We start from the raw sequence: 288358 nt of genomic DNA, 5'->3' as shown, positions 1-288358 counted from the left end.
TTGGTTGTGGTCGACTTCTTTGCAGCCTCCCTATGATTTACATGCTCCTGATAGCAATAAAAAAGGAATTTAGTACGTAGTTTTTGTCAGGGTGACTTTTTTGACACAGCATAGTAACTGACATTGAGCTAACTTCAAAAGTCCATATAGTGACAGTTAGTTAATCTTGTTCAGTAAAAGAGGGAGTGAGCGAAACTGTGGGAAACAAAATTTAACGCCATTTTGGTTTTGGAAACAAATATTAAATAAAGAGTGTTTTTTTTTGTTTTTCATGTTTTTGTTACATAATGAAAACAAATGAACAAATGATACACGGATTGAAATAGATATATGCTTCACTTTAAAGGCTCATTTCCAGTTGTGTCAGTTTTGATTAGTCTGAAAAGGATAACACAATGGAAAAATTGTTTTTAAGAAAGTCTCTGACAATTTTTCAGCTTCTATTATTGTGACACACCATTGCTGAAATTGCCCAATTCTAAAATGACCCTGCATGAATGTACATTTGCTAACCCAACATTTTCAACACCCATACCCCTGACACTAAAACACCACCTTTAAAAAATACACAGTGACACCACTGATCCATATCTGCTGTGTAACAGTTTTTTTAGAAACATTGCACGGGGTAAAGCAGACAAATGCTACGGGGATTCGTTGTCAAAGCCATGAGAAAAGGCAATTAAACCACTGTGCAGAAAACTCCAAATAATTGTGGGGATCATAGCAACAACGACTATGGCAGGCTCTGACTCGCCTGGCTAAAAGTGTGGCACCAGAGCACTGCACCATTAATGCTTAAGGGACCAGTTGTGGTTCAAGTAAATACACAGCGAGGCAACAACGAAAACAGAAAGTCTCCCTCTCTAATCATTCATGTTTAAATGCATTCTCAGCAATTTGTATATACCACTTAATTCAATTATTTGAGTCACTGGTTGAAAGTAATTGAAAAAATGGCATCATTATCCCTTGTATTAAATATGCAAAAGCATGTTTTGATTAATGCAGTGCTAGAGGAACTGTATTTACTTGGTTGGCCTGACCTGATTTTACATGTTACCTTCTAGTCAACACAACTATTTTAAAAATACTGAAAATAATACAAATATGGGGGAGAGAGAAGTTTTCGATCCATCGTGTACACAAAATATAACAAAAAACAAAAACCTTGCCAAAGTAAAAAGGGCAGGACAAAGGCAGGCTGATTCTGCTGCTCTACCAAACATCCAATAAACAGTTTATTTAAAATTTGCTTATTAGATTCATGGGATTACTTAGAGTATAATAGGTAGAAAAGCAGGCGACATCTGCGAGTGGTTAGAAGGTGTCCTCTAAAGTGCTGTTATTTTCAGCTCTAAGTGAAAAGGACAGGTTAGGAGGGTAATATAGGGCAGCTGAACCTTAGTGGCCCTACCAACTGGCCTGAATGCTTGGAGAGGCCACAAGCCTTGACCATGTAATCTTTGAACAGGTGGCATGAAGCAATAAACAACCACTTTGAAGAGAATCTAAAAAAGAACATTGTCATTTTTACAAATTACCAGCAAAAGCTTTATTGCATAAAAGCTTATTTAGATGGAGGTCAAACCCCCAATTATCACCGTATTCACAGGTTTAACAATGTACAAAGCTGATTCATTGTCCCTAATAAGACAACTTAACATGTTTCATAATACATTCATTACATTTACAGTTCATTATTATAGTTTCAGGTAAAACCTTGTTTGCACAGCATTTTCACATGAAAATAGCTAAACATCGGTTGGGTTTTGGCTGTTGGTTATTACACACATGTTTAGAATTAGTTTAAATGTTTGATTTCAAACAGGGTGCTTTGTTTTTTTAATCTGTTAGTTGGCATTATTTTCTGGTGATAGGTTAAATTGGACACAACGTTTCATATAGAATCAAATACAGTAATGGTTAGCTTGATCTAGTGATAGCACTCCTTCCTTGGTAGTAATGTCTTCATAAAAAAAAAAAAGTCATTTCTCAGGTGAGTTAAGACATTTTTTAATATATAGAGCCCTTTTAGAAAAACGTTTTTCTCTGACGTTCACGCAACATTTCATGTCTTTGTGATTCATCACCTTTGACCCTACATGTTCCACATCTTTCTCCTTTCAGACATTGAAAAGATGATTATTTTTGTTAAAATGCAATGTGATAAGGCTCGACCTTTGAGGAAAATAATAGCTCAGTCCATTACTGTTGCATGATGTGTGACGATCCTGCTAACTGAAGAGAAAAGTGACAAAAAGAGAAACAAGCCATTTTCTTTTCTTTTTTTTTGCTACAGATGACCCATCTTTCTCAGTACATTTTGTAACTTTGAATAAAGGGATAAAATGGAGTGGAAAAAGAGGCATGAAAAGAAAGCATGGGGCAGGGTGATAATAGGCTGCATTAGCCACATCTTTTGGGAACAGGCCTGCAGTGAGGCTATACTTGCTCAGTGAAGTGTAATCTTCAGTGTCCTGTCCCCTGTGACCACCAGCATAGTGAGTGGTTTGGGTGGGGCCAGTGGGGGCCTTACACAATGCAATGAGTTTCACTATGGCAGGTAGGGGATACAAATAACACACATACAGCACAAACACAGGGGGAGGGCATCAGAGCGTGTACGAGCCCAGCATGAAAGGTAGATCAGCGGTGATATAGAAAGAAAAACTAGATGTTGGGAAGGGGACTGTGGGGAAATTGGCTGGAGGGCGTGAAGAGATGAGAGAGAGAAGATAGAAACTAGGCTGTGATGGTAAATACAACAGAGCTGAGGACGTTAAGCTTCAACGAGAGGATGGATGGAATGATAAAAGGGGATAACAATGACATAAGGTGTAAGAGCTAACAGGATAAAAACAAAAAGACGCTAGGTCAAATAAGGATGTTAAAAGAATAGATAACAGAATGCTGATCAAAAGCTCTCAAGGGGAATGCATAATGTTACCTGGTGGAAAGGACGCACACATATTTGTGTGGTGAAAGCCCAGTGACAGGATGTGTATTGAATAAACACCTAAAAAACAGTGAAACATTTCATTTGTCAAAGTTATGATGTGGCAAATCAAACCTTAATTCAACACAAGTTAAATTAACATATGTATGCGATGCACTGACACTGCCCTTGGCTTTCTTTATTTATTCATATTGGTAGAGGTGGATGGATGGATGGATGGATGGATGGATGGATGGATGGATGGATGGATGGATGGATGGATGGATGGATTGGTAGTTTCATGGGTTCATTGATTTCTTGATTACAACTACTAGTCAAGAGTACTCAGAGCGCAAACCTCCAAGCACCAAATCTCCTCTTTGCCAGATACTGGCAGTTACCTGGATTAATACTCCTGATCATGGTACCATGATCATTCACACTTTAAAGACTTTTTTCTAAGAAATGTCTATGCCCCTTAATTATGATAAATTTGGTCCAAATGTATAGGCACCCACAATTTGTTTGAAAATACGCAATAAAATAGGTGCTCCGGATGAAACTCAGATGAACCTCAATTAATGAATCGTTTTTGAAGATTTTGCCAATGATGAGCGATAGGGATAGTTGGATTATTGGCAAAACTGTTCCAGAGTCAGTATATTGATCCGGATGCCCTCTGAAATTTAATGGATGTGTAAGGTCCATCACTGGTTCAAATTTGGCCAAGATATGTAAAGAACTTTGACGTAATCAGGCTAACAGTCAAACAAACACATTTGTAAATGTCGGTGAAAATATTACTTCTTTGGCAAAGGTAAGATATGACATCGTTAATTTTTTGGGTAACCAACACCATCACACACATTTCCAGTGTACAATACATATATTCAAAGAAAAATACACAATAATACAGTTGATTCAGAAGTCAATAAATTTAACGTTAAAATTTACATGAAGTGTCTTTACAAACCCCATGTATACATTCAGAGAAACACTCATATTTTCAGTTTTCTCTGACTAACTACACGCACACATGCACACACTCCTCTCTGCAAATACACTATTTCACACACCTGCACAAACAGTTCATAAATGCTGGAGCTAAATCATGGACTAGTTCACTTCTGCATTTGACAATTTGCCCTCCAAATCTTGATTTACATGTTCACAAGATACACCTTTATCTTACCTTTCAGCAACCCGCCATTTTTTTCACTGCCCTGTAGGTGCCTGACCTTTAAAAAATAGTCTGGCAAAACGAAACATGGAGGGGAATAGATGGAAGCTCAGGAGATGTGCTGAACCCCCCCTGGGGAGATGGACAGACCGGTAGACATGGGGAAGTAGTGGCACTTGAAAGCAAATGGGAATCAGAATGGAAATGGAGGCACATCAGCAACTGTTGCCTGCAGGTGGGGAGAAGTTGTTTGGTGTGCACCACTGAGGTGGAAATGTGGGGATGGCCCTTCATGGTGGGTGGGCAATGGCTTCTTTCAAAAAAAAAAAAAAAAAGGGATGGGGGAGCATTTTATTGCTATGGAAATATTCCTTACCACATGTTTATTAAAGTGCTTGCTTTACATTGAGCAGGACAGTCCAGTTCCAAAGCTCTGTCTCAGTGTTGGGGTCGATCATAATTGTAATCGCGTAATTGATAATCAATTACAATTATAAACTAATTGTAATTGTAACTTTAAAAATATGTTGCTGTTGTAATCTTAATTAAATTGTAATTTAGTTTAGTTAGTTTAATTTACTTTGTAATTGTAATTGGCATGAAAATCCTTCAAAAAATGTCAATTATAATTTAACGCTAAACTGCGGAACCATGTTACACTTCTATGTACAGTTCTACACATTAATAGTTAACAATAATCAAAATATGTTTCATATCAAGCTGTCCCACATTTTATAATTTGCAAAACATTTAAATTGAGGGGTATACTGATACAAAAAAGGCTCAGATGCACACACCAAAAATATTAAAACCTGTATTTTCATTGATAAGAAGCCTAATAAGGTAACCAATAGATACAATCAATATTGGTTTTCAGTGTATTTTACAGCTGATTTAGGACCTGTTGTCATTAGAAATAATAACAGAAAGCTAACGCAAGGGGAAGGTTAATTTTTATTAGGTTATTGTGAGTAATTGTAATTGAATTTTAGCAATTGAGAACGTAACTGTAATTGACTTTCTGAGGATAAAAAACAATTGTAAATTGAAAAAAATGCTGGTCACTGTAATTGTAATTGAACATGGGTAATTGAAAACATACTTGTTACTGAAAAATGTAATTGACCCCAACCCTGCTTTGTCTATAAGTGTCTCTATACGCTGTTATTCCAGGGCCATGTTATGAACTGTTCACAATCATTCTGGTACTTTCATATTTTTATACTACACTGGTGCCTTATCCTGAGTCTTGCTGGAGGGCTTAGTGAGGGGGGGGTCAGCATTTGCGCAGCATTCACACCAAGGAAGGAGTTTAGCCTCTGCCACTTTGCTTTTCTGTTGTTGCACTTCAATTTATCTAATCAACTCACCACGGTGGTGGGCAACTAAGGGTTGCACAGTTACTGTATAATAAAAATTGAAAATTATTCTAAATGCACCTGTATTTGTGACATTCAGAGACAGCAAAGACATAAAGCGTGAAATGTTAAATAGAGTATGAAGGTGTTGCTGTTATCGTCTTTTTTTATAATGTATTTGAATAATTTTGAATGTGATAAAAACATATGAGAAAACATGACAAAGATGGTTGGTTACCGGGGAGAAAAATCATGAAGAACTACTACTGTCAGTTCAACTGGTGAGTGCTTTAACTAGTGACAGACTGCATACTTTACTGCTTGTTGTAGGTAGAACCAGTAGTTGCACGCCTGACACCAGTTACAGTGTTATTGAGGCAGTGCCATAAGGGCCATGTACCCCATGTTCTAGCTCATTAAGGGCTCCATTCTCCCATGCGCGTAAATCAAAAAAGCTGCACAGCGGCGCTGGTTTTGGAATGTGGGAGTTCTCATTCAAATCTGGCTTTATGCGCATTCTCCTGTCTGCTTAAGTCGTTTTCCTCTTACGCGCTTCTAACCCTGGAATAAGTGCAGCGCCCCAATATGGTGAAACCTTATATTGCACTAGAAATATTGACTTAGTTACAATTTAAGCCACACGGACTCACAATATTGCAGAAGAGACTCCCAGAAAGAATGTCACGGGTTTGGGGACACAAGCACGCCAAAGGATTGACCATCAGCGTTACTAATATGTTCACATTTACCAGTTCTAGACGAGACAAAATGTCTTACATTTCATTATATTTCACCCATGTCGCCGACTGGAAAAATCAGAATGGGCCTGATTATTTTTAAAGCTGATATGAGATGTATGTTAACGATTTGTGATAGGCTATAATAAAATCTGCCGGGCCACTGTAAATTAGCCTATGGTACGAATAATATACCTATGAGTGGATATACAGTAGAGACCACTACTCAACAACTCTGTTCTGTTAAATTTTACAGTCTGATGAGGTTTTTTTGAAAAAGTTGCTCAAAGATAACTGTTTAGCCCGTTTAGCCATTGTCCAACAGCTGTATCTATCTGCTCCAGTAACCCGCATTCTGATCGCTGGTGAACTTAAGTTTCGCGCAGGACATCAGTCAATCATTTTAAAGATGAAGTTTGTTTTTGTTACCGGTCCCAGGCGTGGTGACCACAATAACAAAAAGATTAAATCTGTAAAATAAAGGCCGAGTCTCAGAGGAAGAAACACACAAGCACTCGTATCCTTCTCTATGTTGCGTCTCTTATTTCCTTTAAAACACATTTACAATTTAACTTCTTTTCTAACTCATTTACAATTTATATTTTGTCTATAAATCCAGCTCATATATATTAAAAACATGTATATACATACATTCAGTAGCTTAGTTTACCCAGCAAAACAAATAAATCAACTTCCTCCCATTATAGCTTTTAACATTATATTCTGTACATTAATTTAACAAAAAGTGCATATTGGGCTTTCCACTCTCTACTATGGTCACAACAGGAAGTCTTAGGAATAAACTGGAGCTATATACAAAAGGTACATTCACTTAATATAGAGATTTTCTCTAAATTAAAAATTCAGTGCAAGCTGATGAACTCTTGCGGTTTTACTGTTTCTGTTTATTAAACCTCTACAAAACGGTCCAAAAGCTACACAAATTATCACTACATTACCTACGACTTCTTTTCTAAGTAACACAAAGCTTAAGGCTTTCATTTATGGTGACTTTAACCAAGTGCAGAGCAGTAAAGGCAGAGTCTCAGAGAAAGAAACACAACAGGAACCAGGAAGTGCATCCACTATGAACAAAACAACTACAGTGCTATAGGTTCCACTTACCATTCCACTCCTTTACTCTTTATTTTACATAGAATTTGTCTATAATGAATCTAGAACAAAGCTCTTAATTCACAGAATATATTTTCACAAAATATTTTTTTTAATTTTTTTAATTTTTTTAAATTTTATTATTATTTTTTCATGAATCTCACTGGAGGGCAATCCGTCAATCTGGGTGGACCCGTGCACATCCAGGCCCAACCATAGCTCCGCCTCTCCTTTGATAACACTACAAGAGTAAATAACAAGTGAAACATTAATGACAGATGATGATGATGACGACTAATGTGCGCGGATGATGATAATGATGTAAGAAGTTAATAAAATCAGGCTTTCCACACTAACAAACGTTCATCTGTCGTTAATATGAAGGGAAAAAGAGAGGTTTTAACTGTGACTCAGACAGAAAAATGTGTCCGATCCTCACACTGCAGTAATCTGGTCAAATCAACATTGTTTATCAACGAAGGCATTTCAAATTAAAAGTTTGCTTGATCATTTTCACGGATTTCAGTGACATTTACAAGCATTGGGAAAACTCCATGTTCCGTGATTTCTAGACAGTGTCAGGAACCTGGACCGGAGAATACGAGCAGGAGAGAGATGCGTAACTGCAGGCGCGTAAAAAAGCGCTTAAGTCCAGACTGGAGAATAGACCCCTTAGCCATCATTGTTGCCTGGAGGTCTTTGTCACGATTTTGTAAAGACTCCTTTTTTGTTGAAAATAAATTTAAAAAAAACTATTATTTGCGAATTCATCTACTATAGCAGTCATCAGCAACTGGTGGGTCGGGGGGCACATGCAGCCCTTGGTCTAGTAAATGCACAAAATTACAAAAACGCACAAAGAAACAGAAAAAATTAACCTATGACAGAAAGAAATACCGAATGACAGCAAGAATACACAAAATTACTCCAATAGAATTATTTCAAAACAAACAAAAACCACAATACACGTAATGAGAGATTACACAGTGACTCAAAACACACAAAACAACTAAAATATTCAAAATGAGAGAAAAACAAATACAGAAGAAAAAAAAAAATAAAAAACTTTTCTTTTATTCTAAATGCTGACATGAATGTTTATTATGCGGCCTAGGGGTGGGAACCTCTGGGTACCTCATGATACGATACGCGATACAAAGCTCACGATAACGATTATCTCACGATATGACGATACTGCGATTATCAATATATTGGTCAGAAATCAGTCCACGATAGTCTCTGACAATTTTTATTTTATATCTCTGAAAGACAATACATTGAAGAAGTGTCCTATGGACAGTGACACTATTTTAGTGCAACATTTCTGTAAATAAGTGTCAACATACCAATGTAAATAAATAAGTATCTCCAATAGTACTTTCTGTAGACAAAAAATAGGGTCTTTCTTACCAGTGACACCATTATAGTGCAATATTCCAGTAAACAATATATTGGTTCCTTCAACAAACAGTGACAAAAATTCTGTGAAGACCTACCTGCACATTTTAGTGAAAAAGCAGAAAAGGTTTTGAAAAAAAAAAAAATTGAAAATTGAAAAAATAAATCCATACTTAGCGGGAGCATATCGATAATCGATCGTGCGAAAAAATACCGCGATATATCGCCGTATCAAGATATCGTCACACTCCTAATGTGGCCCATTATTAAAATCAGACAATCACTCTTAACAGGGAAACCAGGGACACATGGATCCTGTAGAATACTGCATTACATAACAGAGGATATTTGAAAACATCTTTTAATTTATTTGAAAGATAATAAAGCTGTTGTTTCAACTGTCAGGGGGAGACCTGAAAGCTGTTACATGTTCTCTCTGCGCTCGCATGGGTTTGTATATATGTTAGCTCAGTATGCACAGAGCAGGGCAGTAATAAATCAATGAATGTTTAGGATGCCAGTCTATCGCACACCTTTTCATTTCTCTAGCAAATCTATCTCGAATCTATCTACAATCTTTACTTTGAACCGTGAGAGGAAATTGCAGCACCCAGAGAAAGCACACACAGGGACAGAAAGAAGTAAGCCAAACGATGTGCTGTGTATTCCAAAGTCAAAAGTAATTGGAAAAAATATCTAAATTCAAGTGTGGGTTTTTCCCCCAAGAATGTGGACAAGCTTCCTTGTTGTAACCCTCAACTGTATCAAGTATAGAATACTTACTATGCAGCACTTGTGAACATATTATCGACTCTGCTCTTAACAATATCCATACACACCTGCAAATCCCAGGTAAATAATATATTTCTTAGGCAGTGCAAGGTAACCAGGTGCCATAAGAAAAAAAGAAGAATAAAAAAACACGTCAACAGATATCACGCAGGGAGATGTATGCTTTCACTGCAGCTACCGACACTACATTAATTCAAACAAGCTTGTATGACACATTGTCGTATTGTGCTCCATGGTCTATATCTTTGCCTGTCACTGAAGCACAACCTTCCATATAAACATAATGACAGCGATGACGACAGTAACTTTTCAGTCGCAGTGAGCCTTTTCTCTTGTAGAGGAAACGCTGCAAAATTACAGCACTTTGTGTCTCTGCAGGGATTATTGATTTAGGTTTTAATCTACAAATAAATATATTGTTTTGAGTTTGTTTTGGGGTTTGTTTTTTTGTTTTTTTTCTTTGTACGCTGTCAGCAATGTTAAAAGGACACAGCTCATCTGGCTGATGGATGGGAGCAAATTTAGCTCAAAGCCTCAGGGTGGACTGCAAGAGAAATGTACCTTATAACACACACACACACGCACGCACACACTCGAACAAACAAACACATAAACAACCCCTCCAGATGGGTCCCCCCTTGTGAGCAGTGTGTAGGGTCCAATTATATGTGCGTGTTTGTGTGTCTGGTAGTGTGTGTTGGCAGGAAAGAAGTGTTAAATATTAGCGTTTAAGAGTTGAACCATCTTTTGGCCAAGACTCTTTAAAAACCCAGATTGATGCAGAAGTAGGGCTGCTCAATTACAGTCATTATTTTAGTCATAATTGAAGTCACAATTATTCAAATAATAAAACCCTTCAAACCCTAAAATCAAGTATGTTCACTTTTGCACATCATAATCATTCAATATCAAACCCAAAGTGTTCTTATACAAGATCATTTAACTTGCCTTGCTTGTTTACCAAGCGTTTACATATGTTTTTATGTTATTTAGCAAATACAACATATGTAAAATAAAACAAAATAAAAAAAAAAACTTTTTTTTTTCTTGATTATGTTATTTTTGTAATCATTGGGTGTAATAATCAAAATCTTAAATCAAATTTTGATTAATTGCACAGCCCTAGCAGAAGGACAATCACATTTCCTTCACATTCTCCACTAGCCGTAGTATAGCATTAGTTAGATTAGGTTGTGTATTCAACAAGGTCAAGGCTTATGGTTATTGTAACTCCAAAAACGGTGTGTGTAGTAGAATACCACCCTTTTATAACACAGATTTATCTTGTTACATTATGCTGGAGGTAGAGTTTCAAAAAGAGGTGGAAGGCTAGAGAAATAGAGAATGAGTTGCTAGGTGCAGTGAATGAATGCCATAAAGCACAATCACGGTGCATGTTGCCTTTTTCATCGACAAAGCTTTTAGTGTCAGACACAAGACACAGCTGCATTACACTGCCATGGTGTTGTTGTTGCTGCTGCTGCACAGAGCTATAGCTGGGTTTGAATTCTTTTAATTAAGGGAAATATTAAGTAATAATTTGTGGAAAATGTTTTTAACGGTTTAATGCTAAAAATAACTGCAATCATGTGATAAAAGCACCAGGAAAACTGTGAGCTCCTGCAAACATTGTTGAGATTCGTTTAAAAAATGAGACGTTTTCTCTGTCGATTTTACTTTCTCCTGCGGGCTAAATTGGATACTCCAAAGGGCCGGATTTGGCCCCCGGGCCCTAAGTCTGACACTTGTGATTTAGAGCACTGATTCCCAGAGACTGGGTTGTGGCTCACAGGTGGGTCGCACTTGATTTTATTTGGGTCGCCAAATAAATTTGCAATATTACTTACAGTCTTAAGAGTTACATTTGATCCACATGAGGCGCCATACTACCACTCCACCAGTGACGTGCCGTGCCCACTAGGGTTGGATTGGCACGTTGCAAATCAAGACCACCAATGACAATTTCATGTGTTAATTCAATTTAAATCTATTTTATTTGTATAAAGCAATTTCCAACAAACTAATCTCAATGCGCTTATCAAAATATAAAATTCATAATAAGAAAGAAAAAATGCAACAAGATCCACATGAACAAGCATTTAGCCATCTAACAAAATCAACATCATAAACACCATTAAAGAAACATAAACAATTATTTAATATAGCCTCCATACTCTCCCAACAAGATATATCTCATGACACTACAGCACATCCGTTGTTTGTGTTGGAAACACAGAGAAAATGACAAAAACAACTCAGAACATCCTCAGTGAGGAGCATCCACAAAGCCAATCCTTCCTTTTGTACCATTCACTGTAGAAAGTACCAACAATGTTCTGACCTTACCTTTGCTGAAGCTCTGGTAACTCAGGTGTTGGTCTCCATCTTTTAAAAGCTGTCGTTTTTCCTCAAAAAAAGTTTCTCTATCATCTCTAGTGCTGTCATCCTGCCTGCAGTGTTATCCCGCCCACTAGCTAGAGAACGTACCAGCAGCGGTCACATGGCATCTATTCACTAATGTACTGTGAACTTACGTATAGCATTTAGCATAGCGCGGTTACGTCCAAAGGCAGCTCTCTACGCTGCCTTTGGACGTAACGGAGCCCTGCGGACCAAACAGAACTACAGCCCGTTATTATTTCAGCCTGTTGTTAGTCTACTACCAATACGCTTGCTACAATATTCCCTTATCAATATTATGAACATTACGTCTGACGTGGTGCAGGCTAGCCAGTTAGCCGCTAGTAAGCTACGCAATAACAATCCTGAAAGCAGCAGCAGCAATATTTCCTTGTTTTATCTGTAGGTCAGCTTGTTTTCATCTCAGAACAAATCCACTAAGATTCATTCATTCATTCTCTACAAACATCAACATGAACAATATTATCTGTTGGTCCATCCTGAAATATCATTATACACTATTTACTTGAATTTATATTTGTTTATGAATAAATGAAACTATTATTAAGAACTAACGTTATTTTTAATGGAGGAAGATGTTAACGTGGATTTTCTTCCATGGAGCAGTCAGAGACACGGTTCATGAACCAGAACCAGCAGGACCAGGACCAGGACCATGGTCCAAAACCTCCAGCTCATGATGAACTCTAGAGCACTGGTTAGACTGGTGTTGATTCTGGAGCAGATAGACGCAGGCTTTGGCCCTTTGTAATAGGAAACCCAGAATCCTATTTTAAGTAAATGTTTATACAGTATATTTTGAGTTGGTTTGTAAATCTATTTTTACATTGTGTAAATAAAGTTACTTATTCTGTATTCTACAAGGACTTTATTCATTGTTCAATGCCTACTTGTAAGCACACACATTTATTTTTTATCTAATTGCTCTTTACATCCACACATTCTGAGTTTCAAACATTAGCATGTGTTATTTTTTGCCCCAAGATAGATAACCTGCCCTGCTGTAGCACATACTATTAGGTTTGTATTTTTTATTTTGATACATTTATAGGAATGTAAAGTCCATGCAATACTTACCTAAGGAGTAGGAAATTTAAATAAAAGAATGCAATTGAGATTTCCTCTAATCAAACAATTTATTAAAACAAATTAACAGCAGCAAATTAAAAGTAATTAAAATGTAGGCTGTTTTACTGATGACAGAAAATAAAAACAATGATATTTCCTGTTAATGCTGCCTAAAAGCGTTTATTTGGTGTGATATATCAAATATCTAACATGTGTATATGTTTTCAATAACACATCCATCAAAGAAAATAGTTGGTAAACCTATTCAAGAAAAGATAAGGTGATGCAGATATGGTGATACGAATAGTCAAGGATGTTCATTTATGCACAAATTTTCTCCTCTCACAGTTTATATACGACGCCTATTGTGAATTAGGTCGCGATGGTTTGTCATTTTTAAAAAACGGGTCACCAGAAAAAAGTTTGGGAACCACTGCTTTAGAGCAGTAAGTGTCTAAAAAGAATTATTTAGCACACATTGCTTAACCTGTATGCTCTACAGGCTTCTTAGGATCAGTGATATATTTTGACAAAAGGTTGAAGGAACAGCATTCTCCTATAGCAGTGTTTCTCAAATGGGGGTATGTGTATCCCTCGGGGTACGCAATGGCACTACATGAGGTACTTGAGAGAGATCTCATATAGTGAAAGATTAACAAATTAAAACACAAATATTATATGTTTAGTTAAAAATGGTCATTTATTGATTATTTAAGAAGGACAATGCACAATAATAAACAGACATTCTGTTATGAATCAGAATTAGCCAAAAGGCTGGTTTTCATCTGGTGTCCCTAATCATAATAATGATATGGAACTAATCTTGATGAGAACATGAACTGAAAATACAAAGGTCAGTATTTTGCTCACATCAAGCATGATATGACTGCAAATTATAAAAACTAAAGAAATAAATCAATTCATGAGACGCTAAATACTGTTTCATTCCACTTATTCACTCATTCATTCCATCTTTATGCTCTATAGTTGTTTTTCAAAGTATTCCAAATTTCTGAGCAAATCTGTAATAGTTGGATAATGGGGGTACTTGGATTCAAAAATTAGGAGAAAGGGGGTACTTGAGCCAAAACAGTTGGAGAACCACCATCCTATAGGAGCAACCTAAGAAACTTACTCAAGGACATTTCAGGACATGATCAGTTACCTTACAATCAAAGCAAAAACAAATGAGGTTTGTCTGTGATAAAAGTTTTAAAATGTCACCTAGATAGAATAAGTCTTTATGTTATTAGGCTTTTACAAAGCTGTGTTATCTCACCGCTGCGGGAAGCACAGAGGGTTAAATCTAAGCAGAAGTCCCTGTGGGAGTTCTCTTGCCCTTCAACCTCTAGGTTTTCGGCCCCGATGCTCATTCCCAAGAGGTGTCAGAGACGCACAGAGCAAGAAGTGCCGTATGCAAAGGCAAGATGACGGAGTGCGATAGGAGAGGGAAAGAGAACTTGAGAAGGTGAAAGAGGACACAAGGCTTTGAATGAGTGTGGTAAAAGGGAGAGTCAAGGACAAGAAAGCACATAGTTAGGAAGAAGGAGCTTGAGGAGTGTGGCTACAAAAGGTATGAAAGCGTAACAGACAGGAAAAGAACGGTAGCAGGTAATCAGTGCTTAGAGGAAGATTACGATGAAGATGGACCTGCATTAGCAGCATGTCTCAGGCCAATTACTCCTCTCGATCTCTGCCCTGCTTCCCTCTTTCTGTCCTCTCCTCTCAGTTTTCTTTTCTCTCCTTCTGCCTCACTTTCTCTATCTCTACCCTAACTATCCATACGCTGTCAGCAGCAACAGATCCCTATATGATACCGGTGCGCACTGGCAGGTTTTATCTTCCATTGTACAATAGGAGAGAAGGATCCGAGGGAAGATAAGATAGGGCCAACCAACAGTGACAACAGCAAACACATAAAGAGCACTGCCTATATATGACTGAAGTGCTTTACTGCCATCTAGTGGCACATTACTTAGACAGCTCACTGCTACTAGTGCTGCTGCTCATTAAGTACATTTAGTTGAATTGAAGCAAATGGATTAAACAGCTCACTAAATGTGGTGTTTATACAGATAAGTGTAATATAAAAAAAAAAACTCAAGATCTGAATGATGTTGTGCATCTGTGCTGCAGGGGTGGAAAATATTTAAAAACTGAGGGGGTTGTGTTTACTTTACCTAATGAATTCAGAATAAAATAAAAAATAACCATTCTGTTAATGGTTAAGTGAGCACTTAATGGCACAAATGATGATTTCCCAAATCGCTGGCTGCCACCCGCACCTACGGTGAGAAAATACTGAAGCAGAGAGGAGCATAGGGAAGGATTTGAGAAAAATAAACGTTAATTTGAAGTTTTGTTAACATTAATAGATGATGAAGTGCTATAAACCAAATATAATGAGCCCACACACATTTCTATCTATTGCCTTGAAAAGATTGTGATACAATTTGTACTGCTTTTTTTTCCCGCCCAGTTCTGAGGACGTCAAATGACGTCCCAATAACCCCGAAAAAAAAAAAAAAAAAAAAGAATGAGAAAAATACAGCTTGGAGACAAGCACGGTAGACTAAACTACTGTTTGGTTCCACAGATGTACGCAGAGGCATGTGCACAGGTTTTGCAGTAAACAGTCAATGAACGGCAAGTAAATAAATAACCATGTCACAGTTGGAGTGCGGACCGGGCCACATTTTCTTGTCCGAGTCCGACCAAACAGTGAAAAACTCATTTTTTTTTCTCAAAGAAATTACATAAGAACAGTATGTGTGTTTTAGTGGTAAGCACCAATATTATAAACAAACAACTGTCAATGTCAACATCAGATCAGGTAATAAGCAAAAGTGAAACACAAACAAGAGACACGCAAGAGACCCATCGGATCTGTTTACATAATCCATGTATGAAAGGAATGTTTCAACGGTGTATTCCTTTCTGCTTCATTCTTCTTGACCCACAGATCACAGCCCTCACTGTTACAGATAAAGCTGCATTCGTCAGGGCTACAGCAGCTGTGGCTTCTACTCACTTCAGACTGTCCGAACCCGGCCGATCCGGTGCTGTCGGGTCCGGTCAGGGTTCGGTTGGGTGTCCATCCTCTATCCACATTATCAGCTCCGGTGATAAACAAACAGTTGATATGCTGGCTTGGCTGATGGCTGCAGTTACACTAACCACCGTGGTGTCACTATGGAGTCTGATTTCAAAATCCTCCCCTACGCTCCTTTAAATTTAGAACCTGAACAGGTTTTGAAGCAAGATTTTTTGAATCTTCAGTATTTTAATCACTCATCATAACCTTAAAGACAAGGCTTACCATAAATCAGAAAACTAAAATACAAAACAGCATTTATAAAACGCATTTTTCAGTTTATGTAACCAAAGTAGTACATTCAGTCAAGATCGAAGTGTTTTTGGAAAAATGTGCTGAATGTTTAAAAAGTTTTTAGACTTGGTCGACAAGTCAGGAAAACACTGCTCATGCTAATGTCATACTGGCAAAGTTTTTGTGTAACATGTAGAATGTTAATCATTGTTCTACTAAATATATCAACTCATATCAACTGTTGGCTATAAAAAAAAAAATTAAAAATTAAAAAAAAGCTTTTTGGATAACCGCGCACACTTCAATATGTTTGGAGAACAAAGTTTATGGGTAGCATAACCTACTGTGATGGACTGGCAGCCTCTTCAGGGTGTACCTCCGCCTAACGCCCATTGAGAGCTGGAGATAGGCACCAGCAGACCCCCACGTCCCTGAAAAAAGGAGCAAGAGGGTCAGAAAACGGAATTGGATGGATAGCATGACCTTAAAAAAAAATCATTCATTCACTTTCAGCAGAAAGGTCAAACATTTTAGAAGAGTTTTTCTTTTTTAGGTGCAAAATAGTAGATTTTACATAACCAAACATCAGGCTGTGGTTATGCCCTGGTTTTTTTCTCACTTGTCTTCCTGTAGTCCAAAATGATGCATGTTATACTTTCTATCTGTGGCCTATTGTACTAAATGTGTGAAAATGTTTCCTCTTGGAATGTATATTTCCTTAAATATTTCATTATGAAATACATTTTCAGTCAAAGTTTTACCTGGATATGTTGTCTAACAAAATCTACAGTGTGTATCATATGAATTAATTCATGTTGAGAACAGTAACGTAAAGAAGGAATAAGTTAAAATCATCTAGAGGTCAAAAATAGATTTCACTTCTATATCTTTGACAAGTATTTAATTTGGCAAGTTGATCTGAATGAAAATACACCCATTTATCTAACGTTTAAGCAGGGACTGGGAGTATTTGTAATTGCGGGGAGATGCAGGGGTTAGTATAGGTGTAAAAAGCTGGAAAGAAATAAAGATAAAATCATGGGGCCACTCCAGAAATAATGGGACATCTGGTCCAGACATCTGGAGCCAGAGGACTTTTAGGAGCTTCCCAGCATCGTCTCACCTTGAGGGTAAATTAGCAAAGTGAGAAAATATGGCAGGGGTAAACGATGCTGACAATCACACAGAAGGAGAACCGTTGAGACAGGCTGCCAGGGAATTCATCATTCCGAGGTCTTTTTTTTTTACAGGAATAAAGGGTGATAGCGGGTGGACAATGTGGGGGCTGTAAACATACGATAGTGGGTGAGTGAGAGAGTAAGAAGCAGATGGGGTGGAGACAATTTTAATAGTGTTTGGTGAGAACTGGCACATGTATAATTTATTTAGTTGATGTACAAAAAGCGTGTATCATAATGGATGGAATTCCCTTATTCCCTTCACTCACTTCACAGTCAAAAAGCATCATTAATACTCATTGATTAGCTGTTGTATTAAAACAAAAAAAATCTAACTTATTAGCGTGCATAAACATATCTGGGTATTTTAGATACAGTTGTACATGAGGTCAGAGAGGGTAGTGTGCAGTGTTAACTAAATTTTTTAAATGACAATAACTTGACTAATTTAAAAAAAAAAATACATGTTGACAAAAACCATATCAAAATGTATTAATATTTTGGTCCACTCTTAAAAAAAAAATAATAATAATAATCATTATGTAGGACGAAATACATGTGATCATGTTGTCATGCACACTGATCAAACCCATCCGTATCAAGTTGATCAATGGTATTTGAAACTTTAAAGGTCCAATATTATACTGCTTTTAATGCCATTTCACATTGGTCTCAGAAGCCCAACAAAAAAGTATCTGAATTGTATTGCCTCAAATGAATCAACCCATCCATCCTTTTACTGACTTTTTCCAGGGTCGCAGGGATCTGCTGGTTCCTATCTCCAGGTGTCATTGGGCGTTAGGCAGGGGTACAACCCTGGACAGGGAGCCAGTCCATCGCAGGGCAACACACACACACAGACAACCACTCATTCCATTCACTCCTAGGCAGTTTAAAGACTTCAATCAAACTAACAGTCATGTTTTTGGATTGTGGGAGGAAGCCGGAGTACCCTGAGAAACCCACACAAGCATTGGGGGGGACATGCAAACTCCACACAGAAAGGAACCAATCTGGGAGAGAAGTGTTCACACATCTAATGTTGAATGTCTCCTGATATTATTTGCTCTTGGACACAACGTTAGCAGCGGTAACCAAGCTGTGTAAGCTTCCATGCTAACAGTACACTGACATTTTAACAGCCAGCAGCTACGTGCTGCTAGTTAGGCTCGTGCAGTAGAAGAAACACAAAATGATAGAAACTTACATCTTCCATGTTTGTGCTTTAGTTATGAAGTGTTGGGACCAGGTTGTGCATTATCCAGTCTTTGAGCTAAGCTAAGCTAGCTCTGTACAGGCCCATGTTTTCAAAGCAGTCCCCCGTTAAATGCCAGGCACAAACAAACAAATGTTTGGGAATGTGTTTGGGTACACAACCAGCAAAGATAAAATCCACTGAGAGGAGAAAAAAAACATGTGCTTGGCTTGTCCTGCTTTCACCATGTCAGTTTACCAGCAAAGTAAATAGTGAGGGAGGAGCTAACCTCCCTGTGGGAGGGGCAGTAGGAGGAGTTATTCCTCTTATGACATGAAACTAGCCGGTCTCAGCATAGATTTCACAAAATGTGGAGCAAACATACATTTCCACTTTTGGAGCCTCATAATGAGGCTATAGAGATACAAATTACTGTTAGAAAACCATTCAAAAGTAAAAATTGTACAATATGAGTACTTTATAAAAACATAAACTCTTATGCTGTATATAAACAATCTTAATTTCATTTAGTTGACTAAAACTGGAATGTAATTGAAATAGCCCTGATGACTAAATGTACTTGCATTTTAGTCAAAAGAATATGACTAAAACTAAATCAAACGACTACATTGTTTTTTCTTATTATTATGGGGGCGGACAGGCCCCCATAATAATAATTATTATTATTATGGCGGCCTGTCCCGGACAGGCCGCCGTTCATCACAGGGCAACATAGACACAGACAACCACTCACCCTCACATTGACTTCTACGGGCAATTTAGCGACTCCAGTCAACCAAACAGTCATGTTTTCGGATTGTGGGAGGAAGCCGGAGTACCTGGAGGAAACCCACACAGCACAGGGAGAACATGCAAACTCCACACAGAAAGGACCCGAGTGTGGGCTTGAACCCAGGACCTTTTTGCTGTGAGGCAAATGTGCTAATATTATTATTAATAAAAATAAAATTTGCTATCAAAATTAGCACTGGTAGTGTGGTGATATATTGGTGAACTTTTTGGCGTAACAGGAAAAAATAGTTTGGAAACAAAAGAGTGAAATCCAAATCACCTCGTGAACTTCCTCTGTGGAATATGCATATTTTCCCCATGCTTCCACACTGTTTGTGTGTTGGTGCTGTGATTGACAGGTACATTTGCTGGATTGATAAGAAGGGTATGCTATAGATGATAAATGTATGACTGACGCTGTTAAACATGGTGAAGTCATCAATAAAATTCCTGTCCTATATCTTGTGGTCGTAAAGTACAGCTTGTTAGCTGGAGTCTGGCTTTCCAAGTATACCACAGCGGTTGATGGGTTGGCGCTTGGCATGTGTCTGAGGAGAGAAAGAGGCAGAGGACAGGTGAGAGGGATGGTGTCAGATGTGATATCGATGACAAGTTGGTATGTGGTTGTGTCTTGTTTCCCCTTGGCCTAATATAAGGTCACAGTGGAAAGGTAGGACAACAAATGCCACCAAGTAACTTTGACAGCTTGACCTCTGGGAGAGAAAATACCCTTTTCATTAGCTGCCCCCAGGGTTGGGGTCAATTATAATTGTAATTGATAATTGATTACAATTATGGTGTAATTATAATTTTAATTGTAATTTTAAAATTCAGTTCCTGTGGTATTTGTAATTTAATTGTAATTACATAATTGACTTTATAATTGAAATTGCCATGAAAATTCTAAAAAAAATTGTCAATTATAATTTAAGGCAAAACTGGGGGACCATGTTAAAGTTCTATGTACAGTTTTACACATACAGTATGTAGTTAACACTTATTAAAATATGTTCCATATCAAGCTTTCTCACATTTTACCATTTTAAAAACAGTGAAATTGAGGGGTACACTGACACAAAAAAGGCTCACGCACCAAAAATATGAAAACCTATATTTTCATTGATTAGGAAGCCTAACAAGGTTATCAATACATAGGAAAGAAATTAGGAGATAGATATTTGTTTTTAGTGTATTTTACAGCTGATTTAGGACATGTTGTCATAGGAGATGCTAACAGAAAGCTAAAACAAGAGGAAGGCTAACTTTTATTAGGTTATTTATTTCAGGCTCAGTAAAAAAATGCTGGTCACTGTAATCGTAAATGAATTGTAATTGAAACATGGGTAATTGTAACTGAAAACTGAGCCCAACCCTGGCTGCTCCTTTGTCAAATACTCAATGTTTTGCTACCAACCACCTTTTTTTTTTTTTGATTTTGTGACTTTTTGTTTCTCAAAATGTGCCAACTATTGTTATTTCTACTTTGCCTTCTTTGTTCTATTCTGATAAACAGGTAATAAAGATATCATCAAATGGACACCAGTGGATCCATATTTCGCCTTTGTTCCCTCCTCCTTAGAACTCTATGGAGGGCAGAAGGACATACATCACCTGAAGAGCTGACTGGCATAAAATTAAGTTGTTCCCTGCCGTCTGTTCCCATGGTGATCCAAATGCACAAATCTCATGTGCACGGAGAAAACGCAAATAATGGTTGTCGGTTGGTGGATACCAATCTCAATCTATTAATAAGAAATTAAAGAGATTCTAGCTATAGCTCAAATAATGAGTAACAAATGATGCAAATGATACGATCCATTCTGTGAATCCTCAAATTCCTCCCTGGACAGTCAAACAGGCTCTGTCCATAATGCCTAGTCAAACATGACCTTGAGCAAGTCCGTTGTCTCCAGGATGTTCAGTCAAACTGTCACAACAGACTTCAGTGTTCTCCATAAAAAGACAACACAACAACAGCATTTCAATGATGCACATAGGTTGCATTAGCAAACCGCTACAGCAGCTTAGTCATTCCTAGTTAATGGATTTTGTACAGAGCAAGCGATGGCTTTAGACATCATTCTAGTAAAACCTTTATGATTAAGTCTGTCTGGTTTTTAACCTTATAGTATATTTCTAAATCAGTAATCTTACTTGTACTCAAGTACGTTTTTTAAAAAAAGAAAGGGAATTTGTTACTTTTTCTACACCTCACAGTTACTGAGTAACTTATTATTGTGAAACTATAAAAAAAAAAAAGAAATGACCAAACAACAATCAAATGCATCACATCATAACCACATTTATACGTAATGCACAACGCCCAAACAGCAATGAATGCCGGTTATTTTCTCAGAGTTCACAAATGTATCTATACGTAGAGCCTGAGAATTTGCTTTATTTTAGAATTGAAATCATTTGACGAACCTTTCTTTGTAAGTTTATACATAAGACGTTTACTGTATAGAAGGGAACCGTGGCAAGATTTATTACCAAAAACAAACATGGGGGTGAAAGTAACTAGTAACGTCTACTTCGAGTACTTTTTAATTGAGCTACGTTTTACTTGTATTTGAGTATTTTATGTATGACTTACTTGTACTTGTACTTGAGTATTTCAATCAAGTAACAGTACTTCTACTTGAGTAGGATAGTTCAGTACTCTTTACATCTCTGTTAATCTTGACAATTACATGCAGTGACTATAAATTTAGCTCAGCGGTGTCTTTTTTTAAAGACATGCAGGCTTGATATTGCACCAAGGTAATGTACTGCTTTTGTGAAATTTAGAGCAATGTAATTGGGAATATTCTCACCCCTCTGGAAGTGTTTTTGTCAGAGCACATGGTGTTTTGTGGGTGGCTATAGCTTCAGTTAAGTGGCATGCTGAACTCATCTGTGCCCTTTTGGTATTTCGATGAGTCATTCCTTGTTGACTGCACATTTGTGTGAGAGAAAGCTCAACAGGGGTGAGGATGACCTAAAAGTTCAAAATTCAATGATCTAAACTTCTAAAGACTTGTTTACGAAGGTCGGCGGTGGTTGGAGTGCAAGTGCTTTTTTTATATACTTTAGGTAGTTGTGTGTAAATATTGTATTCCTAAAAGAAGAAATTTATGGGCTGAGATTTGTGCCACTAGAAACTGATTTTGAATAGTTGGTGTTGAATTTGAAAGTAACCACTTGAAATTGAATTTACTGTTTTGAAACTGAATTGGTAACTTTTTTTTTCCTGTTGAAAAACTTCATCTTAGTACATTCCAAAAATTCAATTTATCTGTGCTTCTCAAATTCAGATTCACGACACGCAATTCAAATTCGCCACACGGAGACACACTTCCGGCCCGCGAGGTTGACCAATCAATCACAGATTCAAGGAACTCCAGTGTGTCACCGTGTAGTGAATTTGAACAGGAAAAAATACAATTCCAAGATACTAATTCACTTTCAAAAGAGTAAATTAAATTTAAAGTTGTTACTTTCAAATTTAATACCAACTATTCAAATTCAAATCTCAGCCCATACAAATGAATCTTATGCCATGGAAGATTTCAGTAATATTTCATTTGGATGAATACATTGATTCTGGATCAGTTTCAAAATTTGAAAGTTCTCTATTGCTCAGTATTGGTGAAATTTTGAAAATTAAACTTAATTCACAATTGGCCAATCTTAATTAAATTTGACTTAGTTATGTTGGGTTGTTTCCTCAATTACTCATTTGAGTGTCATCGGGATCAGGTCGGGATTGCACATTTCATCGCAATTTTACAAAAAAATGGGAGTGCCCATGCATTTGGACCTACGGTATCTTTATTAATGGGGATAGAAATTGCTCACAAGCCTTTAAAGTGTGAATGATGATGGCACCATGATGAGGATCATTGATCCAGATAACTGCCAATTTGTGGCAAAGAGGATATTTGGTGCTTAACGAAGGTTTGCGCTTTTTGAGTACTCATGTCTTAGTCCGAATCATGGTAAAGTATGGCATCAAGCAAGTCATTACAATGTCATTAGAAAGTCAAATTATGTGTATGCAAGATCAATTTGATATTTATACATGTGTATATATATATATATACACATAATTCAATCCCCTATTTAAACACAATCATGTTTTTATACCTTTTTTAGTTTGAAAATTGTTTGCAAAATGTGAAAATAAAGTAATTTTTAAAAATATGTGTCAAACTCAAGGCCCGAGGGCCAAATCCGGCCCTTTTAATTATCCAATCAGGCCCTCAGGGTACAGAAAAAAATGACTGCGAAAACATGAATCATTGTGTAAATTACCAAATAATTTAGTTGCGGAATTCTCAGTAGGGTTGCAAAGGGGGGGAAAATATCTCGCAAATGTCCACGCAAACTTTAGCTCTGGATTTTGACGATGTAAAAAAATAGAAACTTTTCATGGGAATTATTTATGGAAATTAACCAGAAATTGGGAGTAATTTTAGATCACTGTATTTGTACATATGCAAACATAAATATTGGCACCCATGCAACATAATACGCTTAAAAAAAGCACATAACATTTCAACACATTTATTTGGATGTAGAACTCTACAATATTTGCATGGGTTTCCAGTTTCCCCATGTTTGTATAACACAATGGAAGTCATATTTACTCTTGAATTGTTAGAACAAACCTAGTTTTTCCAAAATCATCCTCAATCCTTTGGGGAAATTTGACAAAATTTCCCCAAATTATTGAAATAATATTGTCACTACCTGTCATCTATTGCTTGGATATTGTCAGTGCCTTATATACTACATGCTTTTATATCATTTATGCATTGAAATGCAAAGTAGTACTAATGTTAAAATTGTTTGATTCCCAACCTCTGCGGCCGTATTTGTCCCCTGAACTAAAATGAGTTTGACACCCTCTGGTCTACAACAATAAAACAGAACACACCATGATCATTAATTACGTCCTGTTGGGTTGGCTGTTGGATTCTAAATTTAACTTTTTCCTTCTTTTCAAAAACCCCGTTCTCAACCTTACTGCAATATAATTTCATATAAAGACTAAATAACCTTAGTCCTCATAAATAATGCATTCATTGGTAATTTTCAATACTTTGACACACAACACGAGCAAGAATCTAGAATTTGCTTAGCCATAATGGGACATTGTTTCAAGAATACAAAGACTGGTCCATGTTTCACATTCACTTTGTATGCAGCTACCTGTTTTAGAATTCAATTAAATTCAGGAGTCACTCCTGTGTGACTAGATTCTCTCACTGAGTCGTAGGCCTCTTTCCTTCCAGCTGTAATCCAATCAATCATTTTTGTCTTCCTACCCAGTGTTCTTCTGGGGTGCACCTAACAACCCCGCTATATGCAGCCCTGATAAACTCAAAGGACCAAAATCACATAAGTGTGAGGGCTAAAATTGCCATGACTTCCTATAATTAATCTATGGAGACACAACTATCCAAAAAGTTCCAAATGTGTCTATTTTATCAAACGAAAAGAAGTTTTACTCTTTCCTAGAGCTGAACCAAGAGCCACAACACTGCCTAAACTAAAGCAAAAACCAATAACAATGGCTGTGATTCATAAAAACTTTAATTATGTGGGCTTATGTTGGAAACTCCACATTCCTCCCTGCAGTGTTTTATCTGGGTAAGCTAAAACATGAGCATTAGTGTTCGCACATATGAAAGCAGACTCTGAACAAAGTCCCAAGGAGATAGATAAGAGTGTCAACAGATCAACTAAACATTGGAGGAAAAAATAACCATATATCCATAAGTAATTATTGTCTGATAATGTGAAATCATGGTTATCTTACTGCTGCACATGAATTCCAAGGCGCTTAATACAAACAAGGCTTTGGTCCATCTTTATTTTGAGAATGAAGTTTGAATTTGCACCAACTTGCTCAATCCGCCTCTGTTTATTCTTTTTTGTGTTAAAAACATTGCAAGTGTTGCCCACTAGGGCAACTTAATTCGACAAAAGTTTAAAGTAAGAAACAATAATGCCAGCAGTCGTTAATGGTGATTTTCTAGTAACAAGAGCACTCTGAGGGGCGGATTCAGAAAGATCTGAAATAATAATTATTAGTGCAGAGCAGAACTGGTGCAGACCGCCGCATTTAAAATGAGCGCTTTGCTCATTTAATGTGGAGACGTCAGTGCGTCAATAGGCAGATTTGGACAGAAACTGTCCTATTGATCTACCATTGATCTGAGTTAATGGAGCAAGTCTGTCAATCAGTCTGCATTCTTTGAAGATGATCTCCTGACCTTCATCCAGTAGGTCTGAGCAGCGCTGTGTCACGCACACACTCATATGTGAACATTATGCGATCAGTGATCATCGCCGCGTAAATTACGCATCTGATTCTCTGATTCTGGCCTGACATCAACGCGACACAAGATCTTGTGTCGCGTTTTTTATGGAGAGAAAAATACAGACTGGAGCAGTGTGTCCGAAGCTACATCGATCCATGGTCATATCCATATACTCATCTCTGCGGCTGCGCACAGCAACCTTCTGCAACGCAGCCGCCGGGGTCGCACGTCCAGCTTTTTTTTCTCTCTCACACACACACACACACAACTGGAGCCTTTTTTCCATCTCCACTGTTTTTTGTCAACTGCATGTGTACCCCAGTTTCATATCAAGAATTTTCATTCTCGATTAATTTTTGATCATGTTCAAGCTCAGATAGATTTCACGAAGTGAAAATGTAGAAATACAGTTGTTTATGATTGTGTGTGTGTGTTTTTTTTAAAGGGGACATATCATGGTTTTAAATCCTTCCTTTTTACATATAAATCATACAGTTGTGGTCTATATAAAGCGAAACTGCAATGCTTGGGTCTGAATTCCTCATTATTATAGCTCCACAGGCCCCTTTTCTACCCCTTTTCTGATGTGCTTCTGAGAGCAACTCGTTTTGGTGCGGTCTCTTTAAATGCAAATGAGAGACTCCATACCCCGCCCCCTCTTTAGGTGACACTCGGTTCAACTCCACCCTCCTCGGCCATTTTTGTAGTTTGATAGAAGAGATACGGCTATGTAGCGGCGCATAAACTTTTTATTCAGAGGTTATTTACAAAATGTCAACAACAGAATACTTGTCCATCCAGCCTTACATGTTCCAGCCAGAGTCGGACCCTGCGGAGCGAGATGAAAATGAAGATGATGAACCTGCAGAACCCTAACAAGTGAGCTAACACAAGCACCGAGCTAACGCTAGCGCCAAGCTAACGTCACGAAATGCATTTTAATACAGTCTTTTCGGAGACAAAAACGGCAAAATGAAATGACTAATGAAAACTTTAGACTTAAATTAAATCACGTAGGCCATATCATCAAGGATCTAAAACGAGCACACAGCGCTAACATATGAAGACGGTGCAACTGCTAATGCTAACAAAACAATGACAGGGACGTCTTATCATCACACTTTTTAGCGTTATTTACAGCTTACCGAAGTCCTCTGTTCATCGTCTCCAAAGATAGAAGGAATTGAACCCTCAATCAGACAAAGTCTTTGGCAAATCCTTCTTTATACTGGTGGAGGTTGCAGAAGCAGTCATCCTTGAAGTGCTTTGCGCACACAAAAATGACCTTACCCACAGATGTGGGTACATTTCCGTGAAAAATAAAACTCAACCAGGCACTTTGAAAAGGTTCTGATGCTGAGAGACGGTGTAATGAAGCGTGTGGGTTACTACATCCAACAACCAAACATTTTGACTTATCCTCTCGTAACTTCGGCATCCTTGAGCTTGGACTACAAAATAAAAGCGAGAAATAAAAATGGCGGATTGCTCGAAGTGTTGGACCTGGAGTGGACCTGAATTTGGCAGTTCCGCTGCAAATACTGTGATGTAATAGTTCAAAAAACGTAATAGAGAATAGAAAAATCGAAACAGATATGAGCAAAACAGAATATAAAGATATCTACGGAGCACCTGAAGAGACTAATTTGATTTTTTCTGTACTTCTAAGCGCTCTAAATGTACAACAAAATGCATTTAAGGGCTAAAAAAGTGGATTTAGCATGATATGTCCCCTTTAAAGAATAATACTTAAAATACTTAAAAAATCTGATTAAATTTTTCTGAAATTTCAGGTCTCCCCAAGGTTGAAAAACATCAACAGCTCTTGAATAGATTTATTTTTATAGTTTTTATCATTTCGGATCATCTCATGCCTGGGCTGGGACCAAAACTGTTCATTTGCTACTCTACTCTGTCTCTCTCCCCTGTAGACCCATTGCATACTCCCATTTGAGAAACACTGTCTTAGTAGACAGTTGAACTGAAATCTGTTCACAATAATAGAGAAAAAAACTGTTGGTAAAAGCTTTGCTAAAAAAGTATTGTTCTTCGTCATTGATTATTTACTATTAACAAATCCAAACCTACTGGAAACTGTAAGAAATTGCTAAGCCGCTAACCTGAAACTGAGGCAGTGAAACAGTTCTTGTTAGCAGGCGATAACAGGAACTTGGGGTAGACCAATCGATGGCAACTTCATTACCAGGAAGCCGGGCAAGTAATCTCTTTGGCTGCAGCAGTGAGGGGTATAGATTCTACCACAGCAGCTGTTTTTAATGATATATCTAACCTGTACCTGCAGAGACCACACTCATACCATTCAGTGAATTGAATCTCCACTGCTGTCCTCCAGTCTATTTTCTCTGTCTGTCTGTCTGTCTGTCTGTCTGTCTGTCAGTCTGTCTGCTTATCACATATCAACTGGCCAGGGTTTTTGTGTTATTTTACTCTCTCGCCTGGTTACACTCTCGCAGCTCCAGATGAGCTTTTTCACAGTCGTGCCAGGATGCATCTTTAGCATCTGACAAGAGCAGAAAGGGAGAAAAGTGATGGGAGGAAATGGTGACGGTGAAGAGCAGTAGGGCAGGTGTGAGAAGGAGGGGGGGCGGGATTTACAGAGAGCAGTTTAGTTTGGATTTTTCTGTTCGAAAGAAACCGTTGGGTTTCAAAAAAAAATCTGCAGTATGTCAGGGTGGCTTCATTTTGCACCAAAATTGGTTTCATGATGACAGGCCACAGAGACGTATTAAAGCGTTTTTCCGACTTTGCTTTTCATCTTCAGAAAATTGGGTCTTAAATTGAAAAAAAAAGGTTGGAAAATGAAAATCATATACTTTTCAGGACTTTTTTTTTTTTTTTTTCAGCCTTAAGCTCAACTCAACTCTGACATTTGTAGCAATCTAATTCTGCCATTGGGGAGAAAAGCTTAAATGTAGTCCTTAATTAAATTTTGAGCCAATCTACAAACACGTCTCAGAGGGTCACCCAGTAAATTATGTTAATTCAACCAGTAGGTGGCAGTGGCAGAGCAAAATAGAAGATACTGCTTACCTCACTCTAACCCCAGTGACTCTCTCCATCCAGTGCATGATCTCCACAGGGTTAGGGGGGGATAGATGTTGTGTTTATTCATCCACCATTCTATCTCGCTGAAGCCAAAACTAATCAGAATCTGCTGCTTTCTGCTTCTGCTTGGTGATGACTACTCACATCTTGAGGAATACTGAATCCTCCCCTTGAGAGAGAGGGGATGAAGCAGTAGTGTCAGGTACACATCGAATTGCAGGCAGCCTCGAATTGTAAGAAATAGCTAAAGGACCATGTTATGCTTTATACCAGACATAGGCAACTGGTGGCCCTCAGTCTAGTTTTGTGCAGCCCCTAAAACAAAATTGTAACTCGTGAAGTTGGAAGTCATATGAAGCTCAACATAACACACAAAACTCCAGAAACAGAAAAAACAACAGCAAAATGCACAACACGTCAACATAAGTACACAAAATGATGACAAAGACACACGAAATGCCAACGTAATTGCACAAAGTGACAGAATAAGGCACAAAATGGCAGAAAAATACACAAAAACACGATAACATTAAAAAAAAACACACACACAAAAAGGCAACAAAAAATAGCCAAATTGACAAGAAAATAGACAAAATGAATTAAAAAAAAATAAAATAAAAAACCCACACAAAATGACTACAAAAACAACAACATTTACATAAAAGGACTTGAAATTAAATTGCACAAAATGACAGAAAAGTACAAAAAAAAGGCAACAAAAATGTGCAATATTGACAGGAAAATAGACTAAATGAATTCAAAAGCACACATCTAAAAACTCAAGAAACCACCAAGAAAACCCACACAAAATGATGACAAAAATAACAACATATGCAAAAGGACTTCAAAGACACACAAAATGAGAAAGAAATTGCACAAGATGACAGAAGAATTCCACAAAATTACAGAAAATTCCACAAAAAGACAACAAAAAAATTGCCATATTGACAAGAAAATCTACAAAATGAATTTACAAACACAAGAAATGTATAAAAAAATAAAAACAAAAACACCAAGAAAACCCACACAAAAGGACTGCAAAGACAAAACCCTTTGTTCTTTCCTTTCTTATTGCACAGATTGGTCATTATTCTAAATGCTGACATTAACGTCGAATTTTGGTCCTCGGATAAAACAATCACATTTTTGTGGGATCTCGTCTGATAAGAGTTGCCCATCTTTGCTTTATACTGCATACATACTTATAATGGGTTGCACATAACCAGAAGCTGGAAAGAATAACTTACTTTTCAGCCAATATTCATCCAGGTAAAGTAAAGATGCAGGATAGGATGTGCATACTGAATTCATTTATGTTTTGTTGAATAGACCTAATGATTAGTGCATATAGGATCCAACACTAAAAGTCTATTGTGCAACTATTATAGCACTCAGATAAAAATATGAGAAAGCTACATTTATTCAATTCAATGTTTAGAAATTACATGCTACGTTTAGTCGCCAAGAGGCAATTCTACAAACCTTCAATTATAGCGCAGCTGTGTTGTGTTTCTTAGGACATGTATAAATACACTATAGAAATAGAAAAGGCGATTCCAGCTGGCACAGAAACAAAGTTCAGTGTTTGTTTGTTTGTTGTTGTTGTTTTGCATCTCAATTGCAGTGATTAGTCAATGAGAAGTGTTTTTGGGGCATTTTGTGAATTTAAAGGACTCTCACTTGGAGTGCAGTGCAGCCCATTGTTGTTCTGAAGAGTTACACAACCACAAATATTTGTCAAGGAAAGGCAACGTGACAGAGGTGTAATCCCGTGGGAACTATTTGCAGATAAAACTCGTTCTGCTAATGTTTTAATGATAAAATGATTGACGTGCAGCCTGTTTGGGATCCACTCACTTGCTGATGTTTAATTCAAAGTGCCGCTCAGAATGCTTGCATTCCCAAAGATGTTGCTGGAGTTTGCTTTGGCAATGTGTCATTGTTGACTTACTGGTAAAATATGCATCCAAGAGAGATTTCATCATAATGGATGTAATTCTTCAATCTGCTTGCACAACTCGCAAGGTGTTCTTTTCATTACAATCAAAGAAGACGATAGCACTTAATTCATATGTCCACGGTACTTGTTTTCAAAGCAGTTCCATCTTATCCGGACATTGCTGTGCAGACGCTGACCGTTGTGATGAGGTCAGGAGTGAGGCGTTCCTCTAGTGGAAAACCTGATTAGGTTTCCCACATCGTAGATTTGTGTTTGTCTCTTTGCCTTAGCTAATGTGCTTTTTTTTTTTTTTTTTTAGCCCTCCATGTTTTTGTGATCTTCCAAAACGTGTTTGGACTTTCATCATTCCTTTTAATCCCCATTTCTTCAGAGAATATTCAACAGTCAGAGTTTCAAGCTTGAGGACCTTTGATGTGTCTTGGTAGATTTCTCATTGTTTGAAATACAAATTAACTTTGATATGAAGTCATTTGAAGTTGTTTTGTTTGCCTTGTGCTTCAAAACACAAATGACAAATGAATCTTCTTCTCCAGTGCTGCACGCATTGAATGGACCCGAAACACAACTTCAATCTATTTAAGTATTGTATTTCAAAAGTAATTTCTCCTCACAAAGACATCTCTTTACAAACACTGATATCAATCTATCTATCAATATGCATATTTTTCATTTTGGTCTTGTATTGTTTATATTGTATATTTACTGTGCTAAAACTTTTTTGATAGTTTTATTTTGAAGTTTTAAACTCTGTTTAATGTTTTCTGTGCCACTTTTAATCATGTAAAGCACATTGAATTGCCTTGTGCATGAAATGCCATACACATTTGCCTTGCTAATTTTGTGTATTCACCGTAATGAATAGTTAATTATTCTTTCATTCATTGTATTTAGTACACATGAAAAATAGCATTTCAGTTGCAAGGAGAGAATGAAAACAGGCTAAAATCATGAGACAAAATGCACAATGAAACTTTGATATATGAGGAAATGTCATACATAACATACAAAGTACACAGAAATTATTATCAAAAGACAAATGAAAATATTGAACAAAATATCAATTGAAGATCAAAAACAAAATACAATCTTAAAACCTATATACATATACATACATATAGGTACATACACACATATACACATGCAAATACAAACATATATATTACATGTGGATTGTAATGTATTATTGTCATTATTATTATATCCTTGACACGTGTCAAACTCATTTTTCCAAGCCTTAAAATGAGGCTCTTGTGTGGTCATATCCATCTTGCCTAACTTACATGAAACTGTCTGGCTACCATAAAAGCTAAGCAGCTCTTTGATTAAATGAAAGGACCAATGGTACCCGGACATCTGTTAGGAAATCTGGGCAAAGATTAGTCCGCCTCATCTCACACAGACTCCGAGCACCAAATGATGTAATTAAGACTGAAGTAATATTGCCTCTTGGCCTTGCCCTTTAGACTTATTTGATCTTTTTGGGGTGGATTTCTTATCAAGAAGTAATAGGTAATCAGAATAAGATTCAACTTTGTTTAAGCAGGTTTATGCACACTGTAGTTTGAGTCAACTTTGCTTTCACTTTCTCAAAGCTTTGTTGTAACAGGGATAGTGTTTGATGTGATATAACTTTTTTCGTTTCATCAGCTTTACAAAAAAAGAACCATACAAGTGATTCCTCACAAGCTTCTCCAAGAAACATTTAACGATGAATCTGTTATTGCAACATTTCTTTTAGGGTTTTTTTTATTGATTATATTTCACAAATGTTTGATTACATTTTGATTCTCAACCTGGGGTGTTCCAGGTTTAGTGAAGGGGGGACTAAAAAAAAAATATGAATTCCACTCTATTAAGTGTACAGACAATAATGGCTAAATAATAATAATAATAATAATAATAATAATGCAATTAAATTTATACAGCACTTTTTGGGGTACTCAAAGCCACTTTACATAAAACAAACATAAAGAAAGAAAGAAAGAAAGAAAGAAAGAAAGAAAGAAAGAAAGAAAGAACGATTATATAATGTTGTTTGAACACAAACAACATTATATAATAAAAAAATATATATATATACAGTATATATATATATATATATATATATATATATATATATATTTTTTATATATATATATATATATATATATATATATATATATATATAAATGTACAAATTAAACTTTAACTGCTGGGAAAAAGTTTTGAGCAAAACATATTTATAGATTTTTTTTTATTTACCAAGAGCAAATTGCCTTTTAAAAAAAAAACACACACACATTTCCGTGTCTACGCTTCAGATCTTTTGCATCTTGAAAACAGCTCTCATATGACTCTTATATCTGTGATCTGATGTTTTCCTACTCTCTCAAGCCTCTCAATCGACCGTGACTGCAGTCTGTGTTTACAGAAATATTTCAGCACTCAGTGCATGAAGCAGAAATAAAACCGGATACAGGACACAAACGGAATGGATGGATCAATTTTCATTCACTTCTTTCTCTGTCACTAGTGTGAAACAGCAAATACTGTGCAAAGTGTATAATGAAACCACACATTAGTGCTTATCTTGCACCCACTCAAATATTCAAAGGAAATGCATTATTAGTACTATCACATTTTCAGGAGGTTTTTTCCCCTCCATCAGATACTTGTGATAAGGAATGAGAGCAAATGCTTGCCACGGTATGAAACAAAATGAGTCTGTGTGACAGCATCAATCTGCCCTTTTCCTGTGAAGTTCAATCACTCAATTTCTCTGAGCAGTATGCTTCCAATCCCAGCAAACAGCTGGCCCGGCATTTAGAACACATGAGGATTAGAGGGTTGATTTAGTTAAAGGCTCACTCCACAGTCAGACCATAGCACCACTTATGGTGCTAAGATCACCTTTTGGCTTTGGTTTATAATATTTTTACACATGATTTTTCCTTTTCTTTTTGTAAAATCAGGTTTAAAGAAACCAGTTGGGATTTGAGTTTTTAAATCTTGCTTGTTTTGAAATACCCTTTAAAAGGATTATTTATTTTCTTTGGTGTTTCTGTTTTGTTTTTGTTTTAATACAACAGAATATCATCATTGTCTTATTATTTAATTGTTTTAATTCGTTCGTTCCATCTGCTTCTCATTGTAGTGTTTTTTTTTTTTTTTTGGAGGTGGGGTTTAACCACTGCAGGATTAAAATAATCTCTGGGCTGCAGATTTTTCACAAGTCGCTGAGCCTCCCTTGTCATTATAAGCTCTGTTGGTAATCACACACTTTCTCTCTGCTATGTGTGCACAAGGTATGCAGCTGCTTAAGACAACATGGGTGTGAGTCACAGTGCAGGTGTGTGTAGAAAGCATGCATGCAAAACTTCAATAAATAAATAAAAATGATGTGAAGCCAAGAGGAAGGCTCCTCTGCTCCTCCACTGGCCATTGGTTACCACAAGAGGCTCATTTGCATATGGTGGGAGTGTCCTGAGCTGGCAGTGGGATGAATGACTTGTTGAAGTCAGATAGAAATAAGGCATTGCACTCAGCAGACCTCTACACTGTCAAACAGTTAAAATGCCTCGGTTACTCATGCTGCCACCCTTCCTGCTCTGAGTGAAAAGTGCTGGGAAAGGACATAAACATGTTCAACAGCAGATATTTCAAGCACAGTAAAAGAGGACAACTATGGGTAAGTTTATGTATGTTTTGCTTCACTACCTTAAGACACTCCTTCCCATCCTGATAGCGTGTAATCCAGCTTTACTCCCTCTTTATGCTTTGAATCAGTGGTTCTCAAACTCTTTTGGCTCAAGTACTCCTTTCTCTTACTTTTGAATCTAAGTACCCCCTTTTTTATGACAACAATTTGCTCAGAATTCTGTGAAAAGCATAATGATGGAACAAATGACATTTTAAAGAATCTAACTTTATAAATAAGTGGAATAAAACAGTATTTAGTGTTTCTATAGTTACGGTCATCTCCCACCTGATGTGGGACCAAGACTGACGTTTGTATTTTAAATTCATGTTCAAATCAAAATCATTTCTATTATCATTTTGTGGGTTTTTGGTGTAATTTTGTGTATTTTGTTGTCTGATCTTTTTATTATTCAGTATGTTTTTCTCTTATTTTGTGTGTTTTCATGGTCATTTTTGAGTGTTGGTGGTATAATCTAAATTATTCTCTCTCAGTGGGTGTGTTTTTGGTGTCATTTTGTATGTTTCTCTGCTATTTTTGTGTATTTCATAGTGATCTTGTGTGTTTTTTTTTCTCTCATTTAGTGTGTCTTTGTTGTCGTTTTGCATGTCGCTAGTAATACTGAGTATTTTTCTCTCTTAGCGTGTGTGCTTTTGTTTTCATTTCGTGTGTTTTGTTGTTGTTTGACTGTTCTTTTTATTATTCATTATTATATACCATCTTTTTTTGTGTGTTTTTGTTGTCGTTTTGTGAGTTGCTGGTAATATTTAGTGCAATTATCATTTTTAACTGAAAAATAAACATTATGAAACCCCATATTTTCAATGCTTTCATTTGTTAATTTTCCACAGTCTCTCTCTCAAGTAGCCCCTGTAGTGCCATCGCGGACCTTTAGTGGTACACGTACCCCCATTTGGGAAACACTGCTTTGAGTGTTACTTTGTGATCTAAAGACTCTAAAACGTATGTTAAATATTTTGAACGCAAGTAACTCTCTCCTAACCAAAGTTTGTATATTTAAGTTTCTTTATAGTTACCTTTGATTGCATGTGTGATATTTTCAATTTTGACAGCTGTTTGCAACTCAAAATATTCTGGTTTACCACTTACTGTTAAATTTGAAATGGCACATTTTACAAAAATTAATATGCCCTATACCTTTTTACTAACTTATCTCTGTTTGCTTTTATGTTACAGGGATTTTGCATTCTCTTTTTTTACACCAGCCCCCTTTTTTCTTCAGCAAATTTTGTTCAAGCAAAAGAGCTCACCTATAAAACAACGGAGGGATTACCCCAGAGGACCTTTATAGGAGCCATTGGAGTTGACTTAAATTTGGATTTTTCTGTTCAGCCTCCACTTTTTTTCAGTCTCTCACAAGAGAAGGTCAGCGAACAGTATGTCAACCTCAATAATACCACCGGGGAACTCTACACATCTGCTACAGAGATTGACAGAGAGACACTATGCCCTGACAACGCAGAGGGTCGTGGCTGTGTCCTCTCACTGGATGTAATTGTGTTGCCTCAGCAGTACTTTCAGCTGGTGAAAGTTAAAATCCTTATTGAAGATGTAAACGACAATAAGCCTGAGTTTTTGGTGGACGAAATTGTTATGTACATCCCTGAAAACACAGCGGTAAATGCTCGTTACGCTGTAGAGCATTCTGCCGTTGACCCAGACTTGGGCTCTAATGGAGTACAGACTTACTGGCTTGTCAATGACTTTGAAATGTTCACTTTGGATGTTGAGGAGAATGAGGGAGGAGAGCGAACTCCGTTTCTCATTGTGACGGAAACTTTGGACAGAGAGACTCAAGCAGAATACATCACTGATATTATTGCAGAGGATGGAGGGATTCCTCCTCGTCTCGGAGCAGCCACTTTCAAAATTATCATCACAGATGTGAATGATAACTGCCCTCAATATACAGAACCACACATTAATGTTATTCTTCATGGAAATACCACCACTGGAGAACATGTGGCCCGGCTGCATGCTATTGACCCTGACCTTGATGATAATGCTCAGATCAGCTATGCTTACAGCGAACGCGTGCCAAGAGACGCCAGAAGCTTGTTCCATTTGGACAAAATGACAGGGGTGATTAAACTAGCAGGGAAAATAGATAGAGGCACAGCCACATTTTACAAACTTACTGTTTTGGCCCATGGACCTGGTTGTATCCCTGCTGTTGCAACTGTTAACATCAATATCCTCAAAGTCATCACTGGACCACCTAGTGTCATAGCCCGATATATTGCACCAGAGAAGGAAGGGGTGGTGACACTAAAAGAGTCTGAACCTGCTTTTTCACCAGTTGCATTTTTTACTGTTAAGAATCTTGACACAAACCAGAGGGCAGATTGTCATTTGGAAGGCTCTGGACCCTTCAGACTTGTACCTTATCAGCTGTTCCAGAATGAATACTTGTTAGAAACCACAGAGCCCCTGGACTTTGAAAGGACACAGGAGTATGAGTTAATTGTTGTTGCTAAGAATACCCAAGGGCTCGTCCTGAAGACCTTCCTGAAGGTGCAGGTTTTGGATGAGAATGATAATGCTCCAGTGTTTCAGCAGTCCTTGGTGGAAATAACTGTTGAAGAAAATAACCCACCAAACAGTTTTTTAATCCAGCTTCAGGCTTCAGATCAGGACAGCGAAGGTCGAGGGGAGGTCATCTACCTTCTTGGAGGAGATGCCCCTGGTATATTTGTGGTGGAACAAGTGACCGGCGTCCTTACAGTGGCTACATCGCTGGATCGTGAGGAACAAGAGACATACCGCTTCATTGTGAGAGCAGTAGATCAGGGTATACCAAGGAAGGAGTCCATTGCGACAGTAGTCATTACCGTGAAAGATCGCAATGACAATACTCCACGTTTCATCAATAAGGACTTCACTTTCTTCGTGCCTGAAAACTTCCCAGAATATGGTGAAATTGGTGTCCTCTCTGTGACAGATGCTGATTCTGGTGAAAATGGTTGGGTGGCCCTTTCCATCATCAATGGGAGCGACATCTTCATGATCGACACTGGCCGGGGTGCACTCAGGGCAAAGACGTCACTGGACCGAGAAGAGCAGGGGACATACCTGCTGTGGATTGAGGCCATCGATGGTGGACAGCCACCGCTCTCCTCTGTTACAATGGTGACCGTGCTGTTGTTGGATGTAAATGACAACCCACCAGTTGTTCTTTTCCCCCAGTCCAACCAGTCTTACATGCTTGTGTTACCCAATACTGTTCCAGGGACCTCAATCACAGAGGTATATGCGGTGGATAAAGATACAGGCATGAACGCTGTGATTGCCTACAGTATCATTAAAAGGAAAGGGGGGGAGACTGGCGCTTTTGCTATTGACCCTGAAACAGGAAATATCACATTAAAGAGGGAACTCAGTAATCGAGGCCTGTATAGTCTCCTGGTAAAGGTCAGTGACCACGGTCAACCTGAACCACTGTACTCAACCATCATGGTTAACTTTTTTGTCAATGAAACTGCGAGTAATGAGAGTTACATTCAAACTTTGCTGACTAAAGAGGGTGACATAGAGGTGGAGGAAAAGCCTTGGTATGTTGGCCAGATGACAGAGGGCCCCGAAAGGTATGAGTTGTTAAGCTGTCGGCCTATCCTCATTGCACTCTCTGTGACATGCCTAGGGCTGTTCTTCTTGGTTGTCTTGTTGACATCTTACATATGCTGTAAGAGACTGAAAAGGAACCGAAAGAAAAGATCTGCAGTTGAGATACCCTTAAAAACAAAGAAAGACTCAATGCCGATTGTGAACAGAAAACTCAGACATATATCAAACATGTGACATCCAGTCCATGCTTCCAACATTCCCTTCTGTTTACTTGAATGTTTACAAAACTCATTGTACGACGTGAAGCTTTTACACTGAAATGTTCCTTTTGCTTTTGCCATACAGTTATTATTACTGAAAGTTATCACATCTGTTTTCATTGCTACAGTAATTGCACCATTATCGCAAAAGCATCAGGAGCCACTCAGTGAGGACTCTTTAGGTTCAATGTAATTACTGTACAAAATACAACTTTATAAAGGCTTTTACAGTTTTATATAAAACTTTTCTTCTGGAAATAAAAGAAAACTAAAAAAAAAACCAATGAAGGCACCGTAAGCTGAAAGATTTGAAAAGTGTCATTATTAAAATTTCACAGAAATTACACTTGAAAGTCACATGCAGATCATATTTACTTTTAATTCACATTCTACCGTAATAAATTTAACATAAATATTTCAATTTACAGACAAAAAAAGGTAAACTAAAACTGTGAGTATCATATACTGTCACTTTGTTCAAAAGCCTTGAGAGAAAAGAATGGTGTTTTAGGCCTTTCCCGGGGTTAGCCCAGTTGCTATTGGCGACATAAAATTGAAAAGAAATTTGAAGACAGCAACTTTTGTGAATGTTCAAAATGTGAAGGCTCCCGCTGTTCATCAGTTATGTATCTAATATCTTTAAATACCATCTCGTCACAGCAAATGATTATATCTCTCATCACACTGAACAGTCGGAGTTCTGTCTAAAGCTGAATTTATCTTACTCTACCTTATCTTACTCTACTTCAGAGTGTTGTCCAACTGTTAATGTGATTGTGAAAACATGCAAGTGTTTGTGAAAGACGTCAAAATAATTATTAAAGAAAGTATATTTTTTATAATGCACTGTTTTTTATTCTGTTGTTTTTGTTTTTTTTGTTTTAACTGTATCTGACATGTTTATTTGGGGGGGGTCTGTATCAAAGTCACCTAGACTAGTGCTAATCAGCGTTGATAGTAATGGATTTCTGTAACTGAGTTGCTTTTATAGGTACTTGTACTTTTTCAAGTATATTTCTCAATCAGTAATTTTACTTGTACTTGATTACGTTTTTTAAATTTCAAATTTAAATTCATTACATTTCTACATCCAACCATTACTGAATTCATTATCATCTTTGGTCTTAAAATGATCAACGCACATCGTGAAACTACAAAAAAAAATGAAATGACCAGACAACAATCAAATGCATCACATTATAGTCGACCAACCACAATAAACACTGCGTCAAAACAGCATTAAATGATGCTTCGTTTCTCAGTTTTAGAATGTATACATTTAGCTATGCTTTGTACATTGTTACTAATCTTTTTTTTTAATACAGATATTTTTGCGAAATATAAATCAAGTTCCAGTTGTACAAGATTTTGTCTCTTCCTGTTTAAGTTTATGCATGAGATGTTTACTGTATGCAAGGAAACCGTGGCAAGATTTATTACCAAAGGTAAAGGTAGGGGGTGAAAGTAACTAGTAACTTTGAGTACTATTTAATTGAGCTATTTTTTCTTGAGTATATTACTATTTTACTTACTTTTACTTGTACTTGAGTACAGTTTCAATCAGGTAACAGTACTGCTACTTGAGTAGGATATATCAGTACTCTTTACACGTCTGATGCTAATATAGCTTAAACTTCAAGGTTAAGATGGAAAATATTTCACATGCTGCCTTTAGATTTTAATATTGTCATCGTAGGTAAAAACGTTGGCTTAAAACTTTTCACGCATTTAAAGAACAAAAACCTTTTCATATTGTTGTCATCTACGACATAGGTCACACGTATTCGAAGGTAGAGTGAAAAAACCCTTGTGTGAGAACATTTGCAGATTAAATTCAGCTTTCACATTTTATAATAAGTGCTTCTGGCGATTGTTGTTCTCCTCAGCACTCTTACCTATGCTGATATCATTCGTGACATTGAACTCACAAAACCTTCCACATCACAGAGCTGCATTTTTCATGGTTTCTCGTCGTAAAGGTCACGTAGACAGCAAAGCTCTAGTCTTTGTATTGCCTATTCTCCACGCCTACTTGAGGAACTCAAGCTGCATTACATGTCTTTAAAAACCTGTTTGGCTTTGGCTCAAACAAAAGGAGAAACATGCAAACAAACCTGTGCTGTGAATGTACTCACGCATGCAGATTCTGCCTTTTTCAAACCATGTTAGCACAGAGCACATCATGAGCTAAAAACAGCTCAATGTAATCACCTCTGACCAAACTATACATTATTTAGATAAAGTTAGCTGGTAGTTGGTGTACAAACTAGATGTAATATGGTGTATTATATAGGACTGGGGCATTAATGATAACATTGATATAAAAAATATATTTTTTTATTTAAATTACACTATGAAGGAGATCAAATATAACAGGCATTTAAGTTTGAACAATATATGATTAACAACTTAAACAATTTTAACTTCAAATGTTTTGTGACAATGAGTGCTGCAGTGAAAGTGAATTCACATTTTTATTTTCTCTATTATTGTTGGCTTTTTTTTTTTTTTTTTGGACTTGCTGCCCATCTTTGGAGCGTAATGGACGATAAGCAGCCTTATTTGTTAAGCTGAATCAATATCCATTTAATGCCTTTCCAATCCTGATCTGTTTGTGGTAAATAAATCAACAAGCCACTCGTCGTTTGAATCCAAGAATTAGAGGCAGCTCTGCATGCACAGTCGCACAGTTCTTCTTCAACTCTGAGCAAAGAGTTGTCGGGTATGATTAATTGGGGGGAAATCAATGAAGGTCTTTTTTCACTGTACCTCATTTCTCTCACCAACTTCAATTAGTCTATTTCCCCTCAGCATTTTGTCACTGGGATTGTTGCTACACGTTCTTTAGCCCCGTAATGATGATGGAGTGTACAACAACAAACTGTGGTTCATTATGTTGAATGATTCAGTTTAATGTGTGGATTTAAATAATCTTAATAGAGTACTTCAATCAGTTTCTTAAGTCTTCTCATATCTATATATGTGGAAGCTACCATGACATTAAACATTACATGTTCCATTCAATTGTGTCAGTGGGCACTAGGGGCTCTTATGTAATCTTTCACCATGGAATCTTGCAGACAATATGGCAAAAAATAAATAAATGTAATCAGTTGGTCAACTTGTGTTTTTGCAAAAATCCTTATTTTCCCAAAGCTTAGTTAGTTCTTTTATATGTTTTTTTAACTCTTTTGCACCATTGTGAGACAGGTTAGTGTACTTGGGGGCGACCGTGGCTCAGTGGTAGAGTGGGTCCAGTTACCGAAGAGCTGTGGGTTTTATCCCGCTCTATCTGAGTCGTTGTCGTTGTGTCCTTGGGCAAGGCACTTTACCCACATTGCCTCATATGAATGGGTATGAATTCTGCATGCATAATGGTGGTGGTCAGGGGGCACAAAATGTCACCTACTGTCTTCTGCCCCAGGGCAGCTGTGGCTACATTGTAGCTTACCACCACTGGTATGACTGTGTGAGTGACTGGTGTCAATAAATAACAGTTTCTGTAACACGCTTAGAGTCTCCTTGAAAAAAAGCGCTATATAAATCCAAGCCATTATTATTATTACTTAATAGATTGCAATTTTAATGTGATATTGCTTGTTGATTTGGCGTGATATATTCATATTTTGCCAATGTATTTTAAATGATTGCAAAAATAACTAATTATTTAAACATGTGAAGAGACATGTTTAATTTCCAAGTGTAGTAATCGGTTTCCATCTCTTTCTCACTATGTTTTTCTTTCTTAAAAGAATGTTAAAATGTTGATAACTAAACTTTAACACAGTGTTTCTAAAATGGGGGTACGTGTACCCCTAGGGGTACGCATTGACAGTACAGGGGATACTTGAGAGAGAGAGAGAGAGAGAGAGAGAGAGAGATGAAAATTAATAAATTAAGTGTCATTCTTGGTCCCACCCCAGGTATGATATGACCAGAAATGATAAAAACTATAGAAATAAATGTATTCAGGAAGCACGAAATCAGTGTTTCAACCTTGGGGTTGAGACTCCATGTGGGGTTGCCTGAAATTTCAGAAAAATTAAAAAAGATTTTTGAAAAAAAATTAAGTTTTTTTTTTTTTTTTTTTTTTTTTTAACACAACACACAATCTTAAACAACTTTTACTTTGTGAAATATGAATCTAAAATGTAGTAAAAAAAATAAATAAAAATACCTCAGCTCAAACATGATCAAAAACTAATTCTAGAAAAAAAAAAGTCTTTGGGGTTGTCAGAAATTCTTGGTATCAAAATTGGGTCACGATCCAAAAAATGTTGTGAACCACTGCACTAAATATTGTTTCTTTCCACTTATTTACAAAATGAGATTTTTTAAAATGTGTGTTATCGCTCGTTCTTTCCATCTTTATGCTCTATAGTTGTTTTTAAATAGTTTTTTAAGCAAAATGTTGTTGTGGAGCAAAGGGGTACTTGAGCCCAAAAAGTTTGAGAACCACTGCTTTAACTGAATACATTCATATTTCATGTAGGACACGTGAAATAAGAGTAATTATATTTATTGTGCTTTAAAATTAATCCAGGAATGATTTAAATCTTGGTTTTACATTTTACTTTCCCGGTGATTGTGTACATTAATGTTTAAATAATGGCACTCATAACTATTGACTAAACGTTTTATGATGCCTATTCCTTGAAATCATAATCTGGCTGTTCTGTGTACTGCAGCAATATCACCATCCTAATTTCCAGTATTATATCAGCTGGGTCCATTCATTCCTTAGCACAGCTGGAACAAGAACCTTTACCCTCATCTGTAATTGTTTTTAACCTTAAATAGATACATGTCTACAGACTGTGTCATAATGAAAATCTACATCTAAAGATCTATTAGGTCTGCTTACACAGGCCGAGACAGTTCACAGCTTTACTACATGACTGATAACGTCTGTCAGTAATCCATCTGACTGCCAGTTACATACTGTATTTATATTAGAAAGAGGGGGAAATGGACTGGAGGCCAGGGGTGACCTGGTTTAAATCTTGAACTCTTTGTGACCAAAGGAATTAAAAGGTCTAGTTTTCAATCTCATTTGCAAATTATTATACAGATAAAGATATATCAGGATGTGTTAAAGGCCTTACTTAGTGCAAAAATAAAAAATGTGTTTTTTTCATTTTGCAATGAATAACTCATGCATAGGATTTAGCTCAGTCATTTCCTCTCTCGCTCTGTTCTCTTTGCACCCCCACCCCTTCCAGGAAAGTCTTTCTGAAATTACATTAAATTCTTAATGCTGTGGACAGCAAGTAATTACCATCAGTGGCAGTGGGATCCCATTTCCAGATTGGCTTTATTGTGATTCACTGCCTTGAAATCAAACAAATAAAGACACAATGAGAGGCCCCGGTAAGGTTACCCCACTCTGCTGAATAGGAGAGGCTACATTTCCCAAATTATGACATCAAATACGACCTCCACATGCACACATGCACACACACGCGCACGCGCACATACACTGCCCATTTCAATCTGCAATAATGCATCTCCATATTCTCCTGATGAAAATCACTGCCTTTGATCTAAAAAATATCTTTCATTTTCTGTGATGGAAGAAAATATAATCCTGGTGCATTCTTTTGATCTTGCTGTGGATTACGTTACTAATTTCCTTTATTCCTCTATCCGTATTTTTCTTTCAGGTTCATCCAGTGTTATCCCAACAAAACACACACACAGGCTTCCAGGGAATTAACTCTAACAGTGTATGTTTTTTACACCCCATTTTCTCCCTTCATCTGCAAACCATTCTGTCCTGCCACTGTATTTATCCACATTCTGACCCAAGATTTGAGTCTTGCTTCTTATAACCATGTAGTCACTTCTTCCCAAATCGATCAGACACATAAAGATGTGCCAATTTTGCTTTTTATAACTACGTCTCCCTTTTAAATCAGTCATTAAAAGTCTGTGGAGTGTTTCTTTTTCCTGTTACATGGCCTTTTATTGAACAAAGTACCAAAGGATTTTTTTTCCTCTCTTTGAGTCAAAGAATGATAGACTGTTATTAAGTAAATTGCTATATTTCTATGGAATTTTTAGCTCAAATTCGAATGACACACGGTTATTAAGTAAATTGCTATTTTTCTACTCAAATTCTGACAGAAGAGAAATACTTTTTTTTTCTAATAAGTCATTCTTTATACATTTCGGAATATAACAAATATATGGTTCAAGTGTGGCTATTTTTTTTTAGTTTCAAATGGCTAAAAATGTCATGTTTTTAATGTCAAAGAGGAAATTGGCTGTGCTGATACAGTGTTGATTATTCCTGGAGTCCTGTAAGTTTTAGAGCTGTAGCCCACAAATAAGAACTGTTTCTGTGACTATTTATTAAATGCACCAGTGGAGCAGCTCCAGCAGGTCCCCCAGGGATTTTCCCTGGTACGGGGATTTCCCAGGACTCTTTCCGCCCTCCTAAGGGCAACGACGGTGATAAGGTGGTGGCGGACAATGCAAAGCAAATGGGTCAATAGTTGATCTTCTTTAAAGTAAAGTTTATCAAACTTCTTGAGTGATAAAGGAGTAATTTTGAACTGCGGTACAGCAAATCCAAAAGAAGTTACCATTTATGGCATTCATTGTCACACAAGCTGTGCAGTGTGCAATTATGGTAAAATATAGCTAGTGGTGACTAAACAGATCCTGGGCTTTAAGTAACTGTTCAGCTGTGCAGGCCCAACCTGTTTTGTTAGATTAACTCCTTTTTTTTAAAGAAAAAAGAATGAAAAAGATAAAGCAGTCACACGTGGTTGTTTTCCCACGTTTGAAACAGAGGAACTAAAGCACAGCAATGAACAAAGTTTTTGACACGTTTTCCATGTTGTGGCCAAAGCTGTATATAAATGCATGTTTGTGAGTAACAAAAGTAGAAGAAAAATACTTTCAGTCATTGTAATTGTGTATCTTAGGTGTATCAAAGTAAAATAATTGTTTCTTTTGTTTTTCCTTTGACTTTTTTTTTGGTTTTAAGAAACTAGCTCAGGATGCCCCATCACAGTAATATCAGTTGGTTATATCCACCTTTTTTGTCTGCACATGCTGTCAAAGGTCAACACTACAAGACGTGCAATCTTTTTAAGACAGCAATGCATGTTTTGTTATTGCAATTAAATAAATGAATTAATTTTATTGTATAATTGTGACCATCACCAGCCCTCCCTAAGGATGGAAGAAGCACTTTATTTTAGGGAGGATATAAAAAGAGAAGGCAGTGTTACACCTAGGTGAGGGGGAAGGGAACAGGGAGGAGAGATTCAAGGTAGGAAAGGTTGGGGAATAGGTGATTATTTTAAAGGGAGATTGAGATGTGAAGTTGTAGTTGTGCATATTGTGCTTATTGTGTTGTGTAATCAAGCCAGTCTGGTGACAAAGTGTGAAGCTTGGGTATAATGGTGGTGACTGTGGACAGAGGGAAGGAGTGAGTGGTTATACCTACAACAGGTATTTGGGGTCAACGTGTCTAAGATTAAGTCCAGTACGAGTTTTATCCCACAGCCCAAGGCGTGCCAGTGCATCGTGTACCGATGTACAACATGTGTAAACACTGCTACTGCAAAACCAAGCGTCGCCCCGGGCACTGAAGATGCAGCCAGGCCTGCAGAAAGAGCTCCAGGCCACCCCCCTAAGATCCCAAGCCGAGAGGCATCGAAAACTGAAAGAAGTTATTATGCATTATTATACAGCCGCTCCGCGAGTCCACGTCATCACAACATCCATTTTCTGCCCAAAAAGACATTTTCTGTGGCTGCAATTTTGGTGCATTACTAATAAATATTGTATGAATGTAACGTATTTAAATATGATTAATTATGTTAGTTTTCTTTATTTGTATACATAAGTCAGCAGTAACATTTTACAAAAGTTTATATTTGTCTGAAAGCAAAATCTGTTTAAAACAAATGTAAACTGAACTATTTTAGAATGAACTGATTTCAAAATCTGCTTCGTCTTTTATCTGTAATCTAGGAATTTGTTAAAAAAATTAAAAAAAATAGTTGGGCTACTTATAGTTGATTTATTTAATCCTAATTTTGAATCATTGTTACATTCCTAGGTTAATATTGCATTCATTTCATAAAGACTTTTTTAAGAACAAACATTTTTACATTCCATCTTCAATTAAACTTCAAATTACTCAACTTAAGACATCCTTAGATTTAAGACTAATGTGTTAGCCTTTGTTTCATATGCAAACAGAACATATTTTAGAGGGTATTCAACATCCGAAGCCCGAACTACACATTTCATATGTAACAGCAGGAAATGTATGTCTTGGTAATGATGACAAACAGGCAGGAAAGGACTCTCCTATTAGCCGCGCGCATTGTATGCTTACATTTGTGGTAACTGAAGCCACTTTGAGGCTGAGCCACATCCTCAACACTAACCGATCCTCCATTAACAGACACTAACGAAAACCACTGAAACGCCCACCTGCCTTTTAATGATCTTTCCTCTCAGCAAATACTACACTCTGTTGTAAAAGCATGAGCTCTAGAAGAGAAACCACTGATGCAATCCCCTGTTTATCAAATGTTTGGACTACATTAGAGGTCTTGAAACATAAAAAAGTTGACATAAATATGTAGCTACTGTAACTACTGAAGAACTGACTTTAATTTCCCCCAAAAAAAATCTTACTTTGTACTGTGGGTGTTTTGGCTTGAGTTCTCTACTCAGGCAACTTGAAGCCTATTACTAAACCTAGAGATCCATACTAGTTGAAGTGACTAAACTCATACTAAAGAGATTCAGCTATAAACACCAGCGTCAGCATATTCATGGGCGAGTTTGACGTGTGCTGTTTGAAAAGGTGTACATGAAAGGATTGTTTCTCTAGTGGGAAAGTGCATGAGAGCAAGTATGCATGTTTTTAACTCCAGATAATAAGGATCTACAGGTAAATGTTTTTCAATTGCATAAAAGGGTCATAAAACACAAGCTGTGAACACGTATAATGCCACTAGATTCAATGTAGTGTATAAACAGAAAGAAAAAAAAACAACCAAATAATTCATCCAGGTCAACAGTTCATTTAACACTGTGGGAAACAGAAACAGAGTCTAGAGAAATTGTCTTTAGGTAAACAGAGCTACTGCTTTTATCAACTATGTACAAAAAGTCCCATGTGATCATGGGTGTGACTCAGTGTGGCACTGATCCAGGTCAGTCCTCCATTTGGTATGTTTGATCATTATTGCTTCTTTTACCTATTGGTGAGATATGTACTCATTTAGATTTCATGTATGCCAATGGGATTACTTAGTGTAAAATGTCTGGCATACTACTGTCACATTAAAAATTACTACCTTATTAGCATCTTGTAGAAGTAACTTGTAAAAATAACTTTTATGGTTGGATCACAATGTATCAAACAACATAAAGGAAAATAATCCCTTCTGGATACCATTCCTCAAAGGTTCAAATTTTTACTTACCACCCCTTTATCACACATTGACACAAGCAGTAATGGGCAGTAACGCATTACTATGGGGTGCCAAGTGTAAAAATTTAGTATAAAAGTTGTAGCGAACACATTTTCATTGTTTATCTCACTTTTTTCAGATTTAAACATTTAGATTTAACATACAATATTTACATTTAGATTTAAACATTTGGATTTATATCTAATATTTACATTCAGATTAAACATTTAGATATAAGATTTAGCATTTAGATATGATATATAACATTTAGATTAAGAATAAATCTTTAGACTTAGATTTAACATTCAGATATAGCATTTAACATTTAGATTTAGATTTAAAATGTAGATTTAGATTAAATATTTAGATATAGATTAACATTTAGATATAACATATACCATTGATTGATTTTTTTTTTTTTACCTCTATATATGTGGTTAAATGTTGTGTTAAATGTAGGAAAATGTGCTTAATATGAGAAAAGTGAAAATGTGTTAGCTACAACTTTTATACTAAATTTTTACACTTGGCACCTCATATCAGTTATTTTCTCCCGAGCAGGCTGCATTACTCATTGCTGGCTAAAGCAAACTTCCAACGTAGATTCATGGAATCCTTCTGACGCATCATAGGAAAAATACGAGCCATCATGCTGCCATCATGCTGCCACAGAGAAAGTCAGAAATATAAGTTATTAGATGTGAGAGTAGTTTCATTTCATTAAAATTTGGTGTAATGTGCAGTAAATAAGTTTAAATCTTCAACAATTTTCTTCAAGTCAGAAACTGTAGCATTTAATTTCATTTTTGCTTGATGCAATGTGCATGATTTAAAAAGAGACTGTATAGTTTGATTCAATTTTTAATGTGGAACATTCCAAAATAATAGAATTAGGCTGAAAGGTCTACTATTTAATAATTTGTGCATCGCATTTTTCAAAAGTAATTAAAGTACTTAGATACTTTTGAAAATAAGTAATCAATAAAGTAACTGGATTACTTCCTTGGAGGAGTAATCACTAATCACTAACTGATTACTATTTCCAAGTAACTTGACTAACACTGAACACAACTCATGCAATTATTTCTTCCCATAGAATAAAACATTATATATGTAACAAAGCATGACATTGATTTTTGAAAAATCACCCTAACTGAAGTTTTTTAGAAAGTATGAAACATGTTCTGACCTTTTAAAGTCTTTACACTGGCTCCCAGTCAGCCTCAGAATAGACTTTAAAGTTCTGCTGCTGGTGTATAAATCTGTGAATGGGTTTGGTCCAGAATACATCAGTGACATGTTAGTCAGGTATGAACCCAGCAGGTCTCTCAGATCTATGGACACAGGTCAGATAGTGGAGCCCAGAGTTCACAGTAAACATGGTGATGCTGCTTTTAGTTGTTATGCTGCAAAGAAGTGGAACAAATTGCCAGCGGAGCTGAAGTCAGCATCTAATGTGAACATTTTTAAATCAAAGTTAAAGGCACTTTTTTTCTCTACTGCATATGATTGAGAGAGAGATTTTTTGTCATGTTGTTGATGTAATGATGATTTTAATTGATTTTACTGATGATTTTAAATGTTCTTATTGATTTAAATGTTCTTATTGATTTTAAACAATTGAATGTTTTATCATGTAAAGCACATTGAGTTGCCTTGAGTATGAAATGCGCTATATAAATAAATTTGCCTTGCCTTGCCTTGCCTTCCCTTTGCTGAAGCTCTGGTAGCTCAGGTGTTGGTCTCCCATCTTTTAAAAGCTGTCGTTTTTCCTCAAAAAAAAGTTTCTCTATCATCTCTGGTGCTGTCATCCTGCCTGTAGTGTTATCCCGCCCACTAGCTAGAGAACGTAGCAGCAGCGGTCACGTGGCATCTATTCACTAATGTACTGTGAACTTACATGTAGCATTTAGCATAGTGCGGTTACGTGCAAAGGCAGCTCTCTACGCTGCCTTTGCACGTAAATGGTTGTCATCCTGGAGACCTGACTGCGCATGCACAAACACGTAAAAACACGTAATGGGAACAGAGGCAGAGCAGCTACGTGCCTTTGGGAGGGGGCGTGGCCTCCCTCTGCTTTACAGCGGAGTGAAAAAAAAAAAAAGACTGTGTCGCTGTTCCAGGAAATAGCGCTCTTTAGTAATTTGGGCTATGAAATTCACAAAATGCGGACACTTTCAAACTTATCGGTACTGTAGGCCAGTGGAAATGGAAAAATAAATAATTTATAATTATATAATAATTAAAACAAATAATCAAAATATCAATTCACCCTTGGATAGGCACTGCCACCTTGCCTACCCTGACGGCACGTCACTGTATCAGGTTAATATGAGCCAAAACACCTGAGGTTACTTGGTGACTTTATGCAGCAAAGGAAATGCTTTTCTGATGGCAAATGGTTGAGGCCACTTAGTGCATTGTGCGTTAACTAGCCACAACCACTAAATCTGACCACCATTCCTCCTGCAGCATTATACAAGACTCTAAAGGCTTCATTCGAAGCAGAAGGATGGTCAATAGACACATGTAGTAAGACAAGAGAACACAAGAACCACATTCATTAATAAATAACAAGGGTGCAAACCTCCGCCAATCACCAAACATCCTCTTTGCCAGATATTGGCAGTTATCTGGATCAGTGATCCTGATCATGGTACCATGATCATTCACACTTTAACGGCTTGAAAGAAAGGTCTATCCACAATAATGATACAGTAAGTCCAAATGTATGGATAGTCCCATTCTTTTTAAAGAATTAGTATCCGATCCAGATGAAACACGGTAGGGTGACTGAGGAACCAACCTGACATACTGTAACTGGGTCAAATTTCATAAGGATCAGTCAAGTACAAACTAATAAAATACACTTGAATTTCAAAAATTACGGCAATGGTGAAAGATTGGGATTTTTCAACTTTTAAAACTGATCCAGAATCTGTATATAGATCCTGATCCCCTCCAAAATTAATGGAAACGTCTATGCCGTAAGATCTGTTTTTGGTTAAATTGTGTCCCAATCCATCAAGTACTTTTGGCGTAATCCTACTCACTGTCAAACAAACAAATCAACGCCAGTAAAAAATATTACCTTCTTGGTGGAGATAATTAGGGTCACTTTAACGAGTTAATTCCGATCAATTTATTACAGGAAAAAATAATGTGCTAAAAAAGTAACCCTGTTAATCACTTTTTTTTTTTAGCACTCCAAACAGTGCAGAACTTTTCTTTTTTCAAGAGTTCCCAGTAAACCCATAATACTGATGCACAGACAACAATACAAGACGGGAGACTACCCTGAGACTACCGAGCTTCTCAACTTTGTTTGCGTTAATTTTGTCTTAAAAAAAACACCGGATGGAAAATACAAGCCTAGTTGTGTGCAAATCGAGCAAGGAAGAGTTTGCCGAACATCGGAGCTTTGCAGCTTCTGCTAGCACCTCAATGCTAAACATGTAGCGGCTAGCACGGACAGCTAGTGCAGACACTCAGACACTGCTAACTGCTACATGCTTCAAGCACGCCGTGTTGCCAAAACTGGACAAGATGACAGGGTTCAGAGCCAAAATGAACAAATCCTGATGTTTTATTTCATTTGTATTTTCTATTATTTGGAGATTGACGAAAGTACACAGCAATATGACACGTAGCCCTTGGGACTAGTTTCGAATACAGCGGAATGTAAATGCTACGCCTGCATCTGTTCAAGTGTGTTAAAAACAATAAATGACTTCATAAAGACACTTTGTTATAAACCAATCTTTTAATCCGCCGCAATAATGTAACTTAAATGAAAATACCTCAAGTTTAGGGCGTTTCACTGCAATTTTTATGTGTGATTAAAAAATAGATTAATTAATCACAGAGCATAATTAATTAATCACACCATTTTTTTTTTCATCTCTTGACAGCACTAGAGATAATAGAAGTTGAATATACATAGTCAATAACATCTATCTTTGGGTTTCCTGTGTCACTTCAACTTGTAAAAGTTTGGATTTGATATTAATTGAAACAATGAATTAATTTACATAAAAATCTGACTTATAAACATTTTAAATTTGACGTAGTTCATTTAAGTTGACCGAGAACTATTTGTGTGAGTGTTTGTTCGTCCTCATGTGAAGTGCTCCTTTTTCCACCTCCCAAAAAAAAAAAAAAAAAAGAAATGAAAGACTTTGGAGAGAGATTCCCCCTATTTGGTCTGATAGTCTCGCTGTCTGCCCAAGCTGAAGCATCAAGCGGAATTGCCAGAACACCAGAGGAGCATTCCTCATTAATATCAGCCGTTCATGCATTTCAGGAGGTCTTCTATGCTGTCAAGAGGAACTAAGTCTGCCTACCTAATTTGGTGAACAAAATGGGCATACGTTGGGTTTTTTAGGGGGAAGAGGGGGTGGGGGAAGTAAAAACACTCCCTTTTATGCATTTTATTCCCCCTCTTTGCTGACATGTTTCCACTTAATCCCTAAGTACGCCACAATGGAAAAATGACTGAACAGGATGGTTCACGAGTCCTACTGTATATCAAGATGTTGTTATTAGGTGTACTTCACAAGAGAAAAAAGGTGGATAACTAACATTGCTTTTTACTATGTGTTGTTTGGGAAAGGTTTAGCATACTGCAACCCCAGTTTGGATGAATCAAGTCAACTGTTTACAAAGCCAGCATATTGAGTCTTGGGGTTTTATGGAGAATGACTGTAAATTATCCCAAAACGATGCTTGTCAAGACAAGTTTTTTAAACTTGTATAACGAGCTACCAACGTTCTTTTTACACAGAGGGTTGACCAAAGCCTTTTGACATTTAGTCTGTGGGCATAAATCATTGCTGTAAAAGGGATTTGAAATACGCTTCTTTTTTTTTACTTTGTATTTCATTTCACTGTATTTTGTCAAAAGCCACAATGCTTTGGCTGACTCAAATGACTAAATTAGCAGTAGGTGTCAGGCCTGTGTTAAACTATGAACCATAATGTATATTTATCATTCATTTTTTTAAAATACTTTATTGCATTAATGAACAAACAAAATGTAATTTTCACCGACAGCTGTCGTCAAAAGTACACTGTAAACAGACAGATTTAATAAAAACATTAAATGAAATTGGGGATAAATTAAAAAAAAGTAAGTGCCTTTTTGTCACACATATTTTGATGAAATTATGTCATTGTGTATTCTACTTAGTCTATTTTCAGAGTAAATTGTATTCATGTTTTGCAAGTTATAATTAGGGCCCGAGCACTAACGGTGCATAGGACCCTATTTGTTTTTATTATTATTATTATTATTATTATTATTATTATTATTATTATTATTATTATTATTATTATTATTATTATTATTGTTATTATTATTATTATTATTATGTAAGACATGATCGCATTTTGAGGGCCTAAACATGTTCTAATTCTCATGAAAATTTTAACGCATATTAGGAATGGGAAAAACTTTGATATTTTGGGGGAATTGTTCATGTGAATGACAAAATGACTCAATAGGGCCAGCTTGAAAATTGGCCTTTAGTTGAGTTACTACAATTAGATTCACGTACAGCTACGGAAATTGATACACACATGTATCACGACAAGACGAACAAAATTGCCATATTAACTCTTTACCCAAAATCTAACAGGAAACTGCCATTTTGAATGAAATGTTAGGATTTTGTTCGTTTTCAAGATACGTTTTCACATTCAGGGTAACTCCCAAACTCCTAAAATTTGGCTACTCAGTGAAGTAGATGCAAAAAAATTAGTTATGGTTCAACCCAACTGTCATTCATAGTCATAGCGCCACCAACTGGTAAAATAAAATCAAAGGCATTATATTTGCACAGAACATTGCAGGAAAGTTTGTGATATAATCCTTGAAAATGGTCAGCTACGTCTCAACACTTTAAAATTTCTGTCACACCCCGACATGCAACACACCTCAACGTGCTCCACGTCCCGACATGTGTGTGGTTGCGTGGGCCCGTTCAATGCTGCTTGCAGCTTTCATTTTTAGTGTTATTTTTTCATAAGCTAAAGTTTGCTCTACCATTCTCAACCAAACATTTATTTTGGGCGAGATTTGTTGTTTCCATGTCCTTGTCACCTGCTTCATGGCTGGGTTATTTTTATCATTCTTGGAGTAGCATCAAAAATGAAGGTTTCCAACAGAATGTAGGACACCTCCCATCTAAGATATGCTTGGATTGTCGTTAAGAAAGTGGGAGTGGCCTCTTCTCATAAACACAAAGAACTACGATTGGTTTTGTTGAGAAGCATTTTAATGCGTTGTTGAAATGTTCAACTTCATTGGTATTTTTGGACTCGCATCAAAACTGTTCTATCTTCAGCTTGACAGGTTTTGGCGGGATCGGGGATTTTTATTTTGCAAGACTGGAAGTAATGTCGTGAGAGTCATTTGCTTTGTGCATTTCTAGCATACATACTTAAACCTCTTATGATTTCACACTCTTTTGTGTGTTGGCCATGTTACAAAGTGTAAATGGTGTGCCCCTTTTTTTGTGTTCAGTAATATGCAACAAACAATGTACCTTGAAAGGGAAAGTTAATCATCTTTAAGGCCTAATTATTTGTCTTGCGTCGATCTCAATGAGGTCATCTTCATCACTACCTGTGTCTTTCACAAAACCTACTTTTTCAGAGTTCAGTGGTCCGTCAGTGTGGTGCAAGTCTATTAACTGCTACAGCGGCTATTATAACAGACTGCGGAGGGTTAATAAAGGTCACTCAGTGGGATTGATTTGGGTCACCTACATTAATGAAAACATGGTGCGACCAAGCTGATTATATACACTAGAGGAAATGTGTAGGCCTAGGTCAAGCACAAGGGATTACAGTTCTGTTATAATCCACTGAGAGGAAAAACAATATTTCAAAGGCTGAGGGGAGGAATGTAGTTGAACAAACCGTTGTGTTATCTGGATCTGCAATGTGATAAAATAAAATTAATACAAACATTATGGTTCTGCAACCGACTGAGCCCAATTTTAGCTTGGCTAGGAAAACTAGACCCCCCACAACGGGCTTGGTTACAGAACAAGATCAAATGGATGAGCATAACGTTTATGATGATATTCAAAATCAGTTTCAGTTTCAGTTTATTTGTTTCAGTCTAACAAAAAAATATTCAAATGTAAATCACAATTTAAAGATATATAACAACATATATATATATATATATACACACACCTACATTTATACAACATTTAACAAAAAACACAAACATTTGTATTGCTTCACATAATTCTAAAATATATTGTGACATCTTATTTTTTAAATTAAATACAGTGTCACTCATTATTATTTCTTTATCAACACTATTCCACAATGTAACCCCAGGACAGACAGACATCTTCTATTTTTTTTTTCTTTTTCTTATTTTCTGGTCTGTCGTGAGAAGCATTTTTGAACGCGTTCTGGAAGAGCATTTATTATTGCTTTAAGCATTATCTGTGTTATTTTAAAATAAACAATATATTTAAATTTCATACGTTTTGATTTAACAAATGATGGATGTGTGTGCACCAGTTTGGCTTCAGACAAAAAAAAACAGCTCCACATCACTAGCTGTGGTGGAGCTTGTAGAAGAAATTTCACCAGAGAAAATATGGAAAAAACTTAGTGAAGTGTTTCTTAGCTGACCTTAGGCTTTTGACACCATTGATCTTACTCAGCTAACGCCCCTTGAGGGCTGGAGATAGACACCAGCAGACCTCCGCGACACTGAAAACAGGAAGAAGCGGGTCAAAAAATGAATGGATGGATGGACAGTAGGTTGCTAGGGTTTTTAATACGATATCACCAATCAATTTAGGAACAAATGGAGCTCTAGTGGCACCTTCTAAGATCATAAATACAAATCTTTTCTTTGGGCCTGAAAAACAGAACTGCTATTAATATATTGCATAATGACATGCAAGGTTTGAAAGGGCCCATTAGTGTTAAATAAAGGGCTTGATTACACTTTGTACCTCATCCCAGAGTACGTGATTGCAGATGGTTTTTATATAAACCTTTGATGAGTACACTTGGATATTCTTTTGATGAAATCATGTCACGATCCTGGCGCTGCCCTCATTTTTCACCCAGTGTCTCTTTATTCACAATTTGCACATCTCTAACCAGTGAAATGCGCCAAGATACATGAAGCAGAAATGAGTATAAACACACAGAAGCGGTCTGGAGGACACAGAGAGGTTTTAAGAGCACAGTTGTTTTTACAATTACAGACTGTGCCAAGTCATATGACATAGTGTAAGATCAAAGCCTCTCACCCCTACCATGGAAAAATACTGAAAATGAACCCTGCAAATCATTTATATTTTTAATGAAACCATTTTAATTACCTGCATTTGTTTTCACACAGCATTTTGCACGAATATTCAGTATATACAGTACACGTGCAATATTTCAGTGAAAAGACTGAAGTTATTTGTTCTACAGTGTTTCCTCTCCTTTGCTAAACTTTCCTACACAGACAGTGTAGGAAGATACAATAAATCACCTTCTATGATAGATAAGCCTCTTATGGAAAACACGCCTTATTGTAATTATCATCTATGTCCATCACGATTTTTGGTGGAAATGCAAATCTCCATTGTTCACAAGTTAATCCAGGGATTTAATGGATTATAGTTACTCCATCAGCCAAATTTAGTAGTGACAAGCCACAGTGAGAACCACAGTGTAACTGATATTATCCTAAAAGCAGTGACGTGCAGTCAGGGTAGGCAAAGTAGGCAGTGCCTACCCAAGGGTGAATTGATATTTTGATTATTTGTTTTAATTATAATATAATTATAAATGATTTTTTTATTCAATTTTCGATAGCCTACAGTACCTATAAGTTTGAAAGTGTCAGCATTTTGTGCGTTTCATAGCCTAAATGACTAAACATCGCTATTTCCTTGTACGGCAGAGATGCTGCACAGTTTCACACCGTTGTAAGGCAGGAGGAGGCCACACCCTCTCCCAAAAGGACATTGCTGCTCTGCCTCTGTTCCCATAGCGTGTTTTTATTTGTGGTCGATATAACACTACAGTCAGGATGACAGCGCGAGAGACGATAAAGAAACTTTCTTTTGAGGAGAAACGACAGCTTTTAAAAGATGGGAGACCAACACCTGAGCTACCAGACCTTCAGCAAAGGAAAGATCAGAACATTGTTGGTATTTTCCACAGTGAATGGTAGGATTGGCTTTGTGGATGCTCCTCACTGAGGCTGCTCTGAGTTGTTGTTGTTGTCATTTTCTTCGCGTTTCTGTGTTTCCAACACAAACAACGAATGCGCTGTCGTGTCATGAGATATATCTTGTTGGGAGAGTATGGAGGCTATATTAAATAATTGCTTATGTTTCTTTGATGGTGTTTATGATGTTGATTTTGTCTGATTAACACTTGCCATCAGAAACATATGAAATTGCCATTGGTGGTCTTGATTTTTAACATGTCTACCCAACCCTAGTGGTCATGGCACGTCACTGCCTAAAATGTATAGAAAAGTGCAAATACCCAAAGCCATAACATGGTGATAAGTTTATTTAATTTGACATTGTTACTTTTTTTTTTTCTTTTAATCACCCAAATAGCTATTTACGCAACAGCTTCAACAACTGATCACTGTTTTGCAGGCATTGCAAGTGGTACAACTGTAGCTTAATGAAGCATCTTTCAAATTAAAGATCAGCACCAAGACACAGTTAATATAATTAAATGATGTGTTAGCAGTCAGCTGGCATCTAAACAAGAAAGACATGAGCTGTTTCTAACATTAGTTTACTTTCCTTATGCTCTTAAGACAATTACACTCTTAAAGGGATCCTCCACTGTTTTTACAAATGTGGCCAAAAATCTAAAGATCTATGCCAAACAAAAGGCATTCTTTTGCACCATATTCTTTTTATTAACTTTTAAAACTGGGACTATTTTACCCTGTGCGTCGCCATGTTGAAATGACGTCATTGGTGACGTGATTAGCACCTTTTAGTCCATTGAGTTCTATGGAAGGTGAAGCATTTAGGATCATTCAGCAGCTTTTTTGTGCTGCTTTGGGTTGCTCTAACAATCAGTAAAACTTAAAAAAAAAAAAAAAAGTCGATGTAAACCTCTTTTGTTTACTGAGAGATGATAAATTAAAACCGTGACCTGGAAAAATCTGTGGAAAATGAGAATAAATCCCTGGTAAAGATAGTAGCTCTAACAACCGATACCAGGGGCGGATCAAGAAAAAATTAAATGGGGTGGCAAGATGGGGGCAGAAATTTTTTTAGAGGTGACAACATATAGCAGACTTACATAGAGCATACTGAATTATAGGGCCGGGTATCGCCAGGTACCTCGCGATGCACTATATCGCAATATTTTTTGCCCACAATAACAATATTATCGCGATAATCAATATATTGCAGGAAAATTAATCCACGATACATCATGATATCTGTCACTGAAGAAATTTAGAATTGATCTACTGCACCGAATCCATTTCACAGGAATTACAAAACACTGTCAATCAATTTCACGTGAATGACAGCCAAGTGTACCCAGCACAGTATAAGAAGTCTGAATGCAGTTTTATGGCATGGTTAAAATGAGCCTGTGCAATATTTGCAGTTAAGAAGAGCCACTGCAACTGATTCTTCGTTGGTGTTTTAGAACTTTGGCTCTGCAGTCAGGAAATGACAGCGGGGCACTACCGGTCAGCACTACCTGTCATAGTTCCGTGCCCATGTGTACAAAATAGGGTGGCAGCAGGGGTGGCAAGGCTTGGTTGTGGGGTGGCATCTGCCACTCTATGCCACACCGGTAGATCCACCTCTGAACGGTACGGCCGCAGAATTTACTCTGTCTCCAAAATATTTCCGGATGTTCCCGGGTTTTAGTATGTCCCGATAAGTGACTACTGTATATAAGAGGAGATAAAAGAATAAAAAAATCAATTTCACGATATATCGCAATTTTTTGGGTGCCGATTTTAAATAGTTTTTTTATTTAATTTTTTATTTTTATTTTTTATTTTATATATATATATATTATTAGTATTATCAGTAACTTAGGGTGATTTATCCTTAATGTTCTCACTTACAGTTGTTACAGTGCCGTCAATATGTTGTCATGGTTACTTTGAGACTTCTACACAGTAGTTTCAGTGAAAAGAAACTTGTTGAACTTTATTTTATGACGGCAGTGTGTAACACTACATTTTCTTTTTTTCAGTGAAAATGTGCAAAAACACTCATGATGATGTTTTGAAGCAAATAGTTTTGACTCAATTTGTCCTCTGAATGATCAATATCTTCTGATGAACATATACAGCGACTTGATTTTTCATCTCTACGTTTAATTTTGATATTAACTGGGTAGAACATTGTGATATATCGCGATAATATCGTAACGTGACCCATGTATCGCGATGCGTATTGTATTGCAGCAGCCTTGCCAATACTCACCCCTACACACAGCAGTCAGTGCAAATTGTGTCCGTTGAAGCCTTCCCTTCAGAGCACCTTTCAGCCTAAATGTTAAACCCCAAAGTTTCTCATTCATTTCCCACTGCAGTCCTGGACACAGGTCTTAGCATGCTGACCAGGTCCTTCCCCAGTATCTCATTTCTGAAGGCCTCACTGCTGAATGTGGCATTACCCTAGGGGTCACCCCCAAATCTTTCTTATGGAGACAGCACCGAAAATAGTCTCGTCACTGTCCAACAGTTCCACAACTGCACAATTCACTGCCTTCACAACATACAGTAATCCCTGAATTTTGGAAAGTCTTGAAACCTGAAGCTGAAGGCATAACACAAGACACAGCGTCTTTGTTCTGTCATCTGAACTCCTTAAAAACAGACATTGTTTGGTTTAATGAAGTTAATGAAAAGACAGAGTCATACTGACACCGATACCAACACAGTGAAGTCATGAGTCACTGATTACATTAGTTTTATAAATAATACCATTCAGTTTTTCATTCAGCTTTTATGCTACAATGCGTTTCTATATTTCCTAATTATGTGAGAGCAGCTGTGTAAGCGTTCCTTGATTAGGATGTATTTTTAGAGGTTTTAATGTATTAATCAAACTGAGGTATGGGATTTGTATGTGCAAATACAATAGCATCCATAACCCCCGACCCAAAACACACAGTAACCAATGGTCTAGTAACTAGAACTAAACGAGGTACCAGTTCCTGAATCCACTATGCAAAACTATACTATACTATTTAAGCAACCTATCCCAAATACACAATTTAAGACTGCCTGGTTTATCAAATGTGAACATTTTTCACTTTTATTTGTTTGCTTTTGATTGTTCCAATAAAAAAGTACTACAGGCACAGTAAGGGAAGTTCTCATTAAAGAAACATGTATAAATTAGATTTCTCTGGCCTTTATTCTGAATATTATACACGTTTTATTCACTATCATGATGAAACTTTAAAAACCTTTTATTGTTGACTGTGGTTTCAACTTTCATGTTTTAAAAAGAAGACTTGTTTTGCTAATAGAACACATGATAATTTCTTGGATTTTTAACTGTTGGGCTTTCATTGGGTTTCGCGGAAATGTTTTAACTGACCTCTAAAACTAGAATGAAATTCACTCTTAAATTATTTGTGCCTTTGATCAAGAACTTCAGTCAGTGATTGGCAAAAAAATGTAAGATTCCTCCTTTCACATATTTTTCCCTCTTCATTATGGGGTATTTGAGTCAGAAATGAACATCCAAACAGATTCTTCTTTAAGCATCACTTTATGTAGTCAGAATTTGTATTTAAATCATGTATATATATATATATATATATATACAGTATATATATCTTGTCTGCACATGCTGTCGAAGGTTAACACTACATGGAGTGCACTGTTTTTACGACAGCTATGCATGTTTTAATATAGCAATGAAAACATAATAATAAAGAAACAATGTAATTTTTGCTTATGTGTGACCATCACCAACCCTCCATAAGGAAGGGTCGAGAAAACCTTGATTAAATGGAGGATATGAAAAGAGAGGGCAGTGTTACACCTTGGCGAGGGGAAAAGGAACAGAGGAGAGGGAGTTAGGGTGGTGCAAGAGCAGCTTTTGTGAACCCAGGCGCCGCCCCGGGCTCGAAAGAACAGCCTGGCCGGCAGCAGTCAGCAATTCTAACACATAATAACACAAGGGTGTCCGTCTTAATTAATCTCTGGAGTCACAATCACAGAAACAAAACTCCATAATCGCGCATTATTCACATCTATCTATTAGTCATAGTTGAGAATGCATTTTTTGGTTTAAGGAGCAGTCGTGAATTATAAAAAGAACGCACAAATACTGCCTTAGATTAAGGTTTAGACATGTACGTACCATATGTTTGTAACAGTGGTGGACAAATTACTCAACTTCTTTACTTGAGTCAAAGTACAGATACTCCAATACAAGTAAAAGTAGGTTAGTAAAAAATATGACTTCGGTGAAAGTACTTAAGTATTTGCATTAAAAAAAATGACTCAACTATTGAAAGTAATAAAAAATGTCTAACTTTTTTTTTTTTTTTTTTTTTTTAAGTGCTAATAGGAACATTGATGCACAATTGTTTACGTGTTTATAACAAAATAGCTAAGCAACTACAGGTAATCAGAGATGGCAAAAGTACTAGTTCTCAGTACTCAAGTAAAAGTATAGATACTTGAATAAAAAATTACTTTGGTAAAAGTAAAAGTATTGAAGTTTGTCCCTTATTTGAGTAAAAGTAAAACAAATGCCCCTTCAATAATAAGACAGGGTTTGTAAACCAGCAAATTCCATATCTTTTATTGTTTATATTTTAAGAACTTGTAGAATACTGGTATATGGAAACAAGTTAAATCTGTTACCTTTGAACACCTGGAGAATTTAGCACTCATAAATACAATTTGCAAATAAAATGTGTCAAGAAAAAAAAGTGCAAATGCTCAATAAAATCCAGAGCAGCAGAGAGTTTAACATTTTTAAGAACTTGTAAAATACTGATTCATGGAAATAATTTAAATTTAAAGGCGGCGTTTCTTAGTATTCCTCAGGGAGAGAAAAGGTACTTAGTAATGCCTATAGAAATGTAGTGGAATAAAAAGTACAATAATTGGCTTTCCCTAGAAATATTACCCAAGTAAAGTACAGACACTCAAAAACAGTACTTATGTACAGTACTTGAGTAAATTTACTTTATTACTGTCCACCATTGGATGATAAATAGCATGAGAAAAACAGAAATCTGCAATACAGGTCGATATCAGACTTGAGAAGACTTCAAGTCGTACTAATGTAAAAACATAAAGAACAAAAGCAGCCAATTCAAAGTTGTTCTACTCCATGCAGTGTTTGGTCACTATATGTAACTAGACAGGCTCCATAAAAGTGACTGAAAGGTGTTTTACTTTTGTTTTCTCAGTTGTAGAAACCTGTGTGCGGTAACGGTAGCGATCGATACTCCGTTGCTGATTCATCATTCACCCTTAGACTATACCGTCTTTGGTCAAGCTAACTGGCCATTAGCTTGTCATGTGCTATGAGAAACACAACAGGTGCTTGGCAACGTTTGGCAGGATGTTTAAAAGAATGACCCAAATGGGCAATGGTGTACAGCATGCTGACAACAACCATTACTCCTGACAAGCAGCACCTATCCTGCTCATTAGGCAATGAGTGTATGAACTGTGCAGTGCAAGTATAACAGAGACTTTGCCAAAAGTTTGTTTTTGAAGTCTGTCAATTAAAGAAGCGACATTACACAAGTGTAGTGTGGATTTGTCAATCAAAATGCTGAAAATGAGTTTCTTGTCCTTCCTTATCTCTATGGCTATTCTTTCATTAACAAAAACATATTCCATTTTAATCCAATCTAACTCTTTGATTTGCTTTAGAAAATAAACTCTTACTTAAATAAGTTTTTCTCTCCTTCATTAAATTTAAGAAAATATTTTCTTTTGGTTTTTTTTTAACTTAAACAGTGGGGTGTGCTGTTTTTACCACCCACGTCGCGTATTTCCAAACATGCAAATGACTGGTTTAATAAATGTATGACATTTAAGCAGCACATCATTAAAAATCTAAACCTCCCTAATTCCTTTTCTACCAACTTACAGTATTTACAGTTAATAATAATACTTTTGTTTGTGTGTGAGTGTGTGTCTAATGCTATATGCAAAGTCATCAATCCTGCTGTGTTGAGCAATTTAGTGTCCGTTTCAACACCACGCGGTGGTTGTATATGTCATTAAGAAGTGCAAAGCTTTGCAACACAAATTAGATTTGCCAGGAGAGCGAGGAAAGCGTGCGCATGAAGGCACTTGTTTTGCATGTTAGTGGTGTTGCAGTCATCCAGATGGTGTTTTTGCCTTTCTCGCTTTTGATTCTCATGCAAACAACCCAAAGCCTTCCACTTGTTGGGGTAAAAGAGCATGAATCACTGTCACACACACAAGTTTCCCCTCACTTTGACACATTTTCAACTTTCAACAAGTTTTAGCTTTACATTGCCTTACAATATTGATTCATGAAATCGGGCATCCATATCATAATTCATTGGGTTTTTTTACTTTCTATTTTTTTAATCCCTACTTTAGCACAATTTATACAGCAAATATTGAGGTAACTAAAAATTCTTAATACTTAAGAATACTGTAAATGCTCAGCTAATTTCAGCAAATTATCTCAGAAATTTAAAAAACAATACATGTCATTCGATAATTGACTATCAATTCTGTTTAATGTTGTGTTTTTATTGTTTCATGTCTTCTGTTGCACTTTTTAGTCATGTAAAGTTACATATTGAGTTACCTCGTGTATTAAATACACAACACAAATAACTTTACCTTGCCTAATGTAATGTTGCGTCACTTGCATTCTTCAGTTCCATTCTTTTTAGCTACATTTACGTTACATTTAGCTACATTTATATTTTTTGGTTTGTGTAAGTCAATGTAAGTGTATTTGCATTGAGGTGATTAAAAACACTTCATACTTAAAATTGTGGTTTATGATCAGGTAATTTAAGCAATACAAATGAACCCATTCCAAAACTATTTGATCTATTAAATTGACTGAGAGTCTGTTTAATGATGTTGTGTTTTGAATCGTTGTTTCATGTTTTCAGTTGCACTTTTTAATTATGTAAAGCATATTGAATTGCCTTGTGCATTAAATACACCATACAAATAATTTCCCTTGCCTTGCCTAATGTAATATTGCATCACAACAGTTCCTCTCCAGCTACATTTACTTGCAACTATATATATTTTGTTTGGTTTAAATGAAAACCTGTAAATAAAAGTGCAATCACATAGCACAGCAGGAGAAAAGCTCATTAAAACAATGAAAGGTATTGCCAGTTGGAATCGCCATTTTGGAGTGAGGTAAGAAAGAAGTCCTTTAAAAGCACAGTTGGGGTTAGATATCAGTACCACAAAGGTACCACAGTGTGCCAGATGGAAGCTGAGGGATCAGGTGGGCAGAAAGGTAACAACCAGCAGCTGTGAATGGGGAGAGAGGGAGAAAGGACATGTGGGAAACATGGGAGCAGAATGGTGGTGGGAGGGGGGGGATGTTGATGTGAGAAAAAAGGTTGTTCCAAACGTATTCCTCCTGTTGCTTAAGGTTATCAAGTTGCAGTTTGATCGAAGCCTGGACAAGGAAACGCACAAATGAGAAAGGTAGAATCAGTGTTTGAACAATCTTAGACATTACTGTGGTAGACTGGAGGCTCTGGGGAGGTAGGTCAGGTGGCCAGACTGGTAAACGTGAAAATATGAACGCTGTCAACAACATCATCAAGCATAGCACTCACAAGTTCCCATTGGACTTCAGCAAAGGCACATCTGTTGAATCTGAGCTCAACGTCATTACACCATGAGGAGACATCTACTGAGACTTCCTGCCACAAACTCATCATCATCCAGGAAGTGTGTCGACCCAATGTCCAAACTCATGGCTGGGCCACTGCAGAACTGAGGAAAGTGTTTTGAAAATTGATTAAAGGGGAGTTTGAAACTGTTGATTCATGATTTGTTTTTTTAACACACTATAATTACTGTATATGTCCTCATAGACCCCTTAATGGCAAACAGGAAACGCCTCTGACTAAAGACTGTCGAGGCTCGTAATGTTACAGCTTTAGAATGTCGTCTTGTTGTGTGCTTGGGTGCCAGAATAAGAGGAAAAACGTTAGTAAATTAAAGTTTTATAGGATTCCAGCAAAGCCCCGCCCACCAAAATAGTCACAATGTTTACAAACAATCAAAGAGTCTATACTAAATATCCTTATAGCCTTTTTTCTGGAACAAACTGTTTCAGAACATCTGATTTCATTTCAACTTAATCTAAATCTAACAACAACACAAGCATGTACAGATGTCACGAGACTATCAGATATAAATAACTAGTACAGTCAGATTATCACTAAAAAACAGTTTGAGAGCAAACTGTAAAAAATAAAAAATAATTAACAAATGAAAAAAGTCTGAATTCTATTTTAAATACTAAAACATAATACACATTAAACAACTCATATACATATATTAAATAAATCAAATAAGCATAAACCTTAGACCCCTAATTGATACATAATAAATCAATCAATAATCTTGTATATATAATGTATTGCTTTAAATCAGCAGTTAATGTCATCTTTAACTAAATACAATAACTGATTGTTTGATTTCTTAATGCAAAACATCTTCTAATTAAATGACCACTATTAATGATTCATTTCTGTTCATCCGTTAAAGGCAGTGTAAAGCAAATTCTGACATTTTCTTCTAAACACATTAAATGGGTCATAATTGTATTCCTTAAAACATGTACAATGTAATTCAACCATTTATAACTTCATTGTGAAGCTGGGCTAACTTCTGTGTTCAGTGTTTAATGGGTGGGTCAGACATCAGGGCCTCGTTGCGTGACGCGACCCTCATTAGCATAAAACCGCTTCGCCTCTAACGGGCGCAGTTTTGGAAGCCCCATCAACGCTGGAGCTGCTTTCACACTGCTCTCTCCCATAGACACAGTAAAAAGGCAGTGCTATAGTGTGGGCGTGGTTCCAGCGCCTCTAATTATAATAAGTGCTTGTTTTTCCATGATTTTTAAACCTAATAACATATACTTAGCGATTGTTTTCTTCTTTCAAATTTGGCTCATTGGTCAACGACACGTTTCTGTGGTGTGACAAACTCAACACAAAATGTATTTCTGCTTTACACGAACTTGAATAAATTGATTGATTGATTGATTGATACAGCAAAGCAAAACCTCTGACTCTGTCTCTCTGAATGCAATCTCAGGTTTGAACACAATGGTGTATTCCTCTATTCTAAGAAAACATTATATTTAAACATGCATGTATATGTTCAAACAGGCATGTATATGTTTCCAGAGTAATGGGGAATTCCAATCTGGCAGAGACTAGAGGAATCGATCCATCTTGAGTCATAAAGAGAGGTTTTGGCGAGACCTGCGCCTTGACCTTTAAAGCTAAGGGGGGAGGGGCTGAAATCGCTGTGAAGTATGAAGGAGCGACTGGAGGTTTGGAAAAGAAGAAAATACGAAAGGAAATAAGGGAAGGACAGTAATGGAAATAGAATAAGTTCAATTACATACCATATGTTGGGAAAATAAATCATTTTATCCAACATTTTCTGCAATATTATCAAGGTCTTAGCTTCAAGGCGGCAAATCCTAACATTAAAATATAAGTTGCCACAGAGAAGCTGAAAATCCTTTCATTTTAAATCCAATCATATTCCCAGACTGTTTTGTCGTACTCAACATGACTAAGATCTATAGCTAAACATTGCTGGTTGATCTGCTGCTGTAATGAAAGCTTTCGATTTGCACCAAGGCTGTAGAAGTGTCATTTAAACAGGAAAAGCACGATATAATCCACTCACAGCCTCGGTGTCATCTCACAAATGTAATAACAAATGTGAACTCTTAATTCAGCCTCATAAACACATTGGTAATTGGTGGCAGCTGTCAAATAGTCAGAGAGCAAACATACTTGAACCAATCTAATGAACAAAGTGTCTTGAAGCCATTTTTTCGTTTCTCTTCTACACCCCCAGAGTCATGGCTGTCCTTCATGCCATTAAACACAGAGAGATTCAAGATTCAACTCTAATATGTTTCTGTTCATCAATTCAAAGTTGAATCATAACAAAGGTTTTCTAGTTAAATATGCTCAAAGATGTTTTTTTTTTTTCTTTAATCAATCTTTTATCATCATCCGGCCAAAGTGTCAGCCAGCTCCCCATAACACTTTCAGAAGCTTCACCTTCAGTTCCTCTCTGGTGGATTGGTTTCCATATTACCAGCTGTTAATTATTTATTTATGCTCGCCTCAAGCCTCAGTTGGAAAATAAAGCAAACCCTTTGGAGTGCTGCTACAAAATAACAGAGTGACCTCTCCACTGAACCTCCGGTGCATTGTCCATTGGTCTCCTGCTGTGGGTAGGAGTGAAATTGGAGCCAAGGTGGAGATTATTTCTTAGAGTGTAAAACTTGTCCCACGCACAGCATCTCTAACAGTAGGTTGTGTGCTGCGCTTCAACAGCTACGTGGAGCCCCCTTTGAAATGTGCAAAATGATATCTTTGCAGTGTAGCCGTCTCTATTACAGGAGGAAGAGATTGTCTTACCCTTTGGATTTGCTTCAAAGAACACAACATATGAGCTTGAGTTTAGCCTGACTCCACCTTCTCAGGAGAGGGGCTCCGTTTTTTTTTTTTTAACTTTTTCATTTAATACCAAATGTTAATTTTAGAAAAGAAAATTATTAAATACTTCATATTTATCTTGTAATTATGTTATTAGACAAACTATAATCAAAAGTTGTTCCCTTTTCCCTGAAATTAAATCCAAGAATCCTTAAATAGGTTTCTCTGCTGTAGGGGTCACCAACATGGTGCCTGTGGACACTAGGTACGCATGGACCACGTGAGGGGCCCCAGGAGCTCTAGTCACCAATGAGGTCAATCTAAAATCTGATTCACTTTCCAGGATTGAAATTCATGAAGATAATATGAGAGATGTAGTTATTACTTAACAGGAACATGCGGGTCTGAGAATGGATGGTTAGTATTTAAAGTTAAATAATGCTGATAAAGTTTTAGAATAAAACTAAGCGTCTTTAAATGTTTACTTTCACTGAAACATTGTGACAAATGTTTTTAAGTGATGTTGTAGATTTGGTGTATGTGGGGTTGTGGTTTGTTACACAATATATATATATATATATATATATATATATATAAGATGTATTTTTAAAAATGCGCAGTGGATTTTCATAAAATAAGACAATTGTTACATTTTAGACATCTTTTGGCACTATTATCCTATATTGGTATTTTTTTATTTTGCACTATTATGTTGATTTTTTGCACTATTTACCTATGTTGTTGTGTTTTTTGCACTATTAACATACGTTGGAATTTATTTTTTGCACTATTTACCTATGTTGTTGTGTTTTTTGCACTATTAACATACGTTGGAATTAATTTTTTGCACTATTATCCTGTTAGTAGCTAGAAAAATAAGATAATTTTCTATGAAATGTAATGAAAATGAAACAATCACATAAATTAGGAAAAACTAGAAGACAGTCGTCACAATTTCCCACAAAAAAAAAAAAAAAACGGAACAAGGGCAATAACTCCTGAAAAAATAATTGCGCGCTTTTCATTTTCAAACTCCATCAAGGTATTGATACCTGAAGCCACACACCGAATTTGGTTATCGTATCTTAACCAGTTTCTGAGAGAAGCTGTCCACTTTACCTCAGACGGAGCTCAAACCTATATCCCCCTTCCACACTTTGTGGAGCTAACAAGCTAATTCATATAAATGAATATTCAAAAGCAAAACACATTAAAAAAAACTGCTACATACTAATAATTATTTATTGGAATCCACACAGTTATCAAATCTTCACAACATATACAGTAGATATGGTTGGGGTTTTTTTGACAATCAAAAAGGGACCGTGTGTCAGTTTGTTGTTTCATTTTGTTGGATGTGCAAGCCCTTTCAAAAGTCCTGGATGTCCCGATGATGTGGACACGTAAAAACTCAGGAAGCACTCTTGATTCTTGAAGAAGGTGAAACAATGAGTGACGAGCAAACTGTTGGAAGGAGAAATAAGAAAATAGGTCAGAACATTTACAAAATATACAACTTTTAAATATTATGTACATATGAATATTTACAAAAGAAAACCTGATTTAGCCATTTAACATAGCCATTATAATATAACAAACAGTTCAGCAATGACACACTGTTGACTAAACATATATTGTTTTATTTGAGAAGCTGCTTTAATTTAAAAAAAAAAAAAACTTTTGTAAAAAAAACAAACAAAATGATGACTTACTAGAGGAGCACCTTCTAGAAAACAAAATAAAGTATGAATCCACAACGTGCGTGCCTGCGTGCATGTTAAGTTCACTGTTTCTTTTGTTGACAAAATGGTTCTATCGCCTCTGTCAACTCAACTTTTTCAGCAGAGTTGCGGACTGCACCTTTAAACAGGGCTTTTTTTAATATACCTGGCTGTGTGCAGGTCAGTCTCTTGCCCTGGGTGGCTGATAATACTGTTGCGTGGGTCTTGTGCGCCGAGGCTGTCCATCTCCACCGCGGCGAAACTCCAGTGAACCATCGTAGTAACCATCATCTTCCTCCTGCAATTGGACATCCAGTGAGAGTCTTATGTGATTTAAAGAAACAGGTATCAGGTTTTAGACTTTGGATCCTAGTGACAAACACAAATTGTTTCCAGTTGTTGTTCTTACCAATCCTTCAGCAGAGACTGGTTTGATGTTATGGAGAAGGACTTCTTCACAGTTGCCGTAATCACTAAATACGACCACAGCCGTAGAGCCTGACGGATGCACAGCATCTATTCTGGCATGGTAGAACTTCATATACACAATACAAAAACAAACACACTCTAATTACTGGAAAACCAATATGTCAGCCCGCATTGTTCAAATGGTACAATTAGTATGCGAACAAAATACGAACAATCACATGATCTATTTGACATTTTATTACTGTCAAACAAGCAGAAAACAGCTTTTTACTATATGAATACATTTTGTTTGACTGAAAAATGCTATACCTTGCCATCTTCCCAGTACAGTGCCAAACATTGGTCTCCAGGTTTCCAGTTATGTTCCACAAAATAACCTCTCTCGAGTCCTCGGGGACCCTGTCCTCTGCCTTGCCTTTTCTTAGGCCCCGGATGACTGGAATAATTTCTCTTTGGAGGATGTTGCTCCCTGTTGGGTGGACAAGGTGCGTTTGTAGGCTTGATGGGCCCAGTTCTTCTATGTTCAATAATTCCATTTTGAAAATGAAAATTTTCTGCTGTTATTCCAGATCCCTGTGAAAACAGCACATCCTGGGCCGGCCCTGAGCCTCCACTCCTCAAGTTGAAGTTTGGAGGTCCTTCGTCTCTCTGTCGCTCAAAGTGGTTGGAGTTGGGTCGGTCAAACTTTCCCTTCCTCCGGTTGTTGTGTTCTTCGCTCCGTTCTTGATATCTGTTGTTTCCTCTTCCATCCACTTCAATTCCTATTACATGACTTGGTTTAATAATGGGAGGAGAATCCCTCATTCCTCTTCTGTTGGGCGGCGCAGATGTATTCGCGCCACCGTCTCCGTTTCTGGATTGGTGATGGTTCGATTCTCGAAAGTCAATGTGCTGCTGTTGCTGCGGTTCTTTTGCCTGTGGGAAATGTGTGATGTCCGAAGAATCCAAACCCTGCTCGTTTCGCGGCTCTCTGCGCTCATTTTGTAATCTGTCTGCCGTGACACGTGAGCGCCTATCCTGGCCCCTCCACGGCTGGCCTTGAGACGGCGTTTGGGAGGTTGAAAAGTTAGTAAAAGGCTCGTGGCCAGGTTGTGGAAAGTCCGTGTCTTTGTTGAAGCGAGGTGGCCGTTCTGTCCTTTGTTGTCTATGTTCATTATGTATGGGAAACCTCTGAGGTGCATCTTTGGTGTAGTAATCAGAGAAACTCTGCTTGTTTTGTTGTCTTTGCGGTACCTGGCTCTTTGGCTCTGAGGACAAACCAAGACATAACGTTATTGATTTTATATATTGCTATACCAAACCTAAATAACACTAAACTGCTCAGAACTGTCTCAATATTGAGGTTTTTTTTAAATATCAATGCATATACTATAGAGCAGTAGTTCCGAATCTTTTTTGTCCCATGTATTTGCATTTTTGTCAAGTCATGTGTAGTCAAGTCTATTTTATTGATAGAGCACATTTAAAAACAACAGACATTGGCCAAAGTGCTGTAGAGATGTTATAAAAGTTTAAACAAGTAAAAGAAAATGAGATAAAATAAATAAAAAGACAAAACCAATAATGCCAGTTCTCAGTCCGGTTTAAAAGCCACAGCATATAAATGGGTTTTAAACCAGTTCTAAAGGTATCAAGAGTAGGGGAAGTCCTGATAAGGAGGGGTAGGCTGTTCCAAAGTCTAGCTGTACCCCCTCTTCATATCATTAGTAGCCTCTCCATAATTTCCTATGCTTTTTCACATGTGGAACAGCGGGCTCTCCTAAACCCTTAACTCGAACATTGGTTCCCTAAGGCTAATCTACAAATTCAAAACTTTTATGTGATTACTTCAATAGTTAGTAAATATGGTCTCCTTTGTAAAATGTGGTTCATTATTGTCTCCAACTTTCAAAAGTGTGAAAAAATGGCAAAAGTACTGTTAGTTTGTGGTGAATTTGTTCAAAAAATTTAAAAGGAACAAGGAACATTTTTAGAATATTTTCAAATTAATTACATCTTTCAAAGTACCCCCTGCAATGTGCTCCTGTACCCCTGTTTGGGAACCACTGATTTAGAGCTAATAAACAATATGTTGTGCAAAAATAGAACTGGACAAGGATTATTTAACACACCATTAATTGAAAAAACTCCCATCTTAGATTCCAGAAAGTCAAATAGAGTGCTGGGACCGGATGGCCTCCCTCCTGCTCCATCATCTTCGTCTTCATTTCTGGATCTGCCTCGTCCTCTTCCTCTGGCTGAGAAGAACCGAAAAAAACAACAAAGACAGCTTGAGTGGCGTAACCTTTACAGTTTGTGCAATTTCTGAGCACGCACGGACAAACACCCATGTTTACTTTTAGTTCAAAGGTGCCGCAAATGAATCTAATGTTTTTCCACAAATGGGTTTTCTTAATACATGGACACAAACAACACAGCTTTAAAACAGCCAGGGTAAAGTAATGACTAACATGCCCTTTAAGGGTGAATTAAAAAACCTTTAAGTTGCTGCAAGCTAATTTCCATCACCAAACAATTGCCAAGAACTGACTGCAGGTCAAGAAGATTATCCTTCTTTAATATTGTGTAGTGTATTGGAAAACAATCAAATGTGCATGCAATGGTCAAGATAAATGGAGTTTTAATCATTATTACTGTGTATTTACGAGGCCTGGACATCACTTTGCAATATCACCCTTAAGTTGTGGAAACATGGCTTGTGCGCCTGTGTGTGTGTGTGTGTGTGTGTTTTCACTTTACCTCTTTGCTGTGGCTTGTTAGGTTCAGCTACCAGCGTGCCAGACCTGCTACCAGACGCTCCCGTCAGTAGGCTGTTTAGAGCCACTTCCAGGTTGTTATTATTATCCATCAACGCTTGTCGAGCAGCCTCCCTGTTAAAGCCCATCTCCATGATGTCTCTGAGGGCGCGCTCATCCACCTTTCCACCAGACATCATGGCGGGGAGGGGAAAGAAAACAACAAAATGAAGAAAACAAGAGTGGAGAAAGAGTAAAGGCCAGTGTGAGAGGTACATGTTGCAATTCAGTCTGCTAAAGAAACAAGAATTCAATTAAATGAAAGGTGAGGAAAACAAAACAAAGGTTATCAAATCACATTTTACTTGTGGGATAACTGTGAAGTTTAAGTTAAAACCTAAATTAACTGCATTATCTTCTTAAAAACTCATATTTCAATCCATGTTTGTCCCACTAACTAATGTGTTAAATGTGTAATGCATGAACAGGCTTCTAATACTTTTACCTATTTTACAAAGTCACATATATTACTACAGTTGCAACGAAATAAGAGTTCAAGGAAGCACAGACAAGCTAAAAACCAAAACAAAACTCACATTTCAACACACTGTTAATTCCATTAACTAATCATTTTAATTAACAGGAAACTAGAAGACCTTCAAAATAACAACGCTAACATTAAAAATGCTTCATTAGAGCGCACGGAGCCATCATTTATATGACGCAAATCAGACATAAGTAACTGGCGGCCCAAGCCCATGGACCACATGTGGCCCTCGGTCTAATTTTGTGCGGCCCCCCACAACAAAATTGTAACTCATGAAGTTGGAAGTTATATGAAGCCCTACATAACACACAACACTCCAGAAACACAAAATACGACAGCAAAATCCACAAAATTTCAACAAAAAAAACAAAATGATATCAAAAACACACTAAACAACCACTTATACACAAAATGACTACAAAAACAACAACATCTACAAAAGGACTCCAAAGATACACTCAATGCCAACGAAATTGCACAAAAAGACAACAGTAACACATAAATACAATAAAAACACACAAAAAGGCAACAAAAATGTGCCATTTTGACAAGAAAATAGACAAAATGATTTCAAAAACAAACCAAATGTCTAGAAACAAAAACAAGAAAACCCACACAAAAGGACTACAAGGACAAAACCCTTTGTTTACATTAATGCTCAGATTGATCATTATTCTAAATACTAACATTAATGTTGATATTTGGCCCTCAAACTAGACAATCACATTTTTGTGGGATCCGCTCTGATAGAAGTTGCCCATCTCTGATGTAAATTAATGTTTAGTTTTTTCACCAGCTCTCTGTAGTTTCCGTCTTGTCGGCTTTCTGTTTGGTCGACCCTGTCTTCGTGTCGTCTCTGTTGATATGAGTCTCGGCTCCGAGAAGAGGCGGCACTGCTTAAATTAGTGCCTGCATTTCCTCCACCACCAAATGTGCGGAGGCCCTAGAAAATAAAAGAATTTTAAAAAGTCATTAACACATCAGGATCAATACGACTGCACAGATGGGTGATTGTAAATTAAATCATAACAAATGTATGCAACCATTTTGGAACAATTACACCTTGACCATTTGTGTTACAAAACAAATAAAGGTTTGGGTTAAAGTAAATGATAACATGAATAATTTATAAGATAAACTGTATGGAAAAAAACCAGCAATCCTTGTTTATGCGTATGAAATAACTTCATACTTTCTTTTAAAATATCAGCATGGATATGATGCTCAGTGGGTGCAAAATCACATTATTCTTATTGGTGTAATGCTATTTTACAATTTTAAATCAGAAATCACAAAATTGGGTGTTTTTAGCGAGTTGTGGGCATTTGCAATGTAAAAAGTAGGGGGAAAAAATTCACTGTGCTTTTATTTTGAAAGGAGTTTATGAAACAGAGTGCCATCTATCCTTACTCTCAACAATAGGAAGCAATAGTTTGGTGCCAAAAGTTTTCCTCAGAAAATGTCCAAACTATTGATAATATAATAACTTTTTCACTTTGAATTATTTATTTTGAGTCTCTGGATGAAAACATTGAGAAATAACAAATAATACATTTTCTCTGTTGACAAAACCTGAAGCCAAATCAGCTGAGAAACACGGGTTGAGATATCAATGTTAGAAAAAACAGGAAAAATCTATATTGATTCCAGCATTTGTTTACCGCCTTGGCCACCTCAGCGATAGCTGCAGTTCGCTGCTTTTCAAACTCATCGTTCTCATCAGCGGCTTTAGCAACAACGTGAGTCTGGAGGGTTTTCCTCTGGTCCAGCTCTTTGCTGTCGATATCATCATTCCTGGAACATTTCTATGGGAAAAACAACAGATTGTGCTTGGTCCTTCGGAGTGACTTCTGCACTTTAACGACCATTATGAGAACTAGTAAGCTTCAATGCAAAAACTGTTACATACACCAATGATCAATAAAATAACCACAAATCTGAACTAAAACAGATGTTAAAATCATCCTCAGTATTTGATGGGATTATGGTATGATTATTAAGGCAAAGTAAAATTAATTTAGTACAAATTCATTTAGATTTCTGAAACATTTTTTTAAAAGTAATTAGAGGCTAAATGAGAACATATAAAAGAATGTGTCTTGATTAGAAATTTGCAATACTTTTATTTATAGAAAGACTAACATGCATCTTTACCAGTTTGTGTGCAGTGTTATTACCATTTTATTTATTTATTTTATTTAGGATATTTATTCTGTAATATAGTTTTTTGGAAATGTGACTGCAAACAGATTTTTACACACTAACAGGTTAAACTAAATGATATACATTCTTATATCATTCTTGATATTTTGAGGATTGGAGTTTGAATAAATTTAGTTTACATCTGAACCCTCACCACAATTAAACTAATACTAGGATACTACCTGATAAGATGAGACCTGCACACAGTAGCTTAAATTAAATGTTTGACTGAAACAGCCTACGGCTCACTTTGGAAAGGTTCCCCACTGTGGAGTGCATTACTGATGGCTCCATGCTGTGAGAATGTGTCTGAGTAACACGAACTACGAGAAGTTGACTTGACAGACTGACAGAATAGAGCCGAGAACAACGCACACCCAGATTTCATTCACAGCGTCAATTACCATGGGATGGAGGAATATATACCCACTTTAAGCTGACTTATTTACCACTAAATCCTGGAGTGACCCGGCATTAGAGATACAGTTGCGCCGAAAATCTACAGAATGTTGAACGATAATTCCCAAATGCTCTTCATCCAACTTTACAAAGCTTGAGCAAATCTGGAAAGAAGAGCGGGTGGAAATCCTAAAATCCAAGTGTCAAGTAGATACGGACGCATCTCGCTCTGGAGCTGTGATCCTTGCCAGACAGAAATAGGAGCTTTTAAACAGAAATCCTAACAATTCAAGCCCTTAATATTCCTGATGGGTTTTCATAGACAATATTTAATTTAATGGTCTGTAATGTATGCAACATATACTTTAAAAAAAATGTAAAATTTGTGTAAATTATATTATTACATATTACTAAAGGAAAATAGATTTACAATCTTTTTTTTGCAAATGATTGGACAACAGGCTTAATGGACCAAGTGGTAGAGAACAGGGTTGGGGTCAACTGTAATTGTAATCGCATTAATAATAATTAATTACAATTACGGCAAAATTAGGGTCCGAAGGCCAGAAGGACCCTATTGTAATTGCTTTTATTATTTTAATCGTATTTGCAATTTTTCAAATCTGTTGCTGTTGTAATCATAATCAAATAGTAATTGAGTTCAGATAATTGACATTGACAATTTTTATAGAATTTTCATGGCAATTACAATTAACAAAGGAGCCATGTTACAGTTCTATGTACAGTTCTACACATATGTAGTTAAATATTAAAATATGTTTCATATTAGCGCTGCACGATTTTGACAAAAAAAGCTAATTGCAATTTTCCTGATATTGCGATTTTGATTCGATTTACGATTTAAAAAAAAATATTTTATACATTTAACTGCATATGCGTTTAATTTTTTTCTAAATTCTGTTTTCCACACCAATTTTTAAAAATTCAATTTTTTGAGAAATATTAATAATTTTTTTCAGAAAATAAAATAGTAATTGAGTTCAGATAATTGACATTGACAATTTTTATATTTTATATTTAATTTTCATGGCAATTACAATTATAATATAACTAGGGAACCATGTTACAGTTCCATGTACAGTTCAACACAAATGTAGTTAATTATCAAAATTAGTTTATATCAAGCTTTCCCACATTTTACCTTTTAAAAAATTGAAATCTTGGGGTATACTGACAAAAAAAGGCTCGGACGCCAACACCATAATAAAATACATATTAAAACCTACATTTTCATTGATTAGGAAGCCTAATAAGGTAACCAATAAAAAGGAAAGAAATTAGATGATAGATAATTGTTTTTAGTGTATTTTACAGCTAATTTAGGTCCAGTTATCATTAGAGATGCTACCAGAAAGCTAACACAAGGGGAAGGTTCACTTTTATTAGGTTATTTATTTCAGCAATTGTGATTAATTGTAATTGAACCTTAGTAATTGAGAACGTAACTGTAATTGACTTTCTCAGGATAAAAAAAAATTGTAGTTTAATTATAATAGGAAAAAATACTAGTCACTGTAATTGTAATTGAGTTGTCGTTGAGAGAACACTATAACACTTTGATAATGCACATTTTCAAATTTGACATTTTAGGCGTTTAACTCAAATCTTGATGAAAATAAAATGCTTGCACTACATGTTGTTGGACTAGACTGCAGTGAACAGTGCAGCAGAAGCAGCAGCAGGACAACAAAGCAGAATTAAAAATGAGTCATGCGCTTTAAAGATTCATGAGGACATGGTTGTTCAAAAAAAGATCAGAAGAAACAACAAAGGGACACTCTCAGAAGTAGACTCTGAAGTTTGCCCCTTTGCATGTATTTAGGAGGGTCCTATTATTCAGCAGCACCTGACTTATCCTGGGTGGCACAACTGTGATCTCATTTATGCAATGCATTCTTCCCCCGACATCATTATTTTCACTTTCATAAACAGTTTTTTTTTTTCACCTGACCAAACGGTACAAAGGGAGGAGGTCCGCCTTCGGCTCCGATGTTACTCCTGCTGTGTTTGGCCAGACTCTGGAGGTAAAGATTCAAACATTTAGAAATAGGTACAATCCTTTGAAATAACGCTCATCGTATCTGTATTAAATTCAGTATTTTCTGCAGAACAGGCGGAATCGTCATTAAAACTTCAATGCTCACCCTCTGTAGCTCCCATTTCTCAACCATGTGATCCACCTCCCCTCCGAGGACACTGATCTTTGAGTCATCGAGCAGCACAAGGCCATTTTTAACCTCCAATGTTCCCAGAAGCTTCACTTTTGTTCCTGGAGGGGTGTTGAGACTGAAAACAAACAATAATAAAAAAAACCATTAGAACATAATTGGATGTGAGCATCTATTGCGTATTTTGTGACTAAATGTTAAGATCAGGCAAAGGTTAGAACACAATGCTGCCCACAGGGAGCCCCACATCTGATGCTGTATTTCAGGGTTGGGGTCAATTATAATTTGTAATCCTGTAATTTAAATTACAATGATGATAATTATAATTGTATTTTTAACTTCAAAGATCTGTTGCTGATGTAATCATAATTGAATTTTAATTGCGTTCAGATAATTGACTTTGTAATTGTAATTAGTATGGGAATTATATAAAAACTGTCATTTATAATTTAAATAAACACAAAACTGCAGAACCACATTGTAGTTCTATGGTTGACACATACCTGTATGTAATTAGCAATTATTAAAATATGTTTAATATCAAGTTTACCTGTCAACTGTCTTCAGGATCAATATAAAAATGAAATCTAGGGGGTATACGGACAGAAAAAAGGCTCCTACACTCACACTAAAAACATGTAAATCAATATTTTCATGGATAAGGAATTCTCTTTTTTTGTGTATTTTACAGCTGATTTAAGACATAAGTCAAAAACACACCCTAACCCCAACCCATTTCTATCATCATTTTGTGTGTTTTTATTGTTGTTCGTCTGTCCTTTATTATTCAGTATACATTTTTCTCTTTTTTTGTGTGTTTTTGTTGTTATTTTTGTGTGTTGTTGTAATATTTCAATTATTCTATCTCTGTCTGTGTGTTTTTGACGTTTGGTTGTTTATGTCATTTTTTTATGTTTCTCCTTTGTTGTTGTTTTGTGTGTTGCTGGTAATAGTAAGTATTTTTCTCTCTTAGTGTGTGTCTTTTGGTGTCATTTTGTGTATTTTGTTGTTGTCTGTTCTTTTTATTATTCAGTATATTTTTCTCTTATTTTTGGTGTTTTTATAAGTTTCTGGTAATATTCAGTGTGATAATCATTTTTAACTAAAAATAAAGAGAAAAGCCCATATTTTTAATGCTTTCATTTGTTAATTTTCATCTCTCTCAAATACCCCCTGCTGTGCCATTGCGTACCCCACTTTGGGAACCAAGGGTATAAAGGATCAAAGTATCAAATAAATTTTTATTCAGTGTGCTTATTTTCTTTTAAGGCAAACTCTCCAGTAAAAAGAATATAATTGTAATTGACTTTCAGGGGAAAAATGATAATTATAATTGGAAAAAATGTTGGTCAATGTAATCTTAATTGAACAAATGAATAATTGAAGACGGAATTGTAATTTTAAAATATAATTGACCCCATCCCTAGTGTATTTCATACCACTTCAAAAATGAGATAGAGCCATGCCAGTAGATGGATGCAAGGCTAGAAGAGACCATTAATAATCCCAGCTGCTCACCCATCCTCTTGGTAAATTAAAAGCCTGTGTATCTCATCAGCTCTGATAAGGCCTCTGCCTCTCTCATTAGGAAAGCACAAGGACTTAGAGGGATTTCCAGCTACTGACGCCCGATGCCAAAGCAACAATTAGGGATTTCACTCCAAACCGCTGGGATGGATGGCGTTCTCATGATGACAGGAAAAGCCGAATTGAGACACACGCTAGCCGCAACTCATCACTGCACACTCGGTGCTGTAAGAGCACTATCTGCCCTTGGAGTTGTTTCTTACTGCTTAATTGTCATGTCCCGCACACACACACACACTCAGCAGTTCTGTAATCCATCTCATCCTTCACGGCGACTCACTTATGGCCTCGTGCTCACTAAAGCGGATGCTCTCGTAGGAAACACTACTGGTCAGCCAGTGCTTGCACGCCAGCTCATAAAGAGGGTAATTGTTCTGTTCACTCCCCTCATCCCATCAGGAAGTCAAGGCCCACATTCTGGCTACTCCGCCTGTACAGACGGGCTAGTCGCCATGGCAGCAGTCACCAAGGCCACCGTTGCTCAGATGGAGATGTAATTAGTGCTCGGGACTGTTAGATCAGCTGCCACCGAGTAGAAATGTGCAGATAAAGGGAAAATGTGAGCATGTGGTAAGGTGAGTGCTGGCAATCAGGTGAAGGAGAGAAACAGGTGCACAATCTAACACGCTAACTTTGTAAAATCCACAAGTAAATACAATACATTACGACAAAATGATAACAATAATAATAATTTCTCCCCATTTAATTGGTAACACCTTCCTAAAGTACACCTTAAGCATAATTCATCATATTCATACAAACAAGTGCGTTTTTTACCTGATTTTAGATAGAGGTTTAAACTCCAATCCTACACAGGTGGTGTGCCCATCTGTCATCTGCAGACGCAGCATCCGTGGTGCACCTTGGGACTCCTCATGCTCTTTAGGAGCCGAGATGTTTCTCACCTTCTGCAACTGGAGAACACATGGACCCTCCAACTGGACAGGTGCAAAGACAAAAACAACAACAAATGCTATGTGTGAAATGGATATCATGCCATGGTAGAATGAAAAACTAAAGACAGATTTGGAAAGATTTGTCTCTTTTGCAATTTTTTTCCCTTTACTTTATTTTACCCAGTTCATCCCATTACGGCTAGACTCTTAATTTAAACAGAGACGAATGCATAAATGTTTATTGATTCAAACACATTAGAGGAGCTACTGAATGAAAGACTGCTATTTACACATAACCTGTAAAATTGGACATTTGGAAGCTCTGAGGTCCTTAAAGCCTACTAAATAATGCATAATGCAGGGAGTATACTGCCCAGGATAATGTGTGGGCATAATATTCTGAGCCTGAAGGGAACAGCATGTAAGCACACAGAAAATTACGTTTTAATATTGTGCTTTTTTTCTTTCTTCTTCTTCTTCTTCTTCTTCTTCTTCAATCTCTTTCTGGTAACCTTGGAAAGAAGCAACAGTCCCATCTTCTATCTAACTTAAGTGTTTGGGGCCATCTAGTGGCACTAAGGGAGAATGCACTTAATGTTGACGCACACTTAGGGAAAATATCGAGCTGTGGTGTAAATTATATCAGCGGAAAGTTAACACAATTTAAACTCACCTTCTCCGTCCTTCCACTATTGATATCAGATGGAAGAAATTTTCTTCCAATGGGCCTAAGATCACTCTGCAAAAGATTCATTAAAAAGGAATAAAGTTTAATGATTCGAAAATAATAGGCCTTTCAACAAAAGGACCAAAACATATGGAATGTTAACAAAAGGCAGATAATGTTCATTTACTTATATTCTCATAAGAGACAGACACGATGGAGCAAAACAGAGGAGTGATCAGAGGTCTGCTTTGTCCCAATTGTTACATTAACTACCATCATTTCATAAAGGCTTTTAATATGGATGTGAATGTGTTACAATTGGTCTGCTTTAAAACTAAAGAGATTTTCTTTTAACTTCATCACCCAAATGTTCAGTCTCCCATGTCTTCTGGCAATAATTTATCATGATTGGCCTAATTTATGCTTTTATTGCTTACAAGTCTTAACTGACAGAAAACAACTTTACATTGTGTTATACAAATTATCAGGCAGTCCTAGAAAAAAAAAAAAAAAAAAAACACTGGCTGTAACAGTGAAATTGTTTGGTTATGCTCAATATTGCATCCCTATATGGTCATATGCTGGGCATTCTTCACTAAAATCACATATGTGTAACAACAAATGTACTATTGTCTGTTAACTTTTCAGGAGGTTGTGTAAATAATTCACAGACCATTAAAAATCTCTGGCAGACCTGGAGCAGCTCATTTGGCAAACGCAGACATGCAACAATCTAAGTCACGGAAACTTAAGTGCTCTCTGGTTTTGCTTGATTTAATCTTTATCTGGACATCTACACGATAATGTGTGCATGACCAAAAATCATTATTGAAACAGAGCAATACAGTTCAACAGATTTGTGTGCCCACAGATTTCTTCCTGTACAGGTTAACCCATTTGTAACCCAATGGTATGTTATGTACCTACAAAAAGGACAACAGGTTTTCATGCTGAAAAAAACAACTTATATGTACAAAATATGTAAAAACTCACATCAAGTGCAATGCGAATAATGTCAGTGGATGTTATGTTCTCTGCTGATCCCTTTAGTTCTGCAATGCCTTCTTCTGTGAGATGCCTGTAGGAAAATAAATATAACACAGGACAGATAAGTGGTCACATAGAGCAAGTATATTAATGTAGCCATTAGAGCAACTATACCTTCAGCTTTTAAGGTGTTCATTTTTTTTTAAAAAGTTTTTAAAAAATGCTTTCATGGGCTTTACATGTGGATTAAATGAGCATAGGACAGGATCAAGAAATAAGACTCCATAATGACACAACTACGGTTGTTGAAAAAAATTTGGCGCTAAATCGCGATATTACGTTGCGCGATTTTCGGATCAATTCTAAATGCATCCATATCAATTTTTTTTTATTTAATTGTTTTTTTTGTTTTTTCACCTTTATTTAACCAGGGAAGTCTTTTCCACTGTAGGAGACATTGTAACTATATAAAGAAGTGCGCTGAACCTGGTCACGTTGACCAGCTTGTGTTTTTTCAATAAAATCTAAAAAGAAAGTACTAACTTTATGTATTTATTTGTTGTTCTAGGCATATATCTCAGTTAAGTTGCACTAAAGTCATGTTACACTAAAGTCAAAGTTAATTTAAAAGCCAGAGGCAGATTGTATCTCATTTTTTTATTTTAGGTTGTTGGCACATGGCATGTTAAAGCCAATGTTTTGAGTGTAAAATATGCAAATAAAATACATTTCATACATAATGTTCTCATTAAGGTGTACACATTTACAGATTAGTTGTTTCTTAAGTCATTATATATATAAGAACGCAAAAATCGCCTTATACTTTAATATCGGGATATATCGTATCGTGACCTAAACACAACGGTTGGACACAGGGGCGCACGTCAACTCTTTAGCATCGCAGCATACTGTGACTAAAGCAGGAGTGTCAAACTTATTTTATTTCAGGGGCCAAATCAGAGCTCAATCAACTCTTCTCTTAGTATCTCAGCATAGTGCGAATAAAAAATTAAACATGCCTGTGGCACACATATAGCCTACTCAAACGGTAACCCACAAGGACGGTATGCGAAAAAAAAATTCAGAAAAAAACTGGTGAAAAAAAATAAGAAATTAAATTGATTTTATGCAGGAAAATGAGTAATTTCCACATTATTGTGACATAGTTTATGCTTCTATGTATACATAAAACACAAAATATGTATAAAAAAAAAAACTGACAATATCCAAGCAATAAGTGATAGATATAAGTCCCAGCAAGATCTTCTATTTAAGTAAGGGAAATATTATGCAATATTTAGAGGAACATTTAAGAATTATATAAGAATTTTGAGGTTTTTCAACATTAAAAATGACTGCAATCATGCGATATAAGCACCAGGTAAGCTGTGAGCCTCTGCAAATACTGTTGACTTTCACTTACACAATGATTCTTGTTTTCTCTGTCATTTTCACTTTCTCCTGCGGGCTGAATTGGATGCTTCAAAGGGCCAGATTTGGCTCCCGAGCCTTGTGTTTGACACATCTGGACAAGAATATGGATACTTGACCAAAGCCCGACGGTATCCGACGGTACCAGGTCAGGTTTGGACAGACATTTAGAACTGGGGGTCGGGTTTGGTCACATGGTGTCCTTGCGCGTAACGTACTTTCCATTCCTGCTGCAGCAGCTTCAACACTGCAGGCAGGATCATGGAGTAGAGGACAACAGCATTGAAGCCATCCACCCTTTTTCTGCCCAAGAACATGGATTATTCTTGTCTTTGATGCATGCATTATGTAAACAGATCATCTGGTTCTCTTGCGGGCACTGTGTGCCTGTTTGTGTTAGACATTCGCTTGTTAGCCCGTGCACTGATCTGACGTTAACATTAATGGTTGTTAATAAAAGCAGGCTCAACACTAAAACAAACATAAATATGTAATTTGAATGAGGAAAAAATTATGTTTGAACTGTCGAATTTGGATATAAATATCCGAATGCCTGTTGGGTTCGGGTAGGACAAAAAACTGCAGCCCGATCCGCACTCCAACTGTGACACAGTTATTTATTCACTGACTGTCTACTACAAGACCTCCGCGCATGCCTCCGTGGAACCAAACAGTAGTTTGGTCCAACACGTTTTATTTTTTTCAGTCTGGAAGTCGACTTCTTATTCTTCTTTATGCAGTGAGGACGCCTCTCCAAGCCACCGAGAACGGCCATCACGTCGGGAAATTTGGGCCCAGAATTGCAGTGCAAAACACATCACACTCAGTTCTGTTCAAGTGTACACATATGTATGTGTGGGCTCATTCTCTTTGGGTTTGAATGCTTCATCACCCATTAGCATTAAAGGACTTCAAATGAATTTTTTATTTTTTCACAAATCCTGCCCTATGCTCCTTTAAATCTTGTCCAAATTTTAGGAATGATCTGATCCAATATTTTTAAAATTACGTCTATGAGACACAATTTAAAACAGCAAATGCATACCATTTTTAGTAAATCAATAATTTACCATTTAAACTTTAGAGGGTATTTAAGGATTAAATGAGCTTGAACTACAAATGGCTACTCTGCATCAAGATTATCATCTGCCTCATATAAGGAAAGTACAAGAAAAAGCATGAATTAAATACTGTACAGTGTACACACAATCAAACATACTGCTACAAGATTTCAGATGACAGCTTTACATTTTAATATATAGCTGCAATCAACAGCATATAATTCAACACTTTCAGCATTAACAGCACGTGTCTGATACTAAAATATTTAATATCCATTAATTATTAATCATATAGTATTAGCTATATTAACAATATAATGAGCATTGCCTGTAGGAAGCAGGAACAAACTTGGCTGTATTGTAAAATGTAATGATTTTCCGAAAAATGCTTTTCTGGTGAGGTTGAAAATTTGACGTTGTTACCAGACAACTAAAGCTGTAAAAGACCTTGGAAATAACTGTTGGTGTTAAAATGTGAAGATTAATATTAATATTAAAATGAATACCGCCACGAACAAATGTGCATTATTATTATTATTTTATTATACCCACATAGGTATTAAATAGACCTACACAATTCGGAAATTATTTATACTTTGTGGAATACGTTGCTAATCGTTTTTAGCCTGCACCGATCATTGTAAGACAGCTAGCTAGTTAGCAGTCCAACATTAGCATAGAGATACCTACCAGCCCTCTTCAGCCAGAGAATCTACGAGATCCGTCATTTTCCTCCAACCTGCTGATGTGCAAATAATACACTACCAACTTTGAAAATGGATCATAAAGCAACCCCTATCTGGTTGTATAGGACTCCCTTGCCATGCTAATAATGCTAGCTAATGAGACCACCTAGCTTTCCAAAGGTACATACGTCACAGCTCTAGTACGGCAACTCGCTAAGGTCTAAATATGGGTTACTTCATTATAAATGTGGTAACTGCTTTTATTTTATTTTTCTTGCTTTTATTGTTAGGGAAATAACTATTATGATCTTACATAACACATTTTAGGCATTGAGAAGCACCAAACAGCTTACAGGAAAAATACTGTATTACAGTTTGTAGTACCCAAAAAAATTAAAATAAATAAATAAATCCGTTTTCCGAATTATTATTATTATTATTATTATTATTATTATTATTATTATTATTATTATTATTATTATTATTATTATTATTATTTTAATCCGATTTATAATGTTAAAATAAAACCAATGGTAGTAGTGGTTTATTCTGTTTATACTCGTACAAGAGAGTTTTATTTAAAGTGAGCCGAAACCACTAAAAAATATCCCCTATTAAAATGGTATTAACCAATAATGTATTTATTTTTAGTTTTAAGGAATTAAATATGTTTAAACATGATCGGATTTGACTTCGTAATCAGGCAAACTACAAAAACCTCTAAACAACATTTTTATGTATAAATGTTGTATTTAATGGTTATACATATTTAATTCTAGTGTATCACGAATAGAAATGTTTATTTATGTAATTACCAATTAATTTAAAGATTATTTACTTATTCACTAACTTTATTAGAAAGCATTTCACTTGTGTGTATATTATTTATCAGCAAGCAATTGCTTTAATAGGTGAGAGGACTATATATATATAACTTTTAAAATATTTACTACTAGGCTTTACATTTTTGTAAATATTTGCCATTTATTATGTATTATTAACCACAAGCATAATTTGTTAATAGTATATTTGGTGTAATCCTGCAATATGGTTGGTTTGATTTAATTGTATAGACTGATTTGTTCTTTATAACAGCACAATTAGAATTTAAAACCACACAAAAACATGATGGTCTGCATCATTCAACAGTATTTTACGAGCTGTCATTGAACACACCACCGGCCCCCACAAGCCATTGCGTCTCTTTACCGTTAAACTGGGTATAGAAGCGCCACTATATTTTGACCAAGCTTCCCTGAAGCTCGGATGGCGTTACCGCAGTGGAAAAACATCTGCAATTTCTTTTTAATATTTACGTTTTAATCATAATAAAGCGTTAGAGGCAACAATGTCCTAATAAAAACAATAAAGGCACTAGATAATCTTTTTACCTGAGACATAACATGACATTGTTAACCACCTCAGATCAATGTATTTTATTGCAATAACAAAATATGCATTGCTGTCTCATAATGATTGCACTTCCTGTGGTGTTGACCTTTGACAGCATGTGCAGACAAGTAAAAAAAAAAAAAAAAAAAAAAAAGTTAACCACCTCAGATAAAAAAAAAAAAAAAAACATTGTGTTGTTGTGTGTCTACTCACAAAAGTGAACAAAAACATTTAGATTCCAGAATACATAGTAGTAGTAGTAGTAGTAGTAGTAGTAGTAGTAGGGCAAATTAAAATGATTATTTGATCCGTTGCTTTATTAAGATACCATGTGAGCAGTGATTATGTTAAGAGTGGGAATTGGAACAATACTGTTCTGTTCTGTCTGAATGTGTGACTTGTGCAGTTCTCGCGAGATTTTCAGTAAAATTTTGAAGGCGCTGTTAAAAACACTACCACAAGATGGCAGTGTAGGCAAACAAATAACGTAGACATCAAAAAATATATTTCATTTATAATATATTTTTTTAAAAAAAATTTTTTTTTAAGTGTTTCATGTTGGACATGGCATTTTCCCCATGTTAGATTAGAGGTTTTGTTGTATTGTAACCTTGATAATTTTCCTGAAATGATGAGCAACTGTTCAATGACAACCAGCTTTGATTCGAGATAAAACAATGTGTCACTGGCAGAACCTGAAGTAAAATGCTAATTTTGTTTGAGAGCAGCCATTTCTAAGTCTATACTTTAAAAACTAGAACAAACGTGTTGAGGATGATCTTTTGTTTTTTTTTTGTTTTCTTGTTTTTTTTTATCCCTTAGAATAAATGCCATAAATGCCACCACTGTCTTTATTTTTAGAATTGTTGAATTATTCTAACACTATTTTCTTAAAGGACTTATCCTTTGCCTTGAGTTTGGAATGTACATCTTTGTAGCAATTTTAGGCCAGGTTGGAAAGGATCAATCCTTGTTTAAAGCCACAGTAGCTTGTCTTTGCCTTTGAAAGTCTGTTAACACTTTGCTGTCATGGAGTTCTAAAGCCTTCCAGGGGTTGTCCAAGTAAAAGGTCAGAGAATATAACAAGATTTCAAGTGGATGAACTTAAAAAAAAAAAAAAAGTAATATGTAGTCTTACAGCTTCTTGGTTTTCTTTTCAAGTCACATTAAAAGTACTTATATTAAAATTGGATAACCTTATTTACTGGCTAGAGGCTCGTCAACTTCTCTCCTTTGCTGATTCCAAATATATCTAATTATTACGTTTATGTGAGGATTTGTCCCAGAAGGTACATGTCTATGGGGCGCCGATTGCAAAGTAGCAAATGCTAAAATAAACAACAACTTTCTGCAACATTTAGCAACAAACCATATTTAAAAAACATACTTGATTTTTTTTTTTTTTTACTTTTGACAAGATTTACAGGAATATTAACATAAATTTTAAATCTAAATCTAAATCTAAATCTAAATGCTAAATGTTAAATCTAAATACTAAAGTAAAATCTAAATCTTAAATCTAAATCTTAAATCTAAATCTTAAATCTAAATCTTAAATCTAAATCTTAAATCTAAATCTTAAATCTGGTTCTAAATGTTAAATCTAGATCTAAATGTTAAATCTAGATCTAAATGTTAAATCTAAATGTTAAATCTAAATGTTAAATCTAAATGTTAAATCTAAATATTAAATCTAAATGTTAAATCTAAATGTTAAATCTAAATGTTAAATGTTTAATCTCTGTGATAGCGCTCATTCACAACCATGACCTTTTAATTGGGTACTTCCGGTGAATTTGCATATCAGCTAAATATTTAGTTTCACCCATGACATTTAGATTTAACATTTGGCAATTAGATTCAAGATTTAGAATTAATATTTAGCATTTAGATTTAACATGTATATTTAAATGTAGCATTTAGATTTAGATTTAACATTGACATATTTTTACAAGAAAAAAAAACATCACACATCTCACAAACATTGCTGTAAATCTGGTTAAAAGTAGCATTAAAAAAAATTCACATACGTTTTTTTAAACGTGGTTTGTCACTAAATGTTGTGAAAAGTTGTTATTTATTTTAGCATGTGCTACTTTACCATCAGCACCCCATACACCTGTGCAATCTGACCTAACGCTACTAAATATTTGGTTAAATTAAATTCTCAGATATCTCTGTTCAGCAGATTTATTTAGTTGTCTGTTTTCATTATTTTATTATTGTTGCCCAATGCGTACGCTTTCAAAAAGCCATGAATTATAATTTACCATGACTGGTTGAGTGGTTCAAATATATCTTATTGAATGTCTGATATCTAATTTTTGCTTTGATATATAAATTGTCAAACCCAGATAGCACGCATACGTCTCGTCGATGTCGGCCCCAGATCGTGCGTCAGCATTCTACTCCTAATGCGTCATTTTGTGTGTTTTTCCCCCAAATCGGTGAAACCACTTATAAAATTGTAGAAGTGTAAAATGGCACTTATATAAAGCTGTTTTTGTGCTGGGGCTCTTTTAACTATGCTGCTGAAAATACATTTATGATGATGAACTGTGTCTCTCTTTATTTTGTCCACACATAATAAGCTATTTAGTTTTGTTTGTTGTTGTTGTTGTTGTGATAATGTCATATTCCTATCAGATTTAACTAAATACTCAACTATTGATATGGAGATATTAATACTAAATGAATGATCCAAGCTAAATAAAGGTTAACATAAGCTGTAGAGAGGCCGCGTTGAGCATCTTTAATACAGCGGCCAAACGCCAATGTCTCCGTGACGTCTACCAATGAGCAAACGCTCTCCATAATACGTCTCGCCGATGCAACTTCATTCATCGTGCCGACATTGGCAAGATGTATGTGTGCTATCAGGGAAGGCAACATCGCACTCATCCAATAGTGTGGGGGGGGGAATAGAAATAGTGATAGTGGATTGAAAATAATCTTCACTTTGAGAGGCGGAAACCTTTGGCAGAGCCAAATCGACCATCTGGTTTGACTGGTGGTGGTGGTGGTGGTGAAGGAGAGGCAGGAGTTGATAATAAAGAAGAAGAAAAAAGGTTTGAGAGTTAAAAACAACGCCTTTTAAGATACAAACAGCTGGGTTGATGAGGGACCTCAGATTAGATCAGCGGTCTAATGACAAACAATGTCATTTCTGAATTGATGATGTATAAAAGATGAAGCCTCTCCAGGCTTTAAAGAAGCACAACAGCAAAGGAACAACAGCCCCCCCCAAAAAAAAAACCAACAAAAACAAGTACAACTGCTGCGTAGTTCAGGGGTTCTATACAAGTGATAAACTAGTTCGTTTTACATTGAAACCTTTCCTATATTACTGAAGATAAGTCTTTGTAGGAGAGGACATGAAGTTTCTGGCATGCGTTTCTGTTGGTTGCATCACACTACCTTGTTTCTGTTTGCATCAGACGTGGATTTTAGTGGGATTTTTTTTTTTCTCTTTCTTTTTTATAGCTTGAGTTTACTTTGAAATGTAAAACAACAATATGGGCTAAAGCAAATCACTGTCGAGCAGAATGAAAGCCCCAGCTCATGATTTAGCAGGATGTTTGAAAGATACTTATATTTATGCATTTTTAAATTTTTTTTTTTAAAAAAGATAGAAATGGAGAAGGTCAGAAAAATAAAGATTCATTTAGGACAGCATTTAGCAGTTAGAGCAGCATGGGGAACCCTTTCTGTCCTTTCTGCATAACCCCAACAAGTCGAGGCAGATGTATGTATATATTTTTCAATTATTCATTATTATTATTATCATTGCCATCCATTCAGCAATCCATGTTCCATTCTATCCTGATCAGGGTCAGAGGCTGGTGAAGCCAACAACAAAGTACAATCATCCCAGAACCAAAGATGACTAAAATGCACTATTAACTATTGTATATGTCGGCTTTTGGATTGTAAAAACAAGGTTAGGAGACATAACCTTTTGGTATGCACATTACAGAATTGTGGTTTAATTAATAAAAATATGTAGTAACAAAGTGTTCTGTCATTTATTTTTTTAAAGAAGGGTTTTCAGAATATAAGGATTTAATTGTATTCCAAAACGTGTATTCTGCCGGATTAATCCTGTAATGAATCATGGGGGTCTCATGTTCTCTACACCAGCTCAAATCAAACCCGTGGTTGGTTACAATTCATACAAAATGATAACTTAAACATATTTTAAATATTCTTAAGAATACTTTAATATGTTAAGATATTGTATAAACAACACATTTAATTTCCTTTAGAATATAAATCAAATGTTGCATGTTTTTTTATTTTATTTTATTCACAGATGCTTTAACTCAACATTTTATTTTCTCCACAAGATCTGAGGAAGGGCCACAGGAATAGGCGAGAGTTTATCGTATAGCAAAGAAAGCAGCTAGGAACGAAGACAAGGAAAGAACATAAAGCTCAAGCTGTCAAAACAGGAAGAGAAAAGTGTAGCGCGGATAGTAAATTAATGGCAAATGGCAAAAGCACTTGGAGCAGGAGGAGAAAGGAAGCCATCTTTAGGCACTAAAGTGGGCCGTAGGAGAAAAAGAGGAGAAAATAGTGAAGAGGAGACGCTGATGTGAATACAAAAGGAATGGAAAACATGTTGAAGGAGATGAGGAAAAGAACCATTGAAGGACATATCAGTGTGTGGTGAACTGAGGTGTAAGGAGTACTGATAAATACATAAAACACTCAACAACAAATTAGCTCAATTAAATAGTACTCAAAGTCAAAGCTACTTTGACTTTGAGTACAAATCTTGCACAATTGGAACTTAATTTATTTTCCACAAAGGAATTGGTATAAAATAACGGCAGTGGCAATCCGTACGGTTGCCGTATCAATATACCGATATTCTATCCCTATGCAGCACCCCTATTTGGCCAGTTTAGGTCACGTGACTAAGACTAAACCTTACCCTAACCGTAACCCTAACACCGGAGGTTGTCCTTACGACAACCGTACAAATAGACACTTTGTAAAAGAAAAGCTTTGTCAAAATATGCAATTCTTAAAAAATAAAAATAAATAAATAACCAAATTCAATTCAAAATAAATATATAAATTCTCTAAGTATTGCTACATTTATGAACTCTAAAAAAATGTCATGCCAAATGTGCAATGTGGGTAACAACATAATCGGTAAAAACCCCAACCTGAACCTAAGAAATTGGCAATATGTTGTTTAAAAATAAAGATTATGTTTAATGTGCCATGAAGCAGCAATAATAATAAGTATATATATATATATATATATATATATATATATATATAGGCAGGCAATAAGATTGGTTTATGGAAACTGGGCGTTGTGAGCGCTAAATTCCAGACGGTGGCGGTACTGTAAGTAAAAGGGTGCGAGTTGGCAAAAAAAAAACACCATAGAAGAAGAAAAAGTAGCCAATGAAAAGTCATCTCTGTAAGTCAGTGGCTTTTATTGGCTGCATTAAACTTAAGGAGCTTGGGCGTCTAAACTGCGCGGGTTTGTCAAAAAAACATTATCCGTTTCCTTTACTGCTTTTGCGACTAACGCCCTGTTAACTTCTTTTTTCCCCCCCATTAGTTAACATTTCCGTCATACATTACAGGACAACGGTTGTCAGTGGACACGACTGCCATGTTTGAAGACGTATGTTTTCGTGTGTGGCTTAAGGAGTAACGTGAGAGCCCTTAAATTGGATTAGCGTTCAGCTTTGCCTTCACCTATGAATGATAGTGCTCGTAGCTCGTAACCTGGCACTGGACACACCAACTTTACCGTCTGGACATCATATTGTGGACTAACTCCTGCCTTTGATAAACGATAAGTAGCACTATTAGTACGTCTAACTTTATAGACACGAATGCTGTATTTGGAAGTCTATAAACAGGCGTGTATAGTCACTTAACGTATGTGTAGGTGTGGTGCATTAAAAAGGTTTACGTGATAAGTAACTATCAGCCCGTGGACAGTCATTAGGTCAACATGGATAGTTATAATCAGAGGTTCGAGTCCTCCACAGGAAGAGACAGCAAGGCTCAAAAGAAGAAGGGCTTTTCTCAACCCAGCACGGCAGTGTATGAAGAAGGAGACCGCAAACCAAAGTTTGTAAGTACCCCCCTATACATGAGTAAAACCAGCTATTCATGTTTTAAAGATGGCAAACATTGTGAGAGCAGAGGCTTTTCCTAGAAGTAAACCTGGCCATCCTATATGTTAATTAATATTGTTAATGATAATAGTAATATGCATCCACCTACCCTAAGCAAGTCTCATTTACATTCCAAGTTGACATTAAACAAATGAAAATAGTACCAGTGAAGCTATTCCGTTATAATTAATGATTAAAAAGCTATTTTTCATTATCCAATTTTAGGTTCAGGGTGACGCATGAATACATTCTAAACCCTATTGGAGGTAGTGAACCCTGTAAGTTTAATCAGTGCATTCAACGAACCCTTTGTGATTGGAATAATAAAATACTGAAAAAATATTGAGATATAAGTTTTGGTCATATTGCCCAGCTCTATATACAGCTATGTTTTGAAGAAAGGCCGTGGCTATTGATACGGAAATGTATGAATAGACTGTCTCTCTATTCATATGGAGCGGCCCTCATTGGCCAGTTTAGGTGACGTGATGGATGCACCACGTGACTTAAAGTTCCGTCAGTTTTATTTTAGCTCATATTTATTTTTAGCTACCTATTTTAACCCTAATCCTAACCCAAACCCAGGAACTACCTGAAAATGTTTAATTTTTTCATAAATATGTTTTAAAAGGTGGAATTTGCTGTTAAATATGTTAAAATGAAAAAAAAAAAAAAAATTGACATACGTGGGATTGGAACCCACATAGGAAGGATCCTTGAGTGCAGCTCCTTAGACCACTGCCAAAAAACAGACACATTACGGGTCTAGACAATGTACCCATAGTCCCGAAGGCTTCTACGTAAGCGTAACAAATTCCACCTTTAAAAATATATATCCAAGAAAAATAAATAAATAAATAAATAAAAAAAAAAAAATATATATATATATATATATATTATATTAGGGTGTTTTCTGGGTTAGGGTTAGGATCGGTCTAAAATAAGAGTTAGCAGGGTAGCTAAAAATAAATATGAGCTAAAATAAAACTGACGGGACTTTAATTCACGTGGTGGTGCACCTATCATGTCACCTAAACTGGCCAATGAAGGGCACTCCGTATGAATAGAGTGGCTATTCATACATTTCCGTATCAATAGCCACGGCTTTTCTTCAAAACACAGCTGTATAGAGAGCTGGGTAATATCAGGTGATCTAATAATGCACAACACTTTCAATAATAGCCACCTGAATTAGAATTGATCATTCCTCATCAGATGATGTTTTCTTTTGTTGTTTTATTTCCCTCATAAATTTTAGAGTTCATTTCACACCTCACATAAAAAAACATATTTTAAAAAGATTTCTAATATTCACAAAGTTAACACCCCCAATTAATGTCCAGTGAGTCATTGCGGCACTCATTGGATTTTCTTTTTCTTTTTTTTCTTTTTTTATCTTACTAGTCTGTAGCAGTTGCACAAGCACAAAAAAAAGTAATTTTCCAAAAACTGAACTGTAAATTTTAATGTTGGTCAACATTGACAGCATCAACAAATACCCTGGGTTTGATTCCAGGGTTAGAGCTGCAAATCTATTTGTTTAGTGTTTTTGTTCTCCCTGTGGTGGCATCACTTTCCTCATAAAACACTGATGTACATGTTCTCACAGCTGATCTATTATTTTTTGTACAGTGCAAAATGATAAAAAATTAAAGCCAGTTACTCTGGTGATGGTAAAAACTTTCCCCTTCTGGGTTTCTCTCAGACTTTTTTTTACAGCCTTGTTCTGGTGTGAAGAAAGAATTGTTCTTGTACTGCACTATTGTTTAGTTTTGTTTTTAAGTAAAAGCAAAACTTGTTATTTTTTATCAAGGAAGTTTTCATAACTAAACCTTTCTGTGCTGTAGCCATTCGGTCTTTCAGTGTGAAAAAACATATTTGATTGACATGCAGCAATGTAAACTTCTAATCTTTAATGTGCCTTTAATGTAATTTGCTACTTACCAATTTTAACTTTGTGCTAGATGTGTTTTGCCAGAATGAAACAAAAGCCTAATCTACATGTTTTTCCATACTACAAACTAAACTATATCTTTTTTTTGTCTCTGTTCCTCTTCAAATAATGAAAAATGTTTCAATTAAGCAACACAAATATTGGGATTTTCTTTTCAATTAGCCATCCTGTTTGTTGGCATTTGATGAAAACTCTCTAATCTACCCTTCTCAGTCTGAAAGCAGATATATAGATAGCAGATTAGTTTAATTCTCTCTCAGCCTTTGTTTGACCTCATTCTAATTAGAAGAACACAACCAAAAGTTAATTCTCGCTGTCAGTGTTTTACAAACATTTCAGTCTGCCACTCAAAATGACTTTTAGAAGGAAAAGCCTTGGCTGATGTTATCAATTCTCTTCATAAACCTTATTGAATCAGCATTGTTGTATAGAAACTAGGGCTGCTCGGTTATAGAAAAAAGTCATGGAAATTTGGTAAAATATTTTGGAAAATATTTGAAAAATCATTGTGAAAAAAGTGTGGGAAGCTTTTATTTGGTATCAATTTAATTATAATGACAAATTGACAAGTGTTGATTTCAAGACTTTAGGTTAAACATTGATTTGACAATCTGCTAAACTGCACCACTGTTCTCAAACTTATTCTATTTTTGTAGAGATTCTTTGCTACATAGAATTTTTCTGTGGTGGTTTTATTTCCAGCTGGCACACACCCAGTCTAACTACCTGTGGACCAAAGCACTGACTGTACCTCATGTTCATTTAACACTTACCTGACCATAACAGAAGTATCTGCATTAAGACTTGTCTTCACTGGTATAAAAACTGATAGATGACTTCATTCATCATGTTGCAACCAGCCTGCAAAATTTAAGAGAACTTAATAGTAATCAGTCCAAAAAAAACAATTAAGTCAAAAATAAAAGAATGAACATTTTTATTTTCTTTAGTTGCAATTCTTTATTTAACTAAAGGGTACCAAAAACTTTGCTCGCAAAGGCTTCATGTGCTAATAATTGATGTTGTAATTTTTTTGTAATTATTTCTTTTTGTTCTCTATTTCTAGCATTTGCCCTTTAGACACATTACAGAGGATGTGGTAAGATTTACCAAACTGGGGTGTCTTTTTTTTTTTTTTTTTTTTTTTTTTTCCCCGTATGGTTTTGAAACCAGCTCAAAATATCTTATGAGATTTGTCTTCATTCAACACCAGATGTTGGATTCTTTGTCACTAACTGCTTCTCTCACTCACATCTTTGTTGATTTCACATCTAGCTGGAGGTAGTGCTTTGTTCCATCTGTGCCTATAGCAGATGTTCTTTGTTTAGTTTTTGTCAATGGAATTAACTGTATTACCATTGTTTTCTAACTCATTAACAGGGTCATGCTTGTGTACTCTGTTGTAAGAATAAGTTTCCATTAAACACTCACAATCTAACATGTCTGTTGGTCATCTAATTAGTTATCTTGAAAAGTTTTGCTCTGTTTTTAATAGTTGTATACTTTGGTGTCTCTGCAGCTGGACAAATTTGCCAGTATCCGGATCCCTGGTAGTAAGAAGGAGCGGCCTCCTCTAACACAATCCAAAAAAGACTCCAGTGATTGGTCCACGCTATCATCATCTACCTCGCATCAGTTTGTAGAACTGTCATCAAAGATCACCTCAGAAAAAGAGATCTTGGCTTTGTTTGAGAAGATGATGGTATGTTTTTTCATTTTTTTCCCACATTAATTTGAAAAATCTCCAAACATTTAAAAAATATCCTCTGATCCCATTTAAATATGTAGTTAAATTTTAAAGCAGAACTAAGTAACATGCGCTTAGCACTCCCCCTAAAGGTCCTTTTTGGTTTTGTTACTGTCGTAAAAATTCCACACACCCGCCGCCTGCCCCACCCCACAGTTACATGCGCACCTTTGTTCTCCCAAAATCACTGAAAAAAATCCTAATACAACATTAACACTAAGGGTGCATTCACACATATAGTCCCATGTGACCATGTAAACAGTATAAGGAAGAGATGCAAGTTAAACAAATGAATGATGTGGGAGTAATATGGAAGGGAGTGTGGTAGTGTGTGTGTTTGTTTGTGTGCTGGCAAAGTGGCTCTGAAAATGGATGGATGTATGCTGCCTGTCAAGCAATCACACACACTTTCGTCGACGACAGTGTGTGTGATTGCTATGTGTTGCTGCTGAGCTGTCACTGCATGGAGTTGCTACGTTCCTCGGACAAAGGTCTTCTCTGCCTTTTTTTGCTGGCTCCGCCATGATATCAGTTTGAGAAAAGTGAATTTCCAGACAATCGTGTGCAGCCACGGGGAAGGTCGTAATCTGACATTAGTTTGTATTGGGCTGCCGTAAAGCAGTATGTCTTGCCACCGGGTCTGAGGCAGGAAAGTAGCAAGTGATGTTTTCTGGCCAGAGAGAGCAGGAGGTGATGAAAGACCCCCCAATCACCCCATAAACACTTGTATTACCCTCACAGGGACTATGAGAAGGATTTATTAGGGTGAAATAGTTACTTAGTTCTGCTTTAAGGTATTTTGAGTGAGAATGAAGCAGAACTACAGTACATATGAAAATACAATAATTGTCTTCTCGTCCACAAGTTAATAGAAAGGTGATTTTTGGGTTTTGTTTGACTTAAGTAAAATGTGATTAGTTGAGTTCAGGCACTAGACTGGCCTTGCTGAACCTTGAGTATGAAAAATGGATGTTTTTTTGCACTTCATTAATAAAGAGCGTGACTGCAAATTTTGAAATTTGAAGAGAAATCATCCAAATTCTTAATTTTTTTCCCAAAAAGGTCACTTTTTTACCTAATTAAAAAAAAAAAAAAGATTTTTGAAAGGTGGGGCGCAGCAGAACAAGTTTGGGAACCTCTGCACTCAACAATGTTTTTTATTCACATTCATGCAAGTGTCTTTCCCAAGGAAATAACAAACCGCTCCATATGCCAAAGCTTTTGCTGCCACTAATTAAAGTTGAATAACTAGCCAGTATATATCACTCAAACATTTATGCATCTCCCAGGAATCTTAGCACCTCTTTTCCCCTCTTTCTTTTTAGGAGGACATGAACTTGAACGAAGACAAAAAGACTCCTTTGAGAGAAAAGGACCTTAACACCAAAAGAGAAATGGTCCTCCAGTACATCTTTACAGCCTCGAAAACGGTGAGTTTCACACATGATTTCTGACATTTGCAAAGAAATTCACTGGCCAATACGGGCACTCTAGTTTTCAATAGCTGTCTGTAACCTTCCATCCAAAAAGTCTGTCCTTTTTTTGATCTGGATTTGTTTGAAGCGGCCCCAGACACTTTTTGGAAATGTGCGTGGCTTTTTCTCACTAAAAATTTCACTTTTAACAAGTGAGGAAAGAGGGGCTTGTTATTTTTCTTCAATCTGTAGTGCCTATGCTGGCTAGCATGGTTGGGGTCAATTACATTTTTAAATTACAATTACATCTTCAATTATCCATGTTCAATTATGTTTACGATTACCAGCAAATACAAATAAATTATAATTATTTTTCAGCTGAAAGTTAATTACAATTACGTTCTCAATTACTAAAGTTCAATTTGACGAACTTTTATTCATATACGTTTTTTACGTGTCTACAATGTTGTTTTAGTGTTTTTACATTTGTTCGTACATTTATTATAATATCTTATGTAAAAGGCCAATTAAGCGCGAGAGTTGGAATTTAGCAATGTCTATAAACTACATATAAAAAAATCAGTTCCATTCACAGTAGGGATGTAACGATTCACTCAACTCCCGATACGATTCGATTCACGATACTGGGTTCACGATACGATTCTCTCACGATTTATTTTACAAAATGGGACTGTAGACAATTTTTTTTGGGGAAAAAAACAAGAAAATACTGTACTATTTTCCTTTTATTTTTCATTGTCAAAATAATTCCTTGATAAACTATTCAAAACAATGCAATTTAACTAAAAATAAATCTTGAATGAAACAAATAAAGGAATAATACAAATGAAAATGAGCCTATTAATTTAAATTCTGGTTCTATAATAAACAATGCAAAACTGCATAATAGTTCTTTTTCTTTTAAAAGTGCAACTGAAAATGTATTTTGTGCCTTAACAATTGGACTTTAAAAAAAAAAAAGTGATTGCACTGATTTATGTCATATTTGTTTGGACCAGCAGAGGGCGCTGGTAACACAGTGGTCGGTTGGCATGCAGATATCTTGCAGTGAAGAAGAGAAGCTATGCTAGCAGACAGAGCTATTAGAAAAACGTGACTTTTACAGATATTCAAGTAGTATTACAGATATTCTTTCGGTGCTAAACGGGTAATGAATCATTTATTAACATATTTAAGAGTAGAGGGCGGCCAGAAAGAAAGTATTAGCAGACTCCGCCCGCCGCCTACACTTGTGGATAGCGTCCTCTGCTGGTTAAAAAAAGTACTGCGATTCAATTTTCAGAAAATCGATATCAACCGTGATACCTATGAATCGATTTTTAACTGCCTTACGATTAATCGTTGCATCCCTAATTCACAGTATTGTTACTCATTGTATCGTCCCTATTTAAATAAATTCAGTTATATCCTAACTCTAACCCCTAACTTTTCTATCCCGTACCACCTGTATGAGTGTGAAAATTCACTGACAGGTAGTGGGAAAACTGAATATGAAACATATTTTAATATTAGTTATCTACATACAGTACATGTAAGCCATAGACCTGTTTTGCGTTTAAGTTCTTAGTGAATTTCCATGAACGGCGACAGATTTTTTTAAATTACAATTAGGATTATAATTACAGCATCATTGTAATTAGTTATCAATTTCACAATTACGATTATAATTGACCCCAACTCTGCTGGTTAGCCCCACAGCAGGGCATTTGTATGCATGCAATTGAGTAATCTTTGGTCTGAAACTCATGCCCTTCTGAAATATTTCCATATAAATTTACCACACCTTCAGGAATGTGTGTCAAAACTAGCAGCAGGATTGAGAGTTGATTTTAACACCATCCTTCATCCCAAATTTTTCACCTAACTCATCCTTCTTAATGCCAGCCCATTCCATTATTCTCCCTTCCTGTTGGCATCTGATTTGAAAGCTAGCTCTGCGCCGGTTACGGATCCTTCTACAGACCCATCCATCTGCTCCGTCAAGAGTCCCTCCCAACTCATCAGTCCATGAAAACCTTTGTGAAATCTGTCTTCAGATAGTTCTTGGCTCAGTCTTAAGTTTTAACTTCTGCTTTGTGTTGAATTCTTATTCTCTGAGCACCGAGAACAACTTTTACTCCTGAACCCTTTTGCTTTGGTGCATTTCTGGAATGCAACAGTAAGGGTACACACTAACAAGTTGGAGTTTTCTTTTTCTTAAAACTCTCTATCACGCACCAGGCTTAAATTATAGAGATTTTTGTTTTTTCAAGAAACACCCAGAGAGCTCAACAAATATCTTATTATTGATCAATTCAGAACTTTTAGAAAACAATAGTTGACACGCATTTTCTCGCTGTGTGCAGCTTCATTCCAATTGTTTACTTGTTTACCTCAAGGCATTTTTGACCACTGCACTGTTAACATATTGTAGGCATATGGCCATGGGGAAAAGGCAACTCCACAGTTACGCTTAACTGTTAATGCAGCAGTATCATGCTTGATTTTTACTTCAGGTATTAGGTTCATGTGTCAAGGTGTTTTAATTCTTTTGATTAGATTTGTTCACTATATAGAAATTTACTTGATGAGACTTTCATCTTTGAATGAAAGTAGTTGACATGCTGATAACTACACTACAATCTTGTTTATTTATTTATTTGTGTTCATTTCTTTACAGGGAAGCTTGAAAAGCAGCCGTCAGATATCTACGCAGGAATTCCTGAGTGAGCTGAAGTCGGGGGTGATGGATGAACGTCTGGTTGCCTGCTTGGACTCTCTGAGAGTTTCCCTTACTAGCAACCCTGTCAGGTATCATTCAAGATCATCACAATGAAGTTGGTCTATGCTATTTTTCTTCTTCTTCTTTGGAATGCTTATTTGTTGGGGTATTGAAATTAATAGTTTTTAAGATGCATCGTGATTCAAAAGGTGGACTACTCTGAATCAATGCAATAATGTAACATAATCGGTTATAGCGCTGTTGCTTCTTGATTTTCTGTTTGTGACAAAAACCTGGAACTTGTGGGGTTTCTTTATTATACAAGTGTTATTTAGCCCAGTAGTTTTCTCTCATACTTTCATAATCTTCAATGGTTGAAACACACTTTTTAGGGCTTAAATTCAGATTCAAGTGCCTGTTTGGTCTGTGTGGTTGCAGTTCTACAACATAATTTGGCTTTGTTTCTGTCTAAGGAGATTCTTAACAAAGCATATACTAAGAATGTGCGATATATTGTCGTTCACGATATATCGTCAAAAACATTCTCACCGGTAAGAATATGTCATCCCACTATATGTCAGAAATTAGTGAGGGACACAGTTCATTTGTCCCTCAATTAAGCCAAGAATGCCTAAAAAAACCTTGTTCCACAGTCCAAAATTGCCCACAACACACAACAGCAGAGCGCTGTTCACGGCAGCTCCGCAGCGGAGCTGCCGTGAACCAATCCAAGTTCCTACGTCAGATCCACCCAAAGTTCCACAAACACGGGGACAGAGATGAATCCGCAGCAACGCTTATGAACTGGAAACTCAACTAAAACTATCTATGCTAAGCTAACCCACCGACACAGACTGGGCTAAGAGCTAATGCTTACCACTCCTTATAAGATAAGATAATCCTTTATTGATCTCACAATGGAGAAATGTACTTGTTACATTTGGACTTCAGTAAGGAATAGACCAAGTAAAAAGAACACGTCTTACTGTCATAAAGCTACCTCCTCCTTACCTACAAGTCCCTCCGTAACCTGGCCCCGCCCTACCTCACCGAGCTCCTGCAACAACACCAACCCACCCGCAACCTCCGCTCAGCCGACACCAACCGCCTCACTCCCATCGCTCGCACTAACCGCCGGACCTTGGGGGACCGAGCCTTCGCCATTGCTGCCCCTACCCTTTGGAACTCACTCCCACCGCCCATTAGAAACTTGGACTCACTACTAAACTTCAAATCATTACTCAAAACCCACCTGTTTTGAGTAATGGCTTTTCCATTAACTCTTTTTGTTTTGTTTTGTCTTACTCCCCATGTAAAGCATCTTTGAGTGTCCAAAAAGTGCTATACAAATTTGATCTATTATTATTATTAATATTATTATTATTATTACGGCATACATTTCACCTAACAGACTACTACAAGCCAAAAATATGGACTTGTACACATTGGTGATGTTAATGAACATTACATCAAACTGTATAAAGACGCTGCAAACAGAAAAAGGCTTTGACGCCCGAGATGGCCTAGCTCAGGGACGGCTATGCTGTAAATAGGCTTATACTCACCCAACCGATGGAAAAAGATACTACAGGTTGGCCGGGCCGGCAATATTTAATAATGTATAAATTAATCACATATGGTATGATGGCTAAGGACATGTTTCTTCAGACAATGTAAAAGTTGAAAATTCACAATAATTCTACATATGGCTCCTTTAATTTGTAGAGTGCTTTACAATTGATGTATTTTGTAATAATGTATTTTATACGCATTTACAGTATGTGGTAGTATAGCAGTTTTGCAGCAAGAATAAGTAATCAATGGTTTAAAAAAGGTGGATCCAAAAGGTTTTCATTCACAGACCTTTTTTTGCACTATTTACATTAATCAATGGAATACATATTCCATCAAATGATTGTTGACCCTGACGGATTTCTATTCTAATCATTGAACTTTGTAGCTTTAAGTTCTTGTCCTCACTCTGCAATGTTTTCCTGTGACTTTTTTATACCTTATTCAGCAGCTCCGGTTCTCTTCCTAGTTCTGTGTAGAAAGGCCAACAGTGTTACTCCACAGGAGCAGCAAGGCTACAAGATGTAATAGTATTAAATGGGTTTGAGAAATGGAACTGACAAAGAAGTGGAAATTGGTTTTTGATATGATATTAAACCTGACCTTTAGGTTTAAGGTTTTATTTTTTTCAGCTTCTCTATAGAGTGGGGCAAAGTTTTGTATTCCCCTTTAAGATGCCAACAGTCCAACACAAGTGGAAAACCTTTATTTTTGTTTTTTTCATCCAGGCCTTCTATTATCAGCAGAAGATTTTTAAAAGCAATTGTTATCATAGTACTGTTTCAAGTACCGGTACTAACCCAAATTTTTCATTTGCCTAATCATTTAAAGAGTCGACAATGTTTAACCTCTAAACTTAACCTCCTGATTCAGACGTCGTTTCATGTATAGATATACTTCAGTCCCCCTTAGAAAACATAAATAAGAAATTATGGTCTTACTTGGAGATTTCAATATTAATCCAGTCAAAGACAATCCTAGTTCAACATCAGATTTCCTAAATACACATTATTAAATTATTATTTTCCATTAATTACTAAACTATCTGGCAAATAAAGAGCAATGTACATTTATCTATGGGTGTTCATCTATGAAAGAGCTTTAAGTTTTGAACAAGACATCAGCTTCATTTGGGTCTGGTCATTTTCTGTCGGGCTCGGGCCAGGTCGAGTCTTTTTTTTTCGGGCCTGATTAAAGCTCCACTAGGATATATAAAGTTCTGTGTGGTGTCCCTCAGGGATCAATCCTAGGAACTTTGTTTTTAATCTACATCAGTGGTATTGAAATGTTTTGTCCTAACCTCTTTCTGGTGTTGTTCGCAGACGACACAAACCTCTTAGCTTCTCACGTGGATTTTAACACATTGATGAAAAACGTGAATGATGGTTTATCTATTGTTGTTCAGTGGTTTCTGTCAAACAAGCAAACAATCAATGTTAAAAAATGCAACTTCCTGATCTTTTGTAACGTATATAAAAAATATCCAAATCATCAAGCTCAAATCTTAATTAATAATGTTGAAATTGAACTACGTCAATCCATCAAATTTTTGGGCGTTAAAAGAGACCGCATGCTAAAATGGTCGAATCAAATTTATTAATTTGATTAAATTAATAAATAAATAAATAAATAAAACTAAAACAAAACCTAAACCTAAATCCCTCAATCTGCACCAATCATTCATTCTCTTGAATAAATGCATTGAATAACACCCGAGAAGTGACAGGCCACCAAAAAAAAGCACAAAATCAGCATAAGAATAGATTTTAATTGTTAATTTAATACTGAGGAATAGAAAAGGGCAAAACAAAATGCTTTACTTTTTCTCAATGATTTACAGAGTTTAAGAGAGATTATTATTTCACTATCTGTTTTTTCATTTATTCATTATTTAATCATGACACTGGTAATCCATTGGCTTCAACCAAATTTTGATGAAAACTGTTATGAAATCATATAATCAAGTAAATATGAAACAAGCACATTTTAAACTCTATATCACGCGCAACTCTGATTGTCCCTTAAACCTAACTTCTTCCAGGACTCTTTTGAGAAAGACATTCTTAATCTCAATCAGACTTTCCTGGTCCAATAAAGGTTAAATAAATAAAACTAAGACAGTATCAGTAACGTTAAAAAAGGAGGGCCCTAAACAAGTGCAAAGAGAAAGTGGAAACTGTTTGAGGACAAGTTACGCACAGCACTGCTTCAAACACTGAGCACATTCAGATAGAGAATGTGATTGAAGTTTTCTCATTTGGGATGTGGGTAGGTTGCCAGATGTTCGGAACTAATGAAACCCAAGAGCTGCTAGAGCGTGGTAGATTAGCAAACAGAATATAAAATACTTTAATCATTTTGAGGTCTAGACAGATAGTTTGTCAAAAAGTAGGATGAATCAAGTGGCAAATGTATTGCTTTTAAATGTATTTTTGCTTCTAAACACATTGCTTCTAAACGCATTGCTCTTTTATCTATAGGGTATAGCCACAAGCTATGGAATGACAGTAGTAATACTCTCACATTGTAAGTTGCTTTAGATTTGTCTTAGTGTCATTTAAAATGGAGTCATTAAATGTGTGTTTATGGTTTAGCAAAAAGGTAAAATTACAAACGGGGAGTAATGACTGACCTAAAGATACAATTCAAAGGAATATGAAGGCACAGTTTTTTTTGATGAAGTATTTTTTTTCCTTGCTTTTGAATATGTGTTTTCTCTTGATGCATTGTCTTCAATATATGGCCTCTAAGATTCATTTCTAAAAGTCTGAAAGCAAAATACTGTAAAAAAAATCCAAAGAAGCCAGACGTTGGTCACGATCATTTCCTGCCGTTTCTTTGTGTTTTGGTTCTGCCAGAGATTTCTTCCTGTTATGAAAAAAAAAAAATACAGGAATTTTTCTTCCTTCTGTTGCTAAATGCTTGTTCATGTCGAACTTGTTTTTCTTGCTTTGAATTTGATATTGTTAAACACTTTGATATAGGGATGTCCCGATACTACTTTTTCATTTCCCATATGATACCAATATTGCGGCCTTGTGTATCGGCCGATACAATATTGATGCGATACGATATCAGCATGAATCCTACATATTTTATTACTTTTTTTATTTATTAAAATAACAATAACTTATTTTGTAGTGTGGAATGTTAGAAAAGGCTTGATCAAGTGATGTTACTCAAACAGAGAACAATAGTCAGCAACAGTAGGTATGAGACAAACTGACCTATTTAATAATAACCAGTTGGTTACATACATTTTAACCTTCAACATAATATCTACAGTATTCTACAATTGAATAAAACAAATAAAAATGCAAAAAAAATAAAAAACAGAAATTTGAATCCGATATTTGTTTTCAGGCTGATATTGCACTGATATCGGATCGGGACACCCCTACTTTGTGAAGACTTTGAAGACAAATACGTTTCAAATCTGTTGCAGCAGAATTCAATAATATGGTTTTCTCTGATTTAATTCCTGCTTTTGATCATCTTAATATTTTGCCTTGTTCTCTGCCTCACTTACTGATGATTCATTTTAAAGATTTAAAAAAAAACTGCTCTTGGCCAGCTTTTCATTTCAGTGTAGCTCCTGTCAAGACTTTCAGCCTTCACATACAATAACCAGAATATCTCAGGCCATTGTTCCAGGGAGAAGTTCAGACTAAATAGATATTTTCTTCTGAAGGACGAGAGAGGGTAATTTCTGTGCTACCTTGGCAGCAGCCTTCCTGATCTCCATCTAGAAGGTTGCGACAATTTTTGTCAGCCTCGTCCTCGCCCATTCTCCTCACTGTCACACACACAATTTGTATTCATGGTTTTGTTTAGGCATTCTCTGCTTATCAGGGTTTTTTGCATTGTTTAAAAAAAGATGGTTAAGTGTAATGATTATATAACATCTAAAAACAAGAAATCCAAATCTGTGAAATATGAAATGTATTTCTCCAAGCATGATTTGCTAAATACCTCATTTTAAAAGTGTTTCTCTCTCTTTTTGAAAACTATGCTCTGGGCACATTTATTGTTGTTTATGTCAGAACAATCAAAACAACAAAATGAGTCTACGATCAACACATTTTTTTCTCATCCTCTTGAGATTTTGTGTGTTTGATGCTCGTGGGCATCTGGTTTTCTGAACAAAGAAGCAGCAAGAAATTATGTTCAGGTTCATTCATGAAGGCACAGAGGCTGTACTAATGCGTAGAATTCCCATTACAGCAACACTTTATTGATTGAGTGGTAAAACCCTTTTCACGTGAACTCTTTTATATTTATTCAGAATTTCCCCCAATGGTCATGAAACTAAAATTATAGTACTAATAACTGGTTCAGAGACAATTTTGATTGGATAAAAGAATGTGTTGTATTCTTCAGTTAATACATGTGATTTTGTAATTTTAGGTGCAAATTATTATTTTTTTCATTCAAAGAGTCCACTGTTGGTTTGTTACATTTTTTAACTACCGTACTATACTGGTTTTTTTTTTGTACATAAATGAGAAAATTCCTTCCTTTAATCTTAGAACAAGAAGAAAATCCTGTATATACTGTACATATATATATATATATATATATATATATATATATATATATATATATATATATATATATATATATATATATAAAATGAAAAACTTTGTTGTGCTTTTTTTGGAAAGCAAAGGCTACTGGAATATTTAAAAAATGTCAGCATATTCTATAAACATTTTCTTTCTTTAAAAAACATGTATAAAAATGTATTCTAGGCTATTTATGCACTATTTAAAAAAATAGTGAAAAATGTATCCGCATTTGATATTATGTATTTTTTGGTACTCGGCCAAGCGTTTATATTTTCTTTGGCTTCGGCCACAAATTTTCATTTTGGTCATTTTGTGTATGTTTGTGTTTACTTTGGGGGTTTCCAGTTGCACGTCTGTACGAGACACTAGAAAAAAAAATGTACCAGAATCCTATGTAATTGATGTGACACCCCCCCAATTATCTTTACTGTGAAGTTGGTCTTAAATTTGATTTCATACAACAATAAAAAGACAATAAAAAGTCTTAAAACATCTTGAATTTAATTTGACTAAAGCTGTAGGAACCCTCATGTAGGTTTTCTAACCAGAACAACACAAACATGTATTGTGAGTGCATTACCATGCTTAGTTTGTATGCTTGTCTATATATATATATATATATATATATATTTGTTGCTTGTTTAGAAGTAAAAAACAATGTTGGTTAAAGCAAAGAGGGTACATTGTGTGGTGCTTTGTATTTTCTGTCCTTTAACTTCTAAGGCATTAATTTACTTTGATTCAAACAAAGAAAAACTGTTAAAAACACATTTCTGTCAATGCACTTCAAACAACACTTTGCTAACATCTTATATTTAATCTGGCACTTCTGAAGAGTGCAGTTGGGGATAGAGAATTGATTTGCTTTCCGTAGACATATTCCGACGGCTCGTTGCCTAAATGGAATCTACTGTGCCCTTTCAAAGGAAAATAAATCCATATTATATATTAGTCCTAAACTTTTGAAATAATTCTTTAATCACATCCAGCACTCTGCTTGATCCACCAATGCCACCTTCTCTATAAAATATACCTGAAATCTTCGTAAAGCAGCATGAGAATCCATTCACCTGTACCGTTTTTTTGATAGCGTTGTGAACCTGCCTAACCTCTCTTGTATGGATACAACTCTCAAATGTCACTCGGATTTGGTCAATTCTACTTTATCACCACTTTTTAATGTCCTTTTCCTAGCATTAAGGTCACGTCTTTTATTCTCAAGTTTTTAATGAAAAAAACCTGCAGTATCTTCGTACATTGATATACATTTGGCTTTTTGTTGCTACAACAATAAAACATTTTTTTGATTGATTGATTTTCATTTTATTTCGAACATGAACACAACAGCAGTGTATCTACCATGAAACCATGAAAAATAATGATAACATTTAAGGCTCATGAAGCCTGTACTTGTTTAAAAAGGAGGAGGAGGAGGTATAAACTTATATGATCCTACCCTTTGAAATATCTAGTACTATACATATAATCTTATAATATACACCTATTTACACTATATATATACATAATTAATTGATATATATAATTATACATTCTATCTATAAAAGCAATAAAGGTCTGTGTGCGTGTGTGTTTGCATGTGTGTGGAGCGAATATCTCCTCGACGCGGTGTCTGCTCGACCTGAAACTTTGCCAATCACTTCCAAATACCCCAAGTTTGTGTATTTGTTATTTTGGAGTAATTTAGTAATTTCCAAATGTTTATTTTGATTTTATTTCACCTGGATGGCACTTTCAAGTTTGCCCAGAAGTGAAACTATTCAGTTTTTGACCTCTGTGTGTGAGGGGGCGCTAGCGCACCATCTATATCTATTTCACTGCACAGTTCCTCACAGTGGCGAACTAGAGTCACGTGTGCGGCCAGAGCCAATCGCTGTGCACACTGACATGCAGACATGGACTGCAAACACACGAGTGAGAGAGAGGAAGATAGTTTAGACCAGAGAGGGGGGAGGGGCCACGCTCACACTGATATACTAGCAAAGTTCTCAAGTCTCACTTATTGGGCCTGATGTGAGTCACTGACGTGCCTACAGCGCTTGCGTGTGTGTGAGCCACATAATTGCCAACTCTACTTAAGCCCCCACTATATGAATACATGCTTTCGACGGGCACTGTACTAGTTAATGTAATCCGTTATACATTCATTTGTCCAAACATACCCATATAAGTATATACACACCTATTTACAATTTCTTCCCTTTAGCACTTCTGCTTCGAGAAGATAAACTTTATGTATTTTTGTTTAAATTGCTTTAAATTCAGACTTTTTTTTAATATCTAAACACAAACTGTTCCACAACCTGGTACCGCTTACTGACACACAAGCTTTTTTTTGTTGCCCATACGTGCAGTGATCAAATGTTCATTTTATCTTGTAAGTCATAAGTCTCAGCTTTTTCAATAAAGAGTTTCTAAATATTGTTGGGGAGAAATTTTTATTATGCTTTAAATGCTATTTTACTTGTCTTATAGTTTTTCTGTTCTCCCTGCCAAAAGAGTCGGCCTTGTGCCAAGCAAACAACAAAAGCTGTTGAATCACACATGTACTAAACTCTTCCCTGCTTAATAGATCATTTTTTGTTTATAATGTGATTTCTCAATTTCTATTCTGATGTTTCTTTTAATGCTTTTCATGCTGCTGTTAATTGTCTGCTGCAGCTGCATTTTCTCTCAAGAAAATATACTGCAATCAAAGTTTTTTCCTGCATCGAAACTTTCTCCAGTTGTTGATAAGTTTAAATTTGATGGTATCTATTGTCAGTCTGTAGCAGTTGTGGTATTGATTCAATGTTTGTTTTTTTCAGTTGGGTGCAGAGCTTTGGGCATGAAGGTCTTGGACTGTTGCTGGACATTTTGGAAAGGTTGCTCTTTAAAAAGCAGTAAGTTTCTATACTTGCACAATATCATATACCTGAGTGTATTTGAGAAGCTGATATATATGTATATATATTAAAATAAACATCAAGACCCATTTAAACATGGACAAAAACCTATTGGTTATTTTTGTTTTTATATAAAATGAAATAATCCCAATGGTCTTAGAGACTCAGAGACTAAATTATGACTACTTTTTCTGTCCATAGACAAGAAAAGATTGATAAAAGGAATCAACATAAAGTTGTCCAATGTCTCAAAGCCTTCATGAACAACAAGGTAAGCACTTTCTTTGTGTTTTCATAATGATGTGATTTAATAATAATAAAAAAAAAAGCAAAAACGAATTCTTCATTTGTGTATTGGAAAATATTGGTACTTTGTTTCGTCATTTTTAGACACGGTAATCTTAATGTTGCTAATGTTCACAGGTTTTAGTCCTTGTTGTGTTTTCCTTGGTTCTTTGAATTTTCAATTAAAGGACCTAGCAAAACTAAAATAATTAAACCAAGCTTTTTATTCATTACACTTATTCAGTCCCTGCTGGTTCCTGTGGTATTTAAAAAAAATAACTATAGTATTGTTTGCAAGAAAATATGATGTTGAGAAAATGTTATAAAAAAACATACTGCAATCATTTAAATATGAGCAAAGGTGTAGTCGCACCTCCCTTTACAAGCGACACATTTTAACATTTCATTATATTTGTGTGTGAAAGCCTTTTTTGCATTTAGTGTTTTGATGCTAAACCCCTTTGTTTAATTAAATAAAATCAAACAAAATGTCATCCTGAATTAGAAACGCAAATTTTAGTGTACAAAAATCAGGGAAATTAACTGTAAGTTGAAATTGAGGAAATGCAAATGCCTTAGTTTAGCTGGGCTGATTACATTCTTTGGGCCAGTATTAGCCCAAACTAAATTTCCCCTCGGGGATTAATAAAGTTATAATCAAGCTGTCTCAAGACCCTGTAAAGCGCTGTGACCTGGAGTTTGGGTACCCCTGATTTGGAAAATGTATTTCCTACCATCTTCCATACAATGATATGTTTCTGTACATGTGATTGGCGTGACTAATTGGATACTGTGTTACAAACAAGTCGACAAGTCCCTGTAAAAGGGATCACTATTTTCTGGACGGGTTTGCCTGATGATTTTTGTTTTTGCTCACTTTCACTTATTTTTTCTTCACTCAGAACCATTTTTTTTAACATGTCATGATTTTTAGCCAGCACAAAACATTTGTGTTCATGAGTTTATTCCTTGTGTTGCCTCTCCCGAGCCCGAGCGGGGTGAGAATGTAAACCCTGAGAAAGGAACATAAGAGACAGAGATGAGCTTGCGATGTTCCTAGCTCTGCTGCAGGGTTTATTCTGCCTTTCTCAATTAAACACATTTACAATTTGTTTAATAACATCTTTTACAAAGTTCAACTATTAGCAATATTTGGAAATTACTGTTAACAACACATCACATTTGCATATAATCTATTTCAGCCTCACTCAAATAATATTCCAGTTTCTCTATTTTACATAAATCAAAATAAAACAATTACATTTTCCCTTTTCTCTAATTTACTATCCGATTTATTTTTATATCACATGTGTAACTCAGAATGACGACACTCCTCTAATGCAACCCAGCCAGCCCATATAATTACACTAGAACAGCATAAAACTGTATATTTAACTTTCACCATTTGTACATTTGGTGTTTATATTTTCACTGTCTGTAGTCTGTTCATTTATAAGGACACATTTACTGCTAAAATACTGCCTTATTGTTCCTCTAGCATGTAGCCCGAAAATCTCCGCTAGCATTAGCATGCTAGCATTCTCCTTCTAAGACACTTTACATTATGAAATCACTTCTAACAATGTTCACATTTACACATACATTGCTAATGTTTTAAACTTCCACCAGCACCGTTTTATGTGCCTCTGTAACATTTTACCAACCTGAGTAAGGAACAAAAGAGACAGAGATGAGCTTGCAATGTTCCTAGCTCTGCTGCAGGGTTTATTCTGCGCCTTGGCGTCCTAACTCCTGTTATCCATGCGCCCCCTTGTGGCACATCAAAGTATCGCATTACATAGTTATATGCAATTTATTGCTTGTATCAGACACTGTAATATTTTAAAAAAGATGAGTAAGGTCTGTTTTTAGTTACTGAAATTAACATATGAAATGCATTAATCATTTAGCTGTTTTTTTAACCACTTTTAGTATTTTTTTTTTTACATCATGTATTAGGGATGTAACGATTCACTCAATTCCCGATACGATTCGATTGAGGATACTGGGTTCACGATATGATTCTCTCACGGTTTATTTTACAAAATGGGACTGTAGTCAAATGATGACTGAAAAATATTCCTTTATTGTTTTGGGGGGGAAAATAATACTAATAATACTTTTATTTTTAATTGTCAAAAGAATCCCTTGATAAACTATTCAAAACAATGCAATTTAACTAAAAATAAATCTTGAATGAAATAAATAAAGGAATAATACAAATGATGAAAAAGCTTATTAATTTAAATTCTGGTTCTATAGTAAACAATGCAAAACTGCATAGTAGTTCTTTTTCTTTTTAAAAGTGCAACTGAAAATGTATTTTGTGCCTTAACAATTGGACTTTAAAAAAAAAAAAAACCCGTCATTGCACTGATTTACGTCAGATATTTGTTTGGACCAGCAGAGGGCGCTGGTAACCCAGTGGTCGGTTGGCATGCAGCTAATCTAGCAGTGAAGAAGAGATGCTATGCTAGCAGACAGAGCTAGAAGAAAAACGTGACTTTTACGGATATTCATGTAATATTACAAATATTCTTTCGGTATAAGGGGTAAGGAATCATTTATTAACATGTAACATTAACATGTAAGAGTAGAAGGCAGCCAGAAAGAAAATAGTAGCTGATTCCGCCCGCCGGTACACTGCTGGAAAAGAGAAGGGATAAATATATAGCGCCCTCTGCTGTTTAAAAAAAGTAATGCGATTCAATTTTCAAAGTATCGATGACAATCGTGATGCCTATGAATCGATTTTTAACTGCCTTACGATTAATCGTTACATCTCTATCATGTATTAACTATGAGCCTTACACTTGCTACCTTTATGTACGTTTGTTAAACATGTTATTGTTGTTGTTATATGTTATTCCTGTTTTTACAAGTCAAGTCCAGTCAATTTTATTTATGGAGCACATTTAAAAACAACAGACATTGACCAAAGTGCTGTACAGAAGTAAAAAACAAGTAAAAAAATAAATAAATAAAATCTATTAAAAAAAGAATGCCAGTTCTCAGTCTGTTTTAAAAGCCACAGCATATGAATTGATTTTTAAACAAGTTTTTAAAAGTATCAACAGTAGGAGGCCTAAGCACTCCCTTCCTCACTTCCTTTCTTTCTCATGTTCAGTTAGTCCACGAGTACATACAGGCGGAGAAGGAAATCTTGCCACACGGAGCATAAACCTAGCAGAGACAGATATAAAGCCCCCCCTTGGCACAAAGTGGGCTGTAAGGTCGCATGTAATCCTGCGTCTCAACAGGCGCCAGACACCAGCATTTACCCGCAGGCCTCTCTGTCAGCCTAGACCTTTCCTTGGCAAGAAAGGCATCTTGGGACAGTAGGTACCCACAATGCCAGAAAGACAGGTGCTATCTGCCAGCTGTCAATGCAGCCTATGTTGTCGTTGGACTCTCTGTGTCAACTTGCTCACTTGCACGGTTGCAATTGTCAGTGGAATAGTAATGACACTGAATATTACACTGAATTTAATTTGACCGTTTTAAGAATCCTTGTTCACATTCTTGTAAGAACTATGCGTATCATTTTGTAGTCACAGAGAAGTAATAATCCTTCATTATTTGCTAATAAATTCACATCATAATTACATAAAAGGACTACTGTAGCCTAAATAGACAGATATTCAACAATAAAAGCAATAAAAACAGTATGCAGATATTTTTATCGAAGTATTTATGTCCAAGGACTAAATCAGGTGAGCCATGTGTTTAAATGTCAGTTCTAGACAACATGAATTTTTACTTGCGGTTATGATTACCATTTAATTATGTAGTTAATTTAGTTCTAGATTTAAAAGTAATTATCCAGATGAAGTTTTTATTGCAGTTTTTGATTTAAGATTTATTGCAGATAAGCTGAATAACAGTCAATTTGCATAATCTCTTTTCATTGTAGTATGGTTTGGATCGAATTCTGGGTGAGGAAAAAAGTCTTGCCCTGCTCGCAAGAGCCATTGATCCCTCCCAGTCTGCCATGATGACCGACGTGGTGAAGCTGCTCTCAGCCATCTGCATTGTAGGCGAAGAGAACACGTAAGTCTTTCATTCTGTCCAATGGCTTTTCTAAGCCCAAAACAACAATAGTTGTCCATCTCTGAATGGTACAGAAAGTAAATATTGCATTTGGAATCAATGCAGGTTTGTTCGCGGAGCTCTTCAATTTTAAAGTTCAAACAGTTTATACAGGAAGATTTTTTTGTCTCGATCTCGATTAATTAAAGTCTTAAATTCTTTTGAGTTTTTCACCATTGTATTTTATCTTTATGTCTAGTTTAGAGAAAGTCCTTGAAGCAATCACTACAGCCGGAGAATGGCGGGCCCTTGAAAGGTTCAGCCCAATTGTGCAAGGGCTGCAAGACCAATCTGTTCAGTTACAAGTGAGTGCATAATACATTTTGTCCTTTAAATACAAAAGACATGTTTTTTGCTGATTATGTATTCATTAAATTTGTATACAGTTGGTAAGAAATGTCTGCAAAGTTTTCTCCTAAAAACTCTACACTGTTGAGTTCAGATACGTGACATAAATGTCATTAAAAAAAAAATCTAACAGTCCCATTCAAAATCCAGATATATAAAACTTTGATGTTTTTCTAAAGATAATTTTAATAGAACATAATTATGTCATAATTCTCCCCGTGACCCTGAAAAACAGGAACAAGCAGATCACAAAATGGATGGATGGATGGATTTAATTTCAATTTAAAGTGACTTCATTAACATGTCTTTGTACAGATGGTAAGAAAAGGAGTAGAGTATCGTTCTCAGGACAGCCAACTATCAAAGCATTGTACTGAAATCTTTTCACTCTGGAGTTCATTTCTTTACTGATCAATAATAGATTTTTCAGTTTATTTGTCCAGATTTGAAGTGTCACATGATGCATCTGTCCCTGTAGTAAACCAAACTCAAGGGGGGAGAAGGAGGCATCATCCAAAAAAGGAGTTTGCACTTAAATTGACTGCTAGTTACATTTTTTTGTGTGGGTGTGGGTCTGCAGTTGTTACATTAATATTAAAATGACCCCTTAGCTAGTGACTGGAGAAAATAGACATGCATTAGTTATGGTCCTCTGCTTCCAAGGGACGTGACTCATTTAGAATGCATGCCAGCCAGCTTTTCATCAAATTCCCAGGAGATATTTGTCATCTCTTTCTTTGTTTTTTCTTTCCGTCTTTCCTCTTTGGTTGCAGGTAGCATGCATGCAGCTCATCAATGCACTTGTAACGTCTCCCGATGAGCTGGACTTTAGGCTGCACATTAGAAATGAATTCATACGTTGTGGCCTGAAAGAGACACTGCCGGTAAGCTAAGCACGACCATATTAACACAACATAAATGCCATGTTCTTGTTAATATTTGAACAAGTTGTCCTTTCAGTGAAGTATAATGCATTTAGTTGAGGAAATGATTTCTATAATAAAACACTGAAGAGTTTGTTCTACGTTTTTATTGTTTAACTTAAATATCTATTATTTACACATACATTGCATGTTTCTTGTAGAAATGTTTAGCTGCTGCCCAGAAAACAAAATGAAATGAACTGATGCCGACTTCCCTCTTTTCACATCTCTTCTTTATTCTGTTTCTTTTTTTTCCTGGTTTACTGGCAGCGCCTGATGTCCAAAAAAAATGAGGCCCTTGACATTCAGCTCAAGGTGTTTGAGGAGCACAAAGAGGAGGACATGATGGAGTTTGCTCACAGGCTGGAAGACATCAAGTGTGAGCTGGAATATCCTTGCATTTAAAAAAAAATGAAAAACAAGCTCAGTTTGTTATCTTGCACATTTTGTGTATCTCTTTTTAGGATAATAAAATCCTCACAAAATATTTAAAAATGTGCTCGATAAAGAAAACAGTTCACAATTGCAGTAGTTCCCATCTTTTTATTAAGAAACCGTAGTGTTCGCTTAAATGTGTGAATCCTTGACTTCCTGCAATGATTCGAGGGAGGTGTTCAATATTATTCAGAGCATGGTGAAGGACACCAAGGCTGAGGCCTATTTTCTCTCCGTACTGCAGCACCTGATGCTCATACGCAACGACTACTTGGTCAGGTAAGAATCATCACCAAAAAAAATAAATTTCAATTGAACATTGAGAAGCAAGTGTTGCTTTCACTTTTCACCCTGATTTTTTTTTCTCTCTATGCAAAATGTTCCTCACTATGTACTAGTGTTGTGGTGGTCAAGACCGGTCTTGGTCTCGAGACCAAATTTTAAAGGTCTTGGTCTTGTCTCGGACTCAGAAGCATTTTGACTCGATCTTGTCTCGGACTCGGGCTGCCCGGACTCGGGATTTTCCGTCAAGACCGTTCGAGACCAGCACTAATTCCTGCTATTTTTAAACTTTTTTATAATGTGATAATAACACGGAGAAGAACGGGATAAAACAATCCTTTATTCATTATTTAATCCACCCCGTATAATGACCACAACCTTCCTTAATGTGACTGAGTGACGTGTGTGTGGCTACGGTGTCAGTTTGGACCGCGGAGCGCAAGGGAGATATGAACTAATCACCGGTAAAAATCCCAGTAAAACTCCAGAAAACAATCACTATAAATAAATATTACCTCCCTGGTAAAGACAGTAGCTTTAACAACTGGTAAAATGATAAACTGATGATATTACAGCCTGTGAAGGCTGGATAGGGGACGCACTTACTCTGCTTCTGGGTCCTAGTGCCAGCCGAGCGGTGAAGCCTGTTCCGTTTACCGTGTGTACTGAGGTCCGAGTGTGTTTAATAAGTCCGTGTGTGTTTAATAAGTCCGTGTGTGTCCGTGTGAAAGTCTGCATGTTTATGCCTCTGTCCATCCACTCTTTTCATTATATCCATGTCTTTTAAGGCTTTATTACATAATGTCGGCTGTAGTCCAGGCCGCCGCCATCTTGGTTTATGTCGTCACCAGCGCGTCATCGCCGCAGAGTTGCACTAGCCCAGAATGACTTAAATAACTGCAAAGAGGTCTTATATTAAAGTGGTGTTTTTTGTGTGTCTTTAGACTCCAATTACATGTATGTATATAATATGTTCCCCACAATATAAACAGGTTCACAATATAATTATTTTTTATAGTTTCTGTTTCCACTGTATCCAGAATAATAATAATTCTCAACAATAACTATTGATTAATTTGTTACATGACTTTTCCAGGGTTCGAGTTTGTTTTATTTAGTTTCACATCTACCTGTAGCTCTTTGTTTTTTACACTGCTGACAACTTGTTTGTAGTTTTATTTCAGAACGTTTCACTTTTACAGTTACAGTTTGAAACCTTTGTTAATTGAATATCCTAGTTATATTACAGCAACAAAATTAAACTATATCAACTAAGTGAATTAATAAAAATAACCTGTGTAAAGGCTTTTTCAAACTAAAAAATTATCTTGTGAACTCTGTGACCTGTTAAACCTGAACAACTGAAAGAATCAGAATCAAGAATCATTATTTCTTGGCAGAAATGCTTTAAAACACTTGCTGTACATTCAGCTGACATAAAAATCTTGTTTTCAAATATGTAGAATAATTGTGAATTTATCAGTAGCAGTAGTAGTTTTAATATTTTAGTTAATTTTTTGCAGGCACCTTTTTTGTCCGTCAAATGTATTTAAAATAAACTAAAATTAAAGAGAGAATGTTATTTAACTGTTGAACCTTGCCATAATTTTATTTATTTATATATTTTTTTAAATTGAAAAAAAAAATGTTTATGGTCTTGGTCTTGGTCTCGGCTTGTCTCGGTCTTGGTCTTGACTCAGTCTCGGCTCCCGAAAGTCTTGGTCTTGTCTTGGTCTCGGTGCATTCTGGTCTCGGACAAGTCTTGGTCTCGGATAGTGCGGTCTTGAACACAACACTACCATGTACCATATTTTACGGCGTATAGGACTCTATTTTTTTCCTTTAAAGTTGAGGATGCGGCGGTGCGCTCTTTAAGAAATCAGGATGATGCGTCATGGTTTGTTTGCAGGACAATGTCTGATTTTAGAAGGAAATTGTGTGGGAACGAGTGACTGCAGAAGTCATACATCTGCTGAATATTGTTTTTATTTATATATAATATAAGATTGTTGATTGTTTAAAAAAAGCAAGATACCGGTATAAAAATTTAAGTTTGTGGACCGGGGAGTGGTGCTGGCTCATATGCATTTACAGTGGGAAGAGCATATGAAAAGAACAATAAGGTTTAAAAAAACTTAAGATATTTCAGTCAGTTTTTAATTGTAGTTAATAATAAATAATTAAACAGCATGAAATTGTCAAATTGTTGTATTACGTTTATCAGGAGCAATCGCACACACGACAGAGACTAACAGCTGACATGACACACACACACACGGAGAGAGAGCGAGCACGTTGAAACAAAATAAAAATCAGCCGGTTAATGATAGAAATAAGCAAAAATAGCATAAAGTTGGCAAATAACCACGTTACGTTTGTTCATAAGCAATCGTGTCCGGATTTTGACTCGGAGTCCGATAAACGTGATTGCTGCTGAGGCGATGGTGCATGAGAGCAGACGGAGCGGTATATCAGTCTGGTTCCAGTAAAAAGTGACCATGAAAAGCTGTAAATGGACTGATATGTAGACGCATGACAGTGAGGGTGTGATTTCATGTGGAGATGGAAACTCGTACGGTGAAACTGATCAGAATACGCAGAAATACACAGAAACCTCTGTTAACCGGAGCACAGCAGCCCGCCTTCCTGCCCATTCTGATTGACCAAGTCGTTTGAAGGGCACCCTCATCAGCCAATAGGGTGCGGCCTGTGTCACAGAGCGGCCTTTACGTGGATTTTTTTGTGGACACAATTGCCTGGAAAATTTAGTACTTGTATTTTAGACTTCTTAACTTTTCCCCTTATATTATTCTGTCGTTGACTTGACCCTTAGTCTGGGTTATATCATGCACCTATTGCGATTTATGTAAAAGTGTTAATTACCTTCAGGCATTTCATGGTCTTTAATCTCATGCAAAGGTCGTAGCATTTCAACACTGCAGATGACGTACGCTGATGAGGAGTTCGTGTTTTGTGGTGGTTAAACTCGTGCCTTAAACCCTCTCAGTGGCACTAACTAACAAAGAGAATGCTTCCTCTTTCATCTCCCAGTCATCTACAGCAAACCCAGCTCTGGAGAATATCTCATTCTCTATTAGTCGTACTTTTCAAAGGCTTATTTTATGTGGGCTCACACTTACTTACAGCTGAATACGACTGAAACCATAGCTTGATCAAAAGATCAGGCCTGACATAAGTTGTTTTTGGGTAAAAGAAAAGCTGCAGGTGATGATTTTTGAATTGTTAAGATTAAAAGCTCTGTGTTTTGACTAATTTGATGATTTTCAGTCACTTGAATTTAATTCCATGTACTCAATGCATGTGCACAAGCAGCACGTTGGTATAGTGGGTAGCAGGTATGCTTCAGAGCGAGAAAGCCTTGGTTTTGATTCATGGGACTTTTCTGTGTGGAATTTACATGCTCTACCTGTAAATAAAGCATGTTTACTTTTGCTTTACTTCAGCATAGGAATCTTCAAAATCTACCAACTTTTTTTTGTAAACGTGCATAGATCAAAGTCGAAAAATCCCTGGGTTAAATTTCCATGTTCTTACCACTTGTTAACTGAGGCGATGGTATCTGTGTGAAACCGGATAACAAAGAGTGCTTGTACATGTCATGAAGGATTGTAGAACAAGCCCCTGGGTGGGATCAATACATCACACTTCCAGCTGCCTACCAACTCTTTCATCATGTCCCAAAAATTGGGTTTTACACTATTTTTAAAACACGTCTGTTTAAATACATATTTGAATGAAAATATTGAATGAGGGAGTATGGATGCTTCAAACCATCAGTGAGTAAATATGTAGTCATTGCATGATGAAATTTAATTGAAAGAAACAAGAATAATTCACCTGTTAAAATGTATGTTTCGAAAAAAAACTTTCTTTCAATACTTTTTGTAGGCTAAAGTTGTTTTGGCTTGTAGTTTGATCGATGTACATGTCAAGCTTTTCCTGGTTATTTTAATTGGTGTTTAATCAGGTTTAAATAAGATTAATGGCCACAGCTCTAGTTTGAAACCGGGATTTGAAGGAAAAGGGTAAATAATCTGAAACCGGTCTATAAAATTATTTATCTGCATTTGATTGTGTGGTTTTTTTTAAAAAATAATATTCAATGTACACTTTACAGATGTTTAACCAACATACCAGCATCAGTTTGAACCAAAAGTCTCCATCTGAAAAAAACATAAAAAATACTCCAATCAAAAAACCTCCAGACCATTGCTTCCATGCCCATGACTAACCTCATGTTCCTGTGTTTTTTTAACTGTCTATCTTGATTTCCAGGCCCCAGTATTTTAAGATTATCGAGGAGTGCGTTTCGCAAATTGTGCTCCACCGCTGTGGCACTGATCCAGACTTTGGTTACCGAAAGCGTTTGGATGTCGATTTCAGCCACCTTCTTGGCAAGTCCAACAATTCAGTGTTTGTTGGCAGTGCAGATTTTAAATTAGGCATCTATGATTCATTGAAATGTTTTGTTTTGTGTCATCTTGTTTTCAGATGTGTGTGTAGAGAAAGCTCAGACTGAGGAGTACGAACATAGAGCTTCAGAATTGGCACAGAAGGTAAGTATTGACTAAAAATTGGAGAAGCCTGTTAATAGGATGGCATTTCTTATTTATTGAAGCTAGTCTGCTCGACCAAAACATTTACAAACTTTTTAAAAAGTCCCTGCATGACCTGAAAACTATGGGTAAAAAGTGACTATTTACTTCATTTTACCACCACTTGTAATGGGACTTTTCACAGGATAAGGTTTTTTTTTGCAGTTTTGTTTAGGCATTGGTTTTCCTCCCCAAAAATTTGTAATTATTTTGCTCTTATGTAGTAGACTATTGTATAACAGGTGGACCAAAAACAGCAAAATTACACACATTGCAGCAAAGACATGACTGTGACAAAATGCAACACTGAGTGGCTTGCATTGATGGATTTGGGTTTAAGCATACCTTGTTAAAAATGATTGAGGAACAATTGATTAGTTTGTTTCATTAATAGTTATTTCATATCATTCAGAACATTTTATTCTATGAAACGTATGTTAATTACTTGATTACAGTCCATTGGGCAGCAGCACACCCCCAAACAATATTTTGTAAAAGTACCTTGCTGCAAGTTTTATGTTGCTAGCCACTGCCACTTAATGATATATATGAGTATTTCCAAATCAGAATCAAATTATTAATTTTAGTAAATTAATATTTGATTAATTTACTTGTTACATATGATCTGTAGCAAAATTAATCATTTCATAAGTGCAATGACACATCTTGTAAACAAATGGCAAAAATATTTTGTTTTAAGCTTCATAGCTGATGTTCTGTCAAGACACAGTGGCTTAAGAAAAGTCCCCATGAATGACTAAGCAAAGTATTTTTGCATGCCCTAGGCCTAGATTTTCCAGTGTTGATTGAATTCATTTTAAAAACAGGAGAAACAACAGACATTATAACATACGGAATTTACCCTACTTAGTTTTTACACATTCACGTGAATGGGTCAAAGTATTAACTTACCGTGCATCAAAGCTGTTATGTTGGGTGAAATGCTCATTTCCATTTTGTGCTGACGGACCGCAAATCAACAGGTACAACAAAAAATTTTGCAATAAATGTAATAAAGACACAGGTACTTGTACATTACATAAAGTCAATTGCGTCTGAAATGGTCAATAACTAATACATGTATGTGCTCAGTCAATATTTATGCAAACAAGTAAAAGCTATTTTGGAAATTCAAAAACTAAATGTGTTCCAGTTGCACATGGACAGCCAAGCCTGCTATACAGTAATTGAAAATAAATAATGTATGCCATTAAGACATTAATAAATGAATGATTAAATCACTCAATACCTAAAAATATATATGCCATACAAATAGAAATAAACCACTTAATACCTAAATATATGCAACAAATGTTATTTATGCATGCACACTGATACTGAATGCAGCTGAACCTTTTGCTGATGGGTTGATCAGCGAGTGCAGGGGTAGGCTGCACATGCCTTGCTTCCCACAGCCAGGTAGCCATAAAGTGACAGTCGAGGGCACCCATAATGTCAGGCAGGCGCTCAGGGTTTAGGCTTTTAAGAGAGGCGGTCATTCGACGGTGAACTGTTCTATTGCCAACCCTCAAACACTCTCGCAATGTCACCGACAGTCAAACCCGCAAGCAGGCAGTTTTCTCGTGATTCTGCCGGTAACATTTGACCTGGCCGGTGGACCGTGTGGCAGACGGACACGGTCAAGCGATGTACTCTGAGGGTCAACGCTTGTGTCGGTGAACAATGCTAAATATAACACTATAAAACTGAAAAGTCATGACTGACGGTGTTACTTTCTGTCACATCGGCTAAGCACAATCTAACAATATCCTGACTTCAAATCAAACTACCTGGCTGTGGGACGCAAGGCATGTGCAGACGATCCCTGCACTCACCGATCAACCAATAGGCAGAAAGTTCACCTAGTGTGGACACACCCTCATATGTATATATCTTTTTTGTGCGTAAAGAAGTATGTGCACAAATAAATAAATAGCATTTATAGCATACATTAACATTTTGAGTGATTTGTTTATTAATTTTTTGAATTATGGCAGAGTTGGGTCCTCCATAGACGCATACCGTATTTTTCGGATTATAAGGCGCACTCAAAATCCTTTAATTTTCTCAAAAATTGACAGTGCGCCTTATAATCAGGTGCGCCTTATGTATGAAATTAACTACTGTGCTTCAACATACTGAACTGAAAAAGTGAGTGTATTGTTCTGTATTTTATGTGTTAAACCTGAACAATGTTGAGCGTTATTGTTAATGAATTGAATAAAGTTTGACTTATCTGACTATTTTATTTCGCTTAATGCGTCTTAATAATAATAATAACAACAACAAACCGGTGCGCCTTATAGTCCGGTGCGCCTTATGTTTGAAAATAGACCCAGTCAGACCCATTCATTGATAGTGCGCCTTATAGTCTGAAAAATACGGTACATGCCTATGTACATTGAACCTTGGGGGTCACTGTCTTAAAACAGTTTTCATTGTTTATTAAATAGATAGATTTTAAACTATTTATGTTTGGCACAATTAAAAAAAAAAAAAAAAAACATTAATAATTTGCTGATGTTTTCTATGAAAGCAGTGGAACATTACAATTGTTCTGATCTTTGTGTAATTTGAGTCTGTCTGTGTTTTTAGCTTGATGAGGAGTTTCTCATCAGACAAGAGGCAGAAGCTCAGCTGGTCAAATGCGAAGAGAAGATAGCCGAACTCCAAGCTGACTTACAGGCCGTCAAGACCCAGGTAGATAACCTGTGTGTATGTGTGTGTCCAATGTGGAGGTTCTCTGAATTTTAGTGCTGTCGAGATGAAAAAAAAATTGTGAGATTTATTAATTACAGAGCATGATTAATTAATCAAATAATCGTTTTTAAGTGCACCTAAGGATTGCTGAGAAACGCCTACAACTTGAGGTAATTTCATTTAAATTGCATTATTGTGGCACTGATATATAACAAAGTGGCTTTATAAAGTAATTTGTCGTTTGTTTTTAACAGTCTAGAACAGATGCAGGCATATACATTTTCGTTTTGCTGTATTTGAGCCTCGTACCAAGGGCTACATGTCATATTGCTGTGTACTTTTGTCAATATCCAAATCTATCTATACAGTAAATCAAGAAAGGCGTGTGCGTGTGTGCGCGTGCGTGCGCGCGCGCATATCTCCCTGACGTAGTGTCTGATCGACCGTGCGTGTGTGAGAGTGAGCCCACGGAGGACAGATGCGTGTGCGTGCCTATGAGTAGAGTCCGACATGGCAACCGGGACAGGTAGAGAGTTTTATGTCATATAGTGCAGTCAGTCAATGAAGTGCAGCTCTACAACAGCAAAACTGCCTGTTCTGCAAACTTCATTCATCAATTTATCATGCGCATGTCCATAGAATTAAACCAGGGAAATTGCACACACTATTTTACTTTGCACCTGCAAACACTACAGAGTCCAGAGTATGTACACCTCTTTGTACATCCAACGTTCAAACACATACTCATTTGTCTATAATTGACAACTCTACTTACACCCACATGAATACAGACTTCCGACGGGCACTGTACTAGTAATGGAAAATCGAAAAACTGCAGTTTTGTTTCTTATTAAAGCAGCTTTTTTTCCCTTCTGTTAAATATATATATTTTTTGGCACACTGGTTGGATATTGGAGGTGGGGGCAGACGGGGGACATCGAAAAACTGCAGTTTCGTTTGATATTAAAGCTGCTCTACTGACTCGCTGACACAAAGTCTAATGAGAACACTGACCGGTCCCTGATTTGGCCATTTCTAATCCTCTGATCTCTATCCCATAAGAGGAAATAGTTCTAAAAGCAATTTATTCTGACAACCCTTTCAGCCTGACTACTGGGGCTTTCTTTACTGCCCGTCCAACACATAAGGGAATTACTCCCACACCCCAGCACTGCAAGATAAGTACGCATTCAGAGAACTTTCTTTTCATTTTCCTGATAATTTTTCAATTTGTGTGCGCAAACACAAAAATGCATACTCAAGTAGGGCCTTGTTTAAGGAGCAATAGTACGTTTGGCCAGTGCAAATACCTGCACACACTTCTTTGTCTTTCCGTCCAACTCTCACCAACATGTTGGTGTGAACGCTTGTTAATTCAGTAGCCGTGTTCATCCCCACAGGAGCCCTGGCAGTGGAAGGGTCCTAGGCTGACCTTTATTGTGCCTCTTTAATCTAAAACCAGTGCATAGATCAATAAGCTATTTGCTCAGAATCATACGATTTACAGAAGCTGCAGGTCCAGTTATAATGTTAGATATATTGCTTTGGAAAAAAACTATTCATTTTTAGTATATTCAGAACAGAATCGTGATAATTTTTCAAGCCTTTGGCTTTCACTGAATGATGCGAGCAAAACAAATCTGTACAAACTAATGCAACAACACTGGTTGCTCTACATTAATATTTATATATTTTTTAAAGGCCATTTCTTCAGGAGTAATTTATATCTTTTTTTCTTACCACTGCAGATTTTTTTTAATGGTATTCTTAGTGTACTAACCTACATGGATTACCCAATGCTTTCTTTAATGAAACAAAAAACACTACTGTCCAGTAATACTAGTTGAGTGAAATGAATTTAAAAAAAAATAAAAAAATAACCAGGGCTGATTAGATTTTAGAAGCTTTTTACTTACCCTTGAGAAGGTAAATGAACATTGACGTTAGATTGTGTTATTTCACAAATTACATTGGAGCAGCCATGTTATGTGAGGCCGACGGGCCGAGTCTGGCTTCTCAGGGAATCCAATGTGGCCCATGTGATGAATTTGTTCTACATAATCTATGTTAATTAACCATTTAGATCAGATCTGGATATCTGTAATTGAATGCTTTACATGAAGAGTGCTCAAATCAGGGTTATTTTGGTCAATCCCCAGTTATTTATCAGAGAAAGTGGTACCAGCAGCAATTTAATTAGCCATGGAGCACTATTTTATATTGAACTATTTAATATAACATTGTTTATTAAATGGTAATATAAAAAGATGAATAATTATCATAAGTTTCCAACTTCAGTCAAATAGAGCTTGACATCCCTGTTAGGTTAGACTTTTCTACCACCTTAAAAAAAAAAAAAATTAATGAAGACTAAATCCTTCCAATAGAAGTAAACCATTAGATATTTCTAAAAGGATGTTGAAGGTAAAGTTTTCGTTTTCAGAGCTTGTTACTACATTAAGGGGCAGATTTACTAAAGGTTTAGGGTTATTAAAACGTGTGCAAACAGCACTCCACTCACTAATAATGAGTACAAACCCCAGGGAATTAGGACTGCACGTCACAATGCACAATGAACGTGTTTCCCTCTAATGAATATGTGAAGTAGGTGGATCTCAGAAGGGGTTCACAAAAATGGGAGGGTGGAAATGCAAATAAATTAATGCAGTGGGCGCAATGCAATTCATCAAATCTGAAACTGTTTGCGGTGATTTTTTTAGCACCGGAAAATAGTAGGACTGACAAGCAGGTGCAAACACACGCAGAAAATGTTGACACAAAACACAGCGGAGATGGAAAAAAAATGCTCCAGCTAACTTTTCTAGTACAAGAAAATATTATAAATTAAACAATAGTCAATATTTAACAGCCACTGAATAAGAAGATGCAGAGTAAAGTGTGTTAGGGAGAGCAAAAGCTTCACATCCGCGGCGCTGCGTGTGGAGTCTGGTGACGCTGCGGTGGGGAGAGGTTGCTGTGTGCGCTATGGACGCACTGCAACAGTGATGCTTTGACCCGTCAAACTCTGGCGTCGCGCTGATGGAAGCAGCGTCAGGCCAGAATCTGCTGGTGACACACAGCGCTACTCAGGAGCTCAGACCTGCTGGATGATGGTCAGTAGATCATCTTCAAATGGTGCAGACTGATTGACAGACTGTGTTGCTGCATTAACTGAGATGAATGGCAGATCAATAGGATGGTTTCTTTCCAAATCTGCCTATTTTTCATGGACTGATCAGAGCAAAGTTACAGTTCCTGATGGAGCACCCATATTAAATTAGGGGGAAAAATATCATTAGGTTTTAAGGTTTTTTTCTTTTTTTTATTAATTTTTTTTATTATTAAATGTTTGTGCAACAAACAGATAAGTCAATCTGCACACAGATGAGGAAAGATTTAGAGACTGGTTTACCACCCTTTATTTCAGATCTTAATGAATCCACCCCTCAGGCTGCTTAACATTGGCATTTAATGTGATCATCTTTCATTTTGTTGAATTGATTTTTATTATTGATGATGATGATGTCATCTTTTCCTTTCCTTCTCAGTTTGGGGCAGTACCTGTTAGTGCTCCTTCCGCCTCAGCATTGGCCCCTGCACCTCCAGCACCAGGTGTGCCACCACCACCTCCGCCTCCACCACCCTTACCGGGATATCCTGCCGCACCACCACCACCGCCGGGAGTGCCTCCGCCATTTGGTGCCCCTCCTCCACCTCCTCCTCTGGGATTTGGGTTTGGTCTGGGATCCCCAACCCCACCTACACTACCCTATGGCCTCAGGCCAAAAAAAGAGTTCAAACTTGAGATGTCCATAAAAAGACTCAACTGGTCAAAGGTCAGATGCTGATTAACTAATCTTCTTTATGTCTGCTTAATTCAGTGTAGGGTTCTCACCAGGAATTGGGGTCTGGGGACATCCCCCTGGTAAATTTTTTAAAAATTTGTAACCCTCCGATGGCCAAATTTTGTGAACTAAAGCTGAAGTTCTTTTTTTTTTTTTAAATCTTTGTTACTGCCTTAAGTTATTTTTTGAATTGATGAAGAGTCATGATGAATGTAGTTAAAGAGTTACCGGGGGTTTCCACTGGATACCTCTCCGCTGCACCACGGCACCGGTTTGGTTTTGGCTCGCTCTCCACCGTCTGGTAATTCCCACGCATTTTGAGTGCGCCACAGTGCACTCCAGTTAGACGACTGTGATGTCACGAGACAGGAGTTATCTCAATATTTATATAATCGCGCAAGAACGCAGTTAAAAGTATGTGTAATTAACGCAACAATAAATAGATGAACAGGCCAGTGTTCCTAACGAAGGAGAACAAGAAGGTTGGACTCTCTGGATTTTTCATCGCCACATTTTTTAACAACAGTCAACAGAAAATCAAAGTTGCTGCAGGTTACAGTGCAATTACAGTATGAGAGGAATCAATATAGTGAATGTGATTTTGTTTTTGCACATTGATGTTTTAGTGATATAGTTAGTGTTTTATTTTGAAAAGTAACCGGATATTTTTTTGCGGAGTACTTGTTTAATTTCCCGTTTAGTTTGGATCAGCTCCGTGCAGCTCCGGTGGCGTGGTGAAGACGTAACGCAGTGGAGCCGCATCCAGTGGAACTTGGGGGTTACTCATGCTTGGTATAGGTCCTTCACAAATAAATACTCAGTCTTTTTAATTACTTTATTTCTTGTCTATACAGTGTCTGATTTGAAGATGTTTTTTTTTCAAATTTAAATTAGGTATTATGTGGGACCTTCAGTAATATTAGGACTGTTATAGACACAGCCAAAATAGAAAAATCTATAAATCTTGACTCATAATATATTGCCCTGCCCCAGTGCCACTACACGCTACACTGTTTATATTGGATGCACACAGGCAGCATCGGGGGCAGCTAAGTGGCTGCAGGAGTCCTCTGGTGAAGACAGGAGCGTCCGAGCAAATTGCCTGTATTAAATAGACTGTGCGGCTGATGTATCTTTTTCTCAGTTATGCAGATTAAAAAAAGAGTTTAAACAACCCATGCACGACTGGAAGTCCCTTTTGTGTTGAAGTGTGCAACAATTATTACGACGGTACCGATTATAAAAAGAAAAAACAACAGAAAAGCGACATCACACCGTAGGGGATCAAAATCACACCGTAGGGGTCCCGTACACTCAACAGCACCGGCGAGAACCCTGCAGAATGACTGTTGCGATGCAAACATTTTTGTTTAAAAAACTATGATAAAGACCCCCCTCTCTTTGGAGATTCTGTCCTCCTAACTTCTTCTTGAAGTTTCATAGAGCAAACTCTCTCTCACTACTTATTCTTTGTTCCTGATGTTTACTGGCAGCACCTGAACACTGCAGATGTTTTTCTAAGAATCAAACAACAACATTCTTCTTCTGTGCCAAGCCAGCATGGTAATAATTTAAAATAGCAGATGATCACATATTGTCAGGTTTGCCTCATCAGTACCATTGCAGATGTTGTTCTCTAGCGAGCAATATTAGTTCACAGCATACGTGTTGTTAGTTGTTAGTGCTTCAATTAATAATTTAATGTACAATCAGTACAGATGTTCAGCAAGCTAAAGCAGGTGTTTGGAGTTGGAAGTAAACCTTTTAGTAGGACAAGAGGAGAGACCCTACATATGGTTATGTTTTGGACTAAGCTGTTTGGAAACTTATTTTTTAAAAATGATCTTAAATGAACCCACAAACTTCCCACAAACTAAAAACAACAACAAAAAAAAGCCAAACTGACAAGCTGGGGATTTGTCAAAGTTTAAAGACTGTTAATCAAGTGTTCTTCAAACGTCACAGTATTAAGCAGAAAAAGGATGTTATCTCGTTACAACACGATTTTGTGATAACCACACAAATGTCTTTTATAGAACTGATTGGTTTTCTTTTTTGAAAGTTATTTATTTATTTTACAATCTGAGTTTTTATTTTATTTTTTAAGCTATAGATTTTGGATATCTTTCAATCTTTGCTCTTGTAAGTGCAGATGTTATTATGACCTTTCAGCTGCTTTTTAAAATGTTTAATTTGTGTGTCTTAAACCTTTAATGTGTACTTTCAGATCCGCCCCCAGGAAATGTCCGAGGCTTGTTTCTGGGTGCTGGCTGATGAAAACAAATATGAAAACCCAGATTTGTTGAACAGAGTTGCTCTGACCTTTGGCTCCCAACGAACAGGTCAGAGTCGTACTTTATTTGTCAGTTTTCAAAAAATGTTTTTTTTGCTAAAAAGTTGTATTGTTGTAATAATAACACATTTTCCCACTAATTTCCTGACCCTTTTGTGGATGAAGAATATAGTTATTTTTCTATCCAAAAATTTCCCTTTATCGTCACAGCTTTTTTGCTCCATCACACATCAGTGGCTAATATTGGCTTTGTGTAACTACTTGTGATAAAAGGGTTTCTCAGCACAATGATAAGAGGTCAAAATGTTTTTGCGTTTTTTATAATAATCCGTGTACCCTTTGTTATTTTGATTTGGTTTTAAAATGGAATAACCAAAGAACAAACAGTGTTATTTTGTTTTACTGACTTCAAACCAAAGCGGAAATACAGAAAGATCAAAAACCAGATAAGCAGCGTTTTTCTGTTTTAAAATTAAATCTTCTGTTTGTGTGATCTTTGAATATTTACGGGGAAACTAGGACGAGAGCTTCATGTTTTAAGGGACCCACTGACGGGGGAGGACTTTTACACTGCTGCGATTGTCAAAAATGACCTTGTGTCATGCTGTCCACCTCTCACATCGATGACAAAAAGGCGTAATTTGTGTGTTGATGTTTCATTAAAGAGTTATTGATGCTGGAAGTCCGAATCAGTGCCAGTATCGTGCCAACTTTACCAAACAGTGTTACGGTCCAAATAGTATCCTAATAAACTGGTGACTGACTATCTACTGTGAGGCTGGTGTGAGTAACAATTGATGTTAGAATTTCTACGACTTGACACTTTTGCAAAAACAATTACAGCTTTTTTGAAGACAGTAAATACAGTATATTTATTTTGTACGTTTTATTATCGCTAGCCACTAACGGCAGCCATCAACACACACGGAAGTTGATCACAAGAAACAAGGAGCACCAATATGATCATTACACCACATCTGGTTCCTTTAATCACATATCATGTGCATGTTTTACGTAACATCCATTTGAAATTTTTTTATTTATGTATTCATAACTTTTCAATCCACCAGTTTATCAGTATTGTGACTCATGCGTTGCTCTTTTTTTTTGTCCAGCAGTAAAATTCCGCCCCTGTCTGTGGATCCTCTCCAAGATGAGAGCTTCATGCTTTAAGCTCACCACACAGTTTCCCTGTAAATATCTAATTATCACACAAACAGAAAATGTAATTTTAAAACGGAAAAACGCTGCTAATCTGGTTTTATTTCTGCTTTAATTTTAAGTCAGTAAAACAAAAACAAAAATAACACTATTTGTTATTTTGATTTGGTTTTAAAATGGAATAACCAAAGAACAAAGGATACACAGATTTATAATGTGAGGGGAAATCTTGTGTATTTCTTTTCTAATTTCTAGGGCTGGGTATCACCAGGTATCTCGCAGTACAATACATTACAATATTTTCACTCGCGATAACGATATTATCGTGATACAGCGATTCTGCGATAATCAATACTTGTGACACTGAAGAAGTGTATACTGCACAGTGGCTCTTCTTAACATACACACACACACACACACACACACTTGTAAATATCCACTCCTCACCTATTGTCTCATTGTATTGTGTATGTACTGCATTATATCTGCATCTTGTATGTATATATATATATATTTATTTTTTTTCCGTCATGTCTTGTATGTTGCAATATAAAAATAAATCGATATTTGGAGCTAGTGAATCGGTAACGTGTCGCAAGACGAAACCTTGTGATGTATTGTTGTATTGATATTTTGGCACACCCCTACTAATTTCTGATATAACAATGAAAAAACAATTGTAGTCCAAAAGCAAGGTATTGCTATGGCAAATATCTCCGTATGAATTACAGTGTCTTTTCTGGATTCAATTTTCATACTATTTTTGCTCAATTAATACATATGAGGAATCAGCGAGGTTGAAGTGAATGAAGCTTGACAAGGAGGAAGCGAGAGATGCTATCATCCCACTCGCCCCGTGTGCTGCCTCTATTAGTCCCTTGGCTGATGATTTATGCTCTTGACTTGTGTTGTCTTTTCTTTTGTTGTCACTGGCTCGGCAACTTAAGCAAATTTGAATTATTCATCCAGGTGTTATCTGCCTGTCATAACTCAATGCTGCTCTTCTGAAAATACCAAGATACCTCCAGCCTCCCCCCACCCCACCCCCATACACACCAGCTCACCGAGTCCTTGAATAATGCAGTCAAAACTTATCTGCCAACAGAAATACTGACAATCCTTCCCTTCCCACTGAATAGGTGTTCCTAGGGGAGGATTAAGGAAAATCACCATCTCATTTTGAAATGACCCTCAGCATGTATATAATAGCCATAGTTTTTATTTAATTGTTCTTTACTGCTTATGGCTAATTGAGCGTACATTTATCATGGAAGGCTTGAAACGTTCAAATCTAATCAAAACTTTCACAAGACCGTAACTGCCTTTCTCTGCAGCTTTGCTCCCTGTTTCTTTCTGTCCCAGCGGAGCTTGTAGAAGGCGCACGACAGCCAGGTTTAGTCGTTGATCCCAGATGCTGCTGCTGCTCTGTGTCACTGTGTGTTAGACAGGGAGTGTGGCTTGTGTTCTTGTTAGCATGTAATGAAGCATCGTATTTCATCTCACTTAAGAGCAACGGCATCTGGATCAACATTAAACATTAAAAAGGACATACCGTGTAGCAGCATTCACTCAGTTTTCTCTATTAAATATTCATTTCAAAGGTTGTCGTTATTTTGCTGATACTTTTGAGTCCGAGCTCTCATTTTTAATGAAAAACACACCAGCAAGCACACGGACTGACAGAGACAGACATAAACTATGGCTCGTTTGCTGCAGTAGTAGTTTGGCTGATCTTAATTCAAAATAATTAATATAAATGAAATTAAATAGTGTAGGTATAGAACTTCCTGTTTTTTGAACACATTTCCATAACCTCTTAGTTTCTGTTCACAAAAAAAGAACATGAAAAATGATTAAACTGTTAGGGCTGTGAACCTGACATCTAAGTTTGATTTCAGCAAACTACAGAATATGAACATGCAGATAAGCCTGAATCTGTTAGAAATATTTCACTTGAACACTTCCAAGGCTATGCCTGTGGTCTGAAAGAGCCACGTGCAGTGAATGCTGGTTTATAACAGAAAATATCTTAATTTTTTTTGTAATGAGCAAAGGTGATTAGTCATAATTTACTGCTGGATATTCATAAAGTTTCCAAAGTGTTTAATCCCACCAATGTGTCATTCTCTCCCCCACCCCCTCCCTCTATGTACTTCAGTTCATATTTATAAGTTTGCATGGTTGGTTTGTACATTTCTGTTCTTAATGGTTTGGCGAATTCTCAGTATTCGAAAAAGTTATTGTGTGTGATTAGTTCCTTGTATTGATTTTGCCAAAAGGAAATCTATAATTAATAGAGCTGCAAAGAGCAGTGGAAAACAATTATAATTTTTTTCCTCAAATCCATCAGAAGTAATTTACTGGAAACAAGATAAACTTTTATATTTGTCTATACAATTACATGTTCTTTTTTGTAAGATTAACATGGCTATTTCAGATTTGTCATTTTTACCTTCTAAAGTTTTAATTGTTTTTTCGTTTCTGTAATAGTGATAATTATCCTAATTGAAAACAATGCTCACTATATTAACATTTACCTCTCGATAATGTTTGTATTGGGATTTCTTTCCCTCTTCTTACTCCTATGGTTGCTGCGTTTGGCAGTTCAGAGTTAATTGGCATTTGCGATTTCCCATTAGAACTGATTGTTGTTTTGATTTTAATTACATTTTTTTTTTAATACACAACAAATCTACACGACAAGACCTAAAATTGAAAAAAAAAAAAACCAAAAACAATTACTACTTGTAATGAATCAGAGCTCGAACAGAAAGTCTGTTTACACTGCCTGTTGTGTGATTGATGTGATTTTGTCTGTCACATTTCCATATTGCTTTGGTACGTAAGTTGATAATTGCATCATGTAATTTGCTGTTTGTTTAATTAATAAACGTTTGCAATAGAAATTGTACTGTTTAAACAGAAAACAAAACAGAATATACAATCAAATTGTTTCAGTACAGGTATATCACCATGTTAATCAACTGATTTCCAAAAGGTATTGTGGACTTTTGCTTGTATTTAGTTAATTATTAGATCTGATCACATACATGTATTTATGTTATCTACTAACCAGAAAGGTAATGTGCTGGTTAAGAACATGGTAGTTGTAAATAATTGTATTATTATTTTAATGAAATATGCTCTCTACATGTTAGTAAATGAATTAATGCAATGCATTCACAGCCACCCTAAATGCTGGTAATTTGGTTTGGAACTAATAGAGGGTGCAGCTAAGACCATGCCTTAATCCTACTTTAGATTTCTTAGGAACTTTCTTTAAGTTTTCGTTAAGTTTCTTTTAGTTAAAATATAAGACAGAAGCTGGCTAGCCTTGTTGTTTTTTGTTGGGCTTACTTCCTAATTCCTGTCTGCTGTTTTTCTACACAGCTGCTGTTTAGCTGCAGTTTGTGCTCGCAGGCAAACAGCTGCCTTTTGTAAGATGAAGTGCATCAGACTGTTTGTCTCAAATTAAATTTAATAAAACATCCTATTAAAATTTCAAAACAGGACAAAATTAGGTTCAAGGAGGTGTTGGACAAAATAAATAGAGCTGATGCAGGTCTGTGGCCTTTTCATTATAAGAGTGTTTGTAGCTATGCCATTTCAGGCAAATTGGAAGAACCTGTATTACCGGTAGTTTCTTTTTCTTTGTTAGCAGGTAGCTAATGAGAATAAATGTCATCAAATCAGGTCCAGTTGATTGGTTCCCCATTTTTGCTTGTTAAAAACTACTATATTGACTAAAACTCAGACATAGCACATTAATTATAACCATTTTAATGTTTTTTTGTTTTTCGTGATTTGCCATTTATTTCCTCACAGACACACTTGTTTTACAGTTATCTTGACACTCACCTAGGAATTATTTAATTTCTCTCTAAGTTTGTGTTGCCAGACAGTCAGTGTTATATTATTCTATTTCTGTCCTATTTCTTATTTGAATATTCAATAGTACTGTTTTTAAAGTTTATTGAAATGCTTTCACGGATGGAAAATTCTTCCCACAAAAAAAAAAAAAAAAAAAAAAGCTGCTAAGAATAGGAGTATGCCTTTTTTGATTATCTTTGCTTCCGTCATCCTTTAGCCTCGAGGTGTGGAAATTAGAGATAATATATCTTTTTAATAAATCAGAGACTTTGTAATAATTAATCTAAATAAATGGCCTAACAATATTTGACAGGAGAAGCAACGTTTTTCTAATTTAAATGGAGTCTGGTATTTGACTGAATCAATAAAAACAATAAATGAGCTTAAACAACAAAATAGTGTTTATTATTTCCATCAATGAGTGCTAACATAATGTGCAATATGAATAAATAATATTGTCTCATGACTAGGGGTGCAAAAAAATTTGATTTCGCGATATATTGCGATTTTTTTTTTTTGGGTGCCGATTTTAAATCGATTTTTTTATTTAAACAATCAATTTTTTTATTTAAAAAAATCATTTTTTTAAAAAATATTTGGAGTTGTGTAATGCCTGTAATATTTATGTATGCACAGACATTTTATTTTCATATAATCTGTCAGATCAGTGTTTAAACTGACACAATAGGATACATTATTTTTTTCTTATTTTTGTGCATTGTAAGTAACTCAGGGTGATTTATTCTTAATGTTCTCACTTACAGTTGTTGCAATGCCGTCATTATGCTGTCATGGTTACTTTGAGACTTCTACACAGTAGTTTCAGTGCACTTTATTTTATGATGGCAGTGTGTAACACTGCATTTTCTTATTTTCAGTGAAAATGTGCAAAAACACTAATAATAAATAGGATGTTTTGAAGCAAATAGTTTTGACTCAAAGTTTCCTCTGAATGATCAGTATCTTTTGATGAACATATAGAGCAACTTGATTTTTTATCTCTACATTTACTTTTGATATTAACTGGGTAGAATATCGCGATACTATTGTATCGTGACCCACGTATTGCGATACATATCATATTGCAAAATCCTCGCCAATACTCACCCCTACTCATGACAGTGTAAATCAATTTTAAAAACAATCTGCTTTAAATAATACAAATAATGATCCATAGAAATAAAGGACAACACTGGGGTCAACCATATGTCAGATAGGAATTACCCATACGGTTGTTAAAACTTAGGTTATTATTACCTCAAAAATTGTTTTGCTATTATTTTGAATATATAATATTATTCTTCCCCATTTTTTAGCATTGTATGTTCAATGTTGTGTGAAGCCCAAAACATGTTATTCAATTAGTTTAATGCTCTTAGAAAAAAAAAAAAAAAAATTAAAGATGTGAACTTTAGTTATCACCCTGCCAAAGCAAGGAGACCCCTGTGGATGTTTCGTATACCTAAATAATATTGTTTGGGCCGGGGCCCTGTCTTGTGGCCCTGTAAGGCAACAAACTGCTATGCACTGTGTATTCTTAACCTTAATGTCAGCACAAGTATCGACTTTGTCAGCAGTTTTGGCTAAAGTCGTTTAATGTAGAATCAAACCACTTGGGCCAGCCTTCAGTCTCCACTTGGCCTCAAGCAACCCCATTGCTCCATCCCCACTCCCACTTTTTTAATGTTTGATAAATACTGGCCACTGCAGTTTCAGACTTTTTATGGCTTAGCGTATAGCAATTGAAATATTTGGCTGAAATTTAAATATCCCCTTTTGTGTCTTCTAACAATTACCAACACAACCAAATGTTTGCTCTTCCACCATCCATAACTATTGTTGTTTCCTTTACTTTTCAGTGGTATAGTGTTACGTCTGTATGTGGTCTATGCTGACAATGACATATGTCCACTCCTCCTGGAGCAAGTATATTTTAAATTGTGAAATATTATTTGTGCATGTATGCAGATGTCCAACGTTGCAATTCTCTACTACTACTTATAATGCAAGTGGTTTAATAACCAATTAAACTTAAAACTGTGGCGGAACCATTGTAGTTTTTGACAAATGGACACTAACCGGATTGATTCTGATCAATTTTCGACAGATCAATGTTATGTGTATTTGAGATGGCCAAATAATCACAGATTTAAGACAAGGCAAGGCAAATTTATTTGTATAGCGCGTTTCATACACAAGGCGACTCAATGTGCTTTACATGATAAAACATTCAACAGCTTAAAATCATCAACAAACACATTATATCAACAACATGACCATAAATCTCCCTCTCAATCATACGCAGTAGAGAAAAAAAGTGCCTTTAACTTTGATTTAAAAATATTCACATTGGATGCTAACTTCAGCTCTGCTGGCAGTTTGTTCCACTTCTTTAACATTGGAGATCAAAGAGTGTCGTAAATTTACTTTATGACTGGCATATGTGTACGTTGGCTATCGTCACCAAAACATAAAGGAAAATGTTTTTGGATTTGACAAACTGAAAACATTTATGCATTCGTAAATCTCAGGAATATAGTTTAATATTCAGTAGCTGCAGTGCATTTACATGTATATTTTTCATGGCAATTTGCTCGATTCCTTGTTAAGTCTATCAATGTTATGTTAAACAGGCCTGTTAAGAGTAGTTGCTGTATTGAGTTAAATTCTTCACCAAGCTTTCCAGCAGAAAATTAATATTGCAGAATTGACTAAAGGAAATCACTGGATCTTTGAATCAGGTTTATCTCACAGTGATTAATAGCCACACATTATAAATTAAACTTAGTTAATGATGCTGCGGTGTCCGCCTGCGAACTCCACTTTAATCTTCTCCCTTGACATCTAAGGCCTCTAATTGCTGTCTTTGTGCTGCTACTGTCTCATTTGTTAAGTCTACAGCTCATGTGCAAAGGAAAATGGTCTCAGCGCCCCATTTTGTAACTTCATAAAAGGGTGGATCTCAAAGTGTTGTATGTTGGTTTGCACTGATTAAAAAAAAAACTTTTAGTAAGGAAGTTAACTGATTCTTTAAAAATTGGCTGAACAACCTCTATACCAGGGGTTGGGAACACTTCTGGTTTGAAGCCACTTGCAGTTCCATAACAACAAATTAACAAGTCTAGTACAGTGCCTGTCGAAAGTATGTACTCATAGTGTGAGCTTAAGTAGACTTGTCAAATATGGCCAAATGAGTATGTGTTTGAAGGTTGGATGTACAAAGAGGTGTACAGAGGTGTTTTTTTTTGGTGTCATTATGTGTATTTTTGTATCTTTCTGTTGTCTTTTTGTGCATTTTTTGTGTAATTATCGTTTTTTGTTGCCATTGTTGTGTGATTGTGAAGATATTTTGTATATGTGCATTTCTGTTGTCATTTTGTGTATTTTTTACATGAATATTTAGTGCGTGCGTTCGAGACTCGCTGCCTGTCCTCCTGGTTTCCAAGTGGGACTCTCTCCATCTCCTCCGTAGGTTCTCTCTCTCTCACACGCACGCACATCATCAGCCGTGCGCATGCACATACTCCGTCACAGGTCGTTGAAATGTTTGTCTCACGCCCAATGCGTGAGACTTGAGAGAAAAAGGACTGGACCCAGAAGTATCATGAAAAATAAACATTTTTTGCAACACCAAATAAGTCCAAAATAAGGGATGCACACACTCGTGCTATGTGAAAGCTGTTAAAAAGTTTCAGGTCAAACACACCGTGTCGGGGAGAAATTTGCTACACACACGCACACGCATGCAGAACTTCCTTGCTTTTATAGAGAGATGTCAGTGCTGCCCTTTGCACATTTTTCTTACAGTTCCAACATGCACTTCTTTAACCATAAAGAATATCATCAGGCTCAATAATTGTCATCCATTACAAGTGTTGCACATTTATCGAGCAACTAATTTGCACACTTCCTACTAGGGATGTAACAATTCACTCAACTCCCAATACGATTCGATTCACGATTCTGGGTTCACGATATTATTCTCTCATGATTTATTTTACATAATGCTACTGTAGACAAATGATGACTGAAAAATATTCCTTTATTTTTTTAGGGAAAAAAAAAACTACAAAATACTGTACTATTTTCCTTTTATTTTTCATTGTCAAAAGAATCCCTTGATAAACTATTCAAAACAATGCAATTTAACTAAAAATAAATCTTGAATGAAATAAATAAAGGAATAATTCAAATGAAGAAGCCTATTAATTTAAATTCTGGTTATAATATAAATAATAAACATAATAAACAATGCAAAACTGGATAATAGTTCTTTTTCGTTTTAAATGTGCAACTGAAAATGTATTTTGTGCCTTAAAAATTGGACTTTAAAAAAAAAAAACAGTCATTGCCCTGTATTTACGTCAGATATTTGTTTGGACCAGCAGAGGGCGCTGGTAACCCAGTGGTTGGTTGCCATGCCGATATTCTGTGCAGTAAATAAGAGATGCTATGCTAGCAGACAGAGCTAACAGAAAAACGTGACTTTTACAGATATTCACGTAATATTACAGATATTCTTTCGGTGCTAAAGGGGTAAGGAATCATTTATGAACATATTTAATAGTAGATGGCGGCCAGAAAGAAAGTATTAGCAGATTCCGTCCACCGCCTCAGCATTTGGACAAGAGAAGGATAAATATATATATAGCGCCCTCTGCTGTTTAAAAAAAGTGCTGAGATTCAATTTTCAGAAAATCGATATCAACCGTGATACCTATGAATCGATTTTTACCTGCCTTACGATTAATCGTTACATCCCTACTTCCTACAGATACTACTTAACAGTAAATGTACCATTAAGGTTTTATCATAACTGGTAGTTACCCACCCATTGTTAATTAAATTGGCACTATGGCTCACTTAAGTGATTACATGATTATTGTTTTTGCAACCTTGCTCCGTCATTCCCAACGTGGATCCATAGCAATGAAAAAAGAATAAAATGTGGGTTCATTAAAGTGCGCATAGCTTTCAGAACATTCAACTATTTCTGTAATTTTACAGATTGGTCCCTGGAGAAGCTATGTGAGAACATCAGTGTTAGAGAACACTCTTTAAGCTCATTTCTGTCCACTATCTGGTGTTATATGAAACAAGTGAAAATAATAGGTAAGAATTTAGAGAGATATCAAACATGTCCTCTTTTTACGATACTGCAGATTTTGGTGAACATGTGGATAGGTATGGCTTCTCCAATCCTTTCAGCTAAGTTTTTAATCAGAAATTGGAATATGGAAGTGGTTACAAAATCTAACTCTTTTTGAAGTTTTATGACTTAAGTGGCCTTCAGCAATACCCAATGTATGTGTTCAGGCATCTTAAATTGTGTTTTCAAATCAATTCAAATCAAATCAATCCTTATATCTAAAAAGCACTTTTTATTAGGAATGTCCAGATACAACTTTTTCACTTCCGATATGATACCGATATTGCAGCCTTGTGTATCGGCCGATACCGATATTGAACTGATACGATATCCGCAGGAATCACACTTTTATTACTTATTTTGTAGTGTGGAATGTTAGAAAAGGCTTGATTAAGTGATGTTACTCAAACAGAGAATAATAGTCAGCAACAGTAGGTTACTTTGTTGGAGTGTGAACCACAGTCACCTATGGATAGAAGTGCTGGAGCTAAACATTTTATCAGAAAGTTTAAATCAGCAATTTTAGATGCAGTCCGATAAAATCCGATAATCATTTTCTGGTTGTTATCGGACTGATGTCCGATGTCAATTTCGGATCTGGACACCTCTACTTTTTATACAATAAAATGCAACTCAAAGTGCTTTTACAAAGATAAAAATAAATAAAATATCCACCCCGTACAAACCCTGTCCACCGCACACAGACACACATGTTAAAATAAGGGCAATAGCACATGGCTGGTACAGAGGATCTAGATAAGGAGACATCACAAGGAGCCGTCTGCACCACAAGCAGAACGCAGACCTTGGGCATAGGGCGTTTTTTCACGTTAGACTTTGGGTTTTAAGAATAAGAAGACTGTGTTGCTTGTTTTTTTCCCCATTATTTTTCATTTCATCTTAAACATATTTGATAACCGGCAAAGTTTTACTTCACAAGTGTATTGGACTTGTCAAATTAACCTGTTGTTGCTAGAATCTGTTGTTACATTTGCATTTATGGTTTAATGGCTTGTACCGTAATTGACATGTGGAATACCCAAGTCTTTTTTTTTTTTTCTCTCTTTCAAGCTCTCATGCAGCAGAATTATAGATTAGTAAGCACCATCACACAGAGAGCTGCCCTTTCCTCGGGCTTCTTTTCAGCTCATAAATAACATCCAATTAGACAAAACATCAAAGATAACAAAATCAGTCTGCCAGTTCTACTCAGGATACAAGCATGTTCTAATAAACCTACCTACCAGCAAAAATGCAGTGCAGGATGAGAAACAAAATACAACAAAAATGAAAGTCCTGTAAGAAAATTTCAATAAGGCAAATTTAGTGCCAGTAAATGTAATCTAGCTTTTTACAGGCAGTGAATTTTTACCTATTTGTAATGTAGCAATTTTGGTATTTTAAAATATTAAACCACTGCTTTACTCAAGATCAAGATTAGTGGTGCCCATCAAACAGTATACGAGAAGCAGTAGAAGGACTGCTGAGCTGGAAGTGGCGGAGCTCCATACGTTATGGTTTCTCACTGGGAGAGAGCAGAATGCACAGCATGAGCAATAAGTACATCGGATGGACAGCTCTTGTTAGACAGTTTGGTTGGAGAGTGAGAGTCGAGGCTGAGACGCTTTAGTCGTGTATGTAGTAGAGATGATAAAATATGAAATAATGGAGCTGTCAGGCAAGAGGAAAAGAGGCAGAGTGAGACAAAGGGTATTGGAGGAAGATGATCCGCTGAGGCAAACTCTGAAGTGAAACTGCTGAAAGAAGAAGTGAGGATTGAGTGAAAGAGGAGAATATACAGATATTGTATTTCAATATTTAATATTTGAGACCTGCTATAGGATTTTTTTTTTTCCGAAAGATTCGTTTTCGAGATAAATTAGAGCTCGTCTTCTCTGTAGAAAATTTAATTGACCACCTACTGGGTGCTAATGTCTCATATGCATAAAAAACGCAAAACAAAATTAAACACAACAAAAAACAGATTGGCTAAACTGTCTATGAGGTGAATTACATTTTTCAGTTACAATTATGTTTTCAAATACCCATGTTCAATTATAATTCAGTTACGATTACAGTGACCAGCATTTTTTCCAATTACAGTTATTTTTTATTCTCAAAGTCAATTACAATTATGTACTAAAGTTCAAATACAGTTAATCACAATTACTGAGCCTGAAATAAATAACCTAATAAAAGTTAGCCTTCCTCTTGTGTTAGCTTTCTGTTAGCATCTCCTATGACAATGGGTCCTAAATCAGCTGTAAAATACACTAAAAACAAATATCTATCATCTAATTTATTTCTTATCTATTATTTACCTTGTTAGGCTTCCTAATCAATAAAAATATAGGTTTTCATATTTTTGTTGTGGACGTCTGAGCCCTTTCTGTGACAATATACCCCTCAATTGTTTTTTTTTTTAAATGGTAAGATGCAGGAAAGCTTAATAATTCTTACAGTCAGGACACGCACACACGGTGAGGGATCGTTCCAGTTTTACGGCCCCCGTCTGTGGAACAGTCTGCCGGAGAACCTCAGGGCTGCAGAGAACGTTCATTTTTTTAAGAAAAGGCTCAATATCCACCTTTTCAAATTAGCTTTTAACTAATTATTTATTCGTTTTAAGATTGCTATCTTTCATGTTTTTGTTGTTATCTTTTGTTGTAATTATAGTTCTAAGATTGTTATTGTTTATGTGTTTTTTATAGTTTTAGGATTGTTCTTTTATGTTGTTTTTAGGTTTTAGTCTTTTAGGATTACTGACCCAGTGTTTCCTCGGAGGGGGCCCTCTGCACTAGGGGTTGTGATGGGCCGTGGCTGCAGTGGGCCTGTATCGTGGCCCTCAGTGTTGGTGAATAGCTCCTTCTATTTTGCTGTGCTTGGGGCTCTGTCTCAGTGCCCTATGCCCACGGACTATGTCCTGTTTCTGGTGCAGACGGCTCCTTGTGATGCCTCCTTACCTAGATCCTCTGTACCCAGCAATGTGCCATTGTTCTTATTTTAACTTGTGTGTCTGCGTGTGGTGGGTGGGGTGGGTGTATTTTTAAACTATGTAAAAGCACTTTGAGCTACATTTGTTTGTGTGAAAAACACTTTTTATTGATAAAGATTGATTAATTGATATCTAAACTCAATTACAATTTAATTACAATTACGACAGCAACAGATTTTAGTTTTTTACGCAATTGCAATTATATTTGACCCCACCCTTGGCTATTGCAGACATGCACTTTGAAACTCTTCACAGGTTTAATGTATCTTTAGCTTGCTAGCTTTTGAAGATACTAATTATTTAATGTCATAAGTACACTGGTCAATGCTCATAACTTTGACAAGGTTCTTCACACGTGTCCCCTTTATGTGTATTAACATAGTATTAATGTAGTATCCTTGACTCTCCAGATCAAAGTATTCTTCGGAGAAAGCGTAAGCTCTTTTTTCCAATTCTTGCCTTCGGTAACAGATAATTAGACAGACCGTTTTCATATAAATATATTGGCCTGTCAAAGAAGTGTGTGTGGGTTTTGTCAGTCTTCACCAGTATATTTAGGAAAAGCTTGATTGAAACGGTATAAATGTGTATTGGTGGGTGATTGTATGTGAGTGGAAGGACAACCTCCATATAGAAGTTAAGACCATAGTCAAAGCTCACGGCCCATCAAGGCTTGTCAAGCTGCTGCTGAGGTGATGCATTAAAAAGTCATCATCATTGAAGTCTATGCCACCAATCTTTCACTTCTCTTCACAATATCCCTCAAACCACCTCAGAATAGGAGCCACTTAAAAAATCTGCACAGTGATTGTTAATAGGTCTCTTGAATGCAAGGTGTGTGAATTTCTTAGAATAGGAATAAGGAGACTGTGGGCTCTGTGGAGAGAGTTTGATAGGCTTAGAATTACAATGAGACAAAGGGAGGTTGGCTGACTCCATCACAGGAATTATGAAGAGAACAAGGACTACAGAGGATGGAGTTGAAGGAGAAAAGGAAGAACAATCTCATATTTCATTATCTAGAGTACATTCTGATTCTAATATTACTGAGATTTAGAATCGGTTTTGTGTTCTTTTTACTGTGAAAAAACACAATTAGACACCAAAAAAAACACTTCACAGACCTTGAAAAGAGTTTCTTTCGAAACATTTTGAGCATCTGATCACATCAGCAGGATGTCCATTTCAGGCAGGTATTTTCACTGGCTCGTATACATTTACTTTCTCTAAATAGACATTCCCTCCTGTGAGCATCTGTCTCTCTTGTTCTCCTCACGCCCATTTCTTCTCCTCTTTTTATGCTCTTGCTTTGACATTTTGAAAAACACCATTAGGGCTACAATGACTTTTTGTGTGGCTGCAGAACATTTGTGCCATTATGAGAGAGAGCTCATCAAATGTGCAATCATTAAAGGCTCTTTTCAGTGTTGAAAGAGAAAGTGTGATCCCATGCTACACACAGTGTGCTTAACTGACGGCCTCCTTTTTTGCCTTTAGTTAGTCCAAAATCTATTAAAAATATGTACCATATATATACACCAGTAAACTAACTAATACACTTTTTCATCCAGTAAACAAAATCAAAATCTATACAATTGTTTTTTGTGAACTATTCCTACCCCTTCAAACAATATATAGAGGAAACAGACATAGTATTTATTCAAACCATGGTGTGCTTGTGAAAATATATTGACTTTCCAGACTTTTTATTTATTTATTTTGTTACCTTTCTCCCCCGCCACCAGCTTATAAAATGAAATACTAATACTCTTGTGTGTGTGAGCACTAACAGGCACTCATACACACGTCTCTTCTACTATTGGCAGATCTGTATGACACCTTTAGAGGGCACTACTCCACTGAGAATAGAGTAACTTATTCCATTTCTTCCCATAGGCTGAGAACATGACTGATTAACAGAAGCTTCTAATCAATTATAAATCTTTTGATGTGGCTTTAGTGTCTCCAATCAACGTTTCTACACTTATTTTTCAATCAGTTATGCTTGTTTCCTTATGCAGTGTAATTGTCTGTCGCATTGCAAGAGCAGACAATGTACAGGGTCACATTCGTTGAGCTTGGTGTGTTGCAGAGAGAGAAGAGAGGGTGGGGGAAAAAAAAGCCTAATGAAGTCTGTTAATTTGCTGCTATCAGAAGGAAAGTCTCTGACTAATTATGGCCCTGGGTCATTTAGTCTGGATCACAGGCAAAGGTGGCCCTGCATGGTTCACTTTGATGAGCTCACTCAATACACAGTTCCTTTTTTTCATTATGTTGATCTTCATTCCCAGTTTACACTCACTGGTACCATCTGATGTCGGAAACTCCTGTGAGGAGGAACAGAAAGCATAATGCACGATGTTATCTAAAACCGTGTATTGTGTATCGTGAGGGAAAGGTGAGACTTCAGCCTTCGTTTCCTGTGCTTTCCGTCAGGCTACCAGGATCCTGGGCAAACCATATAGAGATTCTTCTACTGGTTCCACTGTGATTCTCCTTTCTGTTGACTGAAGTGTTGACAGATGTGTAGGAATGGTGGATTTGTTCACTTTCTGCAGACAGCCCCCCTTCTGTGCATCAGATGTCTAGCACTGGATTTTGCTTCAGGCAACAGTGTATGTGTGTGTATGTGTCTCATAGAAGTGTGTGGTATTTGTGCATTGACCGAAACCCTTTAATGTTGATGATTTAAACTTTACCTACGTGACTGTCTCAATTGGATTTTGGAGATTAATAACCAAGTAATGTATTCAACTTTCCCCTTTGAGTTTTATGTTCTTTCTTCTTCCTCAAGAGAAGACAATATCACTATATTATAAGGCTGGAACAACGAATCAATAAAATCGATAAAAATCGACTAATATAAGCGTTGGCAACAAATTTCATTATCGATTTGTTGCGTTGTGGGATTTATGTCACTGACCGTGATGCAGAGCTTTGTGTGTGCATGCAGAGGGTTTGTCTGCGCGCACACCACAAGTGTTTGTGTGTTGGCGCACAAGTGATTGTGTGTTTGTATGTGTGCGTGCATGAGTGTTGTGTGTGCGCATGAGTGTTTGCGTGTGACTTGCGCGCTCGTTTGTGCGTGACACATTTTTTATTTAAAAAAAAAAAAAATCTGATTCATTTATTGACCGATTAATTGATTATGAAAATAATTGTTAGTTGCAGCTATGGATGTAACGATTAATCGTAAGGCAGTTACAAATCGATTCATAGGTATCACGGTTCACATCGATACTGTGAAAATTGAATCGCAGTACTTTTTTTCCAAAAGTGTTGGCGGAATCTGCTACTACTTTCTTTCTGGCCGCCTTCTACTCTTAAACATGTTCATAAATGATTCCTTACCCCTTTAGCACCGAAAGAATATCTGTAATATTACGTGAATATCTGTAAAAGTCATGTTTTTCTATTAGCTCTGTCTGCTAGCGCATAGCATCTCTTCCACACTGCTAGATTAGCAGCATGCCAACCGATCACTGGGTTACCAGCGCCCTCTGGTGGTCTAAACAAATATTTGACGTAAATACAGTGCAATGACTTTTTTTTTTTTTTTTAAATCCAATTGTTAAGGCACAAAATACATTTTCAGTTGCACTTTTAAAAAGAAAAAGAACTATTATACAGTTTTGCATTGTTTACTATAGAACCAGAATTTAAATGAATAGGCTTCGTCTTCATTTGTATTATTTATTTATGTAATTCATTTATTTTTAGTTAAATTGCATTCTTTTGAATAGTTTATCAAGGGATTCTTTTGACAATGAAAAATAAAAGAAAAACAGTACAGTATTTTCTATTTTTTTGCAAAAAAAAAATAAAGGAATATTTTTCCGTCATCATTTGTCTACAGTCCCATTTTGTAAAATAAATCGTGAGAGAATTGTATCGTGAACCCAGTATCGTGAATCGAATTGTATCGGGAGTTGAGTAAATCGTTACATCCCTAGTTGCAGCTCTACTATATCATGCTGTAAATAATGAAGCCAAATCAAGACAAGATAACATCGTGGTGATGGGATGTCTCAATTTCCTGTAAACAGTGTGTTTTTTTTACCTTAAGTATAAAAACCTGCACTAAACTGGGGAATGAATGATATTTTATCTGGCACTGTGATTTGTGTGGGACCATGTGTATGTAAGGGGGTGGTGGTGGTGGTGGTGGTAGTGGAGGGTAGCTACAGCAGTCTAGTTCCAGTAAGGCGTTTTCTTTGATTGGAAATCTATCTTGATAAGATGAAGTGGTGTGGCAAGTTGAAGGGTCTGTGGAGGAGGAAGGACAGCCTGTGTTTGTGTGTGCATGCATGTGTGTGGTAGAGAACAAGGTGTTTTTTTTGTCTCTGAGGCCTGCCTGTCGTGTGGCATCAGTCATGCTCCTTCACAGCATTTTTATTTCATCCAGCACACCTTTTAGTGCTATGATGGTGTGATTCTTTGATAGTGCCCTATGGGAAGTACAGCTATTTAGTAAGCATGTGTGTATATGCAGCCCTACACAGCATCTTTAATATGTTCTAGAAATAAAATAAAATCAAATTACATTTTCTTTTTGAAATTAAAAAGTGTGTCACTCATTTTTATTTCTTTGTCAACAGTGTTCGAATAATGAACCCCTAGAACAGACAGACATCTTCATATAACTACTAATCTTGCTTTTGGTAAAATAAACATGTCGATCTCTTTGGCTGTATTTTCTGGTCTGTAGTGAGAAGTATTTTTGAATGCCTTCTAGAAGAGCATTTATTTTTGCTTTGAACATTATCTGTTATTTTATAAGAAACAATATCTTTACATTTCACAAGTTTTGATTTAACAAATAAAAGATGTCATAATATCCTGCTTTGTTTTTCAATCGTACGGCCTTTTTTTTTTGACGATATATAGTGTCATTTTTATTCTAAATTGTGATTTGTGTGTTTTACATTGGAATCATTATTGAGTTGAGTAATAGTTAAGCGGAATATAGGCATGGCATCATGGAGAGGAAATAAAGCATTTCTTTTGTAAGTTTAATTTGAGGTAAAGAAAAAAAAATCCCCCACATTCCTTCAACATTATGTTTTTCATACTTATTTCTCCACCCACTTAGTCCACATACCACCCCCCATCACGTTGACATTTATCACAAGCCTCTGAAAAGCTTTAACTTGCTTAGATGCGGGATGGCACACACTGTGTGCTGCAGCAGAGCAAAGCAAACCTTTCCACTGACACCATTTTCCCTCCATTTCTGCAGTACACTCACTTTCACAGCTATTGTGTAATTTAGTCCCACTTTCCCTTTCTTTCTTATGTGATCTGAACTTCAGATAATAACTCAGGTTTTTGTCTGTGTTTTGTTCTGTCCGTTTCTCCCCCTGTACTTTCCCTATAGGCAGCCACAACTTCATATGTCATTGTATCATATTTTAACACTTGTAAATGTGAAACATTCATTCCATATTTGGTTCTAATCAATCTACTAGAGTTACATCGCAAATTTGCAATTTCTATCTTTCCCCCTTCGCTAGATGTGTAACATGACCCACACTAGTTCCCTTTCTGCACTCACAGGTGCAACCTTATCTGTTCCTCTCTCCCGATGAGCACTATCTGAGTGATAACTACAACTGATTGATAATCCTCTGACCTCTGACCTGCTGTGGAACATTTTAATTGGATAATGTTTGATGAGTAGCTTCCCTGAAGATGATATGTTTGAAGCCCACAGAGAAAGAAGGTGACACTGGATGGAGGCATTTAAATGGTACCTGTAGTGAATTTTAACAGCACGCTCCATCAGAAGATCATATGTAATAATCATAGAACAGCCAGGAGGAGAAAAAACCTGGTCGTCAGGAAGATGGGTCACCTTAGCACTGCCGGGTGGTGCGGGCTTGTATCCATGTTGCTGTGTCCGCCTGTGTAATGCAATTTTCTGTCTTGTTTAAATCATTATAGGTGATGTATTGTTTTTTATCGTATTTAAAAGAAACAATTTGTAATACATGTGCTCTGTTTGTTTATGTCCGTGTGTGTCCATGCTCTATGCAGTGCGTTATGCAACAAATGAGAATCTGCACCAGAGTTATTTATGATGAGAAGATCAATACAACATTTTTGTACATTTTAACAAAATAAAGTTATTTTATTGCCTCTAAATACTGTATCTAACTCAAAATTGCATAAATACAAAAATCAACCAATCTCAACGCAGCAACTCAATGCATTTAAGATTTACAAGGATGACCTAAATCATCAATGAAAGAAGGGTGATACAAGGGCTTTTGAAATTGGCTTAGTTGTCCAATGGGCAAGAATTATTTTATAAACTGTTGATCAACTGGGATTTGAACAAGGGTTGCAGAAATTGGCCAAATTTCCATTGAGTAATACAATGGTTTTCCCAAAACAAATGCTCTTAAACTGCATCATTTTACTGACTTCCACAGTGGAATGCACTGGAATTACCCAACTTGAAGAAAAAAAAAAAAGAAATTACGTACCGTAAGCGGTATACACACTCGAGAAGCTTTGCAGCAGAGCCTTTGCTGAATTGATGTCGCAAAGAAATAAGCCAATCGGAAGGGAAAGGTCCAACCCTGCCAGTTAATGAGGTAGACCTAATTAAGTGAAATGGAAGTGTACACATGGTGATGCTTTATAGGTAAATATAGTCAGATAAGGTGGAAGGTCAATTTAATGTACCTTTGCATAGATTACAAATATATACAACAAATGTGACTTTCCTTCCAATGCTTAAACAAAAAAAGGAGTAAAATTATGAGTCACATACTAGCATGTTTTGTGTGGTTGTTTACCTCTTTCTGCCCCTTCCTTTCTTATCATTGTTAGATGTTAACTCATCTTTTGTTCTTGATTCTCTCAGTTCTTTTCATTTGAGGTATTTTCCCTTTTCCTTCTCTGTATGTCTTTCACATTTTTTCCCTCATTGAAAGACTGTGAGGAGAGTATACCGACGGAAGAACTACGTAAGTCCAGAGATAGCTCTGTGTGTGTGTTTACTGTAAAACGAGGTGGGTTGTACAGTAGTTTTTTTTGTAAATATGTCCTTTTTTTTTTTTACACTGGAGCTCCCAGCATGCTTAGTTTCTTTTTAATTAGACACAAGGTCCTTGAAAGATGACTTAGTCTATGTGGAACAGCAAGTATCCTTCCTTAGGATTAACCCCTGTGCTCCTCTCCTCTCCTCAACAACATAATTACAGGGTCATACACAAACTTGGATACTCCTGGGATGCACATTTTATTCATTCTCTTGTTTAAGTATATGTGTTGTATACTTGAAAAAATGAAAAAAAAAAAAACCCAGCATGCACTCATTGTAAATGTGGCTCTTGAGGGTGCACGCGTAGTCTGTCCACTCAATGTTTTCTTGTTGTTATCCAGTGCTCACCGTGGCTTTTTATTTTTATATCCACAGCACTATCCTAATCCCACCTACCTGGTTCCTTGTGACCCTAATCAGATTTACTTTCACCTATAACCTGATTACAGAATGTGGACCTTTGTATTTGTAGGAGAGTCACGGCTCTCCCATCTGTCATTGGTGTGTTCGTTTGACTTTACAATAATTCGTTTTGGATGCTGCTCAAGTCATATGGAACACTGTTTGTGCTGGAACAAGAACACGTCTAGTATCAATTTTCTTTTTAGTATTTCAGCTCGCTTTTTATGTTTAATCTTTGTACTGGCACTGAAGCGGGTCCCTCTGTATTATCTGAATACTCTAATATAATGCATAAAATATTACTGTATCTGATTTGTGTGTATAATGCGTCTGTCAGTGGAACAGTAAGTACATGCAATTGTGAGATTTCTGTTTTTGTGATGATAGTGATTTTGGTCTTTTGTCTTCATCAGCCAAAAAGGAAGAGGAGGATTTGGAGGATAAGAAATCCATAAAGAAAAGAATCAAAGAGCTCAAGGTGCTTGATCCCAAGATTGCACAGAATTTGTGTGAGTATTTGTCCCAGAAAAAGCTGAGTAAGACATGTTCTACCATCGTTACCTGTAATTTAACTTGCCAAACCACTTTGATGTTTAACTGAATCTTTTTTCTTTTTAATGCGCAATGTTTTATGGATAAATGCTACTCTGTTGCTAATTGCTATAGCAATTAAAACCGTGCAGAACTTGGCCACCACTACTTATGACTCATGTCTTGACATTGAGCTAATTACCAATGTTAATGATTCATTAGGGAAAGGGGATACAGGAGGAGAAAAAAAAAAAAAATGACAGTGTAGGCTCACATTAATCTCTTTTTCTCTCTCTCGCTCGCTCGCTCTCTCTCCCTCTCCCTCTCTCTCTCTCTCTCTCTCCCTCTCTCTCTCCCCACTCTTTGTTAAAATGACCGTTTTAAATGCAGTGTTAATGAGGATTCAGCTGATCTCTTCAGCACTTTCAGATCTTAGCATCTCATTGGCATATATCAATGGTGGCTGTTACCTTGGTTTCATTTAGTGAAGTAAAATCAGACCAATCTGCCTGGTCACAGGGAAAAATCAAACAGGAAAATATATAGAACAGTCTTAAGCAGAGTGTGAAATGAAAGAATACAGTTTATTTGTTCGGCTTTAGAAAAGCTAGATGCCAAAATGCTCTGATGGAGAGTAGTCCTTTAATTGACGAAGGCCAATATTGGAACAAAATAATTGTAGTTTCACTAAAATGCACTGGAATTTTTTTGTTATTACCAGCCAGTTTAAAAGTACACCACATTTCACATGTTTCGAAAAGGGACATTTGAATTTCAACATGTTTTTATTTGTTTTGTTAAGTCTTTCTATTCTATTTTTTTCTTTTTTTGTTATTACCAGAACTTTTCACTCCTATGTTTGTATACAGTAAATTACCAACAAAACGGGTGACCCAGTATGTCACAATTATTGTTACATACTATGTCACTTGTCAAGATGTTAGTGAGGGATAAATGTGTTTTACGTAAACCATTACTACTAAATTCAAACTATTAGTATTACATTTAAAGTATTTGTTTTTTTTAATTTGAATGATCATTGTGTGTTAAGCTATGTGGTCACAGTGCTTGTAACGCTCTTTAAAAATCACATTCCTAATTCTGATTGCTTTTTCACATCACTATGGCTTTGAGGCATTCCAAAACGGTCATGCTGTGCATCACATTATTTCAAGCCTTGTCACATATATTTTTCAAAACTGACTTTCTAACCATTACATAAGCTGTCTGAATGACAGTTATTATGATATGGCTTTCCCACATACTTAAAGTGTACTGTACCTGTAATGAACTTTATTTTTTAACTGTAAAAAAGTCATGTTTGATACCAGAAGTTTATCCATATATATACACATATGACAAACGTAATATATGTATTATAAGACTTTGTCAGGCAGCCACGGCTATGAAGTGACTGGTCCTCATAAAAGCATGATTAGCGGCATTTTGTCTTTTTCACAGGCTGGTAGTGTCACATCTTTGTTGTTTTGGATCTCTATTTTAAAGAAATAATTTATTAATGAAAGTATTCTATGGCTAGAAAAAAAAAACACATTTATATGAGGTTAGGCTTTAATTTGTTAAAGGAAATAGGTGCAAGCTAATTCACAGCTAGTTACAACTAGTACAGTGCCCGTCGGAAGTATGTATTCATGTGGGAGCTTAAGTAGCGTTAATTATGGCCAAATGAGTATGTGTTTGAAGGTTGGATGTACACAGAGGTGTACATACTCTGTACTCTGTAGTGTTATAAAGGGATATATTTGCGGGTGCAAAATAAAACAGTGTGTGTGATTTCCCTGGTTTAATTCTATGGGACATGAACATGATAAATGTACAGTATTTGTTTGTTTTTTTTTTACTCACTTTTATATTGTTTTGTTTGGTCTATTTTTCTGTAATGTATGTTTTTTGGAGTCATGTGTATTTGTGTATCTTTCTGTTGTGTTTTTGTGCATTTTTTGTATAATTATAGTTTTTTTGTTGCTATTGTAGTGTGATTCTGTCGTCATTTTGTGTAGTTTTTGTATAAATATTTAGTTTTGTGTATTTTGAGTCATTTTCATCTTTTTGTTGTATTTTTCTGTAATGTATGTTTTTTGGAGTCATGTTTATTTTTTTTTACCTTTCAGTTGTCTTTTTGTGCATTTTTTGTGTAATTGTTTTTGGTTGCTATTGTAGTGTGATTCTGGAGTCATTTTGTGTGCTTTTTGTATAAATATTTTTGTTTTATTTTACTCATTTAGTATATTTTTATAAATACATACCTTGTGTGTGTGTTCCGTGAAATGTTTGAGATGCTGATAACCAAACTTCATAGCCATTGTAGCGCCAATCAAAACTGCGCAAAACAAAATGTAAAGCTCCAAACTACATGAGTGAGTAAGTAAATTAAAGTATTATCTACAATTCTTTTTTTTTAAAAAAAAAAAAGTCATTGTTTACCTTCGAACCGAGTGGTCAGAGCTTAGCTTTCATAGACGGCACCACAGAGAATCCGCAGTTTTCCAGATGGAGTGTTGAACTAGTTGAGTTCTATACCGACTATAGTGAAACAGCGCGTTATTGAACAATTACACGGACAGTTACATGGTTTAAACAATGGGAAACTTGTCTGCAAAGGACTCACCAGTGGCTAACGGTTTCAAATGAGCTATTCAGCGGGCTCCCGTGTTTGAGACGATAACAATAGAATGGCACAGGAGGAAGTGGAGTCTGCCGTGGCTCACACACACGCACATCAGTGACTCACATCAGGCCCAATAAGTGAGACTTAAGACCTTTGCTAGTGTATCAGTGCGAGTGTGGCTGCTCAGACGCCCCTTCCCCCTCTCCGATATGAAACTATCTTCTCTCTCTCACTCGTGTGTTTACAGTCGGCATCTGCTTTGCTGTGTGCGCAGCGATTGGCTCTGGCTGCACACGTGACTCTTGCTCGGGTGAGGAGCTGTGCAGTGAAATAGATATAGATGGTGTGCTAGCGCCCCCTCACACCCTGAGGTCAAAAGCTGAATAGGTTTCACTTGCCGAGTCGTCCAGAAGTGAAATAAAATTAAAATAAACATTTGGAAATTACCAAATTACTCCAAAATAATAGATTCACACACGGGGTATTTGGAAGCCATTGACTAAGTTTCAGGTCAAACTCACACAGAGTCGGGAAGATATTTGCTCCACACACACGCGCACACACATGCACACACACAGACCATCCTGAAATTATAGTATAGATGCCCTGGGAGGGACGTAATACACATTTGATGTTACAATTATTCACAAAACATGGATATGGAATTTAGCCTCGGTGGTCTTAAATGCACTGCATATATGAAATGAATCCTTGTGTTGCTAAGTATTAACCCACAACTTTAAAGGCTTTTTTGAAAATGTGCACATCTTTTATTTTTTGCTAAGACAGAAAACACAGCTGATGTTGCAACATGGCTACCCTTTAAGGTTTTAATGCTAGCTGAGGCGGTATCAGTTCCTAGATCAGTTTTTCCTAGTAGTTATACGTCTCACTGATTTTTTACACGGATGCGTTTTGAATTTTATTTATCTACGACATCCATCTAACTGCCTGCAACTGTTCGGAGCGATTCAGTTTTAAAGCAATTAAAGTTTCCTTTCATTTTCAATGCCAGCAGTGTGAAACTTAACCTTAACTTAAACTTAATCACCATGACATTTACAACAGCTTTTGATGCTTCCTTCTCTTTCCCCAGCCATTTTCTTAGGTTCTTTCCGAATGCCTTATGAGGATATTCGTCGGATGATAGTTCATGTGGATGAAGATCAACTCAGTGAATCTATAATTCAGGTATGACAAGAGGTTCCTAATTTTTTTGCTGTGATGACTTATCATTTGGTCAGGTGAATTTAAAAGAATATTCTGTTCAGAACAGAATATTCTCATGACCTGATACCTTTTAACTTCTTATTGAAATTATGATTTTAGTACCCTGCTCTTTCTCAAATGCTCAAACGTTTATCACATTTATTGGTTAGTTGTTTGCCTTAAACACATGTAACCTGAGGGTGAAGCATCAGGCTTCTATAAAGCCTGTTGTATTCCAGGTAGAAAAAAAAACAAAAAAACAAAATTGTCAACACAGAACATCTGTTGATGAATTTCTAAATGTGCCAGTGTCAATCAATGTTGTTCTAAATCCTATGTCAAGTTTTTTTTTTAGCTGCTCTTTTTATTTGGTTGTTGTTTTCAGGCCTCTGTGTATTAAATTCATCCATAAAACAGTTGCTTCAAAATTGTCTTACCACCTTTGTTCAGGGCTTCCTGTTGCTGTCAGCCATATTAAGGCTGCCTTATTCTCCCTTAAGCTTTTTTTTTACGCACATGCTGTTACGCACGTTTCTTTTACGTGTATTCTCCCATCCATACTTCTTATATGCCCACTTCGCATCAAAAGACTCAGCGCACGTAAGGCTGTGAAATAAAGGCTGTTTGATGCAATTCATTAACATCAAGAGGACTTTGTCAAGATGTAATTTTTAATGGCAGAATGGAAATCTGGGGTTTTCCTAACACTTGAAATTTGTGAAAAAGACACTTTTAATTTGAAAAGGCCCTATTCATTGAGTTATTTGGTAAGATGTATTTATCAGAGCGCAAATTTGCTGCATTTGTTTCTGTCTGAGCATTACCCAAACCCGACATACATCAACAAATGTGTGTCCAAGTCCAACACAGTTACTGTATAATCTTTTTTTTCTTGTACTAAAGAAACATTTATGCTCGTTTGTGTGGAAAACCCACTTTTATTAAGCTAATAGAAACTTCCTACCTTTCCGCATTCTGAAATGTCAATAGAAGAGCGCATCAGTGTGTGCTTAATCTAACACAGGTGTGCACCTTCTCCGCTCTGTCTGTAATCTGCAGTTGTCTGAATATGTAACAGACATCTGTCTTCACTACTGTCTGAACTCAAAACATGCACGTTCTTAAAAAATGAGTTTCCAGTATACCCATAATCCTGATGCACAGACCACAACACAAGAAACAGGAGAACTCGAGGTTAAGTTGTCGCTGTGCTTCGTGGGCATTAATTATAGTAAAAAAATAATTAAACAAATAAACCACCGGATGGTAAACAAAAGCCCAGTTGTGTGCGAATTGTCCATTAAAGAGTTTGCCGATCATAGAAGCTCTTCCAGCCTTTACTACCACCTCACTGCTAAATGTGTAGCAGCTAGCATGGACAATGGTCCTAATCCGAGCAGATCATGTCGCCACTCCACAAGATAAGACTGACAAATGAACAAACTCACTGGATAAATTATTGTACTGTCGACCACTCTCAATGGTAGATGATGTGGGCGGGGCTAGAGGCGGTTCTACAGATGGCATTGTCTGACCCAACTTATGAACTGCGATGCATAGAATTTCAAACAAAATTAATTAGCTTTATTTAGACCAAACAATGCCACAGATATTCTAACTACTTTGGACTATTGCTTCCACTTCCCTAGAATGTTCTGTATTAAGTGCTTTTTTTTTTTTTTTTTTTTTTTAAAAGTATTTTAATTCACAAAAGGAATTAGGAAGTTCACAAAAAAATCCGGAAAAGCACGAGTATAGCTTACTTAAATTTAGGTTTGTGCTTTTTGAACAATGCAATCATAACATTCTTTATTCATTTTGCATATTATGTTAACATGTTAACACAATTTTGTTGTTTAAGCTTCAGGCATACACCAAAATCCATTTAAACCGAAAAGCATTGCTTCTCATGTCAAGTATTGTTCGGCGATTAATTTATATTAATTTAATGCAAAGTCTCTAATTAATTAGATTTTTTTTTTTATCAAGTCCCACCACTAGTATATTCTAATAATTAGTCACAGAGTTCAAACTAACTGTCAGACTGTTAACGTTAACAGCTGTTTCTTGCTTCGTTGTATAAACATAACACGCACAGTTTCTTTTTCATCAGGAAGGCAGGCTCTGCAGATGCACATATGGTTTACAGAGCAATTTCTTTTTCTGCAGGTGTCAAAAATATAAGCACAGTGCAATTTTTTCACCTTCCTGGGGTGCTGCACTTATTCCAACCTCAGAAATAATGCACTTAAGCCCAGATTTGACTAAGAATATTCACATTTTAGGACTGCTCCACCCAGGTTGAGTGTCTGGCATGAAAGCACGCAGTGACAGACACAAGTCAATGAGGGAGAATACGGCACAGTCAGTCTCCATGGGAGACTAGGAATCTTAGTGTGTGAGTTACCAGGAGGCAATTAAAGACAGAAATACATCAGTATTGAAAGGATGATTATCAGTCCATCTGTTTTTTCTATATGAACATTTTTAGATCCAGTACCAAACAATAAAGTAATATTAATAAGTATAACATGCTTGTAAACATGTATGTTTGAACTCCACTTGTTAATTAGTGCAGCCAACTAATAGTCAAGACAAATTAAATGATGGTACATAAGCAAGATCTTTGTTATTAGACGTATCAACTCCAAAGCCAAGTACCTGAAACTAACAAGTGTATATGTAGTGGAGTATCAATTCCATTACTCTTTAATCTGAATCTTACCTCATCAAACACTAATTGTTGCACAGCATCAAAGGGTAAAAGAGGGTTCAAAGTTATCTAGTTGAAAATTTGGACTTAAACTATCTTTAGCAGGTTATAATTTATTCAAGGCTTTGATTAAATGTTTTACCCAGGATAATTATTCAAGAAATTGTCTTATTTTTTTTCTTCACTGTACCTTCTTATTTCCACTTTTTTTCTTGTAGAATCTTGTAAAGCACCTTCCTGAACAGGATCAGCTGAATGCACTGGCCCAGTACAAACATGAGTACTCCAATTTATCAGAGCCAGAACAGTTTGGAATTGTGGTGAGTAATGCATTCACTTACAACTCTAATGCTGTTATCCGGGTTATTGTTTGGTCTTTTCCAATGTTTACAGATGCAAGGCAGAATACACTATTGACAGACAATTCTAAGGGCCGTGCAAAGACAGATCACTGGCAGACATACATTCACACCAATAGTCAATGACAAGACTCCAATGAAAATTCAGGCAGGGGCACTTTAAGTTTTTGCATTTTAAAAAGCAAATGTCTTAGTTTAGTTTATTTCAGCAATTCACATTCATACTTTTTTTACAAAACACTAGATACATCATTAGATGCTAATGCAAGTTTAAAAGGAGTAGGCTGAAGCAAGAAAGCTTATAGGTGCCTACCCCATATTCAATTATTATTACAAACATACACATAGCAACATCAACAAGAGAAAAGAAGAGAAAAGCCTTTTAGAACATTTTGACATCACACAGAATTATCACAAACTACACACAGTGCTACATATATATAGCAATGGTCGAATGTTATTTGCATATTTCTCCAAAACACTTCTCTTGTAATGTATTTTGAATACCTGCAGACTGGTAGCACTTTTCAGGTTTTTATCTAGACTATTTCATAGGTTGACACCTTTTCGTGTGATACATTGACTTTAAAGGGTAGTACAAGCTTAAGTGATCCCCTTAGGCAGTATCTCCCTCTTTTTTAGCAAATGTTTGTTGAATGTTTATTGGAAGTTGTTTGTTTCTGGCCTTATATGTTATTAACAAAGATTTCATTTTTTATCAAGTCATCAAGTTTTAGTGTTACATTTTAAGAACAGTGAATTGGTATGGTCCCTATAGCCTACGTTGTGCACAATTCAGACTGCCATTTTTTTAAGTTTATATAAGATGACTGCTATGGGTATTGCCCCAGACCTCCATGCAACAGTTTATATACGGTAGGATCAGACAACAAGATGAAGAGAGCTTTTTGGTTCAGCAAATATCTTCACCCATTATAACATCATATTCATTTTATTGTTTTTATTATTTTTTATTTTTTTTTCAGTTTGAAACTTGAAAAGCTCACACAGAGTTGAAAATCAAATGCATTTTGGATGAATAATGATAAATACATAAAATAATGTATTTTTGTGTCTTATCCTGAACTCAATGTATCACCCCCTACTGTCCATGCATCAATTTCCTAACTACTTATCAAAGGAAATTGATTCTAAATTATGCTTGAGAGCTGCAGCTATTTTCTTTCTTCCCATTACTTACAGTCTTTTGTCTCGTGTTTTATATTTACTCATGAAAGAGATCTGAAAGTGACTAAGTGGATGATGGAGGGGGTAAAAATAAAGCACGCTCAGCTATTGTATGTGGTTCATCGGGGAGATGGATAACAAAGAAGAGCCAGAAGAGCCTGCTTCTATATTATTGTTTCACTGCTGTGCCTGCGTGGGCCCAAGAAGCCCTCTGTGCTTTCACCTCTCTGAAAAGCTTGGGTTCAAAGGGAATTTTTAATTTACTATTGTGCAAACACATGCACTTTATCTCCTCCGTTTTCAATTCCAGCCATGCTCACATTGGATCTGAACTCTGCCTTTGTGCTGCAGATCGGGAATGTAACACCTACTTTGGATTATGTTGTAGGGCTTGCATTTTGGGAGATTTCTATTTAATGCGTCGGTTGTATTCATTTTTAATGTTAATTAATGTTAATTTTAGGTTTTAATGTTAATTAATGTTAATTTTAGGTTTTAATGTTAATTGTGTTGAAGTTGTTTGACGAAATCAGTGTTCTCTGTATTCAACATTAAGTAGCTTATTTAGTCAGATTAATTAGATTAATGTGCATTGTAGCACTACTTACACGTAATATTCTTGTAATACAGTGGTTGTTATTGCAGTTAATGCTTGAATTCAAAGACTGTTAAACAATATAGTTCTACTTTAGCCAGAATCTTGGGGGATTTCTTTAATGCCTTTTAACTGATCTCAATTGTTGTTGATGCTTACAACTGACTCTTACACGCTGAATAAGGACTTTTCTCATGTTTATATATATATACGGTAGCGCTGCACGATTATGGTCAAAAGCTGTACAATTATGGCCAAAATGACAATTACGATTATTTTTAATCAATATTGTAATCATGATTATATTCACAAGTTACAAATATAACTATGGTTTTATGAATTCTGAATGACTGCCAGAGGTGGTGCTTAGAGCACTGAATGTTTCCTTCGCCTATGTGCAGTTCGAGTTTGCATATCAACAATGTTACCTGTGACCCAAGAAAGGTAATAAGTTCCGGCTGTCATTCGGGATTCATAGAACTGCAGTTACATTCGTAACTTTCGTTCTATTTCATCCCTGCTGACCGCCAGAGGCGGTGCTTAAAGCACTGAATGACTTATACCAGCGTAGTCATGAGGAAATCCAGACACCAACCTTACTGAGAAGCCTCCGAAGATTGAAGGACCACGCCCAGTTGATGAGGAGTAGCGACATCCACATTGTAGAACCTGGAGAATGTTGATGGCGTCATCCATGAGGCAGCAAGACACTCTCTTAAGGGCAGCCCAAGATGTCGACACACTCCTGGTAGAATGACAACACATGCCCGATGATATAGGGCAGGTTGACACCTGATACGAATGGTCAATTATATCTACAATCCAGTGAGGTATGCGGAGAGAGCAGAGCCTTTGTTGTGAGCCCCATAACAAACAAAAAGCTGTGCAGACCTACGAGTGGCTGCAGTGCTTTTAATAAAAAATCTCAGGACCCTGACCGGACACAAGAGCTTTGATCTGGTCCCATTTTCTCCCAATGGCACATCATATCGTGCAAACCTGATTAAAATTTGAACTGGACAACACTTTGTGAATAAAAGCAGTGTTAGGCCTTAACATGACACCTGACCCACCTGGGTGCCACTTTAGACATGATGGGCTGACAGACAATGCATGAAACTCACCACCGACACATTTTGCCGAGACGATGGCGAGTAAAAACGCAGTTTTATGCGACACCCACTGTTGCTCCGCCCTTGCAAGGGGCTCAAAGGGTGGCTGACACAAGCTATTCAGCACCAAGTGCAGGTCCCATGCAGGGGCTTGTGGAGCTTTTGGGGGGTGAAGCCTCAGAGCCCCCTTGAGAAACAAAGCCACAAGGTTGTGGCCCCCCACTGTGCCAGTGTCTATCCTAGCATGTCGATCCGATATTGCAGCCACATAAACTTTTAAGGTGGATGGAGCCCGACCCTTATCCAGGAGAGACTGCAGGAACTCAGAACCTTGGGCACCGATCAAAGCACTGGGTCCTCCCCATGGTTTTCACACCACTCCACAAACAACTTCCACCTCTTGGCATACTGTAGCCGAGTGGACTGCACTCTGGCATTCAGGAAGGTCTGCCTGACAGGTTCTGCACATCTGCTCAGTAGTGATTCAGGCCTTTCACTGGCCAAACACATAAGCGAAGATGGTGAGGATTGTTTTGCCAAAACTGACCCCCCCCTGCTGGGACAACAGATCTTTCCTTTTGGGGAGACAACATAGATCGCTTATGGATCTGCCCTCCTGAAGAACCCTCTGACAATTCTGCAAAATCAAAGATAGCGGTGGAAAGGCTATTTGGCCCAGAAGACTGGTGGTTTCCCTCAATGAAAACCAAAGAGGACAGTGAGTTGATTCCTTCAAAGCAAAGAGATCGACCCCTGCTTTGCTGAAAAGACTTTCCCGGTAAAGGCTTTTGATGGGAAAGGGTGTCGGCAAGTTGTGTCAGCTCCCCCAGTAGATACATGGCCCCTCAGACTGGCCAGATGAGTGGCGGCACACCAGACAAGGCGATGAGACACTTGCAACAGTCAGGCAGACCTGGTCCCCCTTAGTGGTTTATGTGGAAGACAGTTGAGCTGATGTCTGCCAGCACGAGTGTCTGCCTCTCAGGTATGGCAAAAAGTGCTAGAGAGCCAGGTGCACTGCTCGCAGTTACAGCAAATTGATGTGATCGGTGCTGTCCTGCAAAGACCACCGTCCTTGAACTGTCATGTGTAGCCAGACTGCCCCCCACCCGGAGAGGCTGGCATCGGTGGTGACGGTATCACGGCGGCCTGGGAACACGCCCAATGATACGCTTAACCTTATCTTTCCAAGGGATCAAGACAAAGAGGCACTGTCGTGACACCCTGAGCTTTCCGGTAACGATGCCGCTTTGCATCCAGGTGGAAGCCGTTCAGCCACCTCTGCGGGGGGGGCCCAACAGTAGCAGACCCAGCGAGACCACAGCTGTCATGGATGTCAGCTTGCCTAAAAGTTGCAGAATGTTTATTTATCAGGGTGTTTATTTATTAGGATCCCCATTAGCCACAGTGAAAGCTGTAGCTATTCTTCCTGGTGTCCGTAGAAAATACAATTACAGTAAGATAAACAAAGTTCTGGACTTTAAAATACATAACTTGAACAACAGTTATCAACATTATTATCATGTAATGTACAAGTAATGTAAAACTATGGCCTGGTGTATCTAACAGTCAAGATACTACAATCCCATTAATAAAATAAGCATCAAATTCACTTAGGCATTATAAAAACATAACTAAATCACAATAAAATATAATTAAATCACAAAGGTTCAGACTTCACTCTGGAACAGCTTTAAATTCATGTCTAACCTACTAAGTTTTTATGGAGCGATTTATTCAACAGAATAAATTTTTTCAGAATAATTTTTAATCTAAAATGGTTTTCCATCAGAAAACTGACATATGGCAACACCTGGAAGAGTGTGAGGAGACTGAGAACGTCTCCTACCCGGTGAGAGATTGGCTGTGTCCTCATAGTCATGGTATCCATAAATCATCCCGAAATATAGTTTGTCCTCTGAGAGGGTTTGAGGCAAGACTTTTTGAAATTGACCCTGAGGCCCAACTGGGCCACATGGGCAAAGAGACTGAATGTATCCTGGACCACCTGATCTTGTGATGGTACACAGATTAGCCAGTCGTCCAGGTGTGGCAACACCTTCATGCCCACGTGACTTCAGGGGGGAACACAACGAGTGAAGACCCATGGGCAGAGGGTGATCCCGAAGGGGAGCTCTCGAAACTGCCGGTGTCCGCCTCTGTAGGCAAAGCGAAGACATCGCCTGCGCTGAGGTGCAATAGGGACATGAAAGTGTCTTTCAGATCAAAGGGATGTGAATCATTCCCCCCGGTTACTGTTCGTAAGGCATAGGGATCATAGGTCGAGATGTATAAAACTGTAAACAAGCTCGTTCACTCTTTTGATGTTGTTATTTCCAACCTAACAGCGTTTGTAATGTTATCCCAGCGATTGTTAGTGTTTTAATAGTGTTCATATTATTAATATTACACATATGCGAATAACCTTAATTTAATCATGGCAACCAAAATCATGATTACGATTAAAATTTGATTAATTGTGTAGCTCTATTATACAGTACACACACATTTTATATTAAGACCAAAAAATCTTCTATGCCAACAGAATTTCTTATCTTTTACCTTATGATTTTTTAAAGCACATAACTTGGCAATAAACTTGCTCCATTTCTTGTAACCTGCCATAAACATGTGTTTCAAAGTGCTTTTGTGTATTTGAATTGTATTCTTTTTTCTTATTATCTGGTCTTCTCTGAAGTGTCCTGAGTACTTGGTTTATCTCATTTGGTTTATCTCATATCACGCACGCACGCACGCACGCACGCACGCACGCACGCACGCACACACACACATTCATATTACTCTCCTCCTCATTTCCTGAAATACTATATACTGTAGACTTGTAGCTATAATTAGACTCTAGATGGAGAACATCAAACCACACAGCCAGCTGTTGGAGCCCGACCTGCCACCCCACACACATACAGAAACACTGCTCTAGCCAGGTACAAGATCCAATGCAATACTTTCCAATTTGCCCTAATTGTGTAAGAGTGGTAATCCAAGGCAGCCTATTGTATATTCCACCCCCTCCACCACTTACCCTATATGGACACAATTAACTTAGCAGACCTTGGTCCCAAATCAAATTACTGCCAACATTTATAACTATTGTTTAACAGCACCTTTCAACATTTTAGTGCGACAAACTTTTCTAGAATACACTGGCTGTCCGTGCGTGCAAAAGTAGAGTGCATATGTTTTAAAGTTTGAAGTTCATTTAAATACTGACAGTGTCAGGTACAAATTGTACCTTTTTTTTTTTTTTAACTTATTTTTGCACTTGTTTTTCCTTTGCCGTATCTCCACATTTCACCTTTTTCTACCATTTCCACTTTATTTTTTTCTTTTTAGATGAGCGTTGTGAAGAGGTTGCGTCCTCGCCTCAACCACATTCTCTTTCGGCTTCAGTTTGACGAGCAGGTGAACAACCTACGGCCAGACATCCTGGCGGTGAATGCTGCCTGTGATGAGGTGAGAAAGAGCCGCTCCTTTGGACGCCTGCTGGAGCTCGTGTTGCTGATGGGGAATTACATGAACGCGGGCTCTCGTAACGCTCAGTCATTTGGATTTGACCTCAGTTCTCTTTGCAAGGTAATGATTTAAAGTGCTGACCTTTCCATGAAATGTTTACCTACAGTTGTCTTGATTTATTTCTCCAGCTGTAACTAAAGAGATGTTTTTTTTTTTTTTTCAAGGTTCTTATTAGCACACATCACAAACGCATACGCAAGTACAATCCAGCAAAAGCACCTTTTTGTCAACATATTTTTTTTCTCTTTTAGTTCAGTCGACTGAATGTGATTTTAGTTAACTGAAACACATTCTGATGACTAAATTTAAATTAGATATACAGACAGAGTTCCCACGGATCATTGAAAAGTCTTAAAAGGCATTCAATTCATGACATATAAAAATTTTCATGTTTGTAATTAGTCTTACATTTCAAAATAAATGGTAACATTCGTTTTTAAAAAACATAAACAACATGGGGAAAAGACATATTATGAAAAATCCACTTTTGCAGTGTTTTTACGACATATGAGGTAACTTGAGTGTCCACCGGCACACAAAATTTTCTACATTTGTGACGTCATAAGTGAAATTGGGTGTTGTTTTATATATTGGCTATTTTTATAATCATCTTGTGTTTTTGGAGTTATTTTGATTATTTTAGTCTGTTTTTTTGTGTATTTTTGTTTGTTTACTTTGGGGGCCGCTGCTCTAGACTCGAGAAAAAAAATACCCTAACCCTATGTAATTGATGTTGTTGCCCCCCCCCCAATTACATTAACTGTGAAGATGGTGTTGAATTTATTTTCAAATGGCAGTAAAAAGTCTTAAAACGTCTTGAATTTAATTTGACTAAAGCTGTAGGAACCCTGACAGATTAAGACTAAGTCCAAAAACACTGCTTTCAAAGCGGTTATGTGGCAGGAAGTCCAAACACCGTTTTTTCCTTCTGACAGTAACAACAACATGGGAGCAGTGTTGAATGTGGCGATTCATCACTTGCTTACATTACAGTTGTGGCCAAACACGCTTCAATTTCCTCTGTAGCAACTACAGCAGCCATTTGTCAATGCCACCACTTTGCCCTGTTAGACACCAGTGCTGCATGTGCTTAGACAAATAGGGGTACATGCAGACATGATAGATTAAATGCATTAGAGAAACAATAACATAATCAATTAATAGATGGAGATTAAGAAATTTGTTATGTTTTCATCACTCTCCTACTGTACCGGTAATGCATTTTCTATCTATAAGCTTGTATGTTTTCTGACTTTCTGACAGTTAACAACTGAATTCTAATGGGGCACTCGACAGCACAGAAAAAATGAATGTTTACATTGTCAACCACGATTATATATATCTACAGTCAGGGTAAAATCTTTTGTCGGTGAGTGTTTGAACCAAAATGAAAGGAGAGATGCGACTGTTTGATTAGAGCAGATAATACAAACATGATTAAACTCAGCAGGTCCGAGTGCACCGCTGTCTACCAGTAGCTCACCAAGCAAGATACTTGGAAACACACTCCACAGGAGGGATGTTTGGATCTTGGAATTAGATTTTAAAAAGGCAATGGGGTAAATTATGAAAAAAATACTTTTAAAAAGAATGGCCACGTATGCAAATCGGTGAGATGCCATAGTGTTAGAGAAATGTATCAGCTTGAAGAAAATGATGCATAAAAAAACTGTCAACATTCTGTCTCTTTATTAGTTCAGTAGTACAAATATTTTTACTCAGAAAAAAATATGTATACTACACCAGTGTTTCTCAAATGGTGGGATGTGTACTCCTAGGGGTACACAATGGCACTAAAGGTGTTACTTTGGTGGTGGCCACACCAGCCTGTCATTGCCCGATCCCGTTAGATCTCGGAAGCTATGCAGGTCTGGGCCTGGTTAGTAGTTGGATGGGAGACCACTGAGAATTCCAGGTGCCACAGTGGGGTGGCAGTCACCCCAGTGGTATCTGTCATTGTGCCCTTGGGCAAGGCACTTCACCAACATTGCCTAGTATGAATGTAGTGTGTGGGTGAGTGTTGGTGGTGGTCGAAGGGGCCGATGGCGCACTATGGCAGCCTCGCTTCCGTCAGTCTGCCCCAGGGCAGCTGTGGCTACAATAGTAGCTTACCACCACTAAGTGTGGAGTGAAAGTCGCTTTACAGAATTAAGGCATTATTCTTTGAGTGTCTATGATAAAGCACTATATAAAACTGATGCATTATTATTATTATTACTTGAGAGTAATGGGAAACCTAGACTCGGACTCGAGTCTCGATTTTATGACTTTTTGACTCGGCTTGATGAAATCAAAAAAAGACTCGGACTTGCTTGGACTCTAGGCTCAGTGACTCTAGACTTGGACTTGGAGTTTTTGTCACATTCCTTGAAAGTGATTCCAGAAATCCAGAATTAATGGAAATGGCAGGGATTGATTTTGCCCACCAGGGGAGCAGATGTCATTCCCTTCCATAAAAGACATTCATTCTGGATTTCGTGAAGGAATTTGAATGTTGTATAAATAAAGAGAGAGAGAGGAAATTAAGCAAATGAAAGCATGGGGTTTATAATGTTTATTTTTAGTTAAAAATGATAATACTAAATATTACCAGCAACTCAACAAAATACACAAAATGACACCAAAAACACACACAGTAAGAGAGAAAAATACTTACTATTAACAGCAACACACAAAAAGACAACAAAGACACACTAAGTGAGAAAAAAATATATACGGGGTCACTACAAAATAATCAAATGACACCGAAAACACACACAGTGGGAGAATTAATTAAATAATACCAAAAACACAAAAACAACAAACACACAAATAAGAGAAAATTATACTGAATAATAAAAAGAACAAACACAACACACAAAATGACACCAAACACACGCCAAATGATGATAAAGTGATCTTGATTAAAACATGAAATGAAAATACAGGAGTCAGTGTTGGTCCCACATCAGGAGAGAAATTATTGTAAATGATAAAAACTATAGAAATAAATCTATTCTGGAGACATTAAATACTGTTTTATTCCACTTATTTACAAAATTAGATTGTTTTTTATCACTTATGCATTCCATCATTATATAGTTGTTTATTTATAGAATTCTGAGCAAAATGCGGTATTTGGACTAAGATTACTATTGCAACAACACATCATCAGTAGGGTAAAACTAACCTGTCTCACGACGGTCTAAACCCAGCTCACGTGATTCAGAAATAAGAGAGAGGGTACTTGAACTATAAAAGTTTGAGAACTACTGTACTACACAACACCTACAATTCTGTCCTGAATATATAGAAACATTACCTTTGGTATTGTAATATAACTGATAAAAATGTTGAAAAAATAAATATATAAATAATAATTACAACAATCTTTTGAAATGATATTACACGACAGAACATATAGGTCAACATACTGTAGATGGAGAGTACACAGTCAATAAATTGACATAAATCTACCAGTAGTTCACTTCACTCTGTTATTGACAAAGGCTCTCAGAGCCACAGTCAGATAGTGAGCACTTGCAACATCAACGGGCAGGTCAAATTTGTGTTTTTGTACTCTGCTGCTGCACATTAAACAGCCATGCAGCAAACAAACTTGAGGATGTTTCCTCGGTTGATTGCAAAGTTTGCTGGTTGCACTTCTTCCAAACCAAATTCTTCCGGCTGACCTTGACGAGTGGCTGCTGTGCAAACTTATTTATTTTGTCGCCTTCTGCTGGCAACAGGCCTATTTGCTAGCAATTGACATTGAGGCACAGCTTTATAAAGTGTTTTGGTCATTTCATCAAAAGAAGAATTCCTTGCTTGTGGAGCTTTTCAGTTCTTTTTATTTATGATATTGAGGCAACTTTACATTTCATTACTGTCTGTGTGCGTGTGCATAATTGTGCCTTTAGTTAGTAACCCGTTTTTCAGCCACAATAAATTTCAACAACATTGCAAAGGGCTGCCAAAAAATATTTCCACAATTTTAATGGCAACCATAAATGTAGTTAATTGAAGCAAAGCCCCCATGTTTAAAGCTTGCAAATTTGACAATGATTCCTGGCAACATTCTTCCTTCTATTTGAATTTGTAAACGGAGACATATGCTTGAATATTTTGACATTCATTTTTAAACTAAAATGTCATTCACGATTCACAACTTGTTTTTAAACATATTTAGAATAACCTGACACGGAGAACTGTAAGAGCTGTAGGCCAAATAGGTTTTGAATAACAATAATCTGAATTTTTTTCACCATTAGTGTGCGATCATGGCTTAAGACCTCCAGACAAAATGTGGCTTATTTTAGGGCAGCAAAAAACTGAGTGCTTCACTTTACTAAATATTTCATCATGTGTACATTGTGCTGGCTTATTATTTGTTCCTTGCCTGCTGAAAACTCCTTGTACAGTAAGTTTCAAGTCAAGATAAATGTGGCTCCGGCTTTGAAGTAATACACGACAGTGATTACTGTCAACCCTGGTTCCCATCATGATCCAATCTATTAAAAAGCTACACCAGTTACTATTTAATCATAACAGTAAACTAATTTTAGTTAACCTTATTCTTTATTTTTTTTACTGTATGTCTGGGATCTTGCAGCTAAAAATCCTTAATTTTCTTAATATATAAAGCTGTTTGCATTGATTTCGGAGTTTATTTACAATAATTTTGTATTAATTACATAGTTTATATGGTTATTACAAATCCTAGCAGATTCTTAAAATAAAATATAAATACCAAGTTACTTGCTTCTTTTTAAAAAAATTTTTTTTACCACATATATTAAATACTGTATTGCATATTGATATAAAAGTTTGTCTGTTAACATTGTTACAAATCACTGCACACAAATCTGGTAAAACATGTTTTTTTTTTTCTTCATTCTATGTAATTGAAAAATCCTACTTAAGTTCAGGCAAAGTTTTTACAACCAATTGTGCATGTTAAAGTTTTCTTACTTTCCTTCTTTTCTGCAAAAAATGTTTATATTCATATGCTTGTGTGTGTGTGTGTGTGTGTTTGATGATAGCTCAAGGACACAAAGTCTGCAGACCAGAAGACTACACTGCTTCACTTTCTCGCTGAAGTGTGCGAGGAGAAATTCACAGACGTAATCAAGTTTACCGATGATCTGGAACATGTAGACCGAGCCAGCAGAGGTAAGCCATAGAACCACCGGTACTTTTAATGCAGTTATACATGTTCCTTCTGAGTGTGTGAAACTTTGTTTAAATATCAGACATATTTAAAAGTTTCTTTCCTCAGTCCTCTATGGGTCTGAGTGGTGCACACGTTTTGTTTACTTACTTTTCATTCAACATCATTTGTTAAGGTTTAACTGCAGGGTTTTGTCAACTTCCTTTACGAATGTTAAAATCAAAATTATACAGATAAGCTAAATATTTTAATGGGCAAAAACCCCAAACAAGGATAGTTTTTATTGGCTTTAGTTTTGCTGCTCTTTGGCAGACCCAAAAAAAAAAAAAAGAGGAGAAAACAGAAAAACTGTCTGACTCCATGTTTTCCGCTTTGAAATAAATGACTACCGTTCATGTTATGCACTGTGTTTCAGTAACAAGCTGAAGGCATGATTAAATCTGGAAAAAAAAGAAATGATAATTCCAAAACAGAAAAAACCCTTACACTCAGAAATGGCTGTTAGGCTTCATGATATGACACAAACAATGGGATGGATGCTGCAGTAGTCTTGGATGGTCTGAGCGCACAGCCTAATGAAAAGATAATGTGATATGTGGGTTTTCCAGCCAGTGGAACGTCTGATTTATACAATCATATCTCAGTTCAACAAAGCTGCATTACAAATCAGTGGCTCAAACCACTGCGATCCATCGCATCTAAAAACCTTTAATGTCCACATTTGTACAGTAATTGGACTCGCAATGTTCAACGAAGAAGGCCATTAGGACACAATGGAAATGGTATATAGTCTTACAATGCATATTCCTAAAGTTATGTTCATTTAACAATTGGGTTATGACAATCAACAACACATAAACCTCATATATCCAAAGCTTTTCAGTTAGAAATATAACATACTTTGATGAAAGAAAATGATACGCTGTTGAGTAATTCCCATTGGTTTAGTTTATCTAGCCATATTGTACGCCCACTCCCAATTATGGCTGCACAATGAATCAAATTTAAATCATGATCATGATTTTGGCCTCCACATAATCTGATCGTCGGCAATTCTTACATTAAAATGTGGGCTCTACTGGATATCTAATCAGACACTTTCTCAACCCCAGTAGTCAGCCAACCACCAGGGGGCGAACACATGATTAAGGCTTCATTAAACTACTTTAATAACAAGCGAGCACGAGCAATGCTTCAGCGGCTCTAGAGCTTCAGGTGTCGGTGTCGGTGCACACACACCCTGTGTGACTCTCAGCAATAGGTTCACGTGATAATACTCTGTTAAATTCACGTGGAAGTGAGCAGCAGACGAGAAAATTGGAGAGTTTTAGAGGTTTTTTTTAGGTGTGGAGTGCGCCCGTGTTGCACATGTCAACACGGCCCCATGAGTTGATTGACATAAGTACGTAATTGTTTGTTAATTAATTAATCCATGACAATTTGATAGTTTTTTCTTATTTAAAGCTTTTCTTTTGCACTTTAAACTATTCATATATTGTTTGTTGAAAAGTAGTTAAAAATACAAATGTTTTTCCTAACAGGTTGAATAATCGTGATTAAAATAATGATTTAAATAATTGTGATTATCATTTTGGCCATAATCGTGCAGGCCTACTCCCAATTCACAGATGCTAAATTTAATGTTTATTAACAACCAAATACATTTTTGTGATCTTTTTCTGTTTTATAATGCACAGAAACTATATTTAATAAAAAAAAAAAAAATGATTTCTTGACAAGATTAGACCTCAAGCCTGATAAACTTGGGTGTTATTTTAGCAGCATCTCCGTGCCTGTTCTGTCCGCCTATGATCCAAAGAAATAGCGTTGGTCAGCTAACTGTTTAATAAGTGCTCCCAGAGCCCTTTTCCTTGCTGCTGGTACAATTGCAGGCTGCTGTAAACACTGGATAGTTAAGTAGAGGGGGAAAATACCGCACAGCCAGAATTCGCACAGCTGCGTGGATTTTCCGACTAACGCGCAATGGGAGAATAGGGCCCTAAATAAATTTGAATTGATGGCTTTTGTAAATCGTCGTCCACTGCTGAGGTTTAAAAAAAGAAATGTCCTGTTTTTAGATGTTTCTTTTGTTTTTGATTTTGTTTGATTCATTAATGTTACATTATTTGGTGTCATTTGGCCATCTTTGACCACAATTAACAGACGTAGTGCTGAAAATAACAACCAAAAAAACATACAAAACATTATTGAAGGAAGGGCAGGCACTTGCAGATGTTTTGAAAAACTTACCGTAATAATGAGCTTTCAGTGCGATGAAGATGTCTGTTTAACAGCTGTGAGAGCACACACACACACACACACACACGGCTCTGTGAAGCGCTGAGGAGAAGCGACTGAGGGAGTGGTGTTTGTTCTGCTCTAGGTGCTTATGTTATTTTGTTATCTGGACTGACAACAGTGTACACATCCACTGACTTTTTCTCCGTCAGAAGTTTATTTATTTTTGTACCTTTATTTGCAACTGCAATAACTTTGTTTCCCTTTTGCTTTATTAAACCTAAAATTCAAAACAACCTTAAACAGCTTCAACCCCTGCAATTTTTAATGAAACGCACTGTAACCCCAACATTTAAAGAGAACTTCAAGCTTCTGTTCACTATGAATTGTTAGAATTGCCCATTCCTAATTGATATTTGCAATTGTTCTTATCGCACTTCTGGGTTAAAAAAAAAAACATTCATGCTTTTGTTAAAGCCAGAGGAAACCACATGTATAAAAAAACTCCACAAGAAAACACATTAACTAGAGAAAGTATACTGTAAACATAATTATTATGAAGGGTCCCCATCAATTTGTGGGAGATTGTTCAATATTATCAATACAAGGTTTTCATTTTTTACTGTTGTATGAAGACAGCTTGTGGAAAATTGTGCCTTATCTGTGAATGAGGTTTATGCTAAAAAATTAAGTTGGTAGCTTAACTGCTCTACAGTTTTTTTTTTTTTTTCTTCGTCCTTTAAAGACATGTATTAGGATTAGGGGAAATTTGAAACTACTTAAAATTAATCAGCTTATGCCTTTTTGTAAAGCAGGGGCTAATCAGGGTAATTTAAGCCATATGCTATATTCAAAGACTAGCTTAAAGTGTCAACCAAGCCCACGTTAAGGGAAACTTGTGTTTTTTTTTTTCTGCTCTTCCACCTGCATGATCTTTACACCTGTTGACAAGAACAAAGTCAAAGGATAAGGGGTGTAGAATATATTTTCTCTGCTTCTTTATACCCTAGGGCTGCAGTTATGGTTTCTGCTTGTTACGTTGGTTATGGTAATGAGAACACGCATGCGGTTTCAACCTGAGCCAAAAGCAATCATTTGCTTTCACCACATTAAAAGTGACAGTTGCTACATTACTGTAATTAATGTTACCTTAAAACAGAAATACAAACAAAAGGTCTAAATAAAACAATACTTTTGTCTTGGATGTTTGTAGATTCTCTTTCTTTGTTCAATCCTTTGGTGTTTCTGACACAGTGTGAACCCATCATAAGCAGACTTAACAACTAGCCAAGCTTTATTTATTTTTTTTTCTTTGTTATTTATCTGCTTGATGTTGTTTCTCTGACATAGAGCCTCGAAATAATAATGCATTAATATTACACCTAAATGAGTGTTCATGTCTTTTCTTCCCTCCGTGTCACGTTTTCTTGCTGCATTTCTCTGTGCTTTTATGTACATGTGCGTGTCGGAAAATAACTGACTCACAATTGTGTTTCAGTGTCTGCAGAGAACCTGGAAAAGAGCCTCAGGCAGATGGAGAGGCAGTTGCTGCAACTGGAAAAAGACCTGGAGACGTTTTCCTCTGACGACACCAACGACATGTTTTTCACTAAAATGTCTATATCCTTTTTAACTGTTAGGTCATGCTCACTTCTTCTAAAGTTCTGTTGTTGTATATTAACCATGGTTGGGGTAATTTATAATTGTAATTGCGTAATTAATAATTAATTATATTTACATTGTAATTTTAAAAAATCTGGTACTGTTGTAATTGTAATTCAATTGTAATTGAGTTTAGATGATTGACTTTGTAATTGTCATAACATTTCTATAAAGATTGTCCGTTATATTTTAACGCAAAACTTGGGAGCCATTTTACAGTTCTACATATATGTAGTTGACAGTTATTTAAATATGTTTTATGTCAAGCTTACTCACATTTTACCATTTAAAATATTAAATATTAAAACTTACATTTTAATTGATTAGGAACCCTAACAAGGTAAACAATAGATCAGAAGATAATTGTTTTTAGTGTATTTTACAGCTGATTTAGGATCCGTTATCATAAGAGATGCTAACAGCAAGAGAAAGTTTAACTTTTATTAGGTTATTTATTTCAGCCTCAGTAATTGTGATTTATTGTAATTGAACTTTAGTAATTGAGAAAGTAGGGCTGGGTGATTTTGCCTAAAAAAAATCTACACATTTTTAAAGAAAAATTCAAGTTTCGATTCAATTTTTGATTTTTTTTTTTTTTCAATGCATTTAAAAATGACTGCAGACATCAGATATATTGTCAAAAGTGCAACTTTATTGCTGTGATCGTCCTCAAGAGTTAAAATGCATAGAACAATCCCAAAATAAAAAGTAAGCTTTATCCTAGGTTTAAGCAAAAGTGCAACAACTTCAAAGTAGCTTAAATTTTCTGATTACGAAATCAGATAACTACATATTTTATAACATATAACATTACAATTAAAAAAAAATAATAAACTCTTTCCTTAGCATCTCAGCATAGTGTGAATAAAAAATTAAACATACCTGTGGCACACATATATCCTACTTAAAGGGTAAACAAAGGGGGCTGGCTCACATCGCGCTTTGGTAACCCACAAAGACGGAATGCGAAAAAGTCAGTTTTAAACTCGAATTTGCAAAATAAAAATAGTTTTTATCTACAAATACGATAAATCGATTAAATCGATTTTTTTCCCCAGGCCTATGAGAATGTAATTGTCATTGACTTTCTGAGGATAAAACGTAAATATAATTGAAAAAAAATGGTGGTCACTGTAATCGTAATTGAATTGTGAAAATGTAATTGTAACTGAACAACATGATTGAACCCTGAAAATAAGTTATAACCATGCCTTCCAATTTATCAGGCTCTCTTTTACTATCATTTTGCCAGTCATCAATTTTAACAAATGGAGTCAACAAAAAAAGCAAAATATATTCATATATTTTTGTTCTATTTCCTATTTTGAAACACAAAGCTCAGTCACTGACAGCTGTCCATATTTGTTTGACAGTGATGTAAATTATTCAATGCATTCATGGTTTCTTTCAGAAGATTGGGTTGACAGGTATGCCTCAAACCAGGTGTGTGTAAGTGGGTTTTCAATAATACACCTCCTCCCTTGCCTCCTTCATGTAGTTTTGATCAACAGCCTAGGGGTGTGTGCCCTCATTGCTTGCCTGGAAGAGTTAGCAGAAAAGTTGTGTGCAACACAGAGGTTCACAGAGACTGGCTTTTGCTCAATTTTCTGTTGCCTGGCACCAGAATCTTCATTCTGGATTTTATTAAAAAACAAACAAAAACATGTTGTATGTATTTTCAGCCCTAAATAAATGTTTCCAAAGTGGGTGCCAAAAACTGCCAAAAAATAATGCAATAATTTTCTCTAAAGAGAGAAAGAAACATCTGGAGAAATAACAGATAGGGAAACATGTGGCAATAGTACAGTTATGGCCACATAGTTTTGGGAAGTGACACAGCATGGCTTTGTATTTGAGAAATAACCAATCATACATACACGTGTTTGTACATCTGTGTGAATGTATACACTTATAGATTCACATTTATATGAGACTGCCACCTAGGTTGACATTCCACCTCATAAGCCTTGTTCTCGTCAGGATCCTGTAGTTTGTTGTATCTGCTCGTGCTTTCGGTTGAATGTTGCCTGAAAATAATAGGCACAAGCTGTGCTACTTGTTGCTAAGTTGGGCTCTGAGCCAGCGCTGAGAACGCGGCTAAATGCAAATACTTCATTATTTGCTGTTGCTGAATTTTCATGCCCTTAAAATGCAATGATGGAGACTATTTTAATGGTAAACCTTCAGTTTCAGTTAAACCATAGCAGTGTATTGGATAAGGTATTTACATTGTTATGTCTGCATAGTTTATTATCAAGTATGAAAGAAAGGCTTTGCCAACAGCTAGTCTGGGGGGTGGCGATATGGGGTGTGAACAGACACAAGAAACCTGACATTTGGGTGTCAGCATTTCAATTCAACATTGACTGAGTATCAGCTTTAGGTCTGTTACAGGCCTGGACTTCAAATTTGTCTGTCGCATCAGCGCTCTCATGAACATTTGATGAATGTGTTATCATCCTTCACTACAGACCTTACAGCTTTTGCCAAATTGCACGGGAGCAGTACGACAAGCTGGTGATCATGCACAACAATATGGAGACCATGTATCAAAATGTGCTGGAGTACTTTGCCATTGATCCCAAGAAGACCTCAGTTGAGGAGCTGTTCACTGACCTCAGCAACTTCCGCTCAATGTTCATCGTGAGTACAGTTGTTTTTTTTATAATGTATTTAAAATGAATGTCTGGTAACACTTTATAATAAATCTCCATTATAAGTCATTAATAGATCATTAATAATGAGTTAGAAATTGTTTTGTTGTTTTTTTTATCATACTGTAGGTATACTGTGAGAAACGGAATATATATATATATATATATATACAGTGGGTACGGAAAGTATTCAGACCCCTTTAAATTTTTCACTCAGTTTCATTGCAGCCATTTGCTAAAATCAAAAAAGTTCATTTTATTTCTCATTAATGTACACAACACCCCATCTTGACAGAAAAAAACAGAAATGGAAAAATTTTAGCAAATTTATTAAAAAAAAAACTTATATATAAAATCAAAATAAACACATTGTATAATTGAAAGGACCTTAATATTTAGTACATAAACCTTTGTTACAGTTTAAGTTCCCTGTAGTTCTTGACCAACTTTTATAACTTTATATTCTTTAGTAAATAAGGAATAGTTGGAACTTTAGAATAACGTTCCAATAAAGAATATAACGTTTTCACTGATACTTATCAGGTACATTTTAAGTAGTTTACTAGCTTATTCATGATCTATTACTAATTTATAAGGTATAGTTATAAATCATTAACATACAGTTAACATGTAATTCATAAATTGTTAACCAACAGCTTGTAAGTTATCTAATGGTTATGAGAGTTATAAATCCTGAACATTTTATAACTCATTAACTAAGTTTATTAATGATCTATTAACTACTTATAACATACAGTTATTATAAAGTGTTGCAGAATGTCGTTAAAGGAAAAAAAAAAAAAAAAATGAACTTTTGTGTTACCCCATATCTGTTAGCAAACATTAGCTAACTGGGAGAAGGGAAACTCTGCTTGTGTAATAATACTGATTTTCTGTGGTTATTTTAGATGATGCTATTTAATAAAATGTGGGAACACAATCCATACAAGTTCTTTTCGTTTACAATACATTGGAGGCCCCCTTAAGGAAGGCTGCATTTTTCTTTTCAGGATGAGTAAATCACAGTCTCCTCAGAGTTGTGTATAATGGTCGCTTTGCTATTGCTCCATTTATTTTGTCTAAACTTAATGAGCTAATTCCAAAGGGATCAAAATGATGGAATTATCCAAAAACAATAAATCATGTTGCACAACGTCATGCTACAAGTGTTTTTTAAAAGAATTTTAATTTATGTCTATTGTTAGCCAGTATACCAGTTAGTGGTATTCTTTGTTCCAACTGGATCTTTTTCTGTCGTGTCTGAGACGAGTAAAAGTGGTTTTGATGGATTTAGAGATGCTATGGATTTGTGTGCGTGCGTACGTTAAAGGCTAATGATGAGCAGATCAAGCTCCTGTGAAGTCCAGATATTTATGCCCCCACTGAAGCCTCTGGTCCTAACAGTATGATGTGACTGTGAGCTCTGGCATAGCCACAGTGTATAATCATTAGGTCTAATGGCACAGGACAATGGAAGGGAAAAATAATAGTAGCTATTTTGCCTATTAAGTTTTTTTCAGGCCCCTAGCTTCACATATACCACACAAATGGACCGTAACTGGAGTATTGTTGTAGTTTAATAGAATTAATAATTTATTAGGAAATGCAGGTGCAAGCTGGCTTACATTCCAAATATACTTTTTGCTTTTTATTGAACTTTGAAATATAATGTTAGAAAAGCTAATGGAATCCTTAATTTGAATCAATGTCCAATATAAGTCCCATGTGGTTATTTCAATATTTCTTCACTTATTTCACCCATCTAGTTTTCATTGAACTAGTTACAAAAAATGATTCTATCAAAAATGTGTTTTATTTTTTTGTGTTTTTCAGATGTCCATACTGGTGCTGTTCACCTCATTATAATCAAATGGTTGAGTAACAGCAATGCTTGCTAAAGAACGGGAGTTTAAATCTATATAACGTGATCAGTAATTTTAATTTATATTCTTAGATACATGTACATCTCAAATAATAAGAATACCATAAAAAAGTATATTTTTGTCACTCATTTCAGAAAGTTGCATGAATTACTGCATCAATGCAGCGTGGCATGGAGGCGATGAGCCTGTGGCACTGCTCGTGCTCAGGTGGAATGGAGCCCAGTAGCCTTCAGGTTATCTGCATTGTTTGTTCTGGTGTCTCATCTTCTTTTTGGCAATAGACCATAGATTATATCTGGAGTTCAGGTCAGGCAAATTTGCTGGCCAATATATTTCAGATATTTTACTCTGTCACATGAGTCTTTATCATACTGTATATGGGTTTCACTTTTTGAAATGAGTGATGCAAAATATTGACCTTTTTAGATGTAACTGAACATATCAAACAGAAAGACTTACTAAGTCAGATTAGCTATTCAATTGGGCTGAGCAATATATTGTGATTCACGATATATAAAGTTTTATATTTTGGCGATATAGAAAATTACAGTATTGCCTATATCGAGATGTATCTATATATTTTTTTAACTTGTTTTGATGTATACAATTACACAGTACAAATTACATCGTACAGTCCTGTTAAACAGTGTCCTTTACAAATGTTCTGTATTTCTGAGATATATATTATATATAAATATATATATATATTTATGAGATATATATTTGTAGCTTTTTTTGTTTTCATATACTAGTTTTAGGAGTTGCTGCTTTTGTTACTTCTCAGAACAGCATGGAAAGTTGTTCACATGACAAAACTCACTCAAACGTGCTGTCCCTTATAGGTGAAAAAGCCAAAAGTGGCACATATTGGGCAGCTGTTTGTTAATAAATGTGCCTGTGTGGTATTTTTCACCAGCAATTTTACCCAGAATTGTATTTCTGGTAACACTTCATTGAGTTGGAAATATCAAGATTAATATTGTATATCGACATTTTTAGAAAAGATATCGAGACATGAGTTGTGGTCCATATTTATTTTTCCTTTTTTCTGTAATACAATGATGCCTCGAAAGGAAAGTACAGCCTGGCCACTGTGAAATGTGATGGAGGCCCATTAATGCTGTGAGCCCTGCCTCTATAGGGGAACCAGTGACTTTATCAAACAAGTGATGAAATCAAAGGAAAATCTGTGTTGCTCAGTATCAGAAAACTTGCTTTGAGAGCAAATGCTTTTTAGTTTGGCATTGACTAAAAAAGATTCGGCAGCACAGTATTAGAACTACCACAATCTTTAACAACAAACAAAAAAGAGTGAATTATTTTCAACTGACAACCAACCAGTAAGCCTTGCCTAATATTACAAATCCAAGCCAACAGCAGGTCCCGTAAAAGGTACAAATGAGACACTAGTGAAACATTTATGGCATACATAGAAGCCATCATTAAGCCATCAAAAGTTTTGTGATGTGTGGAGGAAGTTAGTGATGCTGAATGTCATTATTGAAAATGTGTTTGCAGCTTTTGGTATAATGATATCTATATTACTTCTATTAAATTCCTGTTAGGTCTAAATACGTTAAGACCGTTGCTAAAATGTGAATGTTGGGTCTAAATACGTTAAGACCGTTGCAATCACAACTCAGGGAGAAAAACACTATCTGACTTAAAAGGCGACCAGAGGCAGAGAGGTGCGAGCTGCAGCTCGGAGAAAAACCCAACAAAAAGAGACACAAAAGTCCGATATAAGTTGGATTGCTCTGATGGTGATGCCTCAGAACCAGGTATTTATTATAGAAAACATAGACCACACCCAGAGGGCTGTGCAACAGCGCTCTGGGTGCAGGATTAATACCATATATGGTAACACAAAAACTTTGGGGGAGAAAAAGGCTCATATGTCCATGCAGTGGGTCACATACCCCCACACTGGCCCAAACTAGTTTAAACCAGCTATGGTGGACAATGGATATGTTTTGCAAACACACACACACACACACACACACACACACACACACACACACACACACACACACACACACACACACACACACACACACACACACACAGTTAATCATGGATAATTTCATATTCTAACTATCGTTTAATCATTTAACTATAACTAATAAAGTAATAAAAACCACACAGACTATAACATATCTTACAATTCCTTTAACCCTGCTGACATGTGAATTCAAATACAACCAAAATGGACTGACCAAACTTGTAGTTTTTACATTATTTTCTATGTAGTAAAAATCAAACCTTTAGAGAGCAAAACATTTGGACTTGCAATTTAGCTTCCAGGGTGCTGTGGCTTTGAGCAAACACAGCAGTTAATAACTCTGCCTCTGCAAGGTGAACAAGCTAATTGTTTTAGACCAGAGTCATTGGTCAGAACCTCAATGTGCCTGTTTATTCCACTTTGTTGTTCAATGTGAAGCGGCTTACACCCTCAGCATTTCCTTCAAATGCTCATGTCATGTAGACATATCTTGGGAAGAGCCAAGGCTAGGTCAATGAGCGCTGGCATACTGTAAATCTCAGCACCGTAACCTCCCGGTCAAATCTGTGTCAGCGTTTACCTTGCTGTGCCAAGGCCCATGCTAATAGGTGTGTGCCGTCTCAAGATCACCGACCGGGGTGAGCGCAGCCTTGAACTGTGTACATGTTGGTCATATAATGAGTGTGTTTTTTTAAATGCAGCCGTGGTGTTTTTACTCAACGACATATACACGCACATACTTTTGCACACACATACAACATGTTCAGTGACCCGTTGGAAGGAGACCCAGGGCGAGGCTGTGCATCTGACAGGAATCCAATTAAGCGTGCCTAATGGCGGACATCCATGAGAGGCGGTGGGCGAAGCAGACCTGCAGTGATGGAGAGCACAGGGCAATTTCCTCTGAGAGCTAGTCGTTGTGTCCTTTGCTAACACATGCGCGTAGACAATCACACAAATAGACTCTCGTCCATAAGACAATAGCTTCACATCAAATTGGACAGTGTAATGTTTTATAAAAATTTCAAATTTGGCATCTATTTTGGCCACCTCTTTTAAACCTTGATCATTCCTACAATTATTCTAATTCAATGATTTTAATTACATTCATATACGTTTGTTGTCTAATTGCTTTTTTACTGAATTGAATACCATTAGGGAAAAATATTGACCTGTACATCAATGTTTACCATCAGTAACCAAAACTTTGCATTTAAAAAGAAAACTCAACTCAATTCAACTTTATTTATATAGCGCAAACAACAAAGTCATCTCAGTGCGCCTAAAATATATGGTCCACAGTAAGAAAGAAAGAACCCGACAAGATCCACATGAACAAGCATTTAGCGGCAGTGGGAAGAAAAAAACTCCCTCTTTTTTATAGGAAGAAATCTCCAGCGGAACCAGGTTCAGAGGTGGCAGCCATCCGCTTCGACTGGTTGGACAGAAGGGCAAACAGAAAAGGATAGGCCATCCAAATGTCCCAGGCTAGTTGAGTTGTGAACCAATGATCAGTGCTTTCAATTGTGCCAGAATAGTTGAGATGTGAACCATCGATCAGGAACCAGCAAACATCAAGACACCTGAAACAGAAAAGAGAGCTCTTGGAGGGCGAGGAGAAGGCACAGACTGCAGGAAAAACATTGATACACTATGATACACTTGTTCCTTGTGGTTAGGTTAATATTAATATTAAAAGTTTAGAGGCCATTCACCATGCTCTGAGTATGCAACCATTACAGGCAAGATTTTGTTTTGTAATGGGCGCACGTAGTGATCTCAGCGATCACTACAGTAGGGACACTTGCCTGCATTTAAATTATCGCAAATATACAATGTACACTTTAGTAAATGAGTAGGTTAAGCTAATGTTTAGATAATAGGGATCAAATCTGTATGTGTATGTAGAAACCCTAAAACCATCCCATATCTGGTTGATAAATGTTAACTGAATCATAAGCTAATATGCTTTGTATTGAAGTCAACTGAATCTTTAACATATTTATTCAACTAAAATCTTAGTCTGCCAAAACTAGACTAGAATTGAAAATTTTGACTCAAATGATGTCACATTTTAGTCAAAAGACTTCGACTAAAACAAAAAATCTAATTTGATGTTATTTTTGCAAATCATTTTCTTAACTTTTCTAAAATTACTCTTAAATACTGAGCTTTGTTTTTGCCTTTTTTTATTTCCTTCTAATGAGTTCAGTGGCCAGTTATGGCTGCATCTGGAGTCTAGAATTCAGTTCATTTGTGATGCCAATTAAAGCTTTTTGATGGTTAACGAATCAAAATATGGATGTAGTACCTGGACATATTATGTGTAGTGCTATATTTATCCACTCAAAGTGGTACTTGGCAGTGCTAAGTCAATGCAGGACTCTTACACAGGCGTATGGTCAGCAAACTACTGTATGCTACTACTATTGTACCACTACCAGTAATTGACACTGTTGTCGTCTCTACATATTTCAAGGACTTATTTCAGTTCAATAAACTGGATTAAATGGCTTTAAATTTGAGCTGACTATATAATTTTGCTTCAAAGTCAACATAATAGTTAGTTGTCAGCAGATCTCAATAAATGGCTGTTTCTTTTGCCTGTTTGTTCAGTTCACCATGTAACAGTTTTTATAGTTTGTATTGTTACGCCCAACTCATATTACACCCCAGCCAGGGAGTACCCGAACGCAACATGAAAGGCCAACCTTCCCTGTTCTTACAAGCAGACGCTGAGACAAATCCTATACGTAGCAGTGATTTATTTGTAATGTGAGTCAATTACACAGGCTATGGTTCACACAAAATGAATGTAAAACGTAAAAAGGGAGCTCTGTGCCAAAACAACAGCACAAAAAACGGCAACTCAATTTAACAAAGGTAACGGGCGGCCACAAAGTCGATGTCAAAAATGCGTGGCCGATTCAGTTGACCTGCCCGTTGGACTCGCTCACTGCCCCGCCTGTAGGTGACGTCATTCTTCCACTTTTTCTAGTTTTCATTGATGGAGGCTTGACCAATCCCAAATTGACCAGTCTTCTTAGTTTTCCATCTCCAGCAGTGGAACCCAGCTTGATTAGACTGTCAATCATGACGTGCACACACAAAGTACAGAGAAAGACAAAACATAGAAAAAGCTTTAGAATTGTGATTTGTGAACACTGCTAGCAGAGCAGTTAAAGGGGATGGAGTTGAATGTTGATAAAAGCCCAGACTCTGTCACAATAAAGACCATATTCTCTGGTCTGGACTTAGGTGCATTTTCATGTGCCTATCTTCTGCGTGTGTTCTCCGGTCCAGGCTCCTGACACGCCCACTGCGCATAAATCAACCAAAACCTCGTAAGTCGATCAAAAGCGCGTGGTTTGTCAATGAAGGCAGTCTGAAGCAATGAAGGCGGACTGGGCCACGTCATATTTTTTAGGCTTTCTAGAAATCATGGAACATGGAGTTTTCCGAACTCTTGTAAACACAATTGAAATCCATGAAAATGATAAAGCACACTTTTAATTTGAAAAGCCTTCTTTGAAAAACAATGGAAAGGGTTGATTTGATCAGATTATTGCAGTGTGAGGATCGGCCTCATTTTTCTGTCCCTGCCACAGTTTTTCCCTACGATAGTAACGACAGATTCACGTTTGTGTGGAAAGCCTGATTTTATTAACTTCTCACATTCCTGCGTTCAGAAATGATCAGCGCACATTAGTTATCATCTGTCATCAATGTTTCACTTGTTATTTACTCTTGTAGTGTGATCAAACTGTGGCTTTTACGTTGTACATAGTATAGTTGGACATCAGTTTGAGCAGCCTGGATAGAAGTCTAAGGTCTATCAGAGTTTGATTTAATAAGTTGCAGTCACACGAATGGATAAAATAGAATGAAATGTAACACATTTTGTCCTGTCTGGAACTGGTAAATGTGAACATATTAGACATCCTTTGGCATCATCATTGTTTCACTTATTTACTCTTGTAGTGTAATCAAATGTTGGCATAGCATGAAAATATTTGGACAGTTTGAATAGATTCTTTCTGGGAGTCTCAAGTCACCAGGAGAATGCGCGTAGGGCCAGATTTGAATGGGAATGTTCACATTTCAGGGCCGCTCCACCTAGAGTGCATAATTGGGATGAAGGTACACAGTTAACGTCATAAATACAGGGGCAGAATAGCGAAGCATGGCTTTTCTGACTTACGCACCACCGAAAATATAGCCCCAAGTGACTTGCTATTGATTGGTGATCACAGTCATGATAGCACACTATTAAAACACTTTCTTAGTTGTGCTATTATTGAGCTATAAAAATTATACGTTTTGTATATCTGTGTTTTTCTGTTTCTTTTTTTTCTTTAACAGCAAGCACTGAACGAGAACTTCAGACGAAAGGAGTCTGAGGAAAAGCAGAGAAGGGCGCAAGCAATGAAGGAGAAGACTGAACGTGAAAAGCAGGAGAGGTTGCAGAAAAAGCAGAGGCTGCGAGAAATCAATGCAGGTAGGGGTTGTTTAACACCTTTACCAACCTACATGTGCTAAAACAATCTAATTTAGACATTATACCTGCTTTAATTGCTTTTAATAAAATGTGTTACTGGAGTTACTTAAACCTGGGACCACCCTGTTGTGTAAAACTCAATTAGTGAAGAGCTTTAGTCCCAGGAGCCAAATCCGGCTCAGTAAATCACCCAATGTGGTCCGCCAGATGAAGTAAAATGACGAGTAAACATTTCTCACTGTGTAAATGAACAAATAAATTTATTAGTTATTAATCGTCACAAATTCAATGAAAGTCCACAAAATTTGCAGGAGCTCGCAATGTTCCTGTGCCAAGATCACAGCAGTCATTTTAATGGTAAAATGTGCAAAAAACTAAATTTCTTTCTAAAATCCAGCAAATATTTACAAACAATCCTACTAAATTCTTGTAGATTATTCAATATGAATACCCATCAGAGACTGAAATCTGCCATTTATTGCCTGTATGTTGTGCATGTAATGTGTTTTATTGTGTGTATATCAGTTATACATGGAAGTGCATACTAAGGCATAATTAAGTCCAATTTGCTCTTTGTTCCATCTTTGGCCCCAGAGTGAAAATGAGTTTGACATTGCTGTCGTAGAGGGACATGGAACGTCCACCATCAAACACCATTAAAAACAGACGAAAAACAAACAATGGTTTACAATGAAGTTTAAAATCACAAACCTCCTTAATGGTTTCAGTTGTATTATTATTATTATTATTATTATTATTATTATTATTATTATTATTGTACATAATTAATACAATTCTTAAGCTAAATTGAGACATGCCACTTGGTCTTCAAAATAAGCAAGAAAAGAAATGACAACATAAGAATGGCTTCTTTGGGGAGCTCGACACAAACACAGAGACCAATATTTCCCCTTAAGATGATACAGACATTTCAGGAAACCGGCAGACCTGCAATTACATGTGAAGGGAAAAGCCACCAATTCATTTAAATGTTAGCAGTCTTTTCAGCAGCCATTTATGCACAAAAGGAGCTTTTCATAGGGATACAATCTTGTCTTCTAGGCATTTTTTTGGATAATTTTTCATCCTTGAGTCCTTCAACCAAAAGACAATCTTTTTGTTGAGATGTATACGTGATTGATGATTATTTTCATATACTGCATTGAGTTGTACTAACTCTTTGTACTAACCACATTCAAGGTTCACTGAAGAAGCCTTTTTGACAGTGAATTTGCCAGTTTTGGGTTTTTTGTTGATTAGGCCTGGGACGATATCCAATAAATTAATTCTCGATATCTTAAAAGAGCTCGATATATTGCCATGGGCGTGTGTGTTTAATTTTCCTTATCTCCTGCCTCCAAACAAGCAAGATGACCTTGGTCTCACACCTGTGTCTCACACCTGTGTAACAATACTTTGTTACTTGTATAAAAAACAAAACAAAGTATAATTAATTTGTTACTGTACTTTAGTTGTTTTTTCTGGTATCTGTGCTTTTTTTGAGTATTTAATTTTTTGTTGACTTTTTACTTTTACTCCCACTTTTTTAAGACGTCACAACGTAAAAAATGTACTTTTTTTGTAGTTTGAGCTTTTTTTCTGTTAGGTAGGTCCATTAGTTTTATGATTAACATTTTCAACTTTAAAAATGTTAAACTCAAAGCTGCTGAGTATTTGCATTTTTATTTTTTTCTTGACACATTTTATTTCCAAATTGTATTTATTATGAGTGCTAAATTCTCCAGATGTTCTAAGGTAACAGATTTAACTTGTTTCCATGTACCAGTATTCTACAAGTTCTTAAAAAAATAAAAGATATGGAATTTGCTGGTTTAAAAACCCTGTCTTATTAATGAAGGGAGATCTGTTTTATTTTTTTACTTTTTTACTTAAAGAGTAACTAAACCCCAAACCCACTTTTTTCTGCTGAATACATATGTATTTGGGTTTTAAGTAGTACTGTTGATTTATCTTAGTCCCACTCTTCACATTTTAATTTTGCGTATTTAGCTTTAAAATGTCCATCATACTGGCCATTAAGGGTTGAATGCCGGCAATTACAACTAAATTTTGCTATTGGCTAAAAGGATTCCCCTGCATCGACACTTTTACTGTTGGCCCCGCCTCTCCTTTAAAACCGGAGAGGAGGGAGAGGGTTTCCTCCAATCACAGCCCTCAGTGAGCATTGATTGACAGGCATTAAGGAAGTCCACTGTGTTCCGTGAGCTGTGATGTTTTTGACTCTGTGCTAATATAAAGAGCAGATTCTGCTCTAATCTGAGGGTTCATCCAGCTGTGTGTGTATTTACAGACACATCTATACTATGAGTGTATTCCCGTCTGTATTGCGTATGCATGGACGTGTGTGTCTGTCTTAGCGCTATGCGTGTGAGAGCAGGGTTGTTTGCCCTTGAGTGGTGTCTGTAAGGCTGTGTGTGAGGTTCACGTTATGATTGTGTGTGCATGTGGTAGTAGTGACATATTTCAGCTTATGAACTCGCTGTGTGTGTGTACAGACACATCATTGTGTGCATTACTGTCTGTCTCTGCGAACAGCGGTATGGCATTTTTTGAGTTTCCCTCCTCGCGGCTGGTCAGCAGAAAGCAGGGGTTTAGGTATTCTTTAAGCACAGTACACAATAGTATCATGTACTTATTTACTTTTACTCAAGTAAGGGAGCAACTTCAATACTTTTGCTTTTACCAGAGTCATTTTTATTCAGCTATTTATACTTTTATTTGAGTACTGAAGACTAGTACTTTTGCAACCTCTGCTCATGAGAAATAAAAGTTTATTGCATTTTGAAGGGTATACTTGCATTATTAGGATACATTATTACATTACTGATTGATTCAGTCTCGAAAGATTGTTGACAATAGTTGTTTATCGGCAATCATTTGTGGGACAATATATCATCCAGCAACTATTGTTATGGGCCTATGGTTGATATTGAACCATGTAGCTTAATGCAGTTTTATCATTGCCAAAGCTAAGGTTGGCAGAGCAATTATGCTTGGCAGTCCTCCTCTTGCACCCAGATCGATAGCCAAAACGCCTTCGCCAACCTCTGTATTCCCCTGGAGTGCAGCAATAGAACCTCTGCGTAATGTCCAGGCGAAATAACTGGGTAATTGAATTGCAAGGCCTTCTTTTCAAAAAATTGTGATGATTGGAAAATATTCAGCAGACACCTTGTGAACAGGATTTGTATTGTCTGTGAGTAAAGCATGGTTTTTATATCTTGTTTTTTTTATGAATGTTGTATGGCTTATATTTACCATTCATACACTCAAAAGAACAATTTATATGCTAGGTATGTTGCCTTCACTGCTGAACTGGAACTTGCATTTACAGATGTAATGGCTAAGGTTTACAGTGTATTTTAAAAGCAATCAATGAATGAAATATGGTGGAAAAATTGTAGGCACACCTCCAGAGTAAAATCTAAATATACAACACACAATTTTTCCTAACTGGTCACTTGATTCACATAATGTGTATTTTCTACACACCCTTTCAGAAACATTCTTACCATTACTATTGTAACTACACTGGCATCCATGTAAATCTGAACTAATGCCAAAGACAAATGTACAGTAATAACAACAAATATCTAACCTCTTTATAATCTAATCCAAAGCTATACCATTGCCGACATGATGGATCAATTATACGCTCCACCATCATGTAAATGGTAAATGGACTTGATTTATATAGCGCTTTATAACCACACTGAAGCAGTCCCAAAGCGCTTTACATATCAGCTCATTCACCCAATCACTCTCACATTCACACACCGATGGGACAGGACTGCCATGCAAGGCGCTAGTTGACCATTGGGAGCAACTTAGGGTTCAGTGTCTTGCCCAAGGACACTTCGACACATAGTCAGGTACTGGGATCGAACCCCTAACCTCTCGATCAGAAGACGACCCACTACCACCTGAGCCACGGTCGCCCCATTCAACTTCCAGACGATGTAATACACTAGAGCATGGGTCAGCAACCTGTGGCTCAGTGACAAATTACCGTTCCCTTCTGACTATCAAGTAGACCTGGACAATATATTGGGAGTCAAGATATATATATAGAGATTTCTGTTTTGGTGATATAGAAAATTGCAATATTGCCTATAACGATATATATATTCATTTTATAGCTTATTTTTATTATAAGACGACACCAAACCAGCTCAGAGACATAGTCCCTCCAGCGTGTCCTGGGCCTTCCACGAGGCCTCTTCCCAATAAGACATGCCTGAAACACCTCCCGAGGGAGGCGACCAGGAGGCATCCGAAACAGATGCCCGAGCCACATCAGCCGGCTCCTTTTGACGTGACGGAGCGGCGACTGTACTCCGAGCTCCTCCCGAGCTACTGAGCTTCTCACCCTATCTCGAAGGGTGCGCCCAGCCACCCTGCGAAGGAAACTCATTTTGGCCGCCTGTGTCCGCGATCTTATCTTTTTGGTCATTACCCAAATCTCTTGACCATAGGTGAGGGTAGGAACGTAGAATAATCGGTAAATTGAGAGATTTGCTCCCCGACTCAGCTCCCTTTTCACCACAACAGTCCGATACAGCCGTCAGCACCTATTTGGCTATGGATCTCACGCTCCCTCCGACCCACACTCGTGAACAAGACCCCGAGATACTTGAACTCCTCCACTTGAGGCAAGGACTCTCCACCAACCCAGAGAGGGGAAGCCACCTTTTTCCTGTGGAGAACCATGGACTCAGATTTGGAGGTGCTGATCTTCATAACTTAATAGTCGTCATTTAACATAAACAATGTGCATTTACTGAGAAATCTCAACTCAAGAAGAAGAGAGCAGGAATGTTCATCTTACTTCATATGAGATCTGTGGCAGTGTTAGCGTTACATGGTGTTCGCATCTGCTATGTGATAGCAAGTGAGAGCACAGCAGCATTGATGCTGAGTTAAGTTGATAAAACCTCCCTAATGTTGTTCGCAGAGCAACACTTCTGTTCTCATTCAGTTGTTATTATGGTAGAACACAAATAAAACTTGCAATGAGTACCGTGAGTGGTGTTTAAAATGCATTAATCCTGTGTTATTTTCTGTTGGTAAATGAGAGGCTTGGTACATTTGTTTTTGCCCTGGTCCTTAACCAGCAGCCCACCCACCCTTATGGAGCGGCACCAGTAAGTTCAACATTGAAACTTATGTTGAACTGTTTGACCTGTCCACAGAAAGTCCCCAACATTCAGAGACTTCTCACCACGCCCAAAAATTGAACATTAGTGATCTGAAAGTAGCCTGAGGAACAACAGCTGTACACAACAGTCATTAGTTAGAAAGGTCACCAGTTTAATCAAAACAACTTAACCTCCTTATGTCTGGTTGGTTGGCCATGTTGCACATATGTGTATATGTATATAATTATGCAACATGCGACTTCGTAATAAAAATTTGATTAGGATTTTAATTATTACTGTCAACATATTCTGGAAAAAAGATTATTAAAAAGAATAAAATAAAATACAAGTTTCCATGATTTTGAATATCTACAAAGAATAAAGCTTGGCACACATGACAAAAAATGATTATTTATACAAACTTTGAGTTGTTTAATGCACGCACATGCTAGCTCCTCTGCTACGCAACTCACAAAGCTAAAGTTAAAGCTAGCCTGCAGGCCAATACAAGGAACGTTCTCTTGAAACATGGCAGGAGAAACGCAGCAAAAACGCTTGGTAAACAAGCAAGACAAGTCAAATTCTCTTACATAGGAACACTTTGGGTTTGATGATGAAGACCTAGAGCAAAGACGCATCATGTGCAAGAAGTGTTTTATTTTGTGCAAAAGTGAACATATTCGATTTTAGTGTTTTGAGGATTGTATTAATGTTTAAAGAATATATTTTACATTGTTTTGTACAAAAAATAAATAACTTTTTGTCGGACAGATATTCGTGATTTCAATTATGACTAAAATAATCGTGATTATTTTTTTTCTATAATCGAGCAGCCCGACATCTGCTTGTCTTTTGCATTGCAAAATAATACAAGGTAATTGAGTATTCACTGCTACTTCTCAGTAATGTCGTTATGTTAAATCGATTAACTCTTGCATATTAGGAAATTCGTTTTTCCTCTTGTGCGTTGCAATAGGTAATGGTACAAAACTTTCAGAAAAGTAGTTGAAAAATAGAAAAATCATGAATAAGCTTCTTCTTCTTCTTCTTTTTTTTTCTCAAAGATTTATCCAAATGTGCCTAAAGCTTGAAATGTATTTAGATGTGCTCAATTTCAGATTAAGCTGAAGGCCAACTTTGACATCTTTCCAAAATGAAAATCCTGTCATCACACACACACATGCACGCGCACGCACACACGCACACACGCACACATACAGTTGAAGCATATACAAAGACTGTTTGTTCTATAGAGCTAGACATTAGGCTTCTGAATCAGGACAGGATTTACTCCTCACTCTCACGTACTCTCTCACTCAGTCGCATTCTGTCTCTCGGCCTATTTATTAACTAAAGAGCTTTCTCTTTGTTTGTTGGGAAAGATTGTCCTCAATGGAGATTTTCTGTGTAATCATCTGATTATCCATCAATTCCCTAAAAAGCCCCAGGGAGACTGCATCCAAACATTACGCTGAAGGGCACTGCAATGAGAGACAAAATGAGGAGGGGGGGGGGGGGATTTACCTGCAGCAGGTATTTAGTTTTAGCTAGGCTTACTTATAAGCTCATCCTAATTTTATTTTCTCATGTCTGTCAGCTTATTTTTCCTGCCACAGGCTGGACTCCAACCACACTGGAATCTGGAATGCTGCCTGGTTTCATCATTGGTGTGCTAAAGCAACTTGCGATTGGGAGAGTCAACTTGCTTTCATTTGCAGAGTCCCATAAAGATTGAACTAACGATAGATTTTTGGATTTCTTCTAGCAGTGTTTAACTTGTGTGTATTATATCTGTTGCATTATCTCCCAGGCAAGGCCCCAAGCAGGAATGTTGATAAAACTACAAATTACACCTCAGTTTGATTTAACATTTCATACATGGCTAGAAGCAATGAACTAGACATCAAAGATAGGAACTGCTGGTGATTCAACCCCTCATTTAAGAATGACAAAAACACCAGACTTGGAAAGAGAGGGAACATCCAGCTTTTATGGCAAGGAGCTGCCAAATCCTGTAGTTTCAGAATTCTGTTTAAGGGTATTCCCATTTCTGTCTCACATCCACGTTTCACTTTTCTGTTTCCTTTTCGCTTCATCATCTTTCCCTTAGATGACTTATTTGCTATTAAATTTCCCAAAATCGTACCAAACATGTTTAATAGTTTTGATAGAGTCAACTCCTGTTATTGATTTTACATTAAATGTTCTTCAGATGCTTTACAAAAACAGGATATTACACGTCGCAAGCCACACTGACGTTAGCCACACTGCTAGCTAGACCCTCAGCCACCCATTTAATGGGAATAATACTATTAAAATGTGTAGAGCAGGAGCAAGTTTATTGCTAATAGGGATGTCCCGATACAACTTTTTAACTTCCAATACAATACCAACATTGTAGCCTTGAGTATTGGCCGATCTCGATATTGATTTGATACGATATCAGCATGAATCATATATACTTTTATCACTTATTTTGTCGTGTGGAATGTTAGAAAAGGCTCGATCAAGTGATGTTACTCAAACAGAGAACAATAGTCAACAATTCAAGTTCACTTCAGTTATTTTTTTCTGTCAGTATAGGGCGGGGACAAAAACAACAAAAACTTATCGGAGAGTTTATATTGGGGATTTTAGATGCAGTCCAATAAAATTCGATATTTTTTTTCTGGCTGATATCGGACCAATATCCGTTATCAAGAATCGGACACCCATAATTGCAACGTTAAGATTTTTTAAAGTGATCCAAAGGTGAGAGAGTCTTCTGATTGTAGATGCATCTATTGTGATGAGTCACCAGGTAAAACAACCACCAGTTTGCTAATACACCAACAGCTAAATGTGTCTTTCTACCAGTGCCATTTCAGATTTGAATGCAGTCATAATAATCTGAAATGCTTGTTCATCACTTCAGATGAAGCGCTGAACCTTTTCTCAATCACATGATAATATGATCACTATCGTATTTGATCTGCTACACATAGTAGGATATTTTAAATGGGATTATTGTGAAATTGGACATATTCGTTTGTTTCACACTTTTTAATCTAGACATTTAATCACCCTTTTCAAAACATCAATTCAGTTTTTTTCTCCAAACACGGAAGATCTGAGGCCCAATTTGTTTGCCAAGACCCTGGATCCCTCTGCCGGAAAGAAAAGTCCTCCTGCATATATGAAAGATAGACATTTTAAAGAAAATCATTCTAAAACTGATTTTGTTTTAAGTTCCAGCAAAGTTTGTCAGCACAGTCCCAGTGCTCATTTGCAACCAAAAGAATTGTGTGAACCAATTTAAAAACAGACAAATAAAAATATATATTCCTTAAAGACTCCCATTGTTTAATAGATGCAGTTGTAAAAGCACACGCATGCACTGCCAGGATTTTGTATTAACTATCTTTGTCCATCTGCCCAAATCATTGCTGCAAATGCTAACACTGAACATTATTCACCCATTTCCCATCCAAAAATTCATGGGTTGACAGCAGCTATCATTTAAAAAAAAAATTATATATATATTACTCATGCTGGTATTTCCGTGTTTAATTTACATTTCAGCCACATCTGAACCCTTTATGCTCAAGTCTGCTTTTTGTTTCTGGTGAATGTGTTTGTTGTCCATGACACTTTTTTTTTTTTTTTTTATTAATACAACTAATACAATTTACTTTAATGGCTACAATTACAAGATGAAGATGTCTCTTCATGTTTGTTGTCTTAGAATTTTTGAAGCTACAAGCCAAGCCACACTTTCAAACAGGGTATGAAATTAAAAACATATTATTTGGCTCCTACAGTCTAAAAAATGGGGCATTTTTAAAATGTTGTTAGAACTTGGATATTTTATTGAACAAAATCCACAGTAGCTTCTGCCAACGTAAATAAATGAAAAGCCACCCTTTCTTTTTCAGAGAGAAGTTTGCAAGTAGTAGTTATGATAGAAAGAAGACAGATGTGGGGAAACTATGGGTTTATTTAGCTCCTAACAGCCTGTAAATATTAAACAAAGGAAAAAAAAACTTGTGAAATGCAAACAGAAGTAATTAAAATACGTTTTATAGGAAGAAATAACTAATTATTTTTCCTTAAAGTGTTAACAGGTGTCTTACAACACAAATGAAATTGAATACATCAACACTATAGAAATTGCTTCAGTAATAGCTATTACACGTTCAAATAAGCTACAAGAGCTGATTAAGAGCTATTTTTCATGGGCTTCTTTTTTTTTTTACGGCATATATACTCTTAGTGTTATTGTATAGATTTTTTTTTTTTTTCTTATTCAAATTATTTTCTGACACATTAAAAGCAAAAATAACTATAATTGTGTCTTCACTCTTTAAAGGATCAGTATTATACTATTTTTCACCCATCTCCATTTGTTCTAAGAACCCCAACTATATAGTATTTGAAGTTTATTTTCCCAAACTCCAGAGTTTTAGCCTGTCACTTTAATGACGCTTCTAAAAACAGTTTTGGGGCCTTTATGCATATGCATGAGTGGGCGTGTCTTTAGACGCTGACTTCATGCCTCGCTCTGAGAGGGTGATCACCATCGCAATTTTCTTTTGCCATCCACACACTGCCGAAAATCTATACATTACAGTAAAACACATGGCTATTTAGAAGGCTGTTGTGATTGTGAGTCCGAAAAACGCTGTTCCTTGGTGTGTATCTCATCAGCAGCGGAGTCAGTCAGCTGTGACAGATGTTTCAAACAGTCACCAGAGCTGCTACTTTGCTTTTTTGTCATCCGCACATATTCTGACCACAGAACTATCCATCCATCCATCCATTTTTTTTCCGCTTTTATCCGGGGCCGGGTCGCTGAGGCAGCAGCCTTAGCAGAGATGCCCAGACCTCCCGATCCATGCACACCTCCTCCAGCCGTTCTGGGGGGACCCCGAGGCGACACCAGGCCAGCTCAGAGATGTAGTCCCTCCAGCGTGTCTTGGGTCTTCCACAATGCCTCTTCCCAATAAGACATGCCTGAAACACCTCCCGAGGGAGACGACTAGGAGGCATCCGAAACAGATGTCCAAGCCACCTCAGCTGGCTCCTTTCGACGTGAAGGAGCAGCGACTCTGCTCTGAGCTCCTCCCGACTGACTGAGCTTCTCACCTTATCTCGAAGAACTCGTCCATTTAAAATGATAATCCACTGTTTTGTCCAACCACTGCCTCACATTGAGTCACAAACACTTCAGATCATGTCAAAGGCAACACGAGGCGACATAACGACTACTTAAAATGTAACTGATTGTGAGCGATCACACTATGCTTCGGATTATCTGTATGCTGGATGTAAATATATTATGTGTGGGTAAAGGGACTAGTGGTTAAGGTAGCAGGCTTGTAATTGTAGGCTCATTGGTTCTCATCTCCCTGGTCCATCACTGTGGGATAACAACAGCACTCCGCAACATTTTTAATTATATGTGGAGAATAAGTTGTTGACAAGAAACTCATGGGCAATTTTGGCCCATGAAACATGGATTTTGTGGTTATTCTTGGCTAAACTAAAGGCGAAATGGCTTGTAGCCCTCGCTAATTTATGACACTGCTTTCAAATAAGAAAGTACTCAATAATTTAATTCATCCTTGTACTCCTCCTTTTTCTCCACTTTATAAATACAACTGCTCAAGTTGTTCTCACTCTGTTTGTTTAATAACTGTACAAGAATAATCCGTTTCTAATTTATCACTACTTGAATTTGTTGGTATTATTATGAGAATCATTTGTGCCTTTTTAGTCACTGTTGACAGTGTTGATGAATTTTACAGGTTAACTTATCAAAGTCTAGTGCAGCAGAAGGTATTCAACAGAGTGCGGGGGCTGACTGAAGACAAATGATGTAATAAGGCCAAAGAGTCCAAGTCAACACAGTGGTGGGCCTTCATCCATTCTACCTTAGGATGTCATTTGGTCTCCTTAACTCTTCTATTTTAACCAAATTGACCCCATTACTTCCCTTGCCCTGGCACACCTCAGCTACATGCTTCCACAACAGGGACATTGTCCTGATAGTAAGTGCCACATCCTGTTGAGGGAAGTGGTGGGACACATTTAGTCCAAGTCTGAATAGAGGGTAGACAAAGACACACAGACAAGCTGCTTGTCCAGACGATTGAAAAGGCCACTGTGAACATGCTCTAATTAAATAGATGATGAATGAAGTTCCACTTTAGACAGGAGGCAACTACAGTATAGTGGCTTCTGTAGGCAGGCAGTCTGTCCCAAGGGGTTTTTTGTTTTGCCCTGTGGAATGGTAAATCCTTCTAGAGATAATTATCTAATATTAGAATTGTTGAAAGAATCCATAGTACTTGGTTTCCTTCAACTGAGTTGTCAACGTTTGAAATTACTCTAATATTATGAGAACACAAACTACATTATTCAATAAAACAACTTGGATTATCACAGGTTGGCTCTAGAAAAAAACAATTGACTTTTGCATAGACATTACATTTTAACACAAGTATTTAATGTAAAAGATGTATACACTTTTAATACATCTGCAAGCTTCACTCATAACCGACTACCGTGTGTTCCAGCCCTATTGCTATCCATGTGACAGACATTGGGTGTGCTTCCTTTCTACCTTAGTCAGTTTGTGGGTGTAAGTCCATAAATAGTAGTTATAATTTGGAACTGTTTTGGAATGTGTGAAAGAACCTCTTGTTTAAATTCTAAAAAGCAGTTTTTCATTGCAGCCTGTCTGACTTGCTTCTGATTGATGTGTAAAATTGGACTGTTTTTGCTTCCATATATTCCTCAGGCGGGACATCTGAGTGGGTTTCTTCTTTTTTTTTTCTCTCTTGCCTCCTGAGGCACACAAAATGTTTCATGTGTTTGTAGGTTGGAGTCAAACAAAGCACTACAGATGAAGGCACAAACTGCAGGTTGCAGAAGATTGATCTCCTCCCTTTTGCTTGTTTTGACTGCGTTTTCTATATTTCCCTGTGTGACTCTGAAGCTTGCCACCTGTGATGAATTGCCACAGCAGCGGAGACAAATTTGAGCGTCGGAGAGCATTGGTTTTGCTTAGAAATCTTATCTGTCTCCTTGCTCTGTGTAATGATAAAGGTTTACATATATATATATATATATATATATATATATATATATATATATATATATATACCAGACGAAGGGAAAGAAAAAACCAAAGTGTTGCAAATGTACTGTAAAAGCCAACTGGAACACTCACCTCTGAGTGTGAGTGTGAGTATGTATGGGGCATCATGTTAAGCTCAAGTAGAACCATGGCCGACTGCTACATGAGCTCCAATACTGTTATGAATATGTGACATTTTCAGAGCTGGGTCACTGACTACTCTCACCAACATAATAGATTTACTTTTACCAACTCTCAGAAATGGCCTTTATCCCATCACAGGATTAATAAACAGAAAAAAGCACCTAGAAAGTGTTCAGAGAAACTAGTTCTTCATTTCCTGAACCTATATTGCTTTGTGTTTGTGCATGCTGTCAATTTGTAACTGTTTGTTGATTGTTCCTTTGACTTATGGTTGTATTTTGGTTTGTTGCTGAATCATATAAACTATTAAAGCTCCAAATCTATTTGATTTTTTTTTGTTTCATTCATATTGTTGAACATTTGTTTCAGATGTTTCTATATATATATTTACACAGTTGTATGTAAATAAATATTTGTATTCACAAGTTAATTAGGCAATGGTTCGAAGCTGAGGATGGTTATACTGTAAAACTGTGAATGATATCCGTGATCCTTTTTTTTTTTTTTTTTTCCTTTTTCATTGTTGCAGTTTTCCTTCTTACCAATTTGCTTTTGCGTCACCCAAAGATGCTTTTGTTGCACATCTCTTTCCCAGTGTCATTTTAGCTTCAGCTGTCAAAAATCATACTTTAGCCAACTCAAAAATTCCAAAATGGCCAACTCCTTCTTTTTACCACTTTTGCTCAGTTTGAATTGTTTTTAATATTATTAAAAACTATTTTACAGTTTTAGTTTTATTTGTGTTTTTCTGAATAAATGTCTTTAACCCCATGTACTTTTTCAAATGAAATGACTATTCTTTTAACTATTTATGTCAGTGATTTGATCCTTTTTGATTCTTGGGGAAAAAACAAAAACATATATTCTATTCTATGAATATTGAATATATTGCGAACATTGACAATAGAGGAATTTGTTTTGTTAAATTTTGATTTTCGAGTTCTATTAATTATTTACCATCTTTTTTATTTTCTTCTTCTCCTGATTATCTTTCAGAAAATGATGAGACTGGTGTGATGGATAGTTTGCTCGAAGCTCTGCAATCAGGAGCTGCATTTAGAGATCGCAGAAAGAGAGCACCAAGAACAAGGGGTATGTATATATTCATCATCTACTCTGTACATAAACTATAGGACCCCCAACATGTTATCCCCATTATGGGTAAACTATGGAATGTTTTAATCCCTCTTAGTACCAAAATGAACATGCTAAATAAATCCATATCTATGCATTGGATAACATTTTATTTGTATTTATAATTGCTGTAAATGGAAGACTCTTCCCAACCATCTGTGATTTTCCTCTGTCCTTACCAAAATACACTGCTCTGTTGATTGTACAGCACAAATGCTTGTTAGGATCACAATGCCAGTGAAAGCCTTACTGAGTAACTACAACTGTTTCATGATTGGATCAACATTTTTCTGGCAGTTTTAAGTCAATCTTGATGAACTGAAAGAACAAGCACACATTGTGAAGCCATGTTGAGACGTTTGTTTTTAAAGTATTATCCCCTCAAACATCTTTAGCATATTTATCTAAAACTTTAAACGTCACTACTACTTTTTTTGTGTTTTTTGCTTTGCAGCCTTTAATGAATTGATGCTTCCTTAACCTTGTTACCTATCTCAATTACTGAATATGTTGGCATATTATTTGTCCACTGCCCTCTACAGATAACCCTCAGACCATCAGTCCCAGCTCTTTCCGACAAGTCCTCAAGCCTGTTAATTATGGTAAAACCGAAAAAGCTCAAATCTCCAGCATCTGCTCTTTCCTACACCTGCTTTAAAAAAAAAATCATACTTCCTGCCGCTTTGCTTGCATGTTGAAAAATATAAATCTCACTCACTGCTGATATGTATGGCTTGATTTATGTGCTTTCCAAGATCGTTTTGTTTGCCTTTTTTGTTTGAGTCAAATGTCACTAAACAACAAAAACGTGTCTGCCAGACTCGTTGCAAAAGGTGTTTTTTTATTTTCCCGGGAGAGGCATCCTTATTCTTATTTCAGTGAAGTGAATATTGTGCCAGAGCTGAAGCAAGTTGGCGTTAATTTTGTGCCACAATTATGCACAAGCAAAAAAGTGATTCTGAACAAGCAGTTTGACATTTTGTCAGAACAAGTAGAAGTTTTGAACTCTGAAAGATAAATCGAGCCAGCATAAAATCATTCCCTTTCACAATCTTTCACTCATAGATCTCTTGCAAATGCGTCAGCTGCTCAAGCTCAACACTGCACAGCTTTGTAAATATGCCACACTTATTCACCTATCAGTGCTCTGGACATGGAATTTACTGTCCAAAAATGTTGCATTGATTGAAGTTACAAAGTGGATTCTAGGCATAAATTACAGTTTACTTATTACTCTGTCTGCAAACCTTGCAGACTGGAGCCATATTGATGGTGTACCCTGCCTTGTGTCCTGAGGAAACTGAGTAGGTCTCTACTCGGAACAGAATATGCAAACATTGTTTTTTATACTGTATAATTTATTTGCTTGAGCACCACTTATAGTCTCATGTATTCCTTAGCATATATGCGAGGCTTGTTGTATGATCACCTTGATAATACATTAGATTATCCAAGTTAAACAAGATTATGTTGGGTTAAATTTGTCCAAGTTGTTTAGTTCAAGGTAATGTGATATCTCTTCACTAGTTATTTATTTATGCATTTATTTTATTCTCAATGTCATTATTGTAGCACTTAAAAATTACACAGTAACCCTATTACCTCTTATTACTTGTAACTGGAGTCCCACTGGCCTCAGTACAGACACACATGAATGAAATTATTCACACTCAATCCACCCACATCATTGATGGCAATGATAAAGGGCCTTGCTCTGTTGTTCTGCTGTGGTTTATCTGAAATTAGATTGGAAAGAGACGAGGGGGAGGCATATATAGAGGGTGGGAGGAAAGAGACGGATAGATGTGGCTGTAACATAAGAAATGGAGAGAAATGATGTAGAGAAGTAAGATCGAGTCAGTCAGTATGGTGAACGTAGGAACTGAATAAGTGGACTGCCATTTGTCTGAGCAAGGAAAGAAGAGTGTTACGGCCAGGGAATGTAAGAACCGATAGTTGGAGTAATGTAAACTAGAATATTTGCATTTCCTGAAGAAAATGGAAGTGAGGATGCAGGTGCTGGCCTGCGTCGCACTGCATTAGCTTAGCATTACCCTAGTGTTAGCATTAACCTTCCATTAGCATTAACCTATCATTAGCAATAGTGTATTTCTAGCATTAGCTTTAACCTAGCATTAGCTTAACATTAGCACTAGCCCAACATTAGCACTAGCCTAGCATTAGCTTACTGTTACTATTAGCCTAGAGTTAGTATAAGCGTAGCATTCGCCTAACATTAGCAATAACCTAGCTATATTGATAACCTAGCAATATTATTAACCAAGTTACATTTTGTGTATTATTCTAGCGTTAGCATTAGCAGTAGCCTAGGGTTAGCATCAGCCTAGCAATAGCATTAACCTAGCATTAGCACTAACTTAGGATTAGCTGAACATTAGCAAAAAGGTTGAAATGAGTTGAAAAAAGTTAAAAAAGCTTGAAAAAGTTGAAATGCGTTGAAGGTCCTAGCTGAAAGTGAACAGAGGTTGAATTGTTAAAATCAGTTAAACAGCTAAAGTTCTAAGTTAAGTTCTCAGTTCTAAGGAATTTAATAAGTGGACAGCCATTTGAATGTTATGGTCGAGGAATGTAAGAACAGATAGTTGAAGTAATGTTTTGTTAACAGCAGATCAAGGTTACAATCAAGCACTATGCAAATGATGAAAGAGCTGCTGCACGGTGCTCATGTTGTAAAAGTCCCAATGCGATTATGTCCAGGTAAACGGGTACTGGAAGGTTGCTGACCCAACTGCACCCGGCTGGCAGCTTCAGACGCAGTGGGTTGAGGAATAAAGCTCTAGGCTTTAGCCTGTCACTGCAGGCATCAAACTCACTGCCAGCCTTCCAGAGCAAACACAGCTAATTACTTTTCTCTGCCCAGCACCAGCTCAGCCCTCTCAGTGCCCATTCATCTTAATTTCCCCTTCTCTGCCATCTGCCTCCTAAATAACACTCCTCCTCATTTCTCTACATTCCATATTACTCCTGTCTTCTATACTCTCATGGCCAAGCAATGGTCCTCCCATACATAATTGCCTGTTATTTGTATGGAGTTGCTGTATTGCCGGTGCCTCAACCTTTGTCTCTTTCCTTCTGCTGCTCCTGATTCTTACTAAGATCCGGGTTTTAATTGCCCTGGGTTTAGTCACCAGAGTGAGTGCAGTGCACAGGATCCTTTCACTATATTTGTGAAGTGATAAAGTATAGTCAGCAGCACAGGCACTTAAACAGCTGTTTTCTCCCTCACGTTATCCTTTCAACTCTTCCCCTCTGTTTTAAATACCTTCTAATAATTTATCTCAAGAGTGTTTCTGCACTCTAGTGGAGCAGGAAAAATAATTTAAACAAAAACATCTCCACAAAAACATACTTTATTGGTGTTATTGGTTAAACTGAAAATATTTAATGGTGAAGTTTGGACATCTTGGTGTCATTAAGTTTCAGCACCAGGGTAAACTAAATTGTCTGTCAAATACTTGAGGGAGTTAATGCCAGTGTTTACCCAAACACACTGTAATCTAACTAAGAAAAAGTCAAATATGAATAAATATATTATTTAATTTTTATGATGCATTGGATTTCTATGCAAATAAAATGAAGAAACATGGGGAAAAAGGGTTTCTAATTAATGGTTCAATTTTGTATTCACCCATTCAAAACTGTTGACTCAAGTAGAAAAGATCTCTCCTGTCTGTTGCCTTTTCACTTGAACATATTTATCCTCTCAGTCATGCTTGCAGCTGTCACGTGTAAAGCTGACGGTTAACACCAAGCTGTCGAATGTGCAAAACAGTTGCTTTTTATCTGGACAGGTTGTTATCCCAGAATTGTGATAGACAATGAGATAAATTGTGTTGTTTAAAGAGTAACTAAACCCCAAACACACTTTTTTCTGCTGAATACATACAGTATGTATTTGGGTATTAAGTAGTTCTGTTGATTGATCCTAGTTCAACTTCTAACATTTTAGTAAAAATATTTTAATTTTGCATAATGTATTTGTATTGTAATGTACTGATTTTTATTTATTTGAAGGACAATGTGCAGTTGCATTAAAGAGATGGCTGTGCCAGATTTGGCACTATGCTAAATTTCATCTGTAGTTTTTAACAAGGCACATTTAATATACACAATTAAAATTACATAACAAAAGGCAATTTATAAATACAAGTGCATGTTACAAGTAAGTGTGCAATATCGTCAAGTTATGGTATTTAGCAGCATTATTTAAAGTGCAGAGTTATTGTATGAAGTGCAACAGTTTTTATCAAAGTCCATATAACACATAATACAGTGTGCTAGCTATCAGATGGTACCTGCGAGGGTACGGTGGAAAAAAATTCCAAGTGTGCAACAAAACCCAAAAAAGATGTCCATCACTGGTCCATTTCCATATTTTAATGGCCTTGATCCATTATGAAAAGCGTGGGGTATAGTTGGATCCATCAAGGGCAAATTTCTGTTTTTATTAGCAAATTTTTCAAATTTCTTTCATATCACAAAACAAACAACTATCTTGTGTGATGTAGCTCTGAACTCCAGTCCGGAATTGATGCACAGGACACTTCACAAAGTCCGTTAACCCCTAAACCAGGGGTGTGCAACCTCTAGCTCTGGAGCCACATGCAGTTCTTTTGCCCCTCTGCTGCAGCTCTAAGATCAACTACCGCATTCCTCTGACCACCAAGTATGTCATTAGGCTAATTTCTTGTCATTCAACATTTACCAAGAATTCTCATCCATGAAGGAGACTTTAAATCATTGAGGAGACATTTTGCATCATGTGAAAGAAGAAGAAGGGGTGTTCAAACAGATGTTTTTGGAGATCCTATGATAAACCAACAGCAAACATTTCACGAAGTTGTTCATAGAGCATCACTAACCAAATTCTGAGTCAAATGTCACTCATTCATTTTATGGATTTATATCTACCAGGCTGGTAAATGGCACCCACTAATGCTATTTATTACAGTTAAATTATACCATTATTTTTTCTTCCAATTTATAATTATAAAAATAATTATGTATATATTGGACACCTGTCTGTGATTTACTGCATTGTTGGACGTCAGTGGTGGACCATGCACCTAGGCCTTTAATGTAGTCACTCATACCATGACGTCGGCAAAGATGTTAAACCATGAACATTTAGCTTTAAAAAGGAAGCTCAGACTCTAATTGCTGCTAGAATTTTTTTTAAAGGCTAACCAGCACACCAAAAGGGCAAAACTAATGGGGTACTCACATGCGCATAAAACATCAATAGCAACCTAATGTCATTCTGTCTGAAAGTCAGAAATGTTAAGTAGATCACCACCTTAAACCGTTTTGCGATTGAAAAAAAGGCTAATAAATTATTAGCTAATATCAATGAAGCTATACAAACCCCAGACTGTATTGTACAAACTGACCACATCGAGGAGATGTTCTTTTAGGTTGAACCTCCAGCTAAGCTAACCCTTGAACAGCCAAACGAAAGGTGAATTAAATGACACATTGGAGATGGAGTACTTGTTAATTAACACATTGGGAAATGTGTTTCTCTTTGAGGCAGAGTTGTCAAAACACTTCTCAAAGAATTTAGCTTATGCCTTCACTTATTGTTTGTGTTGAGCACTGCAGTTCCCATGTTGAATTCACATGACAAAACTCCTACTCTGCCTGCTGCGCTGAAATGCTCAGCAGGTGTGAGCAACTTTTCTCTGCAATGAAAAATAAACAAAACATCTCACTGGAGCATTCTTCTAATCTATCTTGAGAATTTCCACATCCCGGAGCCAAGCTTTAACCACTGACTAATAGTAATGAAAATACACCTGATATCTGCCTTGGGCTAATATCCATCAGTATATATATATATATATATATATATATATATATATATATATATATATATACAGTATCTAAAAGATGTTTTTGATTATATTGTAAAATATACAGTAGTAACTGTTTTTGAAGTTTTAAAATAGAACATTTTCATCCAAAATGAGTGAAAATCTTCAAAAATAAACACAAGAAGGACAAAATATACAGTATTAGCTTGGGTCTATTTTGAAGTCTTTCTTTCAAAAATGTTAAATACCTGTATAAAATATTTCTGATAATGCATCGAAATAAGATTTGTTATAAATATCTTTTGTGATAGATGTATGGCTCTCAGCCTGTTGTTGTTTGGTTGGTGAGCTCTTACAGCTATTTTTTGTTTTTATGTTGAAGGTTGCTGACCCCTGCCCGAAACCAAATTGGTTCGTACATGAGCATTTTCACCCTAAAAACAGCTTTTGACCTATGGCATTTTTTTTTACGTTATATTCAATATGTGACCCTGTATGTTAAATCACTCAGAGCCTATCTTGCTGGATTCAATCATGTGCGTATTGTCTTAGATACATAGTCCAGCATCAAAAGCTAGAGAGTGTGAAGTTGACATGAATTCAGTCAATACAGTATGCGGCTCCTTGTATATCTAACTCGTTTGATTGTTCATCCTCTCTTTACACCTTTCTTTTTTAGAAATATATATATAGTTTAATTATGTCACGAAAGAAAAATATTAGAAAAGTTGTATTGGAGTAAAAGTAAAATTGGAGAAGGTTTGAATTAATCTGCAAACCATCTTATCTCACACAACCCCTGTGCTTCAACTTGAAGTGACAGATTATTGTTAGGAACCCTTTGTTATTTTAACAATGCATCAACTGCATCCCTCTTCAACACCTGAATACTAATGCATAAATGCTGTCAGTTTAAATCCATTGTTTTAATCATGCACTCACATTATAGGTTAAAGACTGTTGCAGGGTGAGGCCAGTGTCTCTGTCTGAGACTTGAACAGGTGTACTCCTCTATAATATATTCATGACTACAGTCATCGGCCTATTTAGAGTCACCGTGTCTCTCTCCTTATCTTGCTAGATTGGTGGTTTAGATGTTTAACAGGTCCTGTACACAAAGGTGTATCCAGATGGGAAAATTGTACCGTGACCTGCCTTTGTTCATCGAATAAACTGCATTTTGTGTGTGTGTGTGTGTGTGTGCGCGCGTGTGTGTGTGTGTGCGCGCGTGTGTGTGTGTGCGCGCGTGTGTGCGTGCGTGTGCGTGTGTGTGTGTGTAGCAGCTGGAACAGACATGCATGCTTTGAACAGATGGAGTTAGACCATTAACAGAGTGGCTGGTAGAATCTGCTTTAGCCTAATGCAGTGAAACCTGTTGAATTGAAATTAGTAGGGATTTGAAACACCGAAAGGAATTATTATGCAAACTATTGGTCCTGTTTCATTTATGGCTCTGAATATGTACTAACCTCATTAAAATTTAAATTTTAAAATTGTAAAAATTAATATTAATGCTTCAAAATATTGGAAAATATTTTTTAGCACTGACATTCCAACTATACACAGTATAAAATAAAATAAATAAAATGTTTAACTTGACCCCACTCACAGACCTATAACTGACTGGGCTGCTGAAAGAGAATCAAATTAAATATTTGGTCTCATTAAAACACAGTGTATTGAAGTTATTGATTAATCTGCTTTATTTATTATTCAAGCATGATCTGGGAGATGCACACGCAGCACTGTGTGCTTTGATTATGGCGTGGATCATTTCTTGTGCGCTCTGGTTTATTTTAATCCCATACAAGTATTGATCTTTGTAACGCAGACCAAGTACAGTCGTGATGAAGATCGGAGGATCTCTGTGAAACGTTCGCTGACCAACTCTGAAACCAGATGCTATCAATGCGCTGCCGTGTGGTCACAGAGTGACACAGAAATATAAATCACACTTACGTGCCCCGTCACCTCTGCTCAGAAGACATTTTAGTGCTCAGATGAATTGAAATACAGCCGCTCTGAGAATCCGCTGATATGTTGGCTCGTTTCCAGACAAGTGCGCGTGCTGACCGCAGTGTTTGCTCGCGTCTTTACAACATCCTGTTTCGGTTGGCTTTTTTCGGTGAGAAAACTTGCACTTTTGGGCCATTTTTGGCCGAAGATTGTTGGTGGATGGAATTCTGGCGCATCACTAGAAATTAGGGTTTGTAGAAAGCAATGATGGTTATTTTTTCTATCTTTCACTGCTCCTTGTAGCTTGCTTATCTACATGTTATTTTGATAAATTTTGAGCAATAAAAGTCACTCCCACCTTTATTCCTTATCTGGAAGTGAATATAATTATTTGTATTATACTTTATCTGTACGTTTTTTAGAAATTTCCTGGCAAGTCCAATCTCTTGAATACCACATTTTTATAGACACAAGAATCTGATATTTATTACACACATGGTATTTCACATTGAATATAGTCATTATAGCATACTTAAACTGAGACTAAATTATCACAAATTTTTGAAAACTAATTTAGGACTACATCTAAATAAAATTAAAATATGAGAAATGTAATGTTTTTTTGTCATTTAATGGATGGAGAAAATGCACCGTGCAGACACTGGGTGTGCACTTAAACTGGCACCAAGCTCTGCATTTCCCACTGACTTCTAAACAGATAATAACCATGGGTTGTGCACTCTCCTCCAAGTCTCAGCTTACATTCCACATTTTCAGCCAAATCCTAAGCCGATCAAACTCCTAAGATATCCACTTTCAGCTGGATTATGAAGAGGCTGGCCTGTAATAAAAGCTGTGAATCGTGAAATAGAAAGTGGTGTTCAGCATGTCGAGCCAAGGACCCTAATCAACCCATTCACACCGGCTCAGACCCCAAACAGCAGGTGAAGCTGCTAAAGCAGGATTGCTATTCAGCTGCCTTCAGTGATCCTTCCGCTTTTCTTTTCCTTTAAACATGCATATGATATCTTTGCTCTCGGCTTTGAATCACCTTGTGGACAGGGACACATTTAAAGTTTAAATTTGTATTATATATTTTTTTCAAGTATAGAGTACATCCAACACTAGGCTTTGTGACTTCTATCTCTTTCAATTCACTTTTGTCATTTTCTTTCCCTCCTGTCCCTTACTTTGTATCTATTTGTCCCATTACCTGTTATTTACACAGATTGCAACTTGCCTCTTGCTTAGTTCCTTAGCAAAAAATGTGGTGAGAAATTGTCATTTTCACCATGGCTTTTTGCTAATTAGATTTTACAGTTGCCTTATCGCTTCAGCTACACTCAATACAATGTTGTTTTTTTCTTTAGAGTACGTACTGTAGTTTTTTTATATTTATTAAAATTAGTATCCAAATGAAATCTTATATAAATCTTGGTTTACCTAAATCTTTAACAGAAAAAGTGTACATGAGATTGAGAAGGAGATTTAAAAAAACAAACATTTTTTGTAATGCACAAATGTTCAAACACAAATTTAAAGAGATTAATCCCACAATTACAAAGTTTTTTTAATCCTTTCTCTTTGATGATTGAGACCATCAATTTGATGGAGAAAATTCCTAAAGGCAGGCATAGACTGCAATTTTTTGCCCATTTTGAGCCGATTTTCGACTTGTGTGTGTATTTTTTGGGATCGTGCGTGTCTCTGCTAGATCGTGTGTCGTGCATCGTGTAGTATACATGGGGTCCTCAATGCCAGCTCTTGATCAGCAATTGTATAGTCATAAGGAAATCAAACATGTTTGAAATCCAGTCGCTTCTCGTGAGCTCCTCGTGAGGGTATCTCAGTTGAAGTAGTGCCACGGAACGGCTTACCTCAAACTCTCACACTGTGCATGTGCGAACACCGTAGGACTGCTGTAGAATTGATGGACTGTACTGCCCACGTCTGTCCAGCCAGTTCCTGGTCCACCACATCGCTGTCTTTTCTTTTGTAAAGTTCTTTCTGCTGAGATTTGCGAGTGTCTCTCCACTTCCGGGTTCTTCTTCTTTGTCTGTTTTAATGGCGACATTTCAGATTTCTTCTTCTTCAAATTTGTATGCTGCATTTCCGGAAACAAGACCCCGACGTGCCGTGTATGGACGTACAGTGTGAGCAGTCAGATCGTGTCAGAGTGTCGGTCCGTATAGTGAGAACATGCACCGTGAGCTGCGCACATTCGGGCTCTGCACATGAGTCGCACAGTTTGAGCTGGAGTTGAGTACAACGATTCAAAAAATTGCACAGTGTATCCCAGCCTAAAGAGAGATAGAATTGTCACTGAGTTGCAGGGACACCACACTTTTTTAACCCTACGCTCAATCATTCACACATTTGATTGTACACAACCACTAAGTCACGTACACACATCATTATGTAGACATGCAGCATTGAGGCAAATGGCCTCGTATGAGTCTCTGTCCTCTGGGCTAAAGAGCTTCATTAGTCTGGCAGTAACTTTGATTAGCATCCTCAGGGGTCCAAATTAGCAAACAAGCTCAAGTCATCTACGTTCGTCACTTCTTACTAGCTCTTCACAAGCCTGTAATTTTCTCTCTTGCTTTAAAAGATGATGACCTTATTGTCGTCTTATACAAAAGAAAACATATTTTACCCTTTTAAACAATTAAGTGTTGTGAATTTTCCTGGTGGCTTTTAATAGTACAAGGCTATTGTGTTTGAGTGTTGCTTATGAGTAAGCCACCAGAATGCTTTTGATCATGTCCTATGTGACCCAGGCCGGTGTGGTTTTGCTTATTCTCTATAATACACATTTCAAATCATATTCACTAAACTTAAGCAACAAGGTCTTCAGCCTATAAAAACCCTGGATCTATATGCACACACAAAATGAAGATTTTTTTTAAATTTGTTTGTAGGTATTACTGCATAGTCAGCCCCCTTGATATTTACAACCCTGTCAGGTGCTGTCAATGTATTTTTTGGCTTCTAATGCAGAGGATTCACTATTCACTGTTTGTGTTGATCAGAAGTGCCCAAATAATTCTCACTCGTGATCTGAGATTGTCTTTAGCGGACAAGTATCAGGAAATGATATTAATCAAAATAATGTATACACAACAACATTATAGACCAACAGTATAAAGTTGTATATGCGGAAAACTTGCCTTAGCCTAGAAAATAAGTCAGACAACAATTCACCAAAACAATCCGACTCGGGAAGACCATGACCTGCCGTAACGAGGTTGTTGGAGACCAACTGAGCTTCGATCAGAAGTGCAGTGGAAAAGCAGTCTTCCACTTATCCAGTCCTAGGTTTAGAGGCCAAAATCTTAAGCAGAGAAGCCCTGTGGGAGGCAAGCCATCTTTTGTATGCCACATTTTCCACCACCCCCTGCCAGATGGGGATTCAGCACTGAGCTTGTCTCTCTTTGCTCGTCTACTGAGTAGCGAGGGATTCCTGGGTAGTTTATTTTCCACTGATAAGTAATATGCCTAAATCTACTAGGCCATTTTGTCACGGTTGAAGTGGGTTAAGGACAAAATTTTAACAGGACGGTAAGACGTAGAGTGGCTGGACCAATGCTTCATATCAGCTGCTTGATTAGAGGAGTGAAAGTTGCCAGGATCACCAAAAAATGTTGCCTTTTTAGGGTAACAAAAAGTCACTCAAGGGATTTGAAGATGCGAGATATAGAAACTAAAAAATATGCTAAAAGTTCAACGCTGTTAACCAAACCGGAATTTTGCGCTTTCTCATAAACCATATATGGTACAAAATGTCTACTGCCAGCATGCGTGATTTTGCAGGGACCAATTTCTCTATCTGCAGCCTATTTTGCAAGAACCATACTTGACCTTTCTCTCTCCTCACACCGGTACAGACTTGCAAATGCTTCCCATTCCAGTTGAACCCATTAAGGCTTCCTCTTTTCTACTGCATTCACTGGCCTGTCCTTTGGCAAGGCTCTACTTAACGTCAAAACTAACTGTTTAGCATCATAATAAAGCAGGAATGTGGCAGAGGAGGAAAAAAAATTAAATAACTGCAGTCCGCTAAAGGGCATGACTTAAAAAAGTGCTTTTCTCAGTTGCCAATAGCTGTTTGTATATTTGTGTTTTTAGTTTTCTGCATTTAAAAGACATGTATAGACTTAGCAAAAAAAATACTAATTGAGAAAAGATCTAAGATTAAAATCAACATACTAAGTATTGTGGTGTCATAAAGTCACATAACTTACTAATTATTAGTTTCAATATAGAAATAGTCTTGGCATTCATATCAAGCCATCATTTTAAATAACGATTTTTGGAAGCATTAGAGCCAAACATATCTTCCTCATTTTGCACTTCAAAGGTTCTTACATTAATAGTGTGAGGATTAATCTGAGCTTTCCATCTTTTTGACTTACAAGGCTACAATGGGAAGCTTTAATATGGTCGCACCATATCCCTTACCTGCCCAACCATCACTGACACCTAAAAGAAGTCCCAGAATTAAAGTAGGTCTTAGAGTACACCTTCCTTATTGTGCTTGTATTATCAAACTAAGAGGTGTGATGGGGTTAAAGAACAAGGCTTATCCATCAGAGAAGGTTTTTGGGGAGAAGAGGTTGACTTGTTTTAAACCTTCCATCAGTCTCTGCAGTAGGTTGAATCTGAGCTCTGACAGCAGAGGGTATTTGGCCTGCAGCATGGGGGACAAGATTAATCAAGATTGCACCTCTGTGTGAGCGAGTTGAGCGCAAATAAAATACAACCTCATATTGCATAAAATAGGCGAAATGTATCTATAGGTGCCCCTGGATAAAAGTCATCTGACAACTCGATTAATGAACAGCAGATGGTTAGTAAAAAGGTATAAAAAGATGCATTCAGTTCGAAGTGACAAAGTATGATTGTTAATTGCTAAAAACTTAAAGTAACATTTTTGTGATGGTTGCTTGATAAATATGCTAAGCATTATCTACTCTACATATTCCCCATAATTGGCCTCTCCACTTGTCACTATTTGGCAAGTTAAAAGCATCTCACTGCTGTAAAAATGACAAATTATGTATATATATATATATATATATATATATATATATATATTTTTTTTTTTAAGTGGATAATTATCTTTCTCAGTTGTTGAAGTGAGAAAGTGATGGGCACCGAAATAGATCAGAAAACATTAAAAGTCTCTGATCTTATCCTGGCAGTGTGGTGAAACACGTTAAACCCCTTCACTTTTCAAGTGCAAATTCATCTTCACACACTGACAGTTCACAATGTTGCTGCCGATGATGGTTTGATATCTACTCATGTCATATTCTTATCAGATGTAAGTCATTGTGTTTTGTTTTGTTCCAGTTTGCAAAAACGTGGAGTGTATTTACCTCATTTAAAGGTGGCAGAGTATCCTTTTTATCGGTTTAAATGATTTACTGTGAAGTTCCCTATAGATTGATAAATAGCAACAAAAACAAATGACAAATATAGCCCAGCTACAGACTTTTCAAAGTATCAACTCTTTGACTTTATTCATAAATTAACAAAAAAAAGTTAAAAAACATTGTAAGGCATTGATGTAGGCTTTGGACTGTTGCTCAATTGTAGGATCCATGAAGATTTAATGATTTTTCCCTGTTACCTTGGCTTGATCACAGAAAAATGGCTTTTATTCCATGAATTCATGTAGTGGCCACACTCTCGGTAAGCAACATCTTAAATCCAGGCAGATAAAACTGAAGCTGGGCAATGCTCAATGTCTCAAGGGATAAAGTGAAAAATATGTCTTGGTGTAATTTGTGTGAACTGACCCTTTAAAATGAGTTACAGTACAATTCCTTTGAGGAAAGCTGTACTGACCTTATATTCCTGTGCTGTATTGCTGATAGGTGTACCTAGGTAAGGAGCATCAGTAAGGGATGCTGTGTTCAACATAGGATCAAATAGAATAAACCATATTAAGAGACAGGTGTCTCCTTTTTGTCACCTTAGCTCATCTTACTTCTGAAAGATGAAATTGCCAATGATTCATAACCAATGTCGGTGGCAGATGCCAGAAGACTGGTGTTTTGTCCCTGTCAGAGCCGAATAGAGCCTGAGGTAGGCAGCTTTTGCTGATCAATCAATGTCTGTCTCCTCTGTTCCACTATTACCCAGTACAAAGCATGACAGTTCATAGGTACTTCAAATCTCAGAGTTCAAGATAGTTTTACTATATATGAAACCTTTGACACCATGAAGGAAATAATAAATTGCCTAGTAAACAAGTCAATTTATTGAGCAAAGCTGTCAAAATATTTGGTAACATACAATATGATACATTTATGTAATTATTCTGAAGCTGCTGTGTCCCCCTCGTCTTTGCAGATAGAGTAACTACACTTTGGATTGATGATTTGCATAAAGCACTTTGAAACACTTTATTTGCTATTAGTGATGTACCCGTCACGTGGTATTTCAATTGCAAATACTTTCTGTAGATTAAGGTACAAAATCCAATTTAAAGAATAGGCAAATGTTGCAAATATTTTACACAATATTTGGTATATGCATTTATTTTTATTTATTTTTATTTATTGCTAAACCAGCATGTTTTATTTAGATTGAAAGAAAATACTAGATCTTAACTTTTTGCTGCTATTGTGTTAAGACTTTTTTAAAGAAGGAACTATAGTTTAGAGCAGTCTCCTTACTAATATTTTTTTCTTCTTCTGATAATAGAAACAACAAAAAAAAGCTTCATGTTGTACACAATTGGCATTTATATATTTAATTTGATATTTTTTGAGGTAAAATGTCAAAAGACTGTGTACAACTCGTAAAGGTCCATAGCTTCAAATACACATTAATATTTAGTGTCTGTCTCTGGGGCTGTCAGAATCCTTTCAAAGTATGATTGTATTCTGAATTCTGTCTGTGTAATAATCTCTTCATGTACAGTATATATGGATTGAGTGACATTGTGTAGGCACCAATCTCTCATGGGGACTCATTAAACACAAAGAGAATGAAAGAGTCACTGGGATGAAAAAACGGGTACTCTAAAAATCCATCATATTCAAATATGTGCGTGCGTGTGGTATCCCACAATGGACAAGTACAGCCAAAACATTAGGATTACATGGCTTCAGTTCCAGCTAAATTGCCCAGATGGCTTGTGAATTGTAATCATGTTGCTAGAAAAAAAAAAAAGCCACCTTTTAGCTATGAAAAAAGAAACCTCTGTATGCAATTTGTTTTATTAATCCTTTTAATCTTGTATTTTAAAATGGTGGCTTTGGCACTTTGAAATCAACATTTTGTGATATAATTAATATGACGGTGTGAAGAAAAACCTTTGAATAGGATTTTTTTTTTAGTTTAGATTATTTTACATCCACATCACGATGCATTTATTTTTACACAGACAGCAGGAGTGCAAATTATGTCATTTTTTTCTTAAAACTCAGACCAAAGCTAAAAAGTAGTGGACAACTTTTTCTTTCCATGATCAAGAATCCATAAACAAATGATTTTGAGATAATTACCATTTTAGGGATGGAATTAAAACTTGTACAACTGCACCGTCTGTGTGTTCTGCCGATCCATTTTTTTTTTCTTTTTTTGCTGCTTGATTTTTAAATTTGGCTTCATGTGAGAAGGTTCAGTCAGTTCCCTGTTGGCGTGTCTATATTCTCTTTGTTGCATTGGAACAAGTGAAACAGGGAAACTAGTCTCTCATTGTAAATGCTCAAACTAATAAAACATTTTTATTACCATTCCTATATGCTTTAACTGTCATCACATTTGTTAAATTTCTCCCAAAAATGTGGTATATACTGTGTCTCCAATGCCCAATTATTGCACAGGAGAAGACTTGTTAAGTCTTCCTTTCTTATTGGGTTAAAAATGGCTATCCAAGATTGTCAATTCTAAAGTTTGATTAACGGAGATAAGTCACAGTTAAGTACTAGTGTAAATAAGGAATAAACTTAGCAAGCATGAATTCAAGATATTTTGCAGCGCATTTCATCATTTACCTGTCTGTATATGTAAGAACTGCAGTGCTGTTTGCTGAAGCTTTTATTTTGAAATGAGGATGAAATCACTCACCCTGTAGGGAATTTTGAACTATGATGTATGGTAGAGAAGAATGAAATAAGAGTAAGTTATGAGGGTTGCTGCTATAGACCCATTTTGTGTGACGTATGCATACTAAATTAGGTGCATGCGCTCGCAGGCACGGTGCAAAACAACCAGAGAACTGCATTGTACTAGCATCGACACGCGATTGAAACACTTTTGTTTATGTATTAAAACAACACAATGCCATCGTGTTGCGTTGTTGTTTGCCCAAATAAGAGTACCAACAATCCAGGACTTAAATTTTACAACATACCGGCTGCTGGGCACCCTTTTCAGAATAATAGACGAGACTTATTGCGTGCTGTCAAACAGATAGAAATAAACAGCATAAAATATATAATATAATAACCTCGTTGCGTTTTTTTAGAAGCTATTGTGTCATCGTAATCACTGCTGAGGCGATGGTTCACGGCAGCGGACGGAGCGCTATCTCAGTCTGAATTCATTAAAAAGGGACCATAAAAAGCTGTAAATGGACTGATAAGCAAACGTGGGACAGTGAGGAGACTGAATGTAGAGATGGAAATTCATCCATTGAAACTGATTAGAATACGCAAAAATACACAGAAACCTTCATTAACTCACTCAGTGCCATTGACGAGATATCTCGTCATTTCAAATCCAAAAGCTCATTGGCATTGACGAGATAACTCGTCATTTGCGTTTTTTCACAGAGATTACGAGAAAACACCCTGGCGGAGGTCCCTCATCAATATCTAAGCTGCGGGGTGTTGTAGTGACTGTACCCTAAAGATGGCAGCAGTGTACCTTTAGATGAGAGATTAGCCACTGATACTACCCAGCAAAGGAGGAAGCAGGAGGAACTAGTGAGATTTTGGCGCTATGGAGTGATATTGTGACGTATCCAGCAGCTCACAGCTCCACATACTAACACAGAACACTTGTGGACATGAGTGGATTATTGATAATGTTGCAATGGTGAGGTTAAACCATCAACTAACCGGGCCAAATGGGTCATCGATGCGTGTTGGGAGGATATACTCAGCCTATGAGCCAGATAGCAAAATAATAGGTGACACGTAGGAGGTAGCGGTGCACCTTTGGATGAGAGATCATCCATGCTCATCAGAGCTAAGAAGGAGTGGAGGAAAGGTGTTTACGAGACAGAAAATGGTGTTACGTACAAGAGTTGACCGTCCCTGCAGCGCACACTCGACCAGAGCATGTGTGGAACTCATGGATAATGTGGCGATGGTGGATAAAACGATAAAGAATTTTTAAAAAAAAACGGGGAACGCAGTAACACTCTGCATGTACGGGGAGGAAGAGGAAGTTGTGTGTGTGCAGACTGACGAGAGAAAGTCGGAGCAACACCAAAATACAGTAATAAATTAATTCAACTCTGACCCAGATAGATAAATAATAATAATTTTGCCATCAAAAGCCCTGTCTCAGTGTTTTTTTTTCTTTCTTGTTTTATATAAGGAAACAATGTTCAGATGTTAGATTGTCACTAAAGCAAAAAAAATAGCTTTAAAGTCACTGACAGGATTTTTTTTAGAAAAAGGCTGTTTTCTCAGCTTTTTGCTCTGAAACTGAAGATTTTTGTAAAACTTGCCAGAAACAAATTATTTTTTTTGATAAAAGTAGAGGCTTCAATCTTTCAGAATCTGGTGAGATTCTGAAAGATTTCAGATAGTCATAGTAGAAAATATTCTGTGGGTCTTCAAAATCAGTCAAAATGCTCAAAAACGGCTGGTACTGAGGGGGGTAGAAAATCTGAAAATTGCTGGCCCTGAATGAGTTAACAGGAGTACAGCAGCCCGCCTACCTGCCCTTTCATAACAAGTAGTTATAAGCATCTAGAGACTTGTATGCTCTTAGGTTTTCTTTCGTATATACACTGGGTTTTTCAGTTATGTATAAATGTCTGGCCATTGATCATCGGGCAAGGAGCGCACATCAGATGACCACTCGTTTTCAGGAATGCTGCATGGGTCATTTACATTCCTACGATCTTACTACTATTGATCTGTGATGACACATCAATCTAAAATTGTTTTAAAAGGTAGTCATTGTATCGATACAAATAAGCAACACATTGGATTTAAGCACGGCAGACTTTGTATGGATGTTTTAAAAGCATTTTTAGAATAAACAAGTTATAATGTGACTATCGGCTGTCTGTGACATCACCATCAGCAGAACACAAAACAACACTGTAGAGAAGCCGGCGAGTAAGAAATTGATCAACTAACCTTTGGATTCCAATGTCTGGAAACACTTTGGCATTTGCACGGACGGAGATATTTCAAAGGAGTCGCTCGCTGTGTCAACCGTCGCCCACCAGGCCCTTCTGGCAGCGTTCACTGCAGCAGCAGCAACGCATGTAGCGTTAGCTCGTTAGCTTTAGCTCTGCAGAAGCTTCATGATAACCATCATGTTTAATCAAAGTGTAACAGGTTCAACCATTGCTTGCTTATTTAAGCTGAACAGATATTGGTTGCACTTAATTTTGGATGTTAATATTGTATTATTTTTTATGATGAAACAATGAGCTGAAGAGTCAGGTAAACCTAATATGTATTTTTATTGAAAACTTAGAGTATTGAAAATGAGAGCAGAAAGGGTTGTTGGTTGGACTTTATTCAAATAAAGTGTGAATACACTTGCCATTAAATGCTGTTTACTTGTTTATGTTCTATAATACATATATAGATGATTCCCTCTCAAGAAACGTCAGGAGTCTATGAAACCTCACCTGTACTGTCCAGTATCCAGGTATTTATTTCAGTCACACTGGTTGAAATATTATTTTGCTGGAAAAGTTACTGAATCGATTTTAAGTCACTGATTCTTTTCTGATTGAGTCGTTCTAAATGAACCGATTTCATCTTTGAATCAAATCGGCAACAACGAATCGTGAATCGAATCGTTTCTAAAACGAATCGTTAAACCCCTAGACATTATGATTAGAATTATGAGAACTATTAGGCCATTAAAATTATGTTTTTAAGCAATATTAATATTGGATTGACATTAAGCATCATGAGTGGCCATTTAAGTAGATCCTGCCTGCATCTTGCATCCTTCCACTATGTTCTATTGAATTTACATTTTATATGCTTTAGACGACTTTCAAAAACAGGATGTTTAAACTTATGTAGCTTTTTTTTTCATAAATAGCTTCTATTTTATACCTTATATGCAAATATTTAACTTAAGTTTTATCTTTATATTAACTCCCTATCTTCTGTAAATAGCTCCTATATTTATTTATTTTTTGCACAGTGTTTAGACCTGAGCATCCAATTTAATTGCATCACTGTGTAATAATAACCAAAGTCTATTCTTCTACTCTGAAGTCACGCAAGAGCGACTTAGCCACATTGCTAGACCCTCAGCCACCTGTTTAACAGTAAAAATACCATGGAAATACATGATATGGTAATATTATTTATGAAATTATAGCGGCAACCAACAAAACACCCTCATGTTATGTACGTAACCCATCCAGACTTTGAATCACCTGTTTTCCAGTGAGAAAAAGGCATTTTTGTCTCTTGTTGAGTCATATTGCTTTTGCTGAACGTGAATTACATTTTCCGCAATCATGGAAAATCAGAGGCCCTGCATAAGGAAAAGAAAAACTAAAGTGAACCAAAGCAATTTCTCAAGTCATCGCACTTAATATGTCTGCATTGTTTGATAACATTAATATGTGAACTCAGTGGTTACACTATCTGTTGTAAAAACCTGCCTTTTGTTTTTGTTCATTATACTTGGCATTGTTTTGGGTGTGGCTTCTTTTATAATGCATCTGATAACTCGGTGTTCAAAATTACACAATAATATTAGAGTTTGCATCCTCATAAAGGAATTTTCATAATTTTTCAACATTTTAAATAAACTTAGACTTTGTTCTTAACAGCAAACTGATGAAAACTGTTACGTGAATATTAACCATTATCTTCTGCTTTTAAAGAATCTGAAAAGGTCGGCTGCTGCTGAAGTTATGTTGAGTGTTGAAGATTTAATCCAGGGGTGGCCAATCCAGGTCCTCAAGAGCCACTATCCAGCATGTTTTAGATGTTTCCCTCTTCCAACACTCCTGATTCAAATGATTAACTCATCATCAAGCTCTGCAGAAGCCTGATAACGATCCTGGTCATTTCATTCAGTTGTGTTGGAAGAGGGAAACATCTAAAACATGCTGGATAGTGGCTCTTGAGGAACTGGATTGGCCACCCCTGATCTAATCTGTGCATAGGGCACATTTTCAGCACTCAAGCTTATGTACTACTTCCTTAACTCACTTGTAGACACACATCTCACGTCATTAATGCTTCCACAGACTACTGTCCCCCTAAATGGAAGCTTGCTTTTCTTTTGTAACACCGTGACACATTATGCTCTGCTTTCACTTACATCACCACAGGTAGAAAATTGGTTGAAACCTCCAAATATTCTCTGCTGCTAAGATGTGTTCCATCAGAAATCTCTGATACCCAACCAGCTGTGTTGCTTTTATCGCATACAGTATATCTTTTCACACACATATTTTCAATCTTGCTGTTTCTATTTCCAGTATTGAGAGAGATGACAGTTGATACCCCCACCTAACTGTTTGTCCATCAAGCACTGTTTATCCCCCATCATTCACATGTTTTCACCTGACCATGGCTCTATTATTACCAGAAGGGTTAAGTCTTAATCAAAGCATCCACCTTTGCTTTTCTTAGCATATCATTTAAAGTATACTGAAAGAATGTATACTTTTTTGCCACCACTAGGTTAGCAACACAAAAAAGGAAATTTATAGTTTATTGATTTATAAATTTACACTTGATTTTAGAGTTTGATTTTTCAATGCTTAAGATAAACCAATGCTCATTGTTGTCTGTAACATCACAAAGTTACAGACAACAATGATAGTGGAACAGGTACAGAAATATGTTCATTTTAAATAAGGGGCAGGAATTAAATAAGTGTAAACTTCATCCTACTCCTTTTCAGGCATAACTACAGACAGAAGAATGTTTTTGTTTCTTATTTGTTTCATTTTTTGTTGATTTGAATTTTCCTTTAGTAATTGAAATTGTTCATGTCTAAAATAAATATAACATAACAGAGGAGCTTAAAAAAAACACTGCTATTCTTGATGTTAACCATGCAGCCCAGTTGAGCTCTCGCTGCCTTTTTTTTGTGAATGTAGAGGCTAGACATGTACATTTTTTGTGCCGTTATTTGTAAGAAATAGCAGGGCATTCGAAAAAAAAAATTATACTGCAATAGGTTATTCATGAGCACAGTTGTAGCTCAATCTTCCTTTATTAGCACTGTAACGTCCTGTTCCCACTGACACAGCAAACCATTGCACACTGACAAAAAACATTGGTCTAAAAGAATAAAATTGAAGAAAACGAGAGACTTCAGCTTGGATAGACAGATTCCCTATATTTTATTTTTCCCTGCAGGTTAGTAATATTTGTCTGAACAACTACCTGTTGTTTGGAAACCCCTGCTGCACAGTATCTGCCCATTTCCCCTCTTTTATACAGTGTTGCGATCCTTGACTGTGCATGCGGTTGGCCTGAGGAGATGGATAGATACCCTGCACAAAACAAAAGGCATTGATGCATGGCTGCACTGACACTTTGACTGTAATTGACGTTAGGGAGCACAACGATTAGCCTCAGCCAAAAGAGCTGCTATTAACGAACCACTGTCTTACCGACCCAGCTGACTCGGGCCCCTCGTTATGACACATTTTCTGTAAAGTATTCAGGGAGCATTGTCTGTCCACAGATTATTCATGAGCATTTGGATATAGCACTTTTATGCATGTTTTTCCCAGGTGCTGATTATTCATACATTTGCTGACAACTTATTTATCCACTTTTTGTTTTGTTTGGAGATTTGTGATTCATTAACTTAAGCTCTTGTCTAAGTATAGTTTTTTGAAGGTTTCCTACTACAGAATAAAATAGGATTTGATATAGCATATGCAATTTATTTTCTTTAACCCATCAGACGGTTCAAATGAGTCTGTTTCTAAATAATCTGTTGGTCTTCTTGATAGACTTGACTGATTATTTTTTTTCTAAATTAATGGCCACATGAAGTCCTTTTTAGCACAATGAGTGTTTTAACTTATTAACATTCTACTGAATCCATGTACTGTTCGTTCTTTGGTTATTCCGTTTTAAAACCAAATCAAAATAACAAATAAATGATGTGGTTACTTTGTTTTAATGACTTGAAACTTAAACTGGATTACAGAAAAATCAAAAACCAGACAGAGTTTTTCTGTTTTAAAATGATATATTGCGCTGTTTGTGTGATATTTGGATATTTAAGGGAAAAGAGAACTTCATGTTTTAAACTCACCACACATAGGGAACTCACAAACAGGGCTGGACCTTCACTCCTGGACAAAAAAGGAGCAATGCATAAGTCACATTGCTGATGAACTGGTTAATTTTAATGTTATTAATACATAAATAAATCCAAACAAACAAAATGTATGTTACGTAAAAATGCACATGATATGTGAATAAAGGAACTCGAGGATGTGTAATGAATATACTGGTGTTCCTCATTTCTTGTGATCAACTTCCGTGTGTTGTTGTTGGTGGCTAGCAGTATTAAATTGTGCAAAATAAGTATTTTTTACTGCCCTCAAAAAAGCTGTAATTGTTTTTGCAAAAGATATCTTTTTTATTTTATATTTTGCTGAAAAAAAAATCCTAAACATTTCTAGTGTGTGCGGATGTGCAGCGGACTTCAGTTCTGGTCCTATTCGCCGTTTTGACATTAATATTTTAAACTTAAGTCAATAAAACAAAATAACCACACCGTTTATTTGTTATTTTGATTTAGTTTTAAAACGGAATAACCGAAAAACGAACTATAATTAAAAATCAAAATAATGGAATATCTAGTTAAAGGAGCTTAGGACAGGGTCAAGGAAATAAGACTCAATAGTAAAACAAAAGCCTCTGGCGTAACTGCAGCAGGAGCGTCATTTAACGTCATGTCCGCAGGACTGCGCGGGAAATTTGGAACATGAATTGTAGTACATAATGCAGAACACCGCCTTTTCAAGACAATAGGGAGATACGTGTGCGGGCTCATTCTTTTTGGTTTTGAGCTCTTCATCACCTGGCCATTAGCATTAAAAAACTTTAAATTAATGTTTATTTTTTCACAGATCCTTTAAGAAAGCTAATCAGAAAACCAAACCCTAATTGATTCTCTTCATTTGATCCAAATGTATAGGAGATAATATTCAGCTCATTATCTTACATCTGCATTGATGTATTCAACTTCTATTCCTTTCCTTTGGAAAAAAAAAAGTGAAACCTATTTTAATGTTTTATTTTTTTATTTTTTTACATTTTTTATAGCAACTCCATTTTCTACTCTCGCTAAAAGAGTATAGTCATATTTAAAACCACAACATTAGACATTTTATACTGAGATTCAAAAATATATACTGTAATATATTTACTTATTTATTTAGACTGACAACATTTTGGAATGCCTGTTCTAAAACAAAAGCAAAAATAAGAAAGTGGGAGAGATGAAGAGTAAGATTGATAAATAAGAGATGACAGCATGAAAAAGGAGAGAGGGAGAATAATGTAACTGGGCCAATCACGCCTCAGTGGTTCTACTAATCATGCAAACAAGGTCACAGTCTGCCAGAGCTAAACTGACAGGCTATATGCATCTGAGCATCGCTCTTTCACGTCCTCTCTCTCTCTCTTGCAATATCGTTCTCTGCCCACTGTATTTAAGTGACTCTGATAATCAGTTGGACATACAGGCAGCTGGCCACAAGCTGGAAGATTAAAATTATCAATGATTAGACAGTACATGGTTAATTGTCTACGCATTGCATTAATTAGGATCGCTTTAATCTGCAGAAAGAATAGCCTTTTTTTGTAATATTTACAGATTTTGTGCTTCAATTTTTATTAAACAGTTTGGTAGTAGTACTTTTTAAGGTCTTTAACATGAAATGAATTTCTTGGTGTATGATTATTTTTGAATCGCCTATTTTTCTTTGCATATTCGACATTAATCATTGTGTTTCTGAACACATTAGTGTTGTGAATTTTCTGTTCTGAATGTGATTTTTGGTTTTATCTACCAAAAAGAGAGTGTTTACAGAGGATATCAAAGCAAACTTCCAAGCAACAATTTCAACCTTTTACTTTTTTCTTTTTTTTTTTCTCGAGCAAATTCTATTAAATTTCTTGATCTATGAGGGCTACCCTGATTTATCTGATAAAAATAAACGTCTCCATAACCTTTAACGTGTAGTTTTTAGTTGGGGTGAGTATTGGCAAGGATGTTACAATACGATACGTATCACGATACTTGGGAGTCGCGGTATGATATTGTCACGATATATTGCAATATTCTACCCAGTTAATATCAAAATTAAATGTAGAGATGAAAAATCAAGTTGCTGTATGTGTTCATCAGAAGATATTAATCATTCAGAATACAAAGTGGGTCAAAACTACTTGCTTTAAAACATCCTATTTATTGTTAGTGTTTTTGCACATTTTCAGTGTTAACACACTGCCATCATCAAATCAAATGCATCAAGTAACCATTGCAACACATTGAAACCATTGTAACCACTGAAATATTGCACAAATACACAAAAATATTGATTAAAATAAAAATGAAAAATAAAATATATGTATATATATATATATATATATATATTTTTTTTTTTTTTTTTTTTTTTTTTTGATTAAAAACACTAAATCTTGTTTTTTTTTTTTTTTTTACATTTAAAGAATAAAACAATTGATTGGCACCCAAAAAATTGCGATATATCGTGCAATCAATTTTTTTTATTTTTTTTTACACCCCTAGTTATTAGGCACCTATTGAGAGGGTTTGTTGGGCTACAATATTTCATCCATCCATCTTCATACCCGCTTATTCCTGTTTTTAACAGGGTCGCAGGGGTCTGCCGGTGCCAATCTCTGGCTCTCATAGGGCGCTGGGCAGGGGTACACCCTGGACAGGGCGCCAGTCCATCACAGCACGATATTTCATAATCCACTTTTCATGTTCACTTTACTGAAATATTTGAAAATATTGGCTACTTAAAGAAATTATGAGCAATAAACGTGTAAGTTTAAAAGGGGGTTTTCTGTAAGGGTCTCTCAATAGCCATCAGAATCAGTTACCAATGTCGTTTGTGACTGCCAGAGAACCGAAAGCTACAAGTTCACAATTTTTCAAGGGAGATTAGACTCTAGATTCTGACGTGGTCAACATTCTGATGACAAACTATGTGAATGTGAAGAATTCTCCATCAAACACAAACAACACCATGACCAATACTGTCCCAGTGGCCCCCGAGCGGCAGCATTCAATGCGTTTATGGCCTTAAGTACTGTTGACAGGGCAAAATAAATCCCTCTCTCCTTTTCTGCTTTCTTGTGCCTTTTCCTGTCACTGTTCTCCTATCCTTGCTCTGCAACTCAACACTTTCTATCATCATTAAATGTTTGCTCTTTCTAATTTATAGTCATTGTGTCTTTCTGCTGTCATTGTACTCATTTTTTTAGGATGCTTGCTCAATGAATGGTCTGCTCTCCTATTATGAACAACAAATTTCATTTTCCTTTTTTCTCTGAACTACAAATGACACTGTAAAAAATAGATACAGTAAAATAAAAGTGAAGAGGGGTATGAGCAGTAACAATGAAGATACTGTCAGGGATGGAATTAATGCTTGTCTATGTCCTCCTGTAGTTGTTAAAAACCAGTCACATATTCAGATTATGTTTTGATTCACATGGTTGTGTAAAAGCAGTTCATAACAAGCCTGTATATTCAGCACCAGCTGCCCTTTCCCTGTTGCCATGGTGAGATGTAGAAATTATATGTGAAGAATGAGTTATGTGCCTGGTTGGATAAAAAAAAACAAACCATTTATATATTACAAATTACATCTTTTTCCAAATGGTGCCTTTAGATGTGAAATGGGGGTAGAAAAACGCCTTTTCTTTTGGAGACATGCTTTTTTCATGTGCTGTTGCTTTCAATTACCATTGATTGCTGAGTGGAATAAGAAAGTGTATAAATCAACTTAAAGCTGTTACACCACGACAATTTTTTGTAGACGAACCCATATTGTAGGCCTCACTGATCAAATGTCAAAGATCCTTTGCTCGGAAAAAAAATTGGGTTGAACTTGCTGCTTGAAAGTAATTTTTTAAAAATATCTCAACTGTAAATTCACAGTTTGTTGACATTTTTGCGCATTGCATTGTGCATTCATCCTGATATCACAGCGAATCCCGCAAAAAAAAGAAAACAAAAATGTTGTCAAGTGAATCCCTTTTTTGGTCAAGAAATCAGAGTAATAATGACGTAAAAAAGCACTTCTATGCATCCGTTTGCGGGACTCCACATCCCACAATACAGTGCACAAAAATGTACAAAAAGTGTTTAGAATGGGGATAAAAATCTTTCAAGCATCAATTTTGATCTTTTTCTTTCTTGTTGGAGTAAACGATGTTCAGTTCATTGATCTATGAGTCCTACACTTATGAAAAAAACACAATTTCATGAACTCTGCGTCACAATGTTAGGAAAAGTTGGCTTTGAAAGATTGGAAAGCGACTTTGCTATGAATGCTTGATGGCAGTTTGAGTGTGCTATTTCTTAGATTTCCTCGCATCAGGCAAATGAAGCATAAGTGAATAAGTGTTCTACTGCTCTCTTGGTGAAAAAGCTGAAATTTGGCTAGAAGATTAAAAGTTAAAATGGTTAGATAATGCAGAGAGCAGCTTTAAAGGGAATGACCTAGAAAATAAAAACAAAGGTGGATATTTAGGCTTGTCTGGAAAATAAATGTTTAAGATTCCACAGCATTTAGCAGAGCCACACAAAAGGGCCTACAAAACCCTGCCTGTGTCCTCTGCTTTATATCTCCTTCCTGATCAATGCCCGTAAATGACAACAGCACCCAACCTTCTCCGATTGTTCTCTGACTGAGGATGTTTTGTTTGTATTTTCTTGAACTTATTTAGTGTTTGTTTTCTCCATCAATGCCTGCTTTGTTCCTGTGTTGTTCTTTGTTGTGTCGACTGATTGGTGTTATGATAACTAGGATTAGAATTATGCTGCAGGCGCTCCTGTTTGCTCTGGTGTTATTACTCTTCTCTTCATTGGTAAATTGAAGAAAACAAGCTCACATTTTGGAAGTATTTTTATATCTGTCTATAATAAATACATTACCCAACTGTGCAGCTTTATAATACACGTGTATTGTGAAATGCAAAAATCCAAGCTGCCAAAAAACAGCAATACAAAATTGATTAGGTTCTTGCTTATGTTGATGGTTCAGTACTAATTTGAAGCAAATGTGTGTATGTTTTTTTTTGTTAATATGCACAATGCCGTGAATAGTATGGGACAGTCAGTATAAACAGAGAATGTTCTTTTCATAATGTCAGACAGTAAAAGCAATTTAAGCCTTTTATATTAAAAACTACATAGCTCTCTGTAGAGACGTTCTGCTTCAGTGCGTGCACAGACCCAGGCACATTTGCTCTGTAAGTAGTTGGAACTTTTTGCAAAGACAACCCCTCAAAAACGTGATTACAATTTTGTGGACAACTAATACTAAACTGTCGAGATGTAAGCCGAACAGACATACGGTCAAAGACAAAAGGATGTTTTTATTAGGTTTAGAACAAAAATATGAATTTTACAATAAGTTGTCTACACGTAAAAAAAATATTTATTCATCTTTTATGTACGTAAAGCATTTTTAATGGATTTTCAATATGTATAGGGCCTGTTGAAATTGTTTGGAATTTTATAAATAAGGTTTAATTTAATTGATGCACTAATAAAACATGCTAAATTTGGTGTGCACGCAATAGATTGCACGCGCTTTGTATTTGCCTGTTGCTCATGATTACTGTGATTATTACGATGGCTCTAACAGGTGCAAAAGAAATTAAGACCAAACTGTTGCTAAAATAGGGATTTGCACATGCAAACTTTTGTGAGAACGTAGTGTGGCCAAGGAGGGTGACAACACGAGCAATATGAACTTTAAAAAATGTATTTGTTTGTTACAGCAAATGTAACGACGATATTTTTGTAATTTTAATTCAGAGTTTGGATGTTATTTGACTTTAAATGATATGGAGGGTGTAGGGAAAATATGTCTTATTTTGATTATGTTTTGATTTAGCAAAAAATATTATTTCTTTTTTGGTTGAGAGATTGGTAAGGGTGTCATTGCCCAATGCATTCAGCCAGTGCTGGGATGCTTCGGGGGGAGTGAGCAGTCTGTACATTAGTACAAATAAACTTATTTGTGAAGTTCCTTCAACACAGAACTGGGTAGAATATTAGTTTAGAAAAATAACTGTGAAGACTGGTCATTTGGAAGGGCAACACAAGCAAATCTGAATAAAGACTAGCACATTGTAAGCTCTCTGTGAGAAAGTCATGTCGGGTAAACAAAAAGAAACATAAATTCAAGAAAATTTGGTGAAATAAAAAAAAAAAGAAACTTGAGGGAAAAATGGTTTTTAATTAATGGTTCAATTTTGTATTCACCCATTCAAAAATGTTGACTCAAGTAGAAAATATCTCTCCTGTCTGTTGCCTTTTCTCTTAAACATATTTATCCTCTCAGTTTTGCTTGCAGCCTTTGTGCATAAAGCTGATGGTTAACACCAACCTGTCAAACCTGCTAAATAGATTTGCAAATCAGTTGCTTTTTATTTGGACAGTTTGATATCTCAGAATTGTGATAGACATTGACCTAAATTGTGTTGTTTAAAGAGTAACTAAACCTCAAACCCACTTTTTTTCTGCTGAATACGTGTGTATTTGGGTATTAAAGCTGCAGTATACAAGGTTTTTTTTGGCATCTTTTGGTCAGAAATCCATAATGCATATTGTAATCCCAAGTGTTCTGAGTGGACAGTGAATCTCTTCTCCTGGCCCTGTAAATTAACTTTAGTAATCCAAGAGCATGACGCTGGACTTCAACCAATCAGAGATCTTTCTACCAGCAGAGCAATTCATGAGCTGTTTTGGACGTTACTATTGGCTTCTCGAGCTGCTCTTCAAAAGTCTATGCGCGTTCACAATCTGAGAATAGGGAAAGTGCAATGGCAGATCTTCCAGGACAAGTTTCTAACGCAGCTTTTGGCACAGAGGTTGCACGGCAAATCAAGTGGAAAAAGGAAGACAGAGGTGGAGAAGCAACAGTTCAAAGGCACAAACGTGCTTGGGAGGAACAGACTGCGTGGAGGTCCCTGTCTTGGTATGTGCGGCGGGCTGCACGTGATCCACTTTCAGTCCGTGTGCAGTCTGCCCCACATACTGAGTCAGAGAGAGAGAGTGATCACAGATGGGATAAATTCCTTGTAAACCTAAGAGAAACATTCTACAAACGCTTCTCCCTCCGGGAAATCAAATCAAAACTCAGCACTCACTGGACCTATTTGTCTGCACGTCTCTTCCATCGAGGGACCCGACCCAGTGTGGTTCGGCTTTGTAGGGGATTACGGACTGTATCGTTGGCAAGGCCGCTGGATCGATTGGACCGGTTAATACCTGCGCTTTCGGGCGGCTACGCTAACTTCTCTTGACCCAAGACGACTCAATCTTCCCTCCCGGACGATGCAGTACCTGGTCCTAGTTCTTCTCCTGCCCTCCATCCTACTCCACCATCGACTTCATGGCTCTCCGGTACTCAGCAAAACAGCTACTCCAGCTAAACTGCTATCCATCGCCTACTCCTGAGTTCACCACTGAAATAAAAACCTTTGGCCTACTTCAACACCGCCACTACATCCATAGAGGCTCCCGCTTAAACTTAATCCACATATCCTAGTAGCTCATTACAATTGCACTCTCACATTCAACCTTAATACTCTTGCACCAGTTAAAACTGCAACAGTCACATTCTTCCACTCTGCTCCCTGGTTTATTCCTGAACTGCACAAACTCAAAAAAGAAAGCAGACAACTGGAATGCCTACATAAGAAAACTTGACTCACAGTACAGATACAAGCCTACAAGGATCACAGCCATCATTACAGATCAGCGCTCACATCTGGCCGCACAGCTTTTTTATTGTGGTATCATTCACTCTGGATCCTCCAATTCCCGGACTCTGTTTGCCGCAGTTAATAAACTACTCAAACCTATTGACAATATCACTCAGTCATTCATCATGGAAAAATGCAACAACTTCATTGACTTCTTTAAATCCAAAATTGACAGCATTCACCAGTAACTCTCAGTGACTATCTCTCCCAGTATAGACACAACCAGACTCATCCTTTCCATCTCACACCACTCTCCTCTCAATATCAGTTATTACAGAAACTGATCTCACCAACCACTTCAACAAAATCCACCTCACAACCTACCCACTGGACCCCATTCCATCTGCACTAGTCAAGCTCTGCCTCCTCTGCCTCAGTCCACTCATCATGGACATCATCAACTCCTCGCTCAATTCTGGAACAGTTCCCTCCTCCTTCAAAGTTGCCGCAATCACACAAATACTATCAAAACCTGGCCTGGATCCTGACAATCCCAACCACATTCACCCCATTCTCCAATCTTCCTTTCTTGTCAAAAATCTTGGAACGCTTAGTCACCTCTCAACTAAAACAGCTCTACGGAACCTTTCAGTCTGGATTCTGCACTCATCACTCTACTGAAACCACAATACTCAAAGTAACAAACTACCTCCTGCTCGCCTCCGACTCTGGTTCCCTCTCCATTCACCTCTTACTTGACCTCTCTGCCGCCTTTGACACCTTCGATCACTCCATCCTTCTCCAACGCCTACAGCATCTTGGCATCTCTGGCTCAGCTCTTTCCTGGTTCACCTCCTACCTCACCAATAGATCCCAATTCATATCCATCAACAACTGCACGTCTCACACCATACCTGTCAACCATGGAGTCCCTCAAGGCTCGGTGCTTGGTCCCCTTTTGTTTTTTCTGTACATGCTTCCCCTTGGATTTATCATTCATAATCACGGACTACAAAAACTGCATAATAGTTCTTTTTTTTTAAAAGTGCAACTGAAAATGTATTTTGTGCCTTAACAATTGGACTGTAAAAAAAAAACAGTCATTTCATTGTATTTACGTCAGATATTTGTTTGGACCAGCAGAGGGCGCTGGTAACCCAGTGGTCAGTTGGCATGCAGTTATTCTAGCAGTGAAGAAGAGATGCTATGCGCTAGCAGACAGAGCTAATAGAAATACATGACTTTTACAGATATTCACGTAATATTACAGATATTCTTTAGGTGCTAAAGCGGTAAGGAATCATTTATGAACATGTTTAAGAGTAGAAGGCGGCCAGAAAAAAAGTAGTCGCAGATTACGCCCGCTGCCAACACTTCTGGGTAGCGCACTCTGCTGTTTAAAAAAAGTACTGCGATTCAATTTTTAGAGAATCGATGTATACCGTGATACCTCTCCCCAGATCCAAAATGTTGGTTTCATTTTTGACCCCACACTCACATTTAAGTCCCACATTCGTCAGATCACCAAAACTACCTTTTTCCAGCTCCGTAACATTGCTCGCCTCCGCCCCACCCTCTCCACATCTGCTGCCTCTGATTTACAAAAACTGCAATATATTTAAAACTCCGCCGCTCGCCTCCTCACCCGCACCCACCCCAGAGACCACATCACCCCTGTCCTCAAACAGCTTCACTGCTCCCCGATTACCAGCGCATCGTTTACAAGGTCCTGCTAAGTAGTGCTGTTGATTGATCCCAGTCCACCTTTTCACATTTTAGTACAAATATTTTATTTTTGCATATTTTGTTGAGTGACTGCCCTCTAAGGGTTACAATTGAATTTTGCTATTGACTTAAACAGATTATATGGACCATTGTGTGTCACTGTCACTGTTGGCCCCGTCCCTCCTATAAAAGCTGGGAGGAGGGAGGAGCGTTTCCTCCTTTTTCAGCCCTCAGTGAGCATTGATTGACAGCTCCACTGTATTCGCTGTGGTAATGTTTGAGAGCCTGTGCTTCTAAAAAGAGCAGATTCTGGTCTAATCAGAGGGTTCCTCAAGCTATGTGTGTATGTACAGAAAGATCGTGTGTGTATTCCCGTTTGTCTTTCTCTCTCTCGTGTGTGCGTGCGCTCCGAGGCTCAAGGCTTTACCATCTTCAAATGCACTTTTTAAGTGTTTTTTTTAACTTGTGGAGTTGATTGGAAACACACCAGGGTGGACCAAAACAATCGTTGTAGAATTTGCTTGCATGTTCAGACTGACCCAAACAAATCAGACTTACCAAGTAAATAAATCCTAGAGCATTTAAACCAGACAAGGATTTGTCCTTGTGTGAATTTGTCTTAACAGCTTTCAAAGTGTATTTACAAAAAAGACGATTATGCTTTTCAATCACAAAGATGGACATCCTTTGTCAGGAAGACACTTTAACATCATTTTCTTTCACAATAGATTGACAGTTCTTTAGAGGTCAACTTAAGCACGGAAATAGAAGAACTGTTTACCTTGGTCTAAGGCAAGTACTTGGGCCACACAGCCTCTATTGACTTATATATGCTGCAACCTTTCTGGCAGTGTTTTCTGACAAATAATATACATATTATTAACCCCTTGCACAGTCCACTCTGCTTCTGGACATGGAGACGGTGAAAGTGTTTGAGGGTAGCATGGATTTTTATTGGCCCCATGGGAGCTTTCATATGGAATGAGATAGATGACATACTAACAATAAAGCGCTGCCCTTTTCACTCTGGCCAGATCTGCAAAGGATGCTTTTGTACTAAACCATTAATATACACACTTACTGCACAGATTGGCTATAGCATTGAGAGTATTTTTGTATACTGTACATTTAAAGGATAACTAAATTCATATTTAATTGGTTTCACATATCTTGAAAATGAGTAACTTGCTTTCCAGGCTACATGTCAATTTTATTGTGTATGATACAGCATGAGCTTTTGATAAAAGCCTGCTGCAAGTTGTGGTTTCACAGTACAAGTGTGTTTCCTCATCCTTAGGGAGAAGACAACTCTTTTGAACCATCTATTAAATAAAATCAATATGGTCCAAAATGGACCATATTGTTTTTATTCATCACCACCACTGTCCTTGGTGTACTGGTTGCTCTCTCACATATGGCTTGAACTATTTGATGAATTACTGTTTTCTTTGGTGATTTCTTTGTAATGATCCTGATACTTCCATATGAAACCTATCTTTGCAAAAAAAAAAAAAAAAAATACCATACCTCATTCACCATTTAAGAAACCACCACACTGCTGAGTAAGCAGCATTTGAAGCTAGCAATCAAGCTAAAGCTAAAGCAAAAATCCAGTGGCCTTCTGTTAGCACTTATGGACAATGAAAAGAGCAAAGCAACTACAAGAAAAATGATGGCGTTCATTGGAAATCAATTACATAGCCACACAGCTGTTGCATTTGGGTTTTTTTTTTTTTTTTTTTTTAAATTCTTTTAACTACAAGGACACTTAAAATGCAGGACATTTTATTGGTGGTTTGTACTGTAAATTTTTATTTTAACATCTACCTCAACTCTTGTGATTTTCTTTATTTGTAAAACCAAAATACTGCTATGTACTTATTTTGGCAAAGACCTCCAAACATGCAGTGTAACCTGTTGCATAAGTTGAGTTTGTTTTTAAAATGGGAAAAATTGAAAACTATAGGAATCAATATAATTTAGTAATTTGGACAGCAATGTTCTGAACTTTTCCATTTATATTTGAGATTACTACTTCATGTGTAGTTCAAACAACAATGTTGTATTGTTTCACAATGTTTTACAATCGAATAAGATTTGAACATTCAAGATGTAAAATCGGCCAGGATCGGCAGGTCAGGCTTTTATCGGTGCACTCCTAAAATTTACATTTCGATATGTTTCCTTTTCATGTGTTTTTATTGTGTGATTTTTAGGATATGCAGGGACCGTTGATGCATGTATTTTTAATTGCCAGGGCTGTGTGAGATTTCAAGCAATAGACTTCTGGACATGGGCTCACTCATGCCATCCCCTCACTTAATTTGTTTCTTTTCAGATTGTCTATCCTAGCTTTTCTGCGTTCCTTTACTTTTGTCTGAGTGATGTTAGCTGACCTTCAGTGGGACACAGTCATGACTCTAATTGCATTGATATGTCAGGGAGCTGTATGGGTTGCAGGAGAGCATAGTAATATTACCCTAAAGCACTGCAGTGAAGCCATGTGAATGTTGCTGCTTCTTCATTGATATTCTGAGAAACAGACTTGCTGAGAAGTAGTCGAACGCCCCACTCACAATCCTCAAGCCACACCATTGCTGAGTAACGTGGTACCTATTATCTAGTTCATATGTTCCTTTTGGGTCCAAATTAGCAACTCAGTGCTATATTTTCCAATTGGTAAAGTCAAACATTACAAAATGGTCTCTTGCCTTAATGATAGAAATCATATCTCTTAGGAAATGTCATAAATAACTACTTAGCAAAAATTGTTTCAGCAAAAAGCGCAAATTATTTGGCCAGGGAAAAATTACAGGTGCTGGTCATAAAATTAGAATGTCATGAAAAAGTTGATTTATTTCAGTAATTCCATTCAAAAAGTGAAACTTGAATTATATTCATTCATTACACACAGACTGATATATTTCAAATGTTTATTTCTTTTAATTTTAATGATTATAACTGACAACTTATGAAAATCCCAAATTCGGTATCTCAGAAAATTAGAATATTACTTAAGACCGATACAAAAAAAAAGATTTCTAGAAATGTTGGCCAACTGATAAGTATGAACATGTACAGCACTACTTAGTTGGGGCTCCTTTGCCTGAATTACTGCTGCATTGCGGCATGGTATGGAGTCGATCAGTCTGTGTTCATATGTTATGAGAGCACAGGTTGCTCTGATACTGGCCTTCAGCTCTTCTGCATTGTTCAGAGTCCAGTGCAAGTCCAGTTGGAAAATGAAATCTGCATCTCCATAAAGTTGGTCAGCAGCAGGAAGCATGAAGTGCTCTAAAACTTCCTGGTAGACAGCTGCGTTGACCTTGGACCAAAGGAAACACAGTGGACCAACACCAGCACATGACATGGCACCCCAAACCATCACTGACTGTGGAAACTTTACACTCGACCTCAAGCAACCTGGATTCTGTTCCTCTTCCTCCAGACTCTGGGACCTTGATTTCCAAAGGACATGCAAAGTTGACTTTCATCAGAGAACTTAACTTTGGACCACTCAGCAGCAGTCCAGTCTTTTTTGTCTTTAGCCCAGGCAAGATGCTTCTGACGCTTTTTCAGGAGTGGCTTGACACAAGGAATGCGACAGCTGAAACCCATGTCTTGCATACATCTGCGTGGTGGTTCTTGAAGCACTGATTCCAGCTGCAGTCCACTCTTTGTGAATCTCCCCCACATTTTTGAATGGGTTTTGTTTCACAATCCTCTCCAGGGCGTGGTTATCCCTATTGCTTGTACACTTTTTTCTACCACATCTTTTCCTTCCCTTCACCTCTCTATTAATGTGCTTGGACACAGAGCTCTGTGAACAGCCAGCCTCTTTAGCGATGACCTTTTGTGTCTTGCCGTCTTTGTGCAAGGTGTCAATTGTCGTCTTTTGGACAACCGTCGGGTCAGCAGTCTTCCCCATGATTGTGTAGCCTACAGAACTAGACTAGAGACCACTTAAAGGCATTTGCAGGGCACCAGGTGTCTTCAATATTGAACCTTTCCACAATATTCAAATTTTCTGATACTGAATTTGGGGTTTTCATTAGTTGTCAGTTATAATCATCAACATTAGAATAAATAAACACTTGAAATATGTCAGTCTGTGTGAAATTAATGTATTCATTATATAAGTTTCACCTTTTGAATGGAATTACTGAAATAAATCAACTTTTTCATGATATTCTAATGAGTAGCGCCTGTATATTCTATTTTTTACAAGCTTCAAAAATGTATATTAACCAGTGTTTATCATTACAAGACAAGATGCAAAAACATAAATTATTTTAGTAATGGCTATGCATTTGTGTTCCTATTGCATGTGAAAATGCCTGTTTTTCCACAACTTTGCTTCTATCTTAACATTAATCTCTAATCTGGCCTGATTTGCTCAAATTTTTTCTCTGCCAACTGGTGGGAGGGTGAACACGCATATTTTTGTCCCCAGGCTTTTTTCTTTGAATGTGTCACATTTATTCATCAAATACCGTATCTCAAATCTAGTCAATGTGTGTAATTTACATTTGGTAATATCTAGTGTATTGTGTTACCGATGGGTTTTTTTTAAAAATTGTATACATGATATTCATAATTTAGAAATAATTACAAAATAATGAAATACTGTAGGTCATTGGCATGAGCCACTGTCATTTTTTCCCATCAGAGGTATTTCTAAACTTATGAAAAAAATTGATCTTGATAAATGTACTAATTCTTTAAATCACTTTTTCTTTTTTTTTGCCACCTGACAGGTTAGCGGCTTGAAGTTGACACAAATAAAATGTCAATCAATACAAATAACACTTAACATCAAATAGGATTTAAGTAGTGGTAATTTTGCTAAGAAAATTGAATCCCATTGAATTTGCAGTTACACTGCTGCTGCTAATGACATGGTTGTTTCTCTTTATTCAGTTTTCATTCATTCATATTTTCATTCATTTATTTATTTATTTCAACTGTTTTCACATCTAAGTTTGCCGGAAATTTCGTAGTCAGATATAAAATTACATCATAGTGCGTCCTAAATGATATTGTTGCATTTGGTAAATGAAAATGCTTTTATTCTGTATTGTTGTGGAGTTGGTTGTAATAATTCCATCCATTCTACCGGATGGTCCTTGCGATTCTATATTGAGAGATCAGGCTAACTACAACTGTGATGAAAACAGGGGGATTTCTAGACACCAAGGTGGAAATGGAAAGGTGACGAGCTCAAGGACCCTGGAAGTAGTTGTACAGTTGTTTGAAAGAACTAAAGCTCTCTTGATGGAGACGTGCTGCTTCCAGACAATTGTTGCCGACTAGAGAAAGGGGCGACCAGAAAGAAGAAAACTGTTAAAAGTCAAAGGCTGATATGAATTCCTGTAATGCGATATGGCAGTTGTGATTTTATTTTTAGGACACAAGGCCCCAGAACGATAGGTTTTATAGGGTTTTGAGTGGGTTGATCTTTTTAAATATTCAACTTCACTGAAATATGGAGCATGACTCCAGGCTGTTTAGAATTCAAAAGTCTGTTTGGCAGGACTGGCCCTGCATGTTGAACGCTGTCAGAGTCAGCCTGAGTGTTAAACACATCCCTTTAACTGGCAGTTAAAACAATGAAAAGAAGAAATGGCAGCATGGGAATACAAACGTCACAAGGAAAACATTAAAACTGCTCAATGCAAATATATTATTTAATTGTTTGCAAAGTAAGAATTACTGTCTTACCTTGTAATTCAAATATGCACTATGACTAAGGCTATGTATACACTGCATCTCTCAATGCTTAATTCCATTTTTAATTCAATTTTTTGCCGACTTCAAATTGGCTCTAGTGTGAATGGTATTCAGCATAGAAGAGAATTGAATGCGCAGGAGGCAGGATGCCAATTGCAGCCAGCTCGCAGTATGGTGGGGTGGTGCAGCCATGGAGATTAGACACACAGATTTGTCATTGTTAGTATTGATAAATTAATTTTTTTACTAAGCCAATAGAGCAGTGATTGATGCTCATCCAGTTTGGACACATCTTGTTAGGTACCTGCTGTCCTTGGTACAGTGACAGTGGCAGATCTTGGCTGAGGGAGGTTCATTGACAAATTAACAGACATGTTTCTTTAGATACAACACTCACTCAATAGGAAGGGACCATAGCAACAAGCTGGAAATTACCCAGCGTAATTAAAGACCACGGAAGAATAGAGAGCTCATATTCTAAATGACTGAGCAGTGCATGTCATGTGTCTACGACGCATCGAGCAGGAGTGAAACTCATTAATACACACATGAACATGAAAGAATGCTTTCAATTTACTAATATAAACAGAAAAGAGAAACGCAAATGCAGGCAGACAGTAGAAGAACAAACACACAGCAGTTATTGTCATGCACGCTGTGGAGTAAAAATGCTGGTCTGTTTTCATAATCAGTGCCATTAACAGTGTGTGTCAGGCATGTTTTGTCCATTGTGTATGTGATATCACTGTCTTACATCTTATTTGGCTGTTAATTATTTTGAGGTTGGATTTTATGGGACGTGATCATTTGAATTTGTATGTATCTAATACATCAGATATACATCTTTCCGATTTGGACAATAAAATCTGGTTTGGTTCAAGTTCAGATCAGATGGTCTCTTTTTGATCAGAATTTACTTCTGGTTTTGTGTTTTCATTATTCTGCATCACTAAATGTGATGTATGACAGATCAATATTTTTCATTTTCCATGACAGGTGTACAAAGCTGGATAAAAAAACCCCCGTAGTGTGAAGCTACTGAAGGGAAATACATATGCATGAGACTAAGACGGCTGGGGATATTTACCAGCGTTAACCAGACAAACAACACCAACAGGTTGCCGAGCCTGAAACCATCACATGTTTAATTCATGCCAGATGCAGTTGAGTACACCTGTTGCAGTGAAATCACCAACACTTATTGAAAAATGTCTGTATTTATGTTTGCCAGTATGCAATAAATTGAGTCTCTCAGACACAGTTCATTGCTCTGTCGCTGTGTGCTGCTGTGTTTTTCTTTAATATTGTTTGTTTTTGGGGGTTATTCTTTTTGGATGTTGTTTGCTTTGTATTTAGGGGGCACACACACTCACAAATAGACGCATACACACAGTTAGAGGATACGTCTAACTGTGATGGCAAGTGTATCACAGTATGGGATTAAAATAATATGTCTAAGCAATTAAATATGAAGAAAAAACTTTCCAAGATCTTCTGAAAATATACAGTAATTCTACGAAAATACATGTTCTAACTGAGGAAAAGGTTAGGACACCTGACATTTATTCCCACTTAAAATGGCTCAAATCACACACAAGTGTTTAATACCAGGTGCACATGATTAGTAGATTGTTGCTCATCCTTCTGAAAGAGACCTGCCCTATCTAACCTACAGACATGTAGTTTGGTGTGCATGTGACTGTTGAAGTGAGAGTGAGCACCATGGTAAGAGCAACAGAGCTATCTGAGGCCTTCAGAAAGAAAATTGTAGCAACCTATCAATCTGGTGAGGGATTTCAAAAGATTTTGAAATCAACCATTCCATTGTCAAGAAACTGGTCTACAAGTGAAGGGCTTTTAAAATAACTGCCAACATGCCAAAGTCTGGTCGTCCAAACAAATTCACCCCAAGAGCAGACCGCAAGATGCTAAGAGAGGTCTCCAAAAATGGTAAAATGTCATCACAGGACCTACAGCAGGCTCTGGCTACTGTCAATGCTGGTGCTCGTCTACAATCATAAAGAGATTTCACAAGTTTAACTTGCATTGGTGGTGTGCAAGGAGGAAACATTTGCTCTCTAAGAGAAGCATCAAGGCCAGACTGAAGTTTGCCAGAGAAAATGTTGACAAAGACCAGGACAGCTGGAATAATGGTCTTTGGACAAATGAGTCCAAAATTAAATTATTTGAACTAAAACTAAGAAATGGAGAGTCCTGGAATGGCCGAGTCAAAGCCCAGATCTTAATCCCATTGAGATGTTTTGGGGTGAATAGAAAGGGGCTTTCCATGCTAGAAACCCCTCAAACATCTCACAGCTGAAATAATTCTGCATTAAAGAGTGGAGTAAACTTTCCTCAGACCAATATCAGAGACTGGTAGATGACTACAGCAATTGTCTCACTGCTTTTATTTCAGCCAATGGGGGTAACACTAGCTATTAGGGGGAAGGGTGTTCTCACTTTTTCCTCAGTTAGAATATGCATTTTTCAGAAGATCTTAGTATGCATTTTCTTAACATGTAATTGTTTAGTTAGACTACTTGAAACTCTCAGTATTGTTAGATTTGACATTAAGTATCCATATATTAAAAATGCTACAAAAATAAACAGGTGTAATTTTTTCACAAGTGTATTTTTCTCTCATTTTGTTTTTGGAGTCATTTTGTGTATTTCTATTGTTGTTTATTGTGTTCGGTAACTTTGTGTGTTTTTGGAGCAATTTTTGTTTATTTTTGGGTTATTGATTCATTTATGTGTTATCTTTTGTTTGACCTTTTGTGTATTTTCCTGTCATTTTTAGATTAGACCAAGGGTTGCTTGTGGTACCCGGGCCGCCAGTTTCTCATGTCTACCCAATAGAAACTCTTTGTCCATTCTACTTGCATTGTAAGTTTAATTAGTGTGAGGCAAGGACAGAACGGGACAAAATACTTTTATACCCAATATATTGCAAATCACATTCTCAATATTAATGACCTCTTGTAATTACAGCTTTTCCCAAAAACTTCACAGAGGGAGAATGTTTGGATAACCAGTCAAACATTGTTTATTGTTGCTTTTCAAACTTAATGATTTGCAGTCAGTATGACTACTTTGTACACTTGGATCCAATATTCAACATGTAAGACAGAAAACAGCATTATGTATCATTTCTGCAATGTGTTCACAGAGGAATGACAATATATGGTTGTGTATGATGTGTGCCAGTGGGGGTTTTGTGTAGCACTGCTGGTGAAAGAGAAGCAAGCTCACTTCTTAGGTTTTGTTAGACGCACCAATGCGTGCTAATGCAATGTCATGCTTGACTGCTACTCATAGTGACTGGGGTTTACACTGAGGGGGCAGAGGACTTGAGCTTCCAGCTCAGCCCTTTGATATTCTTCACGCCACCCTTTTTTCGGTTTTCAGCAGCAAACTCACCATCACTGCTTCTAAACTCCTCGCTCAGTTGTGAAGTACACTTGTATTAAATATATATTATATTTGCTTAAGCGGTGAAACATTTTTAAAGGTGTTACTTTTGTTCACACCCAAGCTTTAACAAATGTTTTTGTCAGTGTCCACTTAAAGAACACATACAAATATGTAGCCATAGAGTGGCCTATAAATGTCAAGAAACTGCCCACCCAATATCACTTTTAAAATATTTATTCAGGCTCCACTTACTCTGGTTATAGAAGACTGTTCCCCTTATCTTCCTAATTGATGTCACACTTTGAATCATAGTTCATGTGCAAAACAAGAACAAATATTTATATTTATTTACCCAAACCCTACATACCCCTGGGATATTAAGTCAAAAGCCTTTTGTTTTATATTCATGCTCCCTTTGTGCAAAAATGCGCAATTTACCATTTCCTCAGCCTCAGCAGCTTTGTGCAAGAAATTATTCCAAACAACAACACAAGTTCCTTTATTTTCTGGTTGGTTAATTTTTAAGCATCTGTCCAACATCCCGTTTTATTTCAATTCACATCCACAATTTTTCCTTCTATAGTGTTTTATTGTTTTTTCATACCGCAGTGGTGCATTCTGGTTCCAGCTGGTTGGAGAGAATCTACGGTATTCCACTAAAGTAACTGGAGTAAAATCCACTGATCATATTTATGTGTGAATGTGCCACCGCACATCGCAGATTTCTTTCTTTTTTTTTTTCCCCCAAACAGTGTTGCAGTTAGTGGAGTTGTGGTTTTGGCACTTTTTATTTTTCCAAAACAAGGTTAAAAAGGCTGTTACGTGTCATATTTTTTTATTTAATCTAAATGTGAGAATAATAAGTTTAACTAAACTCTGCTAAACTTAAACTTCTTATTGTTGCATTAATAATTGTCTCATATTTAGTTTCAATTGGGCATTTTAAATAATGTTTTTGATGTATATTTAACTGCTGACACAAGATTTCAATTTATTTTATTGGACACTTTTATCCAAAGTGACATACAACACTAGCAGTTAGCAGAGTAATGCTCCAGGTTGCTCAATAGCTCTGCACACGGATAACGCAGACATACAAAGTTTATTTTAAGAAGCTTCCTGTTCACTAACAGATTCTTTGGGAAATGGTTTTATTTGTTACATTTGTAAGAATTATAAACAGAAAAACTAAAGTCACAGCTCAGCAAAGAAAGCATTTCTGATATGTATTAGACAGGCTTTAGCTTTCTCTGTAACACTGCTGGTATTTACTTTTTTGTTTTTTGTTATTGACTTCAGGCTGTCCAAAATTACAATCATTGCCTCCATTTCATTCCACTATCTTAAGGCTGTTTATCTTGTGCACCTTGCCATCTTCTCCCCAATCAACTAATTGATTTTTTTGTTGTTCTTTTTCAGTTTGTCTTTCAATACTTGCTGTGTCTTCAGATTTGTAGTTTTGCTTGCAGATTTCTTTTTCCGTTTCCCAAAAGTTTGCACAAAGTTATTTACCTCAAACAAGCCAGAGACAAATCTTTAGTGTTTTTTGTATTGCCAGGTAATGCTCTTTAATTACTGCAGGTTAACAAGCTGTCTACTTGCTTTAAAAGACTTGTAGAAACTCATAAGTCTTAGAAAACGCATGCGACCATGTACAAATTGTAATACAATGTAGCTTCGATATGTTCTGTTCTGTGCGTCTTAACTGAATGTACAAATCCAAGCTTTTGGCAAAGGAGAAAGTGAATTGGAATGAAAAAAAGCCACTCGCTTATTGCCAGACTTGTGGCCCGACCCAAGTCAGAAATTGCATGTTTATTTTTCTTTTCTGGAGAAAATGTTCTCGAATAACATACATTGGCAAACTCACCCGACAACGGGTACAAGGAGGTTGCAATTAATCACTTCACGATTCCGCTCCTCAGCCACGTGGGCACAATGTCATTACTCCATCAGTGTGATTGACAGAGAAGTGTCCATGGATTCATTTCATAATATTTTGCATAGGTGTTTGATCTTTTATGGCGTGTGTACATTACAAAGTACTGTGGAATTCATCATACTTGAAGCTCTAGGACTTGACATAACACACAGATATGCACATAATGCACTGATGGAAAGAAATGAGTTGTGGGATTGACATAATGTGATTAAAGTGAATTATTTAGTTATTAAATAGTGTTTACTTCAGGAAGTTTTAATCTAGCTAGTTGATTTTATTTTTTTGTGTGTGTGATTTATACAGAACTGTAATCATTAGACATAGACATATATATTACTCTGGCAAGCCATCTTGATGTGTTTTGATTCTCACAGGGTGTAGAAGTGTGTGTTTGATCTTCAACTTGTTGTGTCAGTCTTTCCATATAGAGTATAAGTCCTCTCATTTTCTGTATTTTTGAGTCCCCGAGACTACTGTCTTCCTCAAGGGATCAAATACACATAACTTCATCTGAGTGTTGAGGAGGGGGAGGGAGACAGAGATGAGAGGAAAGGCTCATCTGCATCTGTATTTGAAGTAGCAAATGCAAATGGACCAAATGATCTAAAGGAAAATTCAAGTTCCTCTTTGCAGGTTTTTGTAGCTAAAAAAATTAAAATAAAAATGGTTCAAATCATGCTTAGTTTTTTAAACTGGACAGTCGGATTTACTTTTTTAAAATATCTATATCAAAGGCAATAATAGACGATGATTTTATCTTGACATTCCCATAATTCTGAACAGTAAACCATTCAGATCAAAGATTAGTCTGCTTTGTGTGAGATTTTCCTTGACATGTGCTCTTACAGAGCCAGTGTTACTAGCTGGATATAAAGCTGTAGGGTTTAAGACACATTTTTATAGCATGGCAGAAAGCCAGAAGGGACATTGCAAACTGAGTCTGCCAGCGCTCTTATGATTGTGTTTCAACTATTTCTCTGCTTCCCTCTGCTTTCTAGCAAAGCTGAGGAAAGCGTTGGACTTTTAACTGGAAACGTGGTAGTTAACCACAGTCACACCATGTTCACAGTTCACACACTGGAACATGTTTGTTTCTTGGATCTCTAATATGTTGACTGTTTACCTTCTACTTATCTAACAATGTAACATTTTATGTAGATACGTTTGCTGTTTGCCCAATACAAGTAGTGTTGCCGAGAAAAGCCGTGAGTAACTTAAAACTTTACATCTTGTCTTTTTCTAATAATATTAATTCATGACTCAGCCTAATTTGTCCAAAAAAGAGGAAAACAGAAGGAACAAAGAAGTCCAAATCAACAACCTAGGCAGCACTTAAAGCTACCACATTCCTCAGGTGAACAGATAAGTGTTTTCCTATACATGATTGAGAACAAATTGCACTATTTTTTTCTTCTTGCAGCACTGGTTTGAGAGGTTTCCTTTTTTTGTTGATGATTTATCTGTCTTTCAGAACAATCAGAAAGCCTTTTCTCTGCCTGTTTGCTACATATCCAATGTTCATCTGTCATACTACTCTCCATTGCGTCACTTCTTTTACATTTATCATGCCAACTTTCAGAGTCCCTACTTTCACCTTAACTCTTCTTCTTTGTCTCCTGACTCCCTCCTTTGGCTGACAGCACCAGTGGCAGTCATAGTTAACTAGAAGGTGGTAAGCTAGCAAAGTAAGGGGATCTTGAATGGACCAACAATTACCCTAAATAGTAGCAAAAACAAGAACACCTCTGTGTGAGAGGAAAAGTGAATAAATTAGAAATCCCTGAAAAAAACCCTTAAAACCAATATAAAAGTGCTAAAAGAATTTAGTTACTTTAGCTGTTGGATAGAAGTGCTGGAGCTGAGTCTAAAATGCACTGCTTATATCAGAGATTTTAAATGCAGGTCGAATTATTCAGGTCCATTTTTTGTTGCTGATATTGGACCAATTTCTCAATCCATATCAGATCAGGACACCCCTAATAAGAATCAAGCCACCATAGATTAAGACAGGACAGTGAACGGACTAAATTGAAACCCACCTAAGATTATCCTGTGGTCTGAGGTGTGTTTAGAGTGAATGGGTCTCGATAATCAGATCTGAAACGGTTCAAACTTGTTGAATATTTACGACAAAAACTGACGACTCCCAACTCATGAAATGTAGCCAGTCAAGAACTGAGTTGACTGAGGAACATCTAATGCTGCAGTTAAGGAAACTCAGAATTCTGCATTTCTAAGTTGAAAACGTTGATCTCCGAGTCCAGCAGCAGCAAAACGAAATACCTCAAACATGGCTGACCATCTTAATACCTGCTTGTTTAGTTACCAAATAGGAGCTCTGAAATCCCGTTCCGTTTCAAGTCACTTTTTCAAGTTCTAGGATGGAAAATTCTGAGTTCCGACTTCATTTAATCTTGCAAGATTTCTGGTTTGTAGGAAGACAGTGGTGGGACAGAGTCGTAATGTGTGTGGTGTGCTATGTTGGGATTATCTTAGCACATACATTACGATAAAATATGCTCTGTGTCTGATTTTATTTTTAATGTGTCTTCATGTGTAGCATATGTAACAGATAAAAAACCCTTTCAGATTTAGAAAAGCCTTGCGTGTGTACCTCGCTTAAGATTATGCCAGATCTGCAACCCCCTCACACCTCGACATTGTGGGGGTGGATGGCATGTTTTTTAAGGGGAGGGTGGAGAAACCGGACACAATTTGGAAATTGTTTTGGAAAAGTACTAACAGCGGGGTGTAATTGTCATGTGTTGCAACAACAACCGCTGCAACAGGAAGAAAGAGTAAATGGGGGTTTGATAATGAGGGGATACTTGGATGTTCAGCTGTGATAAATGTTAAGTCACAGCAGTAACGAAACATACTCAAAAGCCTTTTGTTTGGCAAGTTGTTGATTTCTTCTCCCGGCTTGTGTGTGTGTGTGTTTGTATGTGTGTGATCGCTGCTTTCCTTTGCTTTAATTTCACAGTCAGCTCCTTCTCGTCTGCTTTCTTTCCCTTTTTATCCTTATTTATTTGTCGGAGGTTGCGTTCAGGGACGTTCGATGTCATTCGTCTGCTCAGGCCATAAAACACACTGTCATGACTGACTGGCCACGCTCCAAACTCATTACCGATTGGCTGACAGAGCGGGTCGCTGTGTTCTGCTCTGCTGTGTTTGACTCCTGTTTGCCAGACATTCCAGGCTCAGGAAGCTTTAAATGCAGCTCTGTCTTTCCTCGTGCCACTCCTCCCAGCCTCACTTTCAAGGTCACATGAATATGGATTTTCCCCCTCTCCAAGCGCACACATACTGATGATGAAGTCTAAGATGTACCCAAAGGGATTATAATTCAGAGCATAGGTCTGATCTTGACATATGGGTGTTTCCTTGCACCCTTGTCTGTCTGGGAATGAGCTTCAGAGAAAAGGAAGTTGTAGATGGAGACTGTTGAAGCTAAAAGCTGAGCTTAAGTGCTGGAAAAGCATGTGGGTGGAGCTGTGTCATGAAATATTTTTATTTATTTTTTTAAGTTATCAGATTACATCCAAAAAAGGGCCCAATGCATTGATTATGATTTTCTGTTGTTATTTATGTGATATACGAGGAGTACAGAAACCCCTTCTTCTTCAATGTGTGTGTGTGGTGTGTGCTTTTACATAAACTCACTAAAGCAGGGGTGTCAAACTCAATTTAGTTCAGGGGCCAAATACGGACAAGTTTGATCTCAAGTGGGCCACAGATAAAATAATAATTTTAACATCATTGTGCCCTTGTTTTCAATATCAATTCAATTCACTTAAAAAATTATTGATTTTGTTCCCAATTTTGGTGTAATTTCGAGTAAATTTGTAGATTTGCAATTGAATATGACTGCATTCATGTGATATAAATGAAGAAAAACTTTAATTTGGTGAATTTGAGATATCTACAACTGGATTATTTTGTAATCAACACAATAATTCATGTTTTCTCTGTCATTTTTACTTTCTCCTGCAGGCCATATTGGATGCTCTAAAAGGCCAGATTTGGCCCCCGGTCCTTGAGTTTGACACGTACACTAAAGTATTTGAAGGGCCCAAAATCCATATCTCGATATAAATCTCTTAAAAGAAAGCCAATCCACGGTTAAATTTACTGATGCAAAATACCACACAGGCAAAATTATTACCAAACGGTTGTACAATCTGTGACACTTTTGGCTTATTTCCTATAAGGGACAGCACATGTGAGTGAGTTTTGTAGTGTGGCTTGTTTAATGGAAGATGTGGGTGAGGGGACACAGCAATCCATCTAACTGTGCTTTTCATGCTGTTGTGAGAAGTAGCAAAAGCAGCAACTCCTAAAACAAATATTTTTATTAAAAAAAAAATATATATATATCAAAATGATATAGACATTATTATAGAAAACTCTGTATATTGCACTGCCCTAGTGTTTGTGTTGCTTTTTGATAACTCTTGCCTAATTACCTTGTGTCCGCCTCATGAACAGCTATATTTTTATTGTTTTATTTTTATTTCATTTTTCTCGCATAGTAATTCAAACTAATCCATCTTAAAACTTTGCTCTCCTTCATCTTCCATGTCAGTCACAGATCAACCTTCCCTCTCTGTCCTCATCTTCACTCATTTTTGTCTCTGTTTTCCCTCTCAGAAAATAACAAGGCACCTTTACAAAGGTCTCGCTCGAGGCAGAATATAAATGTGAGTTCAGCAGCAGTGAAAGCTCCCCATGCCAAGGAGACCCTGTACGACTGTGAGGGTTATCCATCTGCAGCCAGGGCCAAGGCCTCTGCATGTTTAGAGCCCAGCCGCAGGTATAGAAACCCAGCAGGTTTTGGCTATGGGCTGGACAGAGAGAGGATGGTGGAGGGAGAGGCCACGAAAGCACCTGAAAAAGGGAGAAAGGTGGAGGAGCGTCCTGTGTTCCAGTCGTCTTCCTCCGGCCCTGCAGGCAGCAGCTGTAGCCCCAGTGGAGACTCAGACGTGGAGGCTCTTCTTGCTAAGCTCAGAGCTCTGTAAGGTTTGTTCTTCATATATAATGCACAGGAACTGTTTTCTCTGCAACTAATGACGACACATAGGGCAGAAAAATGTATTCTAAAAAACATAATATTGTTTTTAATGTCTATACAGTATGTCTATACATTTTTATTGTTTCAGGAATGCCATTCATACTAAAGGTGTAGTAAATAAATATCTGTGCATGTAAGTGATGACCAACATAAAAAATTATATTCTAAAACCAAATCCCAAAACCTAATGTTTGAGGTAAAACTGCTTTTCGACTGTCACATTTCTGACAATTACAAGAGTTCATTCAGTAAACTGTAAATAATTCACTTTACATATGAATTTATTTTGTTATAAAATCACATTTTCAAGCTTTATTTACTAATATATTATTGTTGTAAAATATTTGTTGTGTTTTTTTTTTTTTTTTTAATTCACTCATTTTTGGCGTTATTAGATGAGGCGTTATTTCAATTTACAAATTTGAAGGTTCTGATACAATGCCTATCTGACGAAAACCAATCTAGGTGTGACTTCATTTTCAGCATTTTTTACAGCTTTACTGTTTTGTTAGAAATATATTTTCATAACCATATTTTTTTTTTCATTTTTCATTACATATAAGTCATATCTATGCATGGTAACAAGCAAATGCAAGTAAATGAACAAGCCTATGTCCGCATCTCTGTTTGTTTATATGAATGTTTTTTTTTTGTTTTTTTATATCATTGTTTCTCATCTACCTGTTGTTGTTTTCTTGGTTTTAATGCAATCGCTTAATTAAGAACATATATTGTCAATTTATTTGTGATTATAGCTTCACAGACCATAATTGTTGGTTTGAGTTATTAGTTTGGAAGTAAAATTGAGCCCTGTAGAAGGGAATACAGTCTTAGCGTTACTGTTTTAAATCAACCACAACAGTAACCAGTGTGTCATATGTCTTTCTTTGTATTTGTCACATTTATAAATTCCTATATCCCAATAAATTGTTGTAAGAGAAACTTTGATGTATCTTTGATTTTCCGTTATAACCATTGGGCCTGCTCTGTGGCTTTAATAATATTTAATTATTTTTTTCAATAACAAAAGTTCAGCTCAATCAATCAATTTTATTTTTCCCCAATAGGGGTAATTCAGAGTGCAAAGATATGGGGAGCATAAAAGACATAAAAGCCACAATAAAACACGAGGGTACATAAAAATATAACATAAAAACAATGCTTTGACCTCTGTCATTGCCAACCAAGGTCACATTACAAACGTTTCCGGTCTTCACCAGGTTTTCACACACTAACACTGTAGCTGCTATTTTGGTTCATTCTTTCATGCAGATCATCTATAGAGCTGTGATGTTTTGGGGCTGTTGCTGGGCAACACAGACTTTCAACTTCCTCCACCGATTTTCTATTGGGTTGAGGTCTGGAGACTGGCTAGGCCCCTCCAGGACATTGAAAGTCTTTTTACGGAGCCACTTCTTTGTTGCCCTGGCGGTGTGTTTGGGATCATTGTCCTGATGGAAGATTCAGCCACGTTTCATCTTCAATGTCACCTCTGTGAAAGACGTCTACATAATTACATAATTGGAATTATGGGAGCACGTATGCTACAATACAATAAATGTACTCAAAGTAAGCAGATGCTACGTGGATCGTCTACGTGGAATAAAATCCAACTTAGAGTTGTTAGACTGCTCGGCTATCGATAAGGCCACCATATTGGATTATTGAAGTTTGAAAGATGGACCCAAAGGCTCAAGGAAAATTGTGCTTAGCCTGACCGAAAAACAAATAGTTATCTCATTCGACTCCCCACAAGCCAGCCGTTCAAGCCTGGCTTATCTGACTATTCTCCGGGATGCTGTGTCGACCAAGGATCTGTCCCCCTCCTCCTCTTCCACACCACCACCTGGAACTTTGTTTCTGAATCAGAACTGCCCAAGGTCATTTTACATCATCTGCGACTTGCTGAACTGTACAGAATGAAGGGAACGGATCATGTTTCAACGCCTTTTTTGCTATGTCTTTGAATTGTGTCGTGTGTCTTTGGCGCTTCTGTGTGTGAGGGTTTTTTTTCTAATCCCACATTGTGCTCCATAAAGGAGCACAGTCTTGAACCTGCCTTTTTTCCTCTCCTTACCTCATGGTTTTTCCACTTATCTAAAATACGGGGAGATGCATTAATGGCTTGCGACCCACAGTACTTCTGCTCCTGTACTCCCATTTTGTATGTGATTGTCTTTTCATGTTTCTTGGACAGGATGTAACTGGAACTGAATTTCCCCTCTGGGATGAATAAAGTATTCGGAATCTGAATTGGCCAAGTCTGTGCATATTTATTGCAAAATATACAATTTTGGTACCGCACAATGCAGCCATCTTGAAAATGGGTGTCCATCTTGAATTTCAAGTGGCCTTCATACTTTTTGAAAATAGTTAGGTCTAAGGAGTTTTGGTGCTTGTATCACAATTTGAAAAATTTCTCTAATATTCAATGTTATTTGCTCCACTTTGAGACTTGTTTAATTCGTATTTTTAGTTTCGGTCTGATTTTGCTGCTCCTGCACCACAAATCCACACACTCGGGTTTGCGTACACGAGCTCAGACCTGACGTGAGATCTAATTGTAGTGTACGATCACGTCACAATTCATTAATACCGGAGCTTGCGTGAATTTGGTTGAACGCACATCGTGCGCTCAGATCTGAACGTACGAACGGTTAATGAATGAGGGCCAATGTTTCCACCCCCATGCTTCACAGTGGGTATGTTGTTCTTGGGATGCAACTCAGCTTTCTTCCCCTCCCAAACACAGTGGGTGCTATTTATAGCAAAAAGTTCTATTTTGGTTTCATCTGACCACACGACATTCTCCCAATTTCTCTGGATCATCCTGATGGTCACTGGCAAACCTTAGAATGGCCTGGACATGTGCTTGCTTAAGCAGGCTCATCCCAGTCTTGTGCTGGTGTATTATTTTGTCCCTGGTGTCCTTAGACAGCTCTCTGGTCTTGGCCATGGTGGAGGTTGTGGACAGGTGTCTTTTATATAGATAACCAGTTCAAACAGGTGCCAATAATCCAGGTAACGACTGGAGGATAGAAGGGCTTCTTCAAGAAGAAGTAACAGGTCTGTGAGAGACAGAATTCTTGCTTGTTTGTAGGTGCCAAATACTTATTTCACGCAAAAATTTACAATTTTTTTTAATTTATTTTTATTTAATATTCTTTCTCTCTCATTTGAAGTGTACCTATGATGAAAATTACAGAACTCTCATCTTTTTAGGTGGGACTACTTGCACAATCGGTGGCTGCCAAATACTTTTTTGCTCCACTGTAAGTGTTAATATGTTTTACACGTTAAGTGATTTTATTTTTCTTTGTTCATTAACGGTAAATATAGTTATTGAAGGTGGAATGTGCACATAAAGCTGTGTAATTTGTACATGAGTAACTCTTGTTACTGTTCCTGTGCTTGATGAAATAATGATTCTCAAAACCTTGGTTGAACATCATTCAGTGTAAAAATTACGTGTGCTGTGTCCTTGTGATTTGTTTTTGTATTGATGTTTCTCTGAGTGTAATTGACTACATAATATGCTTTGCTTTCCAATGATTTATGAATTGGTTTGGTCATAAAAGGCTATGCAATCATATGTAGCGATAATAAAAGCCCATCTTTACCAGAGTTTCTCTGCATGGAGGCTGTTAAAGCCTCTTCATATACCTCACACCTGACTCGAAGCTTATGAACAACAGATGTGAGTTTTAATCACGCACTTTTATTAATTAAAATCAACATTATAAGGCACTGCAAAGACCATCTGTTTGCTTTAAAACATAAATCTGTTTTATGGAAATAAGATGACATTCAGCAGTGCCATTCAGATGGGTCATGGAGAGTATTTGATGACCAGTTAATCCACTATCTGTCAAAACACACACTGCACATTGCTTTTCTTAGGATTTTTATTTGTTTTGTTTTCTACTATTTAAAGCAGCATGCATATCATACAATTGACAAATTATTGCTTATACAGTAAGTATGAAGGAATTTGTGCCTGATGGGAAATATCTTTCATTTATTTGTTTTAATACTTCTTTCTCCCACATAATGATTACATTTGTGTTCCAGTATTTGTGAAAACCCACTCTTTGGAATTAAAAATAACAAAATATTCAGTCCAACTTGAAGTGTAGTTACTGAATGAGAGGAAGAGAACATGAGGAAAGTGATAATCTCACGATGCTGAGAGAGCTTTCATTACTAACAGGCCTTTCTTCCGTTTATTAGGTTTATCTATGGGCCTAATAAAGTGGAGCAAAACATATTGCTGAGCAGATTGCAATCTGGGCCTCTCTGTTGGGGATAAATAAGTTGAAAATATGTCCAAGGATTTGTGAAAAAACGAGCAACAGATTTGCTACTGATTCCTCCCCATGCCCCCACAGGAGTAAAGAGGTGTGAATTTGGTTGTATTTATAACCGTATGTACACGATTTGACGATGCATGACTTGCTTTCTATTCTCAGGTGGTTGCGTTGAATCATCTAATGATAAACTGTGGGTTGTGTCAATCAGTGGAAGAAACAAACATGCTATTTTGTTGTTTAAGGTGGAAATGTTTTTGTGGAGCATTTATTCTTTCCCTGCATGTTTTGAAATATACTATATATGGTAGCTGTAGATAGGTTTTTGTAGAAAAAAAAAAGTAATCCATTCTTGACAGTAGCTTCAGGCTCTTTGTTTACATGACAGGGTTGCAGTTTTAGCCCTCGTCTTGTCACCTCTTTAAGCACAAACTCACTGTAGTAGAAAGTCTACAAGCTACTGCTTCTATGTAGGATTCAATAAAGATGCAACTGTGTGTTCTCAGCACACTCTGTATTATTGATGAAAATCTGGGACCAAAACAAGGAAGGAAATCATTATCACTAAAATTAGCAACTTGTCTTAATTATACTCCGCCCATCTTAAGGAGGAGCCCCTGAGAAACTTCTTTTTTTAAACTATGCAGGCAATGCCACTGGCATTGTTTTTTATGGTCCAAAGAGTTCAATGTTGAAATAGGTTGAAATGTATAGTTTTTTGATTAACATCAATTCATAGGTGGCACTGCTAAATAACAAACCAGTATTCAGGCAATTCTCATACATCAAGGGATTTATTTTACATTGGTTTTATCTCTCAAAACAAAAATCACTAGTTAACATGTTTACCAGCAAAACTTACTATAATAATGGTAATCCTGTTGTCCTTAAAGTGCACCCTAAAAAAAAAACTTTTTTTCCACTGAATCTATATGTGATTGGGTATGAAATAATATAGTTTATTGATCCTAGTCCCACTCTTAATAGTATGTTTAAAAAAAAGGATTTCAATATATTTTCTATCGTCTGAGAGAGGTATTTGTTTAAAAAAAAAAAAAAAACACCTTTTGGTATATATTTATATTTTTCGGAAATTCTCTGGCTTGAAATGGGTTTTCTTCCTTTTGTTTATTTGTCATGGTTGTGTGTGACTAAATGAACACCAGTATTGTTGCTTTTGGATTTAATATGGATACTTTATTTCACTTCTTATTTTTTGTAATCTTGTGGTTTGTTATACATTACATGAATTTAACGATATGAATTATATCTCATGTTTTGCTTTGTGTTTGTTTTCGTCACGTGACCACACAGGTGTTTTAGATGACGTTACCTTTATAAAGAAGTGTACCCATTGTTAGTGCTCTGTCTGATGAATGGCGTCAGCTTGAAATGTTACACTTTTCATTAAACTTTTTTTTTTTTTTTGTTACTGTGACTGTGCGTGTCTAAACTACTTGCGCAGCAAATACCATAATTAAGGCCTTCTTTAATTTTTCCCTTAGTGACAGGTCAGCAATAACCTGAGCGTACTTAGACTTTTTAAGCAATACTCCTCAAGAAGTGCCGGAATAAGTTACATTTTAAATAGTTTTTTTTTATTTTATTTATTTATTTTTTATCAGCTTTATCAGATTTTCTTTGAAAACAATAGGTTTACACTGGTTAAACGCTAGTTTGCTAAACCTGCAGAAATGGCTTTCTTTGGTTTCACACATGCACCAACTACAACAATGAAAATGTCCTGCAAAAATATAGCAGTGCTGCCACGTGATATCTGTGTGTTTGGGTGATTTGATTGTCTGAATTGATGTTGCGATTAGTCTTTATTGAATTGTACCACCATCTGTTTTGAAAACAGGCTTTATCTACTTTTTTGAACCAACTGGGGTTTTAATAGCAGCCTTCACGTCTCCTTAAATTTAATCACAAAGCGATTTAGGTATTTTATACCTGGATGTTCGATAGTACGCCAGTATTTGTTATGCTCAGTTTCTGAAGTTTCTGTGTAAAAGAAAAATGATTGTAATTTTCCTGATTATTGGTGGAAGAATGCTTGAATTCTCTCAGATCAAGATAATTTCTTTAGGGACTGAATTTCTTTTAAGCATCTTTGTTGCTGCTGAAAAGCAGGTGTTTTTTTTTTCTTCTTCGCCACTCTCACTGTGTGGTAGAACCTGACTAATCATAGCACAGCTCCAAAATACTCACCTTGTTGTTTGGCTCTGATCCAGGCACAGACAGTTATGGTGGTAAACTAACAGCCCGATACTGCCGTCCAGGGAGAAGTCGAGTGCTCCTTCTTCTTTTTTCTGTTTATTGATCAAATCAAAGTCGTCTTTGACAAAACCTTCATGTCTGCGCAAAGCGGCGTTTGTCACTGAACAGATAAATTTGCAATGTAATTTCCTTATCCTCCTTAATATTCCTTCCTCATTCCTGTCTAGCAGCATCTTGTTGTGCGGCGTTGCCCTTTCTTTTCATAAGGAGGACTACCTCCATCTGTCACTGCAGGTGTTGTGTGTTTTCTGTCGATTCTTCTTTGATCATTGTTGCTTTGCTCCAGTGTAAAATGTTGCCCTTATTGTTCTTTTGTTTCTTTACTGGCATCTCTTCAAGGTGTTTGTTGATATTTTCCTTTGTTTAAACAATAAAAGATTAAACAGAAAAGAAGAGAAGAAAATATATATCAGAATGTTGATGAAAACAGGACCTCTGGACAATCTGATGTTTTTATGCACTCTGTGGCAGATTCACTAAAGATTTAGGGGTATTAAAACGTGTGCAAACGTCGCTCCACGCGCTAATAAGGAGTACAAACGCCAGGGAATCAGGAATGCGCACTCAATCTATTTAGCGTGTTTTCCTCTGATGAATATGTAAAGGAGGCAGATCTCTTAAGGGGTGCAAATAAATGGGAGGAGGAAATGCAAATGAATAATGCAGTGGGCGCACTGCAATTCATCAAAGCTGGAACTGTTTGCGGTGAATATTTTGACACCGGAAAATAGTATGACTGACAAGCAGTTGCAAACACGCGCAGAGCTGAGCTGCAGGAGATGTTGACTTTGTAGTATAAGAAAATTATTTAAATAAAACAATAGTCAATATTAAGAGTCACTGAATGAGGAAATAAAGTGCATGTGTGTGAGAGAGAGAAAAAGCTGCACTCTACACCGGCGGTGGTGCCGTGTGTGTGTGCGTGTGCGTGTGTGTGAGAGAGAGAGAGAGAGAGAGACAGACACACGATGTGGTGCAGAGAGGATGCTGTGCGCAGAGCTGCATGGATGTCGCTGATGTTTTGATTGTCAAACTCTCGTGTCACGTTGATGGAAGCCGGCACAATGTTCACATGAGTGTTGTGACACAGCGCTGCTCAGGAGCTCAGACCTGCTTGATGGTCAGTAGATAATCTTCAAATGGTGCTGATTGATTGACAGACTGTGTTGCTGTAATAACTGAGAACAATGGCAGATCAATAGGTAGGATGGTTTCTGTCCAAATCTGCCTAATTTTCTTGGACTGATCAGAGCAAAGTTACAGGACCTGATGGAGCACCCACATTAAAGCTAGGGTAGGCGACATTCTCCAGATACACTTTTTAAGTTTTTGGTTGAAATTGTCCTGAAAGAAATTAAAATCTTATGTGCTCTGAATAAGGAATGAAGAAAATACATCATCTGTAACCAATCGCGTCTCCCTGCTCGCTTTCAATCCCTCGCATGTCACCACTGACAGAGTTAAAACAGAGTTTTTGGTCACGTTTTTTAACATATATAATTATAAAGTTTATTGTTTACTTACTGCTGAATGAGACGTGAGACAACAAAGTTTCTACACAATACAAGGGATGATCTGAGCTGCTCTTCTGCAGCAGCTGTGCGCATGCTTGTGAGTGAGACGGAGCACAGAGGGGAGGGGCGAGGGGAATAAGGGCGGAGCCATCATCGAGGCTACATTCAAAATCATGCTAGTTTTTGAAAATTGCCTACCCTACCTTTCAATTAGGGGGAAAAATATAATTAGGTTTGAAATTCGTTTTTTTTTTTCTTCTTTTTTAAATCATTTTTATTTGTTTATTTAACTTCCTCAAATGTCATTGTGTGATTCTGTTCACTCACCTCTCGACATTGAACGAGCAAAATGCTCATTTAAATAGGGCAGTCTCCACCACTTCTGCATGTGCACTAATCATTGCTGCAATCTTAGTGAATTCCTCACAGCAGGTGAGGAAACTGCATCAGCAAAGGATTTAGGAATGCACCTGGTTTACCACCCTTTATTTCAGATCTGGACTTGCCTCCTAACCAAAATTGATCTGACTTTAATGTAGGTGAGAATATATTTATCCTCTTAATAAAGACTTCCTTTCAAGCCTTTCACTTTTTATTATTTATTTTTGACTTGCATTAATCTATCAAGAGCTGAATGAGCGACAAACCAAGTAGTTTGTTCAATGGTAATAACTAATTCACAATGTTAAAGAATAGTCAATTGAATGTGTGTAAGACGTGAAAGTTTGTCTAATGTAGATATTTTAGCATCTTATGCTTTTTCAGGATGCAAAAGGATCCAATAGGACAGTAATGAGTGGTTCGTGACAGGGTTGGGGTTGGTTATTATTGTAATTATGTAATTGATAATTAATTAAAATTGTGATTAATTGTACTGTAATTGAACTTTAGTAATTGAAAACATAATTGTGATTGACATTCTGAGGATAAAAAAACATAATTCTAATTTAATTGTAGTTGGAAAAAATGCTTGTCACTGTAATTGTAATTGAATTTGAGTAACTGAAAACAAAAGTGTAACTGAAAAATATAATTGATCCCAACCCTGGTGATTTTGATCTTTTCCACAAACTGTGTTCTCCAACAGCTATGGCACCGAGCGGAATGATTAGAGTAAAAGCACTTTGTACAGTTATGCTTTAATGGCAGTAATCACCATGGTAATGCAGGAAGTGACGGGCCATGCAGCGCGAAGGATGCTCCATTCTCCCGGGAATGTTGATCCTTGTTTAGTGCGCCTAATGAGAGAATAAAGGTATTGTGCCTCAGCCAACTGCTGCACCTGATTAAAGAAAGAAACACTTGCAAATAAAACTGAACTCTGTTGGAGATGTAAACAAACAGCTCAGTACTGTTGCCACCAACAAAGACACAATTAATGTTATACAAAGGTTAAACAAACCATTCAGACTCGTAAGTACTTTGTGAAACATTAGAAATATCACTGGATGTGTTATCAATATGATAATTACTTATCAGGTTTGTTTACTTAGGATTATCAAATTATATCTGATATATATCAAGTAGAAGTACTGTAACTTGATTGAAATTGTACTCAAGTACAAGTAAGTCTCACATAAAATATCCAACTACAAGTAAAAAGCAGCTCAATTAAATAGTACTTAAAGTAAAAGTTACTAGTTTCTTTCACCCCCCCACGTTTTTTTTATTTTTTTTTATTTATTTATTCAGTTTATTTCCAACATGGTTACATTCACTTTTTTTTCACTTTTTTTTTTTGTACATGCCGAAAAAGGAGACGAGAGAAGCAGTTTGCTTATCTGGGTCCCGTCCCCTGTTTTACCATCGCAAATTTACATGGGTTTACATGTCTCCCTGGTCAAACATTCTTGAGCTGTTCTGAACAGTCCTTTTTTGTGTATTCTCATCTGTAGTCAGTGTTGTCTTTTTTTTTTTTTTTTTTATTCCTCCTCCTCTCTATCGTTGTTCGTGTTGGCCTTGTTCCCTGCCAGACGTTGTTAGCATTCCTCCAGTTCAAGAATAGTTCCTCTTTCGAAGGTGTTTGGAAGGTTTTTCTCTTTTCATCCATAATGTCACCACTCGAGAATGTCTCTTTTGGACACACAAGTTTGCAGCTTGTTTTGTCTCTACATCAAGGTTAATCCAGCTGTTGTTAGTTCTATTGGCAGTGTTGTATTTTCCACTGTTAGATTTAACTTGTATAAACACATTATTATATCTTAGTTCATAAGCAAGGTAGTAATTTCATTGAACAGGAAAACGTGTTTCTAACTGCACATATGACAATAAACACTTTGAATTTAAATTTAATGTAATCCTTAATCACCCCATCACCTAGCAATTGAAATGAATAAATGACAGACCTTTTTTACTCTTGGTTTCCACATTTAATTCAGTCTCCGTAAAATAATCACAGTCTGAGTTTGTTTCCAGTGTTTATATAGATCTGGGTCCATATCCATGATTACCATCAGTAATGTTGTTTAGGTGGATCCTTCGTATTTTCCCAAGTCTTCCATCGTTTTGATGAGGATTGGTTTTCCGTTCTCTTCTCCCAGTGGTGTGATGTAAATCCTGCAGTTCCTTGTCCACGTCTTTAAAATCTTTCCTCCTTTTTTTTCTTTCCTCCTTTTTTTTTATTTTTGCAAATAAATCTTACCACAGTTCCTTTGCATACAGTAAACGTCTCATGTATAAACTTAAAAGAAGAATCAAAATCTACCACAACCGGAGCTTAATTTATTTTGCAGGGCACCTATGATGGAGATGACATACACTACTGTATTGATGTTGACAATACTATAACTGCAAGGTTAGAAAAGGTGATAGAGGAGCCTTAAAATGTTAAAAGTTGACAGGAATTTTTAAATTATGACTATTATGTGTTATTTTAAGCCATTTATTAACTGTACTTAAACGTAGAGTCTTACAAAAAAGCACAATCTTGAAATACAATTTTAACAAACACAAAAAAATACAATTAGGGCTGGTGATGGTCACAATTATGCAATAAAATAAAATAATTTATTTAATTTCAATAACAAAACATGCATTGCTGTGTTAAAAAGATTGCAATTATTGTAGTGTTGACCTTTGACAGCATGTGCAGACAAAGTGAAAAAAGAAAAAGCCATTGCTGGTCACATTTATGAGTCAAATAAATTAACATAAATAAAAAAGCTAACATGTCCAAGGGGTAAAACCAGAAAACTCAGAAGATTTAGTGATTGGCAAGCCTACAACAGGAAAAACGTGAAAGCTATTAGCTATTTCATAATAGATATTCCATTTTAGTTAGTGTACTGCATAACATTACATGCATTACATAAGATGTTTGTTTTGACCAGCAGAGGGTGCTGGTAACCCAGTGATCGGTTGGAATGCAGCTATTCTAGCAGTGAAGAAGAGATGCTATGCTAGCAGACAGAGCTAATAGAAAAACGTGACTTTTACAGATATTCTTTCGGTGCTAAAGGGATAAGGAATCATTTATGAACATGTTAAAGAGAAGTAGGTGTCCACCGCCTATGCTTCTGGACATCCCTGTATCACTGTTTTGGTGCATAAAAAACCTAAAATAAATAAAGGAGTGACGCTTAGCCTGGTGGAGGGGCAAGAAAAGCCTGGCGGCCCACCAGGCCTATAAAGCACTGGGGGAAACCCTGTAACCTGTACATACGATGACCCTGAACATGGCAAATGTCTGAATATGGCAAATAACTTTTCACTTCTGCACCTAAACATAAGACGCTTGAATAAACATAATGATGAGCTTGCCTCCCCTACTCTGGATGCTCGTACATAGAGGCCTTAAACCTCGAAGGCTATAAATTATATCATAAGGACAGATTTGGCAGACCTGGTGGTGGGGTATGCCTTTATGTATGTTCTCTTTCAATATTGAGATAAAAAATGAGAAAGGCAAAAACGCTATCGTGAGTGTAATTTACCACCCCCCAGACTCTGATCTAAACATACTAAACTGGAAGAAACCCTATTACATTTAAATAAATTAAACAAAGACTGCATTGTCCTTGGAGACTTCAATATTGATGCCTCCAAGGACGATGTAGCCAGGAATGATTTTGTTAATACACTGCACTCCTCCTCTTTCTTTCCAACCATAAATATCTTTACGAGAGTGACAAATACATCTTGAATTATCACAGACATCATCATAAATGTAAAAAACGCCTGACTTGAATCAGGAGCTTTACTCTCTGATAAATCTGATCATTACCCAATAATACTGTACTTGAACCTTGACTACAAATGTTTACCTTCATGTCACTCTGTAAAAACAAATGTAGTAAACAAAAGAACACTGTACCAACTGAATGTAAGCCTACAAGCTAAAGTATGGAACACTGTCGAGCTTCACTACAATCCTGACATTGCATATGATTGCCTGGTAAATAAAATAACAGATTCTATTTGTTGTTCCATTCCTACTGGCTGTCATATGCAGTAGTAGTAGTTTTTTATTCGGTCATTTCATTCCAATAAACAAAACATTTCCATTATTTCATGTACAGCTCGACCGAAAGCGTTTAGGCTGAAGTTAATACTTATTCTACCTAACCCTGTTTACAAACTTCCACGAGACAAAAACACAGATTTATAATAAACAATTTCAAGTGTCCAACAGAAGAGAAATACACATGTATTTATAATAGTTTTTTTTTAAATAAATTCATTTTATTTTTGTTATTTTTATTTTTAAACTAAAGCGTCATCATTTAATTCATTTCATCCGTTATGAATCTATTAAGGTCTTTTCATTAGTTGCTACTTTATTCATGCTGAGCTTATATATTTTTTTAATTATAGTAGATTTATACATCTTTTTGAAAGCTGTGACTGTTCCGGACTTTTTTATTCACATTCCACAGATTTAACACCTCTTACAGAAATACATCGACTTTTATTTGTTCTAGCTTTTACTTTTTTGAAAATGCCAGTTCCTCTGAGGTTATATTGACTTTTCCTGTGTTCAAAAAGCTCCTGGATGTGAGGAGGGGGAAGATTATTATGTGCCTTGTACACATAAGGGCAGAACACAAACCCTGGCTAACCAGGGGAATCCTTAATTCCATTAAACAGAAAAATAAACTATACCAATTATACGTTAAAAAAAACAAATATAATATTTGCAAGAAAAAACACAATCAGGAAAAGCAAAAGTAGTCACTTTTCTGAACTTATAAAAGCCTCACGGGGAGACTAAGAAATCAAGGAAAGCGTTGAACAGTGTCCTGAATAGGGGCCATAAAGACACTGTGTCTTCCCAATCTTCAAAACTGGTGATAAAAATGACATAACAGATTATTGTCCCATATCCATCCTACCCACACTCTCCAAAATACTGGAAAGAGTGATTTACAATGGACTTAGAAACTATCTCAATAAACTGGACATGCTTAGCCCATCCCAGTATGGCTTCAGGAAAAAGCCAGTATGGCGAAATGATGCAATTGAAAAGGGGGAATATGGTATCGTTGTATTCCTAGATTCCTCTATTCCTCTCAAAGGCCTTCGATACTATCGACTTTGCCATACTACTACACAAATTTCACCACTACGGAATTAGAGGTCAATTACTGAACTGGTTCAAGAGCTATCTGCACCAGAGGCAGCAATATGTAACTATTCATGAACAGACACAAAACAAACACATCAAATATGGCATCCCACAAGGATCCATATTGGGTCCGCTCCTCTTTATCATCTAAAGAAATAGTCTGAAAAATTCCTCAAAGACTCTCCACAAAGTAATCTTTGCAGATGACACAAATCTGTTCTTATCTCACAATAATTAATTTATTTAAACTTCAAGAATTGCTCAACAAAGAGCTTCAGAATGTGGATTACTGGTTCAAAGCAAACAAACTATCCCTAAACACTAGTAAAACCAACTACACAATATTTTGTCCAAATAAAAAACTACTTAACTTCAAGGACCCTCATTTCCAGATCAAAATAAAGGGAGAGAAGCTAAAGAGAGTGAAGACAACTACATTCTTGTTGGTTTTCATAGATGACTGTCTAAACTTCAAATACCATATTGACTACCTTGTTAAACAACTATTTAAATATGTCTGTCTGTTCTTTAAGCTGAGACACCTGCTTCTCCAAGCAACACTACTTATTCTTTACAAAACTCTTTGAACCTCACTTAAATTACTGTAATTTTATATGGTGTAACGCTTATCCCAGTCATCTAAAAAAATAATAATACTCTGCGTCATATCATGTCTGATCTCAATGTCTCAACTCCTCCTTTTTTTCTCAACAAAAACAACAAACAATTAGTAAGTTCATATGTCTTTGTGATGTCTATTATTTTATTTAATTTCTTACTATTTTTCACCTTTCACCTGTAATGTCACTTCTTATCTCTCAACCTTAAGGAAAACTGTTAAGCATAATTGTACCTGTTAACTTGGATTTACCACTATTTGTAGTATGAATGAGGTGTATGTAATGTATTATACCAGTTCACATGCATGGATACTTCTTTATTTGTCTTATATGTCCCTGAATATATATGTATGTGAATAAAGTCATTCATTCATTCTTGTTAGCTTTCTGTTAGCATCTCTTTTGATAACGAGTCCAAAATCAGCTGTAAAATACACTAAAAACAAATGTTCAATTCAATTCAACTGTAGTTATATAGCGCAGAATACAACAAAGCCATCTCTAAGTGCTTAATAATATAAAATTCATAGTAAGAAAGAAAAAACCCAACAAGATCCACATGAACAAGCATTTAGCAACAGTGTAAAGAAAAAAACTCCCTTTTTTATCTATCATCTACTTTATTTTCTATCTATTGGTTGCCTTGATAGGCTTCCTCATCAATGCAAATATAGGTTTTATTTTTTTATGGAAAAATGTGGGAAAAATAATTGTTAAGTACGAATGTGTAGAACTGTAACATTGTTCAAAAGTTTTGTGTTAAATCATAATTGACAATTTTTATAGAATTTTCATGGCAATTACAATTACAAAGTCAATTATCTGAACTCAATTACAATTTAATTACGATTACGACAGCAACAGATTTTTAAAAAATTTTTTTTATTATAATTATTATGCCATAATTGTAATTAATAATAATAAATTAATAATTAAATTACAAAATGACCATTATATTTGACCCCAACCCTGCTTGTAATCCATTACTTTCACCTCTGATAGTTCGCACCTTTTTTCTTATGTTAATAGTATATTTGATGGGATGTGTCAGCCAATACAAATTTCACAAGCTAGAGAATATAGGACCCTAAAGCCTGTACATGACCCACCCATTCAGGTGAGTCATGTAGATGCAGGATGAGGTGGTGACAGCCTTGCGTTTTGTCTTGACCTGTTGTGTCATCTTGGCATTAACCCATAAGTGCCACATCATTGAAGCTTCATCTCACAACAGCACAGGCAGTCTCTTATTAGTCTGCCAAGAAGCAGCGATGGCTTCAGGGAGGCTCGCCAGCATTCATCAGCAGCATTCAGGTGTCTAGCAGAATGACACTGTCAAGACAGGACAACCTGGCTGTCACTTAAAAATCTCATTTCCACATTTCTTTCAGGTGATTGAATTGGTTAAAGGACAAGCAGGGACAAATCTGTATTGAAAATATTATTGAGACAGGTTGCTCTACAAAACATCAACGAGGGAATAGGTTCAAAATATGAGCTTTGTGTGGTGCATTTAAATCCACAGAAACATGTTGTCATCTATCTATCAGTAGTACTCTCAGGACAAGGTTTATTTAACCCAGGGGTCACCATCATTTCTGAAACTGAGTTACTTCATATATGTATAGTCCGATGGGATACAAGTTACAAAGGCACTTCTTAAATATTCACGGTTTCACTTTAATTAGAGGGTAAGATAATAAAGAAGGCTAGTAGTAACTTAAATAGGTAGGAAATTTAGAGGTTTCAACATGAAACACTATTTCTACAATTGTTTCATTTTTATAGAAAATGCACCTTGTTTTTTTAAAAAAATATATATATCTTGTATGTATCACAATATATATAACATACCAGATCTGTAACATCTAAAAACATTTGTCACAGTGTTTCAGAGAAAATAAGCATTTAAATATGGTCATTTAATACTGAAACTTTATCAGCAGTATTTACAGTATTTATCGGCAGTTGTTGACCCCTGATCTAACCTATAAGACACAAAAGGTGATAACTAGTCATAATATTTCTACGTACAATAGTGTTTAGACATGACTGATAGGTGTTGTATTATGGTGTACCTACATGACAGGAGGGGAGTAAAAAAAAAAAATGTTTTTTAGTTTTGAAGAAGAATGGAAAATTTATACCTCTTTTAATTAAAGGTTAGTTTTTTACTTATTTTGTTACAATGGGCGGTCTAAAAAAAAATTCATTCTTCAAAGGGGGGGGACAGAAACATTTTTAGAACCTCAGTTTTGTGTCAGTTACCAGTGCTAGTGATTAAGGCTTATTAATTTAATCAAACTGATTAGCTCTAGTTGAAACAACTAAAAAAAATTGGTAAACCAAAAGTATTTTCGGTAGGTGTGTGACGTTAACTTCTGTAATACATTTTTTCAGATGATTGAATTGGTTAAGGGACAGCAGGGACATATCTGTATTAAAAATATAATTGAGATTGCTCTCCAAAACATCAATGAGGGAATACGTTCAAAATATGAGCTTAGTATTTTCTATTTAAATCTCCAGAAACATGTTGTCATCTCTCTATCATTAGTCTCAGAAGGAAACAAGGTTTATCTAACCTATCAGACACAAAAGGTGATAATTATTTATTATATTTCAATGTATAATAGTGTTTAAAAATGACTGATAGGTGCTGTATTATCGTGAATCTACATGACAGGAGGGGCGTAAAAAATAAATGGTGTTTTTTTTTTTTTCTTTCTTTCTTTGCACATGAAGAGCTTTATTATTACCGTTCAAAAACCTTTCATGTTGTTTTTTTTTTTTTTTTTTTTTAAGAATAATAGTCACAATTTTTACCTTTTTTAATAACAGTGTTTTGTTAAAATGGGGCAGAGGTGAAAGTAACAGACAACAACTACTCACATTACTGTAATTGAGTTGCTTTTAGGGTACTTGTACTTTTTTGAGTATATTTCTAACTCAGTAATTTTACTTGTACTAAAGTATGCTTTTAAGGAAGTAAAGTAATTTGTTACATTTCTACACCAAACAGTTACTGAGTAAGTTATTATTTTTTGTTTTAAAATGATCAACGGACATTGCGAACCTAGAAAAAATGAAATGACCAGACAACAATCAACAGCATCACAGTAGGGATCGACCGATATGGGTTTTTTAGGGCCGATATCGATTTTTTTTTCTTTCTTTTTTTTTAATCAGCCTTAGTCGATGACCGATACGGACCACCGATTTTCTTGAGTTGATATTTGGAGCCGATACTACTTTTGCTCCCTCAATTTACATCATAGAAATTACACAAAGATGATAACAAATGGTACAAGTCTCAATTAAAAAAGGAACATTTATTGAAATGAACAAAGGTGAGGTAGAATGACACCAAGTAAACATTTTTTTAACAAATAATAAAAACGGGATGTAGAACAAGAACAAGTTAAAAAATAAAGTGAGAAATATTATGAAAGAGAACTGTTCATTCTTGTCCTGAAAATAGCTTTGACAAAAGTTGGCTTGACTGAATATTTATTTTATTTACAGGATTATTCAGTGTAAATATATATTCATAATATTAAACACAAAAAGAAACCATGAATAATAGTCCTTTCCAACACAACCCCAGAACATAAATTTGCAGAGGGAATACAAACTGTTCAAGTTTCTGTTCTAAATTGCATCAACATTAACAGGATGAAATATTCAAACGAGTCGTAAACTGCTTCTCAAAGTTAAAAACTCCCCTTCTCAGCACAGCGCTCAGTGAGAAGCAGAGAAAGAGGAAAAGAAACGCACACGCCAAACCTCCAGCCAGCTGCTCGTTAACTAGAAGTGCGACACAACACGTGGACCCACATAACAACCGCTAAGTTAAACAGTTAAAAGATGCTTTGAAATTTTAAAACCTGCCGTTGGGACTGAAGAGCTTCTTTCACGCTCTGCTAGTGGGGGGAGGGGCTCTGCAGCCTCTGTCTCCAGCAACACAGAGCTGTAGCAGCCGCTCTGTTAATGAAGTGGATCGGCGAACGCAACAGTGCGCATCGGCCGATGCGAGATACGTAAAAAACACGCAAAAATCAGCGAGTAAATCGGCTGGCCAATGAATCGGTCGATCACTACATCACAGCGGACCAATCAAATTAACTGTAACTGTAACTTAAAAAAAATAAATAATAAATAAATAAGATAAGATCTAATTGTGGTAAATTTAGTTAATCCTTTTTATGTTTATACATGAGATGTTTACTGTATGCAAGGGAACCGTGACAAGATTTATTAGCAAAAATAAACTTAGGTGTGTATTTAATTGAACTACTTCATACTTGTACTTAAGTATTTTATGTGTGACTTACTTATGCTTGAGTACAATGTCAATCAAGTAACAGTACTTCTACTTGATATCAGGATATGCTCTTTACACCTCTGCAGTGGGGTGTGTATAAATCATTCTACGAAGGGGGTCTCAACAGAAATATTTTCAGAACCACTGCTAATAACTAATTCCTAGCAATTTAATCAAACTGCTGACGAGCTTAAGTTGAATCATCTAAAAACAATGGTAAACTATAAGTCTTTTCAGTAGATGTGTGATGTTAACTTTTGTAAAACCTGTTGGGAGACCTGAAACATTCTTAAGAGCATTTTTCCTTTGTTTTGGTTTTTACAAAAGCCAACATCAGGGAGCAGCGAGAGCAGTAATTGCAGCCTGGTGAAGCTTCGGTGGACAGGTAAATGGTGTGGGGAGTCTGGCTTATTGAACTTTGTCACAGAGTTGATGAGCATGCAGCTCGATCAGCCACAGGCTGTACAAATCACCTGTAGCACTCTCGCATCGACTGCTGGCAAAGAATTGAAAGGACTGTGCTTTTTCAGACCTGAACAGCCGCTACAATCACCTCTGTGACTCTAAACCAGGCTTAACCAATTACATACATCTGTTTTCTGGGTCACAGTGTTTGCAGACACCTGCTAAAAAAAAGAGCCAAATACAAAAAAGAAAAATATAACCTTGTAGTTGAGTTGGGACATTTCTATCGAATATAATATAAAAGCTGTTTGTCATTTTTTTGTTAGCTTTTCTTCTTTCATCATCAGAGTTTTGAATCTAGGATGCACAGGGAGATGGTACCACTCTCCATATGGAAGTATTCATGTTTAAGGAGTGAAAATGGATTGGATTTGTTGGGATTATGAATTCAAGTTGTCCTGGTGGCCCCTGGCTTCTCTGTATCCACAAGTTTGGTCTGTCGTAGACTGGCACCCTGTCATGGGTGTACCTTGCCACACGCCCTGAGTTAGTAGAGATTGGAGCAACAAATTTTGCAAGTCCCTTATCTCTAACTGCTTCCAGATCGTCATTTCAAATGAGAGCTTGTTCTTGATGACTTATCTCATCAATTGAAATAAAAAAAATTACGTTGTGGGTATCACCAACTTACACCTTAAATTTGAACCTTCAAATAATCTAAATTGTCTGTTTGGCCCGGGGAAAGTGAAATCTGTAAACTACTTTGAAAGACATGCAAAGAATGAAATCCACGTTCAATCTTTTTGTTAAATGAGAGGTCATGTCCACATCAGAGCTTAATTTGGGCCGTATCCTGCCAGAGCAAGATGTCAGATTGGATCCAGTACCTCATTTATTTATTTTTTTCAGAACCTCATTTGCTTTTTGGTGTTTTGAATAAATGGTTAAGTATTATATTTGGACAGCTGTGTCTTTTATTGAGTTGAAATCACTGGAAATGTCATTGTACACACAAAATTGAATGTAAAAACTGAGAACCAGAGGCTTAGCCTGAGGTAAAGAAGTCCAAGGTTGTTTCTGTTGAAATCGCAGAAAAGAGCAGCAGTTAGCGTAGCGAGTAGCAGCACCTGTAGCGATGATGCTAATGCAGGAGAACAGATAGGACACAAGAGGAGAACTATCCAAGGAACAGAGACAAGAGAAGAAGAAAAAGGTCAAAGTTCTGCGATGGACATTGAGACCATGGAAGTTTGGACAGAGGCTCAGTTCAAAGCCAAGATGAGCTGCTACTTTTGGCTTGTGAAAGACAAGGCAGGCCTCGACTGTGGAATATGTAAAAAAAGTTTTGAGGATGCAAAGGGCTCTATTGCTGTTATTTTTGGCTTTTTGGGACAAATAAAAAGGTAAGCACATGTTTTATTTTCATTTTCCGTTGTGCTGCTGATTCATTAGAGGAGTCTTATCGATGTAAAAGTTTGTAAATAATTTGTATTTGTAGGTTTTTGTCTTCTGAAAGTTTAGTGTCCTTTGTGGCTGAAATAGTGGTGATTTTGCACTGTCCTGGTGCTGAAACATGGCAGATTGTGACAGCTGACAGGAAGAGAAGGATGCACTCCGAAACGGATGATTGTCTGTGCTTCTTTAATGCTGATTCATCATTTTTTTTGTCAAACATTTAGGTTAATTGGTTGTTTGTGTTCACATGATTTTATTGGCCCATTTAGTTAGCTTTAAAAAAAAGAAAGTGTCTTTTTGTGCGTTGCCGTACGGATAACCTCAGTGCTATTGGTACGTTTACTAAAGTACACGTACGTAGCGTCTTAGGGTTCGGGTGTGGGTGGGTGGGCGCGCGCGCGTGTTTTTAACCCGCCTCCTCTTGCTGGCACATGTGTAAAAACACTGGCTCTGATTGGCTCATGAAACATGACACCGCCTTAGCCAATCATAATCTCTCACCTTGTTTTTAACCCACCTCCTCACTACAGCTGAGTAAGAAGCCGAGGATGCTTTCGGATAAAAGTTTATTCAATCAATACATGTAACGCACCGCATTTAACGTTCAGTAACGATAACGGCGTTGTAACGGCGTAAAAAGTAATTAGTTAGATTACCCTGTTACTGAAAAACAAACGGCGTTACCTAACGCCGTTATTTTAAATGCCGTTATTCCAAACACTGTTGATGATTTACAAATTAAATGCAGGTCCACATGTTTGGTTCTTCTCAACATCTCTAACAAATTCAGTCTGTTGAGACCCCAGCTGTGCACAAAAAAAGAAGAAAATCAAGTCAAAGACCTTTGAACATGTCTCACTCATTGTAGTGAGAGCAAGTCATTGGCCAACTGACCCCAATGATGCTGATGTAAAACAATCCTTTCCTGCTCACTGATCCAGAGGTGCATCGTATGATCTTTACGTGATGCGAGCCACAGTGAAGTGAAGTGTGAGTGAGATGATAATCTAACATCTTAAACACGCTACAACACTTATATCTCTGTTTGTATTTTTTATGGTTGGTTAGTCCATAGCTATTCTTTTCATTTAGCTTCTGCAGAATTGGTCAGTTACATCACCTGTCACAACCAAAGCTGTTGTATTCTGCGAGCGCACTTTCCTCCAAACACTCATACCAGGCTATGATCAATAAAGCTTATACGTTTTTTTTCTTCCAACCATAGGCGACCGTCTGCTCTCTACCTGAGAAATACAGACACACTCCTCCTAAAGGTGCCTTCCGTTCCATTGCATACAAATCCCTGACTTAGTCCTACTGTGGTGTGCCACATGCACATTCCTGTCCCTCGGGGCCAGAGACAAGCAGTCAAGTAGATAATGTCTTAGTGAGTCTCAGCCAGGAAACAGATTAAAATATGGGCCTGTATGTCTATGTGCTCACAAACTTATAAATTTGTTGATCTGTTCCAAGGGTATACTTAATGCATGCACTAACATGCTTACATACAATGCTGGAATAGTTTACAGTCATGTTTTGGTAAATCACATTAGTGCAGAAGCAATTCCTGTCCTATTTACCTAATAAAATGATTAGGATTAAAAGAATGTTTGGGGCAAAATGCTTAAGAAATAAACTGCTTGTCGCATTTGATTTGCAAATCTGGTAAAAGGTTTTTAAATTCTTGAGGAAAACGTAAATTAGCTGGTGATTTATAGCAATATAGGTTGACATCAGTGTCTGGTTTTCCTGCCAATGTCTGTATTTGTTGTCTTTGGTTGACACTACACGTAATGCAATCATTTCTTGACAAATATGTTTTTTTTCCAGCAGATAATAGATTTTTTTTTTTTTTTAAAAAAACTTTGTGTTTTTTTCTCTTAAATGTTTGATGTTAAAATTCTATACACTCTAATTTTATCTTGTATTTTAACTCATTATTTTAAGATTTAGACCTGCTGGGCACACCACTCTAAACCATTTTCTGTGCAAAATCTCCTCACGTATTACTGAAAAAACCTTACAATCCCACTTTGGTGGAATATATTTGCAGCAATTTCTACAGATGACAACCCTTGTTTTGCCATTTAAAAAATGATTTCAGGGTACGGCTCCAAAGACAATTTAAACAGCAGGGAAAACATGGAGATACTTCTTATATTTTGGTGCCACAAAAACAGCAGCGTCCTCATATATGTGCTCTTATTTTGAAAAGAACAACTTCCAGTCTCATCATAATGAAAAACGGGCATTTTTATTTATTATTGTTTTTTTTTTTTTTGGTTTTAGAAACAAAAATTTAAATTCAACTGATTTTTAAATGTTTGTTTATCCCTTCTTGACCCTGATGAAGAAATATGCCTTTAATTAAAATTTTGTTTTTTTCAATGTGAAAACGAAAATCAAATAACTAATCGTTTTTTGTTTTTGGATTTTCTTTTTTGAATGGAAAATTCAATGACCAAAACATACCCTGACCGTTCACTTATGTCTGTTTAAAATCCAGGTTTTTAGGCCGTGGTACCGGACCGTTGTTCATTCAAACTCGTTCTATCAAGATGGTAGGCATCAAATTTAAGTCAAACATCTTTAAAGAAAATAAAAATACAGCGGCAAAAATAAAACTAAAAACAAATAATTTTATTCTATTTTATTTTCTTCTATTGATAGTCCAATACGTATAATTAGTTTTTCTGTTCTTTAACTGTTAAAGGAAACTGAATATCTCTAAAAACATGCAAACAGTAGAAACTCGTACTAACATGGATTAAAATATAACAATAAATATTAGCTAAGAAACATGTAGGATTTTATTGGAAACTACTATGTAGCGGGGCACCCAAGTACAGTATGTAAGCTCTGTGGAAAGCGTGTACTGTGTAATAGCGTTAACCAAACCACTAGAGCGGATATGGGCTCATCTGTAATGGTTGCATTTACAGACCATGGAGTCGCCGCTAGCTTACCAATTTACGGGAGATATGTCGCCTTTCTAACAAGCGTCAACCTAACCATGCCTAACCAAAGGCCATAACCATGCAGGCAGACCTGCTAATACAGTATCATGTTTTTCTGCAGTCAGTGCCTTCTCCTCGCCCTTCCCTCTCTTTTCTGTTTCAGGTGTCATAAAGCTGATGATGGCAGTTCTTGGTCTGTGGTTCATGGATCAACTAGTCTGGGACACTCTGATGTTCTACCTCTCTATCCTGATCTGTTCTCTTTCTTCTACCCACTAACCCCAACCAGTCAAAGTTGATGGCTGCAACCTCTGAACCTGGTTCTGCTGGAGATCTCTGCCTGTTCAAGGGGAGTTTTTTCTTCTCACTGTCGCTAAATGCATGTCCTGTGGATTTTGTTTGGGTTTGTTTCCTTCTTATTACAAATTTAATATAAAACACCTTCACATTTATCATACAAAGACAACCACTGGACTATACACTTGACATCCTATGGAGCTGAAGCCTTGCAAGCCATGGGAATATATATAATATTGTAAAGGTTGTAGTGCTTATCTTTGATTTATCAACTTTCAAGTACTCTACATGATGGTAGCACATATAACCTAATACTTCGACGGCAGTGGAATATCTAGTTATTCTTTAAAGTATGTTTCCATTCCAACTTTTGAAAACTGACATTTAACATTTCCACGTGTGTGTGTGCAATGTTTGCAGATACTAGACTGAAGCCAAGACGATGAAAAAAAAAAAATCTGAATCACACATGGTTACACCTCTGATAAGAATGGAAGGTGATGTTGGAAATGAAGAGTTGGGAAATACTGTATAACGCAAGAGGTAAGAAAGAAGATACTGTTAATCAGGCATGTGAGAGGACTACCGATGGTACCTGGAGGCAGCTAATGTGTGATTTTCCTTCTATTAGAAATACAGCATCAAACACTGAGTTTGAGTAAAGCTAGTTAGTGAGTATTAATGTGTAATCAGTAAGGGAGTTGATCACCGCACATGTGTTCGTAATGTAGGCAGGAGAGCGTGTGGATCAACCCCAGAGACTGAACTTTGATGTGGTTCCTTGATTGTATCCTCTGGCAGATAACACCGCTGTGTGGTTTTGGCTGTCAGCACGAGAGGGTCTGAGTCAGCTCTAGATCTGCTGTGGGAACAGCCGGGCCCCCACTCCTTTGAAATCACCCCAACCAACCACCACATCTCACAAATCAAACTTCCACCGACATTTCTCATGAGCCTGAATTAAATAACCTAATAAAAGTTAACACTAAAAGCAAATATCAATCATTTAATTTCTATCCTATTTATTGGTTTCCTTATTAAGCTTCCTGGTGTGGGCATGTGAGCCTTTTTTAGCCTACCGGACTCAAAACGCCACTCGCTTTGTTGTTGTTGTTGTTGTTGTTGTTGTTGTTGTTCGTCCTCCTCCTCCTCCTCCTCCTTGTTGTTGTTGTGTACACGAGTTAAAATCGCTAATCCTCTGTTATTCGTGAACGAATCGGGCTGAAATTTGGTAGGTATAATCTATGGATGTGTACGCATCGACGCACAGAGCGCAATTTTTGAATTGGGGCCTCAAAAGAAAAATAAAACAAAAGTTGATTTCTCATTTATTTGCCAGTGAAATATTATGACGGTTGGTGGTACCCAATCATTGGCACATACCAATATATAAATGGGCCCCATTACCCCGTACGTGTCGCGGAGGCATCGGGGGGGGGGGGCATCATTTTTCAAATGACTACTCCTCCGTTAGTTCTCGTTAGATCGGAATGTAGTTTGGTATGAATACTCTATGAATGAATATAATGAGACGCTCTGAGCCCTTTCTTTGATAGTAATTTCCAAATTAGTCGAGTGATATATCATTTCATCGGTAATTCAACGTAGATTTCAATTTTACGTGGCACTATTTCATTTGTTTTACTGGCTGGAATCGAGTCATTCGGAGCGGAGACTTTCCGCGGACCTGGCCGTAGTTCATCAGAACTTGTTTGTGTAAGTATTCCCCGAGATTTGTTAATTTTTTTAAATGGTAAAAATGGGAAAGCTTGATATGAAACATATTTTAATTATTGTGAACTCCATGTGTGTAGAACTGCACATAGAACTGTAACATGGTTCCCCAGTTTCGCTTTGAATTATAATTGACAATTTTTTTCAGAATTTTCATCGCAGTTACAATTACAAAGTCAATTATTTAAACTAAATTACAATTTAATTATGATTATGACAGCAACAGATTTTTACAATTACAATTACAAGTATAATTAAAGCCGCGAGCGGCGTCGTAGGGTCCGAAGGAGTGGCCGGGGTCGGTATGAGACTTATAGCGGTTTTCTATTATGACATGCACCATCTGAGAACGCAAAGCATGATGGGTAATTTTCACATTGATTCTTGTTTAGGGCTGGACAGTCATTATGTGTATCAAATATGGGACTGTGAGAGTAATAGCAGTTTTTCTATTATGGCGCCAGTCGAAATAATCAAGTATAATAAATAAACCACTTAAAAATCCGTATCAGTGAATTTGATGCAAATCCATTGAAAAATAGCCAAGATACAATATTTAGAATGTGATGGTGAAGGATTTTCCAGTGACATTATAGGCTGATTAAACTTTGTGTGTCAGAGTTATGGTTTTTTTGAAATTGTGGCATGCTCAGAAATTAGCATTGCAACTTTGCGACAGCGCCACAACCAAACCAATTTGGCGAATTTCATATGAACCTGCCGGTTGTTTGGTTACATCGCATTTTAGGCATCTATAATGCGTGCATTTTAGCGTTTTTTTTTTTTTCATTGCACCTAAATATCTATTTGTTCATTAAGCCTGAAGTGCGATCAAATTTTGGTGAGACTTTGGGCATTTTAAGGGGCAAAACTGAAAAGGAATAATAATAGGGGGGGAAAGCGATTACAATAGGTTCATAGGCCATTCTGGCCTTCGGACCCTAATCACGCCATAATTTTCATTAATTATCAATTACACATTTACAAATACAATGGACCCCAATCCTGGTTGAGACCCTATAAATATAAGAAACACAGGCTATCAAAGCTACTCAATCATTCATGGATCGATTCTCATTTGGAATAAATCACAAAGAAGTAAAATTGATGACCAGGAATCCAAAAAATCAGTAAAAAAAACATTTACTGTGTCTTAGAATATATTAACTGAGTCCTGCATTTGTGCAAATGTTTTTTTCACTCCTGGTATCATAGTTCATTTAGGCAGAACAACACGAGTATTACAAAGTATGCATTCAAAATGAGCTTAAAGTTTTTAGAGTTGTTTGAATGTCAGAGGTTTACAAATGTAGCCTATGGCAAGAATCCTCCTCCTCTATATTCCACGAAATTAGAATTTTATTGCTGCTTTAAAACTAAGTTTCTTCTAACACAGTTTTGTTACAGAACTCAGAATTTTGTGTTATTGAAAATAAACCTGTTATAAACCTGTTCCTAGTTGTTCTGTTGTTATGCTTTTGATTGTGTGTGTGTGTGTGTGTGTGTGTGCGTGCGTGCGTGTGTGTGTTTGCTACCTTTGTTTTGATATAAAATGTGTTTTTACTGTCCTTTGCTAAACTAGTTAAAAACAGGAGACGCTATATTGCATGAGGCGCAGAGATGTAATAGTGAGTGGCACAGTCTCTCTAAAGGCAGATATAGTCAGAGCATTTAGGCATAATGAAGCTACTGGAGCGGTAAAGGTAATATCAATAAAATTGTGCATGTTAGTGAAGCAGACACAGCTATTGGCTGTCAGCCAATGCTTCTGAGGTGGCGGACTCATAAACTAAGCCTTATGGCCGTTGGCTGCGTGCAGGTCACCTGCCGGTCAGGAGACGGTTCAGCATCCTCTAAATGGCAAAATTTGAAATAGAAACTATATTTTATAATTGGCCTCGAAGGCGCAGGCATAAGAGCACAGGTTTCTTTATTATTTTCCAAGTAATTTATAACGATGACTTTTGTTTTGTGTTTTTTGTTGTATTTGAAGTACATGATTGCAATATCACTCTATTCTTATAGACTCACCAACAAGCAAGTGTGGTGTTTAACATGCTGTATTTATTTATAACAGCACATATAAATATTTACAATAGAAATACATTTTAGTTTTTTTGTTACATAGTTAATTTTAATAGATTATTCCATTAGATCATTGTTTCTCAAATAGGGGTACGCGCTTGCACTACAAGGGGTACTAGAGAGAGAGAGAGGGAGGAAAATTAACAAATGAAAGCATTAAAAATATTGGGTTTTATAATGTTTATTTTTACTTAAAAATGATCATCACTGAAATATTACCAGCAACTCACAAAATGACAATAAACACACAAAATAAGAGAAAAATATACTGAATAATAAAAATATCAACAAAATACACAAAATGACACCAAAAACACACACACCAAAAACACACACTTAAAAGAGAAAAAATTACCAGCAACACACATTAAATGTAAGAAAAATACACAAGATCACTGCAAAATACACAAAAATAACAAAGAAACATACAAAACGACACAAGAAACCACCAAACAACACCAAAAACACACACACTGAGATAGAATGATTTAAATAACACCAGCAATAAACGAAAACAAAAACACTGCACAAAATAAGAGAAAAATATACTGAATAATAAAAAGAATAGACAAAAACAACTAAATACACAGAAAACAAACAAAATAATGATAGAAATTATCCTGATTAGAACATGAACTGAAAATACAAAGGTCAGTCTTGGTTTCACACCAGGAGGGAGATGCTATAAATAAATCTATTCAGGAGCCACTGAATACTGTTTCATTCCACTTATTTACAAAATGAGTTTCTTTAAAATGTTTATCACTCATTCATTCCATCATTATGCTCTAGAGATGTTTTTTCACAGAATTCTGAGCAAAATGTAGTAGTCGGACATAAGAGGGTACTTGGATTCAAAAGTAAGAGGAAGCCAAAAATGTTTGGGAACCACTGCCTTAGATGATTTTATATATATATTACAAGAGAGCTCATTTACAACATAAAAAAGCCCAGTTCATTGAAGACAGTAGCTTTATTGTGTAGTGGTTTGAGTGTCTACCTCACAGTAAGAAGGTCCTGGGGTTAAGTCTGGATTTGACACTTAGTTCTGTGTAGAGTTTGCCACACAGTTCTCCTCATACTTCTCCTCCCAGCATCTAAAAATATTGAAGTATATTGCCATAGGAGTGTGAGTGACCCCTTATGTTTGTTGGCAGCTGACGAAAGAATGAACTGTTTCTTTGATTTATAAGCACGAAGCTAATATTTTTCACTGGTGGCTTTTGTTTGTCTCAACCGATTTGGACAAAATTTTATGTATGCCATGAAAGATTCCATTAAATTTTTGAAGTAAATCAATTTACTGATTCTGAAAATGTTTGAGAAAAAAAAAAAAAAACTTTTTTTTCCGTCATTAAAATTCATGTCTTGATTCGTAATTGACCGATCATTATGACATTTGACTCAGTTATGTTGGGTTGGTACCACTGTTACCTTAGTTTTATCCAGATCAGATTGTGTAATTTATCTTAATTTTTTGAAGAAAAAAAAATGGGGTTGTCCATTCATTTGGACCTACTGTATCATTATTAATGAGGATAGAAGACTTTAAAGTGTGAATGATCAGGATCATTGATCTAGATACTGTAACTACCAATATCTGGCAAAGAGGTCATTTTACACATGGTGGAGGTTTTGCTCTCTGAGTGCTTTTGTATTTGTTTTGTCCCCACAATAAGTTTTTGAAAAACAATAGCACAGTCTAAACCCAAGCCATTATTAGTTTTAAAGCCAAGTATTAGTAGTTATTGTTACTATAGAAGGTTCCAAAGTAAGTTTCATTAATCCTAGAGAGCAACTTTCTAACAGCACCAGCTTCATTACCTCATTCGCTGCCAGTCATTTTCAGAGCAGCCAACCCCATATTGCCAGGCGTTTTAGATGATTTTCACTGATTTTTAAAGACCCACAGAATATTTTGTACTATGACAATCTGAAATCTGAAACTGGATTCTGAAAGATTAGATTCTCTAGTTTCATCAGAAATAAATATTTTGTTTTGTTTTTCCTTAATCAGCAGTTGAATAGAGGCAAGTTTCCCACAAATCGCCAGTTTGTGACAAAAAGCTGAGAAAAACGTATTTTTCTGAAGAAATCGATTAGCCACTCTGAAGAAATTTTTTTTGCTTTAGTGACACCTCAACATTAGTTTCCTACTATGAAACCACAAAAACTACATTGAAATTGGGCTTTTGATGGTAACATTATTATTATTTTGCTATCTAGGTCAGAATTGAATGTATTTTACTGTATTTTGGCCATCCTCCAAGTCTCTCCCCCGTCATTCTTCCCACACGCAACTTCCTCCTCCTCACGGACATGCCAAGTCTCACCGCTTGCCCCATGTTTTGATCGTTTTCCCTCACCATCACGACACTCTCAATAGTCTACTTAGTTCCACACATGCTCTGGTCGAGTGTGCGCTGCTGGCAGCTTCAGCATCAACTCTCATAGCGCCATTTTCTGTCTTCTTTCTTTTCCTCTCCCTCTGAGCTCTGACCATCATGGGTGATCTGTCATCCAAAGGTGTGCTGCTGCCACCTACATGGCACCAGTTGGTTACTACATCATGGAACAAGCTTGATATTCACAGGAGAGTTTCGTCACACTGTCTCCTAGCAACCCCAGCCGAAAAAACACAATTAACGTTTCTAGACGTCCATACCTGTCAAGTATCCCGTTTTAGCCGGGAAACTCCCGTATTTTACCCCTCTTTCCCGCCATCTTCCCGTATTAGTATTTTCCCGTAAATATCCCGTATTTTAATGTGATAATAATTAAAAGATACCTTACTAAACTGAACGCCGTCACTAGCCTCGCGAGAACTTCCACCTGAAATGGCCTGGGTAGCAGCTTTCGCGAGATTAGTGCGGACAGCAGCAACAAACCCGGAAACAACTCAGAAGGTAGATGAATGAATGAAGACGTTCGTTGAAAAAAACAAAGAACTGGTGTAAATACATTCCTAAAGAGCAGCAGGATGTGACACAGTTACACGTTCTGTTAGATTAATAACTGAGATTTTAACGTCTACCACGGGGGAAGGAATGACGTAAGTCACCATGAAAAATCAGCCAATCACAAGCTCCACAAACATACACTCCTTTCAAAAAGTGTTAAAGAATGTAAAGTCTGCAACAAATGTGTCTAATAAGTCATTAGTGAATACCAGAGAACCACATGAGTGAGTATGAGAAATTAAAAGAAAATATATAATGAAAATAAAATGTTAATGTCTAACTTAAAGACAAGCAACGTGAAATTAACAGTAAATATGCAACATGTTGACTTGTTTATGAACTGTACGTATATTAAATAAACACATGTGCTTCATATACACATTTATGTTTATATTTAGGCTGTTTTATAATTTATGAATTAGGGCTGGGCGATATATTGAGATTCAAGATGTATCGACTTTTCTATTTTATACTTTCATATAGAAAACTATAATATTTCATATATATATTATGGCTTATTATGTATCAAAATACTAGTTTTAGGAGTTGCTGCTTTTACTGCTCAGTTAGATGGATTTCTGTGTGCACATACTGATCAGCTGTTTGCTAATAAATGTCCCTGTGTGGCGTTTTGCATCAGCAAATTTAACCTAGAATTATCTTTCTGGTCAGACTTTATTTGATAAAATTATCGAGATTTATTTCGTATATCACCATTTTGAGAAAATATATTGAGATATGAGTTTTGGTCCATATTGCCCAGCCCTAGTAGGAACGTTCACAGAATTTCAATGTTAATAAAGGTCGACATACCAGATTCTAATCACATAATTGTATTTAGTCAGTGGTTGACAAGTGGGTATTTTAGATTTCTTGTACACCTGTCTTAAAATATAATGGATACTGGAGCTTGGTTAGGGGGTGGGACGGTTCGTAGTGGGCGCCAGAAAATTTCCCTTATTTTCAAATCCAAAACTTGACAGGTATGGACGTCTTTGGCAGTCAACGTTACTAAACCAAAAAAAGTCTTTTTGGCAGGCAATGAGTTATACTGTGGTGATTAATAAATTCAACGTACAAACTGCTTTTTTGGTAAGATTCTTCTGTTTCGAAACAAAGCCGAGTCTACAGTTTGGAAATGGAATGAGTATTTCTATAGTGACATGGCTGAAAAAGGGTTCACTATCTAGCCTAATCATGTCTTTTGAGAAAAGAAGAACTTAGTTGGTTTTTACTTCTCCATGACTAAAAATCTGTCTGTTCTCCTGCAAGGTTTAGTTCATTTAAGACTTGTGCAGGGTTTAACTACACATCGGTGTTAGCTTTAGTCAGCCTGTATAAAACTCACTTCCTCGTCTTGCTGGCTGCCAGCATTTAAATTACTCTTTAAGCCAGCTATTCTTTCATCTAGCTTTGCAGCAGCATTGTCAGCTTGCACCTTAAATATCATTTTGAACTGACAATCAGAAGAAGGAAAATTAGGCTCTTGGTAGTCCACACACATGCATCGCCTTGAATAAAGGCAGAGTGACTGCCAGTAGCTTTATTCCCCATAAAGAGAGCTCCAATTAAAGCCAGAAGCTTTGTCTCACAGTGGAGAGGAAAAGCAGGCTCATTTACAGTACCAGTATCTTGAGAAGTCATGACAGATAAAGAGCGTAGTATTACTGTACACCACTCTGCCGACGATTGAAGAAAGACTCTGGGGCAGTGAAAACATTTCCTGACACTGAGCTGATGAATATTTTCTTTGGACAAAAGCAATTTACGGAGACCTGAAAAACTCTCTCACGTCCGTCAAGACTCTATTTCGTAATTCATCTGTGGGTTTCAAATGGGCTGTGTTCACACAAAAAGAAAACACATTACACATAAGGGCTGTTTTTTTAATATACTGTCAGTCTTGTGAATTGGTTTGAATGAGATATACAATTATTCAACAGGGTTCTTTGTTTGTGTGGCTTCATTTGATGCTGCAAGTGAGAAGAAAAGCAAGTAAATTGATTGTAATTATATGTGCAGAAACTATTCAAAGCAGAGGAAAAGATAGCTCCTAACCACCGGGTATCTTTAATTGTATACTGCTTTCCTTGTATATACACTGTCTGTCTGGCCAACATGAGCCGATTGTCACTGTGGAAATGGAGCTGAATGGCCTTTCTTTCTGCTAACATTAACGCTGCCTGCCTTCTTGCCTGCCACCATAGCTGTGCATATGGTCAGCGTGTTCCCAGGTGACTCGGCTGCTCATAAAAATGCTGCTCTTTGAGCCGACATGCTTTGTCTTTGCAATACGTGCACTGGGCTGTCTCGTCTACTCTCATCCCACTATTCCTGTTGACAGCGTGTCACAGCTGGCTCGGTGACCAAACGGGAAAGAAAGGCAGTTTAAACCATCTAGGTCACATGTCATCTTGAAGTCATCGGTTTCCCTTTTTATGCTCCACAGGGATGCCCCCAACTCGGTTTCTGTAACAATTATTTAGTCACTTTAGATTTACTTTTAATTTTCAGACTTTTATGACATGATGTGCAGGATGGAGTGCACAGTGTAGGGCAGGGATGAGAAACTCTATCACAGCGGGGGCCACAAAAATGTCATTGTATCTGATCCGAGGGCCACATGATCAACATTATTTATGTCAGCATTAGCATAATGTTGATCATAATTGTTGAGCATTTATGTTGTCAATTTGTGCATTTTTGGGGTCACTTTCTGTATTTTCCTGTCATTTTATGTAATGTTGTGTGTCTTTGGAGCTATTCTTGAGTGTGTTGTTGTTTTTTGTGTTTTTGTAGTCATTTTGTTTGTTTAAGTGGTTGCTGAGTCTGTCTTTGTTCTCATTTTGTGTATTTTAGGAATTTTTTGCGTGTTTTTGTGTACTTTGTGCAATTTGCTGTCGATTTGTGTGTTTTGGGAGCTATTTTGTGTATTATGTTGGGCTTTATATTCCTTCCAACTTGTTGAAATACAATTTTTGGGAATTTGTTTTGTGGCCCCAGTACCGCCAGTTGCCCATGTCTGGTGTAGACGAATGGATCATCTTTAAATAACAATAATACGTTTTTAGTTTCAAGTCCTGACATGGACACTTATATCTTCTCTGCGTGAAGTTTGCATGTTCTCTCTGTTTTCCTCAAACCATCCAAAAACATGCATGGTTTCCAAAACTGGGGGGCAAGACGTTGTGACAGGAAGAGGGTGGGGGTGTGGGTGAGAATGGCCTTGCTGAACATTGAGCATGAGAAACATATTTTCTTTGCACTTAGAGTTTTATTACTTCTGTTTTAACATATTTAACTGTGCATTTTATGTTATTTCTATGGGTTTTGAAGAAGAATTGTCGAAAAGTAAAAAATATTTACTAGTACCTTTTTCAATTAAGGTTACATTTTTGACCTGTTTTGTTGCGATTGGGGAGTTCCCTGAAAATATTGCATTGTTCAAAGGTTTGCATACCACTGGGTTAGCTTAATTGAAGTGCAATTCAATAAACTAAACTTGCACATTTTTGTAGGAGGACATTAAAGTGCCTCGAGTTACCTCCTTGTGCAGTGGTCCCAACCATTTTTTCCCCCCTCGAACTGTCCTTTTCTAAATATAATAATAAATGTGAATCCATTGTGTATACAACTTTATTAGCAGCGTCAAGGTTAAACATGCCTTCTACATAAAATATGCCACAAAAACAAATATAAAGTGCATGAAAAATATAACGCTATGTCAATGGGAGCTCTGAGCTTGTTTCTCTCAATGAGACGGCCCCATCGTGAGCTTGGTGCGCGGGAAAACCTGTTGCTATAAATCCATCTGTTAAATGCAGCTTTGTTTTTCTTTTAAGTGGTAGTCTCTTCTTCTGTGTCCTGACTGGCTCTGTTACCCTGCACAAAGATGCTTGTTTTTTGTTAATTCTGCTATCTTGGAGGTTTCACTCAAGAGGTAACTTACCGCTTTAAGATGTGCTTAAAGGGGATGCTCCGGCCGGTGACCAAGGCAGGTACCTTGACATGAATCAAGAGTGAGGCAAAGACGATGTAGAGAAAAGAATCCGGTAATCTTCCAAAATAAAATATTCTTCAGGTTCGGATAATAAATACAACGGGAATAATGTAAATTATGTATTCTTTCTGTGCGACCCGGTACCAATTGACCCACGGACTGGTACCGGTCCGCGGCCCGGGATTGGGGACCTCTGTCCTAGTGCATTGTGTTGGGAGAGCATGCAAACTCTTTGCAGAATGACTGCAATAGATTCTGTCTAAATTAGAGCTAGTTAGAACTGAAATATGTATCTATTGTGATTAATGATTACATTAATACATGAACCTTTTCTACATCAACCATTCCTGAACAGAACAAAGCCCAATCCAGCTCAGAGAGAACCTGAATGGGATTCTCTGTGGCTCAGTCCAAGTTATTGTCTTTGTGTCCTTGGGCAAGGCACTTCATCCACATTGCCTTGTATGAATGTGGTGTGTAATGGTGGTCGGAGGGGCCGATGGCACTCTATGGCAGCCTCGCTTACCATCATCATGTGTGGAGTGAACGAATAATGCACATCAATGTAAAGCGCTTTGAGTGTCTATGAAAAAAGTGCTATATAAAAAATCCAATGCATTATTATTATTATTAATAACATGCACACAAAAAAGTGGCTCCTTACACTGAGGCTACAACGCTGCCATCCATCACAGAGTGATCTGCTGATCACACGATAGAAAAATGTATCCTCTTATTACGCTGATGTTCTGTAGAAAAAGACTGAGTCTGGCTTGAGAATGTTGTTGTCTGGCTGAGCAGTACCAGACCAGATTAGAAGATAGAGGCTCGATAAAGGACATACATGTGGGCGTCGATTAGGGTCAGCAGTTATTGAGAGTGAACAGAAACTTGAGACAGAGAATGAAAACGTATCAGTCATTCTTGTGTCAGAATGCTTATGCATAACTCTTTTTAATGCAATGTGATGTGATTAATTACATGTAATGGTAGAACATGCTTTGCTTGACTCTGGAAAATACAGGAATGAATGGCTGCTGAAATAGAGAATAATGGCATCAGGGTGCTGGGAAAAAGCTCTGGTACTCCACCACGAGCAGAATTATTTAAAGTGTAGCCTTGTGGGAAACAAAAGTTTTAGGTCATACCATTTATTTAGGAAAGAATGGACAAAGACAGAAATTGATGAAAGAGGAGGAGAAAGTAAACAGTTATACAGGATCAGTCAGAGAGGACACAGTTTGATTTGGTTATTTTATGGAATTTTGAAAACTGGAAAATATGGTTGTTCTTTGCATTATTTTTTTAAATTATCCCAGTAATGAAATAACCATACGGTATGGTAGATGTCTGCATTTCTACAAAGGAACATAACAAAGAAATAGGCAGTGTTTTTTGTGAGGTCCACCTGAGAGAGTGCAACTTACCGTGAAGGAGGGTTGGGTAGGGGGTAGGTGGATAACAACATGCATCTCTCTTGTTAAAAAAAACCCCAAATCACCTACTGCATACGTACATACAGAGATACTTTCAATCCATTGTGAAATGATCTTTTTCTGCAGCCTCAGACCTCCAACAGCCCATGCCGATCAGTTGTGCCTTTCTACCTTTGTTTGGGTTAAAGTTTTTTGATGTAAAGAAAAAGATTGAAATCACTTACATACAGTTAGAGTATGTTAGGGGTGTTAACAGTGTATACAAACAACCAGGACAGCTGCCGTCAAGGACTGGAAGTTTTTCCACTTTTTTTGTCTGGTAAATTTCAATGACTTTTCCCACTGTGCAGCTATCAAAAATAAATATTTAACTATCTTAAAAAATAAATAAATGTTTAACCTCTGGTTTGCTGCCAAGGTTCTTTTTAAATCACATCTTCTTAAATGTATCAGCAGTTCTGCATCCTAATGTCTTCATATTTTTCATTTCTTTCTTTTTTTTTTTTTTTTTTTTTAATACCTGCTATACTGAGTTTCCAGCAAATATGCTTACTTTGCCACACAAAGTGCAAACTTTGGAGCTGTTGAACTCCAAAGTGTCAGATAACAGGTGTCAAGAGGAAATGACTAGAGGGGTTTCAGATACGGCCAACGGACAGGAGACTTTATCGTTACGAGGGTCTGTGCTGAGCCATGCATCTCTAAACTCCTGCTGATATGGACATATAGAGGTTTTTCCACAAGGAGGGACAGAAAGAGCAGCTGAAGGGCTTTTCAGCCATTTGTTCAGGGACTGGAGGCTCGAGGCATATGTGCCCCTGAAAAATGGTGCACTTTTACAAAAACTGATGGCTTTGTTTTCAACCATGCTGCAGTAATGTGAAAAGCTTCCTAACAGAGTGAGACATTTACCCAGGCTGTTTATTCCGTCCTCAGCAGTTTACCCTAGAACTTCCCCAAAAGCAGTGAAGTTGCTGAAAATGTGTGAAGCATAACCGTCACCATTGTATATGCACGTATATGAATGTGTTTCTCTACGGTAGCACCTTTCTCATTAAATTTATAGAAATTCTAGAAATTCTTTAAAAATATTTACACAAGTTAAGCATCTTGACAATTGAACTGTCCAATGATAGAAAAGAAAACAGCTAAAAAGAGAAATGGCTTTCATCCATAGGTGTAATTTGTCAAGGGTCATTTTATCCCCCACATACAGTTTGCCATCTAAGGAACCTCACGATTCGATTTGAATCTGATTCGATTATTCAATGTTTTTTTTTTTTTTTGTCCTCTATTCAGGGTTTCCTTTTTCCTAACTTTGTGACTATTTCATACTTTTAAACAAGGTATATGTTTCTGTATTCATTAATTAATGTAACCAAACAAATATATCACAGTTATCTTTATCACCAAATCCAACAGTAATCATAATACAAAAAATTAAATATAAACATAAAATTAACAAAAAATATTAGCTAATTAAATCTGAACCAACAAAAAAAAGCTAGCTTTTCAGTAAAAAAAAACAAACAAAATGTTAAATGAACTGCATAAATACCACAAGAAACTATGGATAAAGGGACACAATGAATTATTAAATCATGCCAGTGGGCTCTGCTGTGTTCATGTTTCAAGACGAGTCGGGTGGTGCGCGACATCGCCACCGACTTCATCATAGAGTGGAGAGGGCGCAGCATGGTAACCTAGTCCATGGTGAGTTGGGATCAGGGCAGTGCTTTAAGACTTATGGCCTGAGAGCCACGAGCCACCTTCGCTGCCAGGCCCCTATAGGCCATGCCGGAGCCAGTCGCGGTGCACCACCGACGAGGAAATGCGCTCGGCGAGGCCCAGCCAGGGACCAGGAGACACTGTTGCCAGGAATGTACAGATACCTCTTGGCTAACTTTGAAATCATGGAATACAGCACTTGATTCTTTCAAACGCTAGTTTTTCATCCAAACAACTGAATCTCACGCTCAGTAACAAGCTAAATGGTTAGCTGCCGCCATCACCACCTTCACCTGGTCCCTTCCTTCATGTGTCCGAACTGCATGCGGTATTTAAACTTTCATTCCGCAAACAGTGGTTGTGTTCCTGTCGATTTTGAACATTTATGAATTGTTAGTGAAAAGTCACGTGTCGATTCACGATTAATCTAATAACCAATGTATTGGCACACTTCTAATTTACTAAAAAATCTGACACTTTGAACTCACCAAGCACACAAACGTTACGTTTTTCAAGCCGAGGGAGAAGCTAGCACCAAAAATAACGCTATGCCAAGGTCAGGTGCAGGTGGACAGCACGAACCGTAAGCACAACCCTGCCTGCTTCAGGGCCACGCCTATTCTGGTAGATGTTTTGGAGACGTGAATTTTAACCAGCCCAGGTGGCTTATCGCCTCAGAGACACAGTCACAGTCGGACTGAATACATGTTCTTTGTCATCATTTAAATTACCTGATGCCCTATCCTGGTTTGTGAGTATTAAAGGGGGGTTATCATGTTTTTTTCAGGCACATAGTACCATTCTATAGCATACTCAAATAACTATGCTACCCACATCTTTTGGGGAAAATGCAGCAAATATAAAAACAAACTTAAAAGAATTTTCCCTCTGTAGCACACGGTTCATGACGCTTCAATTTCACCTCTGCCTCTTTAAGAAACTCCAAAGCTTGTCTGACGTGCCCATGAACACTCTACCCTTCAGTATTCATACAAACATGCATGGATTTTGTTTACTTCTGTTTGTCTGTGCTCTGTATTTGGCAACAGAAACAGTAGAAGAAGAAAGAAAAGTTGGTTTTACCAGTTTTAACTGGCCAAAATGAGTCATGTGAGTTGACCAGGAGTAGGTTTTGATAGAACTGGATGTTTTCTTCAGTTATGTAACAGTGGTAAAATAACTATAGAAACATGCAAAAACAAGCTAGCAACACTTGCTGTTCCATCAACAGCTCCCTTGCCATGAAATAAATCTGTTGCTGAGGTTCTGTCAAAACTCAGTGAATAAACAAGCACCACATGCCCTCATCATCCAAGTGGGAGAAAACAGGAACTTAAATCACAGCACGAACGTCTTTTTTTTTTTTTGTGCATGATTGCCCTATGCACATGCACAAACACAGATAAAGTGAAATATATCTGCATTATTGCATTTATGTTAAACTTAAAACAGAGAAAATAGAATTATTAGCTGGTAATTTGATTTATTATTAGTTATTTCACTATACACTCTGAAAGCTTAATTTTTTACCCTTTACATAAAAACAAATCAGTTGTTAAAGTGAGCCATTAAACCAAGGTCAGTTATTTTGTGTCTCTGACACAAATTGATGTCTAAGCTCACTTTTAAACCATCTTAAAATGCTTTTTTTTGGTTTTCTGTTGGCCAGTTTTGTTCTTGTTTGTAAAACAAGTCGTGTTTTTTAAAGCCCAAACTCACATGGGTAGTGTATTGATCTGAAGATTACACAGTGCTTTGTTAAACGGCACCAGTTAATGGTAGAACTGATAACCCGGCTCGTGTTGCTGTGTCAGAAGGTGGCATGAAGAGGACCAGACAATCTCCACTCTGAACTCTGACCTAAAAACTTTAACTGTATCTCATTGAGTTAAAGGAATTTTTTGGCAACATTCACTTAAATACAAATAGAGGACGACAACTATTTTTTGACCTACTCAAACTGTAGAATAATACAAAAATTGACACTAAAAGATCTGCAATAATAAGTCATTTGAGTACTTTTACTTCTCCTCCTGAATTTTGTTCTGCGAGTAATTGGTAACATACATTTATTTGTATAGCATTTTAAAGCTGCTGGAGAGGACAGTCATTTATCAGATATAGTCTTCATAGATAATAAATAATAAATTCAACACCATTTGCTGGAAAAATGTTGTACAGTGGATATATAAAGTCTACACACCTCTGTTTAAATGCCAGGTTTTTGTAATGTAAAAAATGACACCAAGAAAAATTATTTAACAAATTCTTCCACCTTTAATGTGACCAATAACCTGTACAAACAAACTGAAACCTTTCAGGAAGGTGAAGTAAAAATAAAAAAACTGAGACAGTGAGGTTGCAGAAGTGTGCACACCCTCTTATAACTAGGGACGGGGTTGTGTTCGGATTTTACCAATTACATTCAAACTCATGTTAAATTGGAGTCAGCACACACCTGTCACCATTTAAAGTGCCTCTGATTAACCCCAAATAAAGTTCAGCTGTTCTAGTAGCTTTTCCTGATATTTTTGTAACCACATCTTCCAGCACAAGCCATGGTCCACAGAGAGCTTTCAAAGCATCAGTGGGATCTCATTGTTCAAAGATATCAGTCAGGTGAAGGGTACAGAAGAATTTCCAAGGAATCAAATATAACATGGAACACAGTGATCATCATCAGGTGGAAAATATGGCACAACAGTGACTTTACCAAGAACAGGACGTCCGTCCAAAAAGACGAGAAGAAAACTAGTCAGGGAGGCTGCCAAGAGGCCGACAGCAACATTGAAGGAGCTGCTGGAATTTCTGGCAAGTACTGGCTGTGTAGTACATGGGACAACAATCTCCCATCTTCTTCATATGTCTGGGCTAGGGAGGCAAGACGGAAGCCTTATCTTACAGGGAAAAAAGAAAAACATCCAAGCCCAGCTTCATTATGCAAAAACACATTTGAAGTCTCCCAAAAGCATGCGGGAAAATGTGTCATGGTCTGATGAAACCAAGGTTGAACTTTTTGGCCATGATTCCAAAAGGTATATTTGGTGCAAAAACAACACTGCTCATCACCAAAAGAACACCATACCTACAGTGAAGCATGGTGGTGGCAGCATCATGCATTTGGGCTGTTTTTTTTTAGCTGGAACTGGGGCCTTAGGTGGAGGGAATTATGTACCAGGCAGTGTTGGCACTAATTGGAGTGGTTTTGTAAAGAAGAGTGGGCAAATATTGTCTCATCAAGATGTGCCACACTGACAGACTCTGACCCAAAAAGACTGAGTGCTGTCATAAAAGCCAAAAGGTGATGCAACAAAGTATTACCGGTAAGTCTTTTTTTTTTTTCAGTTTGTTTTTCAATTGCATTGTACAGGTTATAGGTCACATTAAAGGTAGAAAAAGTTGTGAAAGTATTTATCTTGGTGTCATTTTTTTACATCACAAAAACCTGACATTTGAACAGGGGTGCGTAGACTTTTTATATCCACTGTAAAAGGTTGAAATTGCCACTCAAAATGTTTTGATCTCCACTATGTAAACACTCTCTTATTGACATATTGAATAAGTTTTGTGCAATGCGTTGTCGTGCAAGTCTTTTCACTTCATTCTTACCATGATTTTGTTCTGTTTGGCCCCAAAAACTCTCCCAAAGTGACACATTTCTGGTGTTTTCAGATCACTGACTGCAAGTTGTGACAAAATAATGGTGGATATGTATTTTGGGGCTTACACAGAAAGATCCAAATCCTGCCAAAATGTAATGTGTTACGGTGTGAGGTGATATCATGGGGAATACTGGGAACAAACTGGCAAAGAAACGCAAGAAATTTACATTAAAATGAAGAAAAAACATTTCTAAGCATCTGTTTATGGGACTCCACATCCCTCAATGCAATGCGTGAAGCTTTTCTGTCAATAAGGGAATGTTTTTTCAAATGATTAAATGATCTTTGATTTATTGATCTATGAGGCCTACACTGTCTTTATCTGATAAAAAAGCTATTGCCTCGAGCCCAAAGTGCTTTACAGTAACAGCCACATTCACTCATTTACATGCATGCAAGACACAAACTAACCTACCATTGGGAACAGGGTTAAGTGACATGCTCAAGGACACTTCAACACATTGGCAGGTAATCCCCCAACCTCTCGATCAGAAAATCAGCCCAATATCACATGTAAAAGCATTTATATATGATATTCTTATAAATGTATATATTTTAATTATTTAACAAAATATATTTACTTATGATTTTCCTCATACAAAACAACATAAAATGTAAAAAAAAAAAAAAAAAAAAAATGTTTCTCAGGAAAAAGGAAAGCTGCAAGGAAAAGCTTTTTTCCAAAAAAAAAAAAAAAAAAAAAAAAAAAGAGATGTGTGAACGCTTTCATGGTTTATACGAATTATTTTGCTACACACAGAAAACTGACTGTGGCACACATATAGCATTGAGCTGCTACACTTGAAGGCCATAAAGATCATTGGCATCCTGTTTCCACATCAGTGAAAACCATATTTATGAGAAAAGCCAGGCTGTGTTACTTGTGTGTCACTGCTTTGCATTAAGTCTGCTCTCTTCGCTATTCATATTTCCTTAAAAGATGTTTTTTTTCCCCATGAGAGGTGACCATGTGCATCAGTAACTTCAACTTCAGTCATCTGGGTGGAAAAAATACATTATTTTTTAATACACAATGGGGAGGGATTCAACAGGAAAGACATTGAAGATACATTTAGGAGTAATTCTATCCTCAGCAAAGGCTTTTATGCATTTAAAAAAAACATGTTGTCGGGGGATTCCTCTTATATTAATGGTGACTAGTGAGGCTGCTTGTTGTCATATGAGCCTTGTAATCGTGATGGCAACCATCAATCTCTGTATTCTGTAACATAAAACCATAATCAGTGTTAAAGAAATACACACACATTGTCTGCCCTGATTTGATGCAGCTGACACGTTTAGTGCACACGTTTAACTTGTTTAAGATATGAATACTAATGGCCCATGTGTACATGTATGTAGGAGTGCGTAAATTACATGCAGCATGTTGCAATGACATCCTATTGATTGCACATGCATAGGACTCATTTATGATTCATGTATGTCTTTTAGTTTTAAGCTAATGATACACATTAAACAAAATATAGACAATAAAAAAAGCCGTTTTTCACATTTTCTGATTGAACACATTAAAAACATGTTTTATGGTTGGAATAAATCCCTTCCAATGGAGACAAGCTGCTGCAGTGCGATACGTAATAAAATGACAAATGAAAAGAAAAAAATATTGTTTGGTGTGCAAGACAAGTGTATGTTGGCAGTATATTTGAGTTGTCATTCAACATATTAGGAGGAGTAGATTGAAAAACCAGTTGGTGCCCGCTCACATAAAATGGTGCAATAATCCTTTTCGAAGTTGTGTGTTCGGATCCGATATAATAAATGCTGTGCGTATAAACTGCAGAGCACATGTCAAACAAAA

The 288358-nt window shown here is 36.7% G+C and overlaps 3 protein-coding genes and 1 pseudogene across 7 annotated transcripts; 3 read left to right on the top strand and 1 right to left on the bottom strand.

Annotated features, from left to right (window-relative positions):
- The first annotated feature begins 34349 nt into the window (after nucleotides 1-34349).
- On the top strand, nucleotides 34350-39560 carry pcdh20 (protocadherin 20). The gene is made up of 2 exons (XM_028443346.1): nucleotides 34350-34502; nucleotides 35709-39560. Exons 1-2 carry the CDS (start codon nucleotides 34455-34457, stop codon nucleotides 38328-38330), a joined length of 2670 nt encoding a protein of 889 aa, XP_028299147.1. The 5' UTR covers nucleotides 34350-34454; the 3' UTR covers nucleotides 38331-39560.
- Nucleotides 39561-68702: 29142 nt separating this feature from the next.
- On the bottom strand, nucleotides 68703-85215 carry tdrd3 (tudor domain containing 3). 4 transcript variants are annotated; one of them, XM_028443039.1, is made up of 14 exons: nucleotides 85021-85215; nucleotides 81845-81929; nucleotides 80858-80923; nucleotides 80066-80226; nucleotides 77678-77819; nucleotides 77480-77551; nucleotides 74573-74716; nucleotides 73705-73854; nucleotides 72369-72546; nucleotides 71741-71866; nucleotides 69939-70876; nucleotides 69610-69735; nucleotides 69367-69498; nucleotides 68703-68943 (listed from the first exon to the last, which is right to left on the bottom strand). In XM_028443039.1, exons 1-13 carry the CDS (start codon nucleotides 85056-85058, stop codon nucleotides 69382-69384), a joined length of 2343 nt encoding a protein of 780 aa, XP_028298840.1. In that variant the 5' UTR covers nucleotides 85059-85215; the 3' UTR covers nucleotides 68703-68943; nucleotides 69367-69381. The 4 variants fall into 4 exon arrangements, with proteins under 4 accessions (XP_028298840.1, XP_028298841.1, XP_028298844.1 ...); XM_028443040.1 differs by having other exon boundaries at nucleotides 74585-74716; XM_028443041.1 differs by lacking the exon at nucleotides 68703-68943 and having other exon boundaries at nucleotides 69367-69523.
- Nucleotides 85216-91875: 6660 nt separating this feature from the next.
- On the top strand, nucleotides 91876-245313 carry LOC114454694 (protein diaphanous homolog 3-like). Of its 2 annotated transcripts, XM_028435328.1 has the most exons (27): nucleotides 91876-92514; nucleotides 96031-96213; nucleotides 97584-97688; nucleotides 100354-100484; nucleotides 109361-109435; nucleotides 109640-109709; nucleotides 113637-113773; nucleotides 114012-114117; nucleotides 114934-115044; nucleotides 115354-115472; nucleotides 115681-115797; nucleotides 120097-120215; nucleotides 120313-120377; nucleotides 123012-123116; nucleotides 126665-126952; nucleotides 129189-129303; nucleotides 150296-150391; nucleotides 154139-154233; nucleotides 157183-157284; nucleotides 163573-163812; nucleotides 168774-168903; nucleotides 172638-172759; nucleotides 175280-175444; nucleotides 183703-183838; nucleotides 197258-197353; nucleotides 197938-197997; nucleotides 244789-245313. In XM_028435328.1, exons 1-27 carry the CDS (start codon nucleotides 92392-92394, stop codon nucleotides 245154-245156), a joined length of 3579 nt encoding a protein of 1192 aa, XP_028291129.1. In that variant the 5' UTR covers nucleotides 91876-92391; the 3' UTR covers nucleotides 245157-245313. The 2 variants fall into 2 exon arrangements, with proteins under 2 accessions (XP_028291129.1, XP_028291128.1); XM_028435327.1 differs by lacking the exons at nucleotides 91876-92514; nucleotides 96031-96213; nucleotides 97584-97688; nucleotides 100354-100484 and having other exon boundaries at nucleotides 109395-109435; nucleotides 157195-157284.
- LOC114461342 (uncharacterized) lies at nucleotides 165562-165679 on the top strand (annotated as a pseudogene).
- Nucleotides 245314-288358: the final 43045 nt, after the last annotated feature.

Source organism: Gouania willdenowi, chromosome 3 (assembly GCF_900634775.1).
Source record: "Gouania willdenowi chromosome 3, fGouWil2.1, whole genome shotgun sequence".
In the NCBI taxonomy this organism is placed as follows: Eukaryota; Metazoa; Chordata; class Actinopteri; order Blenniiformes; family Gobiesocidae; genus Gouania; species Gouania willdenowi.
The sequence above is the reverse complement of the archived record's forward strand: the minus strand, read 5'-3'. Positions and strand labels throughout refer to the sequence as shown.

Coding starts and splice junctions, on each gene's coding strand:
- LOC114454694 (XM_028435328.1), top strand. CDS start 92,392: ATGGATAGTTATAATCAGAGGTTCGAGTCCTCCACAGGAAGAGACAGC. Junction 92,515..96,030: donor GAGACCGCAAACCAAAGTTT/GTAAGTACCCCC, acceptor GTGTCTCTGCAG/CTGGACAAATTTGCCAGTAT. Junction 154,234..157,182: donor TCAGTGAATCTATAATTCAG/GTATGACAAGAG, acceptor TTTTTCTTGTAG/AATCTTGTAAAGCACCTTCC.
- tdrd3 (XM_028443039.1), bottom strand. CDS start 85,058: ATGACGGATCTCGTAGATTCTCTGGCTGAAGAGGGCTG. Junction 80,227..80,857: donor ATAGTGGAAGGACGGAGAAG/GTGAGTTTAAAT, acceptor GCACCTGTCCAG/TTGGAGGGTCCATGTGTTCT. Junction 71,867..72,368: donor TAACAAGCCACAGCAAAGAG/GTAAAGTGAAAA, acceptor GGTTCTTCTCAG/CCAGAGGAAGAGGACGAGGC.
- pcdh20 (XM_028443346.1), top strand. CDS start 34,455: ATGTTCAACAGCAGATATTTCAAGCACAGTAAAAGAGGACAACTATGG. Junction 34,503..35,708: donor GTAAAAGAGGACAACTATGG/GTAAGTTTATGT, acceptor TTTATGTTACAG/GGATTTTGCATTCTCTTTTT.